Source organism: Notamacropus eugenii, chromosome 5, assembly GCF_028372415.1.
Source record: "Notamacropus eugenii isolate mMacEug1 chromosome 5, mMacEug1.pri_v2, whole genome shotgun sequence".
In the NCBI taxonomy this organism is placed as follows: domain Eukaryota; kingdom Metazoa; phylum Chordata; class Mammalia; order Diprotodontia; family Macropodidae; genus Notamacropus; species Notamacropus eugenii.
The window spans coordinates 108,649,377-108,937,734 of record NC_092876.1 but is presented as its reverse complement, the minus strand read 5'-3'; the positions used below and the strand labels follow the sequence as shown (position 1 = coordinate 108,937,734).

At 37.6% G+C, this 288,358-nt stretch overlaps 1 long non-coding RNA gene and 1 pseudogene across 1 annotated transcript; one reads left to right on the top strand and one right to left on the bottom strand.

Moving 5' to 3' along the window:
* Window positions 1–28,774: 28,774 nt before the first annotated feature.
* On the top strand, window positions 28,775–29,266 carry LOC140508870 (large ribosomal subunit protein uL11-like; annotated as a pseudogene).
* Window positions 29,267–163,648: 134,382 nt separating this feature from the next.
* LOC140505029 (uncharacterized) lies at window positions 163,649–287,842 on the bottom strand. Its single transcript, XR_011967320.1, has 6 exons — window positions 287,806–287,842; window positions 239,727–239,892; window positions 238,567–238,660; window positions 194,164–194,302; window positions 173,333–173,513; window positions 163,649–163,996 (listed from the first exon to the last, which is right to left on the bottom strand). It is a non-coding gene; the product is annotated as an uncharacterized lncRNA (long non-coding RNA).
* Between the last annotated feature and the right edge of the window lie 516 nt (window positions 287,843–288,358).

The window sequence follows — 288,358 nt, the reverse complement described above, 5'->3', positions numbered from 1 at the left end:
TCATAGGTACCAAAATCATAGAGTTCAGACTAGAAGACAGAACGGTACCTGAAAGCTAGATTTTTAACCATGAATTTTATGGATCACAGTCACAAAAACAATTAAAAGAGATAAACACAATTACCATTAATAATGCATTATTTAAATTTATTTTTAAAATATTAAAAGTAATTAAATGTGTTAGGTACAATTCAGAAACTTTCTCAGTGACCTTTCTCTAGTATTATTCCAAATCCTGGTTCACAGGCAAAAGTACCTCTTGTCATTTGTCCCCAACCTTCAGCATCAAAATACCGTCGAGTTACTTGTCCCGTAGTAACTGATTACTTTAACTGATTTTAGGACACGATATTCGCTGTTTCCACACTAATCAAAACACAGATCCCTTTTCACACCTTCTAGTTATATAGGTCTGCCCCATTCCCTTTGCTTATGTTTCATCCTTTCTTCATAAAGATCAAAAGTAAGGAAAAATACCATAAAAAAACATGACTATGCTGATGATATAAAAACCAAAAGACTAGATATCCTTCCCTCTTGAGTACTCAGGCACTTTCTTTTTTTTTTTAAATTTCTGTGAAATCCCTAAAGCTTCTTCCCTCCTCCTGATTTCCACCTTATTTACACTGATTTTCTAGTCCTTATCTGAGGTTGTCCCTAGCAACTGCCTGCAATGGACTAAGCTCACCACTGTCTTTGATGTAAACCCTTCGAGAATCTGCTTTCTGAAATAGCTTGAATCCCTTACATAAAACATAACTTTTGAATAGAATATTTTAAAGGATTCTGAACAGAGATTTAAATTCATTCCATAAAACTGGTCCATTATTTCAAAGGTAGAATGAAATTATGAAAAGAAGTTGGGTTTGGAACCTGAACACATGGATTTGAGGCTCAGTTCTGACCTTTTCTTCAATATGGAAAGATCATTTTACCTCTCTGAGCATTATTTTCTTCTTATGTATACTGGAGGTAAAAATATTTGCATTACTAACCTCAATGGATTATTGGGAAGAACTTGTAACATATGGTAGAAATGCAAGGTTATCATCATCATCATCATCAATCATCATTAGCATTAGCACTAATCAGGTAAAGAATATGCTTTGTTTTTACTCTCTATACACCTAGTTATGGGTAAAACTTTTCCTTGAGTCATTATTTTTCATTAATATCTAGTCTGTCAGGTATCATTGTCACTGGTAGTTGATGAAGGAGTACACTTTGAATATAACTCTAGAAGTAGTGTTCTGGGGAGACTTTGGAATAATTTCGACCTTGGAAACCTGTACTGAGTAGGGACTGAAATTGAAGTAAGCTAACGAAGCTTCATCTATTCTGTTCCACTGTGTGCAACTAGATGAAACCATTAATTTATTCAATTAGCATTCAATTAATTAATTATTATGAAAACCTACTGTGTTCCAGGTACCAAACTAAACCACAATGAACTTCTTTCAATGTGAAGTGGCTCTTTCCCATTCATGGGATAAATTCACTCCCTCTTATTTATGAGACATATTGGTTTTGGGATTAGCATTGATTCAACATTAATATTTCAATAATTCATGATTCTACCAGTGTGGCATCTTTTTTGTAGATACACATCTCAGTGCTAGTCCCTCCAAATCTTAAATGGTTTCAGGAGTTGTTATGTCCAAAAGAATAAAGCTTCTGGTGGCTGACCCACTGGTGATTAGCCTTGCCATATTTTCTATGCCTACTATACAATCTATAGGTTCATATTCAAAATATTTCTAGCTTAGAGAAAACACAGGAAACCTAATCTTTATAGACAGAGTTTTAAAAAATTCAGAATTGACTTCATGCCAAGATATAGCATCTGTGTATGATTAAAAGGGAGAATTCAATATTTAGATAACAGATGCGTTAGAAGCACCTACCATGTTTTAGGAGATACAGAAGATATAAAGATGATTAAGAAAATGTCTCTGTCCTCAAGGAACTCTGAATCTAGTAGGTTGTATAGTCATAACTATCAACTCTTATGGTGGAATGAGGAATAGAAGGAGAAATAACGTTGGGAATTGGAGTTTGGACCCAAAGAAAAATTAAAAATATTTACAACCATATGAAAGATTGTCCAAAATCACAAACAACAGGAGAAATTCAAATTAAAACATCTCTGTTCTACTTCATGCTCAGCAAACTAGCAAAGATGACAAAGGGTTGGAATAATTGATGTTGGAGAATCTGTGGAAAGACAGGAGCATTAATTAACAGACAGTTGTTGAAAATCTCAATTAAGCTAACCATTCTGGAAAACAATTCGGAATTATGTTAAGAAAAGGACTAAAATGCCTATAATCTTTGACCCACTGCTAGGTACACAACTCCAAGGAGGTCAAAGAAAGAAATAAAAAATAAATAAATCCCACATGCACCAACATATTTATAGTAGCACTTTTTGTAGCCACAAAACTTAGAAACAGAATAGATGTCCATTGGTTGGGAAAGTGCTAAACAAATTACTGTATATTATTATGCATAAATAATAAACACTAAGAATTCAAATACAAAGGAATATAAATTATGGGAAAGGATGTCAAGAAATTAAAAAATGAAGTAAGACAAACCACTAAAGCAATATACAAAACGATAACATGGTGAATGAAAGAACCAAGACCACATCCTTATAGTCATTTGCAATCTCAATGCCTGTGGTTTTGCTTAATAAGATTTCTGTCTCGCAGACAGGATTCCTTTCAGATCATAGTGTAGCAAGAACAATGTCTCTCATTGGAAGATGAACTGCCTAAACAAAAGGAACCAATGCTGTCTTCTCTCCTTTGCCTAGGTATTTCAGGAAGTAACTCAGGAAAATTTGAACATCTTGACCCACAAGCCCTGGAGAAAGATGGGAACTAGAAGGATAACCAAAAAACCTAAATGCTGTGTAATGATAATGATCATGCTTGGCCCCAGAGAAGAGATGAAAAAATGCATCTGTATTCCCTCATTGGAGAAGTGGGGGACTATGTTTGATTAAGTCAATGGGTTGGTTAGTTTTGCTTAACTATGTTTACATTTTTTCTTTTTTGTTATGTGGGATGGTTCTCTAGGAAGAGGTTAAGGGAGAATTCATGTAGAATAAAGAGGACATGAAAAAAATAGATACCAAAATATTTTTAAAAGAATTAGAGATTGGAGATCTTGGGCAGGGTATAGAGGTAAAACATGGAAATGAGAGAAAAGATAACAGTAGATGAAGAGCAAAGAAAAACATGTCCAAAAATGTATCCAAAGGAAAGAAGAATATGCAGCATAGTGCTAGAGAATTCCAAACCAAAAACTTCTTGGAATTTCACCACTGGCAACTTTCAACTACTACCCTACAGTTCAGTTCAAACACTATCTCACGTAAGATCCCTGAATTCTTGAATTGTTAGAAGCCATCTCCCTTTCTTGCAGACATCCTAGAGGGAAAAAAAGAGCCTGCCCTAACTTGGTCCCTTTCCCATTTCTCTAAGCTCCTCCTATCTGCCTGAAGAAATCCTTTTATATGGCTGGTCCTCACCTTCAAGATTTTTCTTGCTTGGTTACTCTCTGGCTCATCGTCTCTCACTACCCTCATACACACCCCTTAAGACCTTTGAGTAGCATTGACTCACATTTGCTCTCTAATTTCAAGGTTTAACAAACCTCTTTTTTCTTTCTTCTCTCTCTTTTCACTCCTGCTTCACGTATTCAAAGTCTTCACAATGTCTGTACAGCCATTTATGTTCTCAAAGCTCATCACTTCATTTAATAAAACTTCTGCCTCCCAAACAGTGATACTCTCAGATCAGAATATATTAGGGACTATAAATCACTCACTGACAGTTGAGTTACTGAGGGAGAAGAAGACAATACTGTCTCCTCTTCTTTTTCTAGGTTTTTTTATAAAGTGGCTCAGGACAATTTGAACAACTTGGCTCAGCTATCCTGGGGGAAGTGAAGAACGGGAAGTAAGTCGGTCAAAAATATTTATTAAGCAACTACTATGTACTAGGCACTGTACTTAGTGCTGAGAATACAAATATGAAAAAGACAGTACCTGCTTTCAAGGAGCTTACAATCTAATGAAAGAAAACAACCTGCAAAAGCAAACTGAAAAGGAGAATGGAAGGTACCTGGCAGGAACCAAAGGAGCACCACTGGGTGGGAAATAAAGAGATGTCAGGTTTTGGTACCTTCCTGAATTGGAGACTTTGGGAGGAGCTCACTCTTCTGCCCTCCAATCAGAGGAGCCCCAGGGACAGAGTTTGTTGATGAGATAGGAGTTCAAAGGCTGATGTGATCTTGGCTCTTGGGAAATAACAGAGAAGTTCAAAGGAGCTCAGAAAGATAATTTCAAAAAAATAGCATATTCCCTCAGTCCCTGAATCTAGGAGAAAGTGCTGATGGGAGCAGAAGACACACTGCCCAATTATTGAAGAAGACAGGAAATAAATGGTTAGTACACCATCACAAGCTTTTAAGAAACTGAGGACAGAGACCTGAATACAATGTATAAATAGAGTGTTCTTACAACCACCACTCCCCATAGGCCTCTCATGTATGAGGCCTGGGACTGTGAAGAGCAGATCCGAATAAAGTTTAATAATGATGAAAGCAAAGTTTTTAGCTTGTAACAGCCCCAGAGGCTCTTATCATATGGGACATTTGTCACAGAGCTGTTCCTCTGGGAAAATGAAAAAGCACCATCTGCTGGAGGCTGAAGGGAAAAACAGAACTATGGAAGATGTGTCAGCATCTAAATGATCATCTTTTGGAAGCTGAGGAAAGTTTCAGAGAGTGGCAGAACTTCAGAGCAAAAGAAGCCAGCAGTGGAGTGACCCCTTCTTGAGAACTGAAGAGGACTTCAGGAAGAGAAAGTGGAAGGAAGCTGGGGAGCACAAGAGGGTAATCAGTACTAAAGAAATAGCCTCTAACCCTTGTGGGGAGATGAGAAAAGTTTCAAGGAAGAGACCCATGAAGGACAGTGATTGGAAACAGCAATAAGGAATGCCTGCTGAGAGCAAAGGGAGGATGCTACACAGACAGACAGAGGGACTGGCTCCCTTTCTGGAGCCCCAGCCTGGGCAATACTGTAAATTATGAAGACTGCACAAGGCCCGGTGGCAAGGTTGCTCACTGATGCATATTATTATTATTTTCTATGAGCTAAGCTACAAGTGCTTTCTGGGTCCGTTAATTCAGAGGTTTTTAATGTCTTTGTATTATGGATCCCTTTGGCAATTTGGCAGAGCATATTTTAAATAAATAAATAAGTGAATGAATGAGTAAATAAATGGGCAAATAAATAGATAAAAAGCCTTTTTAAAATATTGTTTTTAAATTTATAAAATAAGATTACAAAAGAAACCAGTAATATTGAAAGACAGATATCACAATTTTTTAAAAAAATTTATTTATTTATTTAACTTTTCAACATTCATTTCCACAAAATTTTGGGTTCCAAATTTTCTCCCCATTTATCCCCTCCCCCACCTCAAAACGCCAAGCATTCTAATTGCCCCTATCATCAATCTGCCCTCTCTTCCAACACCTCTCCCTTCCCTTATTCCCATCTTCTCTTTTGTCCTATACAGCAAGAAAACTCTATACCCCATTACCTGTATTTCTATTTCCTAGTAGCAAGAACAATACTCAACAGTTGTTCCTAAAACTTTGAGTTCCAACTTCTCCCCATCCCTCCCTCCCCACCCATTCCCTCTGGGAGGGCAGGCAATTCAATATAAGCCATATCTGTGTAATTTGGCAAATGACTTCCATAATAGTCGTGTTGCGTAAGACTAACTATAATTCCCTCCATCTTATCCTACCCCCCGTTGCTTCTATTCCCTCTTTTGATCCTGTCCCTCCCCAAGAGTGTTGACTTCAAATTGCTCCCTCCTCCCATTGCCCTCCCTTCCATCATCCCTCCGACCCTGCTTATCCCCTTCTCCTCTACTTTCCTGTATTGTAAGATAGGTTTTCAAACCAAAATGAGTGTGCATTTTATTCCTTCCTTTAGTCCAATGTGATGAGAGTAAGCTTCATGTTTTTTTCTCTCACCTCCCCTCTTTTTCCCTCCACTGAAAAAGTCTTTTACTTTCCTCTTTTCTGAGAGGTAATTTGCCCCATTCCATTTCTCCCTTTCTCCTCCCAATATATTTCTCTCTCATCACTTAATTTCATTTTTTAAACATATGATCCCATCTTATTCAATTCACCCTGTGCTCTGTGTGTGTGTGTATGTGTGATCCCACCAACTATCCAGATACTGAAAAAAGTTTCAAGAATTACAAATACTGTCTTTCCCTGTAGGAATGTAAATAGTTCAACTTTAGTAAGTCCCTTATGACTTCTCTTTGCTGTTTACCTTTTCATGCTTCTCTTCCTTCTTGTGTTTGAAAGTCAAATTTTTTTTTCAGCTCTGGTCTTTTCATCAAGAATGCTTGAAAGTCCTCTATTTCATTGAAAGACCATTTTTTCCCCTGAAGTATTATACTCAGTTTTGTGGGTAGGTGATTCTTGGTTTTAGTCCTAGTTTGTGTGACCTCTGGAATATCATATTGCATGCCCTTTGATCCCTTAATGTAGAAGCTGCTAGATCTTGTGATATCCAGATTGTATTTCCACAATACTTGAATTGTTTCTTTCTAACTGCTTGCAATATTTTCTCCTTGACCAGGGAACTCTGGAATTTGGCCACAATGTTCCTAGGAATTTCTCTTTTTGGATCTCTTTCAGGAGGTGATGGGTGGATTCCTTGAATACTTATTTTGCTCTCTGGTTCTAGAATCTCAGGGCAGTTTTCCTTGATAATTTCATGAAAGATGATGTCTAGGCTCTTTTTTTGATCATGGCTTTCAGATAGTCCCATAATTTTTAAATTGTCTCTCCTGGATCTATTTTCCAGGTCAGTTGTTTTTTCCATGAGATATTTCACATTATCTTCCATTTTTTCATTCTTTTGGTTTTGTTTTGTGATTTCTTGGTTTCTCATAAAGTCATTAGCCTCCATCTGTTCCGTTCTAATTTTTAAAGAACTATTTTCTTCAGTGAGCTTTTGAACCTCCTTTTCCATTTGGCTAATTCTGCTTTTGAAAGCATTCTTCTCCTCATTGGCTTTTTGAACCTCTTTTGCCAGTTGTTAGCCTATTTATAAAGGTATTATTTTCTTCAGCATTTTTGGGGGTCTCCTTTAGTAAGGTGTTGACCTGCTTTTCATGCTTTACTTGCATGTCTCTCATTTCTCTTCCCAGTTTTTCCTCCACCTTTCTAACTTGATTTTCAAAATCCTTTTTGAGCTCTTCCATGGCCTGAGCCCATTGAATATTTATTTTGGATGTTTGGGATACAGAAGCCTTGACTTTTACGTCTTTCCATCATGGTAAGCATTATTCTTCCTCATCCAAAAGGACAGGAGGAGATATCTGTTCACCAAGAAAGTAACCTTCTATGGTCTTATTTTTTTTCCCTTTTTTGGGCATTTTCCCAACCAGTTACTTGGCTTTTGGGTCCTTTGTCAAGAGTAGGGTATACTCTGGGAACCTGTAAGATATGAGCTCCTCCAAGGTGGCACAATCAAGCATGTACTGGGTGCAGGGAAGGATTTTTGTGCCCAGAATCTTAGCAGAGTTTCCTCTCCAGAAGCACCTGACCTCCAGTTCCACCAAGCTAGCACTGGGGGGGAGGAGGGGGATTCAGTCAAGCTGTGGGGGCAGGGCTGCCATTCAGTGAGAGACAAAGACCAGCTCTCTCAGTGCCCCCAGGAGTTATTATGATCCAGCAATGATCTTGAGCTGCTGTAGGGGCTGGCTTGAGATCTGCTGCCACCTACCTGATGTGGCCTTTGTGGGCTGCTGCCTGAGGCTGGAGCCATGGGAAGGCCCTTCTCCCTTCCTGGTCAGCTGAAAAGACCCCGTCACTGACCTTTGGCGCCTGTGGGTTGAGCGATGTCAGGACGCACTGCTGCGACTGGAGATTCCACCCCCGAGGTGTCCTCCTCCCAGAGTTTCATTGCGCTGTGCTGCTTGGCCAAGGCTGGGCTGGGCTCCATGCTCAGATCCTTGTCTGGTGCAACCACCTTTCTTGCGGGCCTTTCAGGTCACTCTGGGTTGGAAATCTCCTCCACTCTGTTGTTCTCCACTTCTGCTGCTCCAAAATTTGTTGAGAGTCCCTCTCTAGAGGTATTTTATGTGCTGTGTGGGGAGAGCCTGCATTTTTTTGTCTTTCTACTCCACCATCTTGGCTCTGCCCTATCACAATTTTTAAAATGGATGGGGGGAGTTCATGGACTCTAAGCTAAGAATCCCTGCATTAGCTTGCAGAGACAATTATTTGATTTTTGTTTTAGCCTTGTGATCCTCTCTGCCTACAAAGAGTATTGATGCCTATTCTTGGAAAATGTTCCAAGATCATATTAGTAAAGGAAAACAAAGCATAAAAGAAGTCACACAAAGTGTACTCAGTTCTATTATGGTAATAGGGGACCTCTGATAATAGAGTCATAGATTTAGAATTGGAAAAGATTTCAGAAGTCATCTAGTTCAGGTCCTAATCAAATCATGTATTCCATCAAAAACATTCCTAACATCTGACCTCTGAGTCTGCCTATACCATTATTTTGAGAGTTATGATCCTTAAGAAGGTATTCTTTATGTTGAACCAAAACCTGTCTCCCCATGACTTCCATCTACTGATTTTAGCTCTACCTTCTGGTACCAAAGAGAACAAGCCTAATCTTCCAGCCACATGAAAACACTTCAAATATTTCAGGACTTCTATTACACTCCACCTAAATCAATTCTCTTCTCTAGGCTAAATACATCCAGTTCCAATGCTCTCCTTCCTCTGTTCTGACTGCTGACCTCTCTGATTTCCTTTAAGTTCCAGATAAAATCCCACCTTCTATAGGAAGCCTTCCCCAACCCTTCTTCATTCTAGTGCCTTCCCTCTGTTAATTATACCTATATATCCTGTATGTAGCTTGCTTTGTGTATATTTGTTTGCTTGTTGTCTTCCCCATTAGATTGTCAGCTCCCTGAGGGCAGGGACTGTCTTTTGTCTCTTTTTGCTATTCCCAGTGCTTCACATAGGGCCTGACACACTGCAGCTACCTAACATTGATTGATTAATAGTCTTTTAAAGGAGTAGTTTTAGACTTACTATCTTGGTTGCCCCTTTGTAGCACCAGTTTTTCAGTGACTCTTTTAAACTGTGGCACCAATCAATGACTACAAGATTCCCAATTTGTTGTCATCATTTCAGATTGCAATAGGATGATCACCTCCTTTATTCTGGCCACTAGATTTCCGTTAGTAAAGCCTATGAGGTAGTGTCCATTTCTGTTTTTGTTTTGCTTTCAACCATTCAGTTGTCTCATCTTGAGCTTATAATTCACTAAAAACTCCCAATTCTTTTTACACAACTTGTTATCTAGCTATATAGCTCCCATATCCTATACTTATTCCTATTAAATTTCACTTTATTTTCTTTATCTCACCATTCCAGCTTGTTGGGATCTTTTTAAGTGAATTTGTCATTCGGAGTATTAGCTGTCTTTCCTAGTTTGTGCCATTCATGCTAAAAACAAAAACAAAAAATAGTTGCAGGATCAAAAATTTAAGTTACTTTAACAATGTTGAATAAAACAAGAAGGACAAAGGCCTAAGACACTCTGTTAGAGGCCTCTTTCAAGAATAACTTTAAACAGAGTGCCAGATAAGAAGTCAGGAAGCCTGTGTTGTAATCCCACCTTTCACACTTACTGGCTGTGTGACCCTGGACAAGTCCAACTACTCTGAACCTCTGTTTCCTTATTAGAAAAAAATACATATTATAATAGTAGTATCTACCTCATAAAATGATTTGAAGATCAGATGAGACATGGATAAAGGGCTTTTCAGAATTTAAAGTGCTAACTAGATAAATTAACTATCATCAAAGCTCGCTCATCACTATTCTTTGAGTCCAATCAATTAGTTCCAAACTTATCTAAAAACGTACTTGGCATCATCCTATCTACATGTCTCCATTTGTCTCAAAAGATATTATGGGAGTCTTCATCAAATATCTCCTTCAAATACAGATCTACTATGCCCACAGTAGTTAACAAAGGAAGAGAGTTTGATCTGATGTGACTCGAGCTTGACAAACTTATGTTGGCTCATGACAATGATTACTTTCCTTTGGAGGTTCTCAAAGCCTTCTCCTTAATAATGAATTCTAGAGCAGGAATATATGGAGAAGACTGAAATATACATTAGAAAGATAGGGCTTTACCACAAAGAGGAAAAAAGATTTTTTACATGGGCATTAAAGGCAAACTATAGGAACAAGTATTAATGAATGAAGTTCAGGTTACAAAACAAGAGTGTTCCTTTTTCCCTATTTAATATTTCCCAAGTGGCTCCAGTTTAAAGATATAGTAGTTGTACAGGCAATGAAGTCTAGAAGAGAGAGAGGTTTAGATTGGAATGATATCCCAATTGTATCATGAAGACAAGAGGACAATTCTAATGGCATAATGAGTCAGTAACAGAATTAGCTAAGTGGTAAAGTGGATAGAGTGCCAGGCCTGGAGTCGAGAAGACTCATCTTCCTGAATTCAAATTTGGTCTCAGATACTTAGTAGCTGTATGATGCCAGACAAGTCACTTAACCCTGTTTGCCTCAGTTTCCTCAACTGTAAAATGAAGTAGAGAAGGAAATGGCAAGCCACTCCAGTATCTTTGCCAAGAAAACTGCAAACGGAGTCACAAGGAGTCAGACATGACTAAAAAATGACTGAATGACATTTAACATTATTATAGTTCCCAAAGAGAAATGACCATAGCCCCTATAACCAAAGTTATAGGTTTTAGGAAAGAGAAAATAACCAGAAGGATTCCATAGAAAGAGATGATCCAGGTCTAGATTTGAGGAGGAATTATCAATACAGTTGAAGAGGTAAGTGCTTTAAAAAATATTATCTAAAGAAAAATGCTCTCCCTTTTAGTAGTACCAAAGAAATGAAAACAAAGTAGACACCGATTGAGAAATATGTGTAAACATTGTAGAACATCAACATAATAAAATATTAGTATGAAATAATGAATATAGAGAAGCATGAGAGGCCTTACATGAACTCATGCAGGGTAAAGTAAGCAGAACTGGGGAAACAATTTGTACAATGATTATAACAATTGAAATCAAAATAACATCAACAAGAAGATGATTAGAACTTAATGGTTCCAGTTTATAATAACCAAGCTTGGTCCCAAAGAGAAAAATATGATAAGGTACCTCCTCTCCAACATCTTTGCAAAGATGGGTTACAGACTTGTAATGCTGCACATAATATAAGACATTTTTCCGTGTTGGTTAGTTTTGCTAAAAGGTTTTTCCCCTTTTATTTATTTCCTATTACAAGATGTGACTCTGTAGAAGAAAGGGAAGGAAGGAATTCATTGAAGAAATGACTGCAATGCCAAAACAAAATATATTAATAAAATGTACTTTAAAAAGACATGTTGAGAGAGAAAAATTATTAAAGAGTGACTAATTTTCTCCAGTAAGAAAGCACCCACAAGAATAGCTGCAAATAACGGGAAATAGAAGCTTTTATATAGTATTCTTGTGATTTAATACGACAGGAAGAGAAAACAGGCTGATACATGGCGATGACAGATAATTATATATAGGATAAATGAATAAATAGATGAGTGAGTGAAGCATTTATTGAGTGCTTACTATATGCAAAGCACTATCTTAAGTGCTAGGAATGTAAATAAGAAAGATGATGTATTTTCAAGGAATTTATAGTCTAACGGAGGAGATAACACCTGGGAAGGTCTTGTGATCCATATGGTGCAGCATCACAGCAGATGGCAATGTCTCACCTTTAATGTGATTTCCGTTGGTAAAATTATACAAATTTTTAATGCTGAACTGCTTGAGAGTGCCCAGAATTTTGGTGACATGAAATGTGTTGCTCAGTCTTCAGTAGATAGGGTTGAAGGACTGCTACAGCAGGAGCAGGGGTCAGGCTCCATCTCCTCAGGGGCTGCTTCCCAAGATGATGTCTGAGGGCTCTGGATTGGGAGTATTATCATTCCCAAGGCTTCTGAGTTCAGGAACTTGGCCAATCTCCCTCAGGGTTTGAGGGGAAAAATTGGTCAAGGTAGTAGTAGGCATTTGAATTGCTTAGCACCTATTGCCTCCTGTCTCTTCCCCATATTGCCTTGCTACTTCATCTAGGCTGGCTTACCTGTCTTCTGGGTTCCACATGGTTGGAAGCTGGTGGGGATCACTGGTTCCTTTTCCATAGAAGCCGCCCAATCAGATGACAACCATGAAGGCTAGGCTAGAGGAATGACCAGTGTTCTGCGGAAAGATGGTAGTACTATCATTCCCAAGGTTCTTCAGCCTCTCTGCCTTTAGGTAGCAGATGGTTAGCAGTTTTTGCTAATTGTATTGAGAAAGGTAGGCCCCCTCTCCACATTTTTCCCCTCAATGTTGGATGAAAGAGTTGGACTGGAAGCAGGTCTGATGGTTTGGTAACATACTGCTATTCCCAGGGTTCTAGAATTTAGGATCACTGGACTGTCTTCATCAGAGTCTTCAAGGGAGACGGCAGTCAAGATGGTGGTGGTTGAGGTGATGGCTATGGTGATGGTGGTGATGACAGTGATTTGACTCACCTGGCACATGATGCCTCCTGCCTCTCCCCCAGAGTATTCTACCAGCCCCCTACTGATGTTGGAAATAAGCAAGACTGGCTTCCTTCATCTTGGATGAACCCCTTGGCAAACTTTTGGGAAGATATGAACCAAAGTTCCAAAGGATTACAGATCAATATTAGTCTTTTGAGTATTGAGTTAAGGTCTTTAAACAATTTTTTCACAATTTGGTGAGATATGCAGTTCAAGTATTAGCATTTCCATTTTACAGTTTGGAAACAGACATTGAGATACTAAGTGTCTTGTCCATAGTGATATAGCAAGAAGGCAAACATTTATATCACACTTTAAAGTTAGCAAGGAGTTTTATATATACATTATCTAATTTAATCTTCATAACAACTTGGGTACTTTTATCATTTCTATTTTCCAGAAGAAGAAACTATAGGTGAGAAGGGTTAAGTGATTTGCCCAGAGTCATTTGGCTGGTAATTTCCTAAGGCAGGATTTGAACTTAATTCTGTGTATTTCCTAGCAGTATATAACATTCTATGTCTTTCCCAGCAGTATATAACATGAACTAACCTCAACCTATTACACCAAATATGAAAATTATTTAAAAAGTGTGCTTGGAAAGAAAATATGAAAATTAATGGAAATTTGTTCTATTATTAATGCTTTGAAATGAGCAGCACAGATATAAATCTCCCTTTTGTAATGATATCAAATTCTGTGCTAACTGCAATGAGTTCAGTTTGAGTTGGGCAGCAGGGGCAAGGGGAGGGAGGCATGGCAGGGGGTGGAAAGACTGGGTGGTTTTGCTTTGTTTTGGTTTGTTTTTATTTGGAAGATGAGACTCCAGTATACCCTTCAAAGATATAATGGAATATCTGAGAATTCATGACAAGCTAAGTCAGTTCAAGGGCAAATGCCAGATGAATATGGATAAAAGGGAGGGATATCAAATACAGAGAGCATATAATTTATTACCTTTATGCCTTGCAGCACATCACAACTCAGACTCAATGTGGTGTAGTGGAAAGAGTGTTTAACTTAAATCAGGAGACCCAGGATCAAATCTTACTTCCTATGGGTATGGGATATATTCAGGGGTACAATTATAAAAGTTTAGCAACTGGCTCTCAAAAAAAGCACATACATTACACTTTTGTATTTAATCTGCACTATTAATATTTTTTCATTACTTTATTAAGTCTAGACAACCTAAAAACAGTAAATGAAGTCCTGATTTGTGGCATTTGCCAATTTCTGAGGTTCTTATGAACCAGTTCAAGATGACTCCAACCCACTCTTGGTATATTATAGATTCTGTCCTGTGCCTTCTCCTCCACAGTATCTCTTGTTGACCTCACCAACTCCTGTTGATTTAATATTATTTCTATATGGATGATTCCAAAATGTATGTATTCATCCCTCATCTCCTGAGGGATGCAATCCTACATTACTAAACCCTTCTGGACATCTCAATATCATATAAGCATTTCAAATCTAACTTCTTGAAAAGGGGACTCACTATTTTCACCCACAACCCAACCCACTTCTTAACTTCTGTGGAGGATACCATCATCCTTTTAGTTACCCAGGTTTACAATTTCACAGACTTCCTTGATCCTTCTCTTTCCCTCACTTCCCTATCAAATCCTTTGTCAAGTCTTGTTAAGTCTATCACACAACATCTCTTGTATCTGTATCTATCTCTTTCTCTTTCATCAAGTGACCACCACCCTGCTTCAGCCTCTCATTGTCTGTCACCTGGAGAGGCTCCTAATTGGACTCCCTAATTTCAATCCCACCCACCCCCAATCCATCCTCAATGCAGCTGCCAAACTGATATTCCTAAAGCACAGATCAGAACATGTCATTCACCTACTTGAGAAATTTTAGTCGTTCTCTTTTAACTCAAAGAAAAAATGCATGTTTCCTTGTCTGGCATTTAAAATCCTTTGCAATCTGGCTTCAATTTATCTTTTCAAACCACTTTCATATTATATAACTCATCAACTCTAAGTTCCAGCCAAAGTGGCCTATCTACTGTTCCCTGTACAAAATATTCCACCTCTTGTCTCTGTGTCTTTCCCAGGATACAAGTCTAGAATGTTCTCCCTCCTCACCTTCATATCTTGGGATCCCTAGCTTGGTTCAAGGTTCTACTCAAGTCTCACCTCTTACACATAGCTAAGTCAAGCATTTATCAAGTAATTACTATACACCATGGATTGCAGGCTATGTTCAGGGAAGACTGGTGGAAGGGATGCTGAGCCTTTTTCAGGGCTGCTTTCCACCTGTGATATCCACCTGATTCACCCAACTCTCACTTGTTGCTCCAAGACATTGTAGCATGTACAGCAGCCACACCCCAGTAAACCTTCTCAACAGACAGACTAAACCAGGTTGAGGGTAACCAAGGGGTATCAAACCCTTTGGTATTCAAAAATGTTAGGTATAGAAATGTTTGAAGACCATGAAATATAAAATATTAAGGAATTACTCATAGTAACAAAATCCCAAATATTTTGAAGTATGAAAGAAATTATGTCCATTCAGATCTCAGTTCCCCTTCTAGATTCTAGGGTTCATGAAGGCAGAGCCTCTGTCTTATTTAATTTTAATATTTCTGTGTAGCCCAATACAGTGTTCCCTACTTAATGTTTCTTCACGAGGACTGAATCACGTAAGTTAAGACATAGCTTAAAAGATCGATTGCTGAAGGGATATGAGGGCAGACAGAATTAGGGACAGCTGTTAGTACGGGACATTATCCCTTGTTCTGGGATTCCAGTTAATCAATTTCAAGCAATGTTTTTTTCTGAACCTCTTTGGAATTCTCTATATATTCTCCCTAAACAATCACTGTCTTATTGTTCTCATTCATAACCTGTTCTTCTTTGGGGAAGATGGGGAAGGGTCCATCTGATCATGGCATTTGTAGCATGGGAGTTTTTTTGATTATTCACGGTATTCCCCTGAGGTTTATGTCAGATGGGTCAAATAATTTACTCTAAGTCTGCCCATCTGACTCAAGTGGAAAACAGGCTTCTGTCTACCTTTGAGACTTTGCCAAATTCTGGTCTCCGTCATAGTACAAGATGGACTTCCTATACAACTACTATTTATGCAGCTTGGTGACACAGGGAGGAAAATGTTGTACTTGGAGTCAGGAAAGTCTGAGTTCAAATCTAACCTCAGTCACTCACTAGGTGGGTGACCCAGGGCAAGCCACTTAAATTTCCCTCAGCCTCAGTTTCTTCATCTGCAAGATGGTAATAATTATAATAGGACCAACATAAGCTTGTTGTGGGGATCCAATGAAATAATATGTAAATTTGTAAACATGTAAAGTGCTTTGTAAACTGTAAAGTACTAGACAAATTCTAGCTATTATTATTGGAAGGATGGATGGCATAAGCATTCGTTAAGCACTTACTAGGTGCCAGGCACCATGCTAAGTGTTTTTGTTGTTATTATTATTCAAGACCATAGCTGAACCAATGAATTGTTAATGCTTCTACATCCTCTAAATTACACTGCATTAATCTATTTATATATTTTGTAGTGGGGCAGCTAGGTGGTGCAATGGGTAGAGTGCTGGACCTGGAGTCAGGAAGACTCATCTTCCTGAGTTCAAATCTGGCCTCTGATACTAGTTGTGTGATTCTGGGCAAGTCACTGTTTGCCTCAGTTTCCTCATCTGTAAAATGAGCTGAAGAAGAAAATGGCAACTTACTACAGGATCTTTGCCAAGAAAACCCCCAATGGGGTCACAAGGAATCATAAATGACTAAAAATAACTAACAACAACAAAACACTGTATTTACTTATCAGTATACATGTTGTTTCTCCATCCATACAATGTAATAATATGGGGGGGGGGGAAGGGAAGTCATGATGGAGGGACTTCAGGAAGTTCTTGTAAGAGTGAGGATCATTTCACTTTTTTAAATGCAAGGTTTTTGACAGTAGTGACTGTCTTCATTTTCTTGTCTGTGTGTCCCCAGCACCTAGCATAATCAAAAGCACATAGTAGGTGCTTGATAAATGTTTATTGGCTTGCATTGAATTTAATATCTTACTCGAAAATATCCATAATTTTCTACCAGAGTCTGTTCACTATGACTTCATTGTCATTAGCTTTCTGTCTCATTCATAATCAATTCTTAGGAAAGAACATCATTCAGTAGATTTAAAAGTTTCCAATTCAATTTAATAAGCATTCATTAAGTGCCAACTACATGCCAGTCACTGTCCACAGTCCTAGGATTAAAAAAATGAAACAGTGGTTTCCTCCCTTTGGTACAAAATTGCCCTTTTTATATAAATGAATTAAATCATTTATCATCCCTGAATGGGTGCACTGTGTTGTTCTTTTCTTTCTTTCTCAGTTTGGCTCCAAGGAATTGGCTTTGTGCAAATATTTATATAAAAGTAAAGGGCCAGAGTTAAAAGAAACCAGGAGGAAATTCAAGAATGCAACTTTCAGCAAGTTTACGTGCAAAATCTTAGAGGAAAGTAATATCTATTTCATTAAACCAAGTACACAAGGCCCTGTATCTCCCTTGATTTATGAGGCAGGATTTTATCGGCACTATTTACTGTGTAGCATAGCTGACCCATCGGTCAAAGATAAATCACAAGAACTGTTGCCAAAAATTAAACTTCTTCTGGGCAATAGTCCAGTGAAGATATGGAAGAATCTGTTTGAAGTCCTAGATCTCTGTGGCACTGGCAAATTGACCTGTAATTCTCAAGACAACGTGAAAATTTCACAGTCTCAAGCCAAAATTCACAAACATAATTAGCAAGTCCCCACTATGTACCAGGCACTGAGAACACAAAGGCAAAAAAAAAGAGTTCTTACCCTCAAAGAGCTTACATTGGAATGGGGAAAAGCAATATATGCCCAGTAAAACATTACAAAGTATATATATGAATTAGCTTCAAAACTATTACGGGGAAGAAGGACTATGCTACCTTTGGGAGAATGGGGATCAAGTAGGATTGGATTACTAGAGATGACACTCCTTCCTACAAGAGCTGAACCAGGAATGAATCTGCAGATTCTACAAAATGGTGGTGAGGAGGTTGTGCATTATAGGCATGGGCATAGGCTATGCAAAGACACTGAGGCAGGAGATGGAATGTCATGTAGAAGAACAGTAAGATAGTTTGACCAGAATACAGAGAATTTGAGGGAAAGAAATGCACAGTGCACAGTATACTTGGAAAAATAGGCTGGAGTCAAATTTTGAAGGGCTTTAAATGTCCAACAGAAGAGTTTATCTTTATCCTAGAGGTAAAAGGGAGCCTCGAGCAAGAGAGTAACATAGTTGGGTCTGTACTTTCAGAACAGCAATGTGGCAGCCACATGAAAGATAGATTAGAAAAGAGAATCACAGAAACCAATAAAAAGGTTATCTCAATATCTAGGTGAGATGTGATAAAGACCCAAATAAGTGTGATATCTATATGAGAGGATAGAAGGGAACAATTTTAAGGCATGCTACAAAGGTAATATTGACAACTGATAAGGGAGAGTGAGAGGGAAAAGTCAGGGATGACTCCAAGTTTACAAATCTACATGATTGGAAGGATTATGATGCCCTCAACAGAAATCAAGAAGTTAGAAATACAGGAGGGTTTGGGGTGAAAAGACATGATGTTCTGTTTTGTGGAACACCTAATAAAATACATCATAAAGTCAGTTGGCAACACAAATTGTAAGTGCTTAATAAATGCTTATTTATTGAATTATTGAATAAGTATAATTGAATTATTGAATAAGTGAATGACATGGGACTGAAGTTGAGAGAGACTAGGGGAGGATTTTTAGCTCTAGAGGAACATCTTCATAGAGATGACAATTGAATCCGTGAAAGCTGATAAAATCACCAAAGAGAGAATGAGTGAAAGGGATCCAGGACAGAACCTCAGGTATACTCATGAACAGGGAGTAGATAATGATGCAAATAAGAAAAAGAATCAAGCCAAGACCAGTATCTTGAAAATCAAAGGATGAGAAAGTGTCTAGGAGATAAGTTAGGGCCATACACCACAGCAGTTTAAATGAGGGCATTTATGGACTATATCAGGCTTGGAATCAGGAAGACTCATCTTCATGAGTCTAAATCCAGCTTCACACACTTACTAGCTGTGTGACCCTGGTCAAGTAACTTAACCCTGTTTCCCCATCTGTAAAATAATCTGAAGAAGGAAATGGCAAATCACTCCAATACCTTTGCCAAGCAAACCCTAAATGGGGCTGGAGAGAGTTGGACATAACTGAAAAACTACTCATCAACAACAATTTGTATGAGTTCTATATTTTAAAATGAGAATCCTTAATCTGTTTCTCACACCCATTTCAATACCTACGTTGGCAACAAAGATTCTTCCTAATGTATGATTAAATGATAAATTAGCATCCACAGGAAAAAGGAGGAAAGGAAAGAACGTATGTACAGGACTTACATAGAAAAATGAAATTTGTGCAAGGATTTTCTTTACAACTGACTGAACAGAGGAGGAATTCTCCAAGTCTTCATATAGATTGAGATGGTAATGTTACAATTCCAAAGATGGCTTCCTAGCTTCTTCCTTTGTACAGGAAAAGCTCTATCTCTGATGTATATTAGTAATGCTTCCTAACTTTTCAGGGACTCCAGGGTGGTGATTGGTAGGGAAGCAAAGTATTATCTGTTATTTCTATTTCTGGACCTATGCTTTGGGATTCTTTAGCATGGGAACTGATTGATGGAACAAAAAGAAGGAGAAAGAGAAGGGCAGAAAGAATCTATCTCATTCAATAAGTTGATCTTAGGCTGATTCACATAGAAATAGGGGTCTACTCTTTGTGGCTTTGATTAGATTCTGAGAGACCCTCTTCTCAGCATGTGATCGGGAATTCATACAAAGGAAAAAGTGCCAATATTTTTTCATGGCCTAAATTTCTGATTTAACCCTTAAATCTCCTAAATGAGTCTCTAGATTGTAATGTGTGCTATATGTACAGTGAGCAGTTTATTATTATAAAAAATAATGGTACATATCATTTATACAGGACTTTAAGGTTTTCAAGCATATAACACAGGTTTTCTCATTTGATATTTACAATAACGCTATGAGGCAGGTGCTACTATTATCCCTGTTTTACAGATGATGAAACTGAAGCTAAGTGATTTCTCCAGCATCCCTGTATCACCCAGGCAGTATTCATAGTAGAGGGTGACTATGAATATGCTGTCATAGTTAGGAATCACAAAGTATAACAGACTCTTTGTATAGAAGGCAGAAGAAAAACATTTATTCATACAATTGAAAGCCAAATCCCCAAATCAGAAAGCCAAATCTATCATAGTAGCCAAGAAGTCAGTGCACATTATCACAAGGGGTAAAGCCATTCCCAAGCCTTCCCCCTGCTAGAACCTTCCCACAAACAAACACTCATGAGCCTAGCTGTCTGCTTGCCTGTGTTCTCTCTCTCCCTCCACCCTAACTGCTCTCGATAATTTCTTCTCAGTTCTGCTCTACCCTTCCTGTTCTACCCATTCAGCAAACTCCTCGCACCACATGCGACTTAGACTTTTATGTGATTTAAGCAGGTCACATGAGCCTATTAATGGATAGGAAAGATCTTCCCATTTAAATTACCATTACAGTCACACAGCTAGTAAATATCTGAGGCAGGATTTAAATTCAGGTCTTCCAGTATTCCAAGTCCATATGACCAAACTATCTTTCATAGCTGAATTCAATATTCAATCATCACCTTTTCCTCATTACTTCACATATTAGAATTTCTTATTCATAGAATTGGTCAGCAGGCAATTGTTCAAGGGGAGAAGAGGCCAGGAAGGATTAGCACAAAATTAAAAGGTCACAAAAGGTCACTGGATTTGGCAAGTAATTAATAATCACAAAGAAGAAAATTTCAGAAGAGTGATGATGTCAGAAACCAGATGACCAAACAGTCAAAAAGTAGAAAATTATGAATTGGAGGTAAGGAGTATACATGGCTTTTTTCTAGGAGTTCTTAGGAGGTGATAGTTCTCTGCACTCTTCCCTTGTCAGACTACATCTAAAATGTTGCATTCATTTCTTGGAGTCATAGTTCAAGGACACCCATAAACTAGAGAGAATTGAGAAGATGGCCACCAAAGTAATGAAGGTTGTTGAGTTCACGTCATTATGAGGATCAGTTAAAGGAATTGGGGATGTTTAAGCAAGCAGAAGCAAAGATTTGGGGAGGACATAATAGTAATCCACAAATATTTGAAAATGGTTGGTGAAAGATGAGCTCAACTTGTTCCACAGTAGGAATTCCTTATTAATATAAGTTGAACTAGATGGTCACTGAGGCATCCTTCAACGATAAAATCTGGTGATGAAGTGATGCCATTTGCCTATGAGATCAAGGAGAGATGTAAAAATAATTTGAACGGGAAGCAGAATCAAATGAAAGAGATCTAGCTATGAATGTAAGCATCAGGGAAGAAGGCATCGGATAAAGGGAGGCAGAAAATTGATAGGGAAAGAGGGGCCAAATTAAGGGTCAAGCTCCATGGAGAGGTGAGAGGGGATAAGAACAAGCATTGGCCTTAACAAAGAGAAGGAGCACCTCTTCCCCTCAGACTTGAGAAAAACAAGAGGATAAGAGATGACAATGAGATAATTTGATGTGTACAAGCAGGGAAATGAGGGAGCTGGCAGCAGATGACCTCATTTTTAATGCAACAATTAAGATTCATTAATCTGTTTACACTGAAGTTACTGTATTTGCTTGCAACAATAAAAATGATATAAAAAGATATGGTGTCACAAAGTGTGTTATTATTACAAAGCACTTTACATATTTTGTATCTGTTGTTCCTCTCCACTCCATGAGGCAAGGAATCCAAATATTGTTATCACCCTTTTACGAATGATAAAAGTGAGGTATTCAAAGTACAGGTATATAGATACATATGTAAGTGTATAATTATATATGTACCTATGTATCTATATCTAGACAGGCAAACAGACAAATACACACATTAAAGAGAGAGAGAAGAAGGAGGGAGGGGAATTGTTCCACTTTGCCAATGAGGAATCTGAATTCCTACCATTTTATTGATTTTGAGCCCAGGATCAACAATCTAAAGCAACAAAGACATAGAACTCTGGTTCTCCATTGTTTTTTTGCACATGGAATCTTTAGCCTCTCTTCATTCCATGTCCCAAGGTCAATACTAGTTCATCCATCCTACAAGACTTTGACAGAATGCTGAAGAAATGCTTTTTTTTTCCCCTTTTGCTTAATCTCCTGCTGTAAGGCTTCATTTCACAAGCCACTTTGGTGATTCAAATCACTTGGAGTTTGCCCGTGGGATATAGATTTCATATCTTATTCCTAATGTCTTGGAATTTTCAGCTAGGTTGGAAGAGGTCTTTAGTAGCAGAGATTGTGTTCCTTAAGACTCAACAAAGATTCAGGCCCATGTCTTGCTATCCTGTCCATTTCAAAGTATTGACAATAGGGAACATTTCCACTGACTTTACCATTTCTTTCCAATCCTACTATCTTAGTTTCAGGCCTCAGTTTCAGGGTTACTTTAAGCACAGGTTATACATTGTAATAAGAGGCGGTTTGGCCTTGTAGGAATAATGCTGAATTTGGATTCATGAAGTCTGGGTTCAGTTCCCACCTTCAGACATTTACTAAGTCTTTTACCTTCTCTGTGCCTCAGTTTTCTCATCTATAAAATGGAGATAATATCTGCAGTGCCTATCTCAGAGTTGTGAGAATAAAACACTAGAATTAGTTGGAAGACTCAAGGGCCAGTCATTATTCTGTGACAATTTAACTGTATGGCTTTAGGAATGTCTCTGAGCTTTTGTTTTCTTATTTAGTTCAGTCAATAGAAAATGAGGGTAGAATTAGGAAGACCTGAGTTCAAAATCTAGCATCAGACACTTACTAGCTATGTGACTCTGGGCAACTCACTTGATTCCATCTGCCTCAGTTTCCTCATATGCAAAATGGGGATCATAATAGAACCTTCCTCTCATGGTTGTTGTGAGGAAAAAATATTTGTAATGTGCTTCGTAAACCTCAAAGTGTTATATAAATGCTATTGATTATTACGGTTATGATTATTATATGTGAAATAAGAGAAACTAAATTATCTCTTAGGAAATATTCCCTTCCAGCTCTAAATTCTAAAATCCTTTGCTAGAGGCAGGGGAATGGTAAAGGGAGAGAGAGATGGTAGTGAAACAACAGTTGATTCTAAGTGAACTAGGTTATCAGAAATGGACTTTTACTGACTTGTTTTGGGAACCATCCATTTATAAATCTGCAAATTGGCACCTATAGGGAATGACAGTGATAATAATAATGGTGATAGCACTTAAATCTTCAAATAGATCTGGGATCTCGTCAATAGACTTTTGCCTTCCTGTGAGATTCTATTCCATTTCCAATTAGCTATGAGACCTTGGGTAAGTAATTTAACGTCTCTGTGTCTGTTTGGTTCAACCATAAAACAAGGGGTCTAACTGGACTCTGAGGTTCTTCTAGCGGTAAATCTATAATCCTAGGATCCTCTGAAAAATTCACTACAGGGAAAAGCCTCAAAAGACTTACATGAACTGATACAAAATGAAGTGAGCGGAACTGAGAGAACATTGTATACAGTAACAGTAATATTGTATGACTAACAACTACGAATGACTTGACTATTCTCAGCAACACAATGATCTAAGACAATTCCCAAAGGATTCAATGAAAAATGCTCTTTATCTCTAGAGAAAGAACTAATGTTGTCTGAATATGAACTGAAGCACACTATTTTTCACTTTCTCTCTTCATTCCTTCCTTCCTTCTTTGTTTTCTTTCTTTCCAAGTCTTCTCACATAAAATGATCAAAATGGAAATGTTTTACTTGATTGCACATGTATAACCTATGTCAGATTGCTTTCTGTCTCACGGAGAGGGGAGGGAAAGAGAAAGGAATAGAATTTGGAACTCAAAATTTTTTTTAAAAAATTGGGGGGTGGGGGTAGGGCAGAGCCAAGATGGCGGAGTAGAAGCCGAGAATTGCTAGAGCTCTCCCCTCAAGTCCAGCAAAACACCTGTAAAAAATGACTCCAAACAAATTCTGGAGCTGCAGAACCCACAGAATGATGGAGTGAAGCAAATCTACAGCCCAAGACAGCCTGGAAGGTTGCCAGGAAGTAGCTATTGTGCCAGGCTGGGAGGAGAGAGCACAGTCCAGTATGGCCCAAGCTAGAACAGATGGGACCTGAGCAGGCCTCAGGAGACTGAATCTCTGGCACCTGTAGTGATTTCCAGACACACAACTCCAAAATGCCTAAGACAAATTGAAAGGTTAGTGGCAAAAACCTGTCAAACCTGTGTGAGAGAGTATAGTGGTCTGGTCGAGCCCCAGGGCATGGTGTTTTCCATGATGACATATGTATAACCTATTTGGAATTATTTGCCTTCCCAATGAGAATGGGTGAGGAGGGAGGAAGGGAGAGAAGTTGGAACTCAAAGTTTTAAAAATGATTGTTAAAAATTTGTTTTTATATGCAACTGGGAAATAGGACATACAGGCAATAGGGTATAGAAATCTATCTTGCCCTACAAGAAAATAGAGGGGAAGGGGATGAGAGAAGGGAGAGGTATGATAGAAGGGAGCGCAGATTGGGGGAAGGGGTAATCAGAATGCACGCTGCCTTAGGGTGGGTTGAGGGGAGAGATGGGGAGAAAATTTGGAACTTAAAATCTTGTGGAAGTGAATGTTGAAAACTAAAAATTAATTAATAAAAGTTCTTTGTATTGTTTTTACCTGTAAAATTGGGGAAAATAAGATGTTATTTTTTGAAATTTACTGCAAGAGGTAAAGCCCTCCTTCCCCATTTTCTCCTGTTAGCATGGGAATATCCACGGATAACATGGGTACCATATTAATTATTCCTTATTCCACGACCAACCCATCTTCTTTTTAAATAACGTAACTCCTCTGCAACATCCTTTATTCCAATTATTGCTATTCATAGCTCCTGTTTATTATGTGTTATAGCTTGCCCACACCCACCATTGCCCTCTGATCAATACTCAGCTTTAATTGTTCAGAAATTGTAGTGTTCCATGGGTCACAGCCATATACAAACACTGATAGAACATGGATATTTTAAAAAATGGATCTTTGCTTCTGGGATAAGTTAGAGTTTTTAAAGGAAAGTTTAAGTCGTTTATTTAATACTAGACTCAACCCATTACCTATTTGTGCCATCTTTTTTAAGATGTGTATTGATGGATAAGCTATACAGGTTGTCCATCCAGGAGCATTCTACAATTTGGACAACAGAAATTCTTTATCCACTTGGTTTTTCTACGTAGATGATTAAGCCAAATGTTTTTGCATGCTTACAGATTACGTTTAGAAGGCTGCACAGTGTTCTGGAGCTTGATGTAACCAGCATAATTCTCCTTCAAAGAGGAGAATTTAGTGAACCTTATCAGCCACAAGAAATCCTTCTTCAATTCAGACTATGCTCTTTATCTTCTCCATGGCAAACACTTTTGGCAAGTTTCCAGCTCCTTATTTTATATCTCACTGATGTAATGATCAAAAGTTTCCAATAGAATATCTCTCTGTTTTTATATCTTTTAAGGAATTGCATCATTTTTTACGACTACAGGGGAGACAACTTACAGAAAAAAAAATTTAAGGTAGCATTTTGCCTTTATTTTTACCCTTCGCTAATGTCTCTACTCCCTGTTCTATCAAACCCATCCTCAGCAAGTTTGGAAAGGATCCAATCAATTCATTCATAAGATTCAAAGAACTGGCAACACTGAGTGAACTCTGAGGTTCCTTACAACTTTAGGATAATGCTGTCCTACAAATTGAGCATTAAATTTCAAAGGGGAAAATTAACTGTGTTCCATTTTTCTGTTGCCTTTAATACAGGAAGGCAGAGTGGTTGTTAGGTTGTTGTTTTTACACTACTGTGTGTGCAGTCTTTAATCTTGATGCCTGGTTCTCCCCTCCTCTGTCTCTGAATGAGTTATAACAGAGCAAATCAAGCATCATGATACAGATCATCCGTTGAGCAATTAAATGAATGAGTTCTGAAATAACTTTAATTGCTGAAGGGATGTTATGTATCATAAAGCTTGATTTGCTCTGTTATAACATTCTTTTTTGTAACAGAGGTTTTTTTCTCTGTATTGTTGCTTTCTTTGTCTGAAAGGGAGACTATATCAGTGATTCTTGGAGGGGGAAAAGAGAATCCTGGTCAACATTGCAGTGCTCATCAAGTGAAGAAAATTCTTACATTCTTCCTTGGTAGAGGGAAATTTAATTACATTCCACCTGTTATCCCCAAATACTCTCTGAAAACTCAAAAAGCAGAATTCTGCTATTCACTCAGATGTTGCCCTAGCCCAGCCTGCCACTGTTGTGGACTCAAGAATGGAAGGGGACAAGTCCAATTTGAGTCAATCAATAAATATATATTAAGTGCCTACTATGTGCCAGGCACTGTGCTAAGTGCTGGGGATACAAAAAGAGGCAAAAGACAATCCTCGCCTTCAGTGAGCTTATAATCTAATAGGGGAGACAGCATGTACATAAATAAATACAAGGCAAACTATATTAAGGACAAAAAGGAAATAATTAACAGAGTGAAGACACTAGAATTAAGAGGGATTGGGGAAGGTAGAAGGTGGGGTTTTATTTAGGATTTAAAAGAAGCCAGGGAGGTCAGTAGTTAGAATGGAGAAGGGAGAGAATTCCAGGCATGGAGGACAACCAGAAAAAACTATCTCAGAGACAAGAGATGAAACGAAGACACTTGCAGAAGAGCAAGGAGGCCAGCATCGCTGAATCAAGAATACGTGGAGAAAAGCAAGATACAAGGAGACTGGGGATGAGGTAGGGGACTAGGTTATGAAGGGGTATAAATGCTAAATAGTGTTTTGTATTTGATCCTGGATACAACAGAGACCTGCCGGAGCTTATTGAGTGTATGGATGGTGTGGGGGAGGGGTGAAATAACTATACTTGCTCCTTAGGAAAATCACTTTAGTGGCAGTCTAAAATGGAAGATGACTTACTAGGACATTAAAGAAAGAACTTAAATAAGAGGAAGCAAATTTTTGAAGATTAGGATTCTTGGGGGCTAAGAAAAAATTGCAAATGATCTTTTGGTTGCCAAATCCAATGATCTTTTCTCAATCCTCTCTGTTTGCTCTCTCTGAACCTTTAACATTGTTGGTCACTTGTTGCTTGATACTCTCTTTGCTGTAGGTTTTCTGAACTCCACTCCCTTTTGGACCTCCTACTGCCTGACTGCTCCTTCTCAGTCTTCTTTGCTAAATCTTCATCCAGACGATGCCCTCTAACCATAGGTGTCTCACAGGGTTCTGTCCTGAGACCTCTACTCCTTCTATACTACTTCACTTGGTGATCTTATCAGTTCCCATGGATTTAATTACTATCTACCAATTCTGACCTAACCTCTTTGTTGACCTCCAATTTTGCTCTCCAACTGCCTTTCAGACATCTTTAACCATATGTCCACCTCCTACTTTCCCTATTACTATAGAGTGCAGTACCATCCTATCAGTCTTTCAGCCTCACAATCTAGGTATCAACTTCAAATCCTTACTATCTCTCATACCGTATTTCCAATCTGTCAAGACCTGTCAATTTCACCTTGGCAACATCTTTCAAATATGCTCCCTTCTCTGCTCTAACACTACCCCCACTCTACTGCAGACCTTCACACATCACAACTGGACTATTGCAATAGCCTGGCGATGGTTCTACTTGCCTCAGATCTCTCCCCACTCCAGCCCATTCTCTATTCAGCTACCAAAGTAATTTTCCTGAAGCATAAATCCGATCATGTCATCCATCTCTTTAATCAATAAACTCTAGCAGTTTCCTATTACCTCTAGGATCACATAAAAAACCCTATACTTGGCATTCAAAGCCCTTTCCAACCTAGCCTTTCCAGTCTTCTTACATCTTACTCCTTTCCACACACTCTTCAATCCAGGGAGGAAACTGAGTTAAGATATCAATAAGTCCAAACAAGGGCCTTGCGCCAGTATTCCATCTTTTCATCACAAGATGGAGAGTGTGATTGCAATATGCCAAACTAATCAGATAAGGATCATTTAAAATTTCTCAAATTAAAATGAAGAAGCCACAAGAAATTCAATAGAATGAAAGGAGAATCTTCAGAGTGTTAATAGTCTTTTTATAGGTGTTTTTATTTTGCTTGTTTGTTTACTCTTCTGGTTTTCAGCCACTATGATTGCTAAGAGATGTCTGTTTTTTTAAGTTTACCTTGCCTGCCAAGGGCACATGAGCCTCAGCTTATACTGACAGTTATTTTCTGATAAACTGGTAATACCCCATTTCCTCCAAGATAGAACCCTGTCTTCCAAACCTTCCAAAACAGTGATTTCAATTTTGTATGGTTATTGTGGGAGTAGTTTTTTTTTTTAAAGAATCATGTTTACTTTCCTTTAAAAAATGAAATGATTTATATGAACCTAACTTCAGACAACAAAAATATAATTAAACAAACATTTCAACTATTGACATTTGAAATATTTCTATATACAAATACTCCTTGTGTCCTCTTTATTCTCTTTGTCCATTAAAACCTGTATTTGTACTTAATTTTTTCTTTTAATCTAGATCCACCAAATATAATATTGTTCCTATGACTTTGCTTTCCTCACCTCTTATTATTTCATGTAAGTCATTCTACATTTCTTAATATTTCTGTTATTGGACACAGTTCCATTTTAGTACCGGAATATTGGTATACCACAATTTATTTAGCTGACTCGCTACTCTTAGGAGTTTTGATTGTTTCAATTTTTACAATTATAAAGAATCTTGCTATAAATATCTTGGAAGAGACAGCTCTATTTTTCTCTTTGATAGCAATATTACAAAATATTACCATTTTTGACTCCTACCTTGTGGTGGTGATGGTGCAACTTCCTTCTGTCATCCTGAATCCAGATTCAACCAATACTATCAGTCCCTCTCCAGCATCCAGACTGAGTCTCCACCTTTGTCACCGCCATACCATGCAAGTTTAACCCTAATGAAATTACAGTAATGTTTTTAAGGTGCACTGGTGCTGAAGTTGGTGCCACATCAGCTCTAGTCCCCAAAATTGGTCCCTTAGGTTGTCTCTCAAAAAAGTTGGTGATAACATCTCTAAGGCAACTGGTAACTGAAAAGGGCTAAGGACCACAGTGAAACTTGCCATTCAGAACAGACAAACTCAGATTGAGGTTGTGCCTCCTGCCTCAGCTTTGATCATCAAAGCCCTAAAGGAACCTCCTCAGGACAAAAAGAAACAGAAAAATATTAAACACAGTGGAAATATCAGTCTCATTGAAATTATCAACACTGCTGGACAGATGAGGCATTGATCCTTGGCAAGAGACCTCTCTGGAACCATTAAAGAGAAACTTGGAACAGCCCAGTCTGTGGACTGCAAACATTGATGACAGACATCCTCGTGATGTTGTTGATGACATCAGTAGTGATGCTGTGGAATGCCTAGCAAGTTAAAAGCTACAAAGGAGACTATTGCAATAAATTAACATTTGACAAAAGACAGACGCTCTTCATTTTTCAGTCCGGAAAACTTTTGTGTCAGAAGCTACCACGCATTCCAGGAAATTACTGTTAACTCAATTTCTTTAGCCCTCTTGCTCTATAATAACTTGCAGCTACTTTACAGTTCATTTGGAGGAGGGAAGGTAGTATTAGAACAGCAGGGAAGTTGTTGAAGCATCTTAGCAGTGAGACTATAAATTGAGAGGAGACTGGTTGGACTAGTCAAAATTGCCCCAGGGTGAGCAAAGGTTGTCATCTTTGCAGACTGATAGGAAAGGGCCTGCCCTTTTGCCTTAAAAACTTTGGAAGTCCTCTTAGCACGTGTGGAGTCAAAGAGAAAAGTAGGGCTCCACTTCTTTTCTTTCCTCTCTCCCCTCCCCCTCTCTCCCCGCTTGTACTTCTACTTCCGGTCCCTTAAGCTTAGCCTCCTTAGGAAATCTCCCCCTCTTCCTCCTAAGGAAGACCGCCCCCTGCACTTGTAACCGATTCCCTGGAATAAAGCTCAACCCCTGTTCGACTCTGGAACGTCCTTTCTCTCATACGTGCATCCGGCGTGGCCAGCCGAAGACCTCGGGAGGTGAGGTAGGAAAGACTCAGGTAGCCCAATACAGGCCTCTAGGCTTGGCAGTTGGTGCCCCAACAGGGATTGGGAGCGTAGATAATCCTGGGTGCTTTTGGGGTACACCCGGAAGGGGCTGTGAAAGAAGCGAGTCCCGAATCCTAGATTCGGAAGGAGAGAAAGGGGAGAGAAGCTTCCCAAACCCCTGGGAAAAGGGCAGGGATGAGGAATCAATTGCCAGTAACAAAGCCAGAGGAACAGGAGGTCTGGGCTGAGAAACTTCACAGGGAAGGCAGGGAGGCGGGGGTCACAATAGAGTTAAACGACCTCCGAGAATTTTGTAAGGAAGGGCCGGAGAGGCCAGGGCGGGATTGGAATAAGAGGTGGAAGCGGAGAGAGGGGAGGGGAGGACCCAGGCAAGCAGAAAGTTAAGCGGAAAGTTAAGGAGCGTAAAGAAAAAATAGACCCGGAGCTCCATCTAGCGGATGGAAAAGGCGAGGCAGGGGAGAATACGCCGTGCCTTCCCTCTGCGCCTCCTTATAACCTGCTCCATTGGTCAGACAGTTCAGGGCCACAGTCCAGTTTGGAAAAAGGAATAAGAAAGGCTATAGAGAATGGAGAAGATGTAGGGACATTTCCTGTGTTAGAAATAGTGGACCCCAGTGTCCCCGGTGGGGTTCGGAGGAGCCACATACCTATAGAGTGGAAGAGAGTGGCGACTCTTAAAGAGGCTTGTACCAAGCACGGCCCTAATTCACCCTTTGTCATAGCCATGCTTGAAACTCTCAGCGGTCAGTTCGTTCTGACTCCTAATGACTGGAAGAGCTTAGCTAGAGCCTGCCTTTCCCCTGGGCAGAAAGAAATAAGTACAGGGAGGGGCCAGGATCAGCTTCCCATAGCTATTGCCCTTCCTTTAAAGCACTCAGTTCAAATCCAGTTACTAAAGGAAATAGGACAGAATAGACCTGAGTGTACAATCTGGCTTAATGGAATTCCCATGACTGGCCTCCTTGATACTGGAGCGGATAGGACCTGCCTTAGCGGTCGCTCAGTACCCGGGCACTGGAAGCTTAAAGAAAGCCAGAGACCAGTGTGGGGAATAGGAGGGTGCCAAAATACCTTAGAGACAATGCACGCAGTAAAGTGGGAGGCAGAGGATCGCCAAGGGACCATATGGCCGTTGGTGATTCCAGGACTTAGTTTTAACATCTGGGGCAGGGACATTATGAGCCACCTCGGGATGAGGTTATCAAATTTTTAGTAAGGGCCATTGCAGTTGCACTGGAGTCCCCACCCTTGAATTGGAAGTCAGACACCCCGATTTGGGTGGAGCAATGGCCCCTGACTCCAGAAAAACTCCAGGCACTACAACTATTGGTTAAGGAGCAATTAGAAAAAGGAAATATAGAACCATCAAAGTCACCCTGGAATGCTCCTGTGTTTGTTACAGATCTAAGGAAGGTAAATCAGTCTCTCATGCCTATGGGAGCCCTGCAACCAGGTCTCCCTTCTCCTAATGCCATCCCGGAGGGTTGGTCACTTATAATCATTGATATTCAGGATTGTTTTTTTCCATTCCTTTAAACAAAGTAGATTGTCCTCGGTTTGCTTTTACAATACCTCACCCCAATAACGAAGGACCTGCAAAGAGGTATCAGTGGAAGGTATTGCCCCAAGGTATGAGTTGCAGCCCCACCATCTGCCAGTGGTATGTTAATCAAGCCTTAGAAAGCCCCAGACAGCAATACCAATGCAAAATCATCCATTATATGGATGACATCCTTATAGCTGCACCTCAGCTCAAGGAACTGGAGAAGTGTTTCCAAGCAGTAGAAAGGAACCTTTTAGGACTAGGATTAGTTATTGCTCCTGAAAAGATACAGAGAGGACCCAATTACAAATATTTGGGATATCAGATACAGGGCACCATCATTCGGCCGGAACCCCCAAAATGGGATATAAAGATCCAAACACTCAATGATGCTCAGAAACTAGTAGGAGCTATCCAATGGATAAGATCAAAGGTGCCTATACCTTTACTTCTCATGCAACCTTTATATTCACTATTGACAGGAGACTCTGCTTTAAATTCCCCACGAACATTGACTCCTGAAGCAGCCAAGGCCATAGAGGCAATAAAAAAACAATTTTTAGAGTCTACCACATTTCGGTGGGATCCAGGAGGAGATCTGGAGGTCTGTTTCAGGCTTCAAACCCTTACACACTTCCTCCGCGATCTAGGGATTCAACATGTTACAGGAATCCCCTACAATCCATAAGGCCAGGCCATAGTGGAAAGGGCCAATCTCACCTTGAAGGCGATCCTCGCTAAACAAAGAAGGGGAAAAGGTCGCCTAACACAATCAGAGCTTGATACAGCTGTGTATACACACAATTTTTGCATATCTCAAGAAATTCACATACTACTCCAGCTATGAGACATTTTGTGACTTTTCCAAGACAACCCCGCAAGGAAAGTAATACCCAGGCTGGATATAAAGACACATGGGCCATGGTAAAGGATATGGCCTCAGGGAAATGGAAAGGTCCGTATAAGATACTAATATGGGGTCCAGGGTATGTTTGTGTCTCCACAGGAAAAGGTGATGCGTGGATTCCCATTAGAAGGATCCGTAGGTGGGAACCGAGGTCGGAGACGACGGAGACGCAGGAGGTGGAGACCTCGGAGAGCCCAGAGACCCCAGAGAAGGATCATACATCACCTGAGCCTGCTGCTGACAGCTTTAACCTTGCTGCCCAGAGAGGAAGCAGCCCTCATCACAACCGCAGACACTGCTGCTGACAGCTTCAATCTAGGCATCCTTTTTTCGCCAGCTGAATGAGAACTTTGATATCACAAACCCAGGACACTTGGGTGGGGAGGAGGTGACCAATTTTCCACCTGTATAGATCCATTTGCAAGATTAAGGGAGTGGTGATGTAAGGCGCCTACACCAGCTGCTCCTCTTAAAATATGCTTTGGGATTAGTTGATTGCACTTCCCCTGTTGTAACTCAGCCATTTAGTTTCATCTTTGTTTTATTTGATGCCTCCCTTTGTCAGTTGTGCTAGCTGCAGATTTCTGTGTGAATGAAGTCTTGTTGTAAGGTACTCATATGCTAAAGGCCTTCCTTAATCCACTCAGCCTCCAGCCACTGTTTGCTCTAGAGCCAGGTGCGCTCCGCGCATAACAAAGAAGGGGATATGTTGGGACTGGAAGCTCAATTCCGTGTGGACAGTCTTGGGCAGGTAAAAGTGGGACTTCTAAATCTTAGAGTCTTACGAGGCCCTCCATGAACAGCGGGGGTTCGAGAAGGTCAGACTGAGTTAGCTCGGCTAGCTCGGGTATTTCCGCCTCTCCCCCGGAGATACCTGATGGGTGGAGTCTCCCTGCCCTCGAGGTCGTCCCGGATTGGAGCACACCTAGTTACCTAACAGCACGGTATTGAGATGCAAACTGTGTGGCTAAAGGTTAAGTAGGATTGAGGAAGCCTAAAAGCTCTCTTAGCACGTGTGGAGCCAAAGAGAAAAGTAGGGCTCCGCTTCTTTTCTTTCCTCTCTCCCCTCCCCCTCTCTCCCCGCTTGTACTTCTACTTCCAATCCCTTAAGCTTAGCCTCCTTAGGAAATCTCCCCCTCTTCCTCCTAAGGAAGACCCCGCCCTGCACTTGTAACCGATTCCCTGGAATAAAGCTCAACCCCTGTTCGACTCTGAAAAAAAAAAAAAAAACCTTGGAAGTAGATTATTTTGGGGGTGAGGATCCCCATAATACAAACTCAAGATAGTTCAATTAATGGTAGTAATAGCTGAGACTCAGGAATCAAAAAAAGAGAGATTCTAAAGGAATAACCTTTGGCTCAAGATTTTTGCACAAATAGCATGAGTTCGTGCTAAGGCAATTGTGTATGGTCAACAATGCATAAAATTTATGTTTTCATATATATGTAATATGTATGTGTGTGTGTGTGTGTGTGTGTGTGTGTGTGTGTTATATATACTTCCCTCCCTCCCAGGAAATTATCTTGCCTCTGATTTCTAAATTGTCTTCTCCTATCTCCACTTTAACAAGAACTCAATTATTTAAATAAGTGAGACTGAACTAAGGAGGATTCTGTCTTTTATGAAGAATTTATTGTTAGCAAAAATTGCATGAAATATGGATTAATAATCCTGTAATTATTTACACTAAGATTTTCTGCTTCCCGGTGTAAGCTCCCAGAGGGCAAAATCTATGCCCATTAAACTTATTTATGCAGTATACATAGGCATCACAAGGGCCAAACCTTTACTATCCAATTAAAATAAATGATTTTTATAATAGACTTATAATTTCTTTGATTTCAGAGAGCCCCTAGCTAGAAAACTTCCTCTATTAATGCAAATCAGTAATTGTTCTACAATTTACAACTTTAAAGGGTTTCCTGGAGCACTGAGAAGTAGTTTGCCTAAAGTCACATAGCCAGAATGGGTCAGAAGCAGGACCCCAGATCTGGGCTCTGAATCTACCTCACTCTCCACTAGGCTATGCTATCTCTCATGAGAAATGATACTCGGTAATATCAACTGAGTACTCTGTAAGGTATTGTGAGTAATGAACACAAAACAATGAACTCTCAAATTTATGGATATTATTTTTCTGGCAATTTTTTTTATAATAAACACAATCAAGAATAGAAGTATAAGCAAATATGGTCTCTAAGCAGACAAAAAGCATCTCAAACCATTAATTAAAAATCATGTTTTTTTATTCAATAGCATTCTGGTAGTCAAGAGAGTAAATTGACTGGAAGATTGCCTTCGTGAACAGAAACGAAAAAGGGTGAGTACTGATGCAAAGATGTCTCCTTGGATAAACCACCAACATGGCAACTTCTGTCTTGTGGGAGGAGTATTATGCAAGAGGCTTTGGGAAACAAGAAGAGAGATGGTTCTGGGAAGATGGCCTAGGCCTATGTGCATTCTAGGGAACAAGAGGTTGGAGTGTGAAAAATGAATCATGGGACATTGTTGTATGTGATTGAATTCACACTATTTTACTTTATAGTGATGCAAAATATGGTAATAGGTTCCAACCCAAAGGAAATATGCAGTGAGAATTCAGATAAGGTGACCACTTCATCGGGATCATTCTTTGCACTAATTGGGACCTAGTTATAAACATAAGCTTTTCCCCTGCTTTTGTAAGGATCTTGTATTCTAGCAATGGTTAGTTCTATAGACTAGCTAGAGTACTAGTCTCCAGACATTACGGCTGTGACAGGGTGATTAAAGAAATCACTGAATTCTCTGAGTCTTGAAATATTTCTGCCTCAGGAATTGTGATGATCTTGGGTGACTTCAGAGATCCTCAGGCTGCTAGGTATAAAAAGGAAATAGACATTAGAAGCATAAATTCTGAGAGCTGAGTTATAACTACCAAAGACAAGTAATAATAGCTGACATTTAAAGTTTACAAAGCATTTCATATATATATATATATATATATATATAGACCCTGTAAACTCTGAAGGTCCTTTTCCCGACTCCTGCTCTCCCTAGCAAATCAGTTTTCCAGAGCAAGAAAGACTACATCTTTTCTTCAGGGGTCTAGGAATACCCCAGTAGGTCAAAGGTGTTTGTTTCTACTGTCTGAAAAATGAAAGCCTCCATTCTGGTGTGTTCTCCTCAATACCAAGCTCTAGCTATTACCTCCTCAATGTAATCAATAGCATTGATTAGTGTCCTCATTCTCTTTTAATGAGTTAGCATTCATTCAGTTTTACAAAGGAACATTGGAGACTTCCAGGTCACATGAAAAATAAGATGAAGGACTGGACATTTCTTCTAATACACCCTCTCCAAAGTAGCAATTATATACAGGAGGTAATAAAATTTCAGCTGTCTCCACAATCTAGAATACCAAGAACCCAAGATAAGTAAGAACTTAATAAAGTCAGAGCAGAGGAGGTAATTTGCTAGCCTCTAACTCTTCCCAAGAGGTCATGGAGACACAGCAGGACATTCCTGAATGACTTTTTAAAAAAAATAAGAATTTATGGAAGCAAAATTTATGGTCCACATAGCAGAAATAACAGGCAAAATAGAAAAACTTGAATTCATAGTGGCAAGTTTCACCAAAAAAACACAAAAGAGAATAACTGATTTGTAATGCAAATACATAGAAGAGGACAATCTGAAAGAAGAGAAGCAAAAATCAGTAACCTTAAAAGAAAACATGATCTCATGCATGTAAAATATGTTGATCTCTAAGACTAAATGTACTGAGACAGTGTAAAGATTGTAGGTCTTCCAGAAGAATATGTCACACACACAAAAAAAAAAAACCTGAACATCTTAATTCAAGAAATAATTTTAAAACTGCCCAGATCTTTTAAATACAGAAAACAAAGGATCAATCCAAAGAATCCACAGATTACCTCCAAATACAATAACAAACCTCTGCGCTACAAACTCCAAGACACATAATGAGCAAATTTAATAATTCTATAGACAATCAACAAATCTTCAAGTAATTAGGAAGAGGATATCCAAATATGAAAGGAAGGAAGTTTCAATAGCAAGATTATTCTGAACTCACCAGAAACTGAAGGAGGGAATGGAACAATGAGATATTCATTCAAAAAATGTATCAGGAATAGCACTGCAAAAACCCCTCCTTTAAACCAAAAATACTTTCTCTACTGTAACAACTCAGTCCCTGGGGAGAGTAGGCACAAGCTTAAAGTATTTGCTACAAAGTATTCACCTTATCAAGTTAATTTCTGAATGTTGCACAGCTGGTGCAAAAGTTATTCCCTTGCAGGGGGAAAAAGTGTCTATGAATGGTTATGGGATGAATTCACTGTTGGATTTGATTGTGACAGTTTCTCCTCCCTGGACTCAAGTTGCCACAAAACTCTATTAGGAACTCCAGGTTTAGATTTCTGGTGACTTACTCTTCTTACCTTTCAAGGTCACATGTTCTTAATTGTTTCTAGTATGTTCGTCCTTCACTTCCGAAGAAGACCATGCCATCAGAGAAATAATGACATGACTTGCACTTGACTTTGTTTTGAGTGAGGGAGGGCTGTGCAGGTCACCAGCCTCACTTCTCCTCCAGAGCCATCTGAATCCAGTGACCAGATATTCATCAGGATGACTGGAGATGACCCAGGATGAGGCAATTGGGGTTAAGTGACTTGTCCAAGGTCATACACAGCTAGTGAGTGTCAAGTGTCTGAGGTGACATTTGAACTCAGGTCCTCCTGACTCCTTCACTAGTGCTCTATCCACTGCACCACCTAGCTGCCCCAATTGTTTCTAGTATTCCTTCAACTAAGAGAAGGATGGAATAAATATAACAGACACAGTCAAAGCAAGAGCAAGGCCACGAGTTTGAAATTTCAGGTCAGCCTGATCGGAGAGAGCAAGCTGCTGGTACTCACCCCACCTGGGACTTAAAATAGTTATGGTTTCATATGCCATCAGAGAAATAAAGAAAGTAACTTAATCATTTAGTGTTTTGGGGTTTTTCTTTAATATTCTTCCATTTCTGACTTGGCAGCCACTCAAAACAAGCCTCTCTTCTTTGCAGACTAAACAGATAGGAAACAGTCATAGGATTCTTGCACTTGTTTCAAAGTCTACATGGGAAATTGCATCAGGCAAAACATGTGTGGGCTCATAAAGTTTGTGCTCTTGCTGTCCAGTTCTCCATTACAGTTAAATTAAGCTCACTTGAACTTAATAACAATCATGAAGTAGATACTAGCTTTGATTCTTCTCATTTTACAGATAACAGCAAAGCTGAGGGAGGTTAAGTGACTTCTCCATTGTTACACAGTTAATAAGTATCAGAGGCAGGATACAAACTTGGGCTTTCTGACTCAAACTGAATGCTAGCCCACACTGTTTCATGACACCGGAAGTTTCCATAGCTTCAAGTATCACCTTTGGTTTCACATCTCCAACTGCCTTTCAGATATCTCAAACTGAATGTCTAATAGACATTTTAAACTAAACTTCTCCAAAACTGAAGCTATGTCTTGCCCTACCTCCAATTCCTCCCCCTTCCCAATTTGCCTGTTACTGTAGAGGGTACCACCATCCTCTCAGTTACCCAGACTCAAACCTAGGTTTGATCCTCAGTTCCTCCTCCTCACTCACATTCCTCTTATAATCAGTAATTCAATCCTGTCTTTTCTATGTTTCATAATATCTCTTGTATATGCCCCCATCCAAACCTCCTTGCATAGCCACTATTCTGTTATAGGCACTTGTTGCCTCATGCCTGAATTTTGCAATAGTTTGCCTGTCGGTGTCCCTGCCTAAAGTCTCCCCACTCCAATCCATCCTCCACTCAATTCTCTAGGTGATCTTCCTAAAGCACAAGTCTGATCCTATCAACACACCTACACTGAATGAACTACAGTAGCTACCAATCACTTCCAGATTCAAATATAAAATAGTCGATTTGGCTTCCAGATTGCTTCGTGAATTTATTGCTTTCCTATCTTTCCAATGTTCCAATTTTATCCCTCTACATATTCTGTGAAACAGTGGCACTGACCTCCTCATATTCCTTTGAGATACTGCATCTCCCATCTGAGCTTTTTCACTGGTTATTCCCCATGCCTGAAATATTCTCCCTTCCTGTCTCTACTTCCTAGCATCTTTGGCTTCCTTCAAGTCTCAGCTAAAGTCTATTTTCTGCCTTCTGCAGGAAGCCTTTCCCAATCCTCCTTAACCTTAGAGCCTTACCTGCCCCAATTTGTCTTCTCTGTAGCTTGAGAGTAGGGACTGTCTTTGGCCTTTCATTGTATCCTTACAGCTTAGCACAGTACCTGGCATATGGTAGGCATTTAATAAATTCTAGTTAATTGATTGACAACTGAATGAGTGTAACAGGGTGAGAAAGAACAGAAAACATGTGTGGGGTGGGGAGAGGTGGGGAGGGAGGGAGGGAGAGAGAAAGAGAGAGAGAGAGAGCACCAACTCACTTCAATAGACCCTGAGGGTACCACTGTCTTATAGTATGTGCAATAACATCTTTATGATAACCCTGAACCATCAAAGATAAGCATGTTATGCTCTATTTAATAAGACAAATATATATGTATATGTGAGTATAAATATATAAGTATATAAGCTATATTATAAGGGTTTTTACTTTGGTATGTGTTTTTGCCTGTTTGTTGTTCTGTTATTGCTTAAAGGGGTAGGTTTTAGTGACCTAGATAATGAACATTTTAATTAACATGTAAAGCATTTCATTCCCTGACAACACAAAATAAATGACGCATCTGTACCATTACTGACCTATAAACCCTGACCCAGTCTATACCTATTCCTTTTCACCCTCTTAACCCTTCCTTCTGTGATGGGGAGTGGTATTGCCTTAGACTCCAGACTTCTTTTTCCTTACAATCTCATGTTGTAACTCTCCATTTCCTACACCTCTACTTTTACTTATGTCCAAGTTCCCTTTACCAACTGGCCAGAGTAAATTGTACCTCATAATTTGTGACCAATTCCATCACAACCACACAATGCAGATGGTCTTCAAGTTTTTTAAAAGCTGTATCCTTCTGCCACTACATGCCTAGGAACATGTCCTCCGCACCTCTGTTCATTGAAATCTTTCTCTACCTTCAAGGCCAGTTCAATTGGCACCTGCATATTCATGAAACTTTCTCTCATTTCCCCAACTGAAAACAGCCTGTCTTTCCTCATATATTCTTGTGGTACTTTATCAGTTCCTCATGTTTAAAACGAGCTGAAAAGCAGATAGCAAACCACTCCAGTGTCTTTGCCAAGAAAACCCCAAATGGGGTCATGGAGGTTTGGACATGACTAAAATTGACTCAACACTTAATCAAAGTCTCTCTTTTGGACCCCTAATACTCTGCTTTGAATCATCTCATCCATGTGCCATATCCCCCTATTAGATTGTAAATTCTCTGAGACTAGGGATGGGTTGCTTTTTATCTTTGTATCTCTAACACCTAGCAAGTGCCTTGCATTTAGTGGAAACTAAGTAAATATGCATTGAGTTGTTGGAGCTTTGACCTGACTACAATTTCTTTTACAACTTCATCAGCACCCACACAATTATTCTTTCATTTGTATTGCTGCAGATGATAGAAGACAATCATTAGGAGTTCCATTCATGCTCCTAAATCCCAACCAACTGAGATACTTTTAAGAATATATTCATGTTTTCACACAATATTAATCAGATCATCTGGTATGCACTGCATCTAGAGCTTTTCACAGAACATATGAAATCTGTTATTGAGAAACTCATCATAATAGCTAAACTCAGGGTTAAGTAATAGAAAATTATCTGCTATCAAGTTCTATCAGCCTTACCTAAAAGATCTCCAAGTAAACTGTTGTCATAAGATTATGTGAGAGAAATCGCTATAACTAAGGATTTTGGTAGATTCAGAGTTCCCCCTTACTCTATTTTCAAGATCTCAGTCTCTGAAGGTTGAGTTAACCTTCTCCTCTATGGATCCCACCAACTTTACAAGGAATCTCTAGTCTAAGGTGAATTCCATTCAGTCAAGCTTGAGTAGAGACAGATTTTTTTGCCTAGATTACCCAAGGTTAGGGGTGGTCTGGATATAGAGACAGTCCTTCTGTCCAAGGGTGACATGATGTCACTCAGCCTCTCATTGAAATATTTATTCTCTTACGTTAAGTAATCATGATTGATTCCTACCCTGGGGAGCACCTATTCTTTGAAAGGTAAACAAATTGTGAGCCCACTCCCATGATTGTCTTTGGTCTAAGAGAGATAGCCAAATGACCATCCTTTTATTAATAAATGTGCTGGCCTCACTAATAAAACTATTAAATTACCTAAAAACAACATCTTTCAAACCTTTTTAATAGCCACATATGACAATGGCTGATTTCTGTGATCTCCTGATGAAGCAGGCTTCTGGCTGCTCAGGACTTCTCTGTCTCCCTTTGCTCTTTCTGAATCTTAGACACCAAAGAGGAAGAAATGTGGTGCTTGAAAGATTAGAAGTGGTAAAGTGATATCTGGTAGAACTTTTTTTTAAAGGGGCAGACATGATGCTTTTGGTCTGTCTCTTTGGCTTTTAGTGCATTAGCTTCATATGGGAAATAAGGAAACTAGTGTTTGGGGAGACCTTGGGGACGTGCTTCCTGCCAGGTACTTGAACACAAGTGGGTGGGGTAAAAGTCTGTTCTGGAGAGTACCAGGAGTTGGTCATCACTACCAGCAATAAAGACCTTGTAGGACAAATGTGGTGAGTCCTTGTTTCCACCCCATCCCTTTTGTTTTTAAATTCAAAAATGCCTCGTAGTACAATATGTACTCTGTAAATAATACAGAGCTCTTTGAGGACTTCTGTCATTGGTATTTTGAGTTCCTTGAGAGCAGGGATATATTTTTGCCTTTAGTGCCAGGCATATAGTAATAGAGACAGCTGAGTGGTGCAGTGGGTCTGGAGTCATGAAGACCTGAGTTCAAATCTGACCTCAGACATTTACTAGTTGTGTGACCCTGGGCAAGTTCATTAATCTTTATCTGCCTCAGTTTCTTCAACTGTAAAATGGGGATCATAGTAGCAGCAAATTCCCAAGGTTGTTGTGAAGGCCAAAGAATATAGTATTTGTAAAGCACATAGCACACTGCCTAGCACATGGTGGATGCTTAAATAAATTATTGTTTTCTAACTCCAGAGGCAAAATGCAACAGAGAAGGCAGAGAGCTGGAGACTGACCACCAACAAAGGCCCCTTAAGCTACCTCAGAGTTTAATGACTATATTTTTACTTTTGACTTCCTTTTAGTAAATTACTTTAGCCTAAGAGGAGAATGAGTAGGTTACTTGGGGATAGGCAGAGACTGAAAGCCTGGGAACATCAAATAAGTTGGGAATACATCTTTCAAGTCATTATTTTGAAGTGATTAAGTCTTACTCCCTTGGTTTAACTGCAAATCTAGAGCAACAGTTGGTGTATCATGGACTAGGGAGCAAAAAGCATGTCTGTATGAATTTGTTTTTCAAAAAGTTAGTTCAGCTCTAAATTCAAGTGTTAAATTGTACCTTGCCCAGTAGCTTCTCCACCGCACCCCTAGCAGAGACACACTGTGTTCCATGATTCACCCACATACACATTTCATCTTTTTATGGCATTTTATAAAGTACTTTCCTCATATTGAATTGATGAGGTAGCTAGTACAAATATTACCCCATTTTTTCATATGAAAAAACTGAGGCATAGAGGTTAAATGAATTGTTAGGACTTGCCTGAATCAGGATTTCGGTACTTCAGACTTGAGGATCAGCAATGTTCTTTCCACCACCTTATGTTATTCCACAAACAAAACTAAGGAGTTTGCTGGGATTTCCACCATGGAAGTGACAGAACCAATAGAATTCTACTCTTTTACTTGGGGACTTAACCTAAATCATTATTCAGAGTTCTCCCTTAGTCTCATCTTCCTGCCATGTAATCTGAAGACTTCATGGAAAAGCAGAGTAACTCCTCCAGAACAAAAAAAAAAAAGAAAGAAAGAAGGAAACCCTTACAGACCCCTAATAAACTTAATTATTTTTCTACAGTGCCTCACATCCACCATCAGCACTCTTACCTCCTGTCTTCTCTCCCCCTCCAAAAAAAAAATGAAATAAAATCTGATTTGAATGGAAAGGCAAAAAACCAAACTAATTTTGAATTTAGGAAAGATGGCACATCACATTTGATTTAAACCTAATTTTGATTAGCACCACAGGACAGAAAGGTCCCCTGTGATTCTATCTCTCAGCAGACTGAAGAAGAGCTGAGAAGCTGTACAGACATCTCCTGTCAATTCAGTGGCTGATCATCAAACCCTGATTCTGAGCTAGCAGAAACCTTACAGGTTACCTGTTCCAACACACTCATTATATAGGTGAGGAAGCAGAGACTTAGAGATAGGAAACAACTTGCCCAACGTCACTTTGGGAGGAAGGGGCAGGATCATCCACTTTGTGAATTAATAAGATCCCCTTGCTTCCCCCTTTCACTTTCCTGGGACCTATCTCTCAGCCACTTTTAGTTGTTCTGCATGTTGGTTATTCTTATAAAGACTTGGCATGAGATGGGACTGAAAACGAACAGCTTAACTGAACAGATGCTTGATGGTGGTGGCGGCAGCACCCGTGAGACAAATCGGGGGCTCTTTGGAGGAAGAGATTTGGAGAGAGAAGGGGAGCTCTGAAGCTTTCAAAATTGCTGCTGGATTACAAACTTCAAGGTCATAACATCTAATACATCAATTTATAGAGATGGCTAAAAGAAATAATGTATTGAAAGGTCAATATTGGAACAGTAGCCTTCATTTTTAAAGATATGTAAGACCCTTTCTGTATAAACCAGAAAGAGAAAAACTGATGTTCAGGGTTGCCATCATCCTTTCTCCCAGATATCAACAGTAGCAATAGCAATATTTATAACAACAATGTTTTATAGAGCACTTTAAGTGTGCAAAGTGTATTACACATTCACTGATCCTGTGAAGGAAATGCTATGGAGATTATCATCCCTATTTTATTGATGAAGCAACTTCAGCCAAGAGGTCAGGGTCACACGTAGTACAGTGGAAAGCATATTGGATCCAAAATCAAGAGGACTTAGGTTTAAATTTCATTTCTGTTATTTACCATCTGTGTTGGTTTGGACAAGTCACTTGATCTCTCTGGGTCTTACCTTTGTTGGCTATAAGAGTCTATCCGGCTTTAAAACTGTAATCCTCTGAAATTATGACTCTCTGTATGGGACTGGAATCTAGGTTTTTCAGGCTCCAAGCCTGGCACTCTGTTCACTGCCTACCTGCTTATCTTCTTCCAGATGTAGTACTATAAAGATGGCATGGTCTCTGGTTACATATACAGATCCAAGTAATAGAAATAAGAGCTAATAGCCTTAAGGTCTGCAGAGTCTTTACAGATATTATGTTATTTGATTCTCACAACTTTATCAGGTTGATGTTATTCTCCTTTTACAGATGAGTAAACTAAGCCTGAGAGAGGTTAAATGATTTGCCCTGAGTAACACACTGGGTAAACATCTGAGGCATGATTCGAACTTCCTGACTCCAAATCCAGCATTCTTCCCACTATACAACCTAGAGTAGTTGTTCAGTCATTTTTCAATCATGTCTGACTCTTTGTGACTCCATTTGGCGTTTTCTTGAGAAAGATACTGGAGTGGTTTGCCAGTTCCTTCTCTAGATCATTTTACAGATAAGGAAACTGAGACAAACAGAGTTAAGTGACTTGCCCATGGTCACATAGCCAGAAAATGTCTGAGGCCAGATTTGAATTCAGGAAGATGAGTCTTCCTGATCATAGGCCTGGCCCTCTATCCATTGTGCCACCTAGCTGCCTAAGAAATTGACAATTGCCCTAATAGCATCACTCTACCCTTTCTCAGTAACTCCCCTCAGTGCCAATTCCTACCAGGTATCCAGGCTGAAGTCCCAAAGATCTCATTTTCAGCTTATTGCCATGAATGTACCCACTTTGGATCATAGTAAATACTTCATTTCTCTACTTGGCCTTTTTACACCCTTCCAATACTCAGACAGCCTTTATTCTATCCCTATTAAATCATTGTTTAGCTAAGCTGTGCATATCTAGTTTTATCCTTTATCTTTCTTCATTAGTCAGCCTGTGCCATTCCTAAATCATTGCAAATATTCTTCTTCATTTTCTCTCTGCTTTGTCTTCATCTTTACAATTCCTGGGATTAAAAGTATCAGCTTTAGCAGAGTGATCCAAAGGAATAATTTGATTTCCTAACATGACATTTCAGCATGTAATAGAACTGCTTTGCATTTATATAGAACTTTTTAACCCATAAAAGCCTGTAATAATGATGCAAACTTCAGGCACAATTTTCAGCTCTGAGCCTCCTCCTCAGTCATCATCTCCAATCCTTGGACATTCTTCATGACAAGATGTATGTATTTCCTACATGAGAAAATGGTGGTATAGAGAGAAATATTTTGCCTAGGACAACAGAGAAGGGTTATGCAATGGAAAACAGGTGGTCTAAGCCTTACTCATGATGCCTTTAACAATACTGGAAGCAAAAAGCTTGAAAAAGAGATAGAACCATTGCTTGGGGTGAATTAATATATCAAAGGCTTAAATAAAGGACTCAAATCCTATTTTGTTCCTATTTTCTCTACATAGGATGCTGATCTTCAAACAAAGGAATATAGAACAAAAGTGATTAATGGGCAATTGAAACCCAAGGTACGTAAGAGATGGCAAGAAACCCCTAAGTTTTCCTTAACAAGTTTGTAAAATGAGACCTAGAGGACCTACTTCCTAAAATTCTAAAAGAACATGGAATTGATGAGCCACTACTGATCTTCAGAAAATAGCAGAGAATGGCAGAATTCTAGAATACTTTAATAATAGGTTAGGGGTTTGCAGAAACTTAGAAATGAAAATAATGATTGCTAAGGGCCAACATGTATGCAACAAAAATAGATCAAGTCAAGTTAGACTCATTACTCTTTTGCATAAAGTTATTAGAGTGAAATAAGTAGACTCATTATTTAATAGAAGGGAGGAATAACCAATGGATATTGCTAAGTATTTTTGCTAAGTAATTTTTATAAATATTATATTAGTTAATAAAGGAATCTAGAAGATGTAACCTCCATAGGAGTGACAGCATTGTAAGAGATGTATGGGAGGATATGACAAGAGTTTCACAGGGTGAGGAGGAAGATATAGACTGTCTCTGCCTCATTCAGAACAGTATCATCTTTCATGAGATCACAGAGACATCGAAATATTGAGAAATTAGGAAAGAAAAATCTTCCTAATAATGAGAACCAATCACTAAATGGAACAGTAATTCCTCACAAGGTAGAGAGTCCACATTACTACAAGTTTATAAGCAAAAGCTGAATGAGAGGTGTTGAAAGATGTTATCAAGTAGATTTGAACCCAGATCTTCTCAATCCAGTGCCAGTGTGCTTTCACTGAATCATATTAAATCTTAACAAATCAAGGATGAGGACTAAATTGAAAGAGAACTATCAGATTTGGCAACTAAGATATCCTAGATAACTACCTGGGAGAATACAGTTTCAATTGAGTAAAGGAGTTCAGAGACAGATTGCAAAGAGTTCAGAGAGGAGCAAGAGATGGAAAAAGCAAGCAACACAGGTAGATAGTTTTCTCTAGGAGTTTGACTATGAAAGGGAGTTGACATACAGGATGATAGCCTGAGGGAATTATGGGATCAAATGAAGGTTTGGGGTTTTATTTTTAAATGATGAATGAGACCTGGGCATTTTATGTAAGGAGCTGATGGATAGGGAGAAACTGACAACGAGAGAGAAAGAAATCAACAAAGGGACAAGTTTATTGAGTCATTGGGAGGAAATGGGACCAAAGACATTGGTAGAGAGTGGCACATGGTAGGGGAAGGGCCACTTATTCCTCTAGGAACATAGCAAAAGAAAAGAGAGTAAGGGATGATGTCTAGGTGGTTTGAAGGGTTAGAAGAGGGAGCTCATAACAGATGGCATCATTTTTTTTGTAGAGGGGATAAATAATCAGATGCAGACTAGAACAGATAGCCTCTGAGGTCCTTCCAATTTTGGGATCTTCTGATTCTATAACTTGTGTTACTTAATTTACCTATTTGAAAAATGGAGAGTTTTGCCTATTTGTTACGTATGTTGTAGAAATTTAATTCAATTCAACTAACATTTATTAAGCCTCTTACGTGCAAAGAAAAAATACAAAGACAAAAATGCAACAGTCCCTGAGTTTACATTTCACTAGAGAAGAGGCAAATGTGCACAAATAAGCATAATATGGAAGAGAATGTAAAAGAGACTGAGGAGAATTCAAACAAAAGAGCTCTAGGAATAAATGAGGGGAGAGAAAACACTAATAATCTGTGTCAGAGGCAAAATCCAGGCTGGCTTTATAGAGGAATAATATCATCTTTCATTTCTTAACACAAAAGCACTTTGAATATGTGAAGTATTCAAAACTATAATGTAAGAGGATTCTAGCATTGTCTCTAAAGGAAGAATTTAGTTATTCATTCTTACCTTCCCAACCCTCAAATCAGCTTCAAAGACAGTTATCTGCAGGCAATGACATACCTTTTGGTAGCTTGAAACTCCTTTTTCACGATTTTCCTTAGCAATCTCTCCCACATATCAGTGAGAGTTTATTTTAAAATATGGCAAATTCAGCAACAGAAAATGTCCCAGATTTCACTTCTAGATTTAATCTATTTTCCACTTTGGATTTCTTTTAAAATATTTTGATGTCCAGAAAAGAAAAGAAAAAAAGAAGCCTATATGCTCATCCACTTGTGTTCACTCTACTGTGTGTAGAACATTGTCCTAGGCACCAGGGACTTCCACAAATGTTCTATTGTCTTCCATCACTATCAGTGATTTATAGTGTGTAAGTAGGGAGCTAGAGAAATATAGTAGGAAGATCACCAGATTGGGGTGAAGAAAGCTGGTCAGCTCTAGCAACTTTGTACTCATAGGTAAATCACAACCTCATCAAGTTTCAGTTTTCTCAACTGTAGCAAAGGATTAAATGATACATACACTCCTTACATTACAGAGTGGTGGTGGAGGTCATATAAATGCAAAGAACTATTTAAATGTTTACTATTATTATTCCTGATCTGTTATATAATGTATGGCATACCAATGCAGAACTCTAAAGTTAAAAAGAAATGCAATTAGGTGACACAATGAATAGATCACTAGGTACCAAGTCAGGAAGATTTTCTAAATTCAAATCTGGCTTTAGACATTTTCTAGCTGTGTGACCCTGATCAATTCCCTCAACCACTGTCTACCTCAGTTTCGTCAATTGTAAAATCAAACAGTAATTAGCACCTTCCTCCAAGGATTGTAGCAGGAGATCAAATGAGATATTTGTAAATATGCTTAGCACAGTATCTCACACATAATAGGTATTTAATGAATGTTTTTTCCCCCTTCTTTCCTTTCTTCTACAGACATTCATTTATCATCATGATGCAATGCTCATGGTAATATTGAAAGTTCTGCTAACTCAGTGACTCATTGTTCCCAGACCTGCTTGCCTTGTCAATGTTGGGGGAGGCAACACCAAGTCTAACAACTTTGTATCACCTGCTATTCATCACACACCAAGTCACTCCCTACCTATTTGTTAAAATGATTATTAACAACCAATAATACCAGGAGATTAAAAGATTCCCCTTTTTCTACTGTCCTTATTTCAAAGTTCATTCTCTTGAAGGACATTGAACTAACCCTCCTCAGTCTTGGTCAGATCCCACCCAACCTTACAAGGAATCTCTAACTTAAAGTGAATTGTACTCAATCAGGCTTGAAAAGAGATAGATCCTTTTGTCTAGATTTCCCAAGACTGGGGGTGATACGTTTATACGGATAAGTCTCTCTGTCCAAGAGTGGCATGATGCCATTAATTGTTAACCACTCAGAGTTGATTGCCACCCTCAGGAACACCCCTCTTCCAAGGGCATATAAACCATGAGGTTGCTGCATTGATTGTCTTCGGCATTTGAGAGTGCCACTGACCTCCTTTAATTAAAATGTTGGCATTATTAATAAAGTGAATATCCAGAAGTTATGTCTCTCAGTCTTTTTAAATATCACATCATACCTGGCAATTGTCATGTGCCTGCTACCTTGGGGAAGAGCTGAGATGTAATGACCCATTCCTTTTTACTGACATGGACCTATTTGAATTGTCTTTATCTCATTACAAAAGTTATCCATAAAGACTGGCTCCATTTTGAATCCCTTGCTGATCTCTAGTGAATAACCGGTCAATACGTACCTTGACATATTTTTAATAAATTTTGTAATTCTCTGTGTCCTAAATTTTGCCTCATTAGTCAGGAATTTTCTGGAATTTTCCTTTCAACAATAACTTACATTTAAATAATACTTTACAAATTCTCTTCATATATAATCTCATCTGATCCTCACAATACTCCTGTGAGGTTTTACTGTGCCTATTTTACAGATGACGAAACCGAGCTTCTGAGAAACCCAGATTTGTGACTTGTCCTAGGTCACGCAGTTAGGAAGTGTCAGATTAGGAACATGAATCTGAGTCTCGAGACTCCAACTTCAGCACTTTTTCTGCTGTAGCTGAGCAAGTTCTAGTGAAAAGAATGTTGTAATTGAAATAAAATCAGGATCTACATCTTCATTCTGGGAGTTAACTATCTGTATCACCTCAAATAGCTGCTATTCACTTCACCACACTAAACCTGTTTTGTACTTACCATATTTCCCTACTATCCAAGGGAAACCCTTTGCTAACCTTAAGGTAGTTTATAAATGAGCTATTATGACTTCTTGCTAAACACCTTCCAACCATGCATAGTGATTGCTTCCATAACTGGACGCATTTTCTGCTCGTGACTCCAAATTCAGAGGCTGACTTTTCCAGTTGCTTGCAGGTAACTCAAATGATCTCAGTGGCAAGCAGCACCCTTATTTAGAGAACTGACTCACCACCCCCTCCTACCCTCCAGCCACCCCCAGGGGAAATAAAAACTATGGTGTTTCATTTCATATAAAAAGTTAGAACAGGGAAATGTCTTTTCATCATCAAATTAGTTAATCACTCATGACATTTCCTCATACCTTAGCCTTCTTTATCCAATAAGAATTCATTTTCTAGTTAACAAAAATAAACTGAATAATACCTTTCAAATTCTTAGGAGCCAAATGCTTTGCTTCTATACAATTTAATCAGTACATCTATGCTATTTACTCTGCCAAATTTCCTCTCCCCCCACCCCGCCCCCAACACTTGCCTTTTTTTTCTTTTTAAATTTCCTGATGTGCCCTTAAACTATACCAGCTTTCATTGGACATACCATCCTACATTTCTAATACTAGAGTGGGCGCTTCCTACTTCCTGAAAACTATAGTACAATGTGAGGTGATATCAAGGAGTATGTCAATTAAGGTTTTATTAAAACTGTAGAATCTTATCTTAATTTCTGCTGTCTAGACAGCTAGTGGATGGAGCGATTGACTTGGAGTGAGGAATACCTGAATTTGATTCCTACTGCAGATGCTTACTGTGTGACTCATGCTCTAGTTATTTAAACTCAAACCTTAATTTCCTCATCTGTAAAATGGGAATAATAATAGCACCTTCTTCCCAGAGTTGTTGGGAAGATCAAAGGAGATAGCATATGTTAAGAGCTTTACAAATGTTCTTAAAGTTCTATATAGATGCTAATTCTTATCATTACAGTTCTTAATATTAAAGTTCTATAGAAATGCTTATTATCATTATTATAAACTCCAGAGATATAAAAGATTCCTTTCATTTAGTAAGGAGAACAAAGTGTTGGTGATTTTCTGAAGCTCTTACTTCCACAAAGTCCTACTCCGGTGCTTTATCATGACATGGCAGTGACCCTGAGTTCTCAAAGACTATAACAACAGAGAAAGTATCTGGAAGTTTCTACCTTATTAGAAAGATTTCATGTGTAATACTGGCAACAAACAGACCTCTTCCAAGGACCAGCCTAGCTAAGTCTGGAGACGTTCATCACCAGTAGGTTGCTCGTTGGATGGGAACTCTTTGTCCCAGGCAGTCCATGAAACAGAAAGGAATGCAAAATCGTCCTCTTACACAAAAGGTTCCTTCCTCTTAGCAGTAATGATGCCAGAGTGGTAGAAATGGGGGGTAAGTGCATTTACAGTCAATTCATTTTTAAACTATTTAGAAATGTTAATTTAATTGTTGGTATGATATAAAACTTGATGTATTGAATGAGGGAGTAAAAATGACCATAAAGAGAAGGTGACAATAATAGTTAGACTAGACCAAGGACAGAGAAAGATGATAAAATAATGCAATTTCAAAGATGTTGAAAGATCAGTTCTCAAAATATCTAGATGAGTGGAAAATACCAAATAACTGGGGAAATTTACTTTATCCTTGATTTTTTTAATTGACCAAAAATACTAACATCTGAAGGGATGAAAAGGGAACAGAAAAACTATAACTAACTATTTTCTACAGTAACCCATGTCTTAATAGTTACATAATTCCATAGAAGGAATAAAGAAAATAAGATTCCACCACACTTTATGTTTGTTGAATTGGAAAAGATTTTTGATTTGATAGAACAAAACACTCCTTTAAAGGTTCTTTTCTACCAGCATGTAGAAATCATACAAGACTCCTTGAAAGGCATATAACAATGTAGATAACATTGTCCAACACCCCACTGATGATTAATATCAAGCAAGACATTAAAAAGAGAGACTTGCCTACCCTGAATGTGTCCCAGTCTTGTGGATGGTATACAATGCAGAAGACAATAGAAGAGAGATTCCCAATAAAGGTGAAATTCCCCCATTTATAGATGACCTTGATTTGACCCCACCAAGCACCAAGACATTGAAATCTTCTCTAAATCAGATTCAAAATCACTCCAATGACCTCTATTTAATCATTCACACAGGAAAATCAAATTGACTCATCATTCAGACCATGATATATATTTGGATTTATAAGTTATAGAGCTGGTCTCTAAGGAAATATATCTGAGACACACACTGAAAATGCACAATGAACTAATTCCAGAACTAAACAGAAGGAGTTTAGTGAGCTGACTTGTCTTTTGGAAATTTGTATAACTCTTTTAATGACTCCAAATTTCTTCCTAAAATTAAGAGGTATGATTTGAATGTCAATATTCTTCTAGTGATGGTGTATGGTTATAGCTCATGTGATATCACAGTCTCTGAAGGACTAGAGTTGAGGTGATTCAGATTGCAATAGAGTATCACATGTTGAGCATGAGTAGGTTATAACTAATGCCAGTACATAAGAGAAATAAAGAAGAGAAGTGACATAAAGGACATCATAAGGGAGATGAATGATAAGAAGAATGGTGGACTGGGGAAAAAGCAAAAGTAAGGGATAGCTGATAGACACATAGCTTATATATCCCATTGATATCCATACAATGTTGAGAATTCTAAAGAAGGGCCTTCAGCATTTTGGATGAACCCTCTATAGAGAATTTCTAAGAGGAGAGTAACAAGAATTACATAGGATGAGAAGACTTTGATGGGTTGCTATCTGAACCACTGGAAAAAGTACTCAAATCAAGGTGAACACAGAAACATCAAAGTATCAATGTTTGTTACGTATAAAGAGACAAGGACACCCATTCATTCACTCATTTAACAAATATTTATTGACTGTCTACTATGTATACAGGTCTTGAGGACACAGAGACCTATTAGATATAAAAGACTCTGCACCCATAAAACTAGTTTTGGAGATGATATATGCATAAATGGAAGTTCAAGCAAAAAGGCCACATGGGTGTTGTCAAGGGGGCAGATGGTAAGTACCAAATAACAACACTTGCTATGTGAGTTCAAAAAAGAGAGTAATCCCTTTGGATGAGACTTATCAAAAAGATTTCATAGAGGGGGAGGAAGCTGGAATAGGCCTTGATGAATGAATTGGAGTTGTACAGGAAAGTAAAATAGTGTGAACAAGGAAACTGACGAATGAACATGGAGCGATTTAAGCACAAGTAAAGCAGTCTGGATGGAACAGAAGTTTGTGAAGAGGAGTTGTGAGAAATAAAGCTTAAAAAGTACATTGGGGACAGATAGAAGAGCATCTTGAATGCTAAGCTGAGAAATCTGGTCTGAATCCTATAGGAACTGGGAAATCATTGCAGGTTTTGAGGCAAAGGAATGTCACAATAAAAGCAGAACTTTAGGAAATTAAATTTGGCAATAACATATAGGATGGATGATAGTGGGAAGAGATATGTGGTCAAGAGACCAACTAATAATCTATTACAAAAAAATCAGATGGAGCCTGTATTACAATAGAGGGACACTAAGAACAGAAATAATAGGAAGGATGCAAGAAACACTCTGAATGAAGAATCTTCTATTTAATGAGATGGTGATATTTTTTTTCTCCTAGTATTGAATCATTCTGAATTTTTTTTTTATCTGCTGGCTCAGAAACGAAAATATTCATTATTATCAACTGTTCTTCATGAAATTTCCAGAAATCTCCCATATAAACCAAGGGCTACAGAGTTAGAATCAAATATAAAAACTGATCTGTTATTATCTTTGATTCTGGAACCAAATAATTTTGTGATCTTGGATGATTATTTGTCCAGCTGCTTCTTTGGTTTCATCATCTATACAGTAAAGACAAAAGCAATTTCTATCAGATACAGCAAAGTAGCTTTTGGCAATGACTTTTTATATGTGAACTACCATACACTTTAAGTACTTATATAATTAATTCATATCCATTCAGCCATATTTATCTAGCACATTTTAAGTATCAAGAACTACACTAGCTACTATGGGGGGTGGGGAGGTGGAATACTTAGGTGGTATATAAGCATCTCTGTTTTTGAAAGGATAACCATTCTTGTGACAGGTTGCCTCTGTGTTAATCATTCTCTCTTTTTCTTGGTCCTATCCACCACTCTGTCTGACATAATTCAGAAATCTTCTCCACTGGAAACTTTCAACTTCCCAGCTAATGCGGGTCTATGTACCTCTGTTTGCACTGTCTTAACTCTTGCAAGTGAAGATGACTAATTTGAGATGCCTGTGAGGAAGGGAGAACAGAGAATAAGGTTCGTTACAGATAAATTCAGATCATAGTTACAAAGACCTGAGTATATACATAGATCTCTGGAAAGCAGGAAAATTCTATGTTGCAGCTATTAGGGGACTACAGGCCTGTGTGAGATGATCATCTCACAAGGACAAGGCGGCATCAGAGGTGAGATGCCAATCATATTTGTTCATTAATTAAACAAGGAGCTTATTTTCTAATGTTCCTCAAAGTGAGTGCTAAAAAAAACCCTGCCCCTTCCTGTATACAGTATATTGTTTTTCTTTTTCTACACTCCCAAGTATCCTTGTTGTATGTGAACATCCAGATGTTGTTGTTGTTTAGTTGTTTTCAGACATACCTGACTCTTCATCACCCCTTTTGGGGGATTTCTTACCAAAGATGCGAGAGTGGTTTGTCATTTTCTTCTTCAGCTAGTTTTACAGATGAGGAAACTGAGGCCAACAGGGTGAAGTGACTTGTCCAAGGTCGCACAGCTAGTAATTGTTTGATTTGAAATCAAGTCTTCCTGACTCCGGGTCTGATGTTCTATCTGTTGTGCCATCTAGCTGTCCAATCTAGATATGCCCATATCTAAATAGGAAGAATGGCAAAAGACTGGCATGACCTAGGTGTTGGGAACAGAGGGGAACCTCTCATTAAGTCATCAATCCCCTTCATTGTTTTATCATTGCAAGAAAATCATTTGGCACAGACTTATATTACCCCAATTGCTATATCATGAAATATTCCTGCTCTCCAGGGATTGATTTATATGCCCATGTTTCTCCAGTGACTATGGTCTAGATTTATACTTACCAAGTCTTTTTCTCTTCTCCCCTCCAAATGAACATCTCAAGTTAGTCATGTTCACTTGCAAGGGTTAAAACACAGTCCAACCATTTTACAAAGTGATTTAGGCTTATGCAAATAAAATGACCAAAAATTGTCCATACCCTTCTATCCAGGAACTCTACTACCAGCTTCATACCCCAAAGAAAGCATTGATCAGAAGTCCCTATGTTCACTAATTAGCAACACTACTTATAACAGCAAAGAACTGGAAACGAAGTAGATGCCCATAGTTTGGAGAATAGCTAAACAAACTGGGACACATGAAACATGAAATGGTATTGTTAAAAACAACAAAGACAATTAAGATAGTGAAGTACGGATTTGCCTGAACTGATGACGAGTGAAGTAAGTAGGTTCTAAAAACAACATACACAAGGACTACAACAATATAAGTGGAAAGAACCACAGAGCAATCAAAATTGAACTTGCCAAATTTTTAAAAAAGCCTGGTTCCAAAAAAGAAAATCGGAAGACAATCCTAACCCACTCCTTTATGGTGGTGAGATGTCCATGAATGTGGTATGTTGCACATATTTTTGGACCTTGTTCGATATATTATTTTTGCTGATTTTTTTCTTGAAAAATATTGTTATATGCGACTCTATCAAAGGGGGAGAGAAGAAACATTAGAAGAAATATTGGTGATGGAAAAAACTCAGATGAGATCAATAGAATAGAGTAAAAAGACACCAACAAAAGTATGAAGTTCTTAGCATCATCTGCCATTGGTTCTCTGCTCCCATGGAAATCTTTTAAGCCTCAAAAAAGCAGGAACAATGAGCTGGGAAAATTACAAATAATACACTGGGACAGATACATCTTCTGCCCTGGAGGAATTTACAACATTATTGGGAAAATAAGCCTTAAATATGATCATTTCAAAAATCAGAGAAGAAAACTATAAATTTAACTTGTACTGATAGGACTAGAACTGTGGGAGATCAGAACTGTGTGAGTGAAAGCAATATGGTCCAAGACAATCAAGATCTGAGTAGCCACAGAGAGGTATTTGGAGCAGCTAGATGGCACAGTGGATGGTGCACCAGACCCAGAGTCAGGAAGACTCATCTTCCTGAGTTCAAATCTGATCTCAGACACTTACTAGATATGTAACCCCTGGGCAAGTCACTTAACACATTTTACCTCAGTTTATCATCTATAAAATAAGCTTGAGAAGGAAATGGGGTCTCAGAGTTCAACACAACTGAAATGACTGAACAACAACAGAGAAGTATTCAAAACAGACAGAATCAGCATTTTCCTCCTAATCGACATTCTTTGAACTTATATCAATAGTTCCTAGTGTTACTTCCTAATTTCTAATTATTCTATGCACATACTTTTGATTGGAAGATCCAGGAGGGTAAGAACCATGACTTCATGCTTTTCTATTCCCGACAATGCCAAGACAACATTGGGCATTTAATAAGTATGCAGAAATTTTCTGAACCAAATGGAGGTAGCAGCCATGATCACTGGTATCATCTGTTGCCTGAGAGTCAACGATATAGTAATAAATATGGAGCCAGTGTTCTCGGACTCAGCCTAACTTTGGCTCCGCTCGATGTGGCCTTACCTGCTGTGATCTCAGAGAGGGCAGAGTATTTGATTTTGAAGTTCTTTCTCTCAGGAAAGTGAGAAATTATTAGTAATGATCATTAATAACTAAATTATTATTACTATTATAAAATAATGAATAATCATTCACACCAATCTGTGTATGTGTACATTTGTTCATGTGTGTACCTATGTGCAGATTACAAAGCACCTGAGGAAATAATAGATAGAAATCCCATGGCAAGAGATGCTCAAAGGGCAGTCATGAGATCATGAATTTAGAGCAGGAAGAGATCTCTAAGGTCATGTAATCCAGATGTGCTAGCCATCCAACCCACAAGCAGCAAACTGCTACAAAATTTGTGAGTATGGCCTGAAACAGATTAAAATGTAAAAGGGAAATGTTTGACAAAATAAACAAAAATCCAACAAAGATAATGTTCTTTTGTGATTTTCTAACTTAGTATGCAGCCTGCAGAGATCTATTTCTAATTGAGTCGGACACCATCGACAATCTCACCTCATTTTGCAAATGAACAAACTTAGGCCCAGGGAGGTTTAAGTGACCTGCTCTAGGTCATATAAGGAGTAAAAGCACCTGAGGTAGGATTGGAACCCAGGTCCATCTGACTGACAAAGAGAATCAGTTCACTTTGCCCGGTACCATAGTTTAAAAAATAAAAAGCAATTTCTCCTTGTGATACTGTCACAATTTAGTCCAAAGTGGAAAAAATGGTGAAGATGATTAAAGAATTCACTGGCTGAACAGAAAGCTCATTGAGCAATCTGAATTTCAAAAAGTATGAGTTCAAAAGATAGAAACTATGCAAAGGTAACTGAGAATGAAACAAAACAGGGACTAGACGCATTCAGAAGACCATGAGGAAGGCTCAACCCAGTCTGAACAAAGCCTTGCTGTGAAGGATAAATACGATAAAGAGGAAATTGTAAGTTAGGTTTGAAGCGAGAGGATGGTCACAGTGGGAAAACTACCTGTTAGGAGTGGCTGAAAGGAAAGGAGGGAGGGAAGGAGGAGAGAAGGAGAGAGGCGGGGGGAGGGAGAGAGGGAGGAAGGGAGACAGAGAGAGAGAGAGAACAAAATTGTAGGACTTTAAAAGCTAAAAAAAGGAGATTTTATGCTTGGGAGCCCCTGGAGCTTGCTGAATAGCATAGGAAAGATGGTCAGAGATGCATTTTAGGAAGATGACTGACAGCTGAGTGGAGAATGGGCTGGAAAAGGAAGAGATGAGGCAAGGAAGGATAATCACTAGTTGGCTGCTATGATAGACATGAGGTAATAAGGACCTATATCAAGGAGATGGCAATGTTAGCGGAGAAAGGGGGAGATAGATAGATAGATAGATAGATAGATAGATAGATAGATAGATAGATAGATAGATAGATGGATGGATGGATGGATGGATGGATGGATGGATGGATGGATGGATGGATGGATGGATGGATGGATGGATGGATAGATACATAGATGGATAGATAGATAGATAGATAGATAGATAGATAGATAGATAGATAGATAGATAGATAGATAGATAGATAGATATAGATATAGATATGAGATGTTTTGAAGTTAGGATTGACAATTTTGACAACAAATTGAACATATGGGGTGAGAGAGAATGAGGAATAGAAGTCACCTAGGTTGAGAGCCTGGGGGGGCCTCGGAGGCTGTTGATACCCTTGACAGTTATAGCAATAACTGGATTTCAATATAATTTGTTTACTGTCAAATCCTATGTATTTTATTTTATTCATTTAAAAACTTCATTCTAAAAAGGAGCCATGCATTTCACCAGACTGCCAAAGGAGTTTTGACATAAAAGAATTAAGAACTTCTGTGCTAGGGTCTTGTTACTAATTCTAGTTACTAGTTCAGCATGAAAATGCTTGAGATCCACTAGATAACAGGGCAGTTTAGTAATCTGGATGAAGGCCAAGTTTCATAGGAAGAATGAGGTGGTGAGTAGTAACATATGATTTGTTTGCTACCTCTGATGTTACTGTAGTAACGTTACATGGGTATGGAAGTTTCTAGCACAGAAGGTTCCAAGCATTTGTTCGGTCATTTCATCATGTCCAAATTTTCACGACATGTCAAGTCTGAAAATAAAAGACCAAAAAGTCACAGAAGTTATGCAACCACTGTTAACTCTGAAAATATCACAGAGCTCACCCAGATTGTTACAACCACAGTTAACTCTGAAAAATATCAGAGTTCACGCAGGTTATCACAACCACAATTCACTCTAAGAAATAAAATAAAATAAAAACAAAGAGCTAATTGTGGTCATAAACAAAAAGCTTTCTCCAATTCTATTGGAGGAGGGAAACTAGACACATGGGCCAGAGCATCCTTTAGAAGGAGACCCAATTTAGTGAGGCCAAATCTTAAACATATGTGGTTACAGAGCAGGCTGTAGCCCTGACAATGAGGGATACCACAAAAATAAGACAAGTTTGATTCATAGCAGGCTTTCATGACTGCAACATGGGGCCCGCAGATGCTGTCTGAGTTCAGGGACCACCTGGAGCTGGTGAAACAATTCTGGGATTTTTCTGTGCCAGAGTTCATTCAGAGGGTGAATGCAAAGGATTGTTGTTATGCCAAACTCAGGGCATAACTTGCTTGCTGGGCCTTAGCTTTGGAAAACAGGGTGCCTCCTGATAATAAAAAGAAAGGGGTGGTCTTGGCGTGGGGATCCTGATAGATGCCATTCAGGGTTTTCTTGGCAAAGATACTGGAGTGTTTTGCCATTTCCCTTCTCCAGCTCATTTTACAGATGAGGAAACCGAGGCAAATAGGGTGAAGTGACTTGCCCAGAATCACATGGTAGTAAGTGTCAGAGACCTGATTTGAACTCAGGAAGGTAAGCCTTCCTGACTCTAGGCCTAGCACTCTATCCACTGTCACCTAGCTGAGCAAAGACCAAGCATAGACAATTCCAGAAAAGGGATGTGACAGAGTCAGAAGAGAAGGATTTGCATAGAGCATCATACTTGGACATAGAGGTAGAAGTGACATATTTGTGTGACAAAAAGGTAACTCACATCTCGCAGAACTCCTTTGCTGGAGTCCTCAAAATGTTTTTAGTGACGACACAATTTTTGTTTGCTTTCTTGCTCTTTGTAGATCCTGCCCTTGTCTCCCAGTGTAGACACTGCTGTTGCTGCTCTGGGGAACAGAAGGTAGAGACCATGTTTTTGTTTTTGTTCATTTTTCCTTTGCATAATAGGAGTTTGGTACATGCCTAGATCACCCAAGAGGACATCGCCCATATAGAAGATGTAAAGGGACTGATTCTGAGAGACTAGAAGACTCGCATATATATGGACATTCTTCATTGGCCCACCACGTGTTTGGGAGCACACTTTTCCCAATGGCTATATACATGTTGCTCTTAGACCACAACTGTGGTCCTTAGGTTTGCAACATCCAGTCTGGATTCCTGGAATTCCAAGTCCCATGGGTTGTGCTCCTGGACCAGTTCAGAGACTCTACTTCTTGCTCTTAGAATAGAAAAGGGATAGGGAAGACCCAAGTCCCAGGTTCTAGGCCAATTTCTCAGGACCACCTGACTTAATTTGGAGTGGGAACTGGGGGAAGGCATGGAAGAAGCAGGCAACCCTTAGGACCCTCCACCTTACCACAGTATGAGTGAAGGAATCCTTCACCCTTAGACACAAATGCTCTAAAAGCTACCGCTGTTGCTGAATTAGGTAGGTTTGAATGAAACCAACAATTTCAGCAACACAGCCAATGAAAAAAGGCTGCTCCCAGAAACATGATAAGGTTAACATAGAATGTCCATGCAGCCTCCCGTTCTCCAGGCTTTCAAAAACAACTCCCTTCTCTCTTCCACAAAGGTGAAGCCATCTTGGTTAGTCTAGGCACATGTCAAATCCCCATTAAATATGCATCCCCAGCACTCAGCACAGTGCCTTGACACGTAGAAACATTGTACAGCTGACGCCAATGAAAACGTCCAGATCTGCTGGACCCTTCAAAGCTCAAACGTTATTCTCTGGCCAAAGCAAGTGGGAAGGAGGCAACTCCTTGTCAGCTGTTTGGATGGAACATTCTCTCCATTCCACTGCCAGGCCCCCAAATATCTCAGACCCAAAGTGACTTTATATTTTATGAGTGACTCTTAGGGTATAACCAAGTTTCTTCAGCCAATCCAAATAAACTTCCTGTGTTTCAGTTGATCAAGAACCTTTTTTTGCACTTAGTCAAAAGCAAGGACTCAACCTTTTCCATATTGTGAACCTCTTTGGCAGTCTGGTGAAGCCTATGGACTCCTCAGAATAGTGTGTAAATGCCTAACATAAAACACAAACAATTATGTAGGAAATGGATTTTTTAAAATATAGTTATCAAAATATTTTCTTAAGTCAATGGATCCCAGGTTAAAAAATCTATGGTCTGAAGTATATATTTCAGTCAATTGAAAAGTCCCTTCAACTTCTTAAGGTATCAGGACAATTAGATAGCACAGTAGATAACACACCAGATGTGGGATCAGGAAAATTCATCTTCCTGAGTTCAAATCCAGCCTCAGACACTTCCTAGCTGTATGACCCTAAGCAAGCCACTTAACCCTGTTTGCATCAGTTTCCTCATCTGTAAAATGAGCTGCAGAAGAAAATGCAAATCACTCGAGTATCTTTGCAAGAAAAAGGTTCACAAAGCTTTGGACGTGACTGACAAATGACTAAGCAGCAACAACATCAGGGCTCAGCATCCTGACACTTTGAATTGGGTGGGGGAGATTTAATTGACTGAAATATTTAACCCAGCCTCGCCCCCTCCCTCCATCCTCCATCTTTCCAATAACCCTGGATGAGCTGAAGGAAGCCTGTTGCCTAGAGACCGCATGTGGCTCTCTAGGTCCTCAAGTGTGGCCCTTTGACTGAATCTCTAGACTCCTATGTGCTTGGTACATCATGAGGGCTGATTTCCTAAGAATGTCAATTTCTCTCTTCCCTTGAGTCATTGCCCCTACTGAGATACCTCAGGAAAATCTCTCTATATACAAATAATATATTTCATATCTAGGTTTCCTTCTATGTGTATAAGAGGTTCTCTAACTTCTAAACAGAGACTCAAGTTGCTAAAGGAGTGTTGGGTATGGGATAGCCTTTATTTTATCTCACAAAAGATGCAAAAGCAGCAAACCATCTCAGAAGCCCCTAAACAGATAAAGAAAACACAGAGAGCATTCAAATAGCCATTAACTCCTTACCAGAAGGGAGCTGAACTTGGGTTTATCACTCAGTCAGCAGTGATATTCCAGTGAAATCCTGCCTCTCTGACAGAGTATTAAATTGCCCCTTACAGACTCATAGTGCCACCCTGTGGTTTAACTTCTTCTAGAAAGCAAACATAATTTAGAGTTATTGAATAAGCAACCCCCTTTTCATCAGACTATTAGAGGAACTCACTGCTTTTTGTTCAAAGTGGATCTCTTGACTCTGTACAATGGCAGCACCCAGATAGGCACTGCTCCACAGGATGAACTGGTTGCCCCAGGATTTTAGGGAAAACTCTTGCAAGAAAAGATGCTCCATTAAGTTAGCCTACAGAACAAAGCTGATGGAGTTCTGTCTTTTTGTTTCCAGTTTTTATCCTGAGCAAGAGCATTCATAGTATCACTGGATAAATACATGGAAGAGATGGATGATTACATGCTCCTATGGCCTGGACAATGAGAGTTCCTGAACCAAAACTTTCTGGGAGAATTCCTGAGGGTTGCCTGTCTAGCAGAATCATATTTAAGACTTTCTGTGCAGAGAATGAGGATACATTAGGCAGTGAACTCCATTGTACTCACTAGAGAAAGCAAGTTCTCTCCAGCAATGCAAGACTCAGAGGTTGCCTTGGAAAGAACCCCAAATTCAAAATATTGGGGATTTGACCCTGACTCTCAGTTTTTTCATTTACTACATGCCCATTATGAGACCAGCACCACATCCCTCTGAAATGCTCTCCTGTCCCATGTCAGCCCACTCTCCATACTGAATGTCCACTGAGGACCCAGACTATGGTAGAAGTTTCAAATAAGATTTGATATCAGGAACAACTTCCTAATAGATTGAGCTGTGCAAAAGTGGAATGATTGACCTCAGGAAATGATGTTTCCCATTCTTGGAGATCTTCCTGCAGAGGCCAGATGACCACAGTTTGGTAAATTATAGTGAAGGTTCCTTTGATAAATGAGTTGGATTAGATGGCCACTGGAGGTCCTTTCTAACTTTCAAATTCTGTGATCCTTATTTCCAACCTAATTTCCATTTTATTTCATTTTTGAAAATATTTTGCTTTCTTTTTATTGTTCTTTTGGACTATTATGAAGATCTTTACAGTAGTTTGGATTTTTAAAGATATTTGGTATCATTGTTGGACTTTTCCTATAATAAAGTGGATTTCTTTTGCGATATATTATTTATTCATTAAAACAAACCTTTGTGATTGTTTGCTCACTTTATTATATCACTCTTTTCCTGTGAATTTCTTTCTCATTTTTTTTGGCTATCTTTTTCTGTTCTTTGGCACATGCTTCATGATTCCAAGGTAATTGATGAGAGCTGTGCTTAGCCATGAAGTCTCACTCATTCATCTTGCTGAAAAAACTCTATGTTTAGAGGTATGAGATTAAAATTCAAAATCAGACTCTACCACTTACTGCCCACATGACCTTGAGCAAGTCCTAATCTCTCCACCTGTCAGTTTCTTCATCAGCAAGATGAGATGGCTGGACTATGTGACTTCTAAGGTACCTTTTAATTCTAAGTTTATGATCCATGATATATGTCCCTTTATTCCCTTCAATGAGTTATTTCCCCCTTTATTTGATCCCTTTCTATTTGTCTTTGTGGTTCTGTCTTTCTGGAGTGAGAAGTAGTAAAGGGAAGTGAGAAGGGGCTAAAATGGCAGCTTATACTCAAATTTGTACTCAGTCTTTTTTACTAGAAACTCTTTCATTTCTGTTCTGGCTAGTTTTGGAACAAGAGGGGCTCCTACTCAATCCACAACTCTCCACTCTGTCTCATGTAGGCCAAGATTAGACCAATCCATGCACTTCTAAGAGGTAAGAGGTTCTATCTCAACCAATATTGATAGACTGAGTCTCTGGCTGAGAGACTGAGAGACAACAGCAAATCTCCCTGCCATCTGGAAGAGTTCACATAGAGGACCAACATGGCGGGCAGCAGGGGGTAGAGGGGGTGGAGACTGTGGCTGAGTATAACCAGTGAGCCAATAAATTCATCTTTTGTTGTTTTCCAGAGTAACATTATGGGAAATTTTTTCCTTTCTCCTTTTTATGACTTGGGGCTTGTCTGTCTTTTTTGACATGGGAAGGGGTAGCTGAGTTAAACATAAGTTCTCACTTGGTACTCTTGCTAGAAATCCTCCTCTTAAGGACATCTAACAGGACCACTCCTATGCAGAGACCACGGGGGCACACAAACCAGAAGATTCATAGTCCTTAACTCCTGTGCATGAAAATGTACAAAGTATTTTTTTAAGATTTCTGAAACTGACAAAAAGGAATCAAAAATAAAGCAGACTCAGACAAAGATATCACCAGTTAATCTCTATGCTCTTGAGTTCCCTTGAGTGTCCATAACAAATGAAGTTTTTAATAAATGCAGTTTTCCAGGTAGATTGACATTCTACCTGGGGATTTGACAGAATTATATAATGAGATGAGACAGAAGGATGGAAGAGAAGAAAGAATCAAGTTCTCATTTTTTCTTCATCTTTGACTATCTAGTCTTATTTTGCCAAAGAAGCTCACATAATTTGAATAAAATTTAATTCCACTCACATCCTTCAACTGACCAGATGGAAAAGTCAGTTGCCAAAGTAGTTCACATGATTTGAATATAATTTAATTCCACTCACATCCTTCAGCTGACCAGATGGAAAAGTCAGCCTGTCAGCAAGCTTGCTGTGTGCTTGCTATTTGCCTAGGGCTAGAGATACAGAAAAGGGAGAAAAATGTAGTCTCTGTCCTCAAGAAGCTCACATTTTAATGTGGGAAACAACAGGTTAACCACTGTATTCATAGAAGATATGTACAAAGTAAATGAAAGCCATCTCAGAAGAAAGATTCTAGCAATGGATAAGGATTGAGTGGGGAACAGAGAATCCAGAAAGGCCTCTTGTGGAAGGTGGAATCTGAGCTGAGTCTTGAAGGCACCATGGTATGGAGATCAGTAACCCATGGCTGTTGATGTCTGGAAGAAGTACATAGTTGGCCAAAATATTACCACTGGATAGGGCACTGACCAAATAAGTTATTAAAAAACATATTACAATTTGAAACTCCTTTTCCCTTACAGAAGTAGAATTATCTAATGAATAAAAAAAGCAAGGAATGAGTCTTAGTGAAACAGAGTTTTTGAGAGGAAAACAGATGGGCAAGTCTATTCACCTTGATGGTACAAAAGATCTCTAGACAGAAGGTCCAAATACTAATACCAATGGGGAGTAGGAAAATTTTGGCTTTAACAAGTATTGTGAAACCAGTTCATCTCCTCTGCCTGCATTGTAAGGGGTTCAAACTGTCTCGGGACTGACTGCTTTGGGGGATGATTCAGTAGTTGCAATGAGGTGTTGTGTGAGTTGGTAGGGTTCTGAAAATAAACTATGTCCAGAAGCTTCCTAAAAATCGGTGGGGTTTGAGGACATGTTCTGTTCCATTTGCTAACTGCAAAGACTGCTAACCAGCTTAGCATAGAAATAGGCTGACAGTCTAGCAAAATGTCAATTATTCAAATCTCATTAATAAAGACAACCTAACAACTTAAGTAGTTGTCCCTTGAGTCTATAACTCAAGGCAAAAAATAGTCAACATTTTTTCTTACAAGTGTTTGAGTTATGAATATTAGTTCTGCCTATGGAAATAAAAGGGGAGAGAACTAAACTTCAGAATTTTCTGAGTGGAAATTTTATCACGCTGGTAAGCATAGGGTCATAGACCTAGAACTATCAAAGATGTTAAAATTCATCTAGTCTAACCCTTTCATTTTACAGATGAGGAAACTGAGATTTAGAAAGGTCCAGACATTTGCCTAAGGTCATACAAGTAGTAAGCAGCAGAGCTGATGCTTGAACCAAGGTTTTTTTCCTTCAAATCCAGTCAATTTTTTTTCCTGTAGTCTATGTATGTATGTATAATGTATGCATCTGAGCAGATATTTATGACAAAGGAAAGGAGAGAGAAAGAAAGAGAGAGAGAAAAAGGAAGGAAGGAAGGAAGGAAGGAAGGAAGGAAGGAAGGAAGGAAGGAAGGAAGGAAGGAAGGAAGGAAGGAAGGAAAAGAAAGAAAGCTATCTTATTCATGATCCTACAGTTGTATATTCTGGGAAAACCATGTGCAGACCACCCATTGACAAGCAAATTCATAATTTGACCAGCATCTCCAGGCTATCCTCACTCCAGGAAAGGAATATGAAAGGAAACATGGGACTGAGGCATTCTCAACCCAGCTACTGGCTCTTTACCTGGAAGTAAGGCAAGCTGTAGCCAGAGAGCAGTAGGGCACTGTGTAAGCAGTCAATCTAGAAGGATGTTAACAGGTCTAAGAATGAAAAAAGAGAAAGTCTACTATGTTTTACTAACATAACTTTTTATCATTAGCAGAACAAATCAGTTTATGAGATTATCTCATTTTTACTTTAAAAAGCTCAAAGAACCTGAGCTTTTCATTTCTAGCCCTAATTAACTAGTACAGTGGTACCATGGCAATGGCAATGTGGGCATGGGAATGGGTCAGGAAACAGCATTTCACCATGTAGTCCAGAAAGGGAAGGACTACCAAGCACTGGGATTACAGTGTCTGTAAATTAGTGGTCTTAGGATCACTATGGGGAAGAATTACACCCCACCTGGGAGAGAAGCATACTTCCTTGAACATCAGTGCCCTGGGGAAAGGGTCTAGTTGCCCTGCTCTAGTTAAATTTTTTAAATTAAACCTTCCTAATTAAAAAGTACTCACCTGCCTCTGACAGACTAGCTACCATGAGTTGAAATCAAACCCCTTTTCCAAAGTTTTGCCATCAGTGTGAGGTCCCCTCATGTGAAATTCCAAAGTTATCCCACTTTCCAATAGGAACCAGCATCCCTTTTTAATAGATTCATCTCCAAGTAAAAATCTGTGCTTTTTGAAAGCTGACCTTTTACGGCACTAGCAGAAAGGTAAAGTTTTTGACCTTGTGATGTTGTTTCCTTCTTTGATTTTTATAACAGCAAAAGTAAGAATTTGAAAAATTATCATCTGTGGACAGATTTCCTTTTTATCAGAAAATAACTTCCCTCCCCCTCTCTTTTGTCTAGTTAGTTAGATATATATTTTGCTTCTTTTCTCCCCAGGAACAAAGATCTTGTCAGAAGCCTTTGATTTTTAATATATTCCATTTTCCATCTCTGTGCTGGGGTTTATAATCACTCATGCGTAACTTACAAATGACCCCTAGTCTGGTCCTTCACTCCTAGTTGGCAAAAGAGAATTCCAGTTTTTACTTTAAGGAGATCCTACAAGAATTCCCTTTAATATCAAAATGATGTACTTAACTATTTTCACCATCCAAAGTGGTCAAATCCTCAAAGAAATCATTAAACTGGCTGTTGATATAATTTAAGGATGTTACTCCACAGAATTTCTGGTGAATTGAAATAAATTTGCCAGTTAATGAAATAATCTTTTGGGGACTATTTCCATAAATTAATGGAGGTTCTGGCCTAACCTTTCACTTTTCAACTAGACTGATGGCTATATGCTGGGAGGGGTGGGAGTGAAATGGACATTTAGCCACAGAGAGTCAGTTTCCTGAACTCAATAGCAAGAAATAATGACTTCTATACAGCCTTACTGTACTAGAATCAAAGAACATGCTAGGAGGGAAAGAGCCCTCCATAAAGAGTAGAATAGTACAGTGTTGGATTTGGAGTCACAAAGGCCTGAGCTTGAATCCTGTCCCTGAAGGTTACTGACTATGTGACCCTGGATAAGTCACTTCACTTTTCTGAGCCCCATTTCCTCATCTGCAAAATGAAGGCACTTAGATACAGTGACCTCTCCGTTCCCTTTCAGCTCCAAATCTATGATCCTATGATCCTCCTTGTATGACATGAGACAAATCAATTGACCTCTCAGACTCAGTCTTTTGTAAAATGGGGCTAAGAAGATCTACCCTGTGCTGCCCTGCCCTGTCCACTTCACAGAGTTATTATGAGGATGGAAAAAGAGAACATGTGAAAACAGAGAGTATGAAGTCATTGATAGAAGGTAAGTCAACTTGATAAGGTTGGGCCTGATTTTAAGTCCATCCTTTGACACAGATTGGTTATGTGACTGGAGGCAAATCATTACTTCATCGTCCCCAACAACTAAAGACAATTATCATTCTGAACCTGGAGGGAACTTCCTCACAGTGAGCACATCATACCTTTTAGATAATAAGTTCGGACCATCCCTTCCCCCCAACAAAGAAAATGAGGGGGAGGAGAATATTTTGAAAAAATGTAGAATAAAGTGAGCAGAACTAGAAAAACAATGTAGTTATACAATAACAGCAACATTGTAAAACAAAACGATTTTGAAAGCTTTGGGAACTCTGCAATAACGACCCATTGTTCCACAATGAGTCAACAAATCAATGAGTGGATCATGGATGGATGAAGCATTTATTAAGCACTAACTATGTACAAAGCACTGTGCTAAGAGCTGGCAATAGTGACGATGGTAGGTCTCCTCTCCACAATGACTTAACCTTATCAATGCCTTGGGTGACTTGTCTGGAAGTTGATCTAGGAGTTTGAAAGGTATTGCTATTCCATAAGTTCTTGAGTTCAGTATCTTGATCTGTCTCCATCAGGATCTGATGGCATATGGTGGTCAAGGTCATGGTAGTGGTTTGACTTATCTGGGGCATGCTCTCCCCTGTCTCTCCTTCAAGGCACTTTGCTGTTCCAGCTGAAGGTGGCCTCAAAGTCCATCTATTCCAATCTCCTCATCTTATGGAGCTGAGTATAGTTGGACAAGACTTAATGGATTGGGTAAATTATAGGCATCTGGTAACTGGAGATCTCAATGAGGACATGGAGGTGGTACACTGAGTGCAGGGAAAGGGGGAGGTTGCTGAACAACTAAATCCATCTTCGGTTCTATTGACTCAGACATTTCCCTCCACAGTAATGAGTCACCCTCCACTGTGTGCCTTGAGAAAGCTTTTCAAATTAGACAGTCAGGTCAGACTAGATAAAAGGAAGGGTCAACTTTCAAAAGGGCAAGGTATTCCTGTGACCAGAGAGAAAAATAAGAGATTCACAAACTTTTATTGAAAATCAAAGATTGATATGCTAAACCTTTCTCCAGGTCCTCTATTTGACCATATTGATCTCTTGCCTTTTTGCAAACCCTGGTGAAGACAGTGACTACTGGCTTCCTAGAATTGATCAAGTGTCCTTTAGGTAAAGTGGTTCCAGGAAATGGCCTATATTAGCAAAAGATGACTTTTTAATGCATCCCTAATTTCTCCCAAACCTCAAACTCTCAATTTCATACAGTGGTAACTCTGTGCTTAACCCTGACAAGTCAACTATTCAGTGTTCTAGTTTTATAAGCTTTATTGCTTCCAAAACCACATCTAAGAGAGATAATAATAATAATTAGCCAATATTTCTATAATGCCTTGTGTTTGCAACACTATATACATCTCTACAGTCATCATTCACAAGTGGTGCATCTACCTTACAGAGATGTTTGCACATAATTTTACAGTAGAATTAATATTCAAATCCCAGGTATTCAGCAACTTATTTTCAAGTTTATGGGTTGTTTGCCTATGATTTTACTGTGAGAAGAATTTCTAATTTGAAAATTCTCTCAATAAATGCAAGTCAGTCAACTACTCAACTATTATTTCGAGTCATAAATAATTGCCTGAAACACAGAGGAGTTAGGTGATTTGCCCAGAGCCCCACAGCTAGGATGGATCAGAAGCAGGACTGGAGTTCAAATTTTCCTAACTCCAAGGCCAGTTCCCTAACCACTATGCTTTGCTGCCTCTGTGAAATAATTACCCTGACCCATTGCTCTACTCCTCCCAGCTTTCAACTCACTTCTCTGTTCAGTATGATCTTGTCTCTAAAGTGGGAAAGGTTTGAAGGAGGGGAAGGGGAATGGTAGTAAATTTAAAATCAGTAAATTTAACTGCCTGTTCCTGATTTCTCCCTTAAAATGTTTGATGAATCCTCCCTTCGTTTCAAAGATGGGGAACTATGGAAGAAGTTTGTCAGATATGGTTGGTTTTGATAAATAACTCTTCCACCTTCTTTCGCTTTACATAGAAATTTTCCATGGGTTATAAGAGAAAAGAAGAATATTCAGAAATGAATATGATATACGAAAAAAAGAAAGTCAGTTCTATCAATTCTTGAACTAGAGAACCTGAGTACAAATCTTGCTTCTGAAGCTTACCTCCTATGTATACCTTAGGTAAGTTACTTAGACTTCCTGAGTATCCATTTCTTCATGTATAAGTGGGTTGGACTAGATTGCCTCTGGAGTCTCTACCAGAGCTAGATCTATGATCCTGAAAACAGAAGGCTTTGATAAAAGAATATTCATTAAGTGGTTGTTGAGGGAGCAGCTTGAAGGATTTGAGGAAAATGAGGCTTTGGGGTTACCTGAGGATTTCAATCATCCGCTCTTTACTTTGTTCCAATTTGCATAACACTGGACTATAGAGTTATGTGTAAACATTCATGGTACAATGCCATATGCTTTACAAGGCCAAATAATAGACACATGACTTCTGGCCTTGAGAGATTTTTTAGGACAAAAATGGCACCAATTTGCCCATGAAAGAGGACAAGATGATATTATGTTCTAAATGCTCAGGCAGAGAAATATGTATAGTAAGTGGGAAGATGATATGTGCCAATCAATCTTTACTGCTGGGGAAAAAAAATCAGCAAATCATCCATGTCCTGTGGCAGAGGAAAGGGTAATGAAAATACATATCCAGAATGTGTCCTGTAAATGGCAATTGCACAGAAAGTATCCATTTTCTCCACAGGCATTCTCCAATGCTGCCAGAGTAGGGGAAGACAGGGTAGGAAAGATGGGGGGATGAGCTCGGAAGCATTATCTTTGTATGCCTGGAACAACATATATAAATAAATTCCAGTGGTTTTCTTTATCTTTACAAAATAAGAAAGTTGTTGGGTGAGCTCCAAAAGTGACTTTATCCTAGAGGAGAAAGCTTTTATTTTTGTTCTGATTATAAGATATCATGTCAAATATATCTATCCAACCTTAACCTGTCTCCTAACTGACCTACAGCCTTGAATCTCCAACTGCCTCTTAGATATTTCAAAGTGGATGTCCTATAGTCATCACAAACTTGACTCATCCAAAGCAACTCATTATCTGGCCATTACAAACCTTCCGTTTTCCTTACACCATTGTCTTAGTCACTCTAGTCAACACCTTGGTATAATCTTCAACTCCTCTCTCAAGATCCCCTCTCATAACCAGTCTGTTAGCAAGCCCTGTCGTTTCTTCCTTTGCCTATCTCTCTGGGATATAGATCCCCTTCTCTCTATTCTCACAGCTTCTTTCATAGTACAGGGTCTCATCACCTCATCCCTAGGCTTTTGCTATAATCTGCTAATTTGTCTTCCTGTCCTAAATTTCTGGCTACTCCAATCTATCCCCACTCATCTGTCTTCCAAAAGATCAAGTATGGATATTCCAGTATATAGGGATATACTCAATAAATTCCAGCAGTTCCTTATTTCCTTCTACAACAAATAAAAAATCTTTGATTGGCTTTTTAAAAATTTTCACCATATAACCCCTTCCTAATTTTCCAGTCTTTTTACACTTACTCCTCTCCATGTCAAGAATGTCTTCCTCCTTCACCTCTACCTCTTGGCTTCCTTCAAGACTCAGCTCAAATCCTACCTTCCACAAGAAGTCTTTCCCATTCTGTTCCCTTTGGATAATACATTCCCTCTGAGATCACCTCCCATTTACCCTGTTTATATTTTGTATTTACATGATTGTCTACATGCCATCTCTTCTATTAGAATGTGAGCTCCCTAATAGCAGGGACTGTTTTTATCTTTCTTCACATCCCCAGTGCCTAATGTAATGTGTGGAATCTAGCAAACATTTAATAAATACTTGTTGACTGACAAAGATGGTAGACAGAGCCCTTTCCAGGGTTTCACTTTTAGGGAGCTAGTCCTGCCTCAGGGTTTTCAGTAGAGCCCTGGATATCAAGCTGAAGTGAGTCAAGCATAAGTCTGGGGGAGGAGGGACAGGAATTTATAGCTTTAAGTTTGGTATCAAGTAATGCAGCCTAAGTATGAATGGTTCAAAACAGCTTCTCTCAGTTCTGCAATCTGAACTGCATCTAGAAAAAATAAAGGTCATCTTTTAAAACTAAAGTTTAATGCTAATTTCAAGTCTAGAAAACAAGGACATGAACATCAAAGGAACCCTCACAGAGTGAGTACAGATGCCAATAAAAAGACAACTTCTGTGCATACAATCTGAGAAAACCTGGAGTTCAGATCCTGGCCCCACTGTTTATTACCTGTGAGACCATGGACAAGTCATTTTACTCTCTGAGTTTCATTTTATAGGCTCAAGCTGTAGCTCTAGAACTGGAAGGAACCTTAGAAATCATCTAGTTCAACCCACTCTTTTTACAAAGGAGGAAACTGGGGTCCAGAGAAGTTTCCCAAGGTCACACAGTCAGGAAGTAGAAGTCAAAAATTGAACTCAAATCTAGTGACTTCAAATTCATTGTTCTTTTCATTGTACATATTCCTAATTTGTAAATTGAAGGGATTGACCTAGATGACCTTCAAGATCTCTTCTAGATTTAAATCTATAAGCAATGACTTCATGATACCATGAATAATGATCTAGTATTAGTCTTCCCACTCACATCCCATCCTGACCTTCCACTTCTATCAATCAGAATCATGCCATAGGATCACTAAACAATTAACCAATATTTACAAATACTATGTGTTCAACCCTATGTAAGTCTCTGTATAGGAACCAGACATTAAGCATGGCTCTTGTTCTCAAGGAGCTTACAATCTTATTGAAGAGAGAAGAATGGAATATGTTGAAACTTAAAGAACACAATTTGATCATCTATAATCTGAGTTCATTTTAGTATTACAGATTAGAAGACCTTTAGAAGTTCACTCAATCCATCCACATACCTTTTTGAGTGCTTGTTATGTACAAAGTACTGAGGATAGGAACATCACAAAAAAAGCATTAGACTTAAAATTATGGGTTGATATTGGGAATTTCTAAATTTCATACCCTAGAATAGACCAGATAGAACCTGGACTTTATAAGTCACTCAAAGAAGATCAGGACCTGGAAGATTCAGTCAAGCCACATCTCTACATATGCAAGGATATTCAAGAATCAGAATCAGATGATGCCCTGCATGTACAGGGGGACTCCAGATGGTAGCACAAGACTTGGAGCAACCATTGCCTGCACTTTTCCTACCTACCTTTCTGTCCCCAGTGCAGCACAAGGCTGATTAAATTAAATTAAATCCCCGCTTTTAAAGGGCTTGTTCCCCAATGGGGAAACAGGCCAGATACATATAAAGGTAACTACAAGTACAAAGCAGGACATGATAAAGCCCAAATGAGTGGTGAGGTTATATGCCAGGAGTTTAAAGGAGACAGAGATCACTGAAGCCTAGCACTGGGAGGAATTTTGGAAGATTTCACAAACAAAGACAAATCAGAGCTGGATTTCAAAGAATGGGTTGAATTTAGAGAAAAGTAGAATAACAGAAAGTAAGAGATTCCAAGTAAGAGATGCTCTCTGACTAAAAGAAAGGAGAAATGATTAAAGAGATCAGAATCACAAAACAAGAGGAAGATGGACTGACTAGAGGAAAACAGATATAGCATCTTCCAGGCCTGACTGAGACTGGTTGGGTGGCTCAAGACTGAAACAAACCAAGATGCTCATACACCATCTAACGTTGACTTAACAATGACATAGAAAGCAAACTATATTCAAGAAGAATAAACGTTAACTCCATTGAGTATAGCATCTATACTCAGAAATAACTTGTCTAGCCTTAGGAACCAGTGATTTCACTAACTCAGGCCTTTGCACTGAGATGACCGAGAAGCTATCATCAAAGGGTTGAATCTTAGACCTTAAACCAAGTCTCAAGGATGCTTTCACTACATTTTAAGAAAAAACTAGCCTAGCCATATGCTACTCCTCCCATAGTAGTGTGGCATTTAAAAAAGTTCAAGAGACATCATTTCTGAATAATCAATCATTTCATTAATAGTGCTAGCATATTATTAATAAAAAAGTCAGTGATACTCTCAAATGCCAAAGACCCTTGATGGAAACCACTCAACACTTACTATGCCCTTGGAAGAGTAGGTATTCCTGAGGGTGGCAATAGACTCAGGTTAACAAGGAGTGAAAGAGAATGAATATTATAATAAGAGGTGGACCTGTTCTAATGAAAGGCTAGCCACTTTGACTTTGACTTAGAAATCTCTCCCAGTGTTGGGAAAGTTAGAAAAGGATCTCTAATCCCCCACTCAAGCCTGAGTAGACCACAACTGGCCATATTTTCATCTTAGGTTCAATTCCCTAAAAGGTTGGATGAGTTAGCAATACCTAGATTGAGGAAAATGTTAATCCTATCTACTATCATTAGTCTTTCAGAGGCTGAACCTTGAAATGAGGACTTTAGAAAAAGAAGGAAAACTTCTTCTGTCCCCAAATTATTGGTTATTAATAATCATTTCTCTCAGTAGTGTAGATGTCATTCTTTCCATGGTACCTTTATAGTAGCAGGGAGTTAATTTGGCTGGGGTCAGAGTGTAGATGTTTCTGAAAAACAAGCAGATTTGGAAGCAATGGAAAAGTGGGATACATAGAAGATTTTTGAAGAAAATAACATGAAGATAGTCAATAAATATTTATTAAGCATCCATTGTGTGCTAGGCAATGTGCTGAGATCTACAGAAACAAATACAAAAAAAATTAGTCCCTGCCTTCAAGAGCATACAATCTAATAGGGAAAGCAGAAAGGCAGGAAGCAGGGAAGAAGGTATACAGTATTGGTATGATAGAAAAGTCCAAAAGAGTGTCCTTGTGTGGAATTAAGAAATGGCTGGGCAGAGAACCCTCTTTAAATGGAGCCTTTTGGAGGAACTATTCATTCCACCTTCCAATCAGAGGGGTCCCAGGACAAAGGATACTGATGAAGTGTTGGGCACCAAGCTGTTCCCATTGTGCAGGATGGTGAGGTGATGCTAATGAGGTTCCTGGATATATAATGAAGTCCAAAGAAGGGCAGCTGGGTAGGAAATGAATGTGATGTTTCAGGAATGTGACTTGACATCTTCAAATACATGTGTATTTATATACACTTATTTAATAGAAGCATAGAATTAGAGTTATAAGGGACCTAAAGGTCATCCCTATTAGGGCTGAAAAGCATTAAGATTTGAGGATTACAATACCAAAAATAAGCTGGCTCATTCGTTAGGAAATTATATTTAAAATAAAAACATTTCTATATGGTACTTGAGTATGTAAAGCACTTTATATACATGGTCTCATCTGAGCCTCAAAACATTCCTGTTTACATTTATTAGTAGTTTTTAAAATATTATTTTGTTCAAGAAGAGAGGAAAGGTAGAGAAAGGGAGAGAGGGAGAGGGAATGAATATTATTTTGAGTCTACTCCCTTCACTCTATATCCATGCATAGAATTCTTTTCATGTCTTTCTGAATCCATCCCTTGCATCATTTGTCAAGGCACAGTAACATTCAATTACATTCCAGTACCTGTAATGGTAATTTAAATGGGAAGATCTTTCCCATTCATTAATAGGCCCATGCGACCTGCCTGGGGTGGAACAGGAAGAGGCAGAAGTAGAGCAGAGCTGAAAGGGAGTTATTCAGAGAACAGTCAGAGCTAGGATGGATGTAGGCTGCTGGCTAGTGGGAGTGATTCTGGGATTGTGATTTGTTTAATGGAGATGGTTTGTGGGAAGCCTAGCAGGGCTAGTGTAACTAGGGATAGTGTTGCCCTCTGCATTGTTATTGTGTATACATTTTTGTTACTATGTTGCATTTGGCTTTCTGGTGTCTGAATAAATGTTCTGGTTCTGTCTTCCATGTGGAAAGTCTGTCGTATTTCACAATTCAGAATAGCATTGGGATATTCATGGCTGCCACAGGCACTGTGAATATCACATTGGCCCTACAGTACCACAGTTTGTTCAGCCATTCCGCAATTAGTGAGCACCTTTTGCATTTCTGGTTTTTTCTTCCACCACAGAAAGAACTTATTAGACAGAGATGAAGGTCTATGTATAAGTATGTGTAGTTATACACACACACACGTATGTATGTATGTATGCATGTGTGTATGTATGTGTGTATACATGCATATATAGAAACATATGGATCTTTTCTCTCTTTCTTTGATCTTTTTTAGGTTATAGGCAAAACAGTGTGGTATTGCTGGGTCAAAAGCCATGTTCTGTTAGTACTTTTTTATATATAATTCCAAATTGCTTCCCAGAATGGCTGGAACCATGCATGGTTTTACCAAAAGAATATTAGTGTGCTCTTATCCCACATCTGCTCCAAAAAGTGTCATCTTTTTTATTACTAGCTTTGCCATTCTGGTGGGTATGAGGTAGAAGCTCAAAATTGCTCCATGATTTGGCTATACAGATATCTAGCCTGGATTCCTGCTTCTTAGTATTACCTATTATATCCATTGGGGAATGAGTTTTATTCTACTAAAGGTTAATTAGTTCCTATATATCTTGGAAATAAGGCCCTTATCAGAGAATTTTGCTACAAAGATTTTTCCCAGTTAAGTTTCCATTTTATTCTCATTATAATTGTTTATGCAAAAACATTTTAATTTCGAGTAATTAAAATTGTTGACTTAGTCTTCTGTGATCTTCTCTACACCTTTTTATGGTCATGCACTCTACCTTTATTAATAAATTTTGTTTCTACAACTGGTCATTATAATTTGTAATACACTTATTATCCCCATTTAGCTAGATGGAATGACTGAGGCTCAGAGGGGTTAAGAGATTTGCCTATCATCACAGGCCATTAAGTGTCAGAAAGGAGATTCTAATCCAGTCCTACTGACTACAAGCCCAGGGTTCTGTCAAAACTGGTTTAAATCTCCCCTGCAGCATCCACCCAACCTTCTCTGCCCTACTCTCTGAGAAATAATTTCTCACACTGCCCTTAACAATAGCAACGAAGAAGTCTGAAGGTGACAATCTGACCCCCATGTGCCCAATTCCTACATAGGGTACACTCAGAGAAAAAAAAAGAAAAATACAAAACCTCTTCTTCAACTCTGGCACTATGCAAACCCAGCTTAGTATCTAGAGGGATACGTGATCAACCCTGGGGTCGATTTTAACCACCACTCTCTCTATTGCCACCCCCACTCACCCAAGTAAGATCAATCCTCTTACCTAACTTACATCCCTTAAACAAACACTCATCTCTAGGGTTACGTCAATGGAAATTTACTGACTTTGAAATTTCTTCTTGAGGTTACTCAGGCTTATTTTTCATAGAATGTACTTACCATCAAGACAGAAGCTTAATAATACTTCAGTGGTGTGGTAGGAGTTGGGGAGGGAGATCGACAAGGAAAGAGCTCTGCCAATAAGATTGATTGGGAAGTAGACAAGACCACACTTGTAAACAGGGATTTATTCTGGCAGACTGATTAAAAGGTTAACAAGCAAGATGAGTTTTGACAACTATTGGCACAGTTGATGATTTGTTCTCATTCTTTTCCAGTGAGCTGGAGGGGAGGGGAATATTACTGCCCTGTTTTAATAAATACAAAAGGTAGAGAGAGAGACATACACACATACATACACATACTTTACCCAAGAACCCCCTGTAAGTTAATAACAAAGCCAGGCTTTTGATCCCCATCCCTGGATCCTATCCGAGAGACCACATTATCTTGGCTCATACTCCACAGTATGAACATTGCTGGGGAGCAAAAAGAGACCTTAACAAGAGCAGCTCAGATGTTCTGGGGGTGTAGTCTGTGAGCCAGGCAGGAATGAAGCTGAAAGCTTGATGAGAGCCAACAGAAAGTAGGCCACAGATTTTATGGAACTTGCCATTAGTCTCAACAAAGAGAAACTACGGTCAATACGTGAGCTAACTCTACAAAAAATATGTCCTTAAATGACACTGGCACCCTCCTAGGTATTTACTACCACTGTCTAATATGACAATGACATAAAAGAAGGAACCTGCAGTTGGGTGAGAGACTGACTTACAGTGAAGTCAAATTGTCCTGTCTATGAATGGTCTCCACGTAGCTGTCGAAGAGACTCAGGTGCCTGTGAGCAGTCTGGAAATCTGAGAAAAACCACCTGTGTGCTTAAGTCCATACACAATATGGAAGGTATAGAACAGTGCATTGGAAAGGGTATATGATTTAGAGACAGAAGTCCTAGGTTCAAATCCTGTCTTTGGTACTTACTGACCATGTAATCATAGGAAAGCAGCTGGAACTCTCTGGATCTCATTTTCTTCACACGTACAATGAAGACATGAGGCTAGACCAATAAATCAATAAAGATTTATTGAGTGCACTATGTGCTAAGTGGGCAGCTAGGTAGTATAACAGATAAAGTGCTGAGCTTGAAGTCATCAAGACCTGAATTCAAATCTGGCCTCAGCCACTAGCTGTGTAGCCCTAGGCAAGCCACTTAACCCTGTTTGCCTCAGTTTCCTCATTTGTAAAATCAGCTGAAGGAGGAATGGCAAACTACTCCAGTGTCTTTGACAAGAAAACCCCAGATAGGGTCACTCAGAGTTGAACATAACTCAACAACAACTTGTGTTAGGCACTGTGCTAAGTGCTGAGTAACAGCAGATTGGTGAAAGACAGTCCTTGCCTTCAAGGAGTTTATCATCTAATGAGGGAGACAACATGCAAACAATTATATAAAGCAAATTACATACAGAATAATTAATTTTAAAAGGGAAGGCATTGGAATGAAAAGGGGTCAAGGAAGGCTTCTGAGGTCCTTCCTAAATCACAGTCTATAATCCTATAGTCCTCCGTGAGCGTATCAGAAAGCTGGCTGCTTTCTTGTCATCTGAAGCATCATTTTCAGAGTTGAGCCCATAAGGGATACAGTGATATAGAGGCCCCTGCTTGGATTAATCCTAGCACAGAATTTCATCCTCATAATTATTTGATAGCTGGGCTCCCTTCTTTCTGTGTTGGATTCTGGTCCAGGGAAGCTAGTTTTGCCTTTTATGGCTTCTACACAAAGCCTTTTATGATTTCCTAAATGCTTGTGTCCTCCTTCCCTAACTGCCTCTTATTTTGTGCCTTTTTGTATGTTATTGTTGTTCAGTCATTTCAGTCACATCTGATTCTTTGTGACCCCATCTGAGATTTTCTTGGCAATGATGCTAGAGTGGTTTGCCATTTCCCTCTCCAGCTTATTTTATAGATGACGAAGCATAGACAAGAAAGGGTTGCGACTTGCCCAGGGTCACACAGCTAGTAAGTGTCTGAGGCTATATTTGAACTCAGGAAAATGAGTCCTCCTGACTTCAGGCCTGGCACTCTGTGCCACTTAGCTCCAGATATGTTGTTCCCCTCCATAAAATGTATGCTTCTTGAGAGTAAGTTTCCTTTTTGTCTTGTATATACCTAGCACAGCTCCTGACATGTAGTAGGTTCTTAATAAAAGGTTGTTAATTGATTATGTCCCTGGGACATATGCCACAACTTTGAGTTGAGGCATTTGATGATGTCCAAGTTACCAGAGATTAGTGAACTCTGATGATACTTGGCTATAGAAATATGTCTAAAAGTACATTACTTCCATCTATGTCTAGCTGTAACGGAAGCAACTGGTAAAGTGCCCCAAAATTGATATTCCATATATGATATTCCATATCAGAAAATCAACTCACCCTGCAGACATCAGCATCCACAAATTCCTAGATTAAATCCACTATACTATATTATCATCTCATACCATGACTCCAGGGAACCCCCCCCCCCAAATTTCATTTCAAGAACAGAGAAATAGAGGAATATTTTAAAAGAAGAATGCAAAGGGGATAACACAATTAGAATTAAGAATACATATTTCAAACTGGATGCTATTGCTCATAAAGATACATTCAGATAGCTCAGCCTGAAATATTCCCCAGAAATAAATACATCCTTCTCAGGATGTGGCTGGGTGATAACAAAAATGACACTTGGCTTGCTGTCCATTTTATTTGCCATTAAGTAAGTAATTTGAGGGAAAGCCAGAGGCAACTGAATAGATTAGATATCTCTGTCCTTGCTTATCTTTCTCCTAAGTATCTTGCTGAAGGACACTTTTTACAATGCAGAATGAAGGCGCTGTCCATGTAAACAATCAGAAATCATGATCTATCTGGGGAATCATAATGAAAATCTTGCACAGAATATAGTCTGCTACCAAAAAAGTTTAGAGAACAATTTTGTGACTTAACTGAAATTTTTCTTTAAATGGCTATCCACCAAGTCTTACAGAGACTCATTTGCAGGTTACCTCATGTTTTGTGCTGCTTGCTTCCTGTCTGCCCTGTCTCAATCCCCATTCTCCACTGTAGTGAATAGGATTACCTGAGCAATATTTATAACACTTTTTCAATTACTTTGGTCATCAGAACATTTTTCATGAAATTATAAAAGAGATTTTATAGAAGATTGAACACCAACTTTGAGTTCCTCAGTACCACACATCTGCCAAAATGATATTCCTAAAGAACAAATATGATCAAACTACTTTCCTGTTCAAGGAGTTTCATTGGCTGCCTGTCTCCTCTACAATAAAGCAAATGGCTCCGCTTGACATATAAAGCCTTTCATTATCTAGCTCCCACCTATTTCTCTGTATAAACTCCTGTTGTTCTACCCATGTATTTACACATTCACTTTCCTCTATTCTTTCTGCTTACCTCTGCTTCCTGGAATCCCTAAGACTCTTCCTACCTGGAGTGCTTCTTCATGCTCCCTCACTGTCCAAGTTTTCCCTGCTCCCCAAAGTTACTTTGAATAAATTTAACATTTACTTTTCTTAGTTTGTTTTCCCTCAAAAGAATGTAAGCAGTGAGCATTTCACATTTATCTTTGCATTCTTAGAAGTGCTAAGCATATAGTGGGTGTTTAATAAATGCTTCCTTGTTGAATTGAAATCTCAACTTCTAGTAATGTTAAAACAATAGCATTGTAAAAGGTTGATGGTATATAATCAATGGCTCTAGACTCCCATTAACCAGAAACAGTATAATGTAGTAGAAAGAGCACTATGTTTGAGTCCCAAGATATAGATCCAAGTATCAGATGAACCCCTCAGCTTATCTGCATGACTTTGGGCAAATCACTCAGCCTCTGTGGGACTAGGTTTCTACTTCTAAAAAATGAATTGGATGGGATACAGAAGAAACAGTGTTGGATTTTGAATAAGAGGTCCTGAGTTCAAATATCAGCTATGTCACTACTGGGGGCATAGTCTTAGGCAAGTCATAATTCTTTCAGTCCTTCATTTTCTTGTCTATTGGAGGAAGCAACCCTTGAGTTTCCTTCCAATTCTGTCTAGGTAATATGTAAATTACCTTCCATCTAGTAATAACAGTCTATGTGACTTTCCATATAAAAGGAGGACTCATTTCTAAGTTTCTTTACCCTGATCCAGTTAAGAAAAATTCAAGTTGCCTTGAATTTCTGCTTGATTTAATTTAAACACTTGTTTTTACATTCTGGTTATTCAATTGACAAACATTGAGTATTTCATATGTGTAGGATACTATACTAGAGCCTCGGGGAGACAGAGAAGAATTATACATCATCATTGCCCTTAAGAACTTTACATCTTCTAGGTCAGATAAGTTGTGTATGTAAATAGATATAATATGCATTAATCAGTAAAGTTATCTTCATGTTTAAATAGAAGTTCAATTACATTTGCAAATATATTTTTGAAGTTTTATTCAGACATTATAACCTGGACAAGATCATTGGTGAGAACGATAAGGGAATCACTGGCTTTAGTGCAGAAGACTAGCCAAGAAGTATTAAAGAGGAAAGAGTCTGGGACTGGGAACCAGGGACCCTGGGCTCTAATCCCACATTTGCCACTATGTCACTATGCAACCTTGGGCACGTACTTAACCTCTAGGGGTATGCTTTGGTTTTGTTATCAGTAAAATGGGTCAATCTAAGACTCAAATAAACTCATACATGTGCTTTGAAGAGTTCAAAATAAGCATATGCGAACACAAAGAAAGTGTAATTTCATGTCATTCTTAGGGATGCTAAGGTGGAAATGCTGTTCTCAGTAGGCATCTCCATTGCTGGAACGGCTATCTGGTTTTCTCTGAATGCCATTCATCTCAAGGACTTCGGCCTGCCAAGAGCTTGGATTCAGACACTCCCAGAGAGCAGCAGGAGGAAAGATTCATTAATACACAGTCAAAAAGAAAATAGACTTAAAGTAAAAATCACTGTTTGAAACAAAAGCAAATCTGATGACAAGATAAACTTTTCCCAGAGGTAATCTATATGTTAAACAAATCCTCTTTATCCTCCATACACTTGCGAATCTTTAACAGACAGCAAAAATTGAAGCTAGTGGCCTGTTCAGTTGTATTTTTGGACAATACCTGCTTTGAGTTACTATAGTCCCTTAAGCCACCTGTTTGTAACAAAACTAAGCCTGAGTTGGTTGCAGAGTCACCTACAATCTTAGGTGCACAAAGATAATACTGTTGAACCACAATAGATACGAGGGGGTAAGGGAGAGTATCAGGGATATAAATTTTCAAGTACTGGACATGAATGTACATTGAAATTTTCCATAGTCTCTCACTCTTGTCCCCTATGACCAAATAACCCTCATATACAAGACTACTGGCCAAATTTAGAGGCAAAACATCATAAATCTGTAAAGGACTTTAAAGTTCAACCAATCTAAATGTCTCATTGTACAGTAGAGAAACCCGAGGTCCAAAAAGGTTAAATGATTTAGTCAAGGTTATATAACTACTAAGTGGTAGAACCAGGATTCTAAATTAGGTTGTATCCCTTTCCAAATCCAACACCGTTTCCACAATGAGATAAAAATAGAAGAAGCTAGCTATTCCACTCAATTACATGTGAAAGCATTTTTGAATGTTCATTTTTTTTAATTCCAAGTTCCAAACTCTCTCCCTCTCTTACTGTCCTCCCTCTTCTTTGAGAAGACAAGCAATTTCCTATAGATTATACATGTGCAGTCATTCAAAATATATTTCCATATTAGCCGTGGTGCAAAAGAAAACATAAATCAAAAAGCAAAAATAAATAACATTTTAAAAAGTATGCTTCACTCTGCATTCAGACTCCATCAGTTTTTCTCTGGAGGTAGATAGCATTTTTCATCGTAAGTCCTTCAAAATTGTCTTGGATAATTGCATTGTTGAGAATAGCTATGTCATTCAATTGATCATTTTGCAACATTGCTATTACTGTGTGTATTGTTATTCTGGTTCTGCTAACTTCACTTTGCATCAATTCATGTAAGTCTTTCCAGGTTTTCCTGAAAGCATCTTCCTCATCATTTCTTACAGACAATCGTATTCCATGATAATCATATATTATTATCCCCCACCTAGAGATGAGGAAATCAAGGCAAATAGAGGTGAAGTGGCTTGCTTGGAGTCATGCAGCCAGTAAGTGTCTCACGTTAAATTTGAATTCAGGTCTTCCTACTTCAACCCCTCTGTTTTATCTGCACCACATAGCTGCAACTTGAAGCCTTTCCAACTCAATAGGATTTCTTAGGGATGACATTGTCCTGTTCTTCAGGAATTATATTGACTTGGCATCACAATGAGACATCAGAGCAGAACTTTTATGGAAGAAACAGACATTACTGAACTTAATCTTTTCCTGATGACTCAGGGTCATCATCATTATTCAGTATTATAAATCAATACACCATATGCAATTCTATGATGGCTGATGGTTTATTACAGAGTGTAGGATTATTTGCCTCCATACTAAATAACCCCAAAACACAATGCCATTCTAAAATGCCATATATGTATATATGTCTATATGTATATAGACATATATACATATATGTATGCTTGTGTATGTGTATATATTACTGGGTATTTCATGGGTTTGCTAAAATAACTTTTTCCCCCAAACAGAAAATATAACTTTATTAAAACAAAGCATAACAAAAGCCCCTCCTCCTTTATGGCCCTTTATACTCTGTGGTTGTATTTCACTCTCAGTCTATTTATGTTTTCCAATACTTTCTGAGTTTCTCTTCACAATGCTTGCTGCCTCCTCTCTAATTGCAACCTTGGGAAAATTTAAAATTCCACAGAAAAAAAATAGATGAAGAAGGTTATGTGTAAAATTAATAATACTTCATGAAAGCTTGACTTTACATGAAAATAGAATGTTTGAATAAAAGGATATAGGGCCTTTCCCAGAAAAATTCCTATTGCCAGGTGTAGAGGCCTCTGATAAAGCTGCCACTTTAATCATAGTCCCCCAACTTTGGACACAAGCACACCTGAGAATACAGGGAAGGGGTCATAAGGTGTTTTAAATTATATAGTTGTTGCTAATCTTGTCACATGGATACTATTTTGTATATTCTAATAATTGTCCCAAATACCTCAGGCAATTTACAACATAGACAAATGCACAAGACTTTCCCACAGGCATATATAGCATGAAAGAAGATGTCTAGGGGCAAAGCCATTCAGGGAAAAATATTTCCCCGAGCCACATTGTTCAATCATAAAGTTTTCACACCTGGCTCTCTTGTCCCCCCTACTTACAATACAATCAATAAAGCCACAGCATGTTATCCAGAGAAGGAAAACCCACCCAGAGGCTGCTTCTCCCTACTTAGAAATGCTTCCTACGGGCAACCTCAGATTGGGAGATGAACAAATATTAATGTTATGGCTGCAATGTCTGCTACCTCCTGCTCCTCTATCTCAACTGTCCAGTCTTCTTGATTATGATAACTGCCCTGGAGGAAGAGAAACACTTTAATAGCATGAATCCATGACTGGGGGCCCTCTTTTTATCATAGTTGTATCTACTGGTAATAATCACTCCCTCAGCTCTCCAATAAATGTTCTTATAAATCCAGACAAAAGATCACAAATGCCATTTTCCCAAGATACAGAAATGACACACAATCTTTTGGCATTGAATCAAGTCAAACAAATCCCTCAGAAATTCACAGAAACACTAACATAGGATTCCAACACTGCACAGTGCTGCTATGTTGACTGTCAGGACATGTCAATGATGGTAATTCCCTATCACTTCTCCATTCAACACCATCAGATCTGCAACTGCCAATACAGAATGAAAAGGGACTGGTTTCCAAGGCCATCAGCAATCATCTACTTTAGTCTCCTATATTATCCAGTCCTGCCTTTAGCTCACAAAACTCTCTGGGTAGAAATGTCCCAAATATTCCATCTGTTGAATCTGCCTTACCATGGCTTACTCTGGAATATGTACCCTTAAAATTCCCCTTACACAGACTGAAATTCTATGTTTTAGAGATTCATTGAAATTAACAAACTTTTTAAAAAAGAATGAACCCTTGGAAAGTTAAGGAGTGTCAACCTTAGTGTAAATTAATTTACTTAAGTTCATTTTCCTCAAATTCCTACCCAAAATGAGTCATTTTGATGAAAGGACCATTTTATCAGAAAAGAAAGAAATTTTTTGTTTTTGTTTTCTCATATAGGGCACTGCAGGAAAAGGCACCAGACTAGACTTCCACAGTAGGGGAGAATAAAGCCTTTGGTAGCCAAATAGCAGTGTAAGGTCAATTGGAGATAATTAAGAAAGTGAAGACACTAGAATCAAAGTGGATTTCAAAGGTTTCCTATAGAAAGTTAGATTTTTTTGTTGTTGTTCAGTTATGTCTGACTCTTTGTGACTCCATGGACCATAGCATGCCTTCTATCCTCCACTATCTCTCAAAGTCTGTCCAATATTCATTGTTTCCATGACACTATCCATCTCATCCTCTGCTGTCCCCTTTTCCTTTGGCCTTTAAGTTTTCCCAACATCAAGGTCTTTTCAATTGAATTCTGTCTTCTCATTATGTGGCCAAATATTAAACTTCAGTTTCATTATTTGTCCTTCCAATGAAGAGTCTGAATTAATTTCTTTAAGACCTGACTGATTTGATCTCCTTACTGTCCAAGAGATTCTTAAAAGTCTTCTCCAGCACGACAATTCAAAAGTGTCAACTCAGCTTTCCTTATAGCCCAACCCTCAAGGCCATATATTACTACTAGAAAAACCATAGCTTTGACTATACAGATCATTGTCAGCGAGGTGATATCTCTACTTTTTAGTATTCTGTCCAGATTTGCCATAGCTTTCTTTCCAAGGAGAAAATGTCTTCTAATTTCATGCTTGCAGTCGCCATCTGCACACCTTTGGCTGCAAGTGTATAATCAATCTGATTTCGATATTAACCATCTGTTGATGTCCATATGTAGAGCCACCTTTTTGGTTGTCAAAAAAGAGTGTTTGTTATGACCAACATGTTATTTTAACAAAACTCTTTAGTCTTTGCCCTGCCTGCTTCACTTTTTTACCCCAAGGCCAAAATTGCTTATTGTTCCAGTTATCTTTTGATTTCCTACTTCAGCATTCCAATTCTTGATGTTGAATGTGACATTTGGAGGTGTTATTTCTAGATGTGGTAGGTCTTCATAGAATTGGTCAGCTTTGACTTCTTTGGCATCAGTGATTGGAGCAAAGACTTGTATTACTGTGATGTCAAATAGTTTGCCTTGGATTCAAAGAGATATCATTCTATCATTTTTGAGATTATAACACACGACCATTTTTCTCACCCTTTTGTCAACCATGAGGGCTACTTCATTTCTTCTAAGGGACTCTTGACCACAGTAGTATATGTAATGATCACCTGAATTAAATTCACTCATTCTTGTTCATTTAAGTTCACTGACAACCAAAATTTTGATGTTTAACCTTTCTATCTCCTGTTTGATCACATCCAACTTACCTTGGTAGATCTTACATTCCAGGTTCCTATGCAATATTGATCTTTACATCATCAGATTTTCCTTTCATCACCTGATGCATTTACAGCTGATCTTCCTTTCAGCTTTGACCCAACTGCTTCATTAGTACTGGAGTTACTATCCCAGTAGCATATTGGTCACCTTCTGACTTAAGGGGCTCATCTTCCAATCTCATCTCATTTGTCATTTTAGTACTGTCCATGGGATTTTCTTGGCAAAGATACTGGAATAGTTTGCCATGATCTTTCATCAGAACTCTCCACTATGACCTATCCATCTTGGGTAACCCTGTATGACATAGTTCATAGTTTCATTAAGCTACACAAGCCCCTCCACCATGACATGGCAATAATCCAGGATGACAGCTCATTTTACAGATGTGAAAACTGAGGTAAACATAGTTAAGTGACTTGTTCAGGGTCAGACAGCTAGTAAGTGTCTGAGGCCAGATTTGAACTCGAGTATTCCTAACTCCAGGCTGGCACTTTATTCACTGTGCCACCTAGCTAAGATGGAGATGAGAAGAGAAAGAATACTAGGCATGGGTAACAGTTAGTGAAAATGCCTAGTCATAAAATGAATTTTCATGTTTGAAGAATAGAAAGGAGGTCAATGTCACTGTATAGCAGAATACATTCAGGAGGAGGGGGTAAAAGGTTGGCTTTAAATGCCAGAGGGCTTTATGTTTGATTCTGGAAGTGATGGGGACCTATTGAAGTTGATTGAGGGGGGTGACATGGTGAGAACTGCACTTAGGAAGATCTAACACCTGAGTGGAAAATGAACTACAATAGGGAGAGACTTGAGATAGTGAGACCAATTAGCAGGCATGAGGTGATGAGGGCCTTATTAGGATGTATCAGGATGACAGCAGTGTCAGAGGAGAGAAAATGAGAGATGTTATAAAGGTTAAAATCAACACGCCTTGGTAACAGACTGGATATGGAGGATGAAGGTGAGGAATCCAGTATGATACACAGATTGTATGATTACAAACTTATGTGATTGGAATTGTGGCACCTTCAACAATAATAGGGAAGTTAGGATGAGGGAGGGTTTAGAGAGAAAAAGCATGAGTTTAGTTTTAAACCTGTTGAATTTAAAATGTCTGCAGGATATCCAGTCTAAGATGTCTAACAAGTAATTGGATATGTGAGACTGGGAGTCATCAGAGAAGTCAGGGTTGGAGCAGATTTAAGAATCATCAGCATAGAGATGATCATTGAATTCGCTGGACTTGGTGAAGGTTACCAAGTGAAATAGTATAGAGGGAGAAGAGAAGAGAGCCCAGGACAGAACCCTGTGGGACATGCCTCATTATCAGGTATGACCTAGATGAAGGAGCAGCAAAGGAAACAAAAAAGCACTTGTCAGAGAAGTAGAAGGACAATGAAGAGAGCACAATGTCATGAAAATCTAGAGAGAAGATAGCATTGAGGACAGAGTTATCAACAAAATCAAAGTCTGCAGAAATGCCAAGAATGATGGGAACTGAGAAAAAGCTCTCACATATGGTCATTAAGAGACCACTGGTAACTTTGGATGGAGCAATTTCAGTTTAGTGATTAGATAAAAAGCCCAGTTGTAGAGAGCCGAGAGTGAGAGGAAAGGAAATGAAGGTGCCTATTACAGATGGCCTTTCAAAGTGGTACAATCTAATATAGGCATAATTGGAATGTAGCTGATAGAACTGAAAAACTATAAGTTCTGAGGCAAAGATCTGTACCTTGATGTTCCACGTAATCCAAAAATAGAGAGACAGACTGACAGACATAGTACCTAACAATTCACCTTGTACAGATATGGTCAGTATTTAATAAGCATTGGTTAAATAATATATCAGCTAAGATCGTTGAATAACACTTTATAAAATATCAGTTGTTACTCCTCAATGAGTGGGTTTTGCATGGGAAACTTAACCACTTGTTTTCTACAAATTGATTAAGTTGCTGAGTTACATCCATCACCTATAACAAACCTATTCCCACATAGCTTAATTGATTACCCCATCCTGAGAGAAATGGAAAGTTTGTCTCAGTAAATTATTTCTAAAGCAGAGATTTGGCCATGTCACCCTCCTGCTCAAGAAGCTCCCATATTTCCTTTATGCTCTCTCAAAAAGTCACTATTGGGGTGAAGAGTTCTGGGAAGGTAGTTCATCCAACAATCTGGAGGTCTTCCTCACTATCTCCTGAAATCACAAGGATATCATCATAGCATTTGAGCTGTCCACCTGTCATCTTGACACTCTGAAATCATAGTCCATCTTCTCTTATCCCATATATCCTTAATGATATTTGATTCTTACTAATTAGCTACATATTACCACTTGACTATATCCATTATACCCATTCTATGCCTTTCTTTGTATCCCTTTGTAGCCCCAGCTCTTAGCACAGTGATTGATATATAGCACATGCTTAATAAATGTTTGTTGAGTTGACTTATTCTTCTAGCAAATATCCCCATCTCCTTGAACTAATTTCCTACAGAATTCATCTTTCATAAGATATCTTGCATCTGACCCTCTCTCTCTTCACTCATACAGCTACCATTTCTGTTCCGATTCAGGTCAGCTCTTGCTTGAGCTATTTCAGGTCAGCTCTTGCTTGAGCTATTGCAGTAATCCCTAATTGATGTCCCTGGAATCAGTCTCTTACTCTAATCCAACTCCCACACAGTTACAAAATTAATATCCGCATGAATATTAATGGGGCCACGTCATTCATTCTGCTTATGATGTCCCAATGTCATCTTCATGCCTCTAGGATAAAATTCAAACTCTGATTGCTTTTTAATCTGGCTCCAGCCTAACTTTTCAGGCTTATTATCTAGTGCCCCATACCCTTCATGTACTCTACATTTCAGTGAGTGACATTGTTCCACATAGATAACATGTCATCTCTAATCTTGAAGCCTTTTCATAGAAATTCTATGCCTAGAATGTATTCCCTCTTTACCTCTGGCTCCACTCCTCTAGGGAGTCTCTTCTGATCTCTTCTAGAAGGTATACCTCATATATATTTTTTATTTACTTTTCTCTCAAAAAGTCCCTTCCGACTTATATGACCTGATGCTGAGTGAAAGGAGCAGAACCAGGAGAACTTTATGCACAGCAACGACCACAGCGTGCGAGAGTTTTTTCTGGTAGACTTAGATTTTTGTAATAACACAAGAACTTCTTACAAAAAAAAAAAATCCCAATGGTGGTTCTCAAGGCAAAATGCCGGCCACACTCAGAGAGAGAAATATGGAAGTCACTCACATAATGTAACAGATCATGTTTGTGTATGTGTATGTGTTTGTGTATCATGTTCTGATTTGTTATACGATTTCTTTCATTTATCTTAGTCTGACTACATAACATGACTATAGTGAAAATATACTCAATAGGAAAGTATATGTAGAATCTATACAGAATTGTATGCAGTCATGGGGAGGGAGGGGCGTAATGGGGGGTAGGTGGGGGGGATAAAATCACAATTGTATGGCAGTGATTGTTAAACATTAAAAAATAATTTTAAAAAAGAGACAAATGAAAAAAGAAGAAAAAAAAAGTCCCTTCCAATGAGCTATAAGTTCCTTAAGGACAAAAACTGTGAGGGTCTTGGTCTTTATATCTTCAGCCCCTAACACAGCATTTGGCACATAACTGGCACCTAATAAATGTTTTTAAAATATTGAACAAGTGAATCCTGATTATCTTTCTCTGAAAACTCTCTGAAGTGTCATCATCTTTAGCTATGATGCCAAGAACTTCACAAATTATTACTGATATATTGTGAATACTGTGAGGCTAACACTTCTCTCATCTACTGTGTAAGATTATATAAGCTCTTTGAATTGGTAAATTACACTGAGTTTGCAATCCATGTTGACTCCTGGGCTTCCTAGCCATAAACACTTTTTTAATCACCATTTCCTCATAGTTGGACAGCTAAAATCTTAGGCTTAAGTCTAAACTATAAAATGTACCTTAATAGATTCAACTTACTATTCATCCTGTTGAGATCTTTTGGGTTCCCAGTTCTCATTCAAAGCATTATATAGCTTTCTACTTCTCATGACATGCAGATTTGATAAGCATGTTTCCTATGCTTTGATCATGTTATTGATAAGCATATTGAATATAACAGAACTACAAATGGTCTTTCATGGTCTTCTCCTACTCACCTAGAAACAGGGAAGTTGACATGGAGGTAATAATTACTACCTTTAGGTTCAGTTTTAAATCCACTGAACTAAATTATCATCGATCATGTATCTTTTCCATGAGGATGTTACAAAATTTTGTCTAATATCTTGCTGAAGTATAAGTATCCTATTCTATAGGATTTCCCTAACTGACCAGGCTATAATCCTCCTCAATAAAGGAAATTAGTCTTGCTTCACTTGTCCTTGGTGGACCTATGCTAGCTCTTACTGATCACTGCTTCCCTTTCCAAGTGATCAAACACCATTTCTTTAACAATGAAACCTAGCTTTTACCCAAAATTAAAGTCAAGATCACTGATCTACAATACTAAAAAAAACACCTTTCCCCATTTTGAAAATCAGGATATTTACATATCTCAAATCTGTTACATTTTCAAGGTTTCTCAAAGGTCATTGACAGCTCACCAATGACATCCATAGATTTCTTTCAATATTTTGTACTTATTTCTTCAGTGTAGTTTATATAAAAGCAACTAGGTACTCTCCTATATATATATATTCAATTATCTTGTAATAAAATGTTTGTTAATCCTTTCAATCCTTTGTTTTTCAATCTAAAGATCATTCTCCTTGATGAGGAAAACAAAAACCAAAAGGGAAATGGTATAATTCTCTCTCCATTATCATTACTTGGTATTATTCCATACCACTTACACAGCAGGCATAAACCTTCTTTTATCTTTCTATTATGCCCCAAAACTTTAAAAATCTTTCTCTGCAATCCTCAGCAGAATTACTAGTCTTATAACCTTAACATGTCCAGATTTTAGCACTGCTCCCGTTCTTCTTTCGGGATCCTTCCAATCATTTGTATTACTTCTTAGTTACCTGTCCTTGATTCTCCAAAAGTGTTTCTTAAAAGCCTAAATAATTCTATGTATTTCCTGATTATATACTATGGTCATTGAAAACTCATCTATTTTTCATTCCCATTATTTGTATGATAAAAACTTCACTTTTGACCTTCCCATCCTTCTTGATATGACTTCCCTGTATTAATATGTAACAGTTACTGAATACCTAGTCTGTGCAAGATACTATGTTAGATATCAATGACAAAATCTCTCTCTCTCTCCCTACCTCCTTCCCTCTCTTTCTACCTCTCTTTCTAAATAACTAGAGTAGAGAGAACTAAATAAGTTAGCACATAGATTCGTGTAAAGTGCCATGAAAAAATTCAGGAGGAATACAATCACTTTCTCCGAAGTCAGGGAACACTTGATGGAGAAAGCAGTTTCTGAGTTAAACCCTGAAAAAGAAAAGGAGAGCCTTCAACAGTTAGAGATGTTTTAAGAGACAATAGAGATTAAGAACCAACTCTAGGCATGATACAATGTGACTAAAGATATGAATGTGAACATGAGAGGTTAAAAAAAGAATGAAAGTAATATGAGATAAGGCTGGACAGCTATGTTGTGAACAGGTACTAGAGGGCCTCAAATGCCAGGATACGAAGTTTGTGTTTTGTTTGGTTGGAAATAGATAACCAGTAAGGTTTTTGAGTAGAAGAATGAAATGATCAAAGAGGTAATATTATTAAAATAACAATATGAGGATGAAATAGAGAGGGGACAGACAAGATGTAGGAACTGAAAACATTATTCTACCTAAGATAAGGGACCTGAACAAGATGAGTCACTGTACAAGGAAAAATTTTAAGCCACAGGATCCTGCTTATACTTTCTCTGAGTTCTGAAATTTTCTGAAATCTATTATATGCTTAACTATACCAGATATTCCCTTCATTACCTATCAAGAACACCAAGATAGCATGGCTACTACCTTTCAAGGTTCTTGGCATTTCCATTTGTGCTTAGTGTGGTCCCTAGCACACAGTAGGTGCTGAATAAGTATTTATTAATTTGACTTCATTTCAGCTTCCTATTCTTCCCTTTTAAGTTAAATATAGGATCAAAATAAAAATTCCTCTTCCAGTTCCTTCAATTTTGTGAAAGATTAAATTATAAGCAAGGTAAGTCAGTGATATCCCAGCTGTCCCTTTATTATCAGAGATAAACCTTAGATAAATGTCTAGCTGGTTGATTTTTTCCATCACCTCTAGATTGGCCTTCCTTGTAATTTGTGATCTGCTTCAAGAATTCACCATTCATTTCTTCCTTCTGACTGCTCAGTTTGTAATTTAAACACACACACACACACACACACACACACACACACACACATACACACACAAACAAACATATCCAATGAGGCTTTGAAATTCATGACTCTGGAGGAAGAGATAATTCATATAGAATGTTTAACTCATATTGAATGCAAAGAGGTCATCATGGACTTTTTCTTTGCAAACTTAAGAGAATTATTGCATCCTGCTTACTTGTATGTATAAAAGCAGTCCAGGGGATCTAATCTGTCATCTGTGGTCCTAATAGATTCCTCAGAATCAGGGATGGAGCAGAGTAAAGCATTTTCTGGATTGATAAGGTGGAAACCTTATCTAATTCATTCCTGGAAGGCAAGGAATGATGTAAGGGAAGAGAAGAGATTAAAATGGATATTTTGCTTAGGTCCTAAGACATTGCATTCTCTCCTTCCACTGAGCCTTTATAATACATCTGTACCAATATTTGGTGCTTACAGTACAATGCTTTGTAATTTAATTTTTATTAATTTGTTGTTTAGCCATTTCAGTCATACCTTTGCGACCACATTTGGAGTTTTCTTGGCAAATATACTAGAGTGGTTTACTATTTCCTTCTCTAGCTCATTTTACAGATGAGAAACTGAGGCAAAGAGAGGGTTAAGTACCTTGCCCAGGGTAACATAGCTTTTAAGTGTCCGAGGCTGGATTTTGAACTCAGGAGGATGAATCTTCCTGACTCCAGGTCAAGCACTCTACTGTGCCACCTAGATGTCCCTAATTTTGATTAATAGTAATAATTTGAGGGTTTTGAGCAAGAGTTATCTCTATAAGCTCATGAGAAGCACCACAGAAGACCCTTTCCCCCAAGATGGCACCAAAGCCAAAGAAGCAAGTCATTGTTCCTTCCCCCAAGACAGAAGCCAAGTCCAAAGCATTGAAGGCCAAGAAGACAGTGTTGAAGTGTGTCCAAAGGCCAAGAAGACAGTGTTGAAGGGTGTCCACAGACACAAGAATAAGATCCAAATATCCAAATATCTTCAGTGACCCAAGACATTAAGACTTAGAAGGCAGGCCAAATACCCTCTGAAAAGTGCCCCTCAGAGAAACAATTTTGATCACTGTGCCATCATTGTTTCCCTTCACCAGTGAGTCTGTTATAAAGAAGACTGAGGACAACAACACCCTAGTTTTCATTGTGGACATCAAGGTCAACAAGCATCATATCAAGCACTGTGTGACATCAGTGTGGCCAAGGTCAACACACTGATTCAGCCTGATGGAGAGAAGAAAACCTATGTCTGACTTGCTCCAGGCTATGATGCTTTAGATGTTACCAACAAAATTGGAATTATCTAAACTGTGTCCAGCTATTCCCACTCCACCTATCATAAAAGGTTTTCCAGTTTAAAAAAAGTCATAATTTATTTTAATAATGTCTATGTAGTATTTTGAGATTTACAAAGTGCTTTTTTCACAACAATCTTGTGAGATAGTTATTTCAAGTATTATCATTCCAGACTTGCATATGACTTTTCAGTTTAACTTTTTAAGTTCATATAAAGCATTGCCTCTAGGAAACTATAAGTTCCTTGAAGTCAGGAGGTAAATCTCATATTTCTTTGTATCTCCCCACAATTCTTAATACTCTGCATATTACAGGTATTCCATATTTCATTCGATTTCTTAGTAGCAGTCTTTTTTGAGACTGGGTCTCTATATCTTACTCAGACTAAAGGGACTCACTTAGGGGCTATTTATGGGCCCATTCGCACTGATGATCAGCACAGAAGTTTTGATCTACTCCGTATATGAACAGAACCATTTCTCCCTTCCTTAGACAGCCTGGTGATCCCCACACTTCCTGAAGCTCATTATGTTAATGCTGAACTTAGAGTGGATGCCTCATTGAAGTTGACCTCACTGCAGTTCAGAATTCCTGAAGTTAAGGGATATACCAGCCTCAGAATCCCACATAGCAAGGATTACAAAAGTTTACCCATAGCCAGCTATCACAGTATTATCAGCTCCATTTAATAACTGAAATTTTCATTTTTAATTTTGGTAAAGAATGATGTGTTCCGGAAGAGAAATTTTACCTTTTAGAGAAAGTCTCAGGTATAAATTAGGTTGTTTGTTGTGGTGGGTTATTGGGTATTTTTTTTTTTAAAACAGCTACCAAAATTAGTTGATGGTATGCTAAAGGAGCCATTATATCTAAAGTTCAGTAGTCACAAAACCCAACTAAGAAAGTCCAAAAAGCTAAATGAAAGGAATCTATTTCTGTCCTCTTTCCAAAAAGGTAATCTGGAAAGAATATTATCCTAATGGGAAAAGTTCACTTGGTTTCATGCTGCTAACCAAGAGATACTCTATGTGACTAATAGCTCAATTTTAGCTTCTGCTGGAGGGTGGGAGAAAAGAGGAAAGACAAAGATGATGAGGATCAGGAATAAGAAAAGACAAACCAAAGCCTTTCCTCTGAATCATCAGAATAGTCAGAAAATGATTCACTTACTAGAGGGATTAACAAATGGAAAAAAATTTACCTGAAAGGGCTATTGATATCATATTTTGCAGACCTGTGGGGACACAGCTCTGCCACTGCAGGATAGCCACGATAATCCAGCTGTTTTCATCTTCTGTTGTAGCTGCAGGTAGCCTGAGAGAGAAAGAGATTAGTCCCCTTCTAAGTTTTTTGGCAGCATCTGCTGTCTTACTATTCAGAGTTCACCCTTCTGGTTTCTAATTTTGAAAAAGTTTTTCATATATGGATTTTGAGGTACCAGTGAGATCCAGAAACCAGTTGAAATACGGTACTAAAATGCAAGAAAATTAGCTCCACAGTGGATTAGGCTGTGGATTCACTCAACTGTTCTCCAAAACATCTGGACTTACACTAAAAAACAAGGTCACTAACTCAGATATTCCCAATGACAATATCACTGGTATAATCTTCATCCAAATAGTTCAAAGATAGCCCCATGTATATAGAAATATTTATAGAAGCAAAAATAACTGGGAACATACTGAGTTCTCATCAAAAATTATAAGATATTAATGTGGTATTAATTAATGAAATATTGTAAATAAAAATATTATTGACCCATAAGAAATGATGAGTATGAAAAATTAAGAGAATCTTGAGAAAGATTTGTGTGAACTGATGCAGAACTGATTACACAATGTAATAATATAAATATTGATAATGTAAAAGAAAATAATATTCAAAAACATCAGAATTCTGAACTGAACTTCAAAGAACCGAATGGTGGTGTACGTGTAGAATGAGAAACGTCAGGTACAGCCAGATAGTTTGGTTTATTGTTCTTAATGATACTTCATTGTAACACTTAAAGGGTCTCTGAGGAAATGTAACAGCAAGAACCCTGGCATACACAGGAGGGTCTACTATACAGGTTCTAGATCTGCTTTTTTAAAAAGAAAGCAACTTTTGAGGGGTCAACCATCTACTTTAATCAAGCACACATATCATTCACTTAGTTCTGGGGAAAAAGTTACCACCTTAAACTTCAGAGAAAATACAAACAGAGAAACAAAGATCAACAGACAGGGCTTCCAACTGTCTGACCATAAGCAATCCATACATCACAGATCCACAGACAGATCTAACTGTCTGACTATACATACGTAGTTACCAGAGAGAGAAGCACCAACTTCTGGGTTTTCAAAGCCAAGGGGTTCCTTAGTGGCTTCCCAGAATCTCATCTGGTACTTAAACCTTCTTTCAAAAATGAGTCCCCAAAGTAAAACCTCATCTCATAGTATTTAAACACTTTTCAGGGCCGGAGGGTATCACAACCCTTGAGAACCAGTTCCTCATTAGAAATTAGCAGAAGGTGTGGGCCAGCCTTAATCATGCTTCCTTTAATGGGCAGGCCCATTAATGGGTGGGGAAGATCTTTAATTCTCCAATTAACATTACAAGAAACCATTAGGAAAATGACAACAACATTAAAAAGGACTAGGACTTCATTCAGTATGTGACATAATCCATTTTCATAAGAAACAATAGAAAGTATTTCTAAAACAACTAATAGTTTCATGTGAAGATTCTCTCAAGACACATTAAATTCTAGACTTGGAAAAACATTAGATATATAGCTTCTGATCCTATGGATCCAAAGAAAGGCAAACAATGCCTCAAAGCTTCTATAAAATCTGTTTCAATGGTCAAACATGTCTAATTAGTGGTAAGGAGATCTCAAATTAGAGAACTGTTAACATATGGTGTATGAGTCTCTCCCAAATGTGGGGGAAATTGGAGTTTCATATCATCTAATTAATTCTTTTGAATCTAGGGTAAATTTAAATTCCCCATTATTCCCATACCATTCCCATGTCTGTCTGGTGAGCTTATTATTAAATCCCAGGGTAAATACCAAGTCCAGTCATAATACATAACATTGATGGAGGAGAGAAAGATGCAACTTAGCATTTTCATCCTCTCCCTCATCCTTTGCTACTTTTTCTTGAGTAGATCAACATACTGGTAGAGTGCACTCAACATCTGTAGGAGAAAGGAACCAGATCACCTTAAATAGCTTCTGCTATAACCTTCCCAAGCACCAAAGGGTTACCTGGCTCAACTTCTTTCTTGTTTCTAATCAAAATATGCACAAAATCCTAAAAGGTTGCAGCAAACCTACATACTGCACATAACCCTCTTTTCTCCTTGAGTTTCTTAGCTGCCTTCTGATGTTGGAAGTATCATTATTCCTGACAGAAAATTGTTGATATAGGACAGAAATTGTTAATACCAAATGTGTTACCTGCCACTCCCTAAATGACCCTAGGAATATAAGAATGTCAGTAGTAATCCCCAGCAAGATAGTATCAGTTAGGTTGAGTTGAATTAGACCTTAAGTCCTATCCTAGGATCAAGCTGGATCTAGACTTTTGATGTCCTTGCCCCCTTCCATTGATCTTCATGGCATGAAGGGTAAAACAGCCAGAAGGAAGTAATTCTCCTTCTTCAGATTGCCAGTAGTGGCTGGGATCTCTTGATCAGCCCTTGCTGCCTCACCTCTACCTTCTCCTCCACCCTCCCCCTCTCCTTTTAAGGGTATAAAAGACTTTTCCCTGGTCCTCCAGTTTTGGAAATCCACTGGACATCCCTCAGGCAGGTGGGTTTCCTACTCTGTTACCTTGATTAAGGACAATTTATTCCTCAATTCATGGTTTTGATTTATTTCAGGACTTGACACCCCTAAAGCAATTTACCTGCTCCCCCTTCTCAATGAGACCCTGTTGGTTTCTACATAATAATTATTATAACAACAACAATATACATTTATATAGTGACATTTGTAAATGTTTTACATGATTGCCACATTTGGTTCTCATGTCATAACGTAGGTATGGCAGGTGAGAAAACTGGAGCGCAGAGATGTTAAATGACGACTACAGTCACAGAGCAAGAAAGTGACAGAGCTAGGGTTTAAAGTTGGGTCTAATTACAATAATAGCATTTATGTAGCACTTACTAATGTGCCAAGCACTGTGCTAAGTGCTTTGCAAATAACATTTCATTTGATTCTTACAACAACCCTAGGTAGTAGGTGTTATTATTATCCTTGCCCAGGGTCACACAACTAGTAAGTGTCTAAGGCTGGATTTGAACTCAGGTCTTCCTCACTCCTGGTCCCTTATTCTATCTATTATACTATGGAGTTGCCTTGACTTCTGAATCCAAGTCAGTGTTCTTCTCCCTGAAAAAAAAATTGCTCCCTATGTTATTTCTTTCATTTATAGGGGTAAAAATAATTTTCAGTTTAGTTTTACTAAACTTCATATGGAATCATGGGGAGAATCAAAGAATCTTAGAATTGGAAGGAATCTCCTTCTAATCCAACCTATACCTGAACAAGAACCCCCTCTGTTATATACCCAACAAATTGGTCATCCAGCCTTTGCCTGAAGACCCCTGGTGAGAGGGAAGCCATTTCCTCTGTCTAGCTGGCAATACCTCCCAAGTATGTTTGTTGCAGTATGTAAGTTATTGAGCAAAATAACATTTCTTCTCTTTTAAACACCACATAAGCAAGGGAGCCAAACATTCTTCATTCAGGTAGTATATCCAAACTCCACAGGATCTCCTAGGAGTCTGCCTCCTCCTGGGAGAGAAGTCATCAAATCAATATTTTCCTCTCCATCAACCCCAAGCAACTCAAAAGAATGCTATGGTTGGTTTATTCTATAGCTAACAATTCACAAGCTTCAAAACTCTGTTTCTTCCTCTTCAAGAGGAATGACTTCAAGTGTGACACCCTTGGTACACTATGTCTTATGAACAACCCACTACCCATTACTCTTGGCTGATCCTGGATGAAAATATGGATAAGTTATTGCTCCAAAAATATTATCATGTTTTTTTAACATCTGAGCTCTTACTGAACTGCAAAAAAGTGCTATGATCAGAACAATGAAAAAATAAAGGAACTTTTTTTCCCCAGAAAAGGGGGAAGGGAAGAGGGGGAGGAAGAGTGCAATTTTCTCAGCAGGCTTACTTCGCCCAAGTCTTTTATCAGGGATGAATGATGAACAAGGCAAATAAGTTTACAAAATGAAGTTAGCATTTCCCTTGACAGTGGCACTTTCTGGGCAGAACGCTTTTATGGAAAGTGCCACTGTTTTGATTAATGAGGTATATGTGCACATTGAGTGCTGTTTAAGACATACAAATGAGAGGCCCATCCCCAGTGCATTCCTGGTGGCCCCATTTCTAGGCCAGAAATTCCTTCTTCTGCCTCTTGTACATCTCCTGTAAACTCACCAGATTCTAATTGTCAGTTACATGCGTGGATATCTTATTTTCACCATTAAATGATAAATTAGGGAACAGCTTGAGTAGAGGATAGTAGAAATGAGGCTAGATTGGGAGTCAGAAGACAGGTGCATGACAAAGAATCAAAGAAGTTCAGGGTTGGAAGGGACCTTGGTACTTACCTAGGCCAAGCCATAACTGAAAAAGAAGCTTCTCCCCAATATGCCAGGTCTTTGCTTGGAGAAATTCATTAAGAAGGAACCTTCCATCTCCCAAGGCAGTGCATTTTACTTTAAGGCAGCTCTAATTGTTAGAATACTTTTCTTTACACTGAGCTTCATATCTATCTCTGGAACTGCAACCCATTATTCTTGGTACTGCTTCCTAGGGTCAAATGGGACATGTCCAGTGTCTCTTACAGATGTCAATAATACTTCTAATACTTAGGAAAACAATATCCTTCTACCTAAAAATGGGAATTTTTTTTCTCTTCACCAGGATGAACATACTAGTTCCCTTCAAATCATCCTCACATGGCCAGACATCAAGCCTTTTCTGGCTGCCCTCTCGGCTCTACCATTTTCATTGTGGTTTCAGAATAATCATCTGACTTCCCTTAAGTCTCAGTCAAGCTCCTCATCTGTAAAATAGGACTAATAATACTTATTCTAAAAACCCCCAGGGTTAAAGAAAAATTCAAATTATATAGCTTATGTAAAGCCTTTTTACAAGCCATAAGGTGATATATATGTATGTATATACTTATATCAGTTATTATTAATAAAGTCCTTGAGAATAGAAAGGAATCATGTGTAATTTATTTTTGCATCTACATCAGTGTGATGGTTGTTATGTCCCACTGTAATCTACTCACTTTAATTGAAGGTAAAGGTGAGACCTTAGAGCACTATATCTCAGCTAGGAGCCTACAGACAAATTGGTTCATGTCCTGCATTTCATCTCATGCCACTTACCCAGCTTCCTTTAGTATGCTGTCTTCTTCCATTAGATTGTAAGTTTCTTGAAGGCAGCAACTGTCTTCTTCTTACTAGTTCTGCCAGCCTTAGCACACTGCTAGGCACTTAATAAATGTTTATTGAATTGAATTGAAGTGAAACTGATCAGAACTCTCAGGGCATTAAAAAAAACTTTAATTGCAACTAAGACACTTAGGATTAGTAAATGTAACCACTGGTTCTTCCCTGCCTGGACACACCACCACGGCACTATAAAATGCCTCTAGGAATTAAGCTCTCTTCTCCCAATTAGTAGATGAGGGTAGAGCCTCAGACCATAGTGTCTCAGACAGAATTCAAATCACTCATAATAAAAGCCGAATTTAGGTATCATCTTTAGGTTTCCAAAGCCCTTTTCATACATTTTATCATCTGAACCTCACAAAAATCCTTTGAGGTGGGGGTTATTATTATTCCCCTTTTGTAGGTGACAATGGTATTGTTTAAAGAAGTCAAGATATTCATTGAAGATTACATACTGTTAGAGTCATGATTTGAATTCAGGTCTCTCCTGACACCAAGAATGGTGTACTTTCCATTCTACAACATTGCGTCTCCAATGACTTGTCTGCTTTCCTCCTAGGCCACTGACCTAGCATTGGCTTGACTAACCTAAAACTAGACCATGATTCCCTATTGACCACAACAATAAACACAGACAAATAAAAGAAAGACATGAAGAAACCACATCATTCCAGACACACAAAACACCTATCTTGAGTCATTGATTAAAAAAAGAAAGAAAATAACAGAGGACAAAAAAAAAATGAATGGAAGTAAGGAAATAAGTATTTATTAAGGACCCACTTAGTGCCAGGCCCTGTGCTAAGTGCTTTACAAATATCTCTTTTGATACTTTCAACCTTGTGTAAGCATAAGCAAAATGGGATTTTTTGATGTTTTTTTTTTCTGGAGTTAAGTTTCCTAGGCTCACACTAAGTTGTAATTATCTGAAGGATTAATCTCCTTTGAACCCTGATAATTCACGGTTGTGCTGTCATGTAAGTTTCATGCCTTTTGGCTTGGAGCCATTCAGGAGCTGAGTCTTTGTTATATGTTCTGAGACCTTTGCTTTTGGGACTCGCTCATGAGAAGGACCTTTTGATTCCCTGCACAGGACTCTGAGTAGTTATTTGTTAAGAGCCTTCCAACTACTCAGATGTTGGTGCTCTTCCAGTCTGTTGGTATATGTAGGTGGTTGTATTACTTTATTCAGACAGTTTGGTTGAATTTCTGTGCTAATTTTTCTGCTTGTATTTTCTATACTCACTTCTTTCTACTTATCTGTAATTAAAGTAAGATTGTTAAAACCTTTTAAAGTTGTCTTTTCTTTACAAAAACAGATCAAGGAACCTGTGCTAGCAGGCCATGCTGGGTTTGCTAGGGTGCTGGCTAGTATACCCTGGGAGGGAGTTGTTATTATTATCCCCATTTTACATATAAGGAAGCTGATGCAGAGGTTTTACCCAAGGTCATGCAACCAGTAAGTGTCTGAGTCTGGATGGAATCTCAAGTCTTCCTGACTACACATCCAAAGCTCTATCCACTATGCCTTAGCATCTGGCTCACCTAAGGAACCTGTTTTGCTTTGATAGTCTAAATTTACCTTCTCAATGGCCTGCATAGACAGACCACCACTTTATATAAGCAGTTCTCAGTGGTAACGAATACCACATTAAGATGGCTTATTTTCCACCTGGGACAGCTAGGTGGAACAGTGTATAGAACACTGGACTTGGAATCAGGAATGCTCATCTTCATAAGTTCAAATCTGGCCTCAGATACTGTGTGACCCTGGGCAAGTCACTTAACCTCGTTTGACTCAGTTCCTCATCTGTAAAATGAGATGGAGAAAGAAATGGCAAACCTATCCAGTATCTTTTCTATGAAAAGCCCAAAAGGGGTCACAAAGAATTGGACATAATTGAAACAATTCAACAACAACAAAAATCTTCCTGAAGGTTGAAAGCATCAAATCACCTCAAGCTCCAGGTGAGAAGCATCATGGCCAGTGGTCTGCTCAATAGTTAGTCACTCTATGTCAGCAATATAGCCAGTAACCTAAGGACCAGAGTCATCAATACCACCACCACCTTCACTACCACAGCTGCTGCTGCTGACAGAAATCAGTCACCTTCAACAAACTGAGACTGATAGTATATGACATGTAACCCAGCAATGTGCAGAGTGTTATAATAAAGATTGGCAGACATATTCCTGCCAAGTTAATGGTATAGAAGTAGACATTCCTGCACTACCATGACATTTTGTTAAAGTAGCTATACCCTGTACCCACTGTGTTTTCTGTTATGATTTTTATTGTTTATTGTATATCTTCAGTTATGTCTGACTCTTTGTGACCCCATTTAGTGTTTTCATGGCAGAGTAGTTTGCCATTTTCTTCTCCAGCTCATTTCATAGATGAAGAAACTGAGGCAAACAGGGTTAAATTACTTGCCCAGGGTCACACAGCTAAGAAGTGTCTAAGGTCAGATTTGAGCTCAGGTCTCATGAGGATCAGCGCCTAGCTGTCCCTTCTGCTATGATACCCTGTACTACAAAGTATCCATTCTCTACTATGAAATCCTACACTAGTTACAGGACTGACACTTTTGCTGTGTCAGCACCATTGTCCTAACCATGACCAGTGTTCCTATAGAAGCCAAATATGCTTTGAAAGGTAAGCAATAAAACAGATTTATAGATGTTCACAATAGAGAAAGGGAATGGAAATGGAAATTAGAGTCTCTGAGATGAGTCACTACTAAACCATGGGAAATCAAGCATTTAAATATACTGACAGCTTTCTGAGATTCCCAAGACAAGATAACACACAGCTAGTGGAGATCATTATGCCAGATAACCCAACAACTAGAACATTCTGTAGCCAGTAAAATACTCCTTCACATTACAATATACAGTTATTGAAAATAGACTAGGAAAATGTTAACCGGCAAAATACTATGCCTTGAGCATTGATGAAATATCTTAGTCACAGTCATTCTCTGTGAACAGAATATTATTACTGATTTTGAAATAAGGGGACTCAAAAAAATCCATTTCCTTTTCAAATGAAAACATTTCTACTATGATACCTCATTATGCCATTTTCTAAAAGAACAAGAAAGAAACTACACTCTCAGGGGAGATGTTAAATGGAAGCCATTTATTATAAAATCATAAGATTTCAGAACTAGAAATCTAAAGAAGTCTCACCCACTCCTAACTCCCATCCTTCACCTCTATCAAGAAAGGAATCTTAGAAAACATCTAGTTCAATTCCTTCACTTTGCAGTTGAGGGAGCTGAGATTCAGATTGGTTAAGCAACTTGCTGAAGGTCACACATAGAAAGGATAGATATAAAACTACAAGTGAACATAGAGATCATCTGGTCTAACTCCTTTCTAAAAATGAGAAAACAGAGGCCCAAAGAGAATAAAAGATTTACCCAAGACTACAAAGCAAATAAGTGGAGCCAAGTTCAAAACCAAGTCCTCTGACTGCAGATCCAGATGTCTTTCTACTATATCATACTATCCAGTAAATTTTGTTGTTCTTGAGTGATTTTCAGATATGTCTCACTCTTCATGACCCTATTTGGGGTTTTCTTGGCAAGGACATTTGAGTGGTTTGCCATTTCCTTCTCTAGCTCATTTTACAGATGAGGAAACTGAGACAAATAAGGTTAAATGACTTGCCCAGGGTCATACAGCTAGTAAGTGAGCTACTAAGGTCAGATTTGAACTCAGGAACAGTCATCTTTCTGACTTCAGACATGGCCCTCTATCTACTGTGCCACCTAGTTGCCCTAATAAATAGCAGAGCTATTACTCAAGCCTAGGTCTCCTGATGCCAGAATTAGGGTTCTTTATATGATCAAATTCCTCCTTTCACTATACCATGGAATCAAAGAGTTAAGAAAAGAATTGAATAAAGGTTTATTTCTTGCCAAACCATGTGACCATTTCAAGCATACATCAAAAATACTTTAAATGGACATGAAATGGAGAAAAAATCACAAGTTTAGTCCTACTTAACTTGAACAAATATGATCAGCTGTGACTTCTACCCTTCTGATGCTGGTTGAGAATGGTAGGCAGACTCCCAGAATGTATATGTTTTAAAATTTCTGAGAAAATATCTTCAGCAGATTTGGGTATGGTAACCAGAACTTGTCAATGAAAGCCCTTAGATGATTTGACTAATTCTACCCAAGTGCCTAGAGAGAGTAATTTGAGGAGCAAAGACCAACCCCAGGAAAAGAAGTGCTTCATTTGGGAGAACTATAACTGTTCAGGAGAAACTAAGGACATCAGGGGTGAGATGAAGTTTTAGTGGTCACTCTGTTGAAAGGGTGAACTTAACAGGAACACAGAACTAGGGTTAGGACTATAAGATTGTAGACGGACAACTGCAAGAAGCTTTAGAGATCATCTATTCCGATCTCCTAATTTTATAGATAAGGAAACTGAAAACCAGAGAAATAAAAAGACATTCTCATGCTCACAGAAGTGATTAATAGCAAAGCCTGGATTCAAAACCAAGTCATCTGGCTTCAGATTGAGGACTCTTTCCCCCATACAACAGTGCCTTTCATGTCAACAGACTTTTTAATTTTTTTTCAACATCAAACATGATGCACATGGATGATATGAAATGCAAAAGGATGATTCCCAAGAGAGAAGTGACTGGCTAGAACTCATGACTATAGAGAGAATGAAAGAAAGGAATGTTTTAGTTTGTCAGTGGGAAGATTATTGAACCAAAAGACCTAAAAGAGTCCATTACAAGAGCTCAGAGACCTTAAGCCAAGAGTAAAAAATGCTAAGGTTTTCCTTTTTAGTGATAATTATGGAAATTTCAGAATGTTCAGGGGTTCCAGATTATCCCTGGGATAAAAGATAAGCTTCTCACTTTGGCATTTTTAAATGTCTTTCACAGTGTGGATCTCCATAGTCCAGTCAAATAACTCTATTGCCATTCTCAATATATAACATTCTATCTACCACCTTCATCCTTTTCACAAACAGGCTGCTCCCTATACCTAAAATTTTCTTCCTTCCTTCCTCTTTCTCCTGGAATCTCTAGTTCCTTTCTAGGCTCAGTTCAAAAACTTTTCTTGCTTCCCCAAATTGTTAGTGCTCTCTTCTCCACATCTCTCCTCCTACTAGCATTCTATAAAATTATGTACTATTTACTTGGCATATATTTTTGTATTTCTTTATTTGTGCCATGTTGTTTTCTCCAGTTAAGAAATGGGTCCTTTCATAGCAATAACAATTTTGTTTTGATCTTTGTAACTTCAGTACCTAATACACTACATGGCACTTGGTGCTAAATAAATGATTGTTAAGTGGAATTTCATCTTCAGATCCAAAACTAAACCACTTGTGCTTAGCTGTAATAAACATGATCCACTTATGGAAAAGAACTTTGTGTTGCCTTGTAAAATATAGCAGGAGAGAGCAATGAAGTTCTGTCCTAGCAGAATGGGGAAAACAAATCCAGAAACCTGGTTTTGATGGAATTTATCAGATTTCAGAGGTAGACAGTTGGAAATTCTACTTTTAGAAGATTTAGGTAGAAAAAGGTAGGGAGCAGAAAGCTGCCCAGGAAACCAACTAATTTTATCAGTCAGAGGAATAGGTTGTCAGAGTCAGAAGGGACCTCCAAGGTCATCTAGTCCAACCCTGACCTGAGCAAGAATCTCCTCCACAAAGGTTTATATGAACTGATGCATAGTGAAGTGAACAGAACCAGAAGAATGTAGTACACAGTAAGAATAATATTTTTTGATGAAGAACTAGTTATCCTCAGCCATACAATGATCTAAGACAATGCCAAAGGATTAATTATGGGTCATACTATCCACCTCCAGAGAAAGAATTGATATTGAATGAATATAGACTGAAGCATGCTATTTTTCACTCTTTTTTATCCAAGTGTTCTTGTACAAAATGACTAATATGGAAGTGTTTTACATAATTGCACATGTATATCCTATATCTGATTGTCTACCACATCAGGAAGAGGAGGGGGGGGGAAGTAAGGAAGGATAGAATTTGGAATGCAAAACTTTAAATAAAAATTATTTTAAAATTGGAAGAAAAAAGAATCCCCTCCACAACATCCCCAAGAACTGATCACTCTGCTTAAAAATCTCTAATGATAAGGAACTGTCTAACCAACAACAATTATTAAGCAACTGCTATGTGCAACTAGAGTTCTGGACCTGAAGTCAGGAAGATTTGGGTTCAAATTCAGTTTCATATCCTTACAAGCATTGTGATTGTGGGTGTCGCTTAACCTCTGTCAGTCTCCTCCCAGGGTTGTTGTAAAGATCAAATGACAGAGTATTTGTAGAGCATTTAGCACAATGTACAGTGCATCTACCAGCACATCCCTGTGTTACTCTAGACACATTTCTTGAACTCAGCAGTAGAACACTCAGGGAATAAAATTGTTGCCAGACTGGAGGCCTGGTAATTAGAAGTTAATAATGATAAATGGCATTTATATAACACTTTAAAGTTTGCAAAGTACTTTATATCTAATCCCTCACAACAATCCTTGAGACAGAGGACTAAAAACTAGGTGTATCAGGGAGGACTTCTCATAGGTTGTGCTATGTGACCTGATTTTGGATGAAGTCAGCGGATAAGAGACAATCTAGGCACTGATGCAGGAGGTGAAGTACTAAGTCCTCACTCTCTCATAAGATAGTCTATTCTACTTTGAAAGCATCACTAATTGTTAGAAAAGTGGTTTTTTTTCCCTTCTATCCAGCTGAAACCTGCCTCCTGACTTTCCTGGATCCCTCCTAGAAACATGTCAGCTAATGTTCTACCTCAATAATGAGCAGCTGATATTCACAAAATCGGTATTGTCTTATCTCAGTTATTACATCCCTGGGGGTAAGTTGCTGTCTTTTGTGTTTTAAGCATCACCTATTTGTCTATTTAGGTTACTATCTTTTTCCAAGACAAAATTTTTCTTGGTACAGTATAGTTTACAGTGGAATTATTAAGCAATATTCTGAATCTGAACACCCAGGGCCACAAACAAAAACAAAAATCAATATTTAGAAGAACAAACTTGAAATGAGATGAAAAGCAGTTAACATTTGCCGAAATTCAAACTGTCAAATAAATACAAAGAAATTAGTGAGAGAATTGGAAGTAATATAATATTAAATCAACCATAAAAGCATGTGTTGTGAAGGTATAAATATATACACAGTAACTTCTCAAGAAGAGCTAGTGTAATTTAATTTTCATTGTACAGTGCTTATTTCAAAATTGCTAGGCTGAAATTAAATTGACTTGCTTGAGGAGTGGCTCACAGTTTGGGATTTTGTTTAAGAAAATTAGAAGAAAGAAAAACTGTTTCAATAAACTTATTTAAACTTCGTAGACTATCCAAGAAAATAGAATTTTGAACATTGTAAGACTATTTTATACCATTTTCCTTTTTGTTTATGTCATATCCCAGCCAAACTATATGATGAGTTCTTCCCCAATCTTGTCCCTACACCTTCCCTTGTTCTTCATGCTTTCATGAAAGCTGGCCCCTCATCTCCCTCCCTTCTTTCTCATGGCCACCTGTTAAAATCCTTCTCTTCCCTCCAGGCCTAACTCAAATGTCCCCTATTCCATGAAGCCAGCTAAAAGTAATTCCACCTTCCTCCCATGTACTAGGTACGTTGCCAGGATTTCTCCTTCACAGTCATCCCATTCTACCTTGCATCACATTTATTTGTGTACATCTAAGTAGATCATAAGCAGGTAATGTTCCATTTTTGGCTTTGGGAGTACATTTCCCAGCACCTTATACATAATAAGTGCTTTAACAAAGGTGCATTAAATTGGGGAAAAATTGGTAATCTATTGCTACCAGCACTTGTAGATAACCTTATCCAAAAGCTTGATTTGAGTCAACAGTCAAAAGTACTAAAACTGAGATGATTTCCCAGCAGAACCATAATGATATTGGGGAAATAAGAGGCACTGTCCCATGAGTAGGCTCCAGGAATCCAGTTGGAAATCATACAAATAAAAGCTAGAAAATACCTTAAGTCCTGTGACTAGTTTAAGTTATCACAGCAGAAGAGCAGGTTCACTTTGTAACATAGCTACTGAAGAACTTAACCTTACTCCAGTCAGCGATAGCAGCACACATATGCTATCCATGCCAAGAATGGTGCTTAAAACCAAATCACAGGGAAGACAATACCTGTCCTCACATGGCATAGTCTGATTGCCCTAGTGTTTGGATGTAGCTGTCTGTTATGGACCTTTAAATGCTATTCAGAGTCTTCACTTCATTCCCATAAGTAGTTTAACATACTCAGCCTGCTACACACTGTTATACTCAACTTTCACTTCTGCTTGTTCTCACCTACCGAGCCTGAATCTCACTATATTGACACCAGATCCTTACTCAGACCATGAACTTGCCTCCACCAGACTGACCCACTTCTTGGGCCTGACTCCACATATCCTGACTTGACCCACTGGCACCAGTTACTCAGAGGTGACATAGAGGAATCAAAATGGTTCAGTGAAAATGTCTTCACAGTTTAAATAAATGTAGTATTCATCCTACTTCTCTTTTCTATTTCTCACACAAACCTGTGTTTCTGTGAAATCAGAATCACTTTGCAAGAGGCAAATAATTGTGCTCTCCTAAGTTAGGGATGAGTGAATCAGTAGAAAGATGTGGAAACAGATAAAAATGAGGTTGGTGTTGATTCATTTTAAGGCTATTGTATGGAGGGAAAAAATTGTAGGTGTGTGTGATATGTCAATACTCAATCGTTAAAGTTTACAAGACCAGCATTTTTAGTGCTATTTATTTCCTCTTTAGTCACCACGACTACAAATTCAACAATCTACACCCCTCTCCCCAGATGAATGACGATGTCTTCGGTTATGGTCATATGCCTAGGTCAGTTGGGTACAATTGCCCTCAACATGAAAAATTATGGGAAAGTAGAAATATAGTATGGTATAGACAGTTATACTTTTTCCATAAAAAGTAAACTTTTAAATAAAACAACCATAATTAATCCATTTTTAATTGTAAAGTGATTTACAATTTAGAAAAAGATTTTTTAAAAATTGTAGATGTCTAGATATGAATTATGTTCCTTAATGATTAAACTGTGCTTTGTCACTGTATAATCTAACTCTAGTTTCCTTACTCTATGACTTTATTTTCTCTCTCTCTTTCTTATGCTTCCAATGTCACAAAGGTTGTACATGACTTTATAATATTTTGGGGCTTTGGATTAGCTTGGGGTCAAAAGCCTTAACTACATTCTTGCAAACTATTGGTCAAGTTTCAGCTAAAGTAGCTACCTTTTGCAAGAAGGCTTTATCGAGCCCCTTCTCTCTGTTGATTATGTGCAATTTATCCTGTATAGATCTTGTTTGTACATACTTGTTGGCATGTTATCTTCCCCATGCGATTGTGAGTTCTTTGAGATTAGGGGCTGTTTTTGCCATTTTTAGCACAGTTCCTAGCACATGGTATGTGCTTAATAAATTTTAGTTAGCTGTCTAAGGAATGAACTTATCTCCTGTGGAAGTATATTTAAAATATCCATTTTGGGTCCAACTAAAAATATTAAAAAATGCTTTCTTCAGCCTAAAACCTTTTCCAGGCTTTTATTTTCAGGAAAATGAATAGAAGAAAAGCTAAGGTCTTTTCTTAAGGAAATGGATTAAGGATGATAATCAACCTTAGTTCTCGTCTAAATAAGATCATTGCCTCCCCAGCACATTTGAAGTGATGGGGCCGGGACCCATCTCAGGACAGTGTCCTCTTTTGCATTCAAGGTTAAAATATTCCATCACAGAGAGGAAACTTATTTTATCCTTGAGGGAAATGGTCCAGGAAGGAACTGAGTGTTGAGTATATTTTGAAATGTTAACCTAGAACTGCATTTTAATGTATTGTGATCTTTTCTCTAGTTCAAGATATCTATAAATGTTTTATCATGACATCTTGGGGAAGAATCATGTCAGAAGACATGAGGGAATGGTACCAGTTTGGTCATCCTTTTCCTAAACCAAAAATGGTTTGAATATTAATTAATGTTAAATTAATTTGCTCCTGGCAGATTTGTGCCTAAAATCAGCTTACGTTATTTGTATTATTTTCTTTGGCATTTCTTAACAAGTTGTATCCTCAGAACACTTCTGATTTATTGACTATTCATTCTCTGTCCCTTTTTCCTAAGAGGAATGGGCTTTTGCTCTCTGAGGATTTCTGTGCTCTACACAGCTTGGCTTCTCAGCTGGAAGAGATAGGATTGCCAAGCTTATGCATATAAAGGATGCTTTGATATTTCCCAAGGTCTCATAAAAACCCAAGATGGTCTCCTTATAATAAGCAAGAGAGTTCCTATTCAACAAATTTTGCTAATTTCTTCAACTCTTTTGAAACTCAAGTGGACACTAAAGCTACTTAGCATCAAATAACTTGAGTCCATGCTACCTACTCTAATCATTTTCCAAATCATTTTCCTCCTTAAAAAGCTAGACCATTTTTTAAAATATTTTTCCATTCATAAAATTTTCATTCCACTTACATTAACTTCATACACCTGTTCTTAAAAATTACACTTGGATTGTTCTGAAAATTTCATAACACAAACAACAAAGGTAACCATCATCTCAAGTTATTTCCCTGCTAACTTCTTAACTATATATATAGCATATGCATTTTAGACAAGTATCCCCCAAAAAAACCAAGACCAAAAAAAGTTAAATAAATTATTTTTTTGTTTTACTGTTTCTTTTTAACATACAGATATTTTCTGAAGAGCAAGCAACTAATTTTTACTGCATCTTCACCTGTACACTTGTTCTTAGGTTGCCTAAACCATTGAAACATAAATAAAATGAATGTTGTAAGAATAATGAAAGTGAACAGCAGATACTTTACAAATAATGGAATGTGAATCAATTCTACCCTACTCCAGAGTAAATTGACTGGGTTTAAACTTTATCTTAAGGAGCACTTTTGCAAATGTCATCATGAAGGTGTAGACAATAAGATTATGAATTGCACAGATACACACTGTATGGCATATAACATATAGGATGTGTTTCTACCATAACCTAGGAGTGTTCTAACCCTAAAGAACCCACAATAATTATATTTGTGGCTGGAACCAATTATCCCTTTTTCCCCTCACCATGACAGGCCACTATATAAGCGATTTCTTTGCTTAGATCTGGAAGCTATTTTAACTTTATTAAATAACAATGTACCAAAATTGCTAGGTGAAGTATGTAAAATATGTGTAAAAATTTCATATCCTTATATTAGTCACCTCAGAAGAAAATAAATAACTCCTCAACTGTTAGCTGGCTCTACTCTAATATTAAGCATAAATAATACTTGGGGAACATAGAAATTCAAACAAAAGTAACATAAAAATCTGTCATAAGCAAAAATTTGTAAGACTGAATGAATGATAAATGGTCTTCATTCAAATTCTGAAATGAGGTAGACAAGAGTTGGAAGGTTGGCCAACTCTTCTCTCCTTGTCCTTTTTTAGCTCTGTCCAATATTCATAATGTCAAATTGCCTCAGTAATTCTTTCACTAATATGCTGTCTTTGTTTGAGCCTTCTCTTAATGTATCATGTTTAGCAAAGGCTTCATCAAAAACTGTCGCTATAAGGGAGCAAGTTTTCTCTGAAGAGTTCAGGATCTCATAATAAAACATAAAAAAGTCTAGGGCCTGACTTAATCTTATAGGTCTTTTGTCTTTTGTCTACCTCAAATACTTCATGTGCTTGTTGTGATGGATCCACTATTTCTCTCTTGTCATCATCTGCAGCAGCTTCAGTCCACTATCAGTCATAGTCTCCTTTCATTTTCAAATAAAAAACTTTTCTTTCTTCTTATGAAGGCTTAGGAATCAAGAATTTTTCCAACAGAGTACATAATTTGAATTTTCTCTGTATTCTCAGACCATCTGCTACTTTTTCTCAGCACTTCCATATTTTCCTCAATACTTTAAATGACCTTCCAAGATAACATCTAGGTTCCTATGACATTTTTTGTACTTAATAGAGAGCAGATTCCTCTCCTTGTTGGACAATTCAGCTCATTGCTCAGTTATAGACTTCCTGCAGGCTGCCATGTCATCATACTACTCAGCATGCTCAGCTAATTTGGCCTTCCTCACCTGGTCATTTTAATCCATAACTGAGTATTCTGTGCCCAAAGTGAGTAGTGGCAGTGGTGGATGGACAGGGGTTCAGCCATCTCTGGACAGTGGCAGTGATGTTTTCTGAATATTTCAAAGCACATTTAAGCAGGATAATTCTTAAGGGGAGCTAAGGATTTCTGCATTCCTCTACTTCATATTTATGAATAAAAAACAAAGCATAAGCAAAAAAATTAAAGAGCCTAAAACAACATAAAATTCAACTCAAAAATGCATTGTCTTCCATCTGCATTGTGTGGTCAAATGCTATCTTTGACTTATGATTCAATAGACAGAAGTTATAAAGCAAGACAGTTTGTTTTCATCTTTTAAGTACCCCTAGTGTACTACTCACAACACTGAATTTGTCATGACTTTGCCATTACCTGCCTTGTTAATCTTTTGAAAGACCATCAATATCCCACTTATGTGTAATATAAGACACATTCACAGTTTTTTCTTTACTACCCTGAATTTGAGTTCCCAGAAGACCCCATTTGAGGCTAGCTACTGAACCAACTAACAGATACCAATGAGGTTGCAACAAAAAAGCAACAATACAAGATAGAGAATGATTGATTATTCAGTAATCATTTAGTTAAATTATTAAGGCCAGTTAATTTTTTAGGATGCACCTCATTAGGTGATTGGTAAATGTGGTCATCAACAAACCAGGTTCTGATCTTTGCATTTCTGATTCAGGAATCCAATTTTATCAGCTTTCCTGAAAATGATGGACTCCAGACAAAGAAGTGAGATGGTCAAGATGGTGAAGTAGAAAGACACATATATTCCAGCGCTTCCCCTACAATCCACAAAATACCTGTAGAAGATGACTGTCAACAAATTCTACAACAGCAGAAGCCACAGAACAACAGAGTGAAAGAGGTTTCCAGTCAAAGGTAATCTGTAAGGCCCACAGGAAAGGTCTATCTCACAGGAGGCTGAGCAGAGCAGAGCCCATCCCTGGTCATGCAGCACTGGGAGGAACAGGACCTGAACAGACCTCCGGGGCAGAGTTCCCAGCAGGGAGGGTCCCAGATACCTCAACCCACAAGCAACAAAGAAAGCTCCAAAGGTCAGTGTTGGAGAACTTTCCAAGCAGTGCAAGAGGGGAACAGGGTTCATGAGGGCAACAACAGCAGACTGCAGGCAGCTATTGTGGCCAGGAAGCCACCTGGGTCCATTGTCCAGGCAGTTCAGCTTAAAGCCACTGGCAGTAGAGAGCAGCTGATCTTAACCTCAGCCCTCAGTGACAGCCTAGCCCCCACCCAAAGCACCAAGGTGGAGGGGGTGGAATTGAGCAGCTTTGAACATGATACTAGGGAGAGAAGGGGCAATAGGACCATCCTCTTGACAAAGGATTCAGTCAAGTAACTGGCTGGGAAAATGCCCCCCCAAAAAAAAAGAAAAAATAAGACCATAGAAGGTTACTTTCTTGGTGAACAAGTGTCTCCTCCTATCCTTTCAGACCAGGAAGAACAAGGCATAATTGTCAGAGGAAGTCAAGGCCCCTGTCTCCAGGGCCTCCAAAGTGAACTCAAACTGCACTTAGGCAATAGAAGAGCTCAAAAAGTGAGTTAGCAGCTTGCTAAAGGAGAATCAAAAAATTGCTGAGGAACATAACACCTTTAAAAAGAGGCTAACTCAATTGGAAAAAGAGGTCCAAAAAAACAATGAGGAGAAGGAGGCTTTAAAAAGCAGAATTAGCCAAATGGAGGAGAAGGTTCAAAAGCTCACTGAACAAAATGGTTCTTTAAAAGACAGAATTGAGTTCAGGGAAGCTAATGACTATGACATAAACCAAGCAGTTAAAAAAACAAAACCAAAAGTTTGAAAAAATAATAGATAAAGATTATGTGAAACATCTCACTGGAAAAACAAGTGACCTGGAGAATAGATCCAGGAGAGACAATTTAAAAATTATGGGACTACCTGAAAGCCATGATCAAAAAAAGAGCTTAGACATTATCTTCCATGAAATTATCAAGGAAAACTGTCCTGGTATTCTAGAACCAGAGGGCAAAATAAATATTGAAAGAATCCAATGATCACCTGCTGAAAGAGACCCAAAAAGAGAAACTCCTAGGAATATTGTGGACAAATTTCAGAGTTCCTAGATCAAGGAGAAAATACTACAAGCAGCTAGAAAGAAACAATTTGAGTACTGTGAATACAATCAGGATAACACAGGATCTGGCAGCTTCACAATTAAGAGATCGAATGGCTTGGAATAGAATATTACAGAAATCAATGGAACTGGGATTAAAACCAAGAATCACCTACCCAGCAAAACTGAGTATAATACTTTAAGGGAATATGGTCATTCAATGATATAGAGGACTTTCAAGCATCATGATGAAAAGACAAAAACTGAAGAAAAAATTGACTTTCAAACACAAGAATCAAGAGAAGTATGAAAAGGTAAGCAGGAAAGAGAAATCATAAAAGACTTTCTAAAGCTGAACTGTTTACATTCCTACATGGAAAGAAAATATTTGTAACTCTTGAGACTTCTCTCAGTATTTGGGTAGGTGGAGGGATTATACATACATATACACATACACACACACATAGACAGAGAGTACAGGTTGTGTTGAATCAGAAGAGATGATATCCCCAAAAAAACAAAAATAAAATAAAAACTAAGGGATAAGGGAGGAAAATTCTGGGAGGAGAAAGGGAGAAATGGAATGGGGCAGGCTATAACTCATAAAAGAGATAAGAAAAATCTTTTTCAATGGAGGAGAAAAGAGAGAAGGAGAGAGGGGAAAAGTGAAGCTACTCTCTCCACATATGGATGAAGGAGAGAATAACATGCTCACTAAATTTGGTATGAAAACCCATCTTACACTACAGGAAAGTAGGGGAGGAGGTGATAAGTGGGATGAGGGGCATGACATAAGGGAGGGCAAATGGGAGAAGGGAGTAACTAGAAATAAACACTTTTGGGAAAGGATAAGGTCAAATGAGTGAACAAAAAATAAGGGGGGATAGAGTAAGATAGAGGGCAATATAGTTAGTATTACACAAGATAATTATTATGGAAGTGTTTTGCAAAATGACATATATTTAGTCTGCACTGAATTGCTTGCCTTCTCAGTGGGGATGGGTAGGCAAGGAGGGAGAGAAGTTGGAATTCAAAGTATTAGAAATGAATGTTGAGAATTAGTATTGCATATAACTGGGAAATAAGAAACACAGGTAAAGGGGTATAAAAATTTATCTTGCCCTACAAGAAAAGAGAGAAAATGGAGATAAGGGAAGGTAGGGTATGATAGAAGGGAAGGGGTAATCAGCATGCAAGGTATTAGGGGGTGGGGGTAGGGGAGAGATGAGGAGAAAAATTGGACATACTACAAAGTGATGTAAAAGCAAATAGTATTAAAACAATTGACCGAATTAATTCCTGAGACTAAATCGGAGACATCTTCAGTTTATGGAAAAAAAATTTTAGTCTAAATTTCCTAGAGGAAAGTAACCTCAGGTAAAATTTGGCATTGATGGAAAAGTTAAAGTCTTAATGGTAAATTTGATTTTATGATTGTTATTTAATCAGGAACTAGAACATGTATAGAAAGGCATGTAAGCCACTTAAGACTTGCCTCAAAAGATGTTCCTTAGCCAATGTGAAATTATAGTCATATCTGAAACCTGGTTATTGGACCTTTCTATTTTAAGATGCTATGGGACTATTAAGTGACTGTTCTTTTGAGTCTAACTCCAGGTGTGGATAGCAAGAAAGGCAGTCTGAGCTTCCAATCCATGATGCCAGTAAGCCTGTGAGATGCTGGTATGAACTGAAAAAGGTGATCTCATGGGAAGTGTGGGAGAGCAGCTGTTCAGCCTGGGCTGAGGTAGGATTCTCCTGACTCACTTTCCCCACTGACACTTGGCAGACTTTAAGCCTGACTGAATGCAAGTGATAATCTACTTCTGCCTGGAACTGACATGAAGTTGGGAAGCTATTGTTTCCCTGCAATGTCCCTACTCTTAGTGGCAATTTCCTATAATTGATAGGTTTATAAGCTTAATACCAGATTCATTAAATCATAGATTGTTGGTAGAGGAACATCTGAGGTCAATTCTAAAATTAAGGTATTAGGCTTAGGACTTTAGACCAACAACAAATTAGGGTCCTTTAACTCTTAGTAATAGTGAGGAGACAATTAGGTCAAGGGCTTGTAAAGTTAGCATACATAGTTATTATTTGTGTCTCAATTGGTTAATGTTAAAAAATTCTTTTGTGGTCTATATTGTAAATGCTTTAAAAGAAGTATCACCTGACCAAAAGTTGGAATTGTTTTATGTGATATGAACTCTGTTAAAAATGAAAAATAAAAAAAAAATTTTTTTAATTTTAAAAAAAGAAGTGAGATGGTTTAGAAGGAAAAGCACTAGATTTGTAGTCAAAAACCTGAATTCAAATTCCAGCTCTGCTACTCACTACCTTGTAACCTTGAGCAAAACATTCCACCTATCTGAGCTTCCATTTGTGAAATGATAAGACTGGAAATGAAAAGGTATTAAACCTTCTAGAAGTGCTAAATTCTATGATGCTATGAATTGACTGACATTAATCAAATTCAGTTTTTTAAAAGTTCAGGTAAAAGATGACTAAGATAAGAATTCATCTGAAAAAAGTAAATAGCACACTCAATATGAATCAATATTGTTACATGGAAGTCAACAAAACCAATCTGATATTAGTTTATCTTACTTAATGAGTGCAGTCTCTACATAACATGATGTGATTATGCTACTATACTTGGATAAATCATACCAGCTTGGGAGTGTTCTAGTGCTACCTTTAAGAAAGAAAATTGACAAGCACTAGAACTGGGTCCAGAGGAGGGCAACCAGAATAGCGAGGGGATTGAGAAATATATCAAAAATTGGTTAGCTGAAGGAATTGAACTTGCATGGAAATGGGGAAACAAGAGTGCTGGAAATTCTGACATCTGTATTCAAGCATTTGAAGAATTATCATATGGATTATGGAGTACATATCTCCTGGGACTTGGAGGGAAGAAGTGAGAACATAGAGCACAAGTTACACAGAAGTAGCTTTTGTCTCAAGATAAGGAAAACTTCCTACAATTGGAACTGTCCAAATATTAAGTGGGCTTTTCCAAAAAGTAATAAATTTCCCCCTGCTAGAAGTTTGGGGTTTTTTAGTAGAGGCTGGATGAGGATTTGTTGGGACATTGTGAGAAGATTCCTGGAACTATATGACTACTGAGGTCTTTTTTAACTCTGAGATTCTGAGATTATCTAAGAGAATAACAAATCAGAATATAAATATATAAATTTACAAAAAGAAGTATCCCTTTCTAATGATCAGTGTATTCATGTGTGTTATCCAGGGCAGCCCTGTTGCAGTATCTAAATGCCTGAAAACCTAAATTTATTTGAAAGAGAAATTGATTATTACATGAAACATGATGATGTGGTGAGCATAAAACCAAATCAAAAGTAATTAGATAGCAATATCTCTCTAAAATATTCCAAGAGAATGATCCCTGCTCTATTATGAAGTAATGAATATTATGAACTTCTAGATTCATAGCTTTCTTACTTGGACAGTGATGGAAAGACATTGCCAAATTCGCTCGACTTCTATCTATGGGTTCCATGCAGACTGTCAGTTTTTTACTTGCTTTTGTCGTTATAACATTACCTGTGTTGTGAATAGTCATAATTTCTAAGGTTAAGCTTTTTTGGCATCAGTTATACATGAACAGGAAATATGGAGGAGGTCCTATTTCTTGATAGTACATGTAGAAGTACCTTCATCAACTGTGTATAGACTCCTTCCATTTTCCATCAGAGGCTGGCTTCTCTAGATATTTATCAAGATATTTTGTATCTATATATTCTATATCTATATTTATCTGTATATTCTCTAGATTCTCTTTTCATATTTCTGCCCACTGTCATTACAATCAACTTTTTCTTTAAAGAGTAATGATATTTTGTGACAGGAGCTATAAAGCTACAAATAATTTAGGGCAGACTGGAAAGCAGGGTCAACTTGAGTGCAGCCAGTTATGCGAACATATACAATTCTCTTAATGTCCACTGAAAGCTTTTAGCCTTTACAAAACCATACTACTTAAGATGACTCACTCCATTAGCTCACATGTATATAACACTTTGAGGTCTGCAAAGCATTTTCAAACATTTTCCTGTTTGATCTTAAACCAATCTTGTGAGATAGCATCATAAGTAGAAAGGTAATGCATCTGGAGTCAAATAACACAGGTTCAAATCCTAGCTACACTACTCACTACCTGTATCAAACTGGGCAAGTCACCTAACCTCTCCAGACCTCAGTTTCTCAACTTTAAATGAAGGGGTCTGGATTACAAAACCTTTGAGATTCCTCTAGGTCTAAATCTATGGTTTCTATTTCAGAGATGAGGGAATTGACAGTTGATATTTTGAAAGACCTGTGATTCCAACAGTGTGGGTCTTCCTTGCATTAGTGTCAATATCACAGTCTAGCTACCATTTAATAGAAGGATTTCATTAGCTGGTGTAGCCAAAAAAAAAATCATCACCTGCTGGCCAACCGCTAATTTTAGTGAGAACGGCCATTCTCTGACCATCTTATAAGTAGTCAACTAAGAGTTCATCACTGGCGTATTTTTGAAGTCTTTCCAGCTCTGTTGAACCTGTTAAATTTTTTTCTTGTAATATGGAATAATCCAGATTTACATCTATGGCATTTTGTGACAACAGACTAAGACATTAGTGGAGGCAAGTTGACTTATCACAAAATAAATACCTGGAAGCCATTGAGATGACAATTTTCTCACAAAAAGGTCTCCATATAAAGTAATATTAATAGAAGTCCCTTCCTGCCTATTCCTTATTGTGCCTTAGGTGGCTGCATACCTTAGCTATCCCTAGTCTTGGCAATACCATCAAGTGTGTGCCCACTCCCATGGACTTGATGAGTAGCTAGATTCCTCAGGAAAGGAAAATCATGCACATAGCTGTAGCTGTGTTCATGCTTTGTGAAGAAGCATTTATGACCAAATAAAGAGAGAGAACATTATGAGATATAAAATGGATAATTTTGATTATATTAAATTTAAAAGGGTTTTGCACAAACAAAATCAATGCAACCAAGATTAGAAGAAAAACAGAAAGCTGGGAAACAGTTTTTGTAGCCAGTTTTTCTGATAAAGGCCTCATTTCTCAAAAATATAGACCACTAATGCAGTCATGGTGTAGTTTATGAACTGATTCAACCATTCTGGAGATCAATTTGGAACTATGCACAAAGGGCTATAAAAATGTGCATGTCTTTTGATCTGGCAATACCACTAATAAGTCTATATCCCAAAGAGATCATTAAAAAGGTAAAAGGACTTACATGACCAAAAATATTTATAGCAGCTCTTTTTGTGGTAGCAAAGAATTAGAAACTGAGGAGATGTCCATCAATTGGGGAATGGCTGAACAAGTTGTGATATGTAAATGTAACAAAATACTATTGTGCTCTGAGAAAAGACAAGCAGGTCGATTTCAGAAAAACCTAGAAAGAGTTACATGAACCTATGCAAAGCAAAGTGAGCAGTCCAGAGAACATTGTACATAATAACATTGTATAATTGCAACATTGCAACAAGTGATGCAACAAAAGTAACATTGTACAATGATCAAATATGATGACCTTAGCCCTTCTCAGTAATTCAATGATCTAAGACAATTCCAAAATATTCATGATAGAAAATGCTTTCCACATCCAGAGAAAGAACTATGGAGTCTGAATGCAGATCAAAGCAAATTATTTTCACTTCGTTTTCTCATAGTTTTTTCTTTTATTCTGTTTTTTTTTATAACATAGCTAATATAGAAATATATTTTACATGATTGCACATATCTTAGGAAGGAGTGACAAGGGGAGAAAAATTTGGAGCTCAAGATTTTATAAAAAGATGAATGTTAAAGATTGTCTTTATATATAATTGGAAAAAATAAAATACTATTTTAAAGGGGGGAAAAGGTGCGTCCATCAACAGAGCTAAGCCGAACGTGCATGGATACCAACAAACTACATGTTAATAGTACTGTGTGCCTTAAGACACAATAAATATGTTTCATCTCACTGGTTATTAGCTCCACATTCACAGCTGTTCACATTCATAGATACTTTCTGGTATGGTAACACTAAGATAGTTGTTTCAGAGTACCTTTGAACTGAGGTAAGTACTATCTCCTCATCCCTAGCAAGTCACAGAGACAAAGTGACACAGGTCACACCACAAGGAAGTCATGCAGAGAGGGCGGTAACCTTTGTATCTGAACTTTCCCATTTTGTAGACCACATCAAACAATGATAGCAACCCTATTACTCACATGGAACGAAGAGATGGGATTGTCAAACCCTCATATCTATTTCCATTGTGCCTTCTCTTGCCATTTTACTTCTTGACACTTTGCTCATTGACAAGGAAGGGGAAGAAGAGGATTTGATATTCTGGGCAGTCCCTTTTATTGCTTCTTTTTTAGCAACTCATAAAGTTTTTGATGTGGCAAAGATGAGCATTAATGTTAAATTAAAGTTTTACAGGTTTCATTTATATATCATCTCTCTGTATTCCCAAAGCACAAACAAATAAGCCTGGCTATATCTAAATAAAACATAACTATATCTTACTGTTGCTCAATAAATGTTTATGAATAAGGCTTGCCAAAATGCTGAGCCTGAACTTTTAAAGTGAGTCTTTGAAATGAAGGAGAAAGAAGTTGAGTCACATATTGAGATAACGATTACATTACTCCACTGCTTAGCCTATAAAGTTTCCAGATTTCTATAAACAGTGATTAGTGATTTTGAGCATAGTATCAACTCTTAATTATCAGAGTTGAGTACATGGAAAGAACATTAACCCAAAATTCGGAAACTTACAATGTGAATAGTTAGATTTAAAAGGAGATAATTTAATTTATATTCCCTCTGTTTCTTTTCTCATTTTAGGCCCATATCTTCAGAAACCCCCAAAATAAGACAGAAGTTGCTTGTGAATGTCTGTAATAAGATTTAAGCAAGTGGTCTCAATTTCAAGCTTTAGTTATTTCTTAAAATAGTATTTGTTCAACAGAGATCCTGCTGTTAGGCATATACCTGCAAAGAGGTCAACAATAGAAAAGGCTAGAACATTTTTACAGCAGCACTCTCTGTGGTAGCAAAGAACTCAGCAGGAAAAATAGATACCCATCAATTAAGGAGTAACTAAGCAAATTGTAATATTGCTGCACCATAAGAAATGTAGAATACACATAACCATGTTTGAAAGATTTATATGAACTGATGCAAAGTTAATAAGCAGAACCAGGAAATAACCACCATGACTACAACAGCAAAAATGAAAATGAATCCTATATAATTATAATGTTCAAGCATGGCACTGAAGAAGAAAGGAGAAAATGACCCTCCCATCATTCATTGCAAAGGTTGGGAATGATAGTTGTTGGGAGGTTGTCTGTGCTATCAAATTCAGTCAACGCATTGGCTAGTTATGATGAACTGCTTTTTCCCCTCTTTTTTTAATCTTGGTCGCAAGGTAGGTGGAGGTTGAGGCAGGACATATTTGGAAATGAAAAGAACATATAAACAAAAAATACTGATTTTTAAAAGAAAAGGAATTTTCCACTGTTAGACACCAAAGCCAGCCTTCTGAGTTAGTAGAATAGTCAGCCTGAAATATGAATTAGAAGGTTCCAGAAAGATCTTTTAGCCCAAAAGTGCAACTCATTCTCCATCTCTCAAATAAATGAGATGCCCATGTGTATGGAATCATGGCTCCTGAAGTTGTACAAGTCCATTTCATTTTTTAATTATAAATTTAATAACACAACTATTCAAATGAATCTGTGAGCCTCTCAAACTGAATGGTCCCCATAATGATGCAGATCATGACCCATCCATGACTGTCCAGCTACTGTTATTCTTGTCCCATAAATTCACCACAGAGAGATGACCCCACAAACTAGAGGATTTCTTTATTTTGACATAACAAGGACTCCTCTGAATCATGTGGGCTGTCTACATGTTACCCATAACCCTCAGCAAGAGACCAGGCAATCTTCCTTTTCAATCATACATTTCTTTCATGACATATGTCACTGCAGAAAATATAATCTCAAAAATATGGATAAGCAATTAAATTTTAAAATGAGAAATAAAACCTCAAGTAAAATGATGAAAACTAAACTACATGCTAACAAAAGATAAGAAGTTAACAAATAATTATGATAACTTATTTGTTCTGCACCAGTCTAAAAACATTATTAAGTGTCTACAGTATGTCAGGTCCCAGTATGGAGGATACAAAGAAAAGTGAAAACAGTCCCTTGTCCTTAAAGAACTAACATTCTAAGGGAAAGGGGGAGAAACAACATGCAAACAACTATGTACATGCAAAACATATGTTAGGGTAAATTGGAGGTAATCTCAGAGGGAAGGTACTGATACTGAGGAGGACCAAGAAAGACCTCTTACAGAAGGCCCTTTGAAGTACTATTCTGAGTTGAGAAGCCAAGGGTGGAGGATGAGAAGAGAAAGCATTCCAGGCATGGGGACCAGCCTGTGAAAAGGTCTAAAGTTGGGAGATAGAATGCCTCATGGGAAGAACAGTAGTAAGAAGGTCAGCATTGCTGGCTCAAACAAAACATGGGGGACCTTAAAGAACAATAAGAAGACTGTAAAATAAGGTTGTAAAGGGTTTTTTCAAAAAGAAGGATTTCATATTTGATTCTGGAGGCAACAAAGGGACACTGGAGTTTATCGAATAGGTGGCTAATGTGTTCAGACTTTCACTTTAAGGAAATTATTTTGACAGCTGAGTGGAGGACGGGCTAGAGGAAGCAGGGAGAGACTTGAAACAGGGAAATCAACCAACAAATTATTGCAGTTACCCAGGCATCATGTAATGAGGGCCTGCATCAGAATGTTGGCAATGTCAGAAGAGATAAGGGGTCATACACAGGAGATACTGCAAAGGTAAAATGGACAGGACTTGGTAACAAATTGGATACAGGGGAAGTGAAGTGTGAGTGAAGGCAAGGATTTGAGGATGATGCCAAGGTTTCAAGCCTGGGTGAATGGGAGGATGGTGGTATCTTGTGTTGAAATCTAGAAGAGAGGATTTGGAGAGAAAGATGAGCTCAGTTTTGGACATGTTGAGTTTAAGATATCTACAGGATGTCAATTTCAATGTGTCCAATAGGCAGTTGGAAGTGTGAGACTGGAGGTCAGGAGAGTTTAGAGCCAGAATAAAGAAACTTGTGAATCATCAACACAGAGATGATAATTGAAGCTGATGAGATCAACAAATGTAAAAGTATAAGAGAAGTGAAGAGGACCCAGGACAGAACCATGGGGTGACACACACAGCAAAGACCTAGATGAAGATCTAGCAATGAAGACCAAAAGTTAGTTAGAGTAGGAGGAGGAGAACCAGGAATAAGCAGTGTCACAGAAATAGAAGTAGTAGCTCTGCAATTGTTACTGCTTCAAAAAGCAACTCATTTAACTCCATATCATAGTCTCAACATAGTCTCAACAATTCTTGTTTGTTTTTTCAGTTATTCAGTTATTTTTTCATTTGTGTCTGACTCTTCATGACCCCATTTGGGGTTTCATTGGCAAAGATGAGATACTTACTAACTGTGTGGCCCTAGGAAGTCACTTAATCTCTCTCTACCTCAGTTTCCTTATCTGTAAAATAGTGATAATAATAGCACCCACCTTTCAGGGTTGTTTTGAAGATAAAAAGAGATAATATACATAATCTCTCTTTATCTTCAAAACAACCCTGAAGCTGTGTTCAATTTTTCATGACCCCATTCAGGGTTTTCTTCACAGAGATACTGGAATGGTTTGTCATTTCCTTCTCCAGTTCATTTTATAGATGAAGAACCAAGGCAAACAGGGTTAAGTGACTTGCCCAGTAAGTGTCTGAGGCCAGACTTGAACTCAGAAAGATAAGTCTTTCTAAGCCCAGTGCTCCATCTTCTGCACTACCACCTAGGTGCCTCAGTCAGAACAATAGGCATTATTTAGTTAGTTTTTATTTGTGGATTCTTAATCCTCTTTGAGTAGTCTCAATCAATGAATGAGTCCTAAAGTGTCCTGTGAAGTTGTATAATCCATATAGCAAAGAGAAGCATCTGAAGGATGTCACCATCTTTAGTTCCACTAAATTACTAGAACAAAGAATATTTAGCCACATACCAACCACTGAAGATATATGTTGCTTCCAAATTTTCACTGTGGCAAATAATATAAAAGAACTTTCAGACTCAAAATGAACCAAAATGCCTCTGACACTTACTGTCTGTGTAAGCCTGGGCAAATAACTTTATCTCCCAGTACTTTCAGGCAACTCTCTAAAACTTTTGAGTCACAGAATAGTTGCTCATCTGCATTAGAAGAGGGTGTTCCTCACTAGGGAGGTCAGTAAAAGATATGTATTAAATAAAAAGTCATAAATGGATCTTCCTTATCTTTTAATAATACCTGTAGAAAGCAAACATCATTTCATGCAATACTTAACATGATAAGCATAAGCAAAAAGGCTGCCATAAAAATAAGCACAGTTGATGGTCCAACATTAGTTTTGGAGGATAAAGAAGAACCTGATAAAGTCTCTCAAATTGTTAACATGTGCCTTGTTAGTAACTTCAATTTTAAAAAGAGTTGTGGGTAAGAAAAAGACAGTAAGTTAGAAATAATTCGATTAATAAATGAAAAAGTCAAAGGATTACAGATTACAAGACACATAAAATCAGAAGGCATTAGACAAGGGAAATAAGAAAGAAATCACAAAAAAAATGAACTTAACTACATCTTATAAGATCAGAAATTACTAATTACCAATATAGGAGGCATGTCTCAATTAGTTGTACATATGTGATCAGACAAGAGAAAAGTTAGAACAAAAATAAAAACATCAAATTAAAAAAGGACAAAATTGATATGACATTGTTAATATGATTGTTTCAATTTGACCTGTTTAAACAAGTTTTTGACTCTGAAAATGAGAAAATGAACACAAATAAAGACATTGACCCTGATTATAATCATTTCTTATAGAAAGTTAACTGATGTGAGACAGATACCACAACAAAGAACAATATAGCACAGAAGCAGGGTCAGACAGTAAGTATTTGAACGCCTTGCCACACAGAGGCTAAGCACATCAGTGGTTTAACACCAGTGTTCTTCTACTGAACATCATAAATGAGAACGGTCAAAGATCATGAGCCATATCACATCACAAAATAACAGGAATCAGTGGGAAGGAAAGTGAAACTACAGAAAACTTTGTATAAACTCCAGCTAAGCCATATCATCCAGACGCCATGCAGGTTCACATGAAAACAGCAGAACAATAAATATGTAAAATAGAATAAATCTGCTAAAGTTTCCAAAATCAATTTATTATCATTGTGGAGAATAGATCTGCCATATCTAGTCATCTCTGGCCAGAAAGTGCTTCATGTCTCATCAAGGCCATGTTGCTTTCTGCCCTGCTGCTTTTCCCACCTGAACCTGAAGCCTCCAAGCTGCTAGAAGTTAATCTACTCTATTTTGAACTCCCCTTGTCCTAAGCAGCCTTGACTGATGACAGTGAATGGAAATTTACCTACCTCACATCTAATTAGACCATGCTCCACATCCCATCCAGCTGCCCACCCAGGCCATCTTATCATCTGATCTGTATTCTCTTATTTACCTATTCCTCCCTTTTGCCATTTCTTTCTCTTAGTTCCACAGTCAAATTAAGAGTATTGTTGTTTCTGGAAAGGGCATGTCAATTTATGGACATCTGAATCGATTCATCATCCCCATTCCTGCCTTACCTGACTGTTGGGGGTGGAAGCTCAATTCCATGTGGACAGTCTCGGGCTGGTAAAGGTGGGAACTTCTAAATCTTAGCGTTCTCATGAGGCCCCCCAGAAAACAGCAGGGAATCGAGGAGTGAGACCGAGCAATCTCGTGTATTTCCGCCTCTTCCCGTGAGAAACGTGATGGGAGGAGCATCCCCCTCGAGACTGTCCCGGATCTGGGCACACCTATTGTTATCTAACAGGCACGGTATTCAGGTGCAAACTATGCGGCGGGAGAGCTTAATTAGGATCAGGAAAGCCTGAAGGCTCTCTTAGCGTGGAGGGGCCCTGACAGGACAGAAGGCTCCGTTTTCCCTCTCTTCGCTCTCCCCTCCCCCTCTCTCCCCACTTACACTTCTGCTTCCAATCTCTTATTATAAGATCTTTGCCTCCTTGGGAGATTTTCTCTCTCCCTCCTAAGGAAGAGCTTCCCCTGCACATGTAACCGAGACCCTGAATAAAGCCTAACCCTTGTTCGACTCCGGAAAGTTTCTTCTCTCATACGTTTATCCGGTTTGGCCAGCTGAAGACCTGCGATAGAGGTAAGGTAAGACTCAGGTAGCCCTCAGGCCTCTAGGCCTGGCACCTGACCACTACTCCCCATACAGCAAATTATCAATTAATGCAAATAATGAAGCCCCTGAAGTGTTCTCATATATTCATATTCACACTACTCAAAGTTATAAATATGTAAAATATGATTTCAGCCCAATGGAAACACCAAACATAAATTAGAATAATGCATTCACTTCAAGTGATTCATTATTTGCACTAATCTGGACCTAGCTAAGAGTAGAGACACTATGTATTTGTTATCTCCAGGACTTAACACAGCACTTGGTGTATAGTAGGTATTTAATAAATACTTTTACATACATTCATTGGTTCATTGATAATGGTAGAACGACTACAATTAGACTCTAACCTCTCAGTAGATGGTTTTCCATATGTAGAAGCAGAAAAGGTACTTGAGAAGATGACCTCAAGAAAAGCATGTACATCTGATCAAATAATCACAGAATAAGTCCATGTTGGAGGTAACAGGTATAAAAGACACTCAAATCAGTTTTCAAGATAATTTAAAGGAGTGATTCTAGGAAAGTATGGAGAACCATAAACTATTCTATTATTTTTAAAAATAAAAGATATAATTTTTAAATTAGATATTGATCATAGAATACATACATACATGTACATGTATATATGCACATATCTGTAAGTATGGGAATTATATGTATATACCTATTATACATGCATACATGCATTTGTTGCATGTATACATATGCATATATAATATGTATAATACATATGCATATATAAACATGTGCATAGACACATACATATACAAATGTTATGGAGCTGAGGTAATGAGCTTCTGTTCTATAGTTACAAATCTAGTGATATATACACATATAAATGTATACACACACACACACACACACACACACACATCCATAGAGATACATATGCCTATATACGTATATAGAGAGAGAAAGAAGCATAAGACATTAATAAACAACTTTATTTTTATATAATTGCCAAAGGGATCCATGACACACAAAAAGTTTAAGAACCTCTGCCAAAGACAAACTTTTTTATGTATATGTTGTCTCTCCCAGTAGAGCACAAGCTTCCTGAGATCAAGACTGATTTTACCTTTTTTTGTATCTTCAGTGCTAAGCACAGTAACTGACACAAAGTAAATACTAAATAATTTTTGTTATTAATTGGTTATTAATGGATTAATTATATCAGGTGTTTTGTAAACCTCAAAGTACCGTAAATGGCAGCTTTCAATTTCTCATCTGAAAGTACTAAGCCATATGTCTATTTTGTCTCTATAAAACCTTAATTAGAGTGGTCATTGAACTTATTAAGGATGTCCTTGTTTTAAAAAAAAAAAAAGAGATCAAGAGAGCCTTGACAGATAATTTCACATAGCAAACCACATCTGCACAGAAACACAATTAGCTGAAAGGTAGAGAGAATATCAGATTCTGCAGTCTGTTGTTTGATGTTTCAAAAAAAATTGATTTAGAAGAGTAAAATATAGTCTTAAATGCTGTCCTCCAATAAGATGTCTTCCATACACCTATTAAGAGGTTTCAGGTACTTTTTGTTGAATATTAAGTAAACTGAATTCAAAACTCCTTGATCAATGCCACCGTGGAGATAACATTTTTAATGATCTTGTGACTATTAATATGAATGCATTGTAGAATTTCCAAGTTGCAAGGGACCTCAAAAGCCATCTAAAACAAAACATAAGTGAACAAGAATCACCTCAACTAATTCTTCCTAACATAAAGCCTAGATTTATTCCTTCTCAATTTTCACCCGCTGTTCCTAGATCTGCCCTCTAGGCCAAGCAGAATGAGTCTAAACACTTTAATATCTGACACTTCTTCAAATTTTGAATAACAGTTATCATACCTCTCCTAGATCTTTTCTTCTCCAGTCTAAACATCCTCGATTCCTTAATCCAATCTTCGTATGGTCCTTCACCAACATGGTTGCTTGTCTATGGATACTTGTCACCTAATCAATGTTTTTTCTTAAATTGTGGCACCCATCAAATAGTATCTGACCAGGACAAAGGACAATTAGATAATTACCTCCATAGTCTTGAATCACTCTCAAACCAGGATAATATGACATTAACTTTTTTGGTTGTCATATCATACAATGAGTTTGTAGTTCACTAAAACTTCCAGATGTATTTAAACCAACTTCTATCTACTCACATCTTTCCATCTTGTTCTTTTGAAGTTAAATTTGAGCTTTAATATGACTCTATGCTTATACTATTGTTTCATCTTACTAAATCCAGTCCAGATTTTTAAGAATGTAATTAACATGATTAGCCAAGTTAAAAGGAAGGGTACAGCTAAGCTCTATTCCACAATTAAACAACAAAATTACTAAATATCTCATCCCTTAAATAAACTGTAAATGTGATCCAGATCCACTTGGGGAAGAAAGTGAAAGAAATTCCCTGCAAGAAAAAAAAAAATCTAAAGGTTTCAGCTAGCAACTGAGTATCTGAGGGAAGAAGGTGAAATTGACAGACCTCCACTATTTTTTGAAAGCCTCTGCATGAAGGAAACACCTCAGTATAAAGAAAAGCAAGCCTTGGTTCAGGCTAAGAGTTGAATTTTTTTAAGATCCTCAACTGCCTCAACAGGTAGAAATTCTGCAACAGATTAAACTGCAGCTGGCAGACTTCAGTGCTAAAAAAGACCTCAGCTACATCTTTCTCACAGAGGAGAGTATCTGCAGAGTTAACCGAGGATTAAAAAAATCAGTCTCTCCTTTCTCTCTTTCCTCATCCAAAAGAAGGGGCTCCGATTAAGACTGATCAGAAGACAGGACAGCTTTATTGTCTACAACAAAGGAAAAGGCCTAAAGAAAGATCACTAAGATAAATGATGTTCCTCAACTTGATTTAATCCCAAGAACAGAGGAGAGGTATAGCTCAACTCCTGCAGCCTCAGCAATAAAATTGAATAAACAAAAATAAATAAATGAAAGACTTTTATGATGCCAAGGATGATGAATGCACAAACCCAGAAGAGAATAACTGAAAAAAAAGAACCCTGTAATCATAACTTTGAAAAAAAAACAAACCACCTCATCCACAATAACAATTAGAATTCTTTGAAGAATTGAAGAGTGAGTACTGAAAAGGTATTTTAAAAGAAGTAGAGATATGGAGGAAGGCTTTAGAGAAAAGATCAACAGCTTAAAAGAGATATGAAATCTTAACCTAGTAAAAAACTCCCTAAAAATCAATAGGTCCAATTGTAATTAAGCACTCCAGGAGACAATAAGAATTCTCCAAACAAAATCAAAAGAATGATAAAATAGAGTAAAACTTAAGATAGTTACAGATTGGCTAGATTTCTTCCTTTGAGAACTACGTTTGTTTACTTAGACGATTTATCATTTGGTTAATGGCTCTTTTTCTTAATTCATTTGAATTCATTGAATTATTCTTTATGTATCTTGGAAATTAGACCTTCATCAGACAAACTCTGCATAAATTCCCAGTGAATTGGTTCCCTTTCAATCTTAGCTTATTAGATTTGTTTGTGCAGATTTTTAAAAATTTCCATAATAAAAATCATCCATTTTTCATCTGCAGTACTCTCTATTCCTTGTATGGTTATGACCTTTTTTCCCATCTGTAGATCTGATAGGTAACTTTTCCTATGCTTCTCTAATTTGTTTCTGATATAACCTTTTATATCTAGGTCTCATATCCATCCGGCTTTTGTTAACATAAGATATAAAGTGCTACTCTAAATCTAATTTCTTCCATAGTGCTTATCCACTATTCTCAGTAGTTTTATCAAATTGTGAATGCTTATTTCAGTAGTTAAGGTCTTTGGTTTTTTTGGTTTTTTAACTATTAGGGCATTAAATATATTTACTTCTGTATGCTATATATTTAATATGTTCCACTGACTAACTTCTCTTGTTTTTAGTCAGTACCAAAATATTTCTAATACTTTTGTTTTTAATAGTATTGTCAGTTTAATTTTATTGACTCATCCTACCGAGAGCAATTAATATTTTTCAATTTATTTAGGTCCGTATTTCTATGAACAGACGTAGTTTTATAGGTTTTGTGCATATCTTGAAAGATAGCAAAATAAAATAACATGCTATGGTATTCATTAGTATAGTTTTCTTGTTCATCAACGTAAAAAATTTACTTTTTCCACTGTGTACTTAGAAGCTATGCCATTGTGTATATATACACATATCCATTAAGTATTGAAATCAATTCATTGTGTATGTTGACTTTCAGTAAAATGCAATTTGCCTCTTTATCTTTTCTAACTAAACTTTTTGTTTCCATCTGAAATCATAATTACTGTTCATGTGTATGTGATTAAAACAATAGATTTTGCTTTAATCTCTTATTTTAACTTTGTGTTTCAAGTGTATTTCTTATAAATAAAATATTTGATTTTGCTTTCTAATCCATTCTGTTAACCTCTTCATACTCACAGCCTTCACACTCAGGGTTATGATAGATAATTGTTTCCCTCCATTTTACTTCTTTCTCCCTGATTTTTTTCAGTTTTTAACCTCCCTTTCTTTCCTTTTAACATTTTCTTCACTATCCTCTTTCCAAGCTTAACTTCTTTTGCTTACAATTGATCCCTCCCTTAATCTATTCTCCTTTTCATAGTCCCCTTTTCCCTTTTCCAGTTCCTATCTGTATCCTTGTTGAGTTGAATTTCTACACCAAACTCATTTGCATGTATATATGTGTATGCTGTTCCCTCTTCTGACCAATTTAGATGAAAGTAAAGTTCCAGTGATGCTGGCTCACCCCACTCCTTCCATCTTTGCATAATATTGTATTTAACCTGATTGTGGAACTTAACAGGTTTTCCTATCTGGTCTCCCATTTTCTCTCTATATATCCTCTCTTTCTTTTCCTTTTCTTTTTTTCTTATAATAGTTTCCTCAAAACATAACAAAATTACTTACAGATCTTTTGTCTCAATTGACTACTTCTATGACCCCTTGTGACAATAGGATTTTAAAAGACCTATTTTAACACCCTCCCTTTTTATTAGAATTAAGCAATTCATCCTTAGAATGGTACCCAGCAAATAGTAGGAGCTATAGGAAAGCTTATTTCATCTCTCCTTCTTGTAATAAATTCCCTTCTGATTGTTCATTTGTAGTTGCCCTTTGGCTTTTTTGCTTGAATTCCATATTTATATGTTAAGAGTTCCTTTTCATCTCTACTTTTTTTTCCACTGGGAATATTGAAAAATTATCTATTTTATTGAAGGTCTCTTTTATTTAATTATATTTATTTTTATTACATTTTAGGTTCCAAACTGTCTCCCTCCCTCCTTCCCCATCCTACCCTAGAGAAGGTCACCATTTGACATAAATTTATAAATATATATAGAACCAGTTCTTTCTCTGGAAGTGGATCGCATCTTCTTTCAGACATCCTTTATAGTTTGAGCATTTAAACTCAAAATAACTTGGTCGTTCACATTTATTCTTCAGACAATATTGCCATTACTATATACAACATTCTTTTGGTTGTGCTTATATCACTTTTTATTATTTCATGAAAATCTTTTCAAGTTTTTTCTAAAAATCAACCAGCTCATCATTTCTTATAGCACAGTAATATTCCATTACAGCCATATACCACAATTTGTTTAGCCATTCCTGAATTGATGGGCATCCCCTCAATTTCCAGTTTTTTGCCACCACAAAGAGAGCTGTTGTAAACATTTTAGAACATATAGGTTCTTTTCCTTTTTCCCTGATCACCTTGGGAAATAGATCTAATAGTAGTATTGTTAAGTCAAAGGTATACAGTTTTATAACTCTTTGGGCATAATTCCAGATTGTTCTCCAAAATGGTTGGATCAGCTCACAGTTCTACCAACAGTGTATTAATATTCCAATTTTTCACATCCCCTCCAATGTTTGCCATTTTCTTCTTCCATCATTTTAAGCAATTTTACAGGTATAAGATATCTCAAAATTGTTTTAATGTGCATTTCTCTAATCAATAATGATTTGGAGCATTTTTTAATCAAAAAACTACTTGTTTATATTCTTTAGCCATTTATCAATTGTGGGATAACTCATAGTTTTATAAATGTGATCAAGTTCTCTATGTCTTTGAGATATGAGACCTTTATCCAAGAAACTGTCTATAAAATTTTTTCCAATTTTCTACTTTCCTTCTAATCTTGGCTACATTGGTTTTAATTGTACAATTTTTTTAATTTAATGTAATCAAAATTATCCATTTTACATCTTGCAATGCTCTCTATTTCTTGTTTTTTCACAAAATTTTCTCCTACTCACAAGTCTGAGGTAATGTGTTCCATGTTCTTCAAATTTTCTGGTAAAATTTCATTAGTAATGTATCCATTTTGACTTTATCTTGGTAAATGATGTAAGATATTGATCTATGCCAACTTTCTGCCAGACTGCTTTCCAGTTTCCCAACAATTTTTACTAAATAGTGTATTTTTATCCCAAAAGTCTAAATCTTTACATTTGTCAAACACAAGGTTACTATAATCACCTACTACTCTGTATTATATGTCTACTCTGTTCCATTGATCCACCTTTTTATTTCTTAACCAGTACCAGATAGTTTTGATAATTACTGCTTTATAATATTTAAGATCTGGATTTAAGATCTGGAAGTACTAGATCTCCTTCCTTTACATTTTCCCATTAATTCTTTTGAAATACTTGTCCTTTTGTTATTCCAAATGATTTTTATTATCTCTTTTCCTAGCTCAAAATAATTTTTGGTACTTTAATTGAAATAGATTGAATAAGTAGATTAAGTCCATATTTTTTACTTTGTTTTATTTTTTTTACTTTTCTGGGTAACTTATTGTTTGTTGTAGACCTTTGTCTTTTGGGATATCTTCTTCAATGTCTGCTTTTTTAAGGTGATAGCTAATAAATCTTGTGCCATCCTAATTGTGAATATTTGGATTATATATGGATATTTGAATTCCTTAATTCTGACCACTTGAAGTATTTTTTTCTCTTGACTGGAAGTTGTGGATTTTATCAATGACATTCTTAGGAATTTTCATTTTACATATACATATATATATATATATACATGATACGTATATATATTATGTATGTATACATATGTATCTTTTATTTCTTTTTCTTTATGTAGTGTGGGGTAGAATGGAAAGAAAATAGATTTGTTATTTTGCAAATAGAGGTGGGGGTACAATAGATATGAAATGTTACATGCACTTTCAGATGAGGTGACTATGTTTCAAACGTAATGACCAAGTTTTATATCAAAGAACAGTTGTTAAAAACACACTTTCTTTCTCTCAGTAGAGAGGTGGCAAGCTAAAATATTGCATGAACTGTCATGCATGAGCTGAGGCTCTATGCTGATTGGTTTTGCTTAATTATTTTACTTTATTACAAATAAGGATTCTAGGATTCTATAGGCAGTTTTGCTTAATGAATAGAGTGCTGAACCTGGAAGTAAAAAGACTTGGATTTGAATTCTACCTCTGACACTAGTTACATGACCCTGGGAAAATCACTTATCTTCTCTCTGCCTCACTTTCCTTATCTGTAAAATGAGGATAATAATAGTTCACAGGGCTTTTGTAAGGACATATACCTCACATGTCTCATAAGACTTTTGCAAGGATCAGATGATTTATACATACAAAGTGCTTTACAAACCTTAAAGCATTATATAATTGTTATTGTAAATTCTTATTGCTAATATGGGAGTTAGTGTATATCAGAAAGTGTGATTTAATAAGTAACATTATTTTTAAAAATATATATTTTTGAAATTTTTCAGAAATAAAAGTCAGGCTGACTATGCTGTAGTTTGTAAGTTCTTAACAGTCTATTGTTCTTAACATTTTGGAAAATTGGGACCACTCTTGTTTTTTGTCTGCCACACCTCTTCTGTTTTCCATAATCTTTCAAGAAAGTGGAAAAGACGCACAATAGACCTCCGGATCCAGAATCCGAAATATTTGGGTTCAGATTCAGTCTCTAACATTTACTAATTTTTGCTCGGTGTAATTCATTTAACCCCACTCAGCTTGAGTTTCCTTTTCTGTAAAATGTGAATGATAATAGAACCTACCTGACAGGGACATTGTGAAAATGAATGAAACTTCTGAAGCTTTTGTTGTGAGCATAAAAAGAGAAAATATTTGCAATATGCTTTGCAAACATTAAATCCCTATGTAGATATACGCTACTACTACTACATGATTATACGGAAATATCTACAATTTTTGTTTATACATGTGGATATATTTATATGCATCCTCTAAAGAAGGGAATTCTTGCATACCTGGCCTTAATTTGACAAGCTCTTCTTGACAGTTGGAAAGGAATAATTCTAAGCATCAAGGGAGAATAAGGATGGAGCATTGTCACTTACGTCCAGATCTATGCAACCTTTGGTGCAATAAGTCCCTTTATCAATGCCAATTAACAACTCTTCTGCAAATTACAGTCCTAGAAAGTTGCCTGCAGGCACTGAGAAGTTAAATGCCTGGCCAAGGGTTACATAACCAGTTTGTTTCAAAGGCAGGACTTCAACGCTGGTTTTCTTGACTCCAAGGTCAGCAAATATTCTCTATGCTATATTGCCACAAGCACTCTCCATCTTATTCATTATTCTTACCCAGTCTGCAATAGTCTCTCCAGAACTCACTCTGCAGTTGTGTCACTGAAAAAATTCTTCCATTAAGTCAACAGACTTGATTGCTTATCTAATGCAATCCTTACCCATTTAAAAAGAATCCTAATTTGATATGCTTCTTTTCTGGGTGTTCATATCAATGAATCAATATTATTCCCCTGCCATGAGCCTGGCCCATCAGCCAGACTCATTTTTCACAATACCAATCCAACAAGATGAATAACAAGAAAAAGAAGGAATAGAGAACGTATCAAACCCCTGAATTTCACTGAAACCAGGCTTAATTAAAACAAGTTAAATAAACATCTCTAATAGTGTGTCTGGTCAATGAATCATACCCTGGTAAAAAAATTAAAACAATGCAGATCACTCCACAGGGCATCTGGCAAGTATCAAAGTGATCTGTGAGGGGTCCTACCCTACCCTGCAACACACACACATACACACACACACACACACACACACATACATACATACACATACACACACACACTGAGAGTACTAGACATTGTCATCTTTCTTGTTGGGTCATTGATCAAATCACTTTTTCAAAGTTTCCATTAACTCCCCCACTGAGACCAGCAGACCAGTGACAGTGACCATTTGTTTGTTTGTTTAGGGAGAAAGTGTGACACAATGGAAAGAATAATTAATTTGGAGTAAGAGAAGCTGAGTTTAAAACACCCAGTTCAGTCACTACTCTTTGGGCTTCAAAGAAACCTTGAAGTTTCCTCATCTATAAAAGATGAGAATTAGAGTATATGATGTCCAAGGTCCTCTCCAGTTCTAAATGTATGATCCCCTGTTGTTATAAAATAGTCAGTGTAGGGTACAGAAAACTTTCTATAAGTGTGTCATAAATTAGTCATAAAATTACCTCTGGGTGTCCTCCCACACTGAGGAAATCATTGATCTTTTATGTATTGGCATTTCATTATTTTTAAAAGAGCTAAAAGAAAGAAAAGGTAAAGAAGAGAGATATTAAAATTTTTAGAACACCTCAAGGTTTACAGAGCAAAACTCTCATAACCTTTGCACAAAATGCCCTGCTCATAGTGGGTACACAGTAAGTTTGTTTAACTGTATTGAATCTTGTTAAAAAACTGAAGCTCAAAAATATTGTGACTAAAAACAAAATAAAACAGCAAGCAATGAAGTGGAGACAGGAGCTAACAGCTTTTTCACCCTCAGTTTCAAGCTCTTTACTTCCCTTCTTTAGATTCTCAAGCCCCATCAATCAGCCAGGGGGAAGAAAACAAAAAGAGAAAGCATTCCTTTCTGTTTGTAATCCATATAAGCTCTGACGATCCTTCTCCAAACTCTCAAGTCTTGGGTCTGAGAACAAGACTACGGCTCCCCTTCAAGATCCCAGAGGTATTCCTTAAGGAATTAGGGATGATTCTCTAATGTAATTGGCTTAAGTCCCTGCCAAGATATTCTCCCCAGCTGACAATTTATAGATCCAGCCTTAAAAAATCATTTAGAGACTGATACTTACTAAGATACTACAAATTGGTACAAAATTTGTACAAAAAAATACCCAGAAATCTATGACACTCTCCAACACTAAAGTATCACTTACTATACTAGGCTCTGGAGATACAAAGGCAAATATAAAGAAACAGCCTGTCCTCAGAAGGTTTATGTTCTATCCACAAGGCAATAAGTTTGAAATTAATGAACAAAATATAAGCAAAATCAACATATAAATGTGAGATAATTGGAGAGGAGACATTAGCACCTTAGAGGATCAGGAAAGGCTTTATGTAGAAGATGACACAAAGTGAATTTTGAAGTGAACTCAGGATTAAATGAAGTATAGGGTGTGAAGGGACCATTGTCTGAGCTCTGAAAAGTGTCCAGGAAGCGTCTTGCACAGGGAAATTCCAGAGGGTCCAAATAATACTGCTTGCCTTGTCATGACAATCTTTCAAAATGCAATTTAGAAGTAGAAAAACTAACCAATTCACAAGTGGCAAGAGGATGGAACATAGATTTTTTTTCATATGGATTGTACTTGATTCACCCACATCTCAAAAGAACAAACTCTCCACTGCAAGAAGTGCTCAGAAGAGTCCAGCTGGAACTATTAGTTGGAGACAGAAAACTGGACTCTTTGATTGTGAATTCCTGTTCTCTTTCTACTCAATCACACTGCAAGGAATACTTTGGTCCAATTTTAAAATACCCCTGGACTTTTTCACCTTCTCCTTTTCCCCAGGGTCTAGTCCAGGATTGGGGAACCTGCAGCCTCAAGGCCATATGTAGTCCCCTAGGTTCTCAAGTGTGATTCTTTGACTGGATTCAAACTTCACAGAACAAATCCTCTAAATGAAAGGATTTGTTTTGTAAAACTTGGACTCAGTCAAAAGACAACACCCAAGGACCTAGTAGGCCACATATGACCTCAAGGCCACAGGTTCCCCATGCGAGGTATGGTCCAATCATTTCCTCTTTCCTCTCACAGATTCCAAAGAACTTAGAGGCTTTTTCAATTTATGTTTTCCCATGCTGAGGAAATAAATATTAAATTCAGGACCATAGAGAACAAAGAGAGAAGGGTCTCATATTCAGTATACTTACCTTTACATCTAAACATGCTTTTATTAATAGTAAGCATCCTCCTTATTTACTGATATTTTTAACCATTCTGCTAAACATCTTGGATATTTGCCATTCCTGAACTAAATTAAATTTAGAAGGCAAACCTGCTAGAAGCTGGTTCTTACGGGATCATAGGACTGCATAGTTAAAGTCATAAGGGACCACAGAGGCTATCACCTAACCTCCTCATTTTATGGATGAAGCAACTGTGATGCAGAGAAATGAGATGATTTGCTCAGTAATTAAGTTTCTAAGGCAGGATTGAAACCCAGAACTTCTTGACTCTTGATGCCTGAGACCTTAGGCTTGCAATTCCAGTAACTTGTAACAGCTTACAGTAGACTTTTAACTGGTGTGAACTGATACAGAGTGAAATAATCGGAACCAGGAAAACAATATGCCCAATACAAAAAGGTAGATGAAAAGAAAAAGGAAACAAAGCAGAATAGTATGTAATTGCAATGACCAAAAATGATCCCCAAGAAGAGAGGCAAAAATTCATCTCTATCTTTTGGAGAAGTGAGTGACTATAAGTATAGAATATGGAATATGTCATCAGATACCTTAATATGTCAGTGTGGTTCATTTAACTGTTTTTTTTTCTTCTGTTTCTTTTTACAAGGAAAAGCTCCCCTAGGAGGATGAGAGATAAATAGATACAGAAATGATGCGAGATAAAAATAAAGAACACTCTTTGCCGTGATGGATAGAGAGATATCCTCAAAATCAGGAAGACAGGGGCTCATGCCTCTTCTCTCACATATCCTGGCTTCATGATCCTGGGCAAGTCACTTTACTTTGAACCTCTCAGTATTCTAGACAACTCTCTAAGACTGAAAGTTGCAAACAAGGTGCCAAAGGACTTTCCTCACCTAGAAGTTTTCTATACAAATGAAATTACAGATCTTGTGCCTATCACTAGTATTTTTAATAACATATTAAAATAAATAGTAGCCTAGAGTAAGGTTAAATTAAAAAAAAATAAGACACTTTACCCAGACATATTTGGTGAGATGAAAGAAAACACACTTCCACATTTGAATATTTCTATGAAAAGTTAACCTTCATTAAAATATCAGTAAAATTGATGATTAGAGACTACATAATGACATTATAGCATAGAATGAATCCTACTAATAGCTAGCATGCATATAGCAGTTAAATATTTGCACAGTTCTTTATATGTTTTCTCATTTGATCCTCCAAACAACCCTGTGAGATATTACTAGTATTATCACCATTTTACAAATGAAGAAAGTGAGACTGAGTGAAGTTAAATGACTTGACTAGGGTGTCATACCTAGAAAGAGTCTGAGACAAGATTTGAACTCAGGTCTTTTGACATCAAGTCTAGCACTCTGTACATTGCACCACCTAGCAGCTGAACATGAAAAAACATGGAAGGGTTATGATCTGCATGGGTGACAGGAGTATACAAAATGATGCCATAAAAACAGATCAATTTAAGCATCAAATATACGAGACAATGTAGATGTAAGATAAATAACCCCCAAATAATATAGTTAGCACAACTAGATATAAACTAAACCCCATCTTCCATAATTTTAGCTTTCATTAACTGTTCTGTGGCCATATCTAAGCCTCCTCTTACTTTTGCTCACCTGTTGAGCATGAGCTCATCTATAAAATGAGGGTATGAATTTTATGTCCAGTTGACCTCTGAAATACCCTACAAACCACTGTGGCTTTTGTGTTCAAAGCCCTCTGACAACTTGAGTCACTTTAGCTTCTCAAAAGTAGGTACCATAACTCTCATTGCCCTTTCACAAAAACAACAAAAAAAGACATTGAGAGACTTCTAATATTCTGAGTGTTGCCCCCTTTCTTTTAAACTCCTCCATCCCTGACTTCTTTGTGTGTATGATCAAAACAGAAAGAATGTGAAATAATGAAGTGTTTTCCCCATGCCCTCTCAGTAACTAAGTTACTAAATTAGCAAAGCAGCTATTCTCTCCTTGTCTACACTTCCCACTCTTCTCACTTACCCCTACCTTTCTGGTGAGTAATTAACATCAAGTTTTTCTTTCTTCAAACAGGTACCACCAACATTTCTATGCCTTCTGAACCAGAGTTCACCCAACCTATTTTCCTTTTCCTCAAACTTGGATTCTCAAGGAAATAAAATCACGTTTCTTCTTAGAGGGTCCAACAAATAGATTAGGAACATTTATTCAGTAGCCCCTGAAAGTAAGTCTGTCTTCCTGGGAGAACTATAGGGAAATACTATGGATCTTGAGAAAACTGTGTAGGACTCTACGGGAAAGGGACTCATCAAAATGACACAGGGTCAACTGAGACTGCTTACATTAGCCTACTGTCTTACTGATTTACAAGCTGATATCATCACTGAAGCACATATTAAAATGATGAAAGGAAAACAGAACACTATGATTTCTAATTTTTTGGCTTGTTTTCCCCAAAGCAAACTACAATTACACTTTTAGCATTTATGACTTTCAGGGACCCTTAAATAAAAGGAGAGAGAAAAAACAAGAGGAACAAAAATCCAAATTTCCATATCATTCCAAGGGAAGCTGATGAATTAGTTGAGTGCTTTGTGTTTCTGAAATTAATCATGTGTTCCTGTGGTTCCCTATCATCTATAGATTTTCCATGCAGTCAAATAATGGTTTCCCATAGCCAACAGTCATATTGCATAATAAGGGCTAATGTGGGACTAGGAGACTTTGTTACTCACATGTGTGGAAATCTAGGTATGAGTCACACTCTAGCTTTATTTTGGAGACTTTCCAAAGAATAAAGCTCTGAGGTGAGAACACATGCAAAAGAAGGAAGTGAGGAAGGGAGGGAGAGAGAGAGAGAAAGAGGGAGGAGAGAGGAAAGAAGGAGAAAAAAAGGAGAAAGGGAAGGAAGGAGGGAGGAGAGGTGGGAAGGAAAAGCATTTATGTACAAAAATATTAACATCAGCTCTTTAAATGGTAAACAAAAATTAGAAACTAAGAGGGTGATCTGCCAAGCCTAGAGGCCTGTATTGGGCTACCCGAGTCTTTCTTACCTGTCCCAGGTCTTCGGTTGGCCAAACCGGATGCACATATGAGAGAAAGGACGTTCCAGAGTCGAACAAGGGTTGAGCTTTATTACAGGGGTCTAGTTACAAATGCAGGAGGATCTTCCTTAGGAGGAAGAGGGGGAGATTTCCTAAGGAGGCTAAGCTTAAGGGATTGGAAGTAGAAGTACAAGCGGGGAGAGAGGGGGAGGGGAGAGAGGAAAGAAAAGAACGGAGCCCTACTGTCCTCTTTGGCTCCACACGTGCTAAGAGAGCTTTCTGGCTTCCTCAATCCTACTCAACCTTCAGCCACACAGTTTGCATCTCAATACCGTGCTGTTAGGTAACTAGGTGTGCTCCAATCCGGGACGACCTCGAGGGCAGGGAGACTCCACCCATCACGTATCTCCCGGGGAGAGGCGGAAATACCCGAGCTAGCCGAGCTAGCTCAGTCTGACCTTCTCGAACCCCCGCTGTTCATGGAGGGCCTCGTAAGACTCTAAGATTTAGAAGTCCCACTTTTACCCGCCCGAGACCGTCCACACGGAATTGAGCTTCCAATCCCAACAGTGATCTATTGAGGAGTGGCTAAATAAGCTATGGTAAATGAGTGAAATGGAATATTATGCCACAAAAAATCATGAAATGGACAATTTCAAAAGACACTAGGAAGACCACTGTGAATTGATGTAGAGTGGAGTGGATAGAACTAGGAGTCAACAAGTATTTATTAAATACACGCTATGTACCAAATGCTGTAGCAAGTAATGGAAATAAAAATACACAGTGTTTGCCCTCATGGAGCTTACATTCTAATTGAAGAAGGCAAAACATAAAAGAAAACTGAAAAGTTGGGTAGAAGAGAGTTCAAGGTACCCAGGTCCAGAATGCAAACTGTAGAGAACTGAGATGTGTGTGGCCTGGGAGCCATCCTTAAATGGAAATTCTTGGAGGAACTATCCAAAGAGAAAAGACACAGAAGTGGAAGGTACTCCCAAGTATTAATTCTAAGGCTCTAGAGAGCTTCCAAAATGAAAAGATTTCTGGGATGTCATAGAAGAAATCCAAAGTACACCCTAGAAAACAATTTATACAATGACAACACCATTACAGAGGAAAACAACTTTGAAAAACTTTAGAACTTTGATTGATAGAACAATAAACTGTGAGTTCAAAAGTGTGAAAATAAAATGTACACCTTACCTCCTGACAGAAAGGTGACAAACTTTAAAATGCAGAGATGCATATATTTAGAGACAGCTAATATGGGAATTTGTTTTGTCAGGCTATGTGGATATATCGAGGGGTGTTTTGCTCTGTTTTTCATTTGTTTAATGGGGGTGAGGGGGGATATAAATGCTTACTTGTTACTTGAAGAAATTAACAATCTTTTAAAATATGAGGCAAAAATCTGCTCAAAATTACTCATCTCAGTAGCGACTATATAAACCCTATCCAAAATTCAGAAGAAAAGTTTTTCTTTTTGAAAATCTTTGTAATAAAAATGCCTATAAATAACCTGGAATCATGACCTTAAACCATGAAGACATGAGCCAAAGTCTCATCTTTCACCTACGCTGGCCATGTGACCATAATCCAGTTACAGCTTCTCATTGCTCTAGGCAAATCTCTAAAACCCCAAATTTCAGAGAAAATGTTGACTTGCCCTCTTAGCTTCTTCCCCTGGAGGTTCCCTTTACCAATAAAATCACAGGGGTCCAGTCCCAGTCCCTACAAAGGATCATACTAAGGACATAGATCCTAGGAGAACAGGTATTGTGAAAGTAGCTAAACAAAATGTATCACTCATCCATTCTACCTTTTTATTTTGAACCACAGCAATGCCTACTGTTTTAAGTTGATCTGTCTCTTCATAGAAGTAAGAATTTCCTTCTCTTTTTCATTCCTTCATTTCCAATTCATATGTTTGTTTGATAAAATTCTATATGTAAAGGTTAAAAATTCAATCCAGCATAGTGTTTACTGAGGATGACCAGTAGAAGTTACACGCATACTACAATATTTACAGTACTGTATATAATAACAATAGGAGCCACATACTTCAATATTTCTGAAAGTTTAGCTGTCCTATGTCAAAACACAGTATTTAGCTGTCTTATAGGGAAGACCTGATTGAGAGAGTGGGACAAGATCATTACAATGATCTAAGGAAGAAATTTGAACAGGCTATAGAGATAGCTAGTACATTACAGAGTAAATATTTAATACCAAACAAGAGTCAGATGTCTCAGTGAAGACTCAAGTACTCAAGGGAAAAATTCCTTTTTTAAAAAAAGGAAGGAAAAGAGAATCAGAACAAGAATGTAAAGGGAAGATGAGCAAATCTCTTTTGAATATTAGTCATGCTAAATTCAAAAGCCAAAGGATCAGTGCTGGAAAAAAAACAAGGTACAGGAAATAACAAAATGCATTTGAGGATAACCTTCATAAGTGTATTATACGGAGTGTCCCCATGGTTTTAGTAAAGTTTTAAGCTTCAATAAACCTAACATTAAAAAATTAAGTTTTAATAAAATTTTACTATAACTTTTGGGATATCCTATATTATGTTAGATTTCAGCACTCCAGAAGACCCATGGTTCCATCAATGTAATTTCTCCCTCAACAGACAGATCAAAGATCTTTCTGTGTTTTAGTAGATAATCTTCTAGAGTTATTGTGGTGAACAAATGAATCACATAGCAGCTTACCCTCTGAAAATGATTGCCTCTGAACTAAGTTGGTTGGTCATCAGGAAAAAAACACAGAGTCCATTATTGAGAATTGACTCAAAGTCTTTGAGTTCTATATTATCTCCTAGAACTTGTAGGTCATTAGTATGACCTTTAAAAATTCAGGATCATCTTCATATCATAATGAAACATCATTATAGAACTTAATTGAAGTATGGTAAATTGAGATTCTAGGAAAGTGGTCAGTTCTCCCAAGTTATTAAACATAAAGTGGCAGACCAACAAAAACTTAAGGCAATTTTCCTTGTTTGGAAAGCATCCCAACTTTTAAAGCACTGGGGATCCTGGAGTTTAAATGCAACATACTCTATTTCTCTATGACTGGATTTCCTCCCCTAGATAAATGTATTAAAGCTGACTTTCTACTATTTTATGGAGAACAATGTTTTCAAAAAGTCCACCTGGACACAATCTAACTTTGTAGGTACCACAAATCTATGAATATCCTCTAATAAGAGAAAATAGGGATGAAGTACTAATATTTTCAATAAAATTACATATTGTGTTTTGGTCTAAATCATTTCTTGTTTTCAGGAATATAGTGTATGCTTTCATTATAAAACACACAAACCCACGTGCACACACTTGCACATTCTGCCTAAGAATGAGTTAGATAGGCATTGGAGAGTGTCCTTCACTGAGTAAGGAGAATGTTCCTAAAGTAGAAGAAGGGGACAGATACAAGGACAAATATTAAATGATGACACATGTAATTAGAAATTTTTCTGTCCCTTAAAACATGTATGATCATATGACAAAGAGTTTACTAAGACCAAACCTGATTTATACAATCTCTTCTGCTGATTAATGTGGGAATGAAGTTGTCTTCAGAAGAAACCTGAAGATTATCTCTAATAACTTGAGAATTCTACTTAGAAAACTAGAGTACAGAATGGTATTTCAATCATTTCTTCCCACTGATGATTGGGTTTTGGAAAGAAAGGAGCATATGGGAAGTGACTAGTTAGCTACGTAATAGTATCAAAGAACATGATTCAACTTTTTGTTACATGTCTTAAGGTTTTGGAATGTTCCAGATAGAAACAGAGTGTACTTCATAAGGACTAGAAAGAAAAAAGTTACAATAGACTTGATGATTAAAAGAAATTTAACTAACAATAAAGTGGGAAGGATGAAAATGGACAGGCAAAACTGTTCATTAAGATACCATAGAGAACAAGAATGACATAGAACAACAATGGGAATGTTAGCCAATGATTCCCAGAAGGAAATATCATGAAAAGGCCTCAATGTCAGTATAATAGGGAGAAGAGGCAGAAAAAAAGCACAAGTAGGACTTGATCATACTCTAGAGATATCACTGGGAGACTTCTGGCATACTATGACCATAAAGGACAGTCTGGATGTTATACAGGGTGATTGTATCAGCACTTTTATCTGAAATTGAAATTAACCAGGGTTGTTTTTTTTTTTTTTAGCAAAACCAGTGGCAGTATAGTATAAACCAGTAGTATCCAACTCAAATAAAAAAGAGGGCCACTACTCCATATATAAGGATCCCTGCAGGCCATATGTTGACTTGGTTTTAAAATGTAATACTGTCTATGTTTTGTTGTATTTTTGTTTGTTTCGTTAAATATTTCGTAATTACATTTTAACCTGGTTTGGGGCTAACTCAAAGGTGTTGTGAGCTGTGTGCAGTCTGGGGACCACAGTTTGACACTTTTGGTGTAGGGAATGGGAAATCAATCTTGGAGCCAAGGAGACCTAAGTTCAAGTCCTACCTCTGAGCTACACTCACTATGTGACCACATCAAAATTCATCAAACCTTGTAGTTCCTTAGGCAATTCTAAGGGACTATAAATTATAGAGAAGGTACTGACCTACACTGGAAGAAGACATTTCCTCTTCTGGGAGTTCCCTATACCAGTGAAATCACAGATCCTGTCTTTCTCATATTGAAACAACAGAAAGAGAAGGAAGGCAGCTGGTGCATATTTGGGAAACCAGCCATAATTTCTATTGCCTGCAGGCAGTTGAAGGATGTACACAGCATGGAGAAAACTCAGGTTACTGAGAATGCATGCACAGTTCACAAGTCCAACAATTCTGGCTTTATCTTCAAGCACGTGGTTTATGTGCTGCCTGTTTATTTTCCCTTGAGATAAGACTATCAAGGGAATCAGTAGTGTTTATGTTCCTTCAGATGCTGTTTGTGTGTGCTTCTGATCTGAGTTATCTGCTTCCCAGTAGTACATACATATTCATCTGTTGTGAAGAACTTTGATGGCAAGATATATTCAAGATCAGAAAATGCTGCGTTTGTACGAACTATGGGTATGTGAAGGCCAATGGTTGTAAAATCTTAGCCATCAGAGGCTAGGCTTTCTAACAGTCAAGAACAATGTCTATAATATCTGATGGCTACATATCAATGCATAAAGTAACTGTAATAGGAAAAGTGAACACATTTTAACACATGGAAGCATATATTGCATCATAGGAATCACCAAGACTTAGTAAGATGATAGAATTCCACAATGGAAGTATATGTCTTATTCAACAGGAAAAAAAAAGGTCTGATAGATGAGGTGTTAGTTTAACACTATATCATTATTGGGAGGAATTTGAAAGGTGATCTAGTCCATTTTATAGGTAGAAAATTGAAATGGAGGAATTATTAAATCAATTATTTCTGAGAATTTTAATGGGGAAATGTGATCATAGCAAGCCAGAATGGGCTTACTGAGTCATGGAAATGAGCCTTTCCTTGTATGATAAGGCTGCTTGAATGGTAAATCTGATGACAATAATTCATTTCAAGAGTTGTCTATTATGTATTTTGTGTAATTGACTATGTTAGGCAATAGGGATACAAAGATGAAATTATTAGAAGCAATAACAATTTAATATTTGTGAAGAACTTTTAGGTTTGTAAAAATGTTTTACTTACAACAAACCTGAAAAGTAGTTGAAGAAAGTATTTTTATTCTCCTTTTATGGGCAAGGAAACTGGTTCTAACAGATTATTACTCAGATCATCTAACAAGCAAATTTTGTGGATTTCAGCCAAGGCTCATGACTCCACGTTTGTCTCTTCCTACCACTTGAAGCTAGATAAAATCTCTGTGTTCAAGGAGTGTATTCTAATAGATTTTCACAAGATCTTTCTTTACCAAATCAGTTAATAACCTCCTGGGTTTTTTTTCCAAGGGATGTCATCAAACCACTGAGATTTTGAAAATAGATTTACTAAGGTTGGAAGCAAGGGCCAGTAATAGGATGAAGATTAGAGAGTGGTATGGAAACATATGAATAGTATAAGTTGTCAAACTCAGAATAAATTCAAGTTGTCCCCAAAAATGCTGAGGAAAACAAGAAATGTTATTTGGCTACAAATAGGGAAAAGATGAGGATCAAAGGGTTATCTGCCAGTTGCTTTGAATGGGATGATAACAGCTGAGAGAAATCAAAGCCATAAAATTCTTATCTTTCTTCATTTTTTTCCATTTTAAGGAGAAAGATTATCCTTAGAAGAGAAAAGAGAACAAAAATTGCTAAGAAGTTGGTATTCAAGATAGTAAGAGATCACCTAGCTAACCTTGTTCAATCTACATCCCCAAATCTAGTACACCTTTGGGTTCTGAAAGAACTTGCAGACAAGACTCCTGAGAAACTGTAAAGAAATATTGAATAGAATTTGACTAACAGGAGACATGCCACTAGACTAGAGAATGCAAATGGTGCAATTTTAAAAAAAAAATAAAAGAGAATGAAATCTGAAGTATGCCTGAGTTTGACTTCAATTCCTGGCAAAATTTTAGAGCAAATTAATATAGTTAGTGAATACCTAGAAAAGGAAAAAATTATCACCAAAAGCTACTATGGCTTCATGAGGGTCAAGTCAGTTTAAACTTCTTTTGTGTTTTGTTTTGATGGCTTTTGATTTTCTTTTATGATTGATTTAAATGGCTTTTAATTACATGGCTTATTTTTCTAGCTAGTTAATATACTAGTAAATTGGGGAAATGCTGTAAATAGAATTTATTTAGATTTTTTAAAGTGAGTGATAAAATATCTAACACTATTCTTGTTGGAAAGGTAGAAAAATATGTTCTAAATAATAGTGCCATTGGAAGGATTCATAACTAGTTAAATAGACAGACTCAAAGAGTAGTTGTTAATGGTTCCATGTGATCTTGGAAAGAAGTTTTCCTTTTGTGGAATATCCTAGGCATTTGTTCCTTGGATTCATACTATTTAAAATATTTATCAATTACTTAGCTAATGGCAGGGATGGTGCTTATCAAATTTATAGATGATATAATGCTAGGAGAGGTAACTAACAGACTATATGACAATGTCAGTATACGAAAAAAAATCTTGACAAGTGAGAAAAGTGAGCCAAATCAAATAAAATGAAATTTAATAGGAATAAAGGCAAAGCTTTACATTTGAGTTTAAAAAAATTGTTTCCCAAGTATTAGATGGGAGATGGTTAGGCAGAAGTTTTCTTTTAAAAAGACCTGCACACTTCAAGCTCAATATAAGTCAACAGTGATCACACTGTTGTAACAGCAAAATTAAAAAGTTAATGCTATCTTGGGCTTCATTAAGAGAAGTGGGAATAAGAAGGTGATGATTCTGATATACACTGAACCTGGTTGGATTATAAGAGGAAGATTTTGTTAAGTTATGTGCACTATGATTTGGGAAGGATATTTATAAACAGGAGAGAAGCCAAAGGAAGACAGCTAGAGTGGTAAAGCATTCTCAAGTCCAGATAATATAAGGATCCTTGAATATTGGGTTCATCATGGAGAAGAAAAAACTAATTGGGAATGAAGGGCATATTATAGCTATAAGCATGCACTCTGAGGTTAGACATATAGGAGAGGGATTATATTTGTTCTTCTTAATCCCTGCAGACAAAAGTAAGGATAGTGCCACATCACATCTGTCAGATTGGCTAACATGAAAAGACAGAAAAATGACAAATGTTAAAGAAGACATGGGAAAATTGAAACACTAATGCATTGTTGATGGAGTTTGTGAACTGATCCAACCATTCTGGAGAGCATTTTAGAACAATACCCAAAGGCTATAAAACTGTGTATACCCCTTGACCCAGCAATACCACTTTTAGGTCTGTATTCCAAAGGGAGAATAAAAATTGGAAAAGGACCTATATGTACAAAAATATTTATAGCTGCTCTTTTTGTGGTGGCTAAGAATTGGAACTTGAAGAGATGCCCTCAGTTGGGGAATGGCTGAACAAGTTGTGACATATGAATGTAATGGAATGCTATTGTACTATAAGACATGATGAGCAGGCATACTTCAGAAAAACCAGGAAGGACTTACATGTACTGATGCTAAGTGAAGGAAGAAGAACCAGAGGAATATTGTACATAGTAACAGCAACATTATGTGATGATGCACTTTAAGAGATTTACCTCTTCTTAGCAATGAATCTAAGGATCCAAGACAACTCCAAAAGACCCATGATGGAAAATGTTATCCACATCCAGAAAAAAAACAGCTATGAACTGAATGCAGATCAAAGCATACTATGTGCTCTTTTTTTGTTTCTTCTTTCTTGTGGTTCCCCCATTGGTTCTAATTCTTCTTTACAACATGACTAAGGTGAAAATGTGTTTAATATCGATGTATATGTAGAGCCTATATCAGACTGCATGCCATCTTGCAGTGAGGATAGGGAAGAGAGGAGGAGAAAATTTGAAATTTAAAATCTTATGGAACTGAATGTTGAAAACTAGAAATTAAATAGTTTTTCTAAAAAAACAAAGTAGGGTTAGTGGATAAAACCTACAGAGTCAAATTTAGATTTGATGTAAGGAGAAATGTCCTAACATTAAAGCTATTCAAAAGTGCAATGGGCTGTCTCAGGAAATAATAGATTATCTCTCTCTGGATACCATCAAACAGAGAAGGTTAGGCATTTTGTTGTCCAGATTCTTTTTCATGTGTGGTTTGATCTTAGATGGTCACTAAAGACTCTTACAGCTGGGAAATTCTGTGATTCTGTAAATGCCATAGATAATGGGGTCCTTGCTGTCAGCAAAGCATTTGGCAATGTCTTTCATGTTATCTTTTTGACCAAGATGAAAAAATGTGCAGTAGATAATAGTATAACTAGATGAAATCACAGCAAGTTGAATCATAATATCTAAAGAATAAGATTATTAGACCAGTGTCAACCTGCAGGAGTGCATCAAGACTGACGCCACTGGGCTCTGTCCTTGGTCCTGACCTGGTCAAAATTTTTGCCAGTGATTAGAAAGATGTTGAAAACTCACTTATCAAATTTGTGGATGATACAAAGTTGGTTTAATTAGCTAATTTATCATAGAATAAAATCATAACCCTTCTACCCCCAAGAAATTAAACCAATTGAAACAATGGAAACAAAATACAAATATTAACAGGATGAAATTTAGTGTAAAGTTTATCCTCAAGTATAGAAAATCAACTGCATAATTACATCCTTGGTGAATGTATGGCTTAACTGAAGTTCAAGTAAATACAAGTTTTAGGAAATAATATAAAGAAACTGTCAAATGGATTAATGTAAAATTGGGATTAATCAATAGTATTCATAACAAGAAAGGTAATAGTCTCACGGTTCTATGTGATGATTCATAATTAAAATATTGAGTACATTCTGGGCTTTATGTTTTTAAGAGAGTGCTAATTAACTGAATATGTGCAGAGGAGACCAAGTAGAATGGTGAAGGGTCTTTAAGTTATCTCTCATGGGGATCAGTAGAAGGAATTTCAAATATTCAATGGGACGAAAACATCTTTGGGAAAGTGATTATTTCTAAAATGATCATGTGAAAGGAAAGCCATCTGTTCTGCTACTACACCATCCCTGCCCACCTAGAACATCATCCATCAGACTAGAAATCATGCTCCCTGTACCTGTTGTAATTAATACTCTCTACTTTGGAATCTAGGCTTTTCCATGCCAAGAAAACCCCAAATGTGGTGATGAAGAGTCAAGCGTGACTGAAACAACTGAACAACAAATCCTGAAGCAGTTTCCCAGATATTCCACAGACTGACTTTCATAAAACATGTTCTCATTTTATTTCCCACTCTTCTATCAAAGACAGAAACAAAGTTGTACAGACATTTTTTTCTATAGTACCTAACATCATATAAACTTTGTTTCTCATATAACAGTATATTTCACTAGCTGAGAAGCAAAAGTAATGAGGGAAATCAAGCTATTCACTAGAATATCTCTTCCTAATTTTACTTTTAAGATTTCATGTAAGCTCTGGTTTTGTTTAAAGGAGAACATTTTGGAGATGTTTTATTTTCAAGAAGATATATCTGAAAGTAAACTTACTCAAAATACAACTGAATTTGGAATCAGAAGATGTGAGTTTTAGTCCTAGTTCTACCACTTAACTAGTGTTAGAATCTTAGATCATAGATTCAGAGCTACAAAATATCTCTGTGGCCACTAATTCATACCCCCTACATCACAGATAGGAACAGCTAGGTGGCACAGTGGATACAGTGCTAAGCCTGGAATCAGGAAGACTCAGATCCCTGAGTTCAAATTCAACCTCAGACACACTAGCTGTATGACTGTAAGTGCAGCAAGTCACTTAACCCTTTATGCCTCCATTTTCTCGTCTGTAAAATGAGCTGGAGAGAGAAATAGCAAGCCCTGACAGTATCTTTGCGAAGAAAAATCCCAAAAGGCATCATAAAGAGTCAGATATGACTGAAAATTGACTAAACAATTTTACAAATAAGGAAACTGAGACCCAGGAAAGTCATGACTATGTGATATGTGACTTCTTGGGGACTCAGTTTTCTCACTTGTATAAAGTGGACAATAATACTTGCACTACCTACCTCAAATGGACATTTGTCCATCACAAAGAAAGTACTTTGTAAAACAAAGCACTATAGACACATGTTATTATTATGTCACTAAAGAGTTATTAAGATCCAAATCACAGGATCATTTAGTGTCTTTAAATAGTTCCTTTCTGAAATTCAACAAGAAAATGAAGGCCTCTTCCCTATTCCTCTTCCTTCCATTTATCAAAAAATTAAAAAGAGAGAGAATTGACTAGACTAGAAGAGGTGATAATTAATTTCTGACTCCTGACTTTGCTGACTATACAACTCATGGAAGTAATCCATTAGCAAGTCTGACTAAAGTTTCAAGTGTAAGTTCCTTTGAGGATAAGATCTGTATAACTTTTTCTGAGATTTTCAGTGATGACCATTGGAATGCATGTCTCTACAAGGTCTAGGTCAACAAGTCATTATTCTTACTGAGAAATACTCAAAGATAACAGATTTTAAGTTAGCTATAGCTGCACCAAGGAGTATACATATAAACAAAGATGTTTTCTCCCATGTCATAAATGTTCTTCACTGTCACTCATAAAGGAGACATTTCTACAGCAGTCTTCATTTCCTCATTTTCTTTTCTCTTCCTTCCTTTCCAAGATGGAACCCGTGATTCTATTTGTGTGTAGGACTTGTAGTGTGGAAAATCCTTCCACCAATGTAGATCTATAGCTCTCATCTAGCTATCTACTCAGACCATCTTGCCATCTTCCCTGCTCCTGAGTGACTTCTGCTCATAGCAATCAGTAGTCTCTATACCAGACCTACAAAAATCATGCTTTCCAGTCCCTGGTGGAATTAAACACTCTATCTGGGGTTGTGTAGTTCAGATTGATGATTAAGAGAGTACAAACTCACCTAGCCCACTAAGTCATCAATTAAAATTGTGTGTTAAGCACCTGCTATGTGTCAGGCACTGGGTTAAGTGTAAGGTATACAAAAAAAAGGAAAAGGTAGTTCCTGCTTGACCAAAGTTCATAGTCAGATAAGGGACAACATGTGAATAGCTATGTACAAACAAGATTCAATGTACAGGATAAGTCTGAGATAGTCAAAAAAGGGAAAGCACTAGTATTAAGGAAGACTAGGAAAGATTCCTTGGAGAAGATGAGATTTTTAGCTGGGAACTGAGGAAGTCAACGAATCCATGGAGTGAAGATGAGGAAGTAGAGAATTGAAGATATAGAAAATAGCTAGAGAAAATGTGCAGAAATATAGGTAATCCCAGAACATACTGCTTCACATTCTGATCAACCCAGGCCATTCTACCCCCTGCAATGCCACTACACATACACTCCAATCTCTGCTTTCCATGTCCTGCTTTGAGAACAATATTCAACTCATTACAACCAAAAACTTCTGGGGAAAAACTTGTCATTTGAATACCTAATACATCAACTCACCATTCCTGATTCTCAAAACGAAAATTATACATTTTGTCATTTCCTATTCTAATGAATTCCTCTTGAGGGCAATCTTTCTTCTCCCTTACCTTATGTCTCAAAACCTCTCAACATCATTCACCATTCTTTCCAATATCTGAGGGAGAAATAGCCCTTCTCCTGAAGACTAGTCAATACACAGTCCCTTACTATCATTCCCATCTCTTCATCACCTCTGACAGATTGCCCTCACAAACATTTCTTCTTTCTCTTTCCTTTCTTCCCTCTCTCCTGCTCTCTTACTTCATCATCTCACATTGGCTCAATTTTCATCTCCATACACATTACTCATAGATCTATATAGCTAACCCCAGCTTTGCTCTATGTATGGGTCATTTTCATCTGAATTTCCCAGAAGTATCTCCAACTTAATATGTCCAAAAAAGAATTAACTTTCCTCAAAAATGCATGCTTCTTTATTTTCCTGTCTCTGTTGAAAACATCCCCACCCTTCCAGTAATTCAGTCTTGCCTACCTTGAAGTCATCCTAAATTCCTCAATCTCACTCATCCCCCATATATAATCAGTTGCCAGACCTTGTCAATTCTACATTCACAACATCTTACATATCCATTACCCTCTCTCCATTCATATCGTGCCCTTATCACTTCTCTCCTTGACCATTTCAATAGCCTCCTAATTGGTCTCTCTTAATTCAGTCTCTTCAGTTCTCCCACCATCCTCTAAATATCCTCCAAACAACTATCAAGGTGATATTCCTAAAGCCTCACTCTGATCAGATGACTCACTTGTTCAAAAAGCTCCAGTGGTCTCCAATTTCCTCTAGGATGAAATACAAACCCTCTGTTTGGTATTTAATGTCCTTTTTTTAAAAAATCTGAGTTTAGTCCATTTTTCCAGGCTTATTATATATTATCCCCATTCAACACTTCATTTGAGCCAAAATGATGTACTTGCTTCTCCTAATACACAATATTTCATTTCCCATTTCTATAGCTTTGTACAGACTACCCACCTTTCCAAATATGAAGTTCTTCCTCATTTCCACCCCTCAGAATTCTCAACTTCTTTCAAATCTCAAATCTAGCATCATTTCCTTTCTTGATTACCTCTGCTTCTGTTGCCTTATTGTTATGCAATAATTTAGTCATGTCCATTTTTTCACAACCCCATGAACCATAGCACATCAATACTCTCCGTGAAGTTTTCTTGGGAAAGATCCTGGAGTGGTTTCCCATTTCCTTCTCCAGTAAATTAAGACAAACAGAAGTTAAATGGCTTGCCCAGGGTCACCCATCTAGTGAATGTCTGAGGTCAAATTTGAACTCAGGTCTTTCCAATTCTAGGCCCAATGCTCTATCCATTGCACCACTTAGCAGCCTCTGGTGAGTACCCACTCTGAAATTACCTTGTTTTTATTATATATAAGCTGTATATCTACTTGTATTTTACATCTTATTTCCCTGAATAAAATTTCTGAGGGCAAGGTTTCATTTTTGTCTTTGTATCTCCAACGCCTAGCACAGCTCCTGACACGTAGTAAGCACATTATAGAAGTTCGTTTATTGATTGATTGATTGGGCCTGACTCTTACTCTTCCCAGAACTGTCTTCAGCCATCACAATTATATAGACAATAGAAAGCTTTCATGCCTGATGCTGGAAACAGCTATTTCCAATACCACATCCACAGAATTAGGAGAGAGAAAGAAGCCTCCCCAGGTTAGCACTTCTCACAATAAAAAAGCATAGCACCTACAAAGTTTGGATCTTCTTTCTTTTTGAATTCATTAATGTGTTTTCCTTGTCCTTCAAGAGTTACTGGGAAGGTAGGGTAGGGTGGAAATTATTTCTGAAATCATATTTTCTCTAATCCCAATGTATCATGCATGAGAAGAGTTAGAAAACTGACAGTACACAATAAGATTTGGGAGGGGGTCTGACACTTCCTTTCCTTATCTTTCTCTCTTTACTGCCTAATCTTTCTTTTCTCACTTTCCTAACAATAGAATATCTCCTGTCAGGGGCAGGCCTTTATCTTTCTTCCTTTCCTTCATTATCTTTCTTCTCTCCTTTCACTCACAAAGTAACAGCATAAATCAAGGCTATGGTATCTCTTGACACCTTAAATTGGGTTTATGTTGGATCTCAGTGACTACCACGTCACAAACATAGCTGGAGTTCCCTTAACCATGTAAGATATCAACAGGAAGGAAAACCACCTCAAAACCAAAAACCCTATCTATGATATGAATGTCCTATTCCTATAGCTTTTACCTTGCACTCAGAAGCTTGATAATTTCATTCAATTCAACAAACATTCACTAAATACATACTATGTTCAAGGTACTGTGGCAGGTATTGGAAAAACAAAGAGAGAAAGGGAAACAGTCCTCAAAGAGCTTATGGAACATGTGCATAGATACATAAAAACAAGGCAATTTGGTGGGGGGTGGGGAGCTGGGGGAGAAAATGTTAACAACTGAACTGAAAAAGGAAAGTCTCTGTTTAGGAGTTGGCAAGTGCTTGGCTGAGGAGGTCTTGTTTGATTCTGCAATTAAATAATGAAATGGTCCACAGCTTTATGGAGCTTATATCCTACTGGTCTTTCATGCTAAAAGTCTAGGTAATCTTTCAATGTGTAATTTTTTTTAAAGTCCCAATTATCTTTCATGCCAGCCCATTTTCTGGATCCGTCTTTTTCCAATCAGCAGGATTTCAACTGAAAGCTGGTTCTGAAAGACAGAAATGAAAACAACTTCTTAGCCTTCCTGTTTCAAGGATTTCAGTATTAGTCTATTTTCTAAACTATTTTCAATCCCCCTCTAATAAGTCAGCATGTTACCAAGGGATTTATTTCCAGGTCATGAAGATTGATGGTCTCATGAAGCCAGAATTGGAAACAAACAAACAGTGAGTATCTTTGGTAAGCTTACTGAAAAGGAAATAACACAGCTCACCAGCCAGTAACCAGATAGTGTGTCCTCCTCAGTCACTGTAGGATCTGTCCAAAGTCTGAGACCATGAGGGAACATTCTGTTTGCCACGGCTCCCTTTCATGTCTAAGATAATCAGCTCCAAACTGATGATTCACTTAGTATCTTGTTTCCTAGTTCAAAAGTTCAGCTTCTTAACAGAGCAACTTATTCTATTTGAAGACTGCCTTCAAAGGGTCCACAAGGGGCTCAGAGAGATCATCATGGCCTGTGCCCTCATTTTACCCTTCCTTTGTATGCTGCCCTCTTTTCTGCCTTTTTCAGCACTAACTGCATCATATGAAAAGGGCTGCATATTTTATTCTTGAAAAAGAAATATGAATAAGATTTTTCACTCATTAATATGCATAGCAAAATGTAATTTGTGATTTCATGCTCGGGTACTAAGGTATCTGAAATGTGAATCATTTTTCAAACACAGATGGACAAAGGAGAAAGTAAGACCTTTCATCTTGGTCCTGATTCTTTCATTGTATGTCTTTAAGTATGAGTACAAACTATATATGAGTCTTCTGATAGAAGCACCATTTCTATCTTTTAAAAGAAGAATTTTTTTTGTAAAAATTGAACTTTGCATAAGCGAAGTGCTGGCCTGTAGGAAAGGAAAGAAAGCAGGGAAAATAGGGAAAGAAGAAAAAGGAAAATATAGAACAGAAGGAAAAGGAGAAAGGGAACAAAAGGGGATGAAATGGCAGGTGATGAAGGGAAGGGCAAGGAAGGGAAGGGAAGGGAAATTTCATTTCTGGAAGGCAAGAGTTCTCTACTGATACTATTAGTGATCATCACCCATTCATCTCCTAAAAGAAGAATGTGTCTAAATACATAGTATAGGATGGCACCAGGAAGGGGGTACCTTAGAAGAATGTAGTCATAGAATAGAAGGAGAAAGAAAGGGATGTTAATGGAATGGGATCAATTAATCAGGAAACAATGATTAAATGCCTACTACATGGTAGACACTATGTTAGGTGCCAGACATAAAAGACAAAAGTGAAAGATTTTCTGCCCTCAAGGAGCTTATAATCTAATGAGGGAAGACAACACACAAAGCTAAAAAGGAGAAAGGGAAGATGGGAGAAAGGCATGATTGAGTCTAGACCAAAGAAAGGTGGAAGAAATGACTGTCCTAGGAGTTTTTTGCTCTGCGTTTCAGCCCTCCAAGCAAAGGGGTGAATGGTACTGAGGGTACTGATGAGATGAATATGGAAATAAGAAAGAGAAAGGAAGAATAAAGAGAAAGCAGAAATGGAAAAAGAAGATGGAAAACAAAGGAGAGGAGAAAAAGAAAGGACTTTCCGTATCCACAGAATAAAAAGGAGTATGTATGAAAGAAGCAAGAATGACCTTGTCTCCATGTGTGGATTTCTTGGTATAGTTATAGCTAATCTTTCAAATAGAGTCCCTGAAGTCTAAGTAGGACGTAGAAAGATTGGAACAATCAAAAAGGACAATAAAACTGTATCTGATTTGAATCACAACTATAAAGACATCCTGAGGAAAGGGTGACTCATAATCTAAATAGACAAGAACACCATTAGTAAGTCCTTGGCAAGACAGCAGTTAAAGTGAACAAAGCAATGTTTCACCAACAGGAAGGTCTTGGGTTGAAGAACTAAAGACAGGAAGAGTTCAGACTTGGCAATCACTAAAGAACTATGCAACAAGAGTAGATGTCTGTGTGATTAACCATACTGGGAGGCCTCAAATACCCCATAACCAATCTAATCCAAGAAGAATTGATTAAGCATAATGGGCAAAGCACTATCCTGGGTGCTGGAGATACAAAGGCAGAATGAAAATTGTCCCTGTCCTCACAGAACTTAAGCACATCCTACTGGAGGAATGTAACATGTAAAACAAATAATTATACACATAATAATTTGAGGAGGGAAGGAATACTAACAACTAAAGGGATTGGAAAAGGCTTCCCCTAAGATGTGGCACGTGAGTTAAGTCTGGAAGGCATTCTAAGACATAAAGTAGGGAAGGAAGGCGTTTTCAGGCATTTGGTCCAACCTTTGCAAAGACAGAGACAGAAATGGAGTTCTAATTTCAGAAAACAGCAAACATCAAATGCAAAGAAAAGAAAAGAGATTACTAGAAGATACAACAAACCCAGAAAGACCAGACTGTTAAGGACTTTAAGATGCCATATGGAGGATTTTGTATTTTATCCTAGAAGCAATAGGGAGATAATAGCGGAGGTTCGTGAACAACAAAATAACACAGTCCTGTATCCTAATCCTGTCACCACAGATTTTGTGATCGCCATACGGAGGATGTCCTAATACCAGGTGAAAAATGGACCCCTAAGCTCATGTTTTAATCTGCCCATTTGCAAGTGAGGCTAGTATGTTATGCCACGGTCTGTTAAAGAAGTTCCTGTGATGGATGCATTTTTCTCTTTATAATCCTCTAAGACTAAAAGGAAAACCAATCCTCACTGGTTTCTGTATTTCTGGTTTTCATTTCACTCTCCCAATTTCTCAAAAAAAAATCCTTTGTTTAAGCTGTTTCAGGATTGTGTAACCAAACATGGGAATGTTGTTCTATAGGGTTATCAGGTTTTGCAGGAAATTGGAGCTATGTTCCACCATGGTCTCCTTTTGAGAAACTAGCGCACCTTTGTTAATGTTTTCTTATGAATGAGATTCTACAAAAGAAAAAGAAAAACAAAGTATCACAAAACAATTCCTTTCTCAAACACCCAAGAATTGAAAAGGTACATAAAATTGTTTCTATAAAATTTCTAGGACACAAGGGTCTTGTCAATATGTTCAGTTTGACATTTGTGTACCTTCTCACAGAGACACAAGCGAAATACCTTCATGGGGATCTAGAATCCTGGTTGTAGCTGAGACTAGTTTTTGTTTTTCCTGAAGAGATAGTGGTTTCATGGTTTGGAAACAGATGTGTTAAACAAATTTGCTTTTTCTGCTATACAAAGAAGATAATTAATCTTAACCATATGCCCCCAAAGAAAAAAAAGATGCAACAAGCAGATGAGGGAATAGAATGAAAGTTTACTGTCCCAAGGCTATAAAAGACCTATACACAGAACCTAGGTACTCACATGTCTAATATGGTCATTCTTTTTTCCTACAAAGATTGAGTCATTTTGTCACACAAGCAAAAATTATTTTAACCAAGCCAAATATGAGTAAATTCAAACTGACAAATCAAATAAATCAGCACAGATTACTTATGTTATAAAAGGACAATGTTCTCTCCCTCCTCAGATAACCTTATATTTCTATGTTGAATCCACAAATATTCCCCAGTAGAAGGTAAGTACCTTGAGGTCAAGTGCTAGTTTTTACTTTTGTCTTTGTTTCATTAGCTCTTAGCACCATAGCTTGTGCATAGTAGGTACTTAATAAGTATTTGCTGAATTAAATCAAACTCATTTAAAAGAATGAAGTCCCCTAGCATATCTAAAATATAATTCATATTCCCTGTTTTCCCAACATAGCCATTCAGTAATCAGTTATAGTCTATTACTCCTTATAACATTTCTTGCATGCAAAACTTCTTGTCTATTCCTCTGCTACCACCCTAGTCCAAACACTCAATTTCTCATGCCTAAAATTTGCAATGTGTTTTCTATATTGGTATTTTGTCCCAATATTTCACAAAAATTAAAGACAATTCTAGGAAGAGCTATTCTTTTCTGACCTGTTTATTCATAACAAACTAAATACAAATTGAGTTCCATTTTCTGAAAATGAATATGAGTCCAAATTGGACAATCAAAGGCAATGTAACTGTTTTCCAACACTCCTGGTAAACAATTAAAAACATCTCCACTATTGAAATGTTATAAACCCTGTAGTTAAGAAGGTTGCTTTTATTCAGAATTATAAAAAGTGACTAAAATGACCATATCCTTTGAACCAAAAGTTCCACTGCTATGTATATGCCCCAAGGAGGTCAATGACAAAGAGAAAGGCTCCATATTTGCCAAAATATTTTAGCATAGAAAATATATGGGACAATTTTGGGGGTAGCAAAGGAATGGTAACAAAAAAGATACCCATTAATTGAGGAAAGGTCTTATAAATTGTGGTATATCATCGTAATAAAACATTACTATATATGAGAAACAATGGAAGAGACTTCCAGGTCGCATGACCAACAAACTAGAGGAACAGACAGTTTCTCTGTTCCTAATGACCTCTCCATATGTCAACATCTCACATCTATGAATAAATACTGCAAGGCAAAGGAGAGTGAATCAACACCTGATGAGACAAAGGATCCTGTAAATTCTCAAGAGAGTACAGAAACATGCCAATATATTCCCAAATAGTTTAAAAGAGAAATATGCATTATACAAGCAGAATTTATTTCCTATTGAGCAGAAATAATCAGTAGAATATAAAAGCATAAATCCAAGGTGAGAAAAGTCAAGAGAGAGAGAGAGAGAGAGAGAGAGAGAGAGAGAATAACTGATAATCTTTTTTTGCTGGTGGGAGGGGGTACCACTGATGAATGTCCCTATGAGGAAAGAATGATTCTCTATAAAGAAAAATGGGGACCTTATAATGGTTGAAATCTTCAGGGATTTGGTACTTAGTAAGATCATTCAACCTGCCTCAGAACAAGAGGAATTATAGCTTCTAAAGGCAACCGTCACCCAGAGGTGGGGGGAGGGAGGGAGTCAGGGAGTTATCTGTGGCAAATGAGAGAAAAAATTACCAAGGAGAGGGCAGAGGCAATTAATGAACTACAAACTGGGGACATAGGAAAATTACTACCATGATCCCTTTTACCTCCAGAAATTGGCATTTCTAAGACAAGGACAAGAGAAAAGGGATGCCAAAGAGCAAGATCTACAAGGCAATAACATAGAAATTGTTTGGAAGAGGAAATTCAAGATAAATAATTTTATAGCATTGATTTCAGGAAGAATACAGAAACTAAAGGAGAATTAAATAAAATATGGGCAATAAGTCAAGGAGTAACAGTCTACAGTGTACAGAAAAAGAAGGCAAATAATAAAAAGACAAGGAAAAGAATATTTTTAAAAGATGGAAAATAACATCTTAAACTAACAAATAAATCAAGGGGAAGAAAAAGAAGGAAAAAGAATTTATTTGACTACTTAACTGAGCAGGGAAAATAGAGACAAATGAGATAAACAGATAAAAAGAATAAAAGAAACAGTTTAGTTAAACAAAATTTCCAAACTGGAAAAAGAGATAATAAATGGGAGGGATAAAGATGAAAAGACAGTGAGTGGGTCACCTTAAAAAAAATTAAGGTAAAATGACTGGAGACAAAATATCATCTTTATAGAGAAAGAGGGAGAAAATCCTAATCCTGGTGAAAACCAATATAAAAACCTGAATCTCACAACTTTAAATGTGAATGAATTTTAAGAAGATGAGTGACAGATTGAATAAAAAACAGAACACACAATCTAGTGCATAGAAGAAACATACCTAAAAAGCAAAGACACACATAGAATAAAAATTAGGGGCTGGAAAAATTTACCATCAGATGAAACAAAAAAAGTTGAAGATGTAAACATGTCATAAGAAAAAGGCAAAAAAATTCACTACAAAGAAAGAGATAAATAAGAACACTGTATCATGTTGAAAGGAGTCACAGACAACAAACCAATATCAATATTAAACTTAAATGCTCCAAATTATTTAGTATTCACATTCACAAAGGAAAATTTTAGTGTACCCTAAGAGATACAAACAGCAACAATAGTTGAAGGAGATTTCAATGTCCCTCTCTCAGATTTGGACAAGTTCAGTGGAAAATTAACAAAAGGGAAGGTGCAGAATTAAACAAATCACCAGATAAAGCAGAGCTAAAAGACTGTTGTCATGTTCTAAATGAGATTGATAAACAATATATATATTTCTCAGCACCACTTAGAACTTTTTTTTACAAAAATTAAACATGTATGAAGGCAAAAAGATATTGCAAACAAATGTCAAAAAGCAGAAATAGTAAACATATCCTTTACATAGTATAATGAAATGAAAATGATCATCAGTTCAGAGAGCACCAGTAAAATAAAAAAACACTGACTCCAATAGGGATTTAACAATGAAATACTAAATAATTAACAGATCAAAGAACAAATCATTGTTGTTATTGTTGTTCAGTCATTTTCTGTTGCATCTGATTCTCCATGATCCCTTTTGGGGTTTTCTTGGCAAAGATTCCTTCTTCACATCATTTAATAGATGAGGAAACTGAGGAAAACAGATGAAGTGACTTGCCTAGGGTCACACAGCTTGTAGGTGATTGAGACCAGAATTTAACTCAAGAAGATGAGTTTCCCCCAGCATTTTATCCACTGCACCACCTAGCTGCTCTACAAATAACAGACACAATAATATATGAAAGACAATGATAATGGTAAAACAGCATAAAATTTCTGAGACACAGCTAAAGCAGTCCTAAAAGAAAAATTATACCACTATATTATCAAAATGTAAAAGAAAAAAATAACTAAGTAAATAAGCATTTTAAAAAATTTTAAAGTGAGAAATAAAAATACAAAAATAAGCAAAAGAGAGGAGATATCAAAAATTAGAGGAGAAATAAAAAGAACCTCCCACACAAAAAAAGAACTATAGAAAGAACTATAAAAATGAAGGTTGGTTCTTTAAGAAGACTAATCAAATAATAAACCTTTCATTAATATAATTAAAAAGATGGGCAGAAAAATCAATAATAGCAAAGGAACAAGGTAAAATCACAATAAAACCAGAAAAATAAAGGTTTATCAAAAATAACTATTCAAAGTTATATGCTAACAAAACAAAAATGCGGAAGAGATGAATCCCTTAAGAACATAAAATTCTGAAAGTAAGAGAAAACCAAATAGAGATCTTAAATAATCTGATCTGAGTGAAGGAAATAGGAAGTAAGTATAAAGGAAATGCCAAAGGAAAATTATTCCTGGTCATGATGGATTCAGAATAATTCATGCCAATACTATTTTATTCTTTAAAATTGAGGGAAAAAAGCACCCAACCAGATTATGAAACAAATGTAGTCCTAATATCTAAGCCAATGAAAGATAAAGCACAGAAAATGAACTATAGACCAATATCATTAAGAGAATGTCTCTTTAAAAATTTTAAGTAAAACCTTATCAATAAACTATGGTCACTCATCTAAGAGATCATTGATTATGACCAGCTTTAATATACACTAAGGAATCAAGGGTTATCCAACATTAGGAAAACAATAAATATAATCATTTTGAAAACAAAAACATCTAAAACAATATTATTGTCTCAATAGACTCAGAGAAAGCCTTTGACAGTGTGCAAAATTCACTTATGCTAACAGAAAAAAAACCTACAACATAAGCACAGAAGGACCTTTAATAGTATTTTTTTTAATTCTATCTAAACCAAAAGCATGCATCATATACAATGAATGTGCACTAGAAGCTTTCCCAGTAAATATAAGTTTAAACCAAGGATGTCCACTCTAACCACAATTATTTTATAATGAAATCCATGTCCCTAAACCTATTGACACAGGACTCTCTCATTACTGGTGGAGATGAATGCTCTTCCCGGTGTGAAGGCTAGGTAGAGTTGATAAGAGTAAGAGAGTTCTAGCCTTCTTCAGTCTTCTTTGAGACTCTTCAAACTTCAAGTCACTTTGGCCACTTCTGGCTTCCAACTTTGAGACAAGAAAGAGGTCAACTCCAAAAGACTCTGAGAAGACACAAGAAAAGTTATCCATCTTTATCATGTCTGTGTCCTCAGTTTGCTACACAAGAGACTTCATGGTGTTTCCCCTGGAGTGAGGTCTAGAATTCTCTTAGTTATCTTACTCCCAATTGGAGAGCTCCTGCACTATGTATTGTCTGGTATATATCCTCATAAGTATATCTTCTCTGATTTGTATTTTGCTATGAATTGGATAAATGAATTTCTTTGCAATTTATCTGCGATCATTGTAGAATGAGTATTGGGTGGGAAAGGGACCAAGCCTTAGATATCGAGTTTGGGGGTCACATTTCCCCCAATAATCCTGCTTCAACTAATATTGAAATATTGAATTAATGTGTAAGATTATGGAAAATGTATTTCTGCCTAAAGCTATGAGCTAATATTCAGGAAAATTCCACAAATGGTTTCCACAACCCTGAAAACAACAATACCTCTTACATTACAAGGCTGTGACGTCTGTTGAGGATGTTAGAGAACTTGGAGAAATGTACTAACATACAATACTGATACCTCAGACTACAATAACATTCCAATGGATCTGTGATCACATCAAGGTGGGTACTCTCTACAATGATGCAGATCAATGCACATGTATATGTGCCCATCCTATATAAATCTAGTTCATGTGCTCTCACAAATCCCACAAGGGCTCCATACATTGTGCTGGTGACCTTCCTCATAGACTTCAAGGAAACTCTGCCACTTATTGCCTGGTGACCTTGAGCAAGTCATTTAACCTCTCAGGGACTCACTTACCTCATCTGTAATATTAGAAGGTTGACCTAGATGACCACTAAGATTCCCTTTAGAATATTGACTGGATATTGACTTTTCAGGTATACCAGTGGAATACATGATCAATACATCTCTCAATTATTCTCAATCTCACTATGTGGCCAGCCTGTCTCTTTTTTCAAGCCTCCTATTTCTCTGACAATATCCTTTACTAGATTTTTCTGCAAAATTTATTCATTTGTAAGGTATTACAAACTGTTAATGCCTAGTGAACATTTCTCCACTACCTATTAGGTGAATATCAAATTCAATTCTGCAAAAAGTATAATTTTTATGGCTAGAAACTATAGAACATTACTGGGAAATGTTGATATTAAACAGAAAATGTTTAGGAAGAAGTTTGCAGTTATTAAAAGGTCATTTAAAATTTCACAAAGGCCATCCAGCTTGTTCTCCTCTTGCTAAATCCTAGATTCAATTGATTGTCCATTTTCAGTGCCTGTACATGTTGTGGTGATTGTTGTCCTTCATTCTCAAAGAGAACCAAAATGACATCACCATGATAAAGTCAAGTTTCAATGTGTCCAACTGTGATTGATCAGACCAATATGAGCTTGGAATGATCTACCACAGATTAGGCACAGATAGTGAGTGTGAACATTTAAGGTGGATACTCCAAGTGTGCGCATCCTATGTTTTCTTTGTACTGTCTCAATTCTGCTTTGCTCATAGAGCATAGCACCCTTTATGATGTGGGCATGCCATGCTGAGTGGGCCTATGCCAGTGTCTCCCATGTCACATAGTCAAATCCAAAGTTCTTGAGAGATACCTTGAGAGTGTCCTTGTATCCCTTCTTCTGATCACCATGTGATCACCTGCCCCATGCAAGTTCTCCATAAAATAGTCTTTTTGGCAAGCATACATTTTGCATTTAGACAACATTGCCAGTCCATCGGAATTGCATTGTCTGAAGCATAGTTTGAATGCTTAAATGCTTGAATGCTTGAAGCACAGTTTAATTTGAGTAAGGATCTCAAAGTCTGGTACCTTATCCTGCCAGGTGATCTTCAGAATCTTCCTAAGACAGTTCAAATGGAAGCAATTCCATTTCCTGGCATGGTGCTAGTAGATTGTTCATGTTTTACAGGCATATAACAATGAAGTCAGTGTAACAGCTCTGTAGACTTTCAGTTTGGTAGTCAGTTTAATACCTCTTCTCTCCCATACTTTTTCTCTCAAACACTGAACTAGCTCTGGCAATGCACGCATCAATTTCATTGTCAATATGAACATCCCTGGAAACTATACTACCAAGGTAAGTGAACTTATCCACAGCATTCAAAACTTCTCCATTTGTTGTAACGATAGTTTCGTGTATGGATGGCATGGTGGAGACTGATGGAGCACCTGTGCTTTCTTGGTGTTAATTATTAGGCCAAAATCAGCACAGGTAGCAGAGAATTGATTCATACTTTGTTGCATCTCAGCTTCAGAGGTTGCATTGAGTGCACAATCATCTGCAAACAGAAAATCATGCACCAACACTCCCTCCACTTTAGTCTTGGATTGTAGCCTTTTCAAATTGAAGAATTTGGCTTCAGCCAACCTTGATACCATGTTCATCCTCATTGAAAGCATTTGACAACATGACTGAAAACATCATGCTAAAAAGCATGGGAGCAAACATATAGCACTATTTCACTCCATTGGTGACTGGGAAGGCACGAGAGCATTGTCCACTATCCAGAACCTAGGCAAATATGCCATCATGAAATTGTCATGTAATACTGATGAACTCTCTGGGCAACCAAATTTTGACATAATTTTCCATAAGTTCTCATGACTAACAGTGTCAAATGCCTTGCTCAGATCTACAAACATGTACAGACCTCTATTCTGCTCCTGCCATTTCTCCTGGAGTTGTCAGGCAGCAAACACCATATTGACTGTTCCTATATACTGGTAAACAAACTCTATGGATTTTCCATCTAATTGTATATCATATTCTGATGAAAGGCATTCTTCATCCAGTTATCTTTTCCTTGTGGATGGTTTCCCACTTTACTACACTCCTCTGGATATTTTCATCATGCCCCAATATCACATCAACATTGGTACTTACACCTCATCAGTCCCCTCTGCACCTGGAACCTCTCTTTTTGGAGGGCAGAAAGGACTCCTCTCCAAATCTCCATTTAAAGAGTGTGTCTCAGTCAGTCATCTCTTAATTTCCCATCTGGTTGCACTCCTGTAGATTTTTCCATCATGCCAAAAAGCCAGGGGCTCTTTCCAGCTTCCTTTTGTGTGTTGTTTTCTCCCACTAGATTGTAAGAGACTTTCTTTTTCTTATTTGTATTCCCACTATACCCAGCAAAGCACCTGGCATACAGTAGGTACTTAACAAATGTTTGTTGACTGACTGAATAGTTAAGCCAAAATTTTCCGTGATTATAAATCATATTTAGAAAACTCTATGCTGCTTCCCAGCTTGTAAATAAAAGAGTGTTATAGGCAAACAATAAATCTGTAGGACCTCACTGTGTCCCTTTTACTCTATACTGGACCTTCTCAATGACAGTGGCAAACACCACTGGTAAATATGTCTCCCTGGTTTATGTTTTGCCTGATATTATCAGAGGGTTGTCAAACAAAGTTGTTTCTGTTGGCAGCACTAAATGCACAAGATCATTTTTTGGCACATATACATAACAGAGACTAGTGCAATCATTTCAAGTAATTTTGTATGATTTGTTTTGCACCTATGCATCAGTGAAATCATATTAGGGGAGGTTCTTTTTTAAAGGAGATATTTTGCTCTACCAAATCAAATGGTAATCTGTAGTCCATGAATAATGAGCACAATGTGATCTTGTATTCCTTGTTCCTTTTAATCAATTGTGTGATTATAAGGCAGGTACTCATACAGAATATCATTTGTGGAAACCTGACCATACCTTTCCAACTGCCTTCAGAATTAATTGGTTGGCTTGGATCTTTTGCTAAGCTTTCTTTAAATTTGTCATTTTTTTAACAGTTCTTGCTGTTTTGTGAGGCAATATCATTCACCATCTTCTCCCGGTCCTCGCCATAAAATTTTACAAACCTTATATTCAAAAGTGGTGTTGCCCTTGGTCACCATAATATTCTTCTCAACAAGGAAATCAGGTTTTTGCTGGCTGTAATTTTCTAGTTGCTCAGCTATCTTTCTCCTCTTAGTTTGGCAATTGACTTATAATGGTTTAATTTTTTAGGAAACTCATAAACCTATAATCATAATTAACATCCATTCTTCCATTTATTTCTCAAATTTTCAGTGACAATAAATCTCCTAAATACACCATATTAGAAGGATTTTAATTGCATGCCACATATTTTTATCATTCTTATTCTTTCTTCCAACTTTGTATTAATTCTATGTGCTATCAAATCCATAGTATGACTATATGCCTTATTTGAGAATTACTTCCATTCGGTAATCATTTCCTACCCATTAAAGTATAATCCATTTAATTTTCCCAATGATATTTGCTATTTTCCATGAATAATACCTCAATTCTATTCTTGAAAAAAGTATTCATGATGTGTGCATGTATGCACAAAGTTCATGGCATTTCTGCATATCCTCATCCTCTACAGATCACGTTGCTGAATAAACTGCAATTGTTGGCAGTATTTTTATTTTTCTCAAACAGTTCTCTTGGGAAGCTGACCAAATGATGTTTTCTGTTGCCTTTCGATGCATTATTAAACCAGCTCCTCCAAATTCTGCATTTGCCTCTCCACAAAGAATCTGAGAATCCTTTACCTTCAATTTCCATTTATAGTAATAACTCAAATAGACCTGAAGGAGGAACCAAGTAGAAGTAGAAGGGGGGAAAGTACAATGAACTCTCTCCCTTGCTTTTCCCAAAAAAAGGGGAAGGCAAGGGAAGGAAAGGACCTTCCTCTGTTCCCAGATAGATCTAGGAAACATGACAGAAAAATCTTGATGAGGAAGTCAAGAAAAAACCATAATGAGTGATTCTTCTAACCTAGGTCAATGTAGGGAGATAGAGAGGTCTATCAACAGAGGGGACAGGGTCTGGTCGAGAAAAGAGCACCCTAGCATCCAGGGAGAGGCTGAGGAGGGCAAGAAAAGGTCACAAAACCCATACTGGGGATAACCATTCCCATGACATGAATGGTTCCAGGATACAAATCCAGGACAAGTTAGAAGACTTACAAGCACATATAGGATGACGTTCCAGAATAAAAAAAAAACACTTTTCTAGGCAGTACAGCAAGAAAGGAACAAGTTTAGAATCAAGTAGAAGCAGTGTGGCTCAGTTCCCCAAGAGAAGAGTAGGGTCTCAGCTTCTGGCTTCTAGTCTAAAACCTATAGCAAAGTAACGAGGAGAGGAATCCCAGACAAAAGGGGACCTTTGGGTTCTATCATTCTAAATCAGGCTATGAGCTTACAGAGCTCAGATGGGGTTGGGGTTCAGGATAGTAATCAGAACACTTTGGAAATGCTGAGAACTTGTAGGTTTCCAGCCTGAGCATCAAAACCAACCCAGACCTTCCTTCCAGAAGGGAACAGATCCAGGCCCTAGCATTAAGTCTGAAGTTAGGGAGCAGGTTGGATGAATGGGAAAAAAGAGAGAATACGTATTCTCCATAAATATCTATTATAGTGATAGGGATGGTAAAGACACAAACCGAGAAGAAGAGAATGACTCTAAATACCTACATGCAAAATCTCTAAGTAAAACACATCTAGGGCACAAATTCAACAAGAATTTTTTTGGAGGAGATAGAAGAAGATTTTTCTTAAGAAACAAATTTTTTATAAATAAAATGAGATCAGTAAAGGAAAATTTAGAAAAGAAATACAAGCTATGGAAGAAAGAATTGGAAATGGAATTGGCACAACTGGCCCAAACAACAAACCCCATGAAAATCAGAATGGATCAAAGAACAGGTTGTGAGAAGTAAGGTGTGAGAAGCCTGGAATAGTAAGAATAGGCTATGTTATAAAGGGTTTTGAATGTCAAACAGGATTTTTTTTATTTTATTCTGGAGGCAATAGGGAGCCACTAAAGTTTATTGAGTAAGGGGATGATATGATCAAACTTGCACTTTGGGAAAATCACTTCAGTGGTGGAATAGAGGATGGATTTTAGTGTTTCAGGCAGACCTACCAGTGAGCTATTGCAATAATCCAAGAATGGAAAGAGTAAACCAATTGATTCCTTACGGTTCCACTTAATATCTTTATGACTTCCCAACACCCTCCCCTGGATATTACTCTTCAATAGGTCTTGTCTTCCCATATCATGTAAGCTCCTGGAGGGTAGAAACTGTCTGATTTTTGTATTTATTTCCCTAGAGCTTAATATAGTCCTGGCACATAGAGCTAAAGATTTTCATTCATCCATATTGTACTTATCCACTGAAACTCCCAAATCCTTTTCACTTGAACAACTATCTAGCCACACCTTCCCCATATTATAGGCAAGTGATTTATTGAATGCATATCACAATGTATTTGTTTTTTTTATTTAAACCTGTTATTTCATCAGTAGATAACGAAGTGAAAATCCCTTCTACCAGTATTATCATGTCATTGTCATGTATCCAAGAGTGTTTTCTGAGATACAGAAAAGTTATTTGCCCAGGGTCACACAGATAGTCTGTGTCAGAAGCAGGATTCAAATTCGGATCTTCCCAACTCCAAGGCATGCTCCCTATGCACTATACCACACAGCCTTCCTACTCATACTCATGTCAAATTTCATTTGTGTCAAAAACATATGGAGAATTGACATAAAGTTTGAAATTAGAATGTATTATTTTATATTCCCAACACTCAGGTAAGTTAAGGCTGTAGAGGCTTTAGAAAAAAAGACCATCAATCATAATTTTACTAAGAGTGGAAAGGATGTGTGAACACACAGGCTTTTCCCTAGTCATAAAGGAAGTCATTATATCCTCTGAGTGGAATATTAAGATTCTCTGTCTCTTTCTCTGTCTCTGTTTCTCTCTCTTTCTGTCCTCCTATCTTTCTGTTTGTCTCCTCTCCTATCTCTGTTTCTCTCTGTCTCTGTCTCTATCTCTGTCTCTGTCTCTCTCTCTGTCTCTGTCTCTCTCTGTCTCTCTCTGTCTCTGTCTCTGTCTCTCTCTCTCTCTGTCTCTCTCTCTGTCTCTCTGTCTCTCTGTGTGTGTGTCTCTCTCTCTGTCTCTCTGTCTCTCTGTCTCTCTCTCTGTCTCTGTCTCTCTCTGTCTCTCTCTGTCTCTGTCTCTGTCTCTCTCTCTCCTTGTGACCATGTTAAAGCAAAGAGCACAAAAAGTACTTCTCTCTCCTAGTCAACAGCAGCCATGTTTCCCTACTTTCCTCATCCCACCTTCTCTATCTTTTCTGGTGACTACATCTGGTCCATCCCCTCCGGCTGGTACAACAGCTGCTTCCATCTGCCTGCTAGGCTCAGTGGACTCCTATCAAAGTGCCTCCTCCCTGAAAGGACAAGAACAGCTATTCTTTTGGAATTCAATTCCATTTCTACATGCAGGTATGTTTGAATATATAGCTCTTTGAGGTTATTGTTAAGAATTACGACTTCAATTTATGAATTTGACTTTGATGGATTGGCGTGTTTGTGCTAAGCTAGATATTTGTGCTAAGATATTTTCTGAGAATTCCAAGTACTTGCAACTTCATATTAAATTCATCTCTCCCTCTCTCTTGAGCAATGTTGTCTCTGTTTATTATTGTGTTCAGCCAGTGAGCATCCTTTTTGTACCACTACTAAGATTTCCCAGGAATTGTTCGATGAAAAGTTGGAGTCATTTCTTTCTGAAATTCCTTTCTACAGCATACTTGTTAACTATCTAACTTTTCTTGCTATGAATTAAGGGCTTATTAAATTAGCACCAGTATGACATACTGGATAAAGTGTTATCCTTGGAACCAAGATATGGATTCAAGTCCAGTATCTCACACAAAACAACTGAATGACCTAGGGTAAAGCACTTAACTTCTCAGTAGTCTAGACAATTCTCTAAGACAATAAGTTGAAAAGAAGGTACCAAATTGCACTAGCAGAGGGCCATTCCTCACTGAGGGGTTCCCTATGGTGATGAAAACACAGGTCCATCCACTATCCCTATCTCTAAATCAGGGTAGGATATGAGAAAACCATAGACTCCTCTAGTGGAATCAGGTACTTACTACTTGTATGACCTAGGAAGTCACTTAACCTCTATGGACCTGTTTCCTTATATGTAAAAATGAAGCCATTAAACTATATATTCTTTATGGTTTCCAACTTTTTCTACATTAAATTAGTGTAGGGAATCCCTGGTGAAGAAATGTTCTCTGTTAATGCATAACATCAACTATTCTTCAATTTATAATCTAAGAGAGTTGGAGGTTAAGTGACTTGCTAAAGGTCACACAGTCAGGCTTTACCAATTTATCCATTGTATCACTTACCACATCATCTCTCTATGATCCCTGTTGGTTCTACATCTATGATCCTATGTCTTCAAATGTCCAGCCAAAGACAGGAACTCTCTCTGCAACACACCTGACTGATAGTTATGCAACACCCATTTGAACACATCCAGGGACAGAAAACTCACTACCATGCAAATCCAGCCTGTTCAACTTTTGGACTACTTCCTCTTATACATGGTGTAAACCTCACAATGACCCCAAGGAATCCTCTTAAGTAAGAGCACCACCAAAGATGGCACAACAAAGGGAAGCCAGCAGCAATAGCATGACCCCTCTCTGCCACCTACACTTGAAAGAAGACTTCAAACTTCTGAAGGCTGACAGTGACTCACTCTGGGCCAGAATTCTTAATTGCATTAGCCTTCTGGGTGGGAGATGCTTCTAAGCAGACATACGCTCTTCAGAGTGCCTCACTTCTGTGATGTGCTGCACACTTTGTACTTCTGACTACTGGGAACAGCTCCCAAACTTCAGGAGGGAGATCAGACACTCTCAGTAAAGCTACTGGACTGCCCTTTGCACTCTGAGACACCACATTCTGCTTGCACAAAGGAATGCAACCAGCTTTCCTGATCAAAAGCTTAAACACTGTATTAGATGGCTTGAAATGGGTTTGGGGGGCTTCTGAGAAAAAGAAAATCATTGTGAAGGAAGGTGTCCCAATCATGCTGGACTATTCCAGAGAGGGTTTGAACATTTGTCAGTCACTCCTGGGGTCACTGGTCTACTTTCAGCTAGGCAGGGAGAGTGGAGGAAAGTGAAGGAGACTGACAAGGGGTGGGGAGGGCAGTGGAATGATGGTCCATTACCATGCCAGCTCTGTAGCTAACTGTTGTCCTCTGGTAGTATAACCCAGGATGTCACCAAGCCCTACAAGCCTAGTACAAAAAAATCCTAGTTTCTTCTCCTCCTTGTTCTGCCCCGCAGCTTTAGATTCTGCCAAGGGCCTACCAAATCATCCCACTACCAAAGCAAAGAGAATAGTCTCATATATTTAGAGCTAAAAGGGACCTTAGGTACCATCAAGTCCACCCACTCCTTTCATTTTACAGACTGGGAGATAGGGCGAGAGGAATGAATGACTTACCTAAGGTCATACCAATAGCAGAGGACAGGACCAAGATGTGAACCCAGTTCTCCTAATTCCAAATCCAGGGATGGAGAGATAGATCCCGAGGTGCAGAAGAAGAGGTAGTGAGAGCTTCCCCCATTTGTCTTCTTGGGTCCTTTCCCCTCTGAAGCAAAATCCGGAGGAAAATGGAGGTGACCTTAAATTAGAAAGAGTACATAACAGATTTGCAATTTCATGTGCAATCATCTTTTTTTTTATTATGCTGTTATGGAAATGCTTATTTTATTCCATAAATTAAAAATAAAATAAATAGAAATATATAATAAATATGTTTTATAAATAAATATATTATTTATAAATATAAAAGAAAGAAAGAAAAAGAAAGGGAGAAAGAGTAACCACAAAGGAATGACCCTCCCCACTTCAAACTTCATGAAGTATTTGATTGTACTCCCCTTTTTTACTTTTCATGTATTATGTTATAAGCCTTCTCTATGTCATTTCTCATTTTTCCTCTTCCTCCCTCTCCCTCTGCTCCTTAAAGACTCTTGATTCTTGAGTCACATCCCAAACCAAAAGCCTAGAGGCAACAGAGAATCACTGTACACTTTTAGATTTTTGAATGAGAGGCATTGTCAAGACAACTCATGCAGCTGCACTGGTACTCAGTTCAAAATTCTCAGCACTGAAGAACTGTTCCACCATTGCCACCACTATCACCTCTGTGGTCTTTTCTAGCTCCAAATCTGTGGAGTGTGCATCTAATCATCCATTTTTAGTTTCTCTGCACCTCAGTTTACTCATCTGTAAAATGTGGATAATACCTCCATACAACATCATTATAAGACACAAATGAAATAACATATGTAAAATGCTTTGCAAACTTGACAAAACACTTGTAAAAAATCAGTTGTTGTTAACTGGTATTAGCTACTGTCGCTACTATAGATATTATAGGTATTAGATACTATAGGCTATATAGGTTTTAGCTACTATACCAACTATTATCTATTCAAAGTGATCATAAAATTTTCTAGAAATCTATCTAAAACTGGAATAACCTGCCTTGTGCAATAGAATAGTCTCTGAAAGGCTCCAAACTGTATCTGGGTGACCATCTGTCAGAAATGTCGGAGGAGTGATTCTTGTACCAGGCAGAAGGCTGAACTAGTTAATCCTTAAATTTTTTCCAAATTCTAACATTCTTTGATTCTATGACATTCTTTTCAGGACAAGTAGATGATTTTTCTCTTTAAATAGATTTAGAGATTAAATATTTGTTGACTGAGTGACTGCATCTGTGTCTCTCCTCTCTTCTTGGAACAGCCTGGCAAGCCAAGAGATTCTATTCCAGCCCACATAGCTTCATCTTTCAGCATGTCACTTCTCCATGTCTGAGACATGACCAGGATTAGCTTCACAATTATATACTTCTACTAGACTACAGCAGACTGTAGACTAGGCATCCAGGAGGCCAAGTTTATATTGTATTTAAACAATAGAGCTTCCTTCAGGATTTAGTACAGTTCTGTGTGCTTCATAAATGTACTGGATAAATAATTTTTGAATGGAAATGGTTATAAGATTAATTTTTAAAAAACAACCCTGGGTAATCAAAACTACCCAGGCCCGGATTAACAACAGCCATGGCCATAAATTGCTATTCTGACTTTGTCTTTTCCTTGCCTGAAAAGAACACATTGACCCTCCTCCAAGGACTATACTGAGCTTAAGCTCCAGACTTAACTGGATCATGTTAACATTTTAATGTCAAAGCTAAAACGGAATCTATAAATGAGGACTGAGAAACTATCATGAAAGGCAAATACAAGCCTCTCATTTTCCCTTTGTTCTCATCATTCTTCACTGAGAATCATGGAGTGAATCCTGGAACCTTGGCATTGGAAGGAACTTTAAATGTCATCTAGCCCAAGCCTATACTTGACTGAGAATCTCCTTTATACTATATCTGACAAGAGGCCATGCTACTTATACTTGATAACCTCTAATAATAAAGGTCCTCACCACCTCCAGATGAGGCCTATCCCACTTTGGGGCAGCTCAAGATATTGGGAAGTTTGCTTATTTACATAAAACTAAAATGTGTGCCTTTGTGAATTCTACCCACTTCTCACAGTTCTGCCCTGCAAGGCCAAGTAAAACGAGACTAACTTCCGGTGCATGAGAGACATTGAGACATTTAAAGACAGCTGTTATGGCCCCAGGTGGTCTTCTCTTAGGTATGGTGTGATGACTCTGCAGAATTGCTTCCCAAGACTGATTGGTTCTATCAATTCAATCCAATAAACACTTATTAAGAACCTACTGTCTTGGGGAGGGAGGGATGAGGTGAGGGGTAAGAAGGGGGAGGGAGGGAAAGAAAAAAATCTAGGTTGTATGGTAGTGATTGTGGAATGTAGAAAATAAATTAAAAAATATTGATTTTTTTTTTAAACCTACTATGTTCCAGGTACTATGCTAAGAGCAATATACATTGATTGATCGATTGCATTTATTTGTTGGTTTATGTGAATTTTCAATTATTTTCAGATATCAGTTTTTAATTACCAAAAAGAAAAATGGCTCCTGACCTCAAGGAGTTTACAATCTAATAGGGGAAAACAACACATTAAAGAAGGCAGGAAAGCTAGAGGGAGGAAAAGAGGACGCCAGTAGATACCTGTTGTTCTGTGGAGTTAAAACCAGGCAGGGAAGTAGATACAAAGTGGAGTGAGCTGAGAGTCGATTTCTCCCTGCCATTAAAGAAGGCATTTGAAGGAGTTTGGTACTCCACCCTCTAGCCCTCCAAACAGAGTAGAGATCAGTATGGGGGAGTTGATGTCAATCAGAGCTCAAGTCAGCATCCTGGTGGTAAGTTTAGAAATGATAATTTTATCCTGGGAAGAATATTGTGTTGAAACCAGGCAGTGCAACAGATGCAAAGTGGAATGAGCCATATATTCTGTTAAACTCAGTTTGGTTCAAGAAATGTTGAATTGGACATACCACTACATACATAAACAGATTAGTTGGGGAGGCAACATGGTTTTGTGGTAGGAAAACTGACCCTGAGAAGGATTTACAACTGAATTCTACCAAACATTTAAAGAATAATTAATTTCAATACAATCTAAACTATTGGGAAAAATAGGCAAAGTCCTACCAAATTTCTTTTATAGCACAAATGTGGTGCTGATGCTGAAAACAGGAAGAGCTAAAACAGAGAAAGAAATTATAGACCAGTTTCCCTAATGAATATTGATGCAAAAAATTTAAATACAAATTAACAAAGAGATTACACCTATTTATCAACAGGATAATAAACTATGACCAGATGTTATTTATACCAGGAATGTAGGGTTGGTTCAAAACTAGGAGAACTATCAGCATAAATGACCATATCAATAACAAAACCAACAGAAATCATGTGATTTATCTCAACCAATGCAGGAAAAGCTTTTGAAAAAATACAGCACCCATTCTCAAAATGATAAATAGTATCTATCTAAAACCAGCAAGCATTAACTATAGTGGGGACAAGCTAGAAACCTTCCCAATAAGACCAGGGATGAAACAGGGATGCCAATTGACATCATTGTTATTCAATATTATACTAGAAATTTTAGCTTTAGCAATAAGAGAAGAAAAAGAAATTGAAGGAATTAGAATATCAAGGAGGGGAAAAAATATCACTCTTTGCAGATGATAGAATGGTATACTTAGAGAATCCTAGAGAATTAACTAAAAAAACTTTTTGAAATAATTAACAATTGGGGGCAGAGCCAAGATGGTGGAGTAAAAGCAGGGACTTGCTTGAGCTCTCCCTCGAGCCCTTCCAAACACCTGAAAAAATGATTCTAAACAAATTTGAGAACAGCAGAACTCACAAAATGACACAGTGAAGGAAATTTCTAGCCCAACACAACCTGGAAGGTCAAAAGTCTGAGAGACCAGCATGGCCTGTGGCTTCACAGACCAGGCCTCATTAGACCTAGAGCAGACCTCAGGGGACTGAATCATTGCCAGCTGTGGTGGCTTCCAGCCTTCTTAACCCACAAATTCCAAGGTAAACTTAGAAGGAGCATGGGCCAGGTCAAGACCCAGACCCAAGGTAGTGGTGGTGGTGGCAGCAGCAGTGGCTATTTCCAGAGCTCTCAGCCCAAAGACAGTGGGGAGATCAAATGACTGATCAGAGTGTGTTTTCAGGGATTTCTTTGGTGGCACTAAAGCAGCACTCTCTTGCTTTACCCTTGCTTGGATCTGGATCACAATCCTGGGTGGTGGTCCTAAGGGGAGGAAGAGCACTGGCATGGCAGAGCTTGTGGCAGCAGTGAAGAGGGAATCCTTCTCACAGTTCCAAGGCAGAAAAGAGTGCTTGTGGTCACTCACAGAACAGAGCACACACCAGGAGAGGAGCAAACAACTCTCCTTTGTTGATACCACCTTGGAAGAATTGAAAATTTACAGGTCCCAAGAAATATCTCTGAAAACAGCTATGTAAAACCCCTGAGTCCTGAAACAGTACATTCTCCCATCTGAAAGTGAGACCTACTTAACAAAGTAATTGACTGGAAAAATGAGCAAACAGTGGGAAAAAGCAGACCCTAGTATCTTACTTAGATGACAAGGAAGATCAAAACATACAGTCAGAAGAAGACAACAAAGTAAAACCTCCTATATTCAAAACCTCCAAGAAAAATATGAATTCATCTCAGGCCATGAAAATCAAGTAAGAGAAGTAAAGGAAAAATTGGGTAGAGAAATGAGAGTGATGCAATAAAATCATGAAAAACAAGTCAACAGCTTGCTAAAAGAGATGCAAAAAATGCTGAAGAAAATACTTTAAAAAGCTAAAAAGCAGACTATCCCAAATGGCAAAAGAGGTCCAAAAAGTTAATGAGGAGAAGATGCCTTAAAAAGCAGAACTGGACAAATGGAAGAGGAAGTCCAAAAGCTCACTGAAGAAAATAATTCCTTAAAAATTAAAATAGAGTAAATGGAAGCTAATGACTCTATGAGAAATTAAGACATTAGAACAAAACCAAAAGAATGAAAAAATAGAAGGCAATGTAAAATATCTCACTGGAAAAACAACTGACCTGGAAAATAGATCTAGAAGAGACAATTTAAAAATTATCAGACTACCTGAAAGCCATGATCCAAAAAAAGAGCTTAGACATCATCGTTCAAGAAATTACCAAGGAAAACTCCACTGATATTTTAGAGCTAGATGGTAAAATAGAAACTGAAAGAATCCACTGACCACCTCCTGATAAAGATCCCAAAGGAAAATTCTTAGGAATATTGCAGCCAAATTCCAGAGTTCCCAAGTCAAGGAGAAAAGTTTGCAAGCAGCCAGACAGAAACAATTCAAGTATCGTGGAAACACAATCAGGATAACACAAGATTTAGCAGCTTCTCCATTAAAGGATCAAAGGGCTTAGAATATGATATTCTGGAGGTCAAAGGAGCAAAGATTAAAACCAAGAATCACCTACCCAGCAAAACTGAGTATAGTCCTTCAGAGGGAAAAATGGACATTCAATGAAATAGAGGACTTTCAAACATTCTTGTGAATGAGTCTGGTCTTAAGAAAAGACCAGAGCTGAATAGAAAATTTGACTTTCAAATACATGCCTCAAGAGAAGCATGTAAAGATAAACAGGAAAGAGAAATCATAGGAGACTTATCAAAGTCGAACTGTTTATAGTCATATATGGAAAGATAATATTTGTAACTCATGAGACCTTTCTCAGTATTAAGGTAGTTGAAGAGAATATATGTATATGTATATATGTGTGTGTGTGTATACATATACACAGAGGACATAGGGTGAGTTGAATATGAAGGGATAATATCTAAAGAAAAGTGAAAGGGTGAGAGAGGAATGGACTGGGAGAAGGAGAAAGGGAGTGGTAGAATGGGGTAAATTATTTCACATAAAAGAGGCAAGAAAAAAGCTTTTTCAATGGAGGGGAAGAGGGAGGAGGTGAGAAGGAATGAGTGAACCTTACTCTCATCAAATTTAGCTTAAGCAGAGAACAACATACACACCCAATTGAGTATGAAACTCTATCTCACCTTACAGGAAGGAAGAGGGGAAGGAGATAAAAGAGGAAGGGATGACAGAAGGGAGGGCAGATTGGGGGAAGGGATAATTAGAATCAAACACTTTTGAAGAGGGACAGAGTCAAAGGATAGAATAGAATAAATGGAGGGGTGGGATAGTATAGAGGAAAATATAGTCTTTTCACAACATGACTATTATGCAAGTGTTTTGCACAACTACACAGGTATAACTAACTTATTTGGAATTACTTGCCTTCTCATTGAGGGTGGATGGGGATGGAGGAAGGGAAATAATTTGGAACTCAAAGTTTTAAAAACGAATGTTAAAAATTGTTTTTCCATGCAATTGGGAAATATACAAGCAAAGCCTAACAGGGAAATAGAAGGAAAGGGGGATAAGAGAAGCAGGGAGTGATAGAAGGGAGGCAGATTGGGGGAAGAGAGTAAACAGAATGTATGCCATGTTAGGGTGGAGGAGGGGAGAGATGAGAAGAAAATTTGGAACTCAAATTCTTGTTGTGGAGGTGAATGTTAAAAACCTAAAAATTAATTAATAAATAAAAAGAAAAAAGAAAAAACTAAGAACTTTAGCAAAGTCTCAGGATACAAAATAAACTCACATAAATTATCAACATTTCCGTATGTTACCAATAAAGCTCAGCGTCAAGACATAGAAAGAGAAATTTCATTTAAAATAACTATAGATAATAAAAAACATTTGGGAGTCTAACTGCCAACTCAAACCCAGGAACTATATGAACATAATTACAAAACACTTTTCACGCAAATAAAATTAGGTCTAAACAAGTAGAAAAATATCAATTGTTCACGGGTAAGCTGAGCTTACATAATAAAGATGACAATTCTACCTCAATTGATTTACTTATTCAGCATCATATCAATCAAACTATCGAAATATTATTTTATAGAGCTAGAAAAAATAGTAGCAAAATTCATCTGGAAAGACAAATGGTCAAGAATATCAAGGGAATTAATGAAAAAAATGCAAAGGAAGGTGGCCTACCCATACCAGATTTAAAACTATATTATGAAGTGGCAATCATCAAAACCATTTGGTACTAGCTAAGGAATAAAGTGGTAGATCAGTTAAGTAGATTAGACACACAAGAAACAGTTGTAAATGACTATAGTAATCTACTGTTTGATAAACCCCAAGACTCCAGCTTCTGGGATAAGAAGTCATTATTTCCCAAAATATCTAGGAAAACTGGGAAAGAATATGGCAGAAACTAAGCATAGACCCACATCTCACACTGTATACCAAGATAAGATCAAAATAGGTACATGATTAAACATAAAGGAAAACAAATCAGGAGAGCAAGGAATAGTTTACCTGTCAGCTCCATGGAGAAGGGAAAAATTTATGACCAAGAAAGAGATGGAGAACATTATGAAATGTAAATTGGATGATTTTTATTAAATTACATTAAAAAATGTTTTGCACAAACAAAACCAATGCAACCAAGATAAGAAGGAAAGCAGAAAGCTGGGAAACAATTCTTATAGCATGAGTCTCTGATAAAGGGCTCATTTCTAAAATATATAGAGAACTGAGTCAAGAATAGAAGTCATTTCCCAATTGTTAAATGGTCAAAGGATATGAACAGGTAGTTTTCAGATGAAGAAATTAAATCTATAGTAATAGGAAAAAATGTGCTGAATCACTATTGATCAGAGAAATGCAAATTAAAACAACTCTTAGGTACTGCCTCACACCTATCAGATTGGCTAATATAACAGAAAAGGAAAATGATAAATTTTGGAGAAGATGTGGGAAAATTGAGACACTAATGCATTATTGGTGTATTTGTGAACTAATCCAGCCTTTCTGTTGTTGTGTTTCTCCTTCATTTTCAAAGAAGACCATGACATCAGAGAAATGATGATGTGACTTGCACTTGATTTTGATTTGAGTGAGGGAGGGCTGTGCAAGGTCACTAGCCTCACTTTTTCCTCCTGAGCCATCTGGATCCAGTGACCAGATATTCATCAGGATGACTGGAGAGGACCCAAGATGCAATGGGAGGCCTTGGTCTTTTCACGTACTCACCTATGGGGAGGTAACGCCCATTGGGTGAATAGGCCTCTTTAAGAAGTGATCAGGGAATGGCCCTTTTAATGAGCAAAAGAAAAAAACAACTAAAGCAAACTGGGAGGGAAACATAAGCTTTTACCATTGATAATCACTTGAAGTCAGCCATTAAGTGCACTCTGAAGGCCACAGGTTCAACAACAATAGATCGCTGCCCATAATGGGTAACTTGTCCAAGATTACATAACTAAAGTAGGATTCAAACTCACATATTCCTGACTCCAGGACCAGCACTCCAGTCAATAAGTCATGCTGATTCTAGGTCTTTTCACTGCATAGTGAAGAGTAAGTTATTATATCCTTTAAAACTGGTAAGTTGATTTTTCCGCTATAAACCCAGTAGGCATAAGTAGCTCTCACCTATTAGAATATAAGTTCCTTGAGGGCAGGGACCATCTCCTCTTGATTTCTCTGTGCTTGGCCCATTGCTGCTAGTGCTGAATACTTTTCATTCCATCCTTCATACCAGCAGTAAGCCCCAACACTGGAATTCAAACTTGGGTTTTATGATTTCAGATTTCACATTCTTTTCATTACAATGTACTGCAGCCTTTACCCTTCTACTCTTTGGTTATTCAGTTGTTTCAGTCTTGTCTGACTCTTTGTGACCGATTTGGGGGTCCATCTCATTTTACAGATGAGGAAAAGCAGGGTTAAGTGACTTGTCCAGGGTCATAGGGCTAATAAGTGTCTAAGGCCAAGAAGACAAGTCTTCTGATTTCAATCTCAGCCTTCTAACACCTGTGCTTTTAATAAACTTCCCATCCCTCTCCCTTTTACTTCTCTTTCCTTCTTTATTTTTCTATTATGGCAGTAAAAAATAGCTTCAACACCTATTTGTGGTACTCAAATGAGATAATGACTGTGAGCACTTCGTGAAACTTATAACACAATATAAATGTGACTCATTTTTTTCACTAATCCTAACCATCCCCTCCAACACTCCCTCCCATCCCTCCCCCCAACTCCAGCATTACACAACACTAATAGCATCTATAAGGATTGGTGATCCCAACAAATATTCAAGGTCCACTGGGTTTTACCACTGTCACCAATTGTTACCAATATTTAAAGCTAACTTCGAAACAAAGCTATGATGAAAGGATTTTTCTGGCCAAGTAAATTGAACCTTGGGCCTCCCTCCCTATGCCTCCTCCCACCTCCCAGTTGCTACTTGATGTGCAATGATCAGGGATTTATTCCTTTAATTAGATGTTGGCAGATAATGTCAAAGTTTTAAGTTATTCTCACTCCTCCAGTTATTTCCAACTGAGTGTCAACTAAGCAATTTGAAACTATACCTAAAGGGCAATCAAACTGTGCATATCCTTGGTCCAGCATAACACCACTAGGGCAGAGGGGATCTCCAATCATCCTGATCTGTTTCTTGCCACTGGACCTACATGACTCTAGAGGATAAAGTGAGGCTGGTAACCTTGCACAGCCCTCCCTCACTTAAATCCATTCACTTGTAAGTCATGGCATCACATTCCTGATGTCATGGTTCTCTTCGAGAATGAACAAACAACAAGAATCGCTACAAGGTCTGTATCCCAAAGGGATCATTAAAGAAGGAAAAGGACTTATATGTACAAAAATGTTTAAAGCAGCTCTTTTTGTGGTGGCAAATAACTGGAAATTAAGGGAATGCCCATCAGTTGGGGAATGGCTAAGCAAATTGTTATATATGAATGTAATGGAATGCTATTGTGCTATAAGAAATGATGAGCAGGTGGATTTCGGTAAAACCTGAAAAGACTTATATGAACTGATGTTGAGTGAAGTGAGTAGAACCAGCAGAACATTGTACACAGTAATAGTAACACTGGGCAATGATCAACTATGATTGAGTTAGCTCTTCTCAGCAATGCAATGATCTAAGAAAATTCCAAAAGACTCATGAAGGAAATTCTATCCACACTGAGAGAAAGAACTATGGAGTCTGAATGCAGACCAAAGCATATTGTTTCTACTTTCTTTTTTTGTTTTTGTCCCTTTTCCCTTTTGTTCTGTTTCTTCTTCCACAGCATGACTGACATGGAAATATGCTTCCATGGTTGTACATGTGTATAATCTATATCAGATGGCTTGCTGTCTTGGGGAGGGAGAAAGAAAAATTTAGAACCCAAAACCTTATAAAAATAAATGTCTTTGCATGTAAATGGAAAAAAATAAAATACTATTTTAAGAAATAAATAAATAATATACCAAAAAACAGAAAACCATCTCTGAAGTCAGAGCCCCTACCCTCAAATCCTACTTCTGATGACTATAAACTATGTGACTTTGGGCAAGTTTCCTCATATGTCAAAGGATGAGGTTGTTCCTCTGGGTCCCTTTCAGCCCTGTATCCTATAATTTTATTAATAAGTACATCATTTGAGGAAGGTAAGAGCACTCATTCACAACAGGGAGGTTAAGAACAGTATCCTGGAAGACATGGGCATGAGTAAGTGAGGAGAAACTCATGGAGGACAACCCATAGGGAAGCACAGCAGAAAGAAATGAAATGTTAAGATACTACCTGATAGGATAGATTGATAAGAATGTAGTGGACATGAAGCAAAATCATGTGAAATAAGTCTGAAAAGGTATGTTGGTGCCAGACTGTGAAAGACTTCAAATGCCATGGTGATGACTTTGCATTGTATCCTAAAGACAATAGTAAGTCACTGAAGATTTCTGAGAAAAGGAATTGTACTTGAGATAGGGTATCAGGGCTATACTTAAGAAAGAGTATTATTATTGCTGCTGTGGAAAGATGGGTTGGAAAAGGGAGAGAGTGGGGGAAGGGAGATCAGTTAGGAAGTCATTGCAATAGTCTAAGTAAAAGACCAAAAGGTAAAATCCTGTGCTAAAACTCAAACAATCTTCTACAACAGTAGAATATTTTATCATCTTTATCAAATATATTAATGGGCATTTCCAAGTTTGAAAAAAACAGGAGTTCTGTGTTATTAAAACTCATTGTCTAAACCAGCCAATGTCAACATTAATCAGCTTATCTTAACATTATCAAGAAAAGTTGGGGAATGATGGAAGACTTTCACTACTGATAAGCTCACAAAAGGTAACTGAAAGGAAAAGAAAGAAACTAAGAAAAATGAGAACAAGCTGGAATTGAAGGAACTTGACCTTTGCCTCTAACTTCCAGTCTCCAATGCCCAAGTAGCAATAGTATCACTGGGAAAGACATGAGTCCTCGCTTTTAGAGAATTATCTACTTTGCAGCTGACAAAGTAATTTATATTTATTTATATTTATCTAGAACATAAACTCATACTGCTACAATTGTCATCTGGGTTTTGATTACTTTCTCTTGATTATTCATAAAAACCTCTGTGACTCTACAAAAATTAACACTAAAGTTGAGGTTGGAATCACAGCTATAACCATAGATACAATCTGGGAGCTGAAAGAAACCTTAGAGATCATTCATTCTACTCCTACTCTGCCTCCATTGCAGGAATGAGGAAAATGAAGTCAGAGGTAAGGTGACTTTTTCAGGATCAAATAGCGGCAGATCCAGGATTAGAATCCCTGCCTTTAAATTCCCAGCACAGTGTATTTTTCCAAGATAAGATGCTAGTTTTCATTGTATTCTTTCAGCTCTGAATTCTCCCATACAACAGCACCATGCATGTAATACTTTGTGGCCTATAGGCCCCTGTAAGTTTTTCCAAGTTCCTTGCCAGCTATGTAGACATGTTAAGTATGATGGTTTTGAAAATGGTGCCCATTACAATACACCGAAAGTCACCAGTCTACAACATCATTCACAATATAGGACATTCTTAGGAAGAACTTGTTCACCAAAGCACAGAATTCTAGAATTTGGTAGGATCATCCCTTCAAGAAGGATAGGAAGTAATCTTGGGACAAATTTGTTTTACCATGCACTTTCAAAGCTGGTAGTGAATGCCCATGATCAGTTTCCCCCATGAGGTTGTATACATTGGAAATATAAGTAAGTTCATATGAAATTGAATAAATTTAATGATGCAGTGAGTTGAATTCTGCACTTGACCTCAAAAAGACCTTATTTAGAAATCTATATAGAGTTGGGAAAGTAGAAAGAAAAAAGGGGACCTAGGCTAAAATCCTAGCTTTGCCACTTACTACCTATGTGTAACTATGGATAAATAAATCATTTAATTTCTATGGACCACACTGTTTCTTCATCTATAAAATGAAGGAGTTGGACTAGTTTCCTTCTAAGATCTTTTCTAGCACTAAATCTGTAATTCTGGGATCCTCAGGATTCATTTTTAATCTTTCTAAGCCTCAGTTTACTCATCTGTACAATGGGGATAATAATACCTACACACACACACACACACACACACACACACACACACACACACACACACAGTATTGTGTGAGACCCAAATAAAATAGTGTGAATAAAGCACCTTACTATGTGTAAATGTCAGTTACACTACTGACTGATATTAACTCCTTTTGTTAAGTACCTGAGAAATACCAATGACTGTTTATCGCAGATGAGGAAGAGGAACTTTCTAACAACGAAACCAATCTAAAACTGGAATAAGCTGCCTCATGCAACAGCCAAGTCTCTCTCACTGAAAAGGTTCAAACGAAATCTGGAGGAACTATCTGTCTGTAATGTTGCAGGAGTGATTCCTGCACTGTACAGAAGTTTGGACTAGTTACTCCTTAAATTCTTTAAGAGTCTCTGGTTCTACAACTTTCTTTGCAGAAAAGAACAGATTATTTGCACATTAAATAGACTTAGAGAAGTACCATACCTCTCCCACTGACACACCAAAACACACACATGCACACACTTAAGGTGTTAACAACTGCTGGTCTTTAATTCTGGCAACGATAATAAAACACTATAACAGCTTCCTGTTCTTCCTAGACATAACTTTAGCCAGTGTTTAGACTTCAGTCATAATACATTTTCTAAGATGCTCACTGTGGAACCCAGCACTCGATATTTCATGAGACCACTCTGATACCATCTGTTAATGCCAAACAATCCTAAAATAGTCCTTGTGCTGAGATACTATAGGAAATGAAGTCTTTACAGCTTTGAAAATGTCATAAGAAGAGAATCAAGTGAATAAAATTATTGCCTTAATGCCTCATGAGTTCAGTAACATTGACAAAGATATCGTTGCTATCTTCCTGCTGTACATGAAATAGAGAAATGTCCACCTGTTTTCCCTTTAGCTATAGACATGCATATGACTTCATTGGCAATGGAAATTCCCAAGCAAGTATTCTCCATATGACAATGGCACCTTTATGTCATGATCGTGAAGTAGCTGTGTGGTGTGAAAGAAAAAGAATAAGAAAGAAACAGGAAAAAGGAAGCCAAAAGACTTTTTTGAATTGCAAAGTTTAGTCTACCATTGACCAGCTACGTGACTTTGGAGAGATACTTGGCCTCTCTGTTCCTCAGTTTCTTCAACTTTCAAATGAGGGAGTTGGACTGGAAAGGTAGTTAAGATTTCTTCTAGCACTAACATTCTCTGAATCTACTCAAGACAAAGCTGTGGAAGCAGATAAAATGATGTCCATGCTCAACTCAGCTGAAAATCTCTGAAACCAATGAGAAAATTAGCTCGAAATAAAGTTGGCAGACATGCTTCCACAGAGTCATGTCAAGCAATTTGTAATATACTAGCACATTGTATCTGCAAAATACTTCTAACTTTTCAAGGCACTTTAACAATGAACACTTTTTTGCATGCATGACAGCCCTATGAGATAGGAGGCAGTTAGACATCTCCCTAAAGGCAGTGTTGAACTTGGAGCCAGACAGACCTAATTTCAAATCTTAGCTCAGACTCTTACTAGCTGTATGGCCCCAGGAAAGTCACTTGATCTCCCTCCACTTCCGTTTTCTCATCTGTGAAATAGGAATAATAATAGCACCCACCTTCCAGGGGGTTATTTTGAAGATAAAAAGTTGTTTTTGTTGGTCAGTCTTCTCAATCATGTACAATACTTTGTGACCCTATTTAGGTTTTTTTGGCAAAGATACTGAAGTGGTTTGCCATTTCCTTCTGCAGCTTGTTTTACAGATGAGAAAACTGAGGCAAACAGGGATAAGTGATTTGCCTAGGGTCATACAGCTAGTGAGTATCTTAGTCCAGATTTCAACTCAGAAAGATGAGTCTTCCTGACTTCGGACCTAGCACTCTATCCACTGTACCACCTAGCTGCCCCAGTATGTATAGATACATGTAAATAAATACATGTAAAGTACTTTGCAAACCTTAAAGCCCTCTATAAATACTAGCTATCATTATTATTATTAGGAAGACCAGTCATTGTGTCCATTGTATAGATTAATCATCTCAATAGTGAGTGAGGAGAGTGGCATACGTGAGCCATTAGAATGCAGAAAAAATATTAGAATTTTTATTTACATTATTCTTCATTTAAAATAATAAACTTTACTAATATTTAGTATATGGATTAGCCCTGGTGCCCTTAGTCAGTATGTCAGATGGTCATGTGTCATATATATGCATTAGGTGACCTAAGAGAAGAGTGGTTAATAACAGTGCTAGCCTCCATTCATTTACTTTCAGCATATCACAACATTGCAGTTAACATATGCCCAATTGGGTGGATTTGTAGATTACATCATCTCATTTTGAACTAAACTAAGGCTCACTAAATGAAGATGACTTAAAAGGATTCCTACAAGGAAATTGCAGGTTGAAGAAAATACTAATAATGTGAGCATAAGGAAACAAGAAAGTAACCAGGTTGACATTTCTCCTACAACTCACAAGCTCTTCATCAGCCACATTATGATGCGAAAACAATGATGATCTATCAGATCTTAGAAGAAGATGGTTAGAAAAATTCAAAGTTACTAAGACTATGTTCATTGTGAATTTATATACACTATTAATGCAACTCGTGTTTATTATGTTTGGAGATACTAGTTGACAGTATAAAACTCATTATTTTCAAGGCAGTTGAAAACTATGCTTTTGTTACCAAAAAATGTGTCAACTCTATAAATTCCTACATCAACAAATGTAAAAAATTTGGAAACATAATTTTGTAAACTCCTTTAAAAATTTTCAAATGAAGAGTTTCAACATGTTTTGAACTCATTCACTTAATATATATATATATATATATTAAATGTCTTCTAATTAAGTTGTTTAAAAAAATTGACTGACACAAACGAAGATAGAAATTTACCTGCCAAATTTCAACCAAAATTTTAGCATCGTTGGTAAATGGGATTAATAAATGGTTACCATAATTTATTAAATGTAACCAATGATGATCTTCTTTCATTTATATCTATATATCTTCACAACATATCTTTTTCCGCTATGGCTGCCCATTAAAAATAATAGTGAAATAAACTAAACTTACAGTCAGAACTTCAAATTGCTGTGTCACAGTTACACCAAAATTTTCAAAAATTATGAAGAATATTTAATCACATCGCTCTCCCTACAACAATAATTTTAATGAGAAGAAAGGGGATTGTAGCATTAATACACTAAAAATTATTCTTAAAATATTCTTTATTTCACCTTTGTTTCATCCTTTTTAACTTCTATTTGTAATACACATAATAGGCTAACAGAGTAATATGTGTAAATAATTTATAAATAAACATAAATGTATTGGGGTACAGACTCAATAAATGTACTAATAGCAGTTCATAATCAAAAAAGTTTGAAGACCACATATATATGTGGAAACTGAGGCACACAAATAATAAGCAATTCCTGTAGGATCACTGCATAATAATGGCAAAGATGAAACTAGAATTCTAATTTCTGAATTCCTAAACCCACTGTTCTTTCCATTGTATTCTCTGATGAGTTGGTAGGTTAAGAAATGAGATGCAGGAATTATGCTTACTAACACCAGCTTTGGGGTCTGAGCCTTCCTGACTGAAGGCACAGGGAAGAAGCTAAATAAATGTATGTATGTACCAGATAATGGAAGGAGGCACTGTTCTCTTCTGAAACTACTCTTTCTAAAGACAGAATAGAGTCCATTATTTTTTCAAATTTTCTTGTACTATTTCTCTTTCATTTCACTTTCCCCATAAACCCATAATTCCATGAATTTGTCCTTCAGAGTACCATCTTGCTCCCCCTACAAAGTCTAGGCAGAATGTCAGCATTGAAATTCTTAAGCACAGGGACCCTTGACTTTATCACATTCTTACCCCTAAATCCTTCTACTCCATAAGTATACAATACATAGCTTTTTATTTTTTGCACCCTTACAATATGATACTCGTCACCATCCAGATGACACAGCTCTCTAACTACTGCAATCTTTAAACTCTCAATAAAACATAATACAGAGATCCCTACTCCCAAGAGAATGTGTTTTTATTATATTATTTTGTATTCCAAAGTGTATGTGTAATTGACATTTTGTTATTTCTTTTTTATATCACCTCATTGCTATTAACTGAGCAGCTGAATTCAGGTATCAGTAGTTATGTCTGGCTTCTGTTCAAATCCAAAATAAGGGATACATTACAAAAAATCTTAAGCTTCAAAAAAAATTTTTTTTGAAGCTCCATATCCTTAGAGACTGAGAAGTAATTACTCGAGTCCCTATGGCTCCAACCTGCAGAGCTCTCTTGACTTCACAGGATCATATATTTAGAGTTGGAAAGGGCCTTGGAGGCTATCAATTCTAAACTCTTCTTTTGACAGATGAGGAAACTAAAGTCCAGCAAGATTAAATAACTTCTTCAGGATCACACAGCTAGTAAGTGTCAGAAGTGTTTCTCTTCCCTCCCCTGGAGGCAACTCCAGATATATCATCCCTAATGGATTCCCCAAACTACACTGTGAAGAATGAGTTTATCTGCCCTATTCCCCATAGAGAGAAACCACCATGTGTTTATGATTAGAACAGATACCAGGACTGAGGGCAAATCCCTGCTGGAGAAAATGGTGCAGGATTCTAATCAGGATCCACATTAGTATAAACCAAAGCCTCATCAAATCAGGAAGCAGAGTTTCTCAGCAGCACCAAAAGCCAAAGAGATGAGGTGGAAGTAGAAATTCAGTAATCGTAGAAGAGATTCCAAACCAAGAATATCAGCCAGCATGGGAGACTTATTGCCAGGAATATCAGCAAAGTAATTTTATCTGATCTAATTTTCCTCCCCAAAGTTTAGATCTTTTCACAACAACAGAATGGAATCTCTGTCCCTACTCAGCTCTGACCCACATGCCACCTTTCATAAACCTGAGGGACCTGAAAGTCCCTTCATTTCTCTGGACACCTGCCTATTTGCCTGTGTTCAGCCCTGTTCCACCCTGGGCATGAGTACTTTACCTATGCACTCTTCCACCAGAAAACAGACTTTCCACACTATCCAAATAACTTTAAAGGGAAAGATCCCAAATAATCCCATGATCTACAAGCCAGAAAATAGTTGCTTTTTGCTAAATCTGAAGTTTTCTTTGGCTAATTAGAATTGTGAAAATTCTCAATTTAATTAATAATGTCTATAAGGCCTTTCAAACTTTACAAATATCTCAATTTATCATATTATAGTCACTCATCTTTGGGATCCTTGTAGCCATGTATCTGATCAACATTTGGAAGGTATCAGGGAAGGCAAAGAGAATGATAACAAAGGACAAATGATCCTTAAAACTAGTACAGTGATAGCTTCTACATTAGGGATAATGGGAATCCAGGAAGACTTGGATGAATTCCACAGCTCCAATGACCAAAAACAACTCCTTTCCTGAACTTTGAAAAAGCATTCTCTAAACTCTGAAATGAGAATTCAATTTCCAGTCTATCTGGGTCAATACTGGATGTCACAGAATTGAAAACAGGAGCAAGCGTCCAATTTTCCCCAGATAAAAACAAACATAGTTCTGATGTGATTTATTTATTTATTTTGCCTATGCACTGTGAAATGTTTTCTGGAGCTACAGTTGATAGCATCAGGAACCATTTTATCTGGGTTTGTAGCATTCATTCCTACTTTTCTTCAATTCACCTTTATGATGACATAACCCTTCTTTATTGGTAGTGGAAATTGATTATGTCCACGTCTATATATAGGCAAATATTGAAGGGGTGTCCAACAAGCATTTATTAAACACCTATTATGTGCCAGACAGAGTACTAAGGACTTCAGATAGATAGTAAGGCAATATGAAAACAATTAAATACAAACAAGACTTTATATGCAAGATAAATTGTAGATAATCAACAGAGGGAAGGAACTAACATTAAAGAGAACCAGGAAAGCTTCTTGCAAAAGCTGGAATTTAAGTCAAAATTTGAAGAAATTCAGGAGACATAGATGAGGAGTGAAAGTGAAGATAATGAAAATGCCCTGAGTTCAGAGATAAAATGTCTTGTTCAAGGTACAGCAAGGAGACTAGTGTCACTAAAACACAGAAGATATAGAGGACTAAGTATATAAAGTATAAGAAGGTATAAGAAGACTGGAAAGTTAGGGAGGGAGACAGTGATGAAAGACTTTAAAAGGCAAAAAAGAAAACAAAAAAAGGATTTTATATTTGATCCTAAAGGAAATACAGAGGAGCCACTGAAATTCATTGAATGGGGGGAGGTGATGGGTTCAGATCTGCACTTTAGGAAGATCACTCTCATGAGCAGAAGACTGACTGCAGTGGGAAGAGGCTTGAGACTGGGTGACCAATGAGGGGGTTATCATAATAGTCCAGGTATGTGGTGATAAAGGCAGCAGAGTAGTGGCAGTGTCAGAGAGAAGGTGACATATATGAGAGATGTTACAAAAGTGGAATTAACAGAATTTAAGAACTGTGGGGACTAGGGGAAAGTGAGAGCTTGAGGATAACACCTAGATTTGAAATGTACTTCATGGGGTGAATTTGTAAGGGGGAAGGAAGGATGGAAGAAAGGAAGGAAGGAAGGAAGGAAGGAAGGAAGGAAGGAAGGAAGGAAGGAAGGAAGGAAGGAAGGAAGGAAGGAAGGAAGGAAGGAAGGAAGGAAGGAAGGAGATGGTCATTTCTAGTTTGGTCCCCAGAGGGCAGCTCCTTTTCTGCTCACAGAGGTAGCTGTTTGTGCTTTGTTCTCAAAGAGGACCATGAGATCAGGGAGGCAATGCCATGAAACGCAAGTGAATTGGATTTGAATAAGGGAGGACTGTGAAAAATCACCAGCCTCATTTTCACCTGTGAAGTCTTCTGAGTCCAGTGACCAGATATAGATCAGGACAACTGGAGATGACCTAGAAGTTGACTTCAATATTTCTGTTGAAGACACCACTCTCCTTTGTGTAAATTGTTTCAATCAAACTGGTCTACTTGAACTTTAGCACCCTATCTTTATCTCTGTGCCTTTGTACAGACTTTTTCCATATCTGGAATGTTCTCTCTCTTCACCTCCCGTGCTTAGAATTCTTCTTCCAGGCTCAGCTCATGCTCTACCTCCCACAGGAAGCCTTTCCAGAGTTTTCTTGTAGTTAGTACTCTATCCTTGATCAAATTATCTTGAATTTGCTTTTATGTTTACACATTGTATTCCCCTCCCCCCACAGCTCTGAATTACGTAAAGTCCTAGAGGAGTTTATGCTTAAGTTTATGCTCAGCTTAAGGGCAAGCTCAGTCATTATAATTAGAGAATCCAATTTGCTTGGGGAGGGGCACATAGTTCTTCCCATTTACACTGTTGCGTTTATTGTACATATTGTCTTTCTGGTTCTTCTTACTTCATTTTACATCAGTTTATATGTCTACCTACCTACTCAAGCTTCTCTTCATTCTTCATAGTCATTATTTCTTACAGAACAATAAGGAGTAGGTTGATGAATTGGAAATCCAGGGTGCTGGAGGATACACCTTGTATACAGTACTGAAGCTTCTGAGCATAAGGGTAGGGATTGGGAAAGAAAGACCATAAGCCAAGTATTAAACTCCTTGAGAAAGGAGAGAGAATGTTGAGGAGGCATCATAATACAAGGTAAGAGTAATGGATCTGAGGTCAGAGGACTTGGGTACAAACTACCTTTCCATTACATCGGTCACATCATTTCACCTCCTGGGTCTCAGTTTCCTCGTCTATAACGTGAGAGCATTGGACAAAATGACCTCTAAGATCCCTTCCAGCTCTAAATCTGTTACCTTGCAGACAATCATTTGTTTTACCATTTTTCTAGTCAGGAAGTGTCTTCTTTGATTCCAGTTCTTTACTACCACCAAAAAAAAAAAAAAAGTACTGCTCTAAATATGTCAGTATATGTAGGACCTTTCTTTCAGTCTTTGATCTCTTTGGTTTATGTGCCTAGCAATGAGATGTCTGGGTTAAAACTTATGGAAATTTTCATCACTTTCTTAGTAAAAATTACAACTGCTTTTCAGAATGGTTCAACCTATGCACAGGAGCAGAACTGTCTAATGGTTACAGACTTGGAGTCTTTAATAGTCCATTAATCCCATAACGACATGAGGGATTGCACATTACCCAATGCTTGATATCTTTCTTAAACACAGAAATACTAGCTAATTACTTACTTAGACTGGTCATCATTACCAATAATATCCCCCATCAAGTCCCTGGCCACAGTTCTATGGTGCAGTGAGAGATGAAGACATAAAGCTGCAATTGCAAGATACAGCAGTATGCTATAAATCATTCCTGACGCAGAGATGGTCTTCTAAGAGAAACTCACTTAGGAACCTGGCCACAGCATTCCAAACACAAATCGTTTCCAAGGGCAATGCAAAGAAGAGGACGGTCAAAAGGAGAGATTGTGGTGTCTAGATTGTTTCCTTCTAATATCAGGCATGGTGATTTCCAGGCAAAGTAGGCTATAAATTGGAAAAAGAAAAAGAAATTAGCACAGTCATCATATTTCCATGGATTCCAGTTATGACCAGTTGGGAAACTCACCATCTGTGTCTGGATAATGATAACAAGAACAATAAAATCTATCACTAATGTAGTGCTTTAAGATTGCAAAGTGTTTCATATATGTTATCTTATTTGATCCACTCTGAACCTGTTTCCTCATCTGTAAAATGAGTAAGTTGGAACAGATGATCTCTAAAGGCTCTTCCATCTCTGATGTTTCATATTTCTATGACTTACACATTATCATATGCTTATGATTAGGCTTGGAAAGTGTCAGTCTGACAAAATAAATCCACTCATAAAGTCAAAGGTAAAATTCAAATGCCAATTTTGTTAGCTATTCTGATCAAATATTTGATGAGGAAGCAAGTTGAAATCATTCATTAAAAAGAGTTTGGGTAGCTATAGAATTTCATTTGTCAAGCATCACCACCCCACCCTGCCCCATCTTCTCTTCCAGAACATAAGAACACAGATTTAGAGCTATAAGGAACCTAATTACGGTTTTTTAATCCAGGGATTCCTAACCATTTTCCACTTGCAACCCCTTCAGCTTTCTTAAACTGAGTCACTACCGCATATGGGGTTACAACCCACAGTTTAATCCACCCATCCTAACTCCTAACTTTGCATATAAGAAAACAGAGAGAGGTTAAATGACTTGACCAAGTTAACACATATAGTAAGAATGCTCCAAATCACTTATTTTAAGAGAAAAACAAAATTATCTTGGGCTTTCATCTCACACATAACAAATTGACAAAGATGACAAATGTTCGGAAATATCAGTGTTGTCAGGGCTGTGGAAAGATGGGTACATTAATACATTGTTGGTGGGGCTATGATTTGGTTCAAACATTCTAGAAGGCAACTAGGAATTAGGAAAAAAAGTGACTACAACCCTTTGACCAAGCTATTACCCTAAGAGATATACACCTCAAGAAAGCCAATGAAAAAAAGATGTCTTATAAATCCAAATATTTATAGGAGCAATTTTTGTAGCAACCAAGTAACAGGAAATAAATAGATGCCCATCATTTGGGGATAGGCTAAACAAACTGAATATCATGAAAGTAATGAAATATTATTATTCTGTACAACATGACAAATATAATGAATACCAAGAATCATGGAATGACATACAACCTGATGCAAAGTGAAGTGACAACTAGAAAACAATATATGCCATCAATATAACAAAATGAATTAAAAGAATTACAACAAAATAATCAAAACAGAAAGAAATTATAATAACCATACTTGACCCCATAGAAAAGGATGAGAAGGCATCTCCTCTTGCTCCTTTGCAGAAGTAGGGAATTATAAGTATGGAACCTCCTTATAATGTCAAACTTTTTCAGTATGTTGATTTTGCCGAACTATATATTTCCCTCTTTTTATTCTTTAATATTATGGATAGTTCAAGGGGAAAAAAGGAAGAGGAGTAAGAGAGAGAGAAGAAAAAGAACAAGAAGGACAAGAACAGGGAAGAAGGAGGAATTCATTGGGAAAGTAAGTGATGTAGAAAAAAAAGTTATCAATAGCATTTTTAAGTAGATAAGTCTTTATTTCAGAGAAGCTTGAGGTCAATGTGAACACTAAGTAGTTTACCAAAGGCAATCCAACCCATTCTCATTGTCGGTTCCACATGTGTGTACTAATGTGCTAGCTGACTGTTCATCCGGTGCATTTCATACTCTGAACTAAAAGCATTCTCATCTATTTGATTTTTCCTGCATTGATAATTAAATCAAAATGAATATCTTTTAGGTGCCTACTGTGGTCAAGACACTGTGCTAAAAACCCTGAGGGAGGTGAAAAGGAAAATAAAATGTAATCTTTTGCCTTCAAAGAGTCCATAGACTAACAGGAGAAGGGGAAGATGAACAAAAAATATTTGGCAGAGTTAATAATAGAAAATATGGCACAGAGATGTAGGGACTTCAGAGGAAGAAAGAGAATCAGGAACAAGATGAGAACTGCCCCTCCCAAAAAAGGACACTGAAATTTTGTAGGTTAGAGGGCTTTCACATAATTTTGTGATAGTTCATAAATTTCTTAAGCCACAATTCTGTCCGGCATGAAACTCCTCAATGGGGTTTCAATAATCTCGCATTCTTGATTCCTGGATGCAAACCCTGTTTATTTTTGCTCATCTTGACCTTGTTGCATTGCCTGGTTTGGCTTCAATGACTCCTCTATGGGAATTTCTGGGCACCATAACCTTAGGCCACTACTTGACAATATTGAGAACAAATGAATTTTCACTAGTCTTTGAAAAATAATCCCTTTTACTTTTTGTACATCTGCATTTGGTTCCAGAATTTTCATTTCCACACATTATAGGCTTATGTCACAAGGCCAAGAGGTCCCATGGTAACTCAGGTTTCAGCTTACAAACAATTTGCTTATAAGCTCCTTGAGGACCATCTTGCTCCCAAAGTGCCTACTAAATCTTTAATTGTTAACCAATTGGTTGTTCTCAACTATTCCCACACTTGACCTAGCTCCTCTGATAGAAAGGGGACATGAGAAAGTCACACTTCAAAGTCCTTCTTTACACTTCTAATAGGAGACCCAGTTCATCTTGATCTCTTCAACTCCCATGATCTGCACTTTTATCCTCTCCAAATACGCACAAGGATGGCCATAACCTCATTTTATCCTCACCCATGTGTTCCACCTCTACAATTAATAACTTTTAATTCCTTGATTTGACCATCACCTCAGAGACTTGCATCAATCCCTATCTCTTTCCTTCTAAAGCTATGCCTCATCCCCTTGGCCACCTGTAGTCTTTCAACCTCTCCCTTCTTTTCAAGGTTACCACCTCTTCTCTACCTCACTTTCTTCTTTTTGAAATCTTATCCCAATTATGAACCCATTTGAATTTATTGTCCTTTATCTTTGAGTCTTTTTCCCCCTTGTCCTTTCCTTTCTGTTCCCATGGGTTCAATTATAATCTCTATGCAGATAATTCTAAGACCTAAATATCCAGCCCTAGTTTGTCTCCTTATCTCCAGTCTCGCATCACCAACTACCTTCTGGATATCTCAAATTGAATGTCCTGGAAGCATTTCAAATTCAATATGTCCAAAACATCTCATTATCTTTCCTCTGAAACTCTCCCCTCTTCCCAGCTTTCTGATTATTGTCAAGGGCATCCCCATCCTTCCAATCACTCAGCTTCCTCCCTTAACACCTCACTCTCATCCCATGTATCCAGTCTATTGTCAAGCCTAATTGTTTCTACCTTCACAACATCTCTCATATATTACTCCTTCTATCCATGCATACAGCCACCATACAAGTACAGGTCATCATAACCTCTCATAATATAGTAATTGGTGTCCTGCCTCAAATCTCTCCACACTCCTATTCATCCTCCACTCGGCTCCCAAAGTGCACGTCTGAGCATATGATCTTCTTATTCAATACACCTGAGGCTTTCTATTTCTATTTTTGTGGCTATCAGAGCACTGGCTTTAGAATTAGGAGTTCAAATCTGGACTCAGACACTTGCTGTGTAACTCTGGGCAAGTCACAGTGCCTTGTAAAAAAAATTTAAATACATTTTTAATTTTATATAATCAAAATTATCTATTTTACATTTTGTAATGTTCTTCATATCTTGTGTTGTGGAGGGGAATGGGAGGTAGGGAAGGATAGAGTTTGGAACTCAAAACTTTAAAAAAAAGTTTTTAAAAATTGTTTTAATGTGTAATACTGGAAAATAAAATATGATTTAAGAAAATAAGTAAAAAGACAACTACCAGATCTAAATACCAAGGCCCAATCTCTTATCTAAACTCTAATCCTCCATTATCAACTGCCTATTGGATCTTTCAAACTGCATATATTATAGGTATTTCAAACTCAGTATGCTCAAAACAGAACTTACTACCCCCCTCTTTTCCCATGTTCCTACTTCTGTTGAGGGTGCCACCATTCTTTCAGTCCAGTAGTTCTCAAATTCAGTCTTCTTGCCCTCCTCTATCACCCATGATATCTAACCACTTGTCCAGTCTTTTTTATTCTACTTCATATATGTAAATATAGAAATAGATAAACAGTATTAAAGCATAAGTCTGACTATATCACTCCACTTCAAGAAGCTGTAGTGGTTCCCTCTTGCTTCTAAGATCAAATACAAACTCTTCTGTTTGGTTTTAAAACCCTACTCAATCCGATCTACCTTTCTAGGATTATTGAACATTATTCTTCTTTGAACACTCTACATGTTTGCCAAACTGACCTAATTTATTATACCCTTCCTTGAACATCATCTCCTCTCCCATCTCCATGCTTTTTCAGAGGCCACCCTCTGCGAGTAGAATATACCTCTTCCTCTCCTTCCTAACCTTTGCCTCATGTATGTTCCTTTCTTCCTTTAAAGCTTAGCTCATTTGCCACTACCTTCTCAAGGGATTCTTAACCTAGGATCCACTCAGTTTTTTTAATACACATAATACATTTAATATATTTACTTAATATAGTAACTATATTTGGATACAATTAGTTTATTTTATGTATTTAAAAACATTTTAGAAAAAGGTCCATGGGCTTTACCATACCGTCAGAGGGGTTCATGACACAAAAAATGGTTAAGAACCCTGACCTACAGGAAAACTATCCTTCTTCCCCTAGTTCTAAGTTCTACTTTGTATCTATTTTGTGTACATTTTGTATTGAATTTTCTGTATTCACATTATATTAAGAACGTTTTGCTTTTTTTTTTTTTTAGTCATCATATGCCTAACACCAATGTCTTGCACGTATTAAGTGCTTAATAAGTTATTGTTGAATGAATGGATGAAACCGTATTCTTTACCTCAGAGCACTGGCAGTAGAAGCTGCTGTCCCAGGTTCCTCCAGCATGTGAGTGAGTAAGGGGGGGAAGGTTGCTGCTTTGCTGACACCAGGGGCTCTGAGTTCTGTCTGTGTTACCAAGAGCATAATCACAGACTCTATTCAAGTTTCATACAAGCCAGATTTGAGGGAAAGAGGAGGTAAGACCTATATTTTTATTAACATAGTATCTTAAATATAAAATTAGCTAACTTAAGACAACTTTAGAGTTACTAAATGTTTAAGAATCTCTAACAGGTAATAACACATGAAAAAGAGAGTTATACTTCTGGATTCTGGCGTATAGTCTATTTTTAATATTAGTGGTGGTATTTTGTTACTTATTTTGAGGGTAGTAAATGGTATATGTTAATATTTTGAGAGTATTGTTCATGTTTCACTTAAAAGTTTCTATTTTTCCTCTAAATATATGATTTTTTTAAAAATTGTGTTATATTCTTCACTATAATTTAATCAATGGGACAAAATTTCCTCCAGAGAGCCTATTTATGATTATATAATAGAAACATGGGGGAGAGTAAGATTCATACAGCAGAAATTCATTTTATAATAGACTTTGTTACACACTTCTATTTGATTAAGGGAAAGGCATCTGTATTATCTATCATTCACATGGGGAAAGAATGTTCAATGTGAGAAAATATTTAGGTCAACCATATTCAACTGTGAATGCCTGAAGAATTCACTTGATAGTGAGTTCTAAAATCAGTAGAAAGACAGCCAAGCAGAGGAGTGGAAGTTCAGGGCTTCATGCAGGTTGTACCCAGTGCAGGTCATACCCAGTGTACCAAGAATGGAGCAAGTTTGGAAACAAGAGCAACTGTGTAGATAAGATTCCGTCCAAGAACCCAGAAGAGTCTCAGTCCCAGATTCTGACCCAGTTTGAAGCCTGAAGATGAATAACCTGGGAAGTTTTATGGTTCTGATCCAGCAGAGCTTTTTACCTGCTTGATAGAGGCTGAGTCCAGCAACAGGCTAATGTTGCTCAGACTCCAATCCAGGCCTGGAACTTGCAGAGCTCAGGCCAAGGGTTCAGTAGTCAGACTTTGTCTTAAATAATACCACTTAGGGACCACTGAAAGTTTGCTGATACCCAGCCAGAACTGTCACTAGGAACCTGCAAAAATAATATTCAATGACCCCAAGAAAGCAGCAATAGGACCAGCCCAAACATTCCCTCCAGAAGTACATGGAGTATGGTCCTAACAAAAAGTCCAAAATCACAAAGTAGAATCAAAAGAATGCGCAAGCCCAAAAAAAAAATTCCGCCATAAAAAGCTATTATACTGACAGAGGTTACTCAAGACACAAACCCAAAGGGAAAAAGTGATCACACAAAACATCTGCAAGCAAAGCCTCAAAGAAAAAGCACAAGTTCAACTGAAAGAGATGAAGCATGAGTTTTTCAATAGTTTTTTTTTAATGTTTTAGTAAATAAAATGTGCTAGAGGGGAAAAAATAAAAGGAAATGAGAGGGAACTAAGCTTGGAACAAGAGGTGCCCCAAATTCCCTGGAAATCAGAATGAACCAAATAGAGGTTAGTTAATCAATGAGGAAACAAGGAATATTAAAGTCAAAAGACTAAACAAAAAATATTGAAGAAAATGTAAGGCATCTCATAGCCACATTCTGGGTCATACATAATTTAGCATCCAACACACTAAAGGAGTAGAGAACCTGAAAATGGAGTACTCCAAAAGGCAAAAAAAAAAAAAATTATATCTATCTATATCTAGATAGATAGATAGATAGATAGATAGATAGATAGATAGATAGATAGATAGAAAGAAAGAAAGAAAGAAAGAAAGAAAGAAAGATAGATAGATACATAGATAGATAGATAGATAGATAGATAGATAGATAGATAGATAGATAGATAGATAGATAGATAGATAGATAGATAGATAGATAGATAGATAGATAGATATGTAGGCTTACAACTAAAAATAACACCCTCAAAAAATTGAGTATAATCTTACAGGAGAAAAACTGTACTTTTAATTAAATAAAGAACATCCAAATATTCCTGTTGAAAAGACCAGAGCTGTATGGAAACTGTGAAGTGCAAATACAAGAATTAAGAGAAGTATTAAAAAGCAAAACTGAGCAAATAATTGTAAGATACAAAATAAGGATAAGAATAAACTGCCTACATTCTGATGTGGGGGGAGAATACATGTCTTCCCTCACGACCTGATCATCATCAAGGATCAAATGCTCTGTTATGTCTAGATGATGTTAGAAGAATGGAAATAAAAGAAGGGTAAGAGAAATACACTAGGATGAAAGGGAAAGGAAGATTAGGGATAATTATCTCTCGTAATTGGAGTGTACAAGTACCATTCTATACAAACCAGGAAGATGGGATGGGAAGAGTAACTGACATTTGAAACCTCATTCTCATATGAATTGTTCAAGAAAGGAAAGAATATACACACAGTTTAATATAAAAATATATTTCACTCAACAGAGAATTAGGAGAAAAGGGGGAGGAGGAATTAGGGCTATATACGTTAAGGGAGGAATTATTCTTAGGCAAAGTAACTCTAATGGGATATGCAAAAATATTTATTACACTTTCGGAGGTGGCAAAGAATTAGAATATGAGTGGATGCCTGTTAATTGGGGGATAGCTGAAAAAGTTATGATATATAAATGTGATGGATCACTACTGTGCTGTAAGAAATGATGACTGGGATAGTTTCAGAAAAATTTGGAAAGATTTATTTGAACTGATAGAGTAAAGTGACCAAAACCAGCAGAACAATTTATACAATTACAAGCATATGATAAAAATCGAAATTCTTTGAAAGACTCAGGATGTTTGTTCAACATAATCACAAACCATGATTCTAGATGACTGATGACAAAACATGATATTTCTTTATAGAGGCGAAAGACAGTGTATTATGAGACATATACATATATGTGCATGTCATTCTATGTTATGTATGTATATATGTATATTTCTTAAGTTTTTAAATTTATTTTAAACAAGTACAAAATAAAGAAAAACCATTGTCATGTACACAGCAGAACATGAGAGAATTCAATATAAAACAATAAATTTCCATTTCAAGAAAATCTGTATATTACACATTCTTTTCAAAGCTTTCCAACTTTGCTTCCTTGTAGGTTTTCTTTTGTTCTGTGCTATGCAGTTTTTACTTTATTTTTCCTCTCCTTACCTGCCCATCCAAATAAGGATGCAGTTAAACACAGATCTAGATATATATGTGTGTGTGTGTGTGTATATATATATATATATATATATATATATATATATATATATATATATATATATATATATATATGCATACACACATACACATATCTATAGATATAGATATATACACACATATATCTCTATATAGATATATATATATGGATATATATGCATGTATATTATACAAATGCATATACATATAATATGACTGACACATAATGTAGTTTCCCCATTTTTTCTCTTTTGATTAAACCTATTTTAGCTTTAACTTTATCTGAAATCATAATTACTACCTCTGCTTTTTAATATAATAAATTCTACTGCTGAACCTTTACTTTATGTTTGTGTGCATCTCTTATTTTTATAGCATTTCCCGAAAGCAACATATTATTGAATTCAAACTTTTAATCTATTATCAGCTTCCATTTTATGGGTAAATTCATCCCATTCATAATTTAAGCTACCATTGCATGTTGTGTATTTTCCTCCTTTCTATTTTTCTTCACTACCCTTCTCACCCTATTCCTATCCCTCCTCACTCCTCTGCTTTACTTCTACCTGCTACCTTACCCTCATTCCTTAACCTACCCACCCCTCCAAAAATCCTTCTCTTATCTTCTCCCCCTGACCCTGTCCCCTTGCCCTCTTATTTCTTTCTGAATATAGAAGACTTTTATACCATTCTAGATATATACGTTGTTCCCTTTTTAGCCCATTCCTAATGTAAGGTTTCAGCACTACCTGCCCTCCCCACTCCTAGCTTCTTCTGTTTCAATTTTTCCCTTTTTGTCTCATTTGTATGAGAAAATCGATCCTTTTTTATCTCTCCCTATACAGATTTATTGTTTCTAGAATTACCCTATCATACTCAGCTCAGCCTGTCTTTCTTTTCTTTTCTATCCAAATAAAACTGATAGTCATAATAGAATTGATAATATTTTCATATAGAAGTAAATGATTTGACTTTATTGAGTCCCTTATAATTGGTCCTTGATGTTTATATTTCTCCTGAGTGTTATTATATAAATATATATGTGTATATATATATATTATATGTAAGTATGTATGTATATATGTATGTATGTATGTATGTATGTATGTATCCCTATCTGAAATGACCAATGCAGAAATTTGGCTGAACATGTTTCTAATAGGGAATTAGGGTTTTATTTTTCTTTCATTCTCAATTGAGGCTGAGTGAGAGAGAGAAAAGATGAATGTTTGCTAATTGAAAAATATAAAATTTGATATTTACAAAAGAACTAAGCAAAACCATAATAATAAAACATCACCATCACAGTCTTATTAAAAATAGGAAGAATTTTGTGACATCAGAACTGGTGCTGGGAAATTATTTTTTAAAAAGAGTCACTACTTAGAAAATTAAACACAAACTGAAAATTTTGAGGATTCTCTCCCCCATTGACTAGGGCTAGGAGAAAAAGAAATTTCCCTGAGGATTAGAAAAGTTTGAAGTATTAAAACCACTGGAAGGCAAAGAGTCAAAGCAAGTGACTGCTTCTGGAAATCCCCTTGCATGGGCCCATATTCTAATTAAATTTTACATATCTGACTTCAGTCAAAAAGGAAGTAAATAGTGTGGGAGAGCAGTAGACAGACATGGCTATATTCATGCTCTTTATGAGTTCTAGAGAAAATGAAAAACATGTAAAAATACCACAAATTGAATCTAATGATGCCAAATGCCATGAGGACAGTTCTACCTAGATCAAAAGAGCCGATAAAACTCTATTTCCTTTCATTTCCAAAAGGCAGAAGATGAGCAGAGAATGGCTGCCAAGAAGGGGCAAAGATCTCACCAACTCCCACCAAAATGAAAAGGAAGCAGTGTGCTTTCTAGGTTTTACAACACTTCTCTCATTAAAAACAAACCAACCAAAAGTAAAAACAAAAAAAGACAGAAAAAGGTAAGCTTTAAATGACTTCTAGGGGAAGCCCTCCTAGTATCCATTCCCATTCAATAGCCCTGTTCACTTTGGAGACCACACAATTTAAGTCAAGCTTAAGCCACCAAGCAATGAACTTTGTCATTGCTTGACATTCTTTGGGGGTCCCAGATGGTTTTCAATTGTCTCTCTCCTTTGTGAGTGGCTTGAGTATAAGCTCTTCACAGTACATCCTTGTTAAATTATCTAAGTAGTTAGTGTCATTAGGGAAAATAGGAAAATGAAGAAAATCCCTATGGCCTTCCATTGGCAAAGGGCTGGGATTTAGGAAATCCCAGGAGCAAAAGGGCTTGGTAGCAGCTAGAAACCTGAACTGGGGATTAGTGAGCTAAAATCTAAACTTGAAGATGAGGAGAAAAAATGGTGGCATTATATGGTATGTGACACTGCTTCTGTGGCACCATGATTCAAATTTCACTTAATCATTCCAATACCATTGATCAGAAACAAACATGTTAAGTACCTGACCTATTCTGGTCAAATGCAACATACAACACTTCTGAATAAGGAGAAGAATAAATATGACATGACTTCTGAAAAAGAACTGTCTCTGAAGTTCATGGACCTAGTTTCAGCTTCTGATCCTGTCACTTAATTGTGTGACCTTGGGCAAGTCACCTCACTGGCCTTCAGTTTCCTTAATTGCAAAATTAGGAGGTTGGACTCTGAAGGATCTCTGAGGTCCCTTCCACCTAGAGATATGTGATGCTGTATTAATATGATAAATGCTTTAGGGAAGAAAAAAGTACACTTAAGAATATAAATTATTGAAAGTTTCTTTAATTTCAAGGCTAATGGCCATGTTTTTAAAAAATAAGCAAGTGAAAGAAAACTGGGATTGAAATGAGTGATAGAATACCATGGAGATACGTTCTCTCATGACCTATTTCAGAGAGATCTGAGTGGAAAATACAGCTTGTCTGAATTCTCCAGGCAAAGCTTCTTGCTCATGGCTAGATGAAAGTGACTCACAAAGAGAAAATGGACATCAAATATCTATGTAGAAACATCTGCGTAGAACATTCTGGTGGGTTTCAGCATCTTACCAAGCATCCACTCTCCCCACCCCCCAGCATTTGTCACTGGTACTAACTTTGGGATTTTTTTTTTGAGTCATATGTAATTCTTAGTAAATGCGTAAGCCTTTTCCTCTAGAGACTACAGGTTTTGTTCATGGAGAGAGAGAAATATCCTTTTACTAAAAGAAAAATAACCTTTTTTGGCAACTGTGCTGTGAAGTTTTTGCAGGCAACTCCAATTGGACTATAGCAACCATTCAGGCATTCTCTTTTTCTGAAACTAATAATAACCTGGAAACAGCTACATCTGACACTTAGGCACAGCAGAAAGCTAAAGAATTCAAGGCCCCCCAAAAAGAACAAAGCAAAAGAGTGTCATCAATGTGATGATATCCACTGTGGGTAGGAAGGAACCCAGTCACTCCTATCTGAAGTGAGTCATCTTTATCAATATCCGGTTTGTGAATGAATCACTGAGACACAGTGTAATACAGTCCATGAATAAAAATAAAGGCAAGTCAATAAAGAGTTATCTGAATGTGACTGCAGACCATTTTTAAAAGCTAAGCAACATTAGTGTAAAACAAATTAAATGTAGTCAGTGACACTCACTCAAAAGCTAGATTCTACTGGACCAATGAAGGATGAGAAATGCTGCTGCTAATACCAGATAACAAAGCTGGAAGGAGATAATTTTTAATAGGTTGAAGTTATAAATGGGGTAAAAAAAAAAAGACATGAGAATTCATGTGCATGTTTGAGAGACAAAGAACTCTCTAGTTTGGTTAAAAAAAATATATATGAGACAAGACTGGTATCAGATTATGAAAGGCCCTTCATGATTTTGCCTCTCCTCTGAATGTCCTCCAGTTCCTTAATATCGACAACTGAATAGTAATGATAACAGCTCACTTTTATATTGTACATTAGTTAGTCAGTCAACAGATATTTGTTAAGCACGTATTATGTGCTAAATAATGTGCTAAGCTCTAAGGGCACAAAGAAAGGTAAAAGACAGTCCTTGTTCTGAAGGAGTACGCAGTCTAACTGGGTGGACAAGAAAAAAGTCTACATACAAAAAAAGATACTATATATCAGATAAATTGGAGATGATAAAAGAGAGAAAGCACTAGAATTAAGAAGAATGGGGAGGGACTTCCTGTAGAAGGTGGGATTTATCTGGGACTTGGGGACAGCCAATGAAGTAGAAGGAGAGCATTCCAGGCATGAAGGGCAATCAGTGAAAATACCCAGAGTTGGGGGACGTAATGTCTTGTGAAAGGAACAGTAAGGACGCCAGTCCCATTCAGTGAAAGAGTTGTGGGGGCGTGATTGCAAACTGTCAAAAGGTTGACAAAGAAAAAGGAAGAGCAGGTTATGAAGAGCTTTAAATGACAAGTGGGGGATTTTATTTTATTTTTCCTGGAAGTCAGAGTCACTGGAATTTATTGAGTAGAGGGGTGACGCGGTCAGACCTCCACTTTAGGAAGATCACTTTGACAGCTGAGTGGAGGATGGACTGGAGTAGGGAGAGACTTGTGGCAAGGAGACCAATGATAAGGGTATTGTATTAGTCTAAGTGGAAGGTGATGAGACTCTACACCAATGGGAGAGAAAAGCACATATGTAGGAGATGTTTCATAAGAAAGAATTGACAGGCATCAGCAGTTGATTAGATTGTGGGACTGAGGAGGCCATGAAAAGGAGTGAAGAATCAAGGATAACAAGTAGATTATACATGTATAACCTACATCAAATTGCTTGCCAAGGGAGAGGTGAAGGAGAAAGGGAGAGATGAAGGAGGAAGGGAGAGAATTTGGAAACTAAATTTTTAAAAATGAAAGTTAAAAGTTATTTACACATGTGATTGAAGGAAAAATCAAATATTATTTTGTGAACTTTGTATCATATGCAATTGTAATAAAGCTGCCTTGGTCAGAGAACCTTCCTCCTAATCAAAATGGAACCATTAATGACTGCTATTTAGGCCTGGGCATTCAACCAGTTTCAAATTTATCTACATATACTTTTACCTAGTTAATTTATTGTCAACTAGTGAACTGGATGTGAAACATTCCAGTAAAGAATGAAGGATTTTACTTATCAAAGTAAATGACATTTGCAGCATTACTCCAATTTACAAGTCTAGTAACCCTGTCAAAAAGGCAGATGAATTTAATCAAGCATGACTTGTGTTTGATAAAATCATGCTGACCCTCAGGAATTACCCCTTCCTTTCCTAAATGTTCACAAACCACCCCTTTAATAATACTTCCTAGAACTTAACCCCAAAATATTCAAATTCCCTAGCCTATCATTTATAGAATCCACTCTCTTCCTTTTTAAGGGGAGAGCAAGGAACATTTATCTGAGTGGAGGCCTATAATATTCTTATTTGCACAGTCTTTCAAAGATAACATCTGCTGGTTCTGTCAATCTCTCAGAATGTATTTCTGATCCTGGTGATATGTACTCCTCAAAAACATCCCAATACTTATTCATCTATCAATTAACCATTTTGTTCTGTCTTCCAGTTCAAAGATCATAATCCTTGAAGGAAGAAAAGGGAATTAAACCAAATACTGAGTTCTAGCTTCTCTCCATTACCCATCTTCTACCCCAAGAATCAGTCCCATCTCTTCCATTGCAGCATATCAGATTGTTTAAGTTGGCAAACACTACAGGACAATTGCAATCTCGCCCAGTTTCCTGTCACGGGCAGTCAATAAGTTGAGTTCTGTCCAAGCTCAAGGTTGCTGAAGTTTTAAAATCAGCAAATTTTTAACATATATTTTACCAATAATATACTCACCATACTATGTATGTTGAGAATGTATACATTTTCTTGCATTTGTAACACAATAGTCAAAATTTCATGGCACCCATTTTGAGAACCACTGTCTTCTTTGAAATTTATCTTTTTTCCCCTAGTACAGCTTTTTAAAAAATTATTTATAATACAGGTTTGAAACTAAGAGAAAAAGTTAGGAAGATAAACCTATATATCTTTATCTGTGTTCATAAATGTCCTATGTAGAAGTGGTAGTTGAATGATATTTACAAGGGAGATATTTTAGAAAAAAAGAAAAGAGAAGAGCTAAGAATCAACCTTAGGGGAACACTGACATTATGAGGATAGTAAGAAGATATGGCACAAATAAAAAAGAGAAAAAAATAGTGATATGTGATTAGAAAAGGAGACAAGCAATTATGGTATCTTTCTGAAGCCAAGGCAGGAAAACATATCCAGTAGGATGCAGCACCTAATGGTAAATGAAAATGAGTTGTTGGGTTTTTTTAACATTATGGTATTAGGGGGGTGGAGCCAAGATGGTAGAGTAGAAGGACAGACTTGCTCTAGCTCTAATCCCATAGTGCATAAAATACCTGTAAAAAATAACTCTAAACAAATACTAGAGCACCAGAAGCCACAAAACAACAGAATTAAAGAGATTTCAAGCCCAAGGCAGACTGGAAGGCCAACAGGAAAGGTCTGTCACACCAGACTCAGAGTGGAGCAGAGCCCACAGAGGACATTGCAGCCTTGGTCACGGGGCACAGACAGGACTGGAGCAATCTTCAGGGCATGGAATCATGGGCAAGAGCTGTGGTTCCCAGATTTCTCAATCCACAAATTACAAAGACAGCTTCAAAGTTCAATGAGAAAGCTCTTTCACCTGGGTGAGAAGGCCTATCCTGGCCCCAGAGCAGCATCAGCCACTACCGCAGCAAGGTCCATTTTTGGAGCCTTTGGCCTAAAGACCCTGGGGAAATTGAGTGGCTGATCTGGGTCTCAGTCCTGAGTGGTGGCCTGAGGGTGAGGAATAACTGGTGTGGTGGAGATGGTGGAGTCTCTGGAAAAGGAATTCTACTCGCAGATCCAGGGCAGAAAAGGTTGTGGTTGCTTCCAGACCACAGCGCAGACCAGGAGAAGAGGAAACTCCTCTCCATTTATTGTGCCACTTTGGAGGAACTGAGAACTTATAGGTACCTAGAGTATACCCTCCACTTGACAAAGGACTCAAAAGTCAAATGATTGGCTCAGAAAATGCCCAAAAAGGGGGAAAAAATAAGACTATAGAAGGTTACTTCCTTGGTGAACAGGTATTTTCTTCCATCCTTTCTCATAAGGAAGAACAAAAGCATACCATCAGAGGAAGACCTAAAAGTCAAGGCTTCTGCATCCAAAATCTCCAAAATAAGTATGCAATGGTCTCAGGCCACGGAAGAGCTCAAAAAGAGTTTTGAAAATCAAGTAAGAGAGGTGGAGGAAAACTTGGGAAGAGAAATGAGAATGATACAAGAAAATCATGAGAAGCAAGTCAACATCTTGCTTTGGCAAGACCCAAAAAATTATGAAGAAAATAACACCTTTAAAAATAGGCTAACTCAATTGGCAAAAGAGGTCCAAAAAGCCAATGAGGAGAAGAATACTTTAAAAAGCAGAATTAGCCAAATGGAAAAGGAGGTTCAAAAGCTCACTGAAGAAAAGAGTTCTTTAAAAATTAGAGTGGAGCAGATGGAAGCTAGTGACTTTATGAGAAACCAAGAAATTACAAAACAAAACCAAAAGAATGAAAAAATAGAAGACAATGTGAAATATCTCATTGAAAAAAAGCTGATCTGGAAAGCAGATCCAGGAGAGACAATTTTAAAATTATGGGACTACCTGAAAGACATGATCAAAAAAAGAGCCTAGACATCATCTTTCATGAAATATATGTAATGGGGTATAGAAATCTATCTTGCCCTACAAGAAAAGAGAGAAGATGGGGATAAGGGAAAGGAGGGGTGTGATAGAAGGGAGGGCAGATTGGGGGGGAAGGGGTAATCAGAATACACAGTGCCTTGGGGTGGGGGGGGGAGAGATGGGGAGAAAATTTGGAACTCAAAATCTTGTGGAAATGAATGTTGAAAACTAAAAATAAATAAATTTTTAAAAATTATAGTATCAGCAACTAGGAGATTGTTAGTGTCCTTTCAGAGGGTCATTTCAAAGGAGTAGTAGGGTACAATCCTAGTTGCCAAGTATTGAAAAAAGTACATAGCTAAGAAATAGAAGCATCATGGGTAGTCAGTCTTCTTAGAATTTCAAAGTTGGGAGGGACCTCAGAGATTATCTAGTCCAAGCCATGTATGAACAGGAATCCCTTCTACAATATCTATGACAAGCAATCATCCAGTCTTCTGTTAGAGGCATCTAGTGAAAGAAATCCTACTACCTTCCAAAGCATAGAATAGCAGCCTTACACTTTAGAATAGCTATAGATGTTAGGAAGGTTTTCCTCATATCAAGCCTAAATTCTTTGTCAGGGAGTTTGACAGTGAAGGGGGTAAGAAAAAAAAAGATGGAGACTGGATGAACTGGACAATATTTTTAAGGAATGTGGAGAGCTGAATATGTTTATGGGAATATGAGAAAGAAAGAGTGCCGAGGAAGTGAAGCACCATGAAAGAGAGGAGAGGAAATGGCTGCTGGAGAAAGGTCTTAGTGGAAGAAATGGGATCATGGTTAAATGGAGAGGATTAGCTTTAGGGCTGTCAATTCATTTGAAGAAGATCACATAAGTTCTTACCATGACAGCTAGTGCTAAATGTCTGAACAGAAGGAGACAATTGTACTAGCAAAGCAGAAGGAAAAAAACAGAAGTTTCATCCTTGGAAACTCTTGCCACTTAATTGTGGCTGTCCCACAGAAAGCATCATTAAGAAATGTTGATAGAACAATTCAAGACCATCCCACTGCAATCCTGTGACCTTGTTAAAGGGCCAGCTCAAAAAACTTGGCCAAGTTTTGTGTACTTGGTGTTCTTCCAAGAGATGAGCAGTTTCTAACTCTTTAAATTCACAATTATTCTGGTCAGAAGTTCCTGGGGTTTCCTGGAATTTCAATTAAAAATGCCAGCTCCTCTGATGATAATTCTCACATTCCACAGTTTTTGTTCTAACATTCCCTGCCTCCTTCTTATTCATACACATACATACATACACACACACACACACTCACACACACAGCATGCACACACCATCTCAACTGATGTGCATTGTTTCACTACCAGAAACTATGCTTTCATTAAAATTCATAAAGAATGAGAAAACCTTAGACACTTGTTCAATATTTACCCAGTTCCCTTCGTGTCCATATTTCCTGTTCCCTCTCATCTATATTCAAGTCATCTTTCTTAGTAGTTACCTGAAGAAGAGGGACCATATTTATTCAATGACTTTTCACAGAGCTTTATGCAGATTCCAATGATGTATCAGAGAATAATTAAAGTGGTGTAGCAAAATAATAATAGTAATGATAACAGCTTTCACATACAGAGTACTCTACAGATTTCTTTCCTCTTAAAATTCCTATGAGGTAAGTGATAAAACAAAAATTATTATCCCCATTTTATAGATGAGAAAATTGAGCCTCATAAGGGTGAACTCACTTGCCCCCAAGCAAATAAGAACTCAGGTTGACTCAAATTCAGTGCTCAATCCATTATTTTTACCATATCACCTCCTTGCAATTCATAAACACTGTCCCATTTATAAAATACATTAGAAATTAAGTGCTACCTATATTATCTCTTTTTGAGCCTCACAATTTTCATGTAAGGTAGGAATTTCATGTGTTTCTATTCCCATTTTTGAGATAGTGATATAAAAATGGAGAGTTTAAGTGATTTGCCCAAGGTCACATAGTTAATGAGTGAAATAGGTCACCTTTGGAGGCAGGACACCTAAGTCTATAATATTTCCTAGACAAAAGACATCATCCTGCCTCCAGGGAGGACCAATTGAATTCATTTTTGCTTAGGACTCAATCTCAGACTTCTTGTTTTATTTCTTATTCTCCATGGTCTTGTTTTCTGAGAGTTTCCACCAGACTCAAGTCCCATGAGATAGTAAGATTTCTATTAAAAATGACATTCTATCCATTAAAATTTGAAACTGCCACTCAGTCCATAAACTTCAAACCATGCTCTCTGATATCGAAAAACTACTCACTACCATCGAAATCCCTTTGACTTGGATTGAAGTACCAAGCCTACCACTTCCTATGTGTGGGTCTTTTCAGTCACCTTGAACTCTATTTTCTTCATCTACAAAATGTGGGATTTTTGCTAGTAATGAATGTTAGTCAAAATGAATGTTTGGACTAGACACCTAGGTCTGAACTGTCTTCCTTAAAGATTTGCAATGGGAATCAAAAAAGCTGAAGTGATGAAACCTGGGATTGCATGGAGAATAAGGGAATAAAGAAGTTATCATCTATCTGTACTCTCTCCTAGTCATATTTAGAGTGCTGGGTTCAGTTCTTGCTGCCACCATTTGAGAAAGGTGTTGGTAAACTGCAAAGTGTCCAAAGCAGGGCAACCAGCCTTGAGTCCAATATATATGAGGATCAATGGAAAAAAAACCTGGGGCATTTAGCCTAAAGAAAAGAAGGGGAAGAGATAGTAGAGTGGGCCATGCTAAATATCTTCAAATATGTTAAGGGCTGTCATGTAAGAAAGAGATTAGATATGTTTTACATTTCCACAACACTTAAGTTGTTTCTAGCTGCTTCCAATATTTTCTCCTTGACCTAGGAACTCTGGAATTTGGCTACAATATTTCTAGGAGTTTCTTTTCGGATCTCTTTCAGGAGATAATAAGTGGATTCTTTCAATATTTATTTTACCCTCTGTGAACCAAGTGGAGCACAGTCCAGCCTTGGCCACTGCACAGAAAGGACAAGACTAGAGCAGGCTTGGGATGCAGAATCCCAGATTACTCAACCCACAAATGCCAAAAACAGTTTCAAAGGTCAGTGAGAAAGCTTTTTCACCTGAATGAGAAGGGAAAGTGGTCTGGCCACTGCAACGGCAGTGTCCATTTTTGGAGCCCTTGACCTAAAGACTCTAGAAGAATTGAGGGGCTGATCTGAGTCTCAGCCCTGACTGGCAGTCCTGGGGTGAGGAAGAATACTGGCTGGTGGAGCTGATAGAGGCTCAAGAGAGGGAACCCTACTCACAGATCTTGGGCAGAAGAGAGCTTGTGGTTGCTCACAGACCAGAACGCAGGCCAGGAGAGGAGTAAACTCGTCTGCCTTGATTGTGCCACCTTGGAGGAACTGAGAACTTATAGGTCCCTAGAGTATACCCTACTCTTGATAAAGGACTCAAAAGTCAAGAAACTGACTGGGAAAATGCCCCAAAAGGGGAGGATAGATTGGGGGAAGAGGTAAGCAGAATGCATAGTGTTTTGGGGTGGGGGGATGGGAGAGATGGGGAGAAAATTTATAACTCAAAATTTTGTGGAAATGAATGTTGAAAACTAAAAATAAATAAGTAAACATAATTTAAGAAAAGAAAAGAAAAAGGAAATCTTTCTAACAATTAAAGCTGTTCAGAAGTAAAATGCCCTGTGGCAGGGGGTATTGTGATACACCTTATTAAATGTCTTCAAACAGAAGTTGCATTACTGCCTTTTACAATTATATTAGTGGAAATTTCTTTTGGGTACAGTTTGGACCACATAGACATGAAGTCTCTTGGATGTCTTGTATGCCTAAATTCTGTGTAATATGTAGAGAACTGTATAACTATAAAATGATATAAAGATGCAAGCTCTTATTGTTTCCAAATGATTCTTTTAATGCATATACCTTAGGAAGAAGAATTAAGTAAATACTCTGGGAAATGGGGGAGGGGGTAGGTTCAAAGTAAAGTATATAGATTGAAAATGGGATTATCTTCATTTTATAAATGGATAAGTGATGAGAAAGGGTGGAGTGAAGAAGGGAAGTGAGAAGAGTTACCAGGACACTCAAGAAAAAAGCAAAATTAATTCCCTTGTGCAACTCAATTTGAAGAAAAGGATTGTTGTCTTTTTCTAACCCATAATAAATCAGATGAGACAGAAAATGGATGAAAAACAGAACTGATCCTAGAATCAGATCTGTGTTCAAGTCCTGGCTCCAACATTTGAACAGAGGTATGACTCTGAATAGGTTGCTTAATCTCTTAGCTTTCTTATTAACTTAACTAATCTCTTAGTTTCTTCATCTGTAAAATAGGAATCCTAGCTATAGAACTTAACCTCATATCTTTGCTGTGAAGATCAGATGAGATAATGAATGTCAGTGCATCATTTGGATGAAAGTATTTTCTAAGAGCTTTGCAAATTTGAGGCATTTCCAAAATCAAGATGTAAAGCCATGATGTTGTAAGGAACTAAAAAGTAACAACAAGACAGTCATTCAAACCACTGTGCAGCCCTGAAACCTATATATCTACTTCTTTCTCTTGAAAGGCATTTTATTAGATAATTCAAATAGAAGGTTTGGATCACACTTGGCTACTCAGCAGCTTCACAGCAGATATTCAATCATCTGGGACTTGTCTACTATAACTAGTTCCTAGACTGCGTGTTTCTCAAACTATAACAGATTTCCTGAAAAGGCAAAAGTAAGGATACCTAAAATTTTTCATCCCAAACATAAAGGTTGCAGAAGTACCCAGGTATACCCCCAAGAGGGGCACCTTCCTCATCTCTTGTCTTCTGAATAAGAAGTGAAATTCCTTGAATAAAGTCTTTGACAAGTTCTAGGTAGTTGTTATTCCATTAACAACATAGCTAAGCTATACCCTTAGACTTGTCTTTTAAAAGTGGAGGGGAAATGACTAAACAATGATTCCAGGAAGGCTGGATTGCTAAAGAGTAAGTCACAGTAGAGACAGGGTCTAAGCTCCCTATGGGGAGGCTTAGATGTCTCCAAGACCCACTCAGGCAAGCATGCAGACCTCCAAGTATCCATACACATATCCTAGAAAGAAAAAACCAGCACAAGAGGAAAATACAGAGATGAAGTTACTGAATCAAGCCAAAAACTTGGGTCCAGCTATGAGTTATGAGAATGACAGTCAAGGTGTAATGAAGCACAGAGACAGAAGAAAGAGGGTCAAACAAAAACCTTACCTTGGTGAGTTAAATGGTCTCTTTAGGTAAAGAGCTGAGGTTAGAGTGTATGAGGAGGAGGGGATGGAGAGCCAACCAGAGTAATATCCTAAGTCTAAGGAATGTATAATGCCCTACAGCTGAATTTCATATAAAGCTGAATTTCAAGTCTTGAGTTTCCTGTCAGGTTAAATAAACCTAACCCATATTTAATGTCATTGTTCTGAGTACTTACACATGAATTTAGGGTCCTTTTCACTTTTTGTAGAAGCCTTGATCCAAATCAAATTCTGATGTTCCCAGGGGAAACTCTGGATGTGGACCCTAGCCAGAGATTTTTAAAGAAATCACCAAAGATTGAATTCAGGCTGTGTAAAGCCCAAAAGCTACTTTCCTGCAGTTCTGGGTCACATGTTACATAAAATATACTTACTGCAGAGTCACAAAGTTAGAAAAAACTCAGGTATTTTCTACTCCAACCATTCCTAAAAATGGATCCCCTCTACCACATACCAGACATAGTCATATAGCCTTTGCTTAAAGCCTTCTGGTTGGGGACAGGGAAGGAAGAGGGAAAATAATTACTTCCTGGGGGACTTTATTTCATCTTTGGTTGTCCAAATATTATCAAATTTTCCCTGACTCTAAAACTATATATCCACTCTCATCTCTATCTTGAGCTCCATTCCCACGTTACCAAGTGGATCCTGGAGATCTCCACCTCAACGTGCCAGAAATGTCTCAAGCATACAAAATAGAACTCATTCTTTTTTTCTAACTCCTCATTCCTCTTACTTCTAACTGCCCTATTCCTGTCTGTCATAAGAAATGCAATCCTTCCAGTCACAGTTTCACAACCTTGGAATCATCTTCAACTATTCCCTCTCCTCCTATATCCAAATAAGAATCGAACAGTGCTTCTGTTGGCTGTCAGTTATTTTTCCCTTTTCCATACCAATCAGTGGTTCTTTAATTTCTTTGTGTCTTCTCTTTTCCCCAATATAGAGAAAAGGGCCTTTTCTATTGGTTTTGGCTTTCCTCACCAGCCCCCTCTCATTCTGTCCTTTAACACAGCCTGAGCACTCCTGATACCACTGCAACAGTATTGTGCCATGAATTTGTATTCATGCTCTGTCAGCCTGTCCTTGCTTCAATTCTTTGTACATATGTTTTTTGAAACTGAAGTTGGTCAGTGAAATTCCAGTGCCTCCACATCAATCAAGTTGCATCATTCCCCTTTTACCTCCTCATCAAAATGGTTTTTTCTTTGTATCCTGAAAGCTTCTCATCCCTCCTTTAGATACCTTGTGAATTAATCCCCCCTCATTATTCTTACAAATTAATAGTCATCTCACAACTGTCTATGCCATCAAAATTCCTCTTCCAGAGCTTGTCCATAATGTATATTTGCATCCTTCCCTTAATGACCCCAGGAAATCTTACAGAAATAAAACTTATATTTTAATACTAACATACTACTGATGGTTTTATAGTTTTATGGTTCTTAGCCATGGAATCCCACAGTGTCCGAGGAACTAAATATGTCTACTTTACTTTGAAAAAGTAAAGATTGGGAGTAAAGATTTGTCACTGGGAAAATACATGATTAAAAAAATAAAATGAGCTGGTCACAAGATGAGGAGAAAGTAAAAAAGCAAAACAGTTCATGTGATCCACTGGTATCCTCACAATGTCAAGACAAAGTGAACAAGGCCCCTAGTGTGCCTTCTGTGATGAATGAGAGGATATGTACAAGAGCCTCACAAAATCGTCAAGGATGGATGGGTTTTAATATTGATTGTTGGAGGAGATACCCAAATCAATGAAATCACAGGTCCATTTGTACATTTGTATTAGTTGGGTTTAGCAAAAATAGTGCACAGAATAATCAAGATAGAGAAAAATCAGGAAAGTGAAGCTAAGCTGTTCTCCACGATCCCTTTCTAAATGTCTAGGAAACATATCAGACTTATTGGAAAATCCAAGAAAAAATCAGAGTGAATCGTTTGTCTGTCCCTGATTGGCAATGTGCAGATACTAGAAAAGTTACCTAGCCAATAGCATCCCCTGTGAAGCTTATATAATAACCTGATATTATGAAGGGAACATAAACAGGTACCAACTAGCAGCTCCATCTCTTACTACCAGTTCGAAGGCATAATCCAGTACAGGGAGAGGAAAGAACCTGTGCCCTTCTAGGGTAAGGAGCAGCCATGGGCACAGTGTATGTACTGTTCAAGGACCACTTTCGGAAGTGTGTAGTAGTTATGAGGATCAGAGCCCAGGAGCAAAGCAAGGTCTCAGTTCTGTACAAAAGCTCAGTCTGAAACCTGTAGCAAAATAACCAGGAAAGGCTCCCAGAACAAAGGGGAGCTTGTTCTGTCATTCTGAACTAGTAGAGCATAGTAGCTAGCTGGATCCAGCTGCAGTCTACCAGAACTATAACCAGAATCTAGCAATTAAGTGTGTTGAACAGACCCAAATCCAGGTCAGAAACTTGTGGAGCTCAAAACAGAAATGCAGTGATAAGACTTTACCTTTGTATCAGAACACTTTGGGAACACTGAAAGCTTGCAGCTGAAGCTTCTCTGAAATCAGGGAATAAGACAACAGTCAATAACCCTATGAAAGCTGCAGCAGAACCCAATAAGATACAAGTTCAACTCAGACATCTCTTCCAGATACATGCAGAGACTGGCCTTAACATAAAGTCAAAGTCAGACGGTAGCCTGGAACATTAAGGAAACAAAAAAGGAATCACACTATAAAAATCTATTATGGTGACAGAAATACTCAAGACACAAACCCAGAAGAAGGAAATGACTCCAAAACAGCTACAAGCAAAGGCTCAAAGGAAAACATAGCTTGGACAGAAGATCAACTTGAATTCTCAGAAGGGATAAAACAAGAGTTTAAAGAGTTTAGAATTATTTCATAAAAGAAATGAATGTGCTAGACAGGAAAAACAGAAAGAGGAATAAGACATATTAGGGAAAATTTGACAAGAGAATTAACAGTTCAGCAAATAGGTATTTTAGAAAAGCCTTACCCAAGAAGCAGATTCCATGAAAGATAGAGTGGACCAAATAAAAGTTGACAATTCTATAGATACCAAGAAATATTTCTGAAAGTTAAATCAAAAAACTAGAAAATGGAAGAAAAACCTCTGGAAAACATATCAAAGATTCTTAATTTAAGAATCATTAGACTATTGACATCAATCACCAAAAGAAGAACCTAGACATATTTTGAGAAAGCATTAAAGAAAGCTTCCCAAATCTGTTAGAACCAGAGGGGAAAGTGAAAATATAAAAATCATAGATAATCTCCCTGATAAAAACAATTCCAGAATCATTCTAGCTGAAAAAGAAAGCTTCCAGGTCAAAGAAAAATTCTGCAAGAATCCAGAAAGAAATAATTCAAATACTGAGTAGCCCACAGTCAGGATCACACAAGACTTAGCAACCACCGCTACAAATTACAGGAGATTATTCTAGAAAGCAAAAGGTACAGTTTTATAATGAAAAATAACTTACACAGAAAAACTAATTATAATCCTATGGGGGCCAGGGATGGAATGAACCTTTAATAAAATAGAGGACTTCCAAGCATTCTTGATGAAAAGACTAGAGCTGAGGAGAAACTTTAAAACACAAACATAAAAACATATTTATTTTAATACATATGTACAATAATATATTAAATATATTATATACTGTATGATATAGTATATTATATACAATAATATTCATATTATATGTAATAACATATTTTAAATATATGTTAAATTGCAACCATAAAGGACTAAAAAAGAAAAAAAGAATAAACTTCTTACATTCTAATATGGGAAAATATACCTGTGTCTCCTCATAAACCCAGAATCATCAGAAGTCATGGAATCTAATAAAAAAAGATGGTCTGAGAGTGATTTTGTTATTTTTTTGTTATCCTAAAAGAAGAAAGAAAAGGAACAGGGGAAAAAGTATGCTAGGAGTGAGAAGATGAGAGAAATTATCTCATATAATCAAAGTACTCAAGTATAAGACTATACAAAGAGGAAGGAGTACGGGAAAAGACAGATACTTGAATCTCACTCCCATCTGAAGTAATCAAAGGTAGAAAGAGTGAGAGAGGAAGAGAGTGACAGAGAGAGAGAGAGAGAGAGAGAGAGAGAGAGAGAGAGAGAGAGAGAGAGAGAGAGAGAGAAAGATTGAAGTATAGAAATATTTTTCAGGGAAACAGAATGAAAAGAGAAGAAGGAAGGCAAGAAAATAAAGATTTGATTAAATAAGAAATTAATGCTAAGTAAAACATACTCTAATGAAAGAAGGTGGTTATTGACGAGTTTAAAAGAAAATAAAGAAAGGATAAGAACTTCTGATTTGGGGATCCATTTCTCTGAGGGAAAGAGAAAATAGACAGTGCATCAAATTGTATAAAACCTAGAGCACTAGTTTTGTGCACACTTTTTCTCTCACCACTCTTCTTTTCAAGAAGTGAATGGACAAAATAGAAGAGAATAGACTGGAGAAAAATATGTGATCAACAATAACAACTATAAATGTTAATGATAAGGACTCACCCATAAAACAGATGAGGAACACAAAATGTATTAGACAGCAGATTCCAATAATATATTGTTTTCAAGAAACATGTTTGAAAAATATCCATGTAGAGTTAAAATAAATGAGTGAACCATAATCTGTTACACTTCAGATGAAGAAACAATCATTTCCTCACACAAGGTGACAGCAAAAAAATAGACTTAATTCAAAGAGATAAACAGGGAAACTACTTTTTCCTTAAAGATAATGAATTAATATCAATACCAAACATACATGTACCAAATGACATAGCATCTAAATTATTTAAAAGAAAATTTAAGTGAATTACAGGGAGAAATAATTAAACTCCAATAGTTGAGTGATCTCATGTCATTCACCTTCAGATCTAAATAAATCTAACCCAAAATTTTTTTGAGGGACCTGAATCACGATTTGGAAAAGTCACATATGACAGACCTATACAGATTGTTGAACAGGAATGTAAAGAAGTATTAATATATTTTCATCTGCATCTGACCACTTTATAAAAACTGACAACATACTAGAACATAAAAACCTCATAAACAAATGCTGTAAAATGAAAACATTAAATATGTCTTTTGTGAATTACAATGCAATAAAAGTTATATTCAGTAAAATGCACTGAAGAAATTATTAAAAATTAACTAAATAACTTAATAACAATCCTAAAGAATGAGTAGCCAAAGAACAAATCATAGAAACTATTAATAATTTCATTAATGCTAATGAGTTTGAGAAGACAACACTTTGAAAATTTTGATATGCCACCAAAGCAGTCCATAGAATAAAAGTTGGATTTCTAAACACTTTGCTCAGTAAAAAAGATCAACAAATTGGACCTTCAACTAAAAAAAAACTAGGAAACTGATCAATTTTAAACCAATTAAGCACTAAAAGAGAAATCCTCAAAGTCAAAGAAGAAACAAAATTGAAAGAAAAAATCCATGCAATTAAAGAATAAAATGAGTAAATGTTTGTTTTGAAACAATAAAATAAACAATTAGTTAATTTGTTGTTTTTTTAAAAGAAAGAAGAAACTAAATTATCAGTATTTTAAAAAGAGACTTTAACATCAATGAAGAAAAAATAAAGGAAATTATTAGAAATTATTTCATCCAACTATATACACTTTTAAAACTGACAATCCTAATGAAATGAATGAATTTTTAAAATAATATAAAATGGTCATATTAACATAACAAGAAATGCCCAATTTCAGAAAAAGAAATTGAACAAGCCATAAATGAGCTCTCAAAGAAAAATATCCCATTATGAGATGGATTTACAAGCAAATTCTATCAAATACTTAAACAATTTACTCCAATATTATAAAAGGTATTTGAAAAAAACAGGAAGAAAAGAGATCCCACCAAATTCCTTCTACAATACAAATATGGTCTTAATACCTAAACCAAAGAAAGTCAAAACAAAAAAGAAAATGCATTACTAATATCCCTAGTATACCTTGCAGCAAAAATTTTAAATAAAATGTTAGCAAGAAAAACATATTAAAATGTCAGAAAGATTATACAATATGATCTGGCTAGATTTATATGATGGATTCAGGGTTAGTTTAATATCAGGAAATCTATAAGCATAATTGACTATATTAATAAAAAGGACAACAAAAACTATATTATTATATCAATAAATGTAGAAAAAACTTTTGGCTATATACGTATCATACTTTTCAGCTATCTTTAAAAAAAACACTAGATAAAGGGTTAATAAGCAAATATTTCCTCAATATGATAACCTTGCTGTTCTATCATTTCAGTTATGTCTGACTCTTCATGTCCCCTTTTGGAGTTTTCTTGGAAAAGATATTAGAATGGTTTGCCATTTCCTTCTCCTGCTCATTTTACAGGTAAGGAAACTAAGGCAAACAGATTAAGTGACCTGCCCAGGGTCACATGGCTAGGAAATATTTGAGGCCAGGTTTGACCTGGGGTCTTCCTGACCCCAGGTCTGACATTCTATCCACTGTGGCACCTAGCTGCCCATAAATATGATAACTAGTAACATGTAAAACCAAGATCCAGCATTACCTAGTTTAATGGGTAACATCATAAAAAGCAATTGAAGAGCAAGGAAGTAATTACCTTTCATATCTATGAATATGAAAAGAGATCCTGATCAAATAAGATGGAAAATTGCCTCTTCATATTTTTGTCCATTTTTTAATTGGAGAATGGCTATAGCTGAATGGCTTTGGATCAATTCCCTACATACCTTGGAAATGAGACCTTTATCAGAAAAATGATGCAAAGGCTTTTCTCTATTAATGACTTTATGAGAAACCAAGAAATTACAAAACAAACTTCCATCAAAAGCAAAGTACAAGCAAAGCTTAGAGAGATGCAGGATTCCTGGCCCAGTAAGAAGGCAGATGAAATTCAGTTTTATGCTGATAGTAACAATCCAAAGTGCTTTTATGATTCCCTGAAAGATATCTATGGACCAAAATCCTACGGTGCATCATAACTACTCAGTGCTGATAGAGCCATATTCATTAGTGATAAGGACATGATCCTAGAGAGATGGGCCAAACACTTCCATAGTGTTCTCAACAGACTAACATCAATCAATGCTGAGGTCATTGACTGTTTACCTCAGGTTGAAGTCAAGCCCTCCTTAGCTGAACTTCCAACTGAAGAAGAGGTTTTAAGGGCCATTAGGCTCCTTTCATGTAGCAAAGCACCTGGTGCTGATTCTATTCTAGCTGAGATTTACAAGGTAGGGGGACAATTGCTCACACAAAAGGTGACTGAAATTTTTCAGGTTATATGTCAAGAGGAGGTTATCCCCAGGAGTTCAAGGATGCCCTCATTGTCCATCTCTATAAAGATAAAGGGAATAGATTGTCCTGCAACAATCACAGAGAGGTCTCTCTCTTAGTCCTTGCTGGCAAAATTCCTGCTAGAGTCCTCCTTAATAGGCTGATCCTTCACCTGGAAGATGGTCATCTACCTGAGAGCCAATGTGACTTCAGAAAGGGCTGAGGAACAGTCAATATGGTGTTTGCTGCCTGACAACTCCAGGAGAAATGCCAGGAACAGAACAGGGATACGTTAGTTGTGAGGGATTATGGAAAATTGTGGCAATTTTGGTTTAATAATTAACACCAAGAAAACACAGGTGTTCCATCAGTCACCACCACATCATCCATTCATGGAACCATTAGTTACAACAAATGGAGAAGTTTTGAATGCTGTGAATAAGTTCACTTACCTTGGTAGTGTACTTTCCAAGGATGTACACATTGACAATAAGGTTGATGCATGCATTGCTAGAGCTAGCTCAGTGTTTAGGAGGCTCAGAAGAAAAGTTTGGGAGAGAAGAGGTATCAGACTGACTACCAAACTGAAGGTCTACAGAGCTCTTGTGCTGACTTCATTGTTGTATGCTTGTGAAACATGGACAGTCTACCAGCACCATGCCAGGAAACCGAATCATTTCCATTTGAACTGTCTTAGGAAGATTCTGAGCGTTACCTGGCAGGGTAAGGTACCAGACACTGAAGCCCTTGCAGAAACTGAACTGCCAAGCATTCATACTATGCTTCAGAGAATACAACCCCAATGGACTGGCCACATTGTTTGAATGCAAAATGCACACTTGCCAAAAAGACTATTTTGTGGAGAACTCACATAGGGCAGGTGATCACATAGTGGTCAGAAGAAGTGATATAAGGACACTCTCAAGGTCTCGCTTGAGAACTTTGGATTTGACTATGCAACATGGGAGACACTGGCACAGGACCTCTCAGAATGGCGTGCCCACATCAGAAAAGGTGCTGTGCTCTATGAGCAAAGCAGAATTGAGAAAGCACAAAGTAAACATAGGATGAGCAAATTTGGAGTATCCACCCCAAATATTCACATAGACTATCTGTGTGCAACCTGTGTTAGAGCATACTGAGCTCATATTGTTCTGATCAGTCACAGTCAGACACACTGAAACTTCACTTTATCATGGTGATGTTATTTTGGTCCCCTTTGAGAACAAAGGACAACAACCAACCAGCTTCCATAGTTACTTCTGGAGCTTTTAGACCACAATCAGTAAGGAGGTCAAGCAACTGGTCAGAAGGAGATCATAGTGGTCTCTTTGCAGGCACTGGGGGCAGGACTCTGTTGCTTTGCCCATACTCAGATCCAGGTTGCAGTCCTGGGTGGTATTCCCAGGGCAAGAAGGAGCACTAGCACATCAGAGCTTGTGGCCCCAGTAGAAGAGGGACTCTCATCATAGTTCCAAGGCAGAAAAGAATGTGATTACTCACAGGCCAGGATAGTAGCAAACACACCTCTCCTTAGATAATACCACCTTGGAAAAACTGAAAACTTACAGCTCCCTAGAAGTATCTTTCAAAATAGCTACACAAAACCCCTGAAGCTTGGGACAATGTACCCTCCAGCCTGGAAGCAAAGCCCTACTTTAACAAAGAATTAAAAGTCAAGAAATAGGTTGGGAAAATGAACAAACAACAGGAAAAATCCTTACTATAGAAAGTTATTGCAGTGACAAGGAAGATTAAAACACACAGTTAGAAGATAGAAAAGTCAAAGCTTCAACACGCAAAGCCTCCAATAAAAATATTAATTGGTCACAAGCCATGGAAGAGCTCAAAAAGGACTTTAAAAACGAAAGAGGTAGAAGAAATTGGAAAAAGAAATGAGTGATACAAAAAATTCAGGAAAAATGAGACAACAGCTTGATAAAGGAGACACAAAAAAAAATACTGATGAAAATAAAACCTTAAAAAAACAGAATATACCAATAGTAAAGGAGGTTAAAATATCAATTAGAAGAAGAATTCCTTGAAAAACAGTATTGACCAAACAGAAAATGATATGCAAAAATTCACTGAAGAGAATTCCTTAAAAATCAGAACTGGCCAAATGCAAAAAGAGACACAAAAAATTCACTGAAGAAAAGAACTCCTTAAAAAATAGAATTGGCCAGATGGAAAAGGAGGTACAGAAGCTCACTGAAAAAAAAATTCCTTAAAAATTAGAATTGAGCAAGTAGAAACTAATGACTCTGAGATAAGAAAAAAAGTCAAACGAAATGAAAAACAAAAACGAAAAAAAGACCAAAAGAATGAAATAATAAAAGACAATGTGAAATATATTTTTAGGAAAACAGCTGATCTGGAAAACAGATACAGGAGAGATAATTTTTAAATTATTGAACTTCCTGAAAGCCAAGATCAAAAAACAGCCTAGACATCATCATTCAAGAAATTATCAAGGAAAACTGCCACAATATCCTAGAACCAGAGAGTTAAATAGAAATTTAAAGAATCCACTGATCACATTCTGAAAAAGACCCCAAAAAGAAAACTCACAGGAATATTATGGCCAAATTCCAAACCTCTCATATCAAGGAGTAAATACTGTGAGCAGCCAGAAAGTACTGTAGGAACACAATCAAGATAACACAAGATTTAGCAGCTTCTACATTAAAGGCTCAGAAGGCTTGAAATATGGTATTCTAGAGGACAAAGGAGATTTGATTACAATCAAGACTCACCTACCCAGCAAAACTAAGTATAACCCTTCATGGGAGAAATGAACATTCAGTGAAATAGAGGACTTTTAAGGATTCCTGTGGAAACACCAGAGCTGAATAGAAAATTTGACTTCCAAATATAAGACTGAAGAAAGACATAAAAAGGTAAACAGGAAAGGGAAATCAAAAGGGATTTAATAAGGCTAAACTGTTAACATTCCAACATGGGAAGATGATACATATAACTCATAAAAGATTTCTTATTAATAGGTTGGGTAGCAGTATACATATACACACACACATACACATACACACGCACACATATGGCACAGGTGTGAGTTGAATATGATAGGATGATATCTTTAAAAATAAAACTAAGGAGTGAGAAAAGGGAATACTTGGGATAAATGGAAAGGGAGAGGTGGAATGGGGTAAGTTATCTCATGGAGAGGCAAGAAAGAGCTATTACAGTAGAGGGAAAGATGAGGGAGGTGGCAGGAAACACTTGAACCTTACTCTCATGGGAATTGGCTCAAAGAGAGAATAACATATACACTCCATTGAGTATAGATGTCTATCTTAACCTACAAGAAAGTAGAAGGAGAAGGGAATAAGAGAAGGGGTGCTCATAGAAGGAAGGGTGATTAGAGGGGGCAATAGTCAGAAGCAAAATATTTTTGAGGAGGGCCATGGTGAAAGGAGAGAGAATAGAATAAACTGGAGGGAAATAGAATGAAGGGAAATACACTTAGTGATCATAACTGTGAAAAAAACTTTTGAAGGAAGTTTCTCTGATAAAGGTCTCATCTCTTCCATCTCTCTGATGTATGGAGAAATGAGTGAAATTTATTTTTTTTTAAAAAGATGGCCATTCCCCATTTGTCAAATGATCAAAAAATATGTATAGTCAGTTTTCAGATGAAGTAATCAAAGTTATTTATAACTATATGAAAAAATGCACTAAGTCACTATTGATTGGAAAAATGTAAGCTAAAACAATACTGAGGTACTACCACACACCTATTAGATTAGCTAATAGGACAGAAAAGGAGAATGATAAATGTTGGAGGGGATGTGGGAAAAATGAGGCATTAGTGCATTGTGGTGGAGTTGTGAACTGATTCAACCATTATGTAGAGCAATTTGGAACTGTGCCCAAATATTTATAGGAGGTCTTTTCTTCTGCCAATGAATTGGAAATTTTGGGGCTGCCCATCAATTAGGGAATGACTGAATAATTTGTGGTATATGATGGTAATGGAATATTATTGTGATATCAGAAATGATGAGCTAGATGCTTTCAGAAAAACTTGGAGAGCCTTACATGAACTAATGTAAAATGAAATAAGTAGAACCAGGAGAACGTTATACACAGTAGCAGCAATATTATAAGATGATCAACTGTGAATGACTTAGTTATTCTAAGCAATAAAATGATCCAAGGCAACTCTGAAAAACTTATCACGAAAAATGCTATCTGTGCCCAGAGAAAAAAGTGATGATATCTGAATACAGATCAAGGCATATTTTTTTATTTTATTTTTCTTGGGTTTTTATTTTGGCCTGTTTTCTTTTATAAAATGACCAATGTGGAAATATGTTTTGCATGATTACACATGTATAACTTCTATCAAATTGCTTTCCTTCTCAATCAGAGGGAGGTGGGGAAGGAGGTAGAGAATTTGGAACTTAATTTTAACTCAATTTTAAAAACTGAAAATTGTTTTTACATGTAACTAGAGGAAAATAAAATATTAAACTGAAAAAAACAAAAAAAAGTCAAAAATTGTGAAAGAGAAGCAAATAAAAAGAAAACATGATATGAGGCACATCATCCCAAGAGAATTCACAGAAGAAACTAGCAGGAAAACAAATAGATACAAAATGAAACAAATTTGGCAATAGTTCTAGGGTGATTTAGTTTCATCCTCAATAAGAAAAGAACTACCATATTTGTAGTCAAACATCTTAGTACCTAAAGTGTTATATTTAGAAGTTTTTGTGACACTCCCTCCCAGTTTGATTTATTATTTTCTCTTTTGCTCATTAAAAATGCCATTCCCTAACCACTTCTTAAAGAGACCTATCCACTCACTACCTCCCCCTAAGTCAGTATGTGAAAAGGCCGAGCCTAAAAAGACCAAGGTCTCCCTCCCATTGCGTCCTGGGCCATTTCCAGTCATCCTGATGAATATCTGGTCACTGGAACCAGATGGCCGTGGAGGAGAAGTGAGGCTGGTGACCTTGCCCAGCCCTCCCTCACTCAAAACAAAGTCAAGTGCAAGTCATGTCATCATTTCTCTCATGGCACAGTCTTCTTCAGCAATGAAGGACAAACACAACAACAAGAAAGACATCTAGAAGGATGGTTACAGTAAACCAAATAGGTATTGAGGAAGTCCACATTAGAGGCATCATAGTATTGGAAGTATGGAGAGATTGCTTTCTAGGATATCCAAGGAAGAGATGATCACAAAAATTGGGGAGGATTATGAATGATATTAATATCACAAAAATGCAATTGAAAGGATAGCAAGTTACATTCTCATCTTTATAAAATCTATATGAGAATGTTCTATGTGCATGTTGAAAGTATCCTCAATGAAAATATGAGAAAGTAGAACAACTTTCACAAACAATTCTCTGCACAGACAAGCTATTAACCATCTCAAAGCTGACTGAAAGGTGGAGAGAATAAAAGATCCCCAATATTTGTAGCCCCCCAAAAAAAGACAAAGCATTTCTTTGTCTTGGTACAGGAAAAATATAGCATTCCTCCAACAAAGAATTTCTCATGAGTATATTAAGAGAACACACTATTCCTTAACAAATTAAACTGCATGTCCAGTCAATCAATTAACATTCATTAAGTGACTACTATGTGCTAAACTCTAAGGATACAAAGGAGGCAAAACTCCTTTCAAGGAGTTCACAATCTAATCAACATAAAAACAACTATGTACAAACAAACTATATATAGGACAAATTAGCAATAACAAAAAGAGAGAAGGTACCTGTGGCTTCCTGTAGAAGGCAGCATTTTAGGTGAATCTTGAAGAAAGCCAGGGAAACAAGAAAGTAGAGATGAGAAGGCAGAAAATGCAAGAATGGAAACATCAGCGAAAATTCCTCGTGTCTCATGCAAGAAACAACAAGGAAGCCAATGTTGCTGAATTGCAGAGTATATGGGAGAGAATAAGATATAAAAAGACTAGAAAGGTAGAGAACAGAAGGTTATAAAGGACTAAATACCAAAAAGATGATTTCATATTTGATCTTGGAGATAATGAGGATCCACTATAATTATTAAGTAAAGGTGTAATAGGGTCAGACCTGTGCTTCAAGAAGATCACTGACAGCTGAGTAGAAGGTAGGGTGCAGTGGGGAGAGACTTGTGTCAGTGAGAACAATCAGTAGGCTATTGCAGTTGTCCAGGTCTGAGGCAATGATGGTAGCAGTGTCAGAGAAAAATAGGTGGCATGTAAGAGATGTTGTGAAGGTAGAGTTAATAGAACTTGGTAACTGATTAGATATAGGAGGTGAAAGTTTTAAAGGGTGAAGGATGACACCCACATCATGAAACTAGATGACTGAGAGAATGTTGGTACTCTCAACAGTAAGAGGGAAGTTTGCAAGAAGGGAAACTTTGAGGGGGGAAATGAGTTTAGTTTGGGTATGTTCAGTTTAAGTCTACAAGACCTCCAGCTTGAGATGTCTGATAAGTAGTAGAAGACACAAGACTAGATATCAGCAGAGAAGTTTGGTTTGGACCAAGAGATCTGAGAACCATCAGCATAGAGATGATAACTGAATCCATGGAAGCAGATGAAATAACCAATTACAGAAGAAAAAGAAAAGAGAGTCCAGGACAGAGTCAGTGGGCACACCCACAGTTAGTGGACATGAAGATATACTAAAGGAGAATGAGGACAGGTCAGACAGTTTCGACCAACAGGGTGGATGACTGGACATTTCCTTGGGTCCTCAAAAACTTTCAAACTCCCCAAAATAAGAATTATGCATCATAAAAAATTATGCAGGTGATGGCTTCAGAGAAACCTAGTAAGCTGTGTATGAAATGACACAGAGTGAAAATAGTAGAATCAGGAGAACAATTTATACAATAATAATATTTTTAAGAAGAACATGTTTGAAAGACTCAATCCAATGAACAAATACATGTTACTCACCTCCTGACAGAGGTCATGACCTCATAGTAAAGATTGAGATGTTTTATTTATGTATGGCCAGTGGGAGAATTTGTTTTGCAAGGGTTTCATTTTTCTTTCTTTCTCATTGGGGTTGATGGAAGGACTGAGGGAAGGTAACTTTTAATATGTCCCCCAAAAATATAATTTTTTTAAAAGTAAAAAATAGTGCACAGATGTTGAACCCCCAAGTCACTTAATTCTCTAAATAGTTGCTTTCATATCCTACAACCAAGCCATTACATATATTTCATGTATTGTCCATACTTTTGAACTTTGTCCATACTCTTCCAAATTTTGTCTCATCTAAACCAAACATATTTTTTTTCCTCTAAGATCTTTCTAAACTAATCAGGAGTTGGATTTTCATTCTCTAAGCTAAATGTAGATGTTTGTACTTAGAAACAAGAGAATATAATGGGAAATGACTCATTTGAAACTAGAGAACCCAAGTCCCATCCCAACTCTGCCACTTTCTACCTATATGACTTTCTTGACCTCCATTTGCTGATCTGTAAAATGAGTTGGGCTAAATAAGCTTTTTTGTCCCATCCAACTCTAAATTTATAATCACATGATGATTTGTGCCACTGTGTTTTTAAATATATATGCATATGTATATGCATCTGTGTATACACACACACACACACACACATACACACACACACACACAGCTGGAAGAGCTGGATTCAAGTCCTGCTGTTCCTTTACACTAGCTGTGTAACCAAAGGTCAGTTCAACCACCCTGTGGCTCAGTTTCTTTATCTGTAAAATGAGAAAGTTGTATAAAATATCCCTCTAAGATCCTTTCTCCACAAAATCTATGATTCTATGATCCTAGCATTTAACCTATCAGTATACCCAGGAAAGTTTCTAAGACTATAAGTTATAAATGAACTGCTTATCTGAGCTAGTGAAGGAAGTTCCACACTGGAAGTTCCCCCACACTGATGAAATCGCATGTTTGTACCACTCCAACAAAAGAGCAATATAGCTAACAACTCATACTGGATGGAAGGAGTTAATGGAAGGGAGAAAAGGAGAGAAGACAGGAATAAATCACTAGGACTCAGTGGTTTGGAAAAGGGCCTGAGGCTCCAATACATAACATGTTTTTAATTTTCTCAGTAGTGTCATTAATGAGGTGAATTGTAAATTTTTATATCCATTGTAAAATCAGTGAATTTCAAAGAAAATAATAGTGATATACAAAACTGAGTTAGGTATCAACTAATATAGATTCCAATCAACCAAAAAATTTCCGGTTACATATTAAAAGCAATTAAAAGTAATTTTTTTTTAATTTTATGTTCAGTATATGCACTATTCCCAATGGCTTGGGAACTTATTCTGTGAACAGAGTACTTCTGAGTCTTTCTAATTATTTGAACATTTTCTTGTGGGCTTTGACAGCATGATAATGCAATCTCATAGCATGACAGCACAATCTCATTTATGATCTGCAGGACCAATTTTCCTGAACAGACTTTTTTAACAATGTAGCTTTTATGAATAAAGTCGCAGTTTGAGAATTTGAAGCATAATTCTATTTTGTTAAGACAAAGCACATATTTTTAAATTTTAGTTATTCTTTAATTATGAAAAAGTTAAATGACCTATATTTATATTCTAGAAATAAATTTCTTTTAAGTATATTTTTTGGTTTTCAAATAAACAAGACCTCATGTAAAAATAATTTCAGGGCAGAGTCAAAATGGTGGAGTAGAAAGACACTAGCTCTTTCCTCACAGCCCATAAAATATCTGTAAAGAAGGACTCTCAACAAATTCTAGAGCAGCAGAAGCCACAGAACAATGGAGTGAAGGAGATTTCTAGCCTAGACTGACCTGAAAGATGGCCAGGAAAGGTCTGTCGCACCAGACAGGAAGTAGAACCCTGCCCAGCCTTGGCTGTACAGGAACCCAAAGGAGCAGGATCAAGCAGGCTTCAGGGACAGAATCTCCAGCAGCAGCGCAGATCCCTCAACTCATAGGCACTAATGGTCAGTAAGAGAGTTTTTTCGGATGGCCAAGAGGGGAGCAGGGTATCCCCATAACTCAGGCTTCCTCAGGTGGCAGCAGTGGAGCCAGCAGTTGATGGGGGCTCCCAAAGCAGGCAGCAGCCCGAATCCACTGTTGAAGACTTCATCATAAAGCCCCTGAGGGAACTGAGCCCTGTGTGGTGGCCCTGCCCTCACCTGAGCAGCTGATCTTAATCTCATACTGAATAGCGTCCCTGCCCCTACCTAAAGCTGATGGTGGAATGGAGCAGCTCATCTGACTCTCAGCTCCCAGTGCTGGTTTGGCAAAACTGGAGGCAAGGTAGTTGTGGAGAGGAAACTCAGAAGTCAAGTAACTGTCTGGGAAAATGCCCAAAAAAGGGAAAAAAAATAAGACCACAGAAGGTTACTTTTCTGGTGAACAGGTGTCTCCTCTCATCCTTTCAGATGAGGAAGAACAAGGCATACTGTCACAGAAAGTCAAAGCCCCTGCCTCCAGGGCCTCCAAAGGGAACTTAAAATGGGCTCTGGCAATAGAAAAACTTGAAAAGTGAATTAGCAGCTTGCTAAAGGAGAATGAAAAAATTGCTGAGGAAAATAACACCTTTAAAAGGAGGCTAACTCAATTGGAAAAAGAGGTCCAAAAAGACAATGAGGAGAAGGAGACTTTAAAAAGCAGAAATAGCCAAATGGAGAAGAAGGTTCAAAAGCTCACTGAACAAAATAGTTTGTTGAAAGAGAGAATTGAGTTCAGGGAAATGAACGACTTTGAGATAAACCAAGCAGTTAAAAAACAAAACCAAAAGTTTGAAAAAATAGAAGATAATGTGAAACAACTGACCTGGAAAACAGATCCAGGAGAGATAATCTAAAAATTATGGGACTACCTGAAAGTCATGATCACAAAAAGAGCCTAGACATCATCTTTCATGAAATTATCAAGGAAAACTGTCCTGATATTCTAGAACCAGAGGGCAAAATAAGTATTGAAAGAATTCACCAATCACCTCCTAAAAGAGACCTGAAAAGAGAAACTTCTAGGAATGTTGTGGACAAATTTCAGAGTTCCCAGATCAAGGAGAAAATACTGCAAGCAACTAGAAAGAAACAATTCAAGTACTGTGGAAATACAATCAAGATAACACGGGATCTGGCAGCTTCAACATTAAGGGATCAAAGGGCTTAGAATAGGATATTCCAGAAGTCAAAGGAAGTGGGATTAAAACCAAGAATCACCTACCCAGCAAAACTGAATATAATACTTCAACAAGGGAATAAATGGTCATTCAATGATATAGAGGACTTTGAAGCATTCATATTGATGAAAAGACCAGAACTGTATAGAAAATTTGACTTTCAAACACAAGAATCAAGAGAAGCATGAAAAGGTAAGCAGGAAAGAAAAATCATAAAAGATCTTCTAAAGCTGAACTTTTTACATTCCTACATGGAAAGAAAATATTTATAACTCTTGAATATTTTCTTGGTATTTGGGTAGATAGAGGGATTGTACTTACACACACATACACACACACACACACACACACACACACACACACACATAGATAGAGAATACAGGTTGTGTTGGATCAGAAGAGATGATATCCACACAAAAAAATAAAATAAGATAAAAATTAAGGGGTGAGGGAGGAAAATACTGGGAGGAGAAAGGGAAAAAATGGAATGGGGCAGGCTGTAACTCATAAAATAAGAAAAATCTTGTTCAGTGGAGGAGAAAAGAGAGAAGGGGAGAGGGGAAAAGTGAAGATACTCTCTCCACATATGGCTGAAGGAGGGAATAACATGCTCACTAAAATTTGGTATGAAAATCTATCTTACACTACAGGAAAGTAGGGGAGGAGGTAATAAGTGGGGTGAGGGGAATGACAGAAGAGAGGGCAAATGGGAGAAGGGAGTAACTAGAAATAAACACTTTTGGGAAGGGACAAGGTCAAATGAGGGAATAAAAAAATAAGGGGCCATAGAGTAAGATAGAGGACAATATAGTTAGTATTATACAACATGATTATTATGGAAGTCTTTTTGCTAAACGACACATATTAGTCTGTATTGAATTGCTTGCCTTCTCAGTGGGGATGGGTAGGGAGGGAGAGAGGGAGAAAAGTTGGAATTCAAAATATTAGAAATGAATTTTGAGAATTTTTATTGCACATAACCAGAAAATAAGAAACACAGGTAATGGGATATAGAAATTTATCTTGCCCTACAAGAAAAAAGAGAAGATGGGGATAAGAGAAAGGTGGGGTATGATAGAATGTTAGGGGTGTAAGCTCAGTTTCGTGACGATAGTCTCAGGCAGGTAAAAGTGACGACCTCTAAATCTTAGAGTTCTCATGAGGCCCCCCAGGGAACAGCTGGGGATTGAGGCGAGAAACACAGGCTATCTTGTGTATTTCCACCTCTTCTCAGTTGGAAACTTGCTGGGGAGAGCATCCCACCCTTGAGATTGGCCTGTGGTCTGAGCACACCTGTTGTTGACTAGCTAGGGGCTGAGAGCAGGCACGGTATTCATGTGCAAACTATGTGGCTGGGAGAGCTTAAGTAGGGACAGGAAAGCCTGAAGGAGTTCTTTGCACTGAGGGGTCCTTAGAGGGAAGAGGGTCCCTCCCCTCTTCTGCTCCCATCCTCTTGCTGTGTGATCCTTGCCCCTTGGGAGGAGGAGGATTCCTCTCTCCTGAGGAAGAATTCACCCTGCATATGTAACTAAGACCCTGAATAAAGCCTAACCCTTGTTCGACTCTGGAAAGTCTCTTCTCTCAACACGTAAATCCGGCTGATCACTGAAGACCTGGACGACAGGTAAGAAGGATCAGGTAGTCCATCGGCCTCTAGACAGAACAATAGAAGGGAAGGTACATTGAGGGAAGTGGTATTATGAATGCAAAGTATTAGGAAGCGGGGGGAGGGGAGTGATGGGGAGAAAAATTGGACATGTTAAAAAGTGAGGTAAAAGCAATTAGTATTAAAACAATTGACTGAATTAATTACTGAGAATAAATCAAAGACATCTTTAGTTTGGGGAAAAGAATTTTAGTCTAAATTTCCTAGAGGCAGATAACCTCAGGTAAAATTTGGCATAGATGGAAAAATTAAGGTTTTAATGGTAAATTTTATTTTATGATTGCTGTTTAATAAGGAACTAGAACATGTATAGAAAGGCATGTAAGGCACTTAAGACTTGCCTCAAAAGATGTTCCTTAGCCAAAGTGAAATTATAGTCATATGTGAAACCTGGTTATTGGAACTCACTATTTTAAGATAGGACTATGGGACTAATTAAGTGACTGTTCTTCTGTGTCTAACTCCAGGTATGGATAGCAAGAAAGGCAGTCTGAGCCTCCAATCCATGATGCCAGTAAGACTGTGAGATGCTGGTATGAACTGAAAAAGGTAATCTCATGGGAAGGGTGGGAGAGTGGCTGTTCAGCCTGGGCTGAGGTAGGATTCTCCTGACTCAGTTTCCCCACTGACACCTGGCAGACTTTAAGCCTGACTGAATGCAAGTTGACAGTCTACTCCTGCTTGGAATTGATATGAAGTTGGGAGATATTGTTTCCCTGCAATGTCCCTACTCTTAGTGGCAATTTCCTATAGTCAAAAGGTTTATAAGCTTAATACCAGATGCATTAAATTATAGATTATTGGTAGGGGAATATCCGAGGTTAAATATAAAATTAGGCTATGAGGCTTAGGACTTTAGACCAACAACAATAAGTTAGGGTCCTTTAATTCTTAGTAATGCTGTGGAGACAATTAAGTCAAGCGCTTGTGAAGTTAACATACATAAATATTATTTGCGTCTCAGCTGGTTAATGTTTAAAAAAAAATTATTTTTGTGACCAGTATTGTAAATGCTTTAAAAAGAAGTATCACCTGACCAAAAGTTGGAATTGTTTTATGGATATGAACTGTGTTAAAAATGAAAAATTAAATTAAATTAAAAGAAAAGTAAAAGTAATTTGAATTATAAAAATTTAACATTATTATGAGTAAGAAAAAAGAATTACATTTTGTAAGTAGTTGGTTTTAAATATGTTGTATTATATGAGTGGTACAATTTGTATAAAATTGCAATCTGTGAGTATTTATTGGAAAGTGAATTATAATAATGCACTATTCATTGTTTTTGTTTGATTTTTATATTCTTTACATTTTTATTTTTACACACTAAGAAGCAATATTTTCTTTTCTATTCCATGTTTCATTTGTATACTGGACAAGGAATGTTTGTGTTGGTGTTTTTTTCTGCACATCATAAATCCCATGCATATCAGGGCACTGGGACTGGCCAGTAGACGCCCAGTCTTTGGGAGCATGCTCACATACTCTACCTAACACAATTTCCATGTGAACTTTAGGGTACAAATATTCTTTACAATGTGGTTATCACAAGAAGCCTTTCAACTGGTTGCTGAGTCAAAACTGAAAATGCTTACAAAAGGGACTAGCCAAGTGCTACAGTGCAACTTGAATGAGGAATGCCTGTAAACCTCCAGGTGGGAAGAGAAAACTAATATCTCTTCAAATGAGCTGCCATCATGTGGCCTATGGGTACAAGGGCTGTGTCTAGCATTTCCTACTCTTAGGTGATAGAATATTTGACTAGATCCAACCTGATGAGCTTTGAAATGTTGGAAGAATGAGTCTCTGGGGTCCAGAAGTTGGAGTACATGTCAGATGCTAACAGCCAAGTTGTGACCCAACATTCAAATAATTCAAAGAGAATTGAGAGTGAAGTGCATGACTCACAAATTAGCTGTACCACATTTGGAAGTGGAATTAGTGAAGTGAATGCTTTGTAGAAGCTACTCTTAGTTTGAGCCCATTTTTCCTAGATGAAGGGATATAGAAGAAAGTGCACACCCAGATGCTGGGGGGAGGTGAGGAAGAAATATTTATACTTAAATTCTTACTATTTCCCCTCAGCAAATATTCCATTACAAAAATTAATTGATACCAATTGGTTAAATGATACTAAGACACTAATCGCTAGCAATTAGCATTGAGGAGAACACAATTGGGGTTCAAACTGATGGAATTAGAGAAAAAGACATCCTTGACCCCTTAGAAGTACTTCTATAACTTTGAAGATGAGGTGTAGCCATGCTCAGGGACTGGGATGGTCTGAGAGTGAGATCTGAGATAAGTTTCCTCATAGTTTATAAAGAGCTAACATAAATATTTTTATCATGTCAACAATTCTGTCTCCTCTTTTCTTTCCCTCTCCTCTTCCCTCTGTTCTCATCTCCTTTTCCATCATTTTAACCCTTGCTAAGAAGGGAGGTGAATAGATCCTTTTTCCATTGAAGCCCAAAGCCACTGCCAATGGCCCTGCTAACATCCATGAAAGGAAAAGAGATAATTCATGAATCCAAGATCTATTTATGTCCCAACTAGGAAAGGTAATCATTTGCTAAAGTAAAACTTCTGCAGATTACAAGTCTCATTAAAAGAGTTAGTTGAACTTGTCATGAAATGTGAAACAGAAAATTCAATCATAACTCTGGAAAGTTGAAAAAGTAGTTTACTTAAAGCTTCTCATTTGTTTTAAGACTACTTAAGTCAAGCTGCCAAGGCTACTTAAATTTTTGAATTGAATAGTCTTGACAATTGTAATGCAAATATGACCTTAGCTCATAGATTTGCAAATTGTTCTTCTTTACCATGCAGCCTGGATTTACTGTCATTATGTCAGTATTATGCTTGTTAATTAATGTGTCTCTTCCTTTAATGAGCATACTTTTTGACAGCAGGGACTAGGTAGCCTATCATCTAAAGCTATCACTTTTTAAAGACTTGTACCACTAGACATGTATATAGTCAGCACTCAATACCTATTTTTTTATGGTGAGAAAGATGACTGCTCACTATTTCTTAGATGTCTTTCCATCAAAATTATGGGATAAAAAAAAGATGACCATTTTGGTAGTACTTGGATAATTATCTCCTCTCCTACTTCCTACCAGCCTAGTGATTAAGCTTGCCCATTCTAAGTAGAACAGATATTAGAAGGGGTTTACTCAGGAAAGAGAGTAACCCAAACCAAACTTGAGCTCTCCTCCACAAGAAACTCTTACTTTGGTGCCCAATTCCATCAGCTAGCTGATCTGTCACTTCCTTGACAAGATAATTGGTGAGCTCTGCTTGGGACTGTTCCCCAGCTGTCAGACTAGTGCTTTGGATGAAAGCAGGACCACATCTGCTACTGAATCCGATTAACAGTGTCAGTGCTCATGGTCACCAGTACAGACATGATGCTGTCAATTTTCTCTCCTTTATTTGAACAGCTGCAGCTATTTGCAAGTTAGGTGAAAAAAAACAGATTGAGTCACTTCTTTAAATGATGGAAAGTGAGCTTACCATTATCCTCATGCTACTTCCCTGAATGGTTTTACTAGAAACACTTTTTTTTTTTAGAATTTAGAAGCAATGCCTTCCCAAGAAAGGGAAAGGAGTGAGATGAGGAAGAGAATTCCAAAATCAAAATTTCTTTAATTAATGTTAAAATGCTTTGACATGTAATTTAGAAATATATAAGTGAATATAAATAAAATGAAATAAATAAAATAATATTTTTAAAAAGAATTTAGAAGAAAGGAAATGAGGTAAAAGGGAATAAACTACCATGAATATAAGAACAGGGGAAAAAAAGCAATACAAGTCACCCCTACCCTTCAGTCTTACTTTCCAGGTATACTGTCCAGTACTTTTGGCAACTGTACCAAAAACAAAAAAGGTATTAAACCAAACTGACTCAAGGGTTCCTCCCCAAATATTCATAAAAGGATCCTCTTTGCCAGCATCATGGAATAGAAGCTATGATAAAAGATGGGCCCTTCCCTGGAATTATTGCAAAAGGTCTTTAATAAATCATCTACCTTCCATAGTATCATACCAAAGCAGCCCAGCCTCTATCCACAATGTCATGCAGGAGGCAGAGGACACTAACATCTTCCAGGAAGCAGGCATAACCTATAGAAAATAGTGAAATATTTTTCCAGTGATTATAATAGGTAACATTCACATAATTCTTTAGAGTTTGCAAAACACTTTCCATTGGTGTCACATTAGGGTTTCGCAATGACCCTATGAGTACAAGCATCCCCAACTTACAGATGAGAGTTTGAGTGACTTGCCCACAGTTACATTACTAGAAAATTTCAAAGGCAAGATTTGAACCCAAGGCTAACACTATCCATTACTCTATGCTACCTTAATAGGAGTAAAATATAAGATGACCTTGAATATGGGCAAGGTAAAACAGAGGTCACCACAACCAACCCCTTTCTTTTACAAATGAGGAAACTCATGGAGGAAAACTCAATGAGGATCATGGAATTTAAGTGACTCTCCCAGACTCACCACAGTTGGTATCTGAAACAAGATTTAAATCTAGATCTTTCTGACTCCAAGGCTAACAATCTTTCAATTACACTATGCTGCTTCTCTTCATTATGGACTACTTCTTAAATATATCAGTCCAATATAATGTTATGACAGACAGGACCAATACAATGTTGAGCATCATTTGGAAGCATATTGAAAACAAGCCAGTATACTTCACTCTTTCAGGAAGAAAATCATTATGTAGTCATTGTGATTGTCTGCCAATGAGTAGCAAAGTAAGCTAAAGAAAGACATAATGAAGTTAGAGAGAAATCAAGAAAAATCAGAGAATCTTGGATTTACAAGGAACTTCAAATAAGATAACATTGAGGTCAGTCCCCCATTCCAACAAATAGAGTTCCACCTCTGTTAAAAACCTTGCCACTGTTCAAGCAATGCACTTAGACTGTTGAGACAGCCCATCTCATTCAGTGTTGGACAGCTCCAATGGTTTTTAAAAATTCTGCAGAATCTACCTCCCTATGTCTTCTACAGTTCCATCTTGGTTCTACCCTCTGGAGTCTTAATCTTTTTTTGTATGTTATGGGTTCCTCTGATCATCAGTGAAGACTATGGACTCACCAGAATAATGTTTTTAAACATTTAAAATGCATAGATTTGCAAAGGAAATTAAGTAGATTGAAATAGTTACCAAACAAGTTCACAGATCTCCCCTCCTCCACAATCTATCCACGGACTCTGAGTTATGAAGCTCTGCTTTAGAGACATACAAAATATGTATATCTCTAATAGCCCCTTTCCACAGAAAAGGGATGGTGTTGTCAAAACAGGATGGTTTAATGGAAGGATTGCTGGATCTGGAGAAAAAAGAGTGGTCAGGTCAAATTCTAGCTATGATATTTACTTGTTGTATGACACTAAGCAAGTTGTTTAACCCCTCTGAGGCTCAGTTTCCTCATGTGATAAGATAAGGACAATAAAACTTGTTCTCTCTATCTTGCTATAGATAGATTGACAATTGACAAAGATAAGATAGAACTATAGATGTTGACAGATATAGATATGAAGATACAGGTAATAGATATGGAGAAATAGGTACACACAAAGATGATATAGATATAGATAGGGATATCAATGATAGAGCTACATGGAGAAAAAGACAGATAGAAAAAGTTGTGTCTGTGTATGTGCATATGGATGTATCATCTGCAAACTATCCCTTTATATTATTGTCAAAGACAGTATTGGCATTGGCCTGTGTAGAACAGCTCTCTGCCACCAGTATGGCAGCACTGATGCTGTGTGCTGGCATCTCCTGAATCTCCTTCCTTCTTTTAGGCAAGATCTGCCTAATTATTCCTTTTGCTGAAATATACCATCCTGCCTTATTTTTTTCTTCCTTCCCAAGTTACTGGAGGCCCACCTTGCTTCTTTCACTTGCACTCCTGGCATGACATGTACACAGCAACCTGGTCAACAGCCAGAACTTTCTATAGGCCCAGATTAATTCCTGTTTCCCCATCAGTGCTCTAGTTCCTGTGAGCAGCTCACACTCATCTGGCAGCGAGATTTCAGACACACACTAAGCTCTACAGAATGAAACAAAAAACCATGCTGCCAAGGAGGGAGAGAGTGACTCAGATGTAGTCAATATCAGCTGTTTTATTTGTTCAGGTTTAGGACAATTATGTCTCCTCAGTTTTATCTCTCCAGAAAAACAAATGCTCAGTCCCTACAGAAGACTATTATGAAGGTCATATATAACTGAGAATATGCTTTTTACCTAAAAGCTATCATATAAAGCTATCATGGTGCATTGGAAAGAACACTGAACTTTCCCACCAAATTTGGTGTTAATGAGCCGTAAGTTAGAATCCTGACTCTTCCTTTTAATTGTGCATTAAATAATTATTGAAAATGCCTTTGTTAAGTACTTATTATATGCAAAGTACTGTGCTAAGCATTGGGGATAAAAATTAAAAAGCAGAGACAGTTCCTGTTCTGAGAATTTGCATTCTAATGGAGATGGAAAACACAGAGGAAGTTTTGGCTGAAAGTCAGATAGAACCTATGGTCCTTTGGGGATAGAAGCAAGGCAGATGGTAATAATATCTTCTTTCGTATTGTTTTAAGTAATAATATAGTATTCCTTTCTGATTCTATTTGATAAAAAGAAATTTTAAAAAATATTTAAGACCAAGTTTCTCTAATAAAGGCCTCACTTCTCAATATAGAGAACTAAGTCAAAGTTCTAAAAATAAAAACCATTCTCCAATTAATAAATGTTGTAAGGATATAAATAGGCAGCTTTCAGAAGAAATCAGATCCATCTATAGCCGTATAAATAATGCACTAAAATCACTATTGGTTACAGAAATGTAAATTAAAACAATCTTCATGTACCATGCTGGAGGAGATGAGTGAAAATAGGTACATTAATAAACTGTTGGTGGAGTTGTAAACTGGTCTAACCATTGTGTAAAACAATTTGGAACTATACCCAAAGTTATGTATACCTTTTGAACCAGTAATAATAACACAACTAGATCTGTACCTCCAAAGACATCAAAGAAAAAGGAAAAGGACCATCTACAAAAATAATAAAAATATATTTAAAAATTTTAAAAAATATGTGCAAAAAAGTTTTAGCAGCTCTTTTGTGGTGGCAAAGAATTATTATATATAAAATATATGTATTTGACACAAATATATATAATAGGTATAGATATATATATATATACAAATACATAGTTACATATTGGTATACACAATGTGTCCCAAAAGTCTAGCAGTTTTAATCTTTAATAGAAATTAAATATGTAAATAATTAGTAAATATTCAAATTATAATATTTAAATATTTAATAACTACTCAAGCTTAAAACCACCCTAAGACCTTTAGGATAGTATGTGTGTGTTTGTGCATGCATGCATATGTGCATGTGTGTGTTGTGTAACATGCATGGCATTTACTAAAAAGCCTGCGAGTCAGGCTAAAGAGGAACATTTGATAGACAGCAAGGAGTCCTGCCTGCATATAGAAAGATAATGATTAGGTTGAATTTTCACACCAGAACTGCAATGCAAGGGATGCCTCTGGTGGCTGTGGCCAAGTCACTAGAAATCAATTAGACTCACCTTTTGTGAATGTAAATGTTTTCATCTCAGCTGTCTGATCATGTTATCTACAACTCTACACTTCATGGGATGGCCTACTTTCAGATTCAGCCAGAATAAGTGCTGTAGGAGGCATCTTTTGTCACATATATTTGTGCTAAAACCATCCATCCACCCCCAAAACAATTGTGAGTCCATCCCAAGGGAGGGCACCCATGGTTGCAATCAATATAAATAGATGTTTTTAGATGTTTTAAATTGGGTAAGGAGAAAGTATAGAGCAGCTAGGTAGTACAGTGAATAACTCCTCTTCATGAGTTCAAATCTGACTTCAGATGTTTACAAGTTATGTGATCCTGGGCAAGTCACATAGCTCTGTTTGCTTCAATTTCCTTATATGTAATACAAGCTGGAGAAGGAAGTGGCAAACTATTCAAGTATCTTTTCCATGAAAACCTCAAATGGGGCCACAAAGAATCATACACTACTAAAAAATGACAACACATAAAGGGGAAAGTATTCTGGGACTTGTCAGGGCAAGAAGTTTGCATTCTTCAACTCTTCTGTTTACTAGCTGTGTGACTTTGGACAAGCAAATTAACCAGGTTGAGCCTCAGTTTCCACATCTCTAAATTGAGGGTGTTGGACTACAAGATCAATAAGGTGCACTGTTGTCTCTTCTTTTTGGTATAAAAGCCTCTCTCGTAGCCCCAGATCCTCTTTGTGTTGTTGTCTATCCTGGCTAAGCCTTTCCTTCCCACCATGCAGCACACCATTGTCTTTAGGATCACCACGAATTTTGATTTTTCTGTGTTCCAATATTCATAGAAAGACAGAATGCATGGAGAGAATTGGTATTAAAACAATGAACACTGGTAGCTTAGGAGCATCTTGCAGGGAGCACCCTGAATTGAATGCAGGGAATAATTTCCCAAGTGTAATCCAGGAGATGGATACAACCTAAGGGGGGAAAATGCATTAAAGCAACAATGGATATTGACACAGATTAAGAGTTATAGCACCTTATATGCCATACTTTATCTGATCCTCACAAAAACTATGTGAGAGGCAGTATAAGTACAGGGTGCCCCAAAAGTCTTAGTACAGTTTTAAGCTTTAATGTTTTAATATATTTCTTATCTTTAATAGTTTAAAAGTACACTCAGACTTTTTGGATGCCTGTATTACTACCTTATTTTTCCAAATAAGTGAACCAAAGTTTTGAGGGTAAAGAGATATCCCAGGTTATGTAGCCAATAAGTAGAAAGACTAAGACTAAAATTCAGGTCCTCTGTCTCCAAATTCAGTGCTTTTTCCACTGTGCCATTAAACTGAACTGAATAGAACTCAATCTCTTGTACCTGCATTACTCTAAAAATATCAAGAATAAAGCAATAATGCTGGAATGACCTGAATCCTTTCCCTTACATGGGAGAATGACCCCTACTATAGCTAGAAAATGAGAACTCTCATGTAACTGTAATATTGCAGATTAAAATCAAACCAAAGAATTGCCCATTATACATGGAAGATTTGGGGAAAGCATCATCTTGTAATCTTATCTGCCTGTGTTTCCCTTCTCGTGCCTTTTTAGCTTTGATGCTTAATGGAAGATAGCTGCATGGATGGAGGTAAAAATTAACAGAAATGTTTCATCTACTCTCTCAGTGGTAATCAGGATATTTGCATTCCACATCTGGCAGCTGTGGAAGCAGGAGAGCAAGAATAGGTAATTGCTAAGAATTCATTTCTCCCCCTTCCCTCACCCTACCTCATTTCCAAAGGAATCTTTAAATATCTGATGACTGGTGGAGAAGGTGACATCACAAGAATGCACAGTGGTCACACATCATAGCACGCAAACATTATACAATGCTAGATGGAAGCCAAGAGGACAGTACAGGCTATTCTCAAACTTACAAAGAGTGACTTTTTTTAATTAGTTTTTTTCAATTAATAAACATTCAATTTCTCTCCTACTCACTCCTCCCTCCCCCACCTCCAATATGGGAAAGAAAAGCCAAACCCTTGTAACAAATATGAATTGTCAAACAAAAAAAATTCCCGTGTTGATCATGTCCAAAGACACGTTTCATTCCCAGGAGAACAATTTGTATTATAATAATGACATTGTAAAAACAACAATTTAGGAAGACTTAAGAACTCTGATCAATGAAATAACCAATTACAATTCCAGAGGACTAAAGATAAAGAATGCTACCCTCTTCCTGACAGAGAGGTGAGGGACTTGAAATATAAATACAGACTATAAATGACATATGTACACATGGCTATAGGCTGCCCCCACTCCCATCGAGGGTAATCCCTCCCAATTTCACTCAACACAGCACTATTTAGCACTAACACTGGCATGAGGATCAGTGTGAAAAAAGGAAAATCCTGGAAGGGAAAGGGTAGATATTAAGGGAGTTGATTTGAAGGGAAGGAAGGAGGAGCTATTGGAGAGGGAACAGATGAATCCACAAAACTTATTGGTGGTTCACTGATTCACTTCCTTTTAGTACTGATTTCAATACTCTGAAGTGCCCTGAACATCAGTGAGCAATACTTCCAGTGGGCCAGAAAGTAATCTACTGATAGCTCATGACCCAATACAAATTTTATCTATTATTTTCATTAGAAATTAGATTTTTCCCAAAGAGAAGGGAACCAGATATTTTCAAGAGGATGCAGCAGCATGTCCTCCAAGGAATGATGCTAGGGATCCATAAGCAATGTCAAGTGAAAGGGAGGTCATGCAGTGTGGGCAGAATTCCTAATGAGGGGGTTGAAGCAATCATTTGTCAACCTGATAAAAATTAAGAAATCTAATGTCTTCTCCGAGTATATCCACAACATGACAGAGAACCTCCTAAGACTTGTCAAATTACATAATACTACCAACTTATGGCAATTCATGTAGGAACAAAGCTACTGCCAGCAGCAATCTAGAAATCAATGCCAAAGATTGTGAAGTCTTAGGCAACAGAAGACCCTAGGCATAAGTAGTGCAGTCACTTAAACACAAGAGCTCTTGAAGAGAAAAGCAGGTTTTGGAGTGAACAAATGATTAAGAAGGTGATACCTGAATATAGAATTTTAAGTTTTGAACTATGATTTAAAATAAAAGAATGAAAGGTTAGATTGGAGTGCACTTAAGAAGAAGGGATGAGAAAGTATTTCCTGGAGTCTTACAAATGAATCCAAAAAAAGCTTGAAACTGAAAAATGTAAGGGAGAAAATTTATGCATATATAGTTACCAAACCAAATATCCCAAATAAGGCCTACAGTGTTGCAGGAGTAAAAGTTGTTATTGTTTGAGTTGTTTTCAGTTGTGTTTCTCTCTTCATGACTTCATTTAGGGTTTTCTTGGCAGAGATATGGGAGTGGTTTGCCATTTCCTTCTCCAGCTTATTTTACAATGAAGAATGTGGGGCAAACAGGGTGAAGCGACCTGCCCAGGGTCACACAACTAATAAGCGTCTGAGGTTGCATTTAAACTCAAGTCTTCCTGACTACAGGCCATAAAGGCAACCACACTGGGCATACCCAGGATGGCTACTAGCATGGGCTTTTGGATCTGCTTTACTAGGAAAGATAGTTTTTTAAGGAGTCAACAACCCTTTTTAATTATATCCAGAAAATACAAACAGAGAAAATACAAACAGAGGAATAGAGAACAACAGACAGAACTTCGGTCTGATTATAAGCTATACATACATCATAGATCATGTTCCAACTGTCTGACCATTACATACGTACATAGTTACTAGAGAGAGAAGCACCAACATCTGGGTTTTCAAAGCCTGGGGGCTCCTAAACAACTCCCTAGAGTCTCATCTGGCACATGAACCTTCTTCCAAAGAGTGAACTCCAAAGCAAAACCTCTCCTCAGGGTATATATAACAAACACTCAGCTCCTGATTGGCTTCCAGTAGGGATGAAACCTAAGTGACTCAGTACATCAGGTTTCAAAGAAGATTGAGCCTTCAGATGCTCACAATTTAACATGAGTCTGGGGAACTGAACTCCAAAAAGAAAACAAAAAAAAATCCCACTTTGCTTGCTGTTACACAGGCCTACCACTGTATCTACTATCCCACCTAAGTTGCTCCTAGGAGTAGCAGTAAGGGAACCCACAAGTTCACAGAAAGCAAAATCTAAGAAAGGAGACAGTGAGAAAATGCATGGCCTAATATATTTCTTTCTTATTTTACATTTTGATTATTTATTTTTAACATTCTTTACTTTTTAAGTTCTGAGTTACAAATTCTCTCCCTCACTCCCACTGAGAAGGCAGTCAATATGACATCAATTATACATGTGAAATCATACAAAACATATATCCATATTAGCCATATTTCCCATAAAAAAGGAAGAAAAATAAAGTGAAAATACCAATGTGGACAGTTTAACTTTATTGAGTCCCTTATAATTACTTTTTCATGTTTACCTTTTTCTGCTTCTCTTGAGTATTCTGTGTGAATGTCAAATTTTCTGTTCAGCTCCGCTCTTTTCACCAGGAATGCTTGAAAATCCTCTATTTCATTGAATGTTTATTTTTCTCCTGAAGTATTACACTCAGTTTGGTCAGACAGGTTATTCTTTATTGTAATCCTAATTCTTTTGCCTTCTGGTGAATCATATTCCAAGTCCTTCACCTCTTTAACATGTAATCTACTAAATCTGGAATGATTCTGACTATGACTCCATGATAATTGATTTGTTTCTTTCTGGCTGTGTGAAATATTTTTTCTTTGACCTGGGAACTCTGGAATTTGCCGATAAATTTTTGGAAGTTTTCATTTTGGGATCTCTTACAGGAGGTGTTTGGTAGATTCTTTCAATTTCTATTCTGTCCTCTATATCTAAAATATTCAGGCAGTTTTACTTAAAAATTTCTTGAAATGTTATGTCTAGATCCTTTTTTATCATGGCTTTCAGATAGTCCAGCAATTCTTAAATCATCTCTCTTCAACCTGTTTTCCAGGCCAGTTGTTTTACCAATAATTCACATTTTCTTTTATTTTTTTCATTTTTTATTTTGTTTTATTGCTTCTAGAAGTCTCATGGGTTCATTATTTCCACCCACACAATTCTAATTTTTAAGGATTTCATTTATTCAGTGAATGTTTGTGCCTCCTTTATCAATAGGTCAATTGGTCTCAGCCCATGAAAGAGCTCAAAAAGGATTTTGAAAATCAAGTAAGAGAAATAGAGCAAAAATTGGGAAGAGAAATGAGAGTGATACAAGAAAATCATGAAAAACGAGTCAACTGCTTGCTAAAAAGGAACCCAAAAAATGCTGAAGAAAATAACACTTTAAAAAATAGACTAGCCCAAATGGCAAAAGAGACCCAAAAAAGAAAGGAGACAGTAAGAAAATCTCACATAAGAGGCAAGAAAAAGCTTTCTCAATAGAAGGGAAGAAAGCAGAGGTCAGAGGGAAAGAGTGAACCTTACTCTCATCAGATTTGGCTTGAGGGAATAACATGCACACTCAATTTGGTATGAAAATTTTCACGCTATAGGAAAGTAAGAGGGAGAGGATAAGCAGGGGAGTGGAAAGGTGAAGGGGGAAAATAGGAGGAGGGGGTAAATTAGAAATAAACACTTTTGAGGAGGGACAAGTTCAGAAGAGAGAACAGAAAAAATGGGGGCACGATAGGATGGAGGGAAATATAGTTAACCTTTCACAATATGACTGTTATGGAAGTGTTTTACACAACTATACATGTATAGCCTCTATGGAATTACTTGCCTTCTCAATAGGGGTGAGAGGGGATGGAGGAAGGGAGAGAAGTTGGAACTCTATGTTTTTAAAACAAATGTAAAAATTATTTTCACATGCAACTGGGAAATATGACATACAGGCAATAGGGTATAGAAATCTGTCTTGCCCTACAAGAAAATAGAGGGAAAGGGGATAAGAGAAGGGAGGGGTGTGATAGAAGGAAGGGCAGATTCAGGAAGGAATAATCAGAATGCACACTATCTTGGGATGAGCAGGGGAGAGAGATGGGGAGAAATTTTGGAATTCAAAATCTTGTGGAAGTGAATGTTGAAAACTAAAAATTAATTAATTATTTTTTTAAAAAAGATTCATAGAGTAGAGATTAGCCACCTATTGCAAAATTTTGACTAGGATCAGCTCTTCATAAATAACCCCTAGGGTGAATAGATGCTCTAAGTTACCAGCAAAACAAGATCAAACTTACCCAGTGGAATTATCTGCTCACTTACTTGTGTGGACTGCTTGTCACAAAGTATTAAATTTATTTTCTTTCAACCTATTGAGTTAGTTGGCTTTCCAACTCTTTTATCTACACTAGAAGCTATCATCATGTCCCTATAACATTCCACAAATATCAGAAACTTTGAGGAACTTTGACTTGAACTTATGTGACAGAACTAGCAGATTTTGTCAGGTCCTTGCACAGGACAGTGCCATCATATAGGACAACAAAATGTACTTTTCTCAGTGAAGGAAAACATAACATTCATGGATTTCTGGGGTGTGACCTATTTCAGGTAGCATGGCTAATTTTAAATGGCACTCTCTCTACCCATTGAACTCCATGCTACAAAGGCAGCAATAGAAAAAGTATCAGAAAAAGTGGGAATCATAGTTCTACTAGTTTTTTACATTTGTAAATTTGGGCACTGGGTAGTTGGATGATGCAGTAAATAAGAGTTCTGAGCCTGAAGTCAGGAAGACCCAAGTTCAAATTCATCCTCAGGCACTTACTAGCTCTGAGCAAATCACTTAACCTTATTTGCCTCAATTTCTCATTTGTAAAATGACCTGAAAAAGGAATTAGCAAACCACTCCAGTATCTTTGTCAAGGCAATCCCAAATAGGATTCATGAAGAGTTGGACAGGACTGAAAACAAACAAACAAGTGTTCAAGGCACTGTGATAGGAAGTTAGAAAAGCAGTCTCCCAAGGCCATGATGTCTGAACCCTAGAGATAAATCTTTTTTCCCCATAATAGTACATTAAAAGTTTTTCATATGTACAAACAAGACATTGATTGGTTGGGTAGAAAAAAAGAAATTTTTCTCTTATAATAACACCATCTTTCTTTCAGGTCCAGCCATTATAGTAGAGTTTTTTGTTTGTTTGCTTGCTTTCTTTGAACTCTAAGTTATCTGAATTTGCTTACTTACTGTCATGCATCCCTATCATGCATGGAATTTTGTAAATGAAGTCAGCCTTAGGAGAATGAGTTTGTCTGGATGGTTTCTCATCCTAAAACACAGAAGAGGCACTAGAAGATTGGAGCTGAGTAAATGTTGCATCAAATTTTCAACAGGGGGAAATGGTGTATTCTAGAAACTCTATATAAGTAATCTTCACATCAATATCTCCAAAATTTCTAGAGTAGATTATTAAATAGAGAGTGTAAGCACACAGAAAAGAAAAAAGTGATCACTGAGAGCCAATATGAGTTCACTAGAAATAAGTCATGCCAACCATTCTCTTTTCAAAATCCTAAAAGTTAAGGGTTTTTTTTTTCATTTTTATCCTATAATCTCCAGTGGCTAGCATATTGTCTGGCCATTAGTGGGTGCTTAACATATTAAATTTTAATTAATTAATTAATTTTACTTTTTAATAAGATCCTTAGGCAATAGAATAAAAGAATGTCATAGAAATCATGTACATTAACTTTAGTATATCACTTGATCGGGTTTCTCATGAGATCCTTTGTGGACAAGACAAAAAGGTATGGGCTTAATTATATTATATTTCCATGGATTTATAATAAGATGAACAATTGTACCTAAAGAATTTTGATTAAAAGCATCAATATCAATACAATTCTGTAGCAGCCAACTACATGCCAGGCATTGTGGTAGGCACTGGGGATACAAAACCAAAATCACAGACTTTAACCACAAGGGGTTCATAATCTCTTAAAAGACCTTGGAGAAAGGTCTCCAGTGATGTACCATAGAGTTTTATCCTTTCAACTTTGACCTATTCAAAAATTAGGTCTGATATCTCATTTATGTAGGTATTTCTTTCAAAGATACAGATCACAACCCATCCTTATCTGTAGTCCTGTGATATTTTCCACCTATGAAACTCTGACATAATCAGCATTTTTGTCAGTTACTTAAAGATGTTGAGGTTATCTTCATCGAGTTGTAGATAACATAAGGTTGGGAAGATTAATTTTTATATTGAAAAATAGAATCCACATTGAAATTTATCCTGATAATCTAGGGTCAAGTCAAGATTTTTAACCGAGATATATGTAAATTCTTGTCTTCACATTTTTAAAAAAATCCATTTCAAAAATATAAGATTGAGAGATCTCTCTTAAAAATAATTCATTTTTATTATTTTATTTTATTATTTTATAAATGAAGTCAACCTTTTTTATTAGATCTAGGGGCTTTATTTAACATCAATCCTCAGTGTGACAAAGCTGCTAAAAAATGAAACTGTTATCTTATAGTTACATATTACTTTACAACTAAAAGGAAAGAAACAAACATTTGTTAAGCATCCACTATTTGCCAAGCACTATGCTAAGTGCTTTACAAAGATTATTTCATTTCATCCTCACAACCACCCACGAATGTAAAAACGAGTTCAGCACAAAGGTTCTATAGACCTTCAGTTTGGTAGTCCGTCTAATATCTTTTCTCTCCAACACTTTCCTTCAGAGCCTTCTAAATACTAAAAACTAGCTCTGGCAAAGTGTGCATCAATATCATCAAGGTGTACATCCCTGGAAAGTATACTGTCAGTGTAAGTGAACTTATCCACGGCATTCAAAACATCCCCTTTGCTGTACTTGATGGTTCCACATAAGGATGGTGTGATAGTGACTGATGAGCACCTGTGTTTTCTTGGTGTTAATTAGTTAGGCCAAAATTAGCACAAGCAGCAGAGAATCGATCCATACATTGCTGCAGCTCAGCTTCAGAGGCTGCATTGAGTGCACAATCATCTGCAAACAAAAAAATCATGTATCAACACTTCCTCCACTTTAGTCTTGACTTTTCAAGTTGAATAATTTGCCATCAGTATGGTGACCTCAAAGTCATGTTCATCTTCATTGAAGGCGTTTGACAACACAGCTAAAAGCATCGTGCTAAAAAGCACAGGAACAAGCACACAGTCTTATTTCACTCCACTGGTAACTAGGAAAGCATGAGAACACTGTCCATTATCCAGAACCTAGGCAACCATACCATCATGAAATTAACATACAATACTAATGAACTTCTCCAAGAAACTAAATTTTGATATAATTTTCCATAAGCCCTCACAACTCGCAATATCAAAGGGCTTGGTGAGATCAACAAACATTGTGTACAGACCTCTGTTCTGCTCCTGGTATTTCTCCTGGAGTTGTCGGGTGGCAGATATTGACCACTCCTCAACGCTTTCTGAAGCCACACTGGCTCTCAGGTATATGCCCATCTTCCAGGTGAAGGATCAACCAATTAAGGAGGACTCTGGTAAGAATCTTGCCAGCAATGACAAAGATATACACACATACACACACACACACACACACACACACACACACACACACAGCCCCCACCCATGATTGTTCCAGGACAATCTATTTATTTTATCTTTATAGAGATGGACAATGACAGTGTCCTTGCACTCTTGGAACATAACCTCCTCTTGCCACATAACCCAAAAAATTTCATTCAGCTTTTGTATAAGCAATGGACCCCCCACCTTGTAAATCTCAGCTGGAATAGAATCAGTACCAGGTGCTTTGCCACACGAAAAGAGCCTAATGGCATTCAAAACTTCTTCTTCAGTTGGAACTTCAGATAGGGAGGGATGGACTTCAACCTGAGGTAAATGGTCAATGGCTTCAGGATTGATTGATGATGATCTTTTGGGAACATTATGGAGTGTTCAGTCCATCTCTCCAGAATCGTGTACTTATCACTAATCAATGTATCTCCATCATCACTGAGTAGTTGAAATGTATCATATGTCCTTGGACAATAAATAGCCTTCAGGGCATCATAAAAGTGCTTTGGATTGTTACTCTCTGTGTAACACTGAATTTCATTTGTCTTTTCACTAAGCCAAGAATCTTGCCTCTCTCTAAGCTTTACTTGTACTTTACTTTTGGTGGAGTTAAGTGCTTCCTTCTTAGAAGTGGATGAACTATCCTGCTGGTATATCCTGTAGAGTTCTCATTTTTGTTTAGCAGCTTCTGAATTTCTCCATCATTTTCATTAAACCAGTCTTGGTGTTTGCGAGTTCTCTGACCCAGATGAGCAAATGCAGTACTATATACCAAATCTCTGAAAGCTACCCACTCCTTTTCTGCTCCACTGTTGCCAATCATGTGTTGGCTCAACTTTCCCTCCAGGTTAGCAACAAACTGTTCCTTCTGTTGACGTTAAGTCTTCTGGTAGTTATTTTGCCTTGAGGCTCCTGCTTTTGTTGAATGCAAATATTTAGCTTGAAGAGGATGAGTCTATGATCAGTCCAGGACTGTGCACCATACATTGCTTTTGTCACGCTCACATCCTATCTCTTTCTTCTCTTTACATTGGTATGGTCTATTAAATGCAAATATGAGGGTGCATCCACAAAGCTCTATAACATTTAGGTAAATAGAAGACAGTGTTGGTGATAAGGTCATGAGATATACAACCACTGCTGTTGCTATTTCCAATTCCATTCCTCCCAAGGACTCCCTGCCATGTCTGTAATCTGAACATACTCTATCTAGCATTGAAGTCACACAGAATTATAAGCTTTTCTTCTTTTGGAACATTGTTGATAGGTGTCTCTAGGTCTTCACGAAATTTTTCTTTGACCTCTTCATGGTTTGTCATGGTGGGAGCATAGGTACTGATGATGGTGGCATGGCATTTTCCTGCAATTCACGATCACATTTGCATGAGCTTGTTGTTCACTACCTTTGGTAAGCATACAAGTTTGTTAACTAGATTAGTTTTGATTGCAAAACCTGCATTAGCTTCCCAGTGCTTCCCTTCACTCCAAAAAAATGTGTATCCAGTTCCAATTTCAGTAACCTACCTTTCATTTGCCAGACTTTTTTCACTCAGGGTTACTATTTGGATGTGATACCTGCTGAGTTCTCTCATGATCAGAGCTTCTTTCATTTCTACCGTATTTTGTGTTGTCTATAAGTGTGCACACTTTCCATGTACCGATGGTGAGTGGAATCATCTTTGCAAAACTTTTGAGCATTTTTATGTATTTCAACCACAGGGTGGGATCACCACCTGCCTTGTTAAGCAGGCTAGGGTTAGATAAGCAAACAACTTTTAGGACACATTTTCTAGCCCCTTCCTCACATCAGTAGGTGAGTGGTGCAATCCTTAAAAGGTTGCTCAGACATGCAGGGGGCTGCCAAATCTCACTGCTACTTCCAGTGAGAAGATGAATTTATGGCTTGAGTCACCTGTGTGCAGAGTTGTGATTACAGCTCCCAATATATCTGCACCTACTGCTTTATCACTTGCCTGTCACCACAGGACTTTGAGATAGGTACAATGTTTAAATGGTTTGGATGATTTCTTTTGATTTATGCATAAATTGGATTTAAGTGACACAGAGTTACACGAAGTTGTCAGCCTCACTCTCTTCCAGTGTTGTCATAGTCCAGTGGCAGGACAGAGTCAAGATGACTAGTGATGACTCTAGATGCAGTGGATGACCTTGGCTTCTTTGATGTCTAACCAAGTTCTAACCACAATGTCTGCTTTAGCTGCCTTCATGACTGTTGGAGCAAATTCTTCTCATCTGCCCATTCCACCGAGGGGAATTTTCACACGCTTGGGGTAGAAATCCCCCTAACTCACTGATGGGTTTAAGACCCCTCCGTTACCCTCACTCTGATTTTAGCCCATCTGCCAAAACAGTTTATTGGGGCGTGAATGCTGTGCATGCTATAGCTTCTTACAGGTGAAGGGTGAATCAGATAGACATCAAAGGTGGAAAGTAGCCCTGAAAAGGGTTTGGCAGCCATCATGCCAGAGGTACTAGTCTTCCCTGAACACACACCACACCACTAGATATAGATATAGATGGGGCCACTAGGTGGCACAGTGGATAGAGTGCTAAGATATTCATCATCCTGAATTCAAATCTGGTCTCAGGCACCTACTAGCTGGATGACCCTAGTCAAGTCACTTAACCCTGTTTACCTCAGTTTCCTCATCTAGAAAAAAATGAGCTGGAGAAGGAAATGGAAAACCACTTCAGTATCTTTGCCAAGAAAACTTCAAACAGGGCCATGAAGCATCAAACACAACTGGAAAAAAAAAAAGACTGAACAAGAACAAGGAAATAATTAGCAGTGGGAAGGCAATGAGAAACTACCTGTAGAAAATGAGATTTTAGCTGGGTCTTAAAGAAAAGAGATGTCAGAGGTAAAGAAGAGAGTTCTAGGCATGGGAGACAGAGAAAATGCCCAGAACTGAGAGATGGATGGAGTGTCTTGTTCATGGAGAAACCAAGAGGCCGATGTCATGGGATCACAGAGTACATGTCAGAGAATAAGGTGTAAGAAGACTAGAGAGGTAGGAGGGGACCAGGTTATAAAGGGCTTTGGATGCTAACCTTAGCATTCTGTATGTGATCCAGGAAGAAATAGGAAGTAGAACATAGCAGGCACTTAATAAGTGCTCATGGATAGATTGATTGACTGAGAATGATCTCTAAGGTCCTTCTAACTCTAAACTCCATAAATCTTCATTCATTTACTCAATAGTAGCAGTTAGGAGAGCTGAGATTTGAATCCAGGGTCTCTGGGACTAGAACAGTTACTTTAAGATCTCTGGGCCTCAATTTCCTCTCCTCTCCTATAAAATGAGGAATTTGGACTACTTGCTCTTTAATATCCCTTCTAGCTCCAAGTTTATGTCCTCATGTCTCTAAATCCAATTCCTTTTCTCCTATCCTACATTGTTTGCATGCTGCTTCCAAAAGTTTGACCCACAGTGTGTTTCCTTTCATTCAAGAAGTCCTAACTGTATACCGCATATGTGAAGAGGTGTTGGCTAGGTGGTGCAGTGGATAGAGCACCAGGTCTGAAATCAGGAAGACTGATCTCCTGAGTTCAAATCTGCCCTCAGACACTTAATAGCTGTGTGATCTTGGGCAAGTCATTTAACATGGTTTGTTCATTTTCCTCATCTATAAAATGAGCTGGGGAAGGAGATGGCAAACTACTCCATATCTTTGCCAGAAAAACCCCAAACGGGATAACATAGAGTCAGACATTACTGAAAAACAACCCAACAACAACAAAAATATGTGAAGAATGCTATGATTCACTGTTTTGTCCATTTGGGGACTGATTGCTTGAAAGAAAGAAAAAGGTAAATAACTACCATGAAATGTATAACAGAAATGTATAATGAAACAGCTGACAGACCCTTCAAGCATAATTCCATTTTGCAAATGATGCTTATCTAATTCTATGATGGTTTTACATTTCTAGGTGACGAATAAGTTGAACTGAGCTTACTGCACCTGTTTCTGAAATTCAGTCTAATTAGGTTATTACTTGATCATTCCCCCAGGTATTTTAGTATGCGAGCAACAGAAGATTGGTGGGTAAATTGGGATTGCTGATGGGAAAATAAAATCAACTACAAGAATGTTGTAGATTTAGCACAAACATCCACAATCAGAGACAGAAAAGCCTTCTGGGGGCATTTTGTCCTTCTGTCTTCTCTCTGTAGGAATATTCCCCAAAAAGAATGTGATAGAAATAGTATTGATAGTAATAATCCCAGCTTATGGAGTGTTTTACAATTGACAAAGCTCTTTCCTTAGAACCAAGAGGTTCCTTAGAACCAAGAGTTTGGTACTGTTGTAAGTAGTGTTGTCCCCATTTTGCAGATAAGAAAGTTGAGGTCAAAGAAATCAAAACACTTGCCCATATTCACAAATCTGACAAACAGCATACACAACTTGAACTCGAATTTTTGAATTCCAAATTTGGTCATCTTTTGCCCTACAATGCAGGAAACAGAAGAAAACTAAATGGTGAAGATCCTTGAATTCCTTCCCTATCACAGACCTGCCATATGACCTTAGTCAGTTCATAGTCTCAGAATCTGAGGAAATTCCTTCCCTTGGTATCTCCTTTTCTACACTGGTATCATTATACTTGTCAGTCTAATTGGACTTTACTGACAACCATGTGAGGATTTTCAAGCATTCTGTGGAAAAAGAATCTGGGACATTTGCTTCATTTATGTTGAATTTTTAAGCCTAGTTCTATAAAAACTAGGTGATACATGGGCTATAGGCAGCTTGGTGGAAGAAGTGGATAAAGTACCAGGCCTGGAGTCAAGAATACATGAGTTCAAATCTGGCCTCAAACACTAGCTGTGTGACCCTGGGCAAGTCACTTAACTCTGCCTCAATTTCATTATCTGTAAAATGAGCTGGAGAAAAAAATAGCAAACCACTCCAGTATCTTTGCCAAGAAAACTCCTTGGGATCACAAATCAGACATGACTGGAAATGACTCCACAACAATATAAAAGTTAACCAATTCCTCTCAGGTGATACAGTATACCTGTATAAGGGGTGGGGGAAGGGAGAGGTAAAAATACATTTAGTTTTGACCCTTCTGAACACACCAACAAGAACATTCTCTAAAAATAATAGACCAGTAAATATTACCAGAGAGGATAGACATGGTCTTTGACTTTGACGGTCTTTAATAATCTTGACGCTTGATTTGGACCAATGTTAGTAAAACTTGATTATATCATTATAATCATCATAATGATTGTTTTGGGTTTTGTTTGGGGGTTTTTTACCTCTGCTTTCTTCTGTATGCATTACTCCAGATTGTCTTTCCACATTTTTCTGAATTCATCCTTCTTTGTTGTTAATGCTATTACTGTTTTCTTAACAGGATCTGTGGTTATTTTGGTCTAGGGAGCTTCTGGTTGGCAATTTTCTCTACCAATACATGTTAGCACCTTCTTTACAACTCATAGAGTCTTAGAGAGTTGCCTGGGGCCCTGTATATGTCACAGGCAATAAATGACTGAGTCTAGCTCTCTAACCACTAATACCTTGCTGCTTCGCCATTATTCTTTATGACATAGTAATATTTTGTTACATCCACATTCCATAATTTGGTTCAGTTCTTTTCCAATCACAAGGCAGGTCTTTGGTTTTGAGATTTTTTTCTTAACCCATACAATATTGCTATGAATATTTTTGTAGATTCTGGTTATTTTTCATTCTCTTGGCAATAACCTCCTTGGGATACAGTATCTATCAGAAGTGGGACCTTCTAAGCAGTCACTTTCATCAGATGAATGAATGGCTAAAAAATCCACATAATAACTAGAAGGAATTAATTAGTCTCTATAGGATGAGACTTGTAAATCCAGCCCTTTGAAGAGACAGCAAGTCTCACAGGCTGAAGGAGAACCAAGTAACCACAAGAGAACATTCCATTATCAAATAGATGGCATTTCTTGGGAAAGGCTGTAATCTGATTTTATTTTTCTTTCTTTCAGTGTTAACCCAATACATCAATACATGAAGGAGCTAGGATTTAATCAAATCAGGGAACATTCTCCATGGGTCCACCAATGCACAGCCTTCTATAACTTAGCAGGTAAGCATCTGGGAGTTGCATGAGGCTCAGAGAGCCTCACAGCAACGGCCACACAGCAAGTATGTGTCAAAGATAGAATTTGAAAGAAGGTCTTTCAAACCCCAGGTTGCCTTTATTCACAAAGCAAATTTATTCCTCACTGAATCTTTACCTCTGTGTAGCTTTTGGTCTCCCCTAATTGTTCAGTCATGTTTCAGTTGTATCCAACACTTTGTGACCCCATTTGGGGTTAGTAAAAATACTGATGTCATTTGCCATTTCCTTTCCCAGCTCTTTTTTTCAACAGCACAATGGCAAACAATAAGATATGTATTACAGATGAGGAAACCGAGCAAACATGTTAAGTGACTTCTGAGGGCCACAAAGCTAGTAAGTGTCTGAGGCCAGATTTGAACTCAGGTCTTCCTGATTTCCAATCAAATGCTCCATCCACTGCATCACTTTGTTGCTCCTGAGTTTATTTAATTAAAGTATACTTTGAAAGCATTTCCAGGGGTGGAGCCAAGATGGCGGAGTAGAAAGACGCACATACACATAGCTCTGAACCCACAACCCATACAACATCGGTATAAAGTAACTCACGGCGAATTCTGGAGCAGTGAGGCCACAGAACAGTGAAGAGAAGGAGATTTCTGTTCCAGGGGGACCTGCAAACCTCTCGCAAAAGGTCCGTCATGCTGCAGACGCGGAGCCCAGCCCAGCCCAGACCTGCTGCGGCCACGGCACCAAGAGAAACAGACCCGAGCAGGCTTCAGGGATGGGATCTCCAGCGGCCGCACAAGTCCCTCCACCCACAGGTGACGAGGGTCGGTGAGAGAGTCTCTTTGGCGGGTCGAGAGGGGAGTAGGATGCCCCCATAACTCGGGCCCCCCCCCCGGAAGGTAGAGGCTGGGAGGTGGCTGCAGACTGGGGCTCCCCAAGCGGGTGGGAGCCTGGATCCATTGTTGAAGGTCTGTGCATAAACCCCCTGAGGGAACTAAGCCTGAGAGGCGGCCTTGCCCCAACCTGAGCATCTGAATTTAATCTCACACTGAATAGCAGCCCTGCCCCCGCCCAAAGCCCTGAGGCTGGAAGCAGCATTTGAATCTCAGACCCCAAACGCTGGCTGGGAGGATCAGGAGGCAAGGTGGGTGTGAGGAGAATATTCAGAGGTCAAGTCACTGGCTGGGAAAATGCCCAGAAAAGGGAAAAGAAATAAGACTATAGAAGGTTACTTTCTAGGTGAACAGGCATTTCCTCCCTGCCTTTCTGATGAGGAAGAACAATGCTTACCATCAGTCAAAGACACAGAAGGCAAGGCTTCTGTGTCCCAGCCCACCCAATGGGCTCAGGCCATGGAAGAGCTCAAAAAGAATTTTGAAAATCAAGTTAAAGAGGTGGAGGAAAAGCTGGGAAGAGAAATGAGAGACATGAAGTCAAAGTATGAACAACAAATCAGCACCCTGCTAAAGGAGACACAAAAAAATGTTGAAGAAAATAACACCTTGAAAAATGGGCTGGCTCAATTGGCAAAAGAGGTTCAAGAAGCCAATGGGGAGAAGAATGCTTTCAAAAGCAGAATTAGCCAGATGGAAAAGGAGATTCAAAAGCTCACTGAAGAAAATAGTTCTTTCAAAATTAGAATGGCACAGATGGAGGCTAAGGACTTTGTGAGAAAGCAAGATATCACAATACAAGCCCAAAAGAATGGAAAAATGGAAGATAATGTGAAATATCTCATTGGAAAAACAACTGACCTGGAAAATAGATCCAGGAGAGACAATTTAAAAATTATGGGCCTACCTGAAAGCCATGATTGAGAAAAGAGCCTAGACATCATCTTTCATGAAATTATCAAGGAAAACTGCCCTGAGATTCTAGAACCAGAGGGCAAAATAAATATTCAAGGAATCCACAGAACACTGCATGAAAGAGATCCAAAAAGAGAAACTCCTAGGAACATTGTGGCCAAATTCCAGAATTCCCAGGTGAAGGAGAAAATATTGCAAGCAGCTAGAAAGAAACAATTCAAGTATTGTGGAATTACAATCAGGATAACACAAGATCTAGCAGCCTCTACATTAAGGGATCGAAGGGCATGGAATAGGATATTCCAGAAGTCAAAGGAACTAGGACCAAAACCAAGAATCACCTACCCAGCAAAACTGAGTATAATGCTGCAGGGGAAAAATTGGTCTTTCAATGAAATAGAGGATTTTCAAGCATTCTTGATGAAAAGACCAGAACTGAAAAGAAAATTTGACTTTCAAACACAAGAATGAAGAGAAGCATGAAAAGGTGAACAGCAAAGAGAAGTCATAAGGGACTTACTAAAGTTGAACTGTTTACATTCCTACAATAAAAGACAATATTTGTAACTCTTGAAACTTTTCAGTATCTGGGTACTGGGTGGGATTACACACACACACATGCACACACGCACACACACATAGAGACAGAGTGCACAGAGTGAATTGAAGAGGATGGGATCATAAAAAAAAAATGAAATCAAGCAGTGAGAGAGAAATATATTGGGAGGAGAAAGGGAGAAATGGAATGGGGCAAATTATCTCTCATAAAAGAGGCGAGAGAAAGACTCATTAGTGGAGGGATAAAGAGGGGAGGTGAGAGAAAAACATGAAGTCTACTCTCATCACATTCCACTAAAGGAAAGAATAAAATGCACACTCATTTTGGTATGAAAACCTATCTTACAATACAGGAAAGTGGGGGATAAGGGGATAAGCAGTGTGGGGGGGATGATAGAAGGGAGGGCATGGGGAGGAAGGTGCAATTTGAGGTCAACACTCATGGGGAGGGATAGGATCAAAAGAGAATAGAAGTAATGGGGGACAGGATAGGATGGAGGGAAATATAGTTAGTCTTATACAACACAACTATTATGGAAGTCATTTGCAAAACTACACAGATTTGGCCTATATTGAATTGCTGGCCTTCCAAAGGGAAGGGGTGGAGAGGGAGGGAGGTAAAGAAGTTGGAACTCAAAGTGTTAGGATCAACCATCGAGTAATGTTCTTGCCACTAGGAAATAAGAAATACAGGTAAAGGGGTATAGAAAGCTATCTGGCCCTACAGGACAAAAGAGAAGATGGAGACAAGGGCAGAGAGGGATGATAGAAGAGAGAGCAGATTGGTCATAGCGACAATTAGAATGCTTGGTGTTTGGGGGGGAGGGGATAAAAGGGGAGAAAATTTGTAACCCAAAATTTTGTGAAAATGAATATTAAAAGTTAAATAAATAAATTTAATAAAATAAAAAAACAAAAACAAAAAAACAAAAACAAAAACAAAAAAGAAAGCATTTCCCTGCCACCTTGATGAGCACCTCACTAAGTCAGGTTGATCTGATTTAACCTATTTCTGCAGACATAGTCCCTGTTTTACCTTTCAGCACTGCCTCTATTTACCAGTAGCACTGCCCAACCTAATTGCCCAACCTTCTTATATAGCTTCCAGTTTTTAAAGTAGCTTAGTAGCTCTGCTGCCTTCAAATCATTCATTTGATCTCACTTTGGTTAATTGTCCCGCAGCAATTCTACCATTCTTTTCTCCCTTGCATATCAGTATAGGCTGTTCTGGTCTTTTCCCCAGGCTCAAGACATCAGTGAACTTAGATCCTGTCTACTTAAGACTAGAAAGGATCTGCATCTTGTAGCAATTACCTTAGGAAGGAAAGTATAACATATGCCACTGCCAAGTTGCTGAATGGTCATCATAAAGTATAATTCATTATAGCCAATCCTCTTTTCCCATGGATTTTTGTGATTAAAGTTGGGCATACTTTCATACAGAAAAGAGTTTGGAAGGAAAAGGAGCCAGGAAAGCAGAGGCGGTGTTGGCAGCATCCCTCCACCATCCATCTAACCTGCGGACAGGAGACAACAGAAGCAATCAATTCTGTGTCACTGAAGCAGAGTCACTGCTACAAGAGCAGTTGATGCTTTCCTCTTGGTTCTCCTTCCTTTCTCTTTAATCCCTCCCTCCTCCTCCTTCTTTCCCTCTCTCCCTCTTCTTTTCTTGCCTATTCCTTTCTCTCATACTCTCTCTTCTCTCCCCTTTTCTCTCCTCTCCCCTTTTCTCTCCATCAAGCCCCTTTCTGCTCCTTCCTTTCTCTTCCTCCTTCCCTCTCTTTCCCTTTCCTTCCTGTTTGTTCTTTCTCCCACTGCCCATTTTTATCTCTTCCTTTCAGTTACCCATTCATCCCTTTCTCCCTCCTTCTTTTTTCTTCTTTTTCAAGTGTCTCAGACATCAGTTCTTAACCTAAGACACACAGATACACATACCCCATCCCCAAATGAGCCATGATTAGAATTAGTCTGTGAATTATAAACTTAGCAGCTAGGTAGTTCACTGGATAAAGTTCTGGTCCTGAAGTCAGGAAGACCTAAGTTCAAATCCTGCTTCAGACACTCACTAGCTATGTGACGCTAGGCAAGTCACAACCCCTCTCTGCCTCAGTTTTCTCATCTATAAAATGTAGGTGATAATAACTAAGTAGTCATGACGATAAAATGAAATATTTGTAAAGTGTTTTCCAAACTTTAAAGTGCTATAAAATGCTAGCTAGCTATTATAGTTGGAAAAAAGGGAGGAAAATACATCTTAATTTTTGCTAACCTTTAGTTTCCTTTAAAAGCTACATATTTTATTTTACTCATTAAAAAAAGACAACATTATTCTAAGAAGTCCATTAATTTCACCAAACTGCCAAAGAGGGCTCATGACACAAAAAAAGTTTTTAAAACTCTGCTATTGTATCATAAGATTTAGAGCTGGAAGGAATCTCAGAAATCATCTAGTCCTATCCCCATCTTTTGACAGATGGGGTAATGGAGACAAGAGAAGCAAAGGGACAGGTAATAAGAAGCCCTGATGACATTTAAACTAAGGGCTTATGATTCCAGATTCCATGTTGCCCTCTCTCCCTTTGTCCTTCCCTCTTTATCCTCTCTCACTCTCCCTTTCCTTTCTCCCTTCTTCCATCCGTCTTGCCCCAAGACTTATTGCTTCTTCTCCCTTTAATACAAGATAAGAAAACTGTTTTCTACTTTGCTTCCAGTATCTATCCTGATAATGTCCAGCATTTCATTAGCTTTGGAGGCTGTAGGGAGTAAAGTGCCAAGTCAATGGAGATAACCAGAGAAAGAGCTCACAAGTCTATTTGGCAATTGAACTCCAAGGAAGGCATGAAAAACAACCAAGAAAGAATTATCCTAACCTTGTTTAAATAATGCTACATCTGTATTGGAGTACTGTGTGCAGCTTTAGTCACTGCTTTTCAAATAAAATGAGCCACACTGGAAATGCTGCAGAGATGGGTGACTAAAATGTTTATAGAAATAGAGGGGTTTCAACATGACAACGGACTAAAAGTTTATGCTGTTGTGAAGGTCAAAAATGACTTTAGGGTTAGGGAGCCTCAACACCCCAACCTGACATCTTAAATCACCTATACTTTCCCCAGTTGTACCTCAGGGGCCATTCATCATTTTTGAACTACAACACAACAAACATATATTAAGTCCATACTTTGTTTAAAGTTTGATCCTAGGGGCAGGGACCTATAAGTCAGATGGTCCCTACCCACAAGGAGTTTACATTCTACTAGTCTGGGAGCACATCTGGAAGGAAACTTTTGGTTTTCTCAGTTGTTCCTTCCTCTAGAAGCCACACAGTTCCTGCCACTGTAATTCACTCCAGGTGTAAAACCTTCTAGCCATCAAGAAAAGCAATCCAGGATATTTCATATTATTTTTCCCTGACTTCATTTACTGAATTGAAGTATTACACTCAGCATCTTATGATTTCCTACACTGAAACCCATTTTCTACTTTTCTATCCAATCACAGCTCAGTGAAATAATTTGTAGTTTATCACTCTATGAATTTAGTATCTCTCAACCCAAAGAACTGGCATCTACTCAAAGTCAACAAGCATTTATTAGACTCCTTCTATGTATCAGGTACTATACTAAACACTGGGAATATGATGAAAGATTAAATGAGAAAGAAAAAAGCTACTTTCATAGACAATCTCCCAGATAGAATGTAATTGCATTGGAATATTGTTGTGGTGTAGGAAATGATGAGCTGGTAGATTTAGAAAAATCTTGGACTTGTAAAAGAAGATGCTCTCCACCTGCAGAGAAATAGATGAGCAGTGGAAATAAGCATAATGTGGTCTTACGTATATGTGTTTGAGTGTGTATGTATATATAGATAGATAGATAGACAGACAGACAGACAGACAGACAGACAGACAGACAGACAGATAGATAGATAGATAGATAGATAGATAGATAGATAGATAGATAGATAGATAGATAGATAGATGTGTATGTATATAGAGATGTATATGTGTGTGTGTGTTTCTGGATATCTATGTATATGTATGTACATATTTACACATATGTATGTTATATATGTATATATATACATATATATTATAAACTATATCCGGTTTAACTGTAGCCTGGGGGCAAAGGGGAAAAAAATAAAGTAAAAAGTTCATTCTATCTCATTATCTCCTAATCAATCAGCAATCGTTTTTAAAATTTTACTTTTATATTCATCTATCTATCTATCTATCTATGTGTCTGTATATCTGTTGGTCCATCTGTCTGTCTATCTGTTCTCCTGTCTATCTGTCTCTCCATCCATTCATCTGTCTGTCTATTTGCCCATCTGTCTATCTATCTGTATATCTGTTGCCTGCATGTCTGTATGTTTATGTGTAGCATTCTTTTAAAAAGAACAAAAGAATACATGCAAGGAAGTAAAGACAGAGAGTCTTGAAAATAATGTATAGTATTTATTATATAGATTTTCTTGAAATGGAAATTTATTGCTTTATATTGAATCTTCTCTTATGTTCTACTGTGTACATGGCAATTTTTTTTCTTTTCTTATTTTGTATTTAAGTTTAAAATGAATTCAAATATAATGGAGGGGGGAGTAGCTAGGTGGCACAATGGAGAGAGCACCAGCCCTGGAGTCAGGAGGACCTGAGTTTAAATCCAGCCTTAAGACACTTGATAGCTACTAGCTATATGTCCCTGGACAAGTCACTTAACCCCAATTGCCTTGCCAAAAAAAAAAAATTAAAGACAGTCCTTGACCTCACAATCTAATGAGGGACATAATATACAAAGCATGTCCAAACAAGAGAGATAAATTGGGAGTAATAGTCTCAGGGAGGGGGCACCGGTATTGAGAGGGACCAGGAAAGTCTGCAGAAAGTGGGATTTCTTCTGGGACTTGAAGAAAGCCAGAGAAGTCAGGAGATAGAGAGAGAGATGAGAGAATCTCAGGCATGGGGCACAGTACCAAGATGAGAGATGGAGTGTCTTTTTCAAGAAACCACAAGAAGGCCAATGTCACTGGAAGATAAAGTATGTGCAGGGGAATAAGATAAAAGAAGCTTAGAAAAAAAGGTAAAAAGGGAGCCAGTGGTGATGAGCTTTAAAAAATAAAGAGGATTTTCTATTGGATTCCAGGGGTCCAAGAGATGACTAGAGTTTGTAAAATAGTGGAGTGGCATAGTAAGACATGAGATGTAGGAAGATCAATTTGTCAGCTGAGTGAAGGGTGGACTGCAATAGGGAGACCCTTGAAGCAAGGAGACCAATTAGCAGGCTATGCAATGGGGCAGCTTGGTGACACAGTGGATAGAATACAGGCCCTGGAGTCAGAAGGACCTGAGCTCAAATCCAGCCTCAGACACTTGACACTTACTAGCTATGTGACCTTGGGCAAGTCACTTAACCCCAATTGCTTTGCTTTCCCCTCTCAAAAAACAAAAAAAGAGTTGCGTATGGAGGTTATGAGAACCCATACCAGGGAGCTGACCAAGTCACAGAAGAAGGGAGGTATATATAAGAGGTATTAAGAAAGTAGAATTGGTGGGCTTTAGCAACTGGTTAGATACAGAGGATGAGAGACAGTGAGGAGTCAAGGATAACACCTAACTTGTGAACCCAGGTGGCAGAGAAAATGATGGTGCCTTCAATAGCAATAGGAAATTTAGGAAGAGGGGAGAGCTTGAGTTCAGTTTTGGATGTATTGAGTTTAAGATGTCTGTAGGACATCCAGGTCAAGATAGGCAGTTTGGAGATACAAGACTGAAAGTCAGCAGAGAGATCAGGGCTGGATAAATATAATGGAGAATAATGAGCATAGAGAAAATAATTGAATCCATGGGAACTGATGGGATCGCCAAGAGATAGTACAGAAGAGGAAGAGAAGAGGAACTAGGACAGAACCTGTTGGGGAGGAGTAACCTATAGTTATTGGGCAAGACGTGGATGAAGATCTAGCAAAGGAGACTGAGAAGAAGCAGTCAGATAGGTAGGGAGAGAACCAGAGCTCACTCAAGACCTACATAGAGACAACTACAAAATATTCTTTTTTTTTTTTTTTTGAGGCAGTCAGGGTTAAGTGACTTGCCCAAGCTCATATAACTAGTAAATGTCTGAGGCCAGATTTTGAACTCAGGTCCTCCTGACTCCAGGGTCAGTTCTTTATCCACTGCATCATCTAGTCATTCCTACAGAATACTGTTTAAAGAAATATGGAATAATGTAAAACTGGAGTGATAATCAATACTCATAGTTGGGCCATCAAATAATGAAAAAATTACTCTAGTATCTAAATTGATTTACATATTTAGTGCTATGCCATTTAAACACTAAGGGGATACTTCACAGAGAAAGACTACATAACAATTGAATTTGGAGAAACAGAAGACCTAGAAAAGGAACTAATGAAAAAGTAGGAATGAAGAAGAAATAGTACTTCCATGCTTCAAATTATACTATGAAGCAGTAATCATCAAAGCTAATTATTACTGGTTAGAAATTAGAAAAGTAAATCAGTGGAACAGACAAAACAATGATGAATTAGAAACAAGTGAACTCAACAATGTAGTGTCCCATAAACCTGAGAATTTAAATCACTAGGGGAAGAACTCTCCCAAAAAATATCTGTGAAAACTGGAAAGAAATTTGGTCAAAATTAGATTCAGACCAACTCCTTGCATTATATAACACAATGAGCTCAACATGTGACCTGAATATTAAAGATAAAACAATTAAAACCGAAGAAAATCAAATGAGACAATCCTTCACAATTGTGGCAAGAGGGAGAATTTTAATAAAACCAGGGACAGAAGCAATGACAAAAACTAATATAGAAAATTTTGATCACATAAAAGTGAAAAGCTTTTATGCTAAAAAAAAATCAGCACAACTAGGATGAGAAGGAAAGCAGTCATTTGCGGGGAAGATATTTGCATCAAATGTCTCTGATTAGGATCTGGTATTTAAGATAAATACAGAAGTAATGCAGATAGATAAGTAGACAGAAAACTAGCCAGATGGATTGTTATTCAGTTGTTTTAGTCATCTGACTTCATGATCCCATATGAAGTTTTTGTGGCAAAGATACTAGAGGGGTTTGCCATTTCCTTCTCCAGTTCATTTTACAGATGAGGAAACTGAGGCAAACAGTGTTACTTTCCCAGGGTCACACAACTAGAAAGTGTCTGAGGTCATATTTGAACTCAGTAAGATGAGTCTTTCTGACTCCAGGTTCAGTGTTCTATTAATTACAGCACTGAGCTGCCAACAGATAGACAAACAGACAGACAGACAGGTAGATAGATAGATAGATAGATAGATAGATAGATAGATAGATAGATAGATAGATAGATAGATAGATAGATAGATAGATAGATAGATAGATAGATGAGGGAATGAGGAGAGAGGAAGAGAGGGAAAGAGAGAGAGAGGGAGAGAAATATTGAACCTTCTTTAAGTATTTACTATGTACCATGCTAAGAACTAGGGATATAAATACAAGCAAAAAAAAGTCTCTAGGCCTCAGTGGCTCAGAAAGTGAAGCAAGCATCACACTTGGGCACCATATGAAATGTTAGTCTGGGTGACTTTTTTCTAGGCTCAGTTTCCTTGTCAATAAAATGATTGGGCTAGGCTAAATGACCTGTAATGTGACTAGGCTTGGACTGTAGCTATCCAAGGCTTGTCACAACTCATAGAGGTCCCTGTGACTTGCAGAGATCTCATAACAAGAGTTTGCATCAATTTCCTTAGTTGAATCTCATGATAACCTGGAGAGATATATGGGACAAATACTCCCTTAATTTCACAGATGACATGTTTCCTGACTTGCCCAAAGTTACACAGTAAGTGACAGAGGGGATATGTAGATCCATAAACATCAGCTCCAGGGCTTAGGTCAAACACCACAAAATCTCTGCAAGCCTCAAATCAATGTTTTAAGACAGATTCAGTTAAGGGAGGAGAAGTCGTTTGGAAAGATTTTGGACATCAGAACACAAGGCAATAATTCCTAAGATATTGGTCCTTATGAACCAAGATACTAGAACACCATGAGACTACTTCTGGAAAGACTATGGCCAGAGGAAGGGAACAGAGAGGTATTAGGCCAGGGAGAAACTTGTTAGAGGTATAGCTATCATGGTGAGGAAGCTCACTATTTCATATTTTTTTATTTTAACTACTTGTTCTTGCCAACTATGTGCTAAACACCACCGTTTTTACCTCCTGAAGGAAAGTAAATGTTATAAGCACCTCTAAAATTTGGTCGCCTGGAATGAACCCTCATCAGCCTGCTCAGTTAAGGCTCTGTTAGATACCTGGTCTCCTAACATTGACTTTCTTTCTACTGCATCATTATGGGGCCCAAGATGGAAGGATATTCTTAATCACCAAAATTTCCTAGTGCCTTGCTGACACGTATGGAGTTTGTGAGGCAGAGGAAAGACTGATTTTCATTTCACAGAGTAATACCCAAATTCCGTTTTCATTCAGGGTCATTGTTGCTCCTCAACATTGACACCAGCTATATTTTTTTTTTAATTTCTTGGAACACAAAGAGAGTAGAATAGTAGCCAGCCAAGAGGATCTCTATAATCAAGACCATGTCCCAATTTCCTTTTCAGAATCAATTCCTCAGGATATGGACAGTTAGTAACAGGATATTTTATGGCTTATTCTATCCTTCCCCCAATTCCTGCCAACAAATTTCCCCACAATAAATTATCCAGGACCACCTCCAAAATGCTAGAGGGGCAGGCAAATTATTTATCAAATGAATACTTAAGGTTGAAACATAAGTTGCCTACTTTGTGGAAATGTTAATTTAATTAAAAATGCATGTCTATAAACATTATACACAGTAACAGGAATAGTGTGCAATGATTAACTGTGAATGACTTAGCTATTCTCAGCAATACAATGGTCCAAGACAATCCCAAAGGATTCACGATGAAATATGCTATCTGTCTCCAGGGAAAGAATGATGTTGTCTGAATACAGATTGAAGCACACTGCTTTTCATTTTCTTTTTTGTATGTCTTCTTGCACCAAATGACTAATATGGATGTTTAACATTATTGCACATATATAATCTATATCAGATTGCTTACCATCTTAAGGAGGAGGAAGGGGAAGGAAAGAGGGGTAGAATTTGGCACTCAAAACCTTCTTTTTAATGTTAAAAAATTACTTTTACATGTAATCAGGAAAAACTAAAAGAGTATTTTTAACGTATTTCTAGAGCAAAATCAACTAATACAAAATTCTAAGTTTTTTTAATGTTTGAGTGGGTTTTTTTTTTACATCTCTCATTTTCCAATGACTCCTTCTTAATGGAATTTTTCCTGAAAACAGTGAAATGGTTCAGCAAAACAAACCAAATACATTGTCTATGTTTGGTAACTTATGCCTTCTTCAGTAATTAGATTTTACCACCTCTCTAGCAATCGTCATAATTCAAGACTGATCACTTCACCAAAGTTCTTATGTCTTTCATTGTTGTTTTCCTTTACCATATTTTGGTCCTTGTACAAAATTTTATTGGTTCTTACTTGCTCTGTACTAGTTCATATAAATCTTCCCAATTTCTCTGATTCACCATGTAATTTCTAATGATGCAATATATCATATTAACATAGTAACTATTTTATTGCACACATATCTGTGTTTATATAATATGAAATGATATAACACAATTCAAATAAAATATAACTCAATTCATTCAGCCATCCCTCATTTGATAGCCTCCACTATGTTTCTGGTTTGGGGTTTGTCTGTTTTCTGCTACAGAAGTGCTCCTATAAATATTTATGTATCTACGGGACAATGACCTATCTTTGACCTTCTTGGAGTATATACCCAATAGTGATGTCATTAATCAAAAGATATGTATAATTATTTTTCTAGAACACTTATTGATTATTTTCTAGGCTAGTTGTACTAATTCACAGCTCCACCAACAATGCAGGTATGCCTTCTAGCAGGCACTCTATTTTTGCCTTTTATCAAATTTGCCAACTTTATAGGTGTGAGATGAAACTTCAGACTTCTTTTCATTTTTATTTCTCTTATCATTGGTGATTTAGAGCATTCTTCTATAATTGTTTGTACTTTTATAGAAAAAAATCTGTCCATAACTTAGCTAATGGTTGATGACTTACATTCATATTCTTAGGTTTTCCCTCAATTTTTTATTTTGTTTTATCTTAAGAAAAATTTTATTTATATATTTCATTTTAACATCACTTCATTTCCCAGTGCATTTATTCCTTTTCTTCACTTAAGAAGTCATGCCTTATTTTTAAAAAGAATAATATTTTTAAAGCAATTTAGCAAAACTAACCAACATATCAATCAAGTTTGACAATCCATGCAGTATTTGACATCCATAGAAGGATTATGCTCATATCTCTTCTTTGGGGTCAAGTTTGGTCATTATAATTACAGTTTCAATTTTTTGCTTTTTTTTCCATGCACATTGTTGAACTTATTGTATATATTGTTTTCCAGGATCTGCTTATTTCATTTGGCATTAACTTCATATAAATCTTCTAATAGCTACAGGTATTGTTCATATTAATATTTCATTATATTTGTGTATCCCTATTTAACCTAACCTAAATGGTTAACCATTTCACAATTTATGGATATCTACTTTGCTTCTAGCTCTTTGCTACTACAAAAAGTATTACTGTAAATGTTTTAGTGGATACTGGACCTTTTTTGACATCTTTGGAATATAAAACCATAGCAGTGAGCACTCTAGGCCAAAGGATATTGACATCTGAATCACTTTCTTAGTGTAATTTAAAATCTCTTTCCAGCAGGGTTGCACCAATCAATTCATAGTTCCTTCCCAGAACCTCTCAACACTATTCATCACATCTTTTGTCATCTTTGACAATTTGCTGGATATGAGAGTTGTTTTGACTTGTATTTCTATTATTATTAATTAATTGGACCATTCATATGGTTGCTAATGTTCATAATCTTTCATATTTTTACTATTATTAATAATTCACTTCTATCCTTTCACCACTAACCATTGCTGAATGATTTTTGTTCTCCCGAATTTCTCTACTTTCCTAGTAGCGGATTCTCTCCCTAGAGATGCCTACGCTCTGGAATCCTCTTTCATAATTAGTGAAAAACTTACCCAGGCTCACATAGTAAGTGGCAGAGCTGAAAAACCCAAGTCCCTTCCTCCATATCCAGTACTCTTTCTACTATGCCACGCTGCAACAGCAAACACTCTGACACATCCAGGATGGCCTGCTAGCACAGGTTCTTAAATCTGCTTTTCTAAAAGGAAAGTAACTTTTGAGGAGTCAACAATCTACTTTAATTACATTCACTAAGAGAGAAAATACAAGCAGAGACATAAAGACCAACATGCAGGGCTTCTAGTTGTCTGATCATAGGCAATAATACATCACAGATCAGACTGTCTGACCATTACATATATACATAGTTACCAAAGAAAGAAGTACCAGCATCTGGGTTTTCAAAGCCAAGCAGCTTCTTAAGGGCTACCTGGAGTCTCATGGGGCACATGAACCTTCTTCCAAAGAGTAAGTCCCAAAGCAAAAACCTCACCTCAGAGTAAATATACACTTTTCGGAGCCAGAGGGTATCATGACCCTCATAATTCAGTGCCTCTTTAGAAATTAACAAAAGGTATCTGAGGTCTGTTAATGGGTGGGGAAGATTTTTAATTCTCATTAAAATAAACTAACATTACACACACTAAGAGATCAGAAAGGAAAATTCAATGGCTCTGGAATTTTCCTAGAGAAAGGGTTCTTACCCTGGGTTCTATGAATTTGGGCTTTGTTTCTTTATGTTTTCATAACTGTATTTCAATGTAATTTCAATGTAATTTTTAATCCCATGTATTTTTTTAATGTATTTACAAACATTCTTCTGAGAAGTGGCCCATAGGCTTTACTAGCCTAACAGAGCTGTCCAGGACACACAAAAACATGGTCAAGGGCCTCTGTTCTAGAGCATAATAAGGTTTTAAAAAAAAATAAAGGATGAAAGGGAAACAGAAAAATTAGTAGTAAATGTAGAAGAACTGAAGAGTTTATGATGGATGCAATCTTATTTCAGAACTTCTTGGACTGCTTTTGGGGACTTTTTATATCAATCAATTAATAAGTAAATAGTTAAGTACCTATAAAATGCAAATCTGAGCCCCCAGCAAAGATTGACAATAAAGGCTGCCGAACACCTGGCCCACTGAGTGATACATTGGTTAAAAGCCTTGGCCTGGAATCAGAATGACTAGAGCTCAAATCTGGCCTGAGTCACTTATTAGCTGTGTGGCCTTAGGCAAGTCATTTAAACTCTATCTTAATTTCCCCATTTGTAATAATAATAATAGTACCTACATCCCAGATTATTGTGAAGAATAAATGAGATATTTTTTCTAAAGCACTTATCACAGTGCCTAGCACACGGTAGATGCTATATAAATGCTATTACCTATCCTATAGTTCGCCATAGGCAGCAGTCATAACTGAAGGGGTTCAGAGCTGTATGTGAGTTACCAAAGAACACAATCTGCACTTTTTTCAAGGCCAATTACATGTAGATGTGGAATGTAAATTAGGGCACAAAGTGATGCCAAGTCCTTTGTTTGATCCTCCAAGAAGAGGCAAGTGAACAAAGACATGAATGTATGGAAAAAAACTAGTTGTGACATTCCAGGACCCCTCAACTAGGATTGTGAAAAGCTTATATCACAGAGAGACAGATCATTCATCTTCTAAACACAGATTTATGTTTCAAAAATAACACCTAAGCCAACATCCTCTTGGAGATCAGGCCTCCAGAAAAAATAAAAGTAATAAAAACATAAACCCACTAAGATCAAAATGCAAAGGATAAGAGATAAAACTCCAGAGGGGGGTAGTTTGCAATTGTCCATGCTCTTTCAACTCGATCTGGGCATCATAATAATCCATATTTATATGGTAGTTTCCTCGTTATGACCCTGAGAGGTAAGGAGTACAAATATTATGTTACTCCTAAGTCCCAGGCCTTTGTGCTGGAATCACACTGCCTCATGGAAGAATATTGCCTTAACTCTTTCTCCTTCTGGCCTCTCTACCCAGGAGGCTTCTACTTTATAGCCACATCCAGACTGAGAACCCCTTAGGAACCAAAGAAGAAATACATCTCTGTTGCCAAAAACAATTTTTGTGGTGTGCTTCTTTTCAACTTTTCGAGTTGAGAAATTTTAGAAGAGAAGAAGGTGTTGCTTTCTCAGCACTCCTCCCCAGTGCAAGCACTTAGCAGGAATACTGCGAAAACTGACAAAGTTTTGCTGCTGATTCTCATTCATGCTCCAATACAGGCACCTGGCAAGTGTTGAGAACAGAACCTGCCACACACCTGGCCCACAGTTGACCATAGGCAGTAGCTAACATCTAAAGGGTTCAAAATTTTGCGTGAATTATCCAGGAACAGCAAGAGAACTTTTTTTCAGGGTCATAATTACTTAAATCACAGACAGATCATTCATCTTTTACTAGATGTGTATTTGTTTCTAATATAGCACCTAAGGCTATATACTTTATATATGTGTGTGTATGTATATATATATATATATATGTGTGTGTATATGTACATATATACACACACATATATGTATATACGCATATGTGTGTGTGTTTGTATATTTTACTTTTACACCATGGGACATCCTGAAAAGCTCTCCCAAGTTCAGATTACTCTGTGGGTCCACATGCACTGAAAAAATGTAGTTTACAAACCCCAACCTGTATTTAACTAAACAACCAGAAGACATAGTTCAAAGCAAAGACATTGATGAAATATCGTAGTGAAAAGTAGTAACAGAATATTCTACCCACTTTCATACACCTGGGAAACACTCTCCCACAAATACACACATCATCAATGAGACAAGTAAACATAAGTTAAAGATTAAGGAACCAGAAAAGGAGACAGAGACTGAATATTCAGAGAGATGTTTAAAAGTATTGTATTAGATAAGTCAAGAGAGAGGAAAAAGATCAAATCTTCAATCGTTTCAGGAGAGGTGAAAAAGGATGAGGACTGAGTCATAGTTGTTGGATTTTGGTATAAAGAGGTCATTAGCAATCTGGAAGGGAGCAGTTAAGTAGAGTAGAAGGGATGGGAGCCAGATTTCAAGGTGCTGAGTAATGAGTATGTGGTGACAAAGAAAAGGTATCCAGCTTCCATCACTCTGGCATGTGGACAGTGAATGGGAAAGACAGCGGTTAGGATAAGAGAATGATAAGTAGAGTTAAGGAAAAGTTTTTTGGGGGGGAGGCTGGGTTGGTTTATTTGGATTTTTTTATGATAATGATGGCCTGAGCTTGTCTATAGGCTAGTGGTGGAAGAAGGGAAGAAGGAATGCTGAATCATGGGAAAGCATTTTAAAATTTAATCTCTCTATCCTTACTCTTCCAAGAATTCCCAGACCATACTGATCATTTAATCTCCACCTGTCATTTTCTCCAAGAGTGGTAGACAAGAAATGTGAGACAAAAATGTGAAAAAGGAAATGAACCCTTCTGTATGCAAGCATTCTGTCCCAGTAATGATTATTCTGGAAGCATTCTCCGTGGACCCTGTGATCAAATCTGAGATGCCAAAAAAAAAAAAAGACAGAGAGAGTTCAGTCTTTAAAATACATAAGAATTCACACAGCACTTTTATTTCCATTTTGGCCATGACTGCAAGCAATTGAGTGAGCTGTGGTAATGCAGACCAAGGACCCAGGGCAAGAAATAAAGTGAGTTACAGATCTGGCACTGGGTGCTGTCAACAGTACAAATTACTTTTATTGAGGTCTGATTCCAACAAGAATTCAGTCCTTGAAAATACTCTGCCCTTCACAGAGATTGTAACTGGAAACAGGTGGAAGTTTCTGTAGATGTCACGTCATCAAGGCCATCTAATATAATTTAAAGACTACACTACAGAGGTAACATGCTACATGCTGAATAGAGAAGAAGGAATTCATTTAAGGCTTTCATTCAATTCAACTAGATGAACATTATTAAGCATTAGCTAGACCTCCTTTTATAAGGAAGTATAACTAGTAAGTCAGTAAAAGTGTTAGTATCCCATGTATAAAATAACCATGTGTAGTAAAGCACGAGATTTCTCACCTATGAAAGGTAGGAGGGGCAGCCTGAATCCTATAAAGTACAAGCACATTATTGGAAACTGTTCTTTTCCCTGGCTTGATTCATTTTTGTTTCAAAAGTTTTTCTCAGTTAGGTCTAGGCATATGCATACAAATTGTTGATTCTCTGCTTATAATTTCTTTGGTTTATGGAGAGCTTGTGTTTACCTAGAGTTATGATTATAACATAATTTTCTTACTTGTGAGATTCCTATAAGGAATCAATACCCTCTCCTCCTCTCTCCTCCACTGTCTCATGCTCCGGCATGAGGTAGCAAAACTTCTTGAATCTCTACAGCCATTATTAATCACACCACAGAGTTGGTGCCCACCAAATTTTCTTTGTCTATAACTGGACAGAGGGCACATAGCAATTCCAGGTGGGAGGTATGATTAGAAGGAAAACAACAATACTGGTTACAGTCTTGGGGTGACACAATCAGATCTCTGTCTTTGCCTTTATCTCTTTTTCCCCTCATCAAACAAGAAGCTGGATGGGGTTGGCAGCAAGTATCCTATCAGTTCTACTTGCCATAGATCTGCTGTGGCATCCCACCAGAGTCCTAGAGAAGTGGGGGACAGGAGCTAGAATCTAGAAATCAGATGCACGTCAATGCAGCCCATATTACTTGCTCCTGTGTGGTGCAAGATGGGCAATATTACCCTTCTGGCTTCCTCTTCCCAAAAGCCTCCAAGGCAAGTTCAAAAAGTTGTCACAAAACTGGTGAACTCTGGAGCATGTTATTCTCCAATGTCTCCAAAGCCGTGCAATATGGCCAAGATCTAGGAAAACCAGGGTTACCTTCATTGAGGCCTCTCTCAGGCTCAATTTCCTCATCTAAAAATGAAGAAAGATGCCTTTCAACTCTGGGTCCTATGTCCCCATGATTCCATGTAGCAAGGCACTATGCAAAATACTTTATACAAAGACTAAAAAGTAACATATTCCCCTGACCTCAAAGAGCTTATAATCTAAGCGAAGGATGACATGCACGCAAATAGTTGTAATATGAGTTAAAATTTATTAATCATTTAGGGAAAGTCAAACAGAATAGCCTAAAATATTCAAAGAAAAATGGATCATTCCCATTTAGGGAGATTAAGAACGGATTTAGGAAGGCTTTCCAAAATCAGAGAAAATGAAAGAAGGTCCATTCCAGGCCTAGGTGACAAAGTATACAAAGACACAATGAATGCAGTTTGAGACAAGGGAAAAGTTAGTAGTCTAGTTAGGCTAAAGCATGAGATGAGCGAAAGGGATCACCATAAAATGAAACTGGAAAAGCTGATGGGAGCTGGATTGGAGAAGACTTTAAATGCCAAAAATTTATTTTATTTAATAAACAAGGGAAGCCACAGATGTTTTTACTGGAGAAAAATCTGATCAGACATGAGCTTTAGGAAGATACCACTGGCAGCAGTATAAAGGATGAATTAGAGACAGAAAAGACTCTAGGGAGAATATCTGGGAAACTACTATTGCAGTCCTTTCAAGAAATGAGCAGACCCTGAACTAGGCTGATAGCAAGGGAAAGCCGGAGCTAATACAAAAGATATTGTGGAAGTAGCACATAATAACTGATTGGATGTAGGGGCTCAGGTTGAGGAAAGAATCAAGAAAGTCTCCAAATTCATGCTTTTCCCACTGCATCGCTAAGAAAAATCAACAGAAATTTCCAGAAAATTAAGGAAAAATTTTATAATAATTTGTAATTCTAGAGAAATTATTTACAATAACATCAGAATATGTAAAATTCTTGGGAATTAGTTTTCCAAGACATGCACAAAATCCATCTAAAGCTAACAATAAAATGATTTAACAATTAATAGGCACAAAATAAATAAATAAAGGAAGATTTAAATAATTGCAGATATTCAATGCAGATAGCTAAATCAAGACAAGTAACAAAGATAGCAATGCTACCCAAATTAATTTACGGATTTATTGCACCATCTATCAAAATACCAATAACATACTCCATAATTTATGCAGAATATTAAGGGATATTATAAAGGGGAAAAAAAGGAGAAAGGGAAATCTATACTGCATGATCATAAATTATACTGTAAAGCAGTAATTAACAAAACTATCTGGTAATTTTTAATTTTTCATTGGATCTACAATCTCTTATCTCAGCCTATCAATACATCCTTAACTTGTGACACTAATTAAATGCTAGTATTTAAGTCTTTCACATTTAGTTGACCCAACATGCTGGGTGCCCTCCTTTCAGACCCAACGTTAGGTGAGTAGGAGGACAGCGCATGGTCTGTCCATGCTTCCGTCCACTCTTCTATTTGACCAGCTGTCCCTAGAATGAAGTTCCTATCTGGTACAATCAGTGACTTGGGTTTCAGATAAGCAGTAACTCTATTAAGGGACAGCGGATAGAGCACCAGTGCAGGAGTCAGGAGGACCTGAGTTCAAATCTCACCTCAGACACTTGACACTCACTAGCTGTGTGACTTTGGGCAAGTCACTTAACCCCAACTGCCTCATCCTGGGTCATCTCTAGTCATCCTGATGAATATCTGGTCACTGGACTCAGATGGCTCTGGAGGAGAAGTGAGGCTGGTGACCTGCACAGCCCTCCCTCCCTCAAAACAAAGTCAAGTGCAAGTCATGTCATCATTTCTCTGACGGCATGGTCTTCTTTGGCCATGAAGGACAAACACAGACAGAACTCTATTAAACAGGAAAACAAGTGAACACAGCTTCCTCCCCATTCACCTCCTACCAATATGAATTCAATGACCCTCACAGGTAAAAGCAGCCCACAGGGAAATTCCTTGTGGTCTGAGAAACCCCAGTCCAATACATAGGGAATTCCTTGTAACCTGGATGTCACCTAAATCCACCTTGGTAGGAGAGTTAACTCGAGCCTACATCGTAATATGCCAGCAAATACCACCGCCTAACCTCCTTCTCCAGTCATACATATCTTTGATGAAATCATTTCTACCACTTCTTACCTGAAAGTTATCTATGGTAATATGCTACAGCCTATTTATACCTTTCGTATGACTTTGGGTGACCCACAATTTTAATTTGTTAGAAATTGTGTTATTCCATGATTCACAGACATAGAGTACCAGAAAAAAGCACTGGTGTTTAAAAAGATAGAATTCTTGCTTCAGGAAGAAGCCTAGAATCACTGAACACACTTCACAATTTCCCAAATCCAAACCAACCCTCTCCTTCCTAGTCAATTCTGGACTCAATTCATTATCCTGTATTTTGCAAACAAAAAAATAATAAATCCATTGGACAGACTGGGCAATCTAAAGCTAGAATGAAATGCAAACCATCAACTTATTATTTGTTAAGTCCAAGATCACAACACGCTAGGGAAGGAATTCATTAGTCAACAAAATATGTTGGTTAAAGTTTAATAGAATGTTGAAAATGGAATTATTTCTCTCTTATGTTTTATAAATTCCAAATGGACCAATAATATTATGTAAAATACAGCATAAAAAAGATGAATGATTGACAAGTATTTATTAAGCACTGCTTATATGTGAAACATAATGCCAAGATAACAGATTATTATATTTTTCACGTACATGTAGAGTTGAAAAGTTGTTAGTTATTCACGGTACAAAAGTCTTTTTGGCTACCTCCCCAATTTCCACTCACACTGGCAGGTTAAGTCCCCAAAAGGCAAAGACAACTATTCTCAGGGGTAACTCCAAAGAGTGTTGTGAGTTTCTAGTACCATAACTCACATTTCCCATCAGCATCCTTGCCATTGATTATAACACAGATTGAATTAGCTTTTAGAAATGGTATTTACTAAACAGTTATAGCAAGGACAATTGTTACCAAAAAACATAGTCCCTCAACCTGGAGTTGTACTTTCTCCTTGCCACACAAGGTCCCTGGGGAGAGTGGTCTTAAACCTCAAGTACAAAGGTAATTGGGCATAAGTGTGGTGAACACATGTGGCAAAGGTGTAATACATGCCTCCCAGTTACTGGGAGTCTTCTCCCTTTGTAGAGTCTTCATAAAGCTCTCCTTAAGAGCAGTTCTTTACTAGGACTTCTACCCATCCACATCAGCAGCTCGAGTCTGTTAGCCACGGCTATCGAAATAATAGTAGCGAACAACAAAGGAAGCACCTGTAGAAAGATATGGAAAAACTGTCATTCGATGACAGTGGCCACTTCAGGGATCGTGACCCCTCTTAACCAAGAAAAGTACTTGTGATAGATTTTATAAAGGCCAACCCTTAGAACCTGGCAGGAACCCTATGGAAGAGGAACCCAATGGAAGAAGAACTCAGAGGAAATTTGTGGACCTCCAGGTGATTGTGCCTTACTGGAAAAGGAATTCCAGTGGAGGCATTTGATGTGCCCTGTGCATGAAAAAGAAACTTAGAGATGTTGGGTCCAGACCTCCAGTTGGTTGCCCTACATGGTAGGACAGTTTGGTTTCTCACCTGAGGGTAAAGGGGAGGTGACTTCCAGTTGGCCCCCAGTCCCAAATCCCTGTAGGAAGTAACCTATGTGTTCTAGTAGCTCTGTAGGGAGCAGGCTATCCCACTCAGAAGAGAGACATGATTTTCTTGTGTCTTTCTTCTTCTTTATTGCCTTTGAATTTTGCAAAATTGTATAGGCTTGCTAAATTGTACCACTCTAACTTCAGACCAGAGTGCCTCAATGTCTGAAGGCTTCTTTTACACCATGGTTCCCACAGTTCCAGGCCTCATACAGAGACAGTCTCTGAGAGACTAGAGGAATTAGCCATACATTATCTGTGAGTCTCTCTCCCAATACCTTATGTGCCTTATGGTGACTTTTTCACAGATTACAACCTATTCAGGAACCTCCCAACCATACATCTTCCCCTGGGCCTTGAAGCTCAGGGGCAGTACCCCTACTTTCTTTCTTTAATGGATTTTATTTTTACCCAATTGCATGTTAGACAATTTTTAGCATTTGAGGTTTTCTTCAAGTTTTGAATTCCAAATTCTGTCCTGCTAGGGTTGGAAGCTCAATTCCATGTGGACAGTCTCGGGCAGGTAAAGGTGGGAACTTCTAAATCTTAGAGTTCTCACGAGACCCCCCCAGGAAACGGCTGGGAATCGAGGTGAACCGAGCTATCTCGTGTATTTCCGCCTCTTCCCGTGAGAAACGTGATGGGAGAGAGCTCTCCCCGCCCTCGAGATTGTCCCGGATCTGGGCACACTATTGTTATCTAACAGCACGGTATTCAGATGCAAACTATGCCGCTGCAGAGCTTAAGTAGGATCAGGAAAGCCTGAAAGCTCTCTTGGCGGGAGGGGCGCGGAGCGGTGAGGACAACAAGGCTCCGCTTTTCCTCTCTCTTGTCTCCCCTCCCACTCTCTCCCCACTTGTACTTCTACTTCCAATCTCTTATTGTAAGATCTTTGCCTCCTTGGGAGATCTTTCTCTTTCCCTCCTAAGGAAGAATTCCCCTGCACTTGTAACTAACCCTGAAATAAAGCTCAACCCTTGTTCGACTCTGGAACGTCCTTTCTCTCATACGAGCATCCGTTTTGGCCAACCGAAGACCTCGGGATAGAGGTAAGAAGACTCGGGTAGCCCACAGGCCTCTAGGCCTGGCACTGTCCCTCTCTTCTCTTCCCCCTCCCTGAGACAGTAAGCAATCAGACATAGGTTATACATATGCTGTCATGTAAAACATTTCCATATTAGCAATTTTGGACAAGAAGATGTCAATAAAAGAAAAGGAATGAAAGAAAGTGAAGAACAACCTGCTTCAGTCTGTATTCAAACAATATCCATCTTTCCCCGCAGGTGGATAGTATATTATTAGTCTTTTGGGATTGCCTTGGGGCATTGTATTTCTGAGAACTAAGTCATTCACGGTTCTTCATCATACAACATTGCTGTTACTGTGTACAACATTCTCCTGGTTCTGTTCACTTTAGGAGTACCCCTACTTTCTCACTAATTATCTCTCATTCCACTACGATTCTCCCTGGGAAACTGGGTAGAGTTATAAAAATTAAACTTTAGATTTCATGATGAAATATAAAAGAGAAGATTGAAAAGGTCATCAAGAAAGGGGAAAGTTTTATAGTCTTCAATACATCCATAATTGCAAAATAAATGAACACAATGTATGTAATAACAGGGGAGTGACTGAACAAAACTTGTACATGAATTTAATTAAAAATAATCGAACCAGAACAAATATGAAAGATACCAATAAATAAGGGAAATAATAAATAGAAAAGATACCAATAAATATGGGAAAACTCGTGTAGCACCCCTGATTTGATCTTTGATCCACTGCCTTCTCTTTCGGGGGGACTCTGTGTGTGTTTGTAGGTAATTGGAGTTAAGTGGCTTGACTTTGGGTCACACAGATAGTAAGTGTTTGAGGCTGGATTTTAACTCACGTCCTCCTGACACCAGGGCCAATGGTCTATCCACTGTGCCACCTAGCTGCCCTCTCTCCCTTCTCTTTGTCATGACTCCAGCAAGAGAAGGAAGGGGTCTGAGCAGGAAGAAGCAAACAAGCTTTGAGACAAGTTAAAAGTGGATATGCCTACCAAACTTCAGGTACTGAGAGAACAAATAATCCAAATGAGGCAGAAACAACATAGGATGCAGTCAGGATATTTGAGGAATAAAAGACTATTCAACCTTTGACAACTTGGTTAGTACAGTGGAGGGTGGTAGAACTTGAGTCTTTAGGTATTGTTAGGTTGCTGGTTTAATTCCTGCTTGAAGGACCCAATGGCATTTTTTTTTCTTATGTGGAAACTTAAGAGGCAGGAAGACCTGAGTTCAAGTCTAGCTTTAGATACTTACTAGCTGTCCTTTGACCCTTGGCAAGTCATTTAATCTCTCTCAGGCTATGCTTCCTCATCTATAAAATGAAGAATTTGTGTTTGATAAGTTCTCAGGTTTCTTTCTATTCTCAATCTGTGAGTATATGAGGAAGGGAGGCACAGAAGGAATCCCTCTGCATGCCCACGAATGCCCTGACAACACTCCACTACTTTGCTAGCAAAGTATCATACTTGAGGGCAGGGAATTTGTTCTTTGTTTCCTAATTCATAGTAGGCACTTGCTAAGTGCTTATTAACTGATCAATTAAAGTCTTCAACAGTCCAATCTATAATAACTCTAATCACACTTCGTGGTTAGCAAAGCACTCCACCTACTCATTTGGTCCTCACAAAACTGCAAGACAGACACTATAACTATCCTCATTTTACAGATTACAAAACTGAGGCTGAGGGAGAAGAAGTGACTTACTCAGAATTGTAGAGTTAACAGCTAGGTTTTCCCAGCTCCAAGTCCAACACTCTACACACTGGGCCATCTAACTGCCTTATTTGCAATTGTGTTAGGAAGCAATGCAAAAGCAGAGTAGGAGCCTCCAGTCAAAGAAGTGACCAGAATAAGAATCAGTGTCAGTGCTCTTGGACCAAATTTCACCCTGATGGCTCCTTATGAGGCCGCAAGTGGTGAAATAGAAAGGAAATGTTTGGGCCGTGAGTGGAAAGGAAGACAAGAGATGGTTGTAATTCCCAGTGAGAGTGGCTGACTAAACACTTGAATTGTCTGTGGAAATTGTTGATTGATGTAGTGCACGTCCAAAGACCAGTTAAGAGCTCTCAGGCTCTGGGAATTTTAGACCTACACCCTACATCGCAGTTATGTAATATCCAATTCTTTGGTCATGCATAAAAGAGATGTATATGATAAAATCATGCTTTGTGATCAATTCCATTATGCCATACTAGTGTGATTAAAGTCCACCGAAGTGATGCACAAAGGCAAGAGGTGAGCAGAGATGAGATACCTCATCCCTAGACTAACTGGATGAGTTCTGCCACCCGCAAAGAGCAGAGTGAGGCCACAGAGGTTGTCAACCCTCCAGGAATCACAGAAAACTTGGTATTTCTCCTGAGCATCCTCTGGTATTGGGAAAAGCACGAGACCACCATTGCCAACAATTGTGCCTTCATCACTAATGAATCGGGTAACTGGACAACAGCGCTCCTGGTGGTGAAACTTACATACAGTGATGGAGAAAATATTTTTTGAAAAATAAAAGAATAAAATACACACTGACTGAATACAACTATGTAAAAATGGCAAACTAATCCAGTATCTTGGCCAAGAAAACCCCAATGGAGTCACAAAGAGTTGGACTCAACTGATGTGACTCAATAGAAACAACCACACAAATAATTATAATAATAGAAAGAAAAATCTGAAAATATACACAAGAAAAAAGTTCAGATAGGGACACAGAAATAAATAGGATGATTTAATTGCCATCTTTTAAATATACACATTTTAAAGAAAATTATAAATAATGGAAATTTATGGTTTCATTTACTGTACAATTATTTTATTCTTGATGAGGAGAAAGTGAGACTGGTGACCTTGCACAGCCCTCCCTCCCTCAAATTGCAAGTCATGCTATCATCTTGATGTCATGGTCCTCTTCAAGAATGAAGGACAAACACAACCTGTGAGTGAGGGGCCTCTCCTCTCCTCTCCTGGGGTGCTCTACTCAGGGGAAGGTGCACTTCCATGGCCAAAAGCTGCCTTTTCTCCTTTGGGTTTACTGGCTACATTTCTTGCTTAAAGAACAAGCCTTAAGCCCAGTTCACTTTGGAACTCATAGATTGGACACCAGGTTCCTGCCCACCTAGCACAGACTGAATGTAATTACTAATTAGTAACTTGTTTCTCTTTTACTCAGGAACCCTGAGGGTCTTCTCCTCACAGTTTGATTTTGCTGTTGTTGCTTTTTCTTTTCTTAAAAAGGTCCATCCTTTGAGTATCTACTTAAAGACACCTATTCATTGAATGGGTGTATCTCACTCAAAGTGAGATTCTGATAAGACCTTAGCCTAAAACGTCCAAGGTCACACACTGAATCCTGAGTCATCTCCAGACCTCCTAATGAATATCAGGTCACTGGACCAAGATGGCTCAGGAGAAGAAGGTGAGGTTGGTGATCTTGCACAGCCTTTCCTCACTCAAATCAAAGTCAACTGCAAGTCATGTCATCATCTTGATGTCATGGTCCTCTTTGAGAATGAAGGACAAATACAATTTTATTCTTGATCATATATTTGAATTCTTCATTTGCTGATGGTTACTAAGTTTAAAAAAACAAACATTTTAAATAAAATCTAAAGAAAACTACCTAAAAAAATCTTAAAAATAAAGTAAGTGCCTTACCAATCTGCTCAAAATACTTGAACTAGTAGATCCAGGAAGAGAGAGAAGGTATTTCCCTTAAATACAATTATGCTTATTCAGTTGGACCACTTCACTATTCTGAAAACATAATCATCAGGATTCGTGTTTATTTCTCTTACATAAAGGAAGTATTTCTATTGAAGAGCAATGGGTCTAAGATTTCCATAGCTTCAGAGACATTCAAGTAGATGAGACTGTCTTTTCTCTTACTCTCTTCCTTTTCCAATTCATCCTACACACAGCTGCCAAAGTGATTTTCCTAAGGTGTAAGTTTCAACAGCTCATTATTTCCTTTACGATAAAATGCAAGCTCCTGTTTGGCATTTAAAGCCCTTCACAGTCTAGATCAACCTCTCTTTCCAACTTTCTTACACATTACTCCCCTTCTCTCACTCTATGGCTCAGCCAAACTTTGGTTCTTGCTATTATCCACAGACAACAATCCATCTTCTCTCTCCAATCGTTTGCACTGACTATACTCTTGGAATACACCCCTTTTCCTCCCTCTTGGAAGCCCTTGCTTCCTTCCAAGCTTTGCACAAGCACCACCTTCTACACGAAGCTCTTACTTATCCCCACCCACAGCTTCAAATAATTACCTCTCATGTATTTTGTATAGACTTACTTATGAATAAGTTCTTTCCCCCAGAAGGATGTAAGTTCCTTAAGGGTAAGAACTATTTCATTATAGTCTTTGTAATACTAGCACTTAGCATAGAGTTTAGCACATAGTAGGTACTTAATAAATGCTTACTGATTGAAGCCCATTCCCCAGTTCTGACTCTGCCATCAACCAGCAGCATGATTCTAAGAAAATAACCTAGTATGGTTCAGTGGAAAAAGCACTAAATAAACCAGAAAGTTATGTAAAACTCCAAAACAAAGACTTTCCTCATTGGAATTCTATGTACCAATGAAATCACAGGTCTAGACCAAATTCATCCTGCTACAAAGCAAAATGAGATAATGAGTATCTAGTTCCATGCCACTGGAAGAGTTCAAGGTCAGATGATCACCTGTCAGGGATGTTGTAAGGAAGAATTAGTGCTTCAGAAAGGGGTTAGGTTAGATGACAACTAAAGAATCTTACAAATGAGGCATTCTCTGAATTCTATGAAACAGCTAGAGAATGAGTCCAAGTTGTAAAGGAAGAGGGAAGGGACACTCTAATCTCTTGCCAGTTGACATCTTTATTCACTCTTTTGGCTTCCTGGGATGATGAAGAATGAGGCTGATGTTAGGAACTGAGGGGCATTAGTAGCCCAGTTGCATTGACCCTAATATTTCTTCACTATAGGCAAAACTGGCCCTAGGAGCCTTTAAGTAGTGACTATTTCCACTAAATAGGGGTTTCAAGGGCAGATAAGCACAAGCAAAGGTCTTCATTCTCCAGCCACACATACCTCACCTATGACCACCTAACCCACTTGATCTTTTAACTACCAGCCTTTGCCTTTCTATCCACAGTACAGATTGAGAAAGCTTCCCCCAGGCCCCTCCCTCCTGGCAGATACTGATGAATTGGACTGAAACTAGCAGTAGGAGCACAAGTATGGCAGTGTGGTACATACTTTATGCCTAACTTCTGAGAAACTTGACATAATGAACAGTACACAATGGGGTGAGTCACCTCGTTGGCACATTGAATACAGCACCTGATTGACCTGGAGTTCAGAAGAATTAAATTCAAATTCACCTTTGAATACTTGCCAACTGTGAGACCCTGAGGGAGTCACTTCATATCAGTCTGCCTCAGTTTTCTCATCTGTAAAATGGAGATATTAATAGCACCTATCTCCCAGTATTGTTTTGAGGATCAAATGAGATGATATTTGTAAAGCACTTTGCAAATCTTAAAGTGTTATATAAATGCTACCTATCATTTCTATTATCATTATTGTTGTTCCGAAAGGCTTTCAGAGAAATGCTTAATTTTATTTCCTCCTCCTTCCACAGTACCTAGTATAATTCTGTGTCCACAGTAAAGGGCTCAATAAAAAAAATATTTGTTGCTATTCTTTGTCAAAAAAGGGACAAGATCCCAAACCATGTTGAATGAGCTTTCAAATGCCCTCACAAAGTTCCATTGAGAAGGAAAGTAATCAAGCTCTCCCTGGACAGATGGCTGTAAATCTGATTAAAGTGTTTTACCCATCTGTTTAGAAACTTCTTAAAAACAGGAGATGTTTCTACCCAAGTTAACTTTATTAATACCAATGTAACAAATTTTAGGAGAATAACAGAACAAGCTAGTGATTAATTTTATTCCAAAGGGGACAGCATTAGATTTATCCCACTGTGGACTATCTCTATAAGTTAAGAGGATGTCAGAAGATCTCCATATGGAGTCACTCACCAATCAATCACTTTCCTTTTCAAAACAGAAGGGCTACTCTCCAACCTGTGATCACCTTGCACTCAGACAACCTAAGATAAACAAGTACATTCAGACTAGTAATATCTATAGCAAGGGGCAGCTAGGTGGTAGAGTGGATAGAGCACCCATGCAGGACTCAGGAGGACCTGAGTTCAAATCTCAACTCAGACATTTGACACTCACTAGCTGTGTGACTTTGGGCAAGTCACTTAACCCCAACTGTCTCATCCTGGGTCATCTCCAGTCATCCTGATGAATATCTGGTCACTGGACTCAGATGGTTCTGGAGGAGAAGTGAGGCTGGTGACCTGCACAGCCCTTCCTCACTCAAAACAAAGTCAAGTGCAAATCATGTCATTATTTCTCTGATGGCATGGTCTTCTTCAGCAATGAAAGACAAACACACACACACACACACACACACACACACACACACATCCATAACAGCAATCTGTGAAAAACACCTTGAGATCAACAAGGAAACAACATCAAAAAGCTGAACTGCAGATCCTCTTGGAGAGTCATTTTCTTTCATTTCTAAGTGGTAGAAGAGAAAGGAAAAGAGGCATCAAGTAGATGCCACCAGCTTCTCAATGATCCTACTGGGATTTTAGAGTTTCTCTTATCCCTTGACCCCTAACAAATAGTGAAACCCTTCTTTCCCTCTTACCCAAAAGAGACAAAATATAATTGCTTTGGAGGAGTAATAAGAAGCAAACTATGGAGCAAGCTTGGGCAAATGGTTTAAAAAAATGACATTGTCAGCTCAGAACCCTGTTCTTATCCTGTCTTCTGTCTCCCTTGGCCCCAGCAGAGAGTAAAATCCTTCTCTACCTCTTACCTAATAGAGACAGGATAGAATTACTTTGGGAAAAGAGCAACAGTTCTTACCCTCTGTCTTTCCTTTTTGGATATGCCTCCTCTCTTCCCTTCCTCAGAAAGGAAGATATTTATTTTGGACTAAGTTTTAATCTTCTCTTGTTGACAATGTTGGTGTTGTTCAGTCATCTATGACTTTCTGTGACCTCATTTAGGGTTTTCTTGGCAAAGATACTGGAGTAATTTGCCATTTCCTTCTCCAGCTCATTTTATAGATGAGGAAACTGAGACAAGGAGGGGTAAGTAACTTGCTCAGGGTCCCAAAGCTAGTAAGTATCAGAAGTTGGGTTTGAACTCATGAACATGAGTCTTCCTGATTCCAGGTCCAGTGCTCTATCTACTGCACTACCAGGCTGCCCTCTAATCTCCCCATCTCTCAGAAAATTGATGTAGAAGACCTCTACATACTCCATGGTAATACACAAGATGCCCAAGCCTGACACAGAAGATACAGTCATTCCTACACACACACCTACAACTTTAATTCTTACAATACTCTAATTATCCTCACTCATTTTGATGGGTTTTCTTTTTTTGTCAGGATATCTACATACCATTCATTTAC